General features: G+C 46.0%; 1 protein-coding gene across 1 annotated transcript; it reads left to right on the top strand.

The window, feature by feature from the left end:
* Window positions 1-58,360: 58,360 nt before the first annotated feature.
* espn (espin) lies at window positions 58,361-275,865 on the top strand. The gene is made up of 12 exons (XM_055659678.1): window positions 58,361-58,873; window positions 78,526-78,719; window positions 132,859-133,045; window positions 134,351-134,533; window positions 135,703-135,834; window positions 138,439-138,673; window positions 144,389-144,660; window positions 209,311-209,463; window positions 215,678-215,876; window positions 247,208-247,344; window positions 248,688-248,897; window positions 272,635-275,865. The coding sequence occupies exons 1-12, from the start codon at window positions 58,580-58,582 to the stop codon at window positions 274,453-274,455; spliced, it is 4,017 nt and encodes a 1,338-aa protein (XP_055515653.1). The 5' UTR covers window positions 58,361-58,579; the 3' UTR covers window positions 274,456-275,865.
* The last annotated feature ends 12,493 nt before the right edge of the window (window positions 275,866-288,358 follow it).

Here is a 288,358-nt window from a genome sequence, read left to right as displayed (position 1 = left end):
TTAACTCACTTGATTGGTGAGACACAAAATAATACCATTACGTCACAATTTACAGTTAAGGAGCTGGAAGCTGCAATCAGTAGACTTAAGGCTAGTAAATCACCAGGTAGCGATGGGTTTCCACCAGAATGGTACGCTCTTTAAGAAAGAGCTAACACCTCTGCTCCTGTCTTGCTTTAACTGGACCCTTAAAGAGGGCAGGGCTCCCCCATCATGGAAGGAAGCAATTATTACCATTTTACCCAAGGAATGCAAAGCCAAAGAGCAATGTAAACATATCAGGACAATCTCAATTTTAAATGTAGACTACAAACTATTTACCACAATCATTTTGAAAAGACTTTTGTACCAGATCTGATTAATGAAGACCAAACTTGATTTATTCGGTGGTGTCAATCATAGGATATAATTAAAAGAACCCTCCACATTGTAGATAATGCTCAAAAATAGGATACAAATATGGTCCTGGTCAGTTTAGATGCAGAAAAATCCTTTGTTAGTGTTAGTTGGGTATTTTTATATGAAGTACTAAGGAGATTTGGTTTCAATAAAGATGCAATTCGGTGTATTAAAACAATATATCAGGAGCCTACAGCTAGGATTAAGGTAAATAGAAACCTATCAAAAAGGATCCAGTTAGAGAGGGGCACAAGGCGAGGATGCTGTCTTTCTCCTACTATCTTCATTTTGTATATTGAACCCTTAGCACAAGCAATAAGGCAGAGAGAAGGCAGGGGGTCAAAATAGGGGGGATAGAACATATCATTGGTCTTTTCGCTGATTTCGCTTGAATTGATCATGGGGAACAAGGACATGGCAGACCAATTGAATAGCTACTTTGGTTCCGTCTTCACTAAGGAAGGCATAAATAATCTGCCGGAAATAACAGGGGACCGCGGGTTAAATGAGATGGAAGAACTGGGTGAAATCCAGTTTAGCCGGGAAGTGGTGTTAGGTAAATTGAATGGATTAAAGGCCGATAAATCCCCGGGGCCGGATAGGCTGCATCCCAGAGTACTTAAGGAAGTAGCCCCAGAAATAGTGGATGCATTAGTTATAATTTTTCAAAACTCTTTATGTTCTGGAGTAGTTCCTGAGGATTGGAGGTTAGCTAATGTAACCCCATTTTTAAAAAAGGGAGGGAGAGAGAAAACGGGGAATTACAGACCAGTTAGTCTAACATCGGTAGTGGGGAAACTGCTAGAGTCAGTTATTAAAGATGGGATAGCAGCACATTTGGAAAGTGGTGAAATCATTGGTCAAAGTCAGCATGGATTTATGAAAGGTAAATCATGTCTGACGAATCTTATAGAATTTTTCGAGGATGTAACTAGTAGAGTGGATAAGGGAGAACCAGTGGATGTGTTATATCTGGACTTCCAGGAGGCTTTCGACAAGGTCCCACATAAGAGATTAGTATACAAACTTAAAGCACACAGTATTGGGAGTTCAGTATTGATGTGGATAGAGAACTGGCTGGCAAACAGGAAGCAAAGAGTAGGAGTAAACGGGTCCTTTTCACAATGGCAGGCAGTGACTAGTGGGGTAACGCAAGGCTCAGTGCTGGGACCCCAGCTATTTACAATATATATTAATGATTTGTATGAGGGAATTGAATGCAACATCTCCAGGTTTGCAGATGCCACGAAGCTGGGGGGTAGTGTTAGCTATGAGGAGGATGCTAGGAGGCTGCAAGGTGACTTGGATAGGCTGGGTGAGTGGGCAAATGCATGGCAGATGCAGTATAATGTGGATAAATGTGAGGTTATCCACTTCTGTGGCAAAAACAGGAAAGGAGACTATTATCTAAATGGTGGCCGATTAGGAAAAGGGGAGATGCAACGAGACCTGGGTGTCATGGTACACCAGTCATTGAAAGTAGGCATGCAGGTGCAGCTGGCAGTGAAGAAAGCAAATAGTATGTTAGCATTCATAGCAAAAGGATTTTAGTAAAGGAGCAGGGAGGTTCTACTGCAGTTGTACAGGGTCTTGGTGAGACCACACCTGGAGTATTGCATACAGTTTTGGTCTCCAAACCGGAGGAAAGACATTCTTGCCATAGAGTGAGTACAGAGAAGGTTTACCAGACTGATTCCTGAGATGTCAGGACTTTCATATGAAGAAAGACTGGATAGACTCGGCTTGTACTCGCTAGAATTTAGGAGATTGAGGGGGGATCTTATAGAAACCTACAAAATTCTTAATGGGTTGGACAGGCTAGATGCAGGAAGATTGTTCCCGATGTTGGGGAAGTCCAGGACAAGGGGTCACAGTTTGAGGATACAGGGGAAATCCTTTAGGACTGAGATGAGAAAACATTTTTCACACAGAGAGTGATGAATTTCTGGAACTCTCTCCCACAGAGGGTAGTTAAGGCCAGTTCATTGGCTATATTTAAGAGGGTGTTAGATGTGGCCCTTGTGCCTGTATGGAGAGAAGGCAGGTACAGGATACTGAGTTGGATTATCAGCCATGATCATATTGAATGGCGGTGCAGGCTCGAAGGACCGAATGGCCTACTCCTGCACCTATTTTCTATGTTTCTATGATGATATATGCATTTCAATGCATTTCGTTGTCTCTGTACTGTACACTGACAATGACAATTAAAATTGAATCTGAATCTGATATCATTATTTTTCCTGAACAACCAGATATATGTCTCTCAAATCTAATGAACTTATTTGAAACATATGGATACTACCCAGGGTATAAACTGAATATAACAAAAACACAAATTATTTCATTCAATTATTCTCCATCCCAACAAATCAGAGATGCATATAATCTGAAATGGAATTCTAAAACGATGCAGTAACTATAACCAAAACACTTTCCAACTTGTTTGAAATTAATTATAACAAAATTGAAGAAAACATCAAAAAGGATGTTGAAAGGTGGTCGACCCTTCCTCTAGAGTTCAGTGCCAGAATACAAACGGTAAAAATGAATATCCTACCTAAACTACTATAGTTATTCCAATCTCTCCCAATTAATGTCCTCTGAGATAAATTCATAGCCTGGGATAAAATGATCTCTAGATTCATTTGGAATAGCAAAAAACCAAGAATAAAACTAACAACACTTCAACTGCCGAAAAGCAATTTGGCTTTACCAAATATGTGGAAATATTTTTATGCAGCTCAACTCAGACCTCTGGCTTGTTGGTGTAGACCTGATTATGAATCTCAATGGAAAGAAATGGAATGGGAGATAGAGGGTTACCAGACCCAGATTTTGGTGGGAGACAAATATCTGAGAGGGTCTTTGAGACATGCTATGGATCCAATAGTAGCATTTACGTTAGAAATATGGAATGTTAAAGTGGAAAAATACAAATTAAAAAGAGGGGATCACGCATTGAAGTGGTTTGCATATGACTCAAAGTTTAAGCCAGGGGTGTATGATTCAAAATTCAAAGAATGGGCACAAAAAGGCATAACGGCAATGCATACAGTTTCAGAAAATGACGAGTTTATGAGCTTCCAAGATTTAAAGTCAAAGTATAGTCTTGAAAACAAATATTTTTTTAGATACATGCAATTAAGAGAGTACTTTACAAAAGAGATAAGGCCAGAACTAGATGAAACTTCAAATAATGTGATCAAGGTGATTGTGGGTGCATACAAACAGAAGGGGTCTTTTGCTGGAAGAATCTATCTCGCTTTTTTATAACACCCAAAATAAAAAGCAGACAGCTTGCTGTCCAACAACACGGTTGGAGGCTGTGTGGGAGTACGGAGGCAGACCACTCGCATATTTTCTGGAACTGTGTAAAGATAAGGCCATACAGGGAAAATGTTAATGCTGCTGTAAAAAATATCTTGGGTTATATAATCCCAAATACCTATCATGTGATGTATCTGGGGCGTATTAAAGATATTGTAACAATAGAAGATATATATTTGATTAAAGTTTTGCTTGCAGCAAGTAAGAAGGCCATCACCTTAGCTTAATGAAAAAAGTCCAAAACAGGAACAGTGGTTAGAAATTATGCGAGACATTTTTAATATGGAGAAATTGACATATTCCTTGAGTCAAGGAGAATTCATTTGAGAAGATCTGGGAAAAATGGACCATTTATTTGAGCCATGATACCAATTAGATAAATGCCGAGCTAGATATGGGAAGATTGCATTATATAGAACTAGATGGTATGTTTGTATGAATATTGAATTATCTCCAGATAATTAATCAGTAATGTTTTTTCTTTTTTTAATTTGGTAAGTCTTGACAAGGTCTTATTCCAATTTTTTTTTTTTTTTTACTTCTTTTTTTTTCCCCCCTATCTACTTATTTTTTAATTTTGATTGCTGTCTTTCTTACTTTATTTTATTTATGGTGATGGTGTTGCACTGTTTGTATATATCTCTTGAAAATCAATAAAAATTTAAGTGAAAAAAAGGAATAGATCGGGTAGATGCACAGTCACTTGCCCAGAGTAGGGCAATCGAGGACAAGAGGACATGGCTTCAAGGTGAAGGGGAAAAGATTGAATAGGAATCTGAGGGATAAACTTTTCACACAAAGGGAGGTGGGTGTATGGAACAAGTTGCCAGAGGAGGTAGTTGAAGTTGGGACTATCCCATCGTTTGAGAGACAATTGGACAGGTACATGGATAGGACAGGAATAGGAGTAGAATCAGGCCATTTGGTCCATCAAGTCTACTCCGCCATTCATTGCCTGATCTATCTCTCCTTCCTCACCCCATTCTCTCGCATTCTCCCTGTAGCCTCTGACACCCGGGCGTACTAAGCGAGATGGGGCTCTTAAAGTTTGCGGAGACAGGGGATATGGGGAGAAGGCAGGAACGGGGTACTGATTGTGAATGATCAGCTGTGATCACATTGAATGGTGGTGCTGGCTCAAAGGGCCGAATAGCCTACTCCTGCACCTATTGTCTATTGTCTAATCAAGATAATAAGACACACGCGGTTGAGCGGCACAGTGGCGCAGCGGTAGTGTTGCCGCCTCCCAGCGCCAGAGACCCAGGTTCGATCCTGACGATGGGTTCAGTTCAGTTCAGTTTTGTTTATTGTCACATGTACCGAGGTACAGTGAAAAGCTTTTGTTGCGTGGTAATCAGTCAGCAGAAAGACAACACATGATTACAATCGAGACATTTACAGTGTGCAGATACATGATAAGGAAATAACGTTTAGTGCAAGGTAAAGCCAGCAAAGTCCGATCAAGGATAGTCCGAGGGTCACCAATGAGGTAGATAGTAGTTCAGAACTGATCTCCAATTCTGGTAGATGCCTTATAACATCTGGGAAGAAGCTAGTACATGTATATATAACACATAGAGTACCATACAGCGCGTCTTCCACAGAGCGCAGAAGATAATTGGGATATAGCTAGCAGCCTTGGAGGGCATCTACTATACACGGTGCCTCAGGAAGGCCGTCAGCATTCACAAAGACTCCTCACACCCTTGCAATAGTATGTTCGAACTTCTACCTTACGGCAGATGTTACAAGGCCTTCTATGCCCGCACCTCCAGACTTAGGAACAGCTGCTCTGAATCGGCCCTGCTGAGTGCACCCCCCCCCCCACTCCCCCCCCCCCCCCCCCCCCCCCCCCCCCCATGAACTGTCTCCCTTGGATGGTCACGTCGCACATCGACCCAGCAGAGACCTATTTGCATTTCATACTGTTTTACAGTTTTTTTAATAAATCATGTTTCTCTCGGTATCAACATTTGCAATTGGTTAAGTTATGACATCGGATGGAAGCTGCATACCAAATCTCGTTGCACCTCTGTGCAATGGTAATAAAATATATTATTATTATATTATTATGATACCATACCACGCCATTACTAAACAACAAAACTAAACTAAAATCACGTTCCTGTAACTCGGTATCATGGTAAATCATTATCACTGATGCTGGAGGCAGGAAACATGTTTCCTTCTTCAGTCTCGACCCGAAACGTCACCCATTCCCTCTCTCCAGACATGCTACCTGCCCCGATGAGTTACTCCAGCATTTAGTGTCCACCTTCGATTTAAACCAGCATCTGCAGTTCTTCCCTGCACTGCAATGCCCTCTACTGTTCTCAGCACATAATCAATAGCAGGCATTCCATCAAACGTTACTGCCAGAGTACTGTGAGCTGTTTTGGGCTCCATATCTGAGGAAGGATGTGCTGGCTCTGGGGAGGGTCCAGAGGAGGTTTACAAGAATGATCCCAGGAATGTGTGGGTTAACCTACGATGAGCGTTTGACGGCACTGGGCCTGTACTCGCTGGAGTTTAGAAAAATGAGGGGGGGTGGGGTGGGCTCATTGAAACTTACAGAATAGTGAAAGACCTAGATAGAGTAGATGTGGAGAGGATGTTTCCACTAGTGTGAGAGTCTCGGATCAGATGGCACAGCCTCAGAATTAAAGGACCTCCCTTTATAAAGGAGTTGAGAAGGAATTTCTTTAGTCAGAGGGTGGTGAATCTGTGGAATTCATGGCCAAGTCAGTGGATATTTTTAAGGTGGAGATTGATCACTTCTTGATTAGTACGGGTGTCATAAGGTTATGGGGAGAAAGCAGGAGAATTGGGTTGAGAGGGAAAGATAGATCAGCCATGATTGAATGGCAGACTAGACTTGATGGGCTGAATGTCCCAAGTCTGCTCTTATCACTTATGCACATATGAGAGACATAGCAATCATTTCACTTGGGCAGGTCCATGGTGAAAAGCCAGTGGGCACTTGTATCATGTTTTCAGACAGCACGGTGGTGCAGCGGTAGAGTTGCTGCCTCACAGCACCAGAGACACGGGTTCGATCCTGACTACGGGCGCTGTCTGTACAGAGTTTGTACGTTCCCTCTGCGTGGGTTTTCCCCGGGTGCTCCGGTTACCTCCCACAGTCCAAAAGACGCACAGGTTAGTAGGTTGAGTTGGCATTGGTCCAATAAAATAGTGAATTGTCCCTAGTGTATGTGTAGGATAGTGTCAGTGTGCGGGGATCGCTGGGTGGCGCACACTCGGTGGGCTGAAGGGCCCGTTTCCACGCTGTGTCTCTAACTAAAGGTTATGTGGCATAAAACACAGTACTGGAGGAACACTCAAGCAGGACAGGCAGCATCTGTGGAGGAAAGGAATGGGTACCTTTTCGGGTCGAGACCCTTCTTCAGACTGAGTGTAAGGGGAGAGGGAAATGAGAGAGATAGCATCACATTTGTATTTTGCAGTTCCTTGTGTCTAGAATTTATCGTGGAGCGACTTTGTTATCTCCACCACCAGCATGACAAGCAGAGCAAATGTCTAGTTTAGTTTGGAGTTACAGCGCGGAAACAGGCCCTTTGACCCACACAGTCCGCACCGACCTGTGATCACCACGTACACTAGCACTATCCTACACACACAAGGGACAATTTATAATCTTTACCAAAGCCAATTAACCTACAAACCTGCACGTCTTTGGAGCATAGGAGGAAACCCACGCAGGTCACGGGGAGAACGTACAAACGCCGTACAGACAGCACCCGTAGTCAGGATGGAACCCGGATCTCTGGCGCTGTGAGGCAGCAACTCTACCGCTGCGCCACTGTGTGACTCCACATTGGGAGAGAGGAGACACAGCCTCTACTGAGGCTGGAATCTGTAACAAGAACAAACGGCAGGAGGGACTCAGTGGGTCGGGCAGCATCTGTGGAGGCAGAGGGATGGACGACATTTCGGGCAGGGAGCCAGCATCAGGACTGAGGGTGGAGAGAGGTGACGCAGCACAGACCATCACACAAACCGACCTCCCTTCCATTGACTCCATCTACACCTCATGCTGCCTCGGCAAGGCCAGCAGCATCATCGAGGACTAGTCTCACCCCAGCCACTCCCTCTTCTCCCCTCTCCCATCAGGCAAGAGGTACAGAAGTTTGAAAATGCACACCTGTGATCAGGCAACTGAATCATCCCACCACAACTCGAGAGGGTGGTGAATCTGCGGAATGCTTTGCCACTGAAGACTGTGGAGGCCAAGTCAGTGGGTGTTTTTTAAGGCATAGATAGATTCTTGATTAGTAGGGCTTATGCGGAGAAGGCAGGAGAATGGGGTTAGGAAGGGGAGACAGATCAGCCATGGTTGAATGGCGGATAGACTTGATGGGCCGAATGGCCTAATTCTGCTCCTATCACTTATGAACTGATGAATATTGGACTTCTCTGTGAAGCACATTGTGTGAATTAGAGTGTGTATCTAATCCAGACCACACAGAGGTGGCAACTTGCCTTCTTCCCTTTGACATGTGCAAACCATTTAGATTGTGAATGACAATCTGCCAGCACTCAGGATCAATTTCTTGTCTCACTGGTGTTTAAATTCAAATTCACAAGTTACAGCGAGTAGTTTTTGAACTGGTGACCTCTGCATCCAAGTGGCCAAGCACGGCACGACTTGCACTGAAGAGCAGTTACGCGAGTAAAACAGTAGACACATGCAGAGTCACAGAGTGATACAGTGTGGAAGTAGGCCGTTCGGCCCAACTTGGCCACACCGGGCAACATGTCCCAGCTACACTAGTCCCACCTGCCTGTGTTTGGCCCATATCCTTTCAAACCTGTTCTATCCATGTACCTGTCAAACTGTTTCTTAAACGTTGGGATAGTCCCAACCTCAACTACTTCCTCCAGCAGCTCATTCCATACACCCACCACCCGTTGTGTGAAAAAGTTACCTCTTAGATTCAATAGACAATAGAAAATAGGGGCAGGAGTAGGCCATTCGCCCCTTCGAGCCAGCACCGCCATTCAATGTGATCATGGCTGATCATCCCCAATCAGTACCCCGTTCCTGCCTTCTCCCCATATTCCCTGACTCCACTATTTTTAAGAGCCCAATCTAGCTCTCTCTTGAAAACATCCAGAGAACCGACCTCCACCGCCCTCTGAGGCAGTGAATTCCACAGACTCACCACTCTCTGTGAGAAAAAGTGTTTCCTCGTATCCGTTCTAAATGTCTTACTCATTATTCTTAAACGGTGGCCCCTGATTCTAGACTCGCCCAACATCGGGAACATGTTTCCTGCCTCTAGCGTGTCCAAACCCTTAACAATCTTATATGTTTCAATGAGATACCCTCTCATCCTTCTAAACTCTAGAGTGTACAAGCCCAGCCGCTCCATTCTCTCAGCATATGACAGTCCTGCCATCTCGGGAATTAATATTGTAAATCTACGCTGCACTCCCTCAATAGCAAGAATGTCCTTCCTCAGATTAGGGGACCAAAGCTGCGCACAATACTCCAGGTGTGGTTTCACTAGGGCTCTGTACAACTACAGATTCCTATTAAATCTTTTCCCCTTCACCCTAATCCTATGTCCTCTGGTCCTCGATTCCCCTATTCTGGGCATTCACCTTATCTATTCCCCTCATGATATTATACATTTCTACACGATCAGACCTCATCCTCCTGCACTCCAAGGAGGGGGGTTAACTTGGAGGGTGCTTGTACAAGTGTCCTTGGAACCAGACCCCAACAGGATTTAGAAATAAGGAACTGCAGATGCTGGTTTACCAAGGAAAGTCACATAGTGCTGGAGTAACTCAGCGGGTCAGGCAACAACTAGAGACTCTTTGTAGCGTAGGAGGATGAGGGGTGATTTTATAGAGGTGTACAAAATCATGAGAGGAATAGATTGGGTAGACGCACAGAGTTTCTTGCCCAGTGTAGGGGAACCGAGGATCAGAGGACTTAGGTTTAAGGTGAGGGGGGAAAGATTTAATGTGAATCTGAGGGGTAAATTTCCACACAAAGGTTGGTGGGTGTATGGAACGAGCTGCCGGAGGAGGTAGTTGAGGCAGGGATATTGCACTGTTTAAGAAACAGTTAGACAGGTACATGGATAGGACAGGCTTAGAGGGATATGGGTCAAACGCAGGCAGGCTGGACTAGTGTAGATGGGGCATGTTGGTCCATGTGGGCAAGTTAGGCCGAAGGACCTGTTACGAATGAATGAATAGGTTTATTGGCCAAATATTCACATACAAGGAATTTGCCTTGGTGCTCCGCCCACAAGTGACAACATGACATATAGTGAAAGTTAGGAATGACACATAAAACATTAATAATAAAACAATATTGATTAAACATGTGAATTAAATAAAATACCAGAGCGAAAGGATGCCACAGATGTTTGGTTATTGAGTAGAGCTACTCATCGAAAAAAAGCTGTTTTTCATGTCTGGCTGTGGCAGCTTTGACAGTCCGGAGTCGCCTTCCAGAGGGAAGTGATTCATAGAGTTTGAATCCATGCTGTATTTGTGGCTCTGTGACTATAACTAAGCGGGCCAGGTAACATCTCTGGAGAACGTTTATAGGTGACGTTTTAGGTCGAGTCTGAAGAAGGGTCCCGACCCGAAACATCGCCTATCCATGTTCTCCAGGGATTGCTGCCTGAGCTACTCCAACACTTGGTGTCTTTCCCAACAGGATTTGACAGCTTACAAAGGGTTTGGGGGGGGGGGTTGAAAGAGAGGGATTGGCAGGAATATTAACAGGGAAAAAAAAGGCAACATTTAAAATGAGCGTATTTATATTTATAAATCCATAATTGCCCTGGCTTTGTGTCGTGCAGGCCTCACATCTAATCAACGACTATGAACGTTGGCACGGGAAAAGATCCAATCTCGGTAAACAGAAGTTTTTTTCAACATCAGACTTTTTGTTTCTCCGCTTTCTGTTGCGTCGCTGATAACAGCCACAGCAGTCATTTGACCCTCTTGATTTATTACACTGGGCACCGGCCTAAGCGAGGGCTGCAAGAAGTAAAATGGACTGCACTGTGTTTGAGAAAACATTGGCCGCAGGTGCCCAAGAACAATGTTCTCAATACAGCTCTCTCGTGCCAGCAGCATGTCGAGATATTTCAACTCTGTTATAGTCCAGCAAACGTACCCGTGCATAGACGAGGAAAAGCAGTGAGGAACAATATTAAGCATGAGCCTGACTTCAGAATTAAAGGAAGAGGTGGAGACAGTTGGCTGTGGGAGATCTGGGAAGGGGAGGAGAAAGCCAGGAGCAAAGATCTCCACTCTATGATCTTTGGCCAGGACCACCCCCACTCTTATCCTTGCCTCTCCTCTACTCCTCTCTCTTCCCCTCTCCAATCCACTTCTATCCTCTCCTGCGCTGTCCAATCCCCTTCACTCTCCCCTCTCCCCCCTCCCTCTCTTAATTCTGAGGGATTTAATAGGAATCTGAGGGGTAACTTTTTCACTCAAAGGTTGGCGGGTGTATGCAACAAGCTGACAGGTGAAATAGTTGAGGCAGGAATTATTGTGATGTCTAATAAACATTTAGGCAGCTACATGGATAGGACAGGTTTGGAGGGATATTGGCCAAACGCAGGCAGGCGGGACTAGTGAAGATGGGGCATGTTGGTTGGTGTGGGCAGGCTGGGCCGAAGGGCCTGTTTCCACACTGTATCACTCTATGACTAACTGAAAGAGTAGGCTTGGTCAAAGAGGGAGGCTTTATGTGCTGCCCTACAGCGCTTGCAGCGCCAGAGACCCGGGTTCAATTCCAACTACGGGTGCTGTCTGTACAGAGTTTGTACGTTCTCCTCGTGACCTGCATGAGTTTTCTCCGAGATCTTCGGAGAAAACTCATGAGATCACACTCCAAAGAAGTACAGGTTTATAGCTTAATTGGCTTGGTATAAATGTATGTGTTTGATACTGTTAATGTGCGGGTGATCGCTGCTCGGTCCGGACTCGGTGGGCCGAAGGGCCAGTTTCCGCGCTGTATCTCTGAACTTAACTAAACTAAAATCTCATAACTGTGTCCCATTGATTGAGACTCCCCTCACTGGAGTAAACATCTAAACAGCCACCCTTAAGATCCCAGATGTTTCAATAGAATGACCCTCTCATTCATCTAAACTGCAAAGATTATAGCACAGATGTAACTTCTTTAGCCGCCTGTGACCCTCTCATCCCAGACTCAGCCCGTTCGACTGCCTCCAAGGCCAGGATATCCTTATATGTTTAATCCTTCCTGAGGTGAGGTGATCAAAAACCCCAGGTGTGGCCTCACCAATCACATACAATTGTACCAACACGCTCCTATTTCCAAACTTCAGCTCCCTTGCAATAAAGACCAAGTGCGATTTACTCTGCCTGGTAACATTCTGTGACTCATGTACTAGAATAGCCAGAACTCACTGTGGAGTCATAGAGTCATAGAGTGGTACAGTGTGGAAACCGGCCCTTCAGCCCAACTTGCCCACACCGACCGACATGTCCCACCCGTACTATTCCCACCTGCCTGCGTTTGGCCATATCCTTGTAAACCTAACCTATCCATGTACCTGTCTAAATGTTTTGTAAACTTCCCAACCGGAAGAAATGCATCTCTTTTTTGTACAACTTGTTAGGGTCGGTTATACCTCAAACCTCATACCTCATTAAAAGCTGTATGGGAGGGCGAGCTGAATACGAAACTAACAGACCAGCAATGGGACTCTGCCTTGGATTTGATCCATTCTTCCTCCATATGTGCCCGTCATGGCCTAATCCAATGCAAAGTCCTTCACAAAGTCCACTATACAAACGCAAGATTATCTAGAATGTACCCCACTGTTAAAGACACCTGCAACAGATGCAATCAATCCCCTGCCAACCATTGTCATATGTTTTGGTGTTGCCCTAAGCTAGCAACCTTTTGGAGGAGTGCTTTCAACGTGCAAAGCAGAGCCTATGGCCAGACTATTCCTCCAAACCCACTGCCAGCTATTTTTGGTATTCCTCCCAACACCAACAACTCTGTTGCGTTGAAGCGGGTCCTGGCTTTTACAACCTTGTTAGCCCGGAGACTGATCTTGCTTAACTGGAGGCTTACCTATCCCCCGACACACGCCCGCTGGATCAAGGAGGTGCTCTACAACTTAAAGCTTGAAAAACTTAGGTTCTCTCTCAAAGGCTCTACCAAGACATTCCTAGATACATGGAACCCTTTCCTGGAACTTGTTAACTCTCTTAACTTGTTTCCGGACTCGGAGGAGGGCTGGGTGCCCTCTATCACTGCTCTGTTTTATTACAGCTGCTATCCCCTCAACCCCCCCCCTTTTTTTTTTTTTTTTCATTTTGTTTATCTTATCGTATTTGTGTGGATGTGTACGTATGTGAGTGTTGTTTGTCCCCGGGTGGCGAGGTTGGGTAAGGGTAAGGGTAGGGGTTTTGAGGGTCGTTTACATACTGTTGTACAATTATGTCCCGACTATCACTGTCTGTTATCATTGTATGTATGCAAATTGCTGTTAAATTCAAAATTCAAATAATAAATATTTTGTAAACTGCAATCGTCCCTGTACTTTACTCATTTGCAATTTCTCTCCATTTTAAATAATAATCTACCTATTACCTCCACTTAATGTAGGGCATGGTCTCACAGTTTACTGCGTTAAAATCCATGTTGCAAATGTACGCATTCACTGACTGTAAAAGGGGGGATAGAGAGAGGAAGTTGCAAATACAAGTAAGGGGTTAGATTTAAACACAAGGATGTGAATTCTATAAAGCTGCCAGAGCAATAGTTATTTCTGTCATTGACCAGGTGTGGATATTGCCCAGTGCCCAGTGCCCATCCCCAGTGCCCAGTGCCCATCCCCAGTGCCCATCCCCAGTGCCAGCATTTATTGTATGTCCTTAGTTGCCCTTAAAACGATGAGGTGCTAAACAGACAACCACAGCATTCGGGCTAGAATTACATATAGGTTCAACAAGGAACTGCAGATGCTCGTTTACAAAGCTAGACACAAAGTGCAGGATTAAATCAGCAGGTCAGGCAACATTTCTGGATAGGAGATGTTTCAGGAAGACGGGTCCTAAATTGAAACCGCCTATTCGTGTTCCATGATCCACATATGGGTGGACAGGTTTACATTCGCGAGCGAGATGGATCTTTACAGCAATCAGGTTGTGTTGTGTTTACCATTACCAACACAAGATTTAACTCCAGATTTAAGGGCGGCACAGTGGCACAGCAGCAGTGTTGCTGCCTTACAGCACCAGAGACCCAGGTTTGAACCTGACTACGGGTGCTGTCTGTACAAAGTGGGTTTTCTCCTGGTGCTCCGGTTTCCTCCCATACTCCAAAGATGTACAGGTTCGTAGGTTAATAGGCTTTGGTAAGTTGTAAAGTTGTCCTTAGAGTGTAGGATAGTGCTAATGTATGGTGGGGGGGGGGGGGGGGGGGGGGGGGGGGGGGGGGGGGGGGGGGGGGGGGGGGGTGGATCGTTGATCAACACGGACTCGGTGGGTCGAAGGTCCTGTTTCCACGATGTATCTCTCAAGTGTAAAGTCACTGATCAAGGTGGAATTCAGACCCATCATTGGTCCAGCCATTTTCACTCGACACCATCATCAGTCACAGTGAAACTCAAGCTTGTCAAACTGGAATGGGTGTAGAGAAGATTTACAAAGATGTTGCCAGGACTCGAGGGTCTGAGCTATAGGGAGAGGTTAACCAGGCTGGTTCTCTATTCCGAGGATTGCGGGAGGATGAGGAGTAATCTTATAGAGGTGTACAAAATATTGAGAGGAATAGATTGCGTAGACGCACAGTGTCTCTTGCCTGGAGTAAGGGAATCGAGGACCAGAGGACATAGGTGAGAGGTGGGGGGGGGGGAGATTTAATAGGAATCTGAGGGGTAGCTTTTTCACACGGAGGTTGGTGGGCGCATTGAACGAGCTGCCAGAGGAGGTAGTTGAGGCAGGTAGTTCGCAGTACGACTCTATAACTCTATGACACAGGAGTGAAGGGAGAAGGCACTTTGGTGAATGAGGGTACAATAGCAGAACTCTGAATGAGCTCTGATCTACCTCTGGGGTAGTGGACATACAGCTCAGGGTGGGGGTGTGTGGGGGGGGGGGGGGGCTGTTGACAGCAGCTGTGGCTGAGGGAGGTTTTGTAGGTGGATCTGTAAACATTTGGTCACAGCTGTGAAACTGCCGCGCTCAGCAGATTTGGAGCAGGTTGGCGAGTGAACGGAGGTGGCGATGTGGGAGAGGGGAGGATCTGGGGGGGGTGGGGCTGGGCTGTCGCTGGCTGCGGGAGGCATGGAGGCTTACTTGTCATCAGCTGCCTGCAGGCACGGCAGCTTGGCGTCTGCTCCCAGCCTGCATTCATGTAGTTTCATAACAGGCAGACTAGAAGCCTTGCTGTCTCAATGACTTCAATGCCAGCATCGTCTGGCTTTCACGATTCACGTCCATGGCAACACAGTCAAGCAGCATGGTGAACTGCCACCATACCACAGACACTGGGTCAAAATAGTGGCTGAAATGGTATTGTAGAGTCATCCAATGTGGAAACAGGCCACTTAGCCCACCCAGTCTATGCTCACTATCCTCCCACCATTCACACTAAGCTTACCCTAACCCATTATGTCCTCCTCATCTCCCTCTACCTGTCTTCGAGATTCCTCACTCCTGCTGTAATCAGTCTGCAGAAGGGTCCTGACCTGAAACGTCGCCTCTCCATGTTCTCCAGAGGTGTTGCCTGACCTGCTGAATTACTCCAACACTTTGTGTCTTGCTTTGTAAACCAGCACCTGCACTTCCTTGTGTCTACTCCTCCCATCAGCTTCAGATTCTAGCCCCCCCCCCCCTGCTCTCCACATCAGGGGAAATTTTCAGAGGCCAATTAATGGACCAACCGACAGGTGTGGGAGAAAACTGGAGCAACTGGGGGGAGGGGGGGCGGGGGGGGGAGGAATGCATGTGGTCACAGGGAGAACGTGCAAACTCCACACAGAAGGTCAGGATTGAACCCGATCGGGGCACTGGAGATGTGAAGCAGCAGCACTACTGTGCCATGGTGTAGTCTGTTGCCCAGTGAGATGGCCATCCAGCATCAGACGGTTGTGAGCTCAATCACTCCTTGCGCACAAGAAGCCAAACAAGGAGTTTTACATTCTCCCTGTGACCGTGTGGGTTTTATTCAGGTGCTCCGGTTTATTTCCACACTCCAAAGACGTACAGGTTTGTAGGTTAACTGGCTCCGGTGAAAATTGTACATTGTCCTTAGTGCTTCGGATAGTGCTAGTGTGCGGGGATCACCGGTCGGCTCGGACTGGGTGAGCCAAGGGTCCGTGCTGTATCTCTAAACTAAACTAGGCTTAAAGCACCTGAGCACCTGGCAAGATGCCAACAACAACATGGCAAGAGGCAGCAAGAAATTGTCAAGTTAGCTCCTGCCAATTGTCCAGTATTCTCTGGAGGAACAATGGCCCCGAGGCCATTATGGATGGGATCAGTTTCAGCTGTCATGCCTCCCAAAGTTACTTCCCCCCACCTTTGTTTAATGACTAATTTTCCAAAAGGAATGTCCATCAGATGAGGTAACCAAGAGCGACCTGTGCATGTGGAGGTTTGTCTTGGGTCAGGAGTGCAGTCAACGGAAAGGTGACTGGATAAGATCAAACATTGACATTGGAGACTGCAGGATGTGAGGTGAGTTAACTGGTGTATATTAAGCAAGCTCATGACAAGATGTCTCCTGTTTAAAGACCTGTTTTTCTGGTTTGTTGAGCAGAGTAGTGAACCCTATGAGTTTCTCCCCTCCTGGGCACCACTCCAGGTATCAGTGCAACAGGCTCAGTCACACCCCGCGGTCGTTCAGTTGCAGTGCTAAACCACATTGAAAATCTTTCCAGTTTGGTTCAGTGTTCCCCTCCTCCACTACTCTCTACCCTATGTTCCAGCACCTTTAATAAGCAATTAACTGGAGATAGAGTGATACATTTATCTTTGGCACAAAAAGGGATGCAAGTAGTAGTTTAGTTTAGTTTAGAGATACAGTGCGGAAATAGGCCCTTCGGCCCACCGAGTCTGCCCACCAGCGATCCCCGCATATCAACACTATCCTACACACTTGAAGGACAATTAGTGTCCAATTATCCTACAAACCTGTACGTCTTTGGAATGTGAGAGGAAACCGGAAATTCCCGGGAAAACCCATGTAGGTCATGGGGAGAACGTACAAACTTCGTACAGACAGCAATCTGTAGTCAGAATCGAACTCGGGTCTCTGGCGCTGTCAGGCAGCAACTCTACTGCTGTGCCATTGTGCTGCTAGATCAGACATGGGTAGATCAATCATAATTGAATGGAGCAACAGAGGAGGCTGGAGGGGATGAATAACCCATTGTTTGTCTTTCTCGCAAGCACATGGACACCCAGCTTTGGTATATTATTGTCACCTGTACTTGTACCAGACGGCAACAGCATGTGGCTCAAGACCCTGGAGGCCAGGCGCCCATCACCCCCAAATGGACATCAGCAGTAGCAACAACACTCCCCAATCCAACGGCCAAAGACAACTTCACCTGTGGGAGCTACGGGAGGATCTGCCTGTCAAGGCTAGGCCTAGTCAGCCACAGCAGGAGATGCAACCACAGATTCCCCTCTTCAAGCAGAACCATGTTAAAGCCGCACTGGCAGCATCTCTCACCGATGGGCGGATGCCAAAAACAACCGAGGTACAATGAAAAGTTTTGAATGTTGTCCAAATAGATCAGATATACCGCACATAGATACAAGCACGTCAAACAAGTGTTTGCTGTGGCCATGAAAGAACGGACACACATTCTTCTCCCCCTGGCAGAGGCATCTACAACCAGAAGGCTTAGGTAAGGAGGAAGAGGTTGAGGGAGGATATAAGGGAGATTGTTCACCCACCTAAAGTGGGTGAACAAGCTCTTGCATCAATTAACCTACAAACCAGCTTGTCTTTGGAGTGTGGGAGGAAACAGGAGCACACTGAGAAAACCCACTCGGTCACAGAAAGAATGTACAAACTCCGCACAGACAGCACCTGTAGTCAGGTTCAAACCTGGGTCTCTGCCGCTGTAAGGTAAGTTCAAGTTCAAGTTCAAGTTCAAGTTCAAGTGAAAGTTCAAGTGAGTCTATTGTCATGTGTCCCTGTATGGGACAATGAAATTCTTGTTTTGCTTCAGCACACAGGCATTTACTACAAAACAGATAAGTGTGTCCATATACCATGATATACAGTGGCTTGCAAAAGTTTTCATACCCCTTGAACTTTTCCACATTTTGTCACTTTACAATCACAAATGTAAATGTATTTTATTGGGATTTTATGTGATAGACCAACACAAAGTGGTGCATAATTGTGAAGTGGAAGGAAAATGATACATGGTTTTCAAATTTTTTTACAAATAAAAAACTGAAAAGTGTGGCGTGCAAAAGTATTCAGCCCCCCTTAGTCAATACTTTGTAGAACCACCTTTTGCTGCAATTACAGTTGCAAGTCTTTTGGGGTATGTCTCTACCAGCTTTGCACATCTAGAGACTGAAATCTTTGCCCATTCTTCTTTGCAAAATAACTCAAGCTCAGTCAGATTGGATGGAGAGTGTCTGTGAACAGCAATTTTCAAGTCTTGCCAGAGATTCTCGATTGGATTTAGGTCTGCACTTTGACTGGGCCATTCTAACATGAATATGATTTGATCTAAACCATTCCATTGTAGCTCTGGCTGTATGTTTAGGGTCGTTGTCCTGCTGGAAGGTGAACCAGTCTCAAGTCTTTTGCAGACTCTAACAGGTTTTCTTCCAAGATTGCCCTGTATTTGGCTCCATCCATCTTCCCATCAACTCTGAACAGCTTCCCTGTCCCTGCTGAAGAAACGCATCCCCACAGCATGATGCTGCCACCACCATGTTTCACAGTGGGGATGTTGTGTTCGGGGTGATGTGCAGTGTTAGTTTTCCGCCACACATAGCATTTTGCATTTAGGCCAAAAACTTCAATTTTGGTCTCATCTGACCAGAGCACCTTCCTCCACATGTTTGCTGTGTCCCCCACATGGCTTGTGGCAAACTGCAAACGGGACTTCTTATGGCTTTTTTTCAAAAATGGCTTTCTTCTTGCCACTCTTCCATAAAGGCCCGATTTGTGGAGTGCACAACTAATAGTTGTCCTGTGGACAGAATCTCCCACCTGAGCTGTGGATCTCTGCAGCTCCTCCAAAGTTACCATGGGCCTCGGCTGCTTCTCTGATCAATGCTCTCCTTGCCCGGCCTGTCAGTTTAGGTGGACGTCCATGTCTTGGTAGGTTTGCAGTTGTGCCATACTCCTTCCATTTTCGGATGATGGATTGAACAGTGCTCCGTGAGATGTTCAAAGCTTGGGATATGTTTTTATAACCTAACCCTGCTTTAAACTTCTCCACAACTTTATCCCTGACCTAAGGTACACAAAAATGCTGGAGAAACTCAGCGGGTGCAGCAGCATCTATGGAGCGAAGGAAATAGGCGACGTTTCGGGCCAAAACCCTTCTTCAGACTGATGGGGGGTGGTGGGGAGAAGGAAGGAAAAAGGGAGGAGGAGGAGCCCGAGGGCGGGGGATGGGAGGAGACAGCTCGAGGGTTAAGGAAGGGGAGGAGACAGCAAGTGCTAGCAAAATTGGGAGAATTCAACGTTCATGCCATCCGGACGCAAGCAACCCAGGCGGAATATGAGGTGCTGTTCCTCCAATTTCCGGTGTTGCTCACTCTGGCAATGGAGGAGACCCAGGACAGAGAGGTCGGATTGGGAATGGGAGGGGCAGTTGAAGTGCTGAGCTACCGGGAGTTCAGGTAGGTTATTGCGGACTGAGCGGAGGTGTTCGGCGAAACGATCGCCCAACCTCCGCTTAGTCTCCCCGATGTAAATCAGCTGACATCTAGAGCAGCGGATGCAGTAGATGAGGTTGGAGGAGATACAGGTGAACCTTTGTCGCACCTGGATCGACTGCTTGGGTCCTTGAATGGAGTCGAGGGGGGAGGTGAAGGGACAGGTGTTGCATTTCTTGCGGTTGCAACGGAAAGTGCCCGGGGAGGAGGTGGTACGGGAGAGAAGTGGAGGAATTGACAAGGGAGTTGCGGAGGGAGCGGTCTTTGCGGAAGGCAGACATAGGGGGAGATGGGAAGATGTGGCGAGTGGTGGGGTCACGTTGGATGTGGCGGAAATGGCGGAGGATTATGTGTTGTATTTGCCGGCTGGTGGGATGAAAGGTGAGGATTAGGGGGACCCTGCCCTTGTTGCGAGTGCGGGGATGGGGAGAGAGAGCAGTGTTGCGGGGTATGGATGAGACCGTGGTGCGAGCCTCATCTATGGTGGCGGAGGGAAATCCCCGTTCCCTGAAGAACGAGGACATTTTCGATGCCCTGGTGTGGAACGTCTCATCCTGGGAACAGATGCGGCGTAGACGGAGAAATTGGGAGTAGGGGATGGAGTCTTTACAGGGGGCAGGGTGGGAAGACGTGTAGTCCAGATAGCCATGTGAGTCAGTTGGTTTGTAGTGTATGTCGGTCAGAAGTCTGTCCCCTGCGATGGAGATGGTGAGGTCAAGGAATGGTAGGGAAGTGTCAGAAATGGTCCAGGTGTATTGGAGTGCCGGATGGAAGTAGGTGGTGAAGTGGATGAAGTCAGTCAGTTGTGTGTAACCTGTCTGGTGTGTTCCTTGGGCTTCATGATGCTGTTTGTTCATTAATGTTCTCTAACAAACCTCTGAGGCCTTCACAGAACAGTTGTATTTATACTGAGATTAGATTACACACGTGGACTATTTCCTAATTAGGTGACTTCTGAAGGCAATTGGTTGCACTTGATTTTATTTAGGGGTATCAGAGTAAAGGGGGCTGAATACTTTTGCACACCACACTATTCAGTTTTTTATTTGTAAAAAAATTTGAAAACCATGTACCATTTTCCTTCCACTTCACAATTATGCGCCACTTTGTGTTGGTCTATCACATAAAATCCTAATAAAATACATTTACGTTTGTGATTTTAACGTGACAAAATGTGGAAAAGTTCAAGGGGTATGAAAACTTTTGCAAGCCACTGTAAATATATACACACATGAATAAATAAACTCATAAAGTGCAAATAAGAGAAAATGGTTATTAATAATCAGAGTTTTGTCCGAGCCAGGTTTAATAGCCTGACGGCTGTGGGGAAGTAGCTATTCCTGAACCTGGTTGTTGCAGGCTTCAGGCTCCTGTACCTTCTCCCTGAAGGTAGCAGGGAGAAGAGTGTGTGGCCAGGATGGTATGGGTCTTTGATGAGACTGCCAGCCTTTTTGAGGCAGCGACTACGATAAATCCCCTCGATGGAAGGAAGGTCAGAGCCGATGATGGACTGGGCAGTGTTTACTACTTTTTGTAGTCTTTTCCTCTCCAGGGCGCTCAAATTGCCAAACCAAGCCACGATGCAACCGGTCAGCATGCGCTCTACTGTGCACCTGTAGAAGTTAGAGAGAGTCTTCCTTGACAAACCGACACTCTCCGTAATCTTCTCAGGAAGATTCTCAGGTGTCACAGCAGTAGCAACTCTACCGCTGTGACACCATGCCACCCCCAGTGCATCTGCAGATTTCAAGTGAATCATGCGTGTATTATGGTTGTATTACAGTATTATTTGGTAGAATCTCCACTGTACCAATTCCCCAAAGCCCTCACTTCCCTGAACTTTGAGAAATGATACAGCCTCCACAGCCCTCTGGGTCAGAGAGTCCAGAGGTCCACCACCAGTGCATGTGCGCGAGTGATGTCGGGAGGCCAGTGGAGGTGCCAGTGGAGGTGCCAGTGGAGGTGCTGGGAGAGTTCTCGTTCACCTGCCCTGGGGACAGGCTCCCCTCCAGCAGGGCCGGATTTACGTATAAGCTAGACAAGCTTAAGCTTAGGGCCTCGACATCTAGGGGGGCCTACTCACCTCGCTGCCTCACCGGACCCGTCAAACCTCGCCGCCCCACCGATCATCCACCAGCCAGGACCTCCTACTTTTTGCCCGCTGACCCTGGCCACGCCACCGCCCTCCAGCAGCCGTCGCCTTACCTGCAGCCTGGACTCAGCACCGGGCCTGAAGTCTCCACACTGCAGACTCCAACTCCCCCGGGTTTGACTGCGCTGGGTCCTAGTGCTAGGACCCCTAACCCTGGTAACCTCAGTGGCTGTTCCACTGTGTCTTCCCATTTCCCTCAAACCATGAGACCCCAGCTCTTCCCCACCCACACAACAGTCCTCATACCCCCCTACCCCCTGACCACCCACCACCCCTCCGCCAGTCATCGCCTTGGCCTCAGTCCACTCACCTGCCTTCCTCTGGCCCCAACACCCACCCCTGCCATGTGTTCACCATCCCCCTGACCTCCCCCTCTCAGATACCGAACCGCTCTATGATCTTTGATCAACAGAGGCCTCACCCAGGGCCAGCCTTAGGAGGTGCGGGGCCCAATTGGGAACAATCTTGGTCAACCAAGGTCTGTAGATTCATAGAAATATAATTAAAGTCTATTATAGACGTTATTTCTCTATGGTAGAAAGGAAAGTATTCAAAATATGTGCTTAACCAGTGAATGCGACTAAAAGTGTCACTGTCACTGTTGGGTAGTCATGGTCCTCTAGTCGTGGGGGTGGGGGATTGGGAGGGGGAGGCGTCACAAGTGAAATAGCTTGGGGCCTCTCTTCATCTAAATCCGGCCCTGCCCTCCAGAGAAAGGTCCATGTCCTGCAAAGCATCGAAGTTCCAGCAATGTCCAGTGAGTCTCACTGGCCGTCCTCAGGTCTATGTCCTGGCCCAACCATCTTCAGCTGCTTCAATAATGACCTCCCTTCCATCACAAGATCAACAGTGGGGATGTTGACCTCCATTACACATGTCAATTCCATTCACAATTCCTCGGTGAGTGAAGCAGTCCCTTCCTGCCCACAGCATGGAGAAGGCAAGGTCTAAAGACGGGTTTCCACCAGAAACATCACATATCTATTTTCTCCAGAGATGCTGCCTGACAGCTGAGCTACTCCAGCAATTTTTCATCCATCTTGCCTGCAGCAAGAGTTAGACAGTGTTCTGGCATCACCTGGTGACTGGCAAATAACACTCGCAACACATTCAAATGGCACCAATGGCCATCTCACGAGAGAGGTCCAAACACCTAACTTTCACGTTCATTGGCATGACCATCACCAGTCAGGCACCATCACCATCATGGTGACTCTGTAGATCTCATGGGACCATTCACCTTGTGGTGGCTGCAAGAGCAGGCTGGGAGGCTGGAGATAACGCATCAGGAGACTCACCAATAGACCCCCAGTGCCTTTCCACCATCTGTAGGGCACAGGTTTAGTTTATGTTATTTTAGAGAAACAGCATGGAAACAGGTCCTTCGGCCCACCAAGTCCACACAGCCCAGCATTCCCCCCATACATTGGAACTATCCTACAATTTACAATCTTTGCTAAACCCAATTAACCTACAAACGTACGTTTTTGGAGTGTGGGAGAAAACCAGAGCACCCAGGGAAAACCCACGAGGTCACAGAGAGAAAGTACAATCTCTGTACAGAACTTCCCCAAAACCTTCTCCTCCATCCAAAATCCTTCGAAATATTACCGCTGTGTTTACTTCTACTGACCTTTCAGATGTTGCCTTCCAAATTGGAGCACATTTTTTGGGAAGTACCTTAAATACAATATAATACAATACAATACAATACAATACAATACAATACAATACAATTTATTTGTTGTCATTTGAACCCAGAGGTTCAAATGAAATTTGGTTTCTGCAGTCATACAAACAACAAGAAGAACCAAGACACAACACAATTTACACAAACATCAATCACAGTGAATCTCCTCCTCACTGTGATGGAAGGAAAAGTCTTATCTCTCCCCTGCACTCCTCGTTCTCCTCCCGATGTCAGTGTCAAAGCCCGTCCTGCACATGGTTCTAGATTAATCCTCCCTCCTCCAGCAACACGTCACCATAATGAGGCAGTGACCACAGATGATCTAGACTTTCTCACGCAATCCGCTCCTTGGCCCACCGGTCAGCTGTGGTGTTTGGAGACACCAGGAACTGCAGATGCTGGATCACAAAAAAAGACACAATCTTGGTCTGAACAAAGTTCCCGTTCTGAAACCAGTCATCTGCCCAGGTTCTGCAGAGATGCTGCCTGTCCCGCCGAGTTACTCCAGCGCTCAGCATCTTTTTCACCTGTGTGTTGGGAGGTGGCCATGTGATGATGTTTGGGGGGCAGATGATGGACAGGACATTATGGTAGTCTGAAGAAACATTGTCTGTTCATTTCCCTCCACGGATGCTGCCTGACCCATTGAGTTCCTTCAGTAGTTTGTTTTTTAAACCAAGAGTAACCCAGTATACACCAGTAGCAGGACCTCAAACATATTTTGCTGGATGTAAAAGCATGACAATGGCCAATAGACAATAGGTGCAGGAGTAGCCAATTGGCCCTTCGAGGCAGCAACGCCATTCAATGTGATCATGGCTGATCATCCCCAAACAGTAGCCCGTTTCTGCCTTCTCCCATATCCATGACTCTGCTATTTTTAAGAGCCCTATCTAGCTCACTCTTGAAAGCATCCAGAGAAACTGCCTCCACCGCCCTCTGAGGCAGAAAATTCCACAGATTCACCGCTCTCTGTGAGAAAAAGTGTTTCCTCGTCTCCGTTCTAAATGGCTTACTCCTTATTCTTAAACTGTGGCCCCTGGTTCTGGACTCCCCCAATATCGGGACCATGTTTCCTGCCTCTAGTGTGTCCAAGCCCTTAACAATCTTATATATTTCATTGAGATCCCCCTCATCCTTCTAAACTCCAGAGTGTAGAAGCCCAGCTGCTCAATTCTCTCAGCACATGACAGTCCCCCCATCCCGGGAATTAACCTTGTAAACCTACGCTGCACTCTCTCAATAGCATATAACCATATAACCATATGCATTACAGCACGGAAACAGGCCATCTCGACCCTTCTAGTCCGTGCCAAACACGTGTTCTCCCCTAGTCCCATATACCTGCGCTCAGACCATAACCCTCCATTCCTTTCCCGTCCATATAACTATCCAATTTATTTTTAAATGATAAAAACGAACCTGCCTCCACCACCTTCACTGGAAGCTCATTCCACACAGCCACCACTCTCTGAGTAAAGATGTTCCCCCTCATGTTACCCCTAAACTTCAGTCCCTTAATTCTCAAGTCATGTCCCCTTGTTTGAATCTTCCCTACTCTCTGCGGGAAAAGCTTATCCACGTCAACTCTGTCTATCCCTCTTATCATTTAAAAGACCTCTATCAAGTCCCCCCTTAACCTTCTGCGTTCCAAAGAATAAAGCCCTAACTTGTTCAACCTTTCTCTGTAATTTAGTTGCTGAAACCCAGGCAACATTCTAGTAAATCTCCTCTGTACTCTCTCTATTTTGTTGACATCTTTCCTATAATTAGGCGACCAAAATTGTACACCATACTCCAGAATTGGCCTCACCAATGCCTTGTACAATTTTAACATTACATCCCAACTTCTATACTCAATGCTCTGATTTATAAAGACCAGCACAGCAAAAGCTTTCTTTACATGAGATTCCACTTTCAGGGAACTGTGCACAGTTATTTCCAGATCCTTCTGTTCACCTGCATTCTTCAATTCCCTACCATTTACCATGTACGTCATATTTTGATTTGTCCTGCCAAGATGTAGCACCTCACACTTATCAGCATTAAAATCAATCTGCCATCTTTGTACATTCCGCGAACTTTCGCCCCTCTCCTCGCCCGGCCCTCTTCAGCCCTTGTTCCCCAGAGAGTGCCTCCTGCAGCCAACATTGAGGGTGCGGAGGGGAAGACCCCTGGTAACTCTCTCCCCCCCCCCCCCCCCCCCCCCCCGGTTCTCCGCCAGCATCTCTGATTTCTTCCACCACCTCTCCGATTCCCGATCCACGGGCTGATCAGGGACCGGGCTCGGCGGCCTTCCCTCTCCGGGAGTGCCGGGCCTGCGTTGCAGAATGAGAGCGATGGGTTGGTTAACATTTCCCCTGAAGCACCCACTCTGTGTCATCTGTGTGCGGGCTGATGTTGGTTCAAAGCCCATGTCCCAGAGCTGCATGAGTGATGATGCAGACTTGCTGCACACGATGCATTGCGGAGGCAGATGAGTCGCTTCCATTCAGTGAGGTGATTACAGGAACATGAAGACAAACTCATTCACACCCTCTCTCTGGGGCTCGTGTACTCTGCCAAGTTGGAGACATTTCTGCTGACTGCTTCCCCCCCCCCCCCCCCCCCCCCCCTTCCCCTTGCTCACTCACTCAAACACATCAAGGCACATTCACAAATAAAAACAGTAAATGCTGGAGATTCTCAGCAGGTCGGACAGTATTTGCAGAGAGAGGGAATGTGTGAGAGAGTGAGAGGGGAAGTGAGAGGGTGAGAGAGAGAGAGAGAGAGTGAATGAGAGTGAGAAGGAGTGAGAGAGTGAGGGAGAGGAAGCGAATGAGTGAGATTGAGAAAGTGGGAGTGAGAGAGGGCGAGCGAGAGCGAAAGAAAGAAAATAAATGAATGATATTTTAGTATCATTTAGAAGAGAGAGAGAGAGAGAGAGAGAGAGAGAGAGAGAGAGAGAGAGAGAGAGAGAGAGAGAGAGAGAGAGAAGAGAGAGAGAGAGAGAAAGGCAGAATTAATAGTTTAGGTGACTTCACTTTCAGATTTTCACTGATCTTCTGATTCATTATCTCAGCAAGGGGTTTATGCAGAACACGTCAGTAGAAGGGGGTTGGTTGAGACGGTGGCGTCACTCAGAGTTCTGGAGGCCACACCAGCCAGGTGAGAATGTGGCTGCCTTTATCCGTGTAAAATCGTCAGTGGCGATCAGAAGGTGCTGGAGATGTCGCACAGCTCAGGAGAGATCTGTGGGAAGAAACTGCAGATGCTGGTTTACACGGATGATAGACAAAATGCTGGAGTAACTCAGTGGGACAGGCAGCATTTCTGGAGAGAAGAAATGGGCGAAGTTTCGGGTCGAGACACTTCTTGACACTCTTGACCTGTTGAGACTCTCTCTCTCTCTCATTCTCACTTTCTCAGAGAGTGGCGAATCTCTGGAATTCTCTGCCACAGAAGGTAGTTGAGGCCAGTTCATTAGCTATACATAAAAGGGAGTCAGATGTGGCCCTTGTGGCTAAAGGGATCAGGGGGTATGGAGAGAAGGCAGGTACAGGATACTGAGTTGGATGTTCAGCCATGATCATATTGAATGGCGGTGCAGGCTCGAAGGGCCGAATGGCCTACTCCTGCATCTAATTTCTATGTTTCTATGTTTCTCACTCACACTCTCTCACTCTTTCACTCTCACTCTCTCTCTCTGTCTCACTCTCTTCTTTCTCGTTTTCACTCTCTGTCTCTCTCTCTCTCACACACACTCTCACTCTCCAACTCTCTTTCTCTCGACCCGTCTCAAAGGGTTTCGACCCGAAACAACACCAAATCCTCTTCTCCAGACATGCTGCCTGAACCGCTGAGTTACTCCACCTGTTTGTGTATGTAGGAAGAGATTCAGATTCAATTTTAATTGTCATTGTCAGTGTACAGTACAGAGACAACGAAATGCATTAAGAGAAACAGCCAATGCTTCAGGTCAAGGATCAGATGATCCTTTCTCCCTCTGCAGACGGTGTCCATCTTCCGTGTGGAGATTACCTGGATTCTCCTTACACTCCACACTTCCAGCATCCCTCTGCAATCCAGTACCAACCTGTATTCAATAACAGGAAGTCTCATGGTCCCACCAGGGTCGCATTTCCGAGAACTGCTTGTGACCCAAACTTATCGGTCAGTCGGAAATGAACAGAACTGAGTTGAAGATAGACACTGGGATAAAGCTGGGACTCAGCGGGACAGGAGAGAAGGAATGCGTGACGTTCCGGGTCACAGAAACATAGAAAATAGGTGGAGCAGGAGGAGGCCATTCGGCCCTTTGAGCCAGCACCACCATTCATTGTGATCATGGCTGATCGTTCCCAATCAGTAACCCGTGCCTGCCTTCTCCCCATAACCCTTGATTCACTAGCCCTTACAGCTCTATCTAACTCTCTCTTAAATCCATCCAGTGACTTGGCCTCCACTGCCCTCTGTGGCAGGGAATTTCACAAATTCACAACTCTCTGGGTGAAATGTTTTTTTCTCACCTCAGTCTTAAATGGCCTCCCCTGTATTCTAAGACTGGCCCCTGGTTGTGGACTCGCCCAACATTGGGAACATTTTTCCTGCATCTAGCTTGTCCAGCCCTTTTATAATTTTATATGTTTCTATAAGATCCCCCTCATCCTTCTAAACTCCAGTGAAGACAAGCCTAGTCTATTCAATCTTTCCTCATATGACAGTCCCGCCATCCCAGGTATCAATCTCGTGAACCTATGCTGCATTGCCTCAATCACAAGGATGTCTTTCCTCAAATTAGGAGACCAAAAGTGTACACAATACTCCAGATGTGGTGTTACCAGAGCCCTATACAACTGCAGAAGAACCTCTTTACTCCTGCACTGAAATCCTCTTGTTATGATGGCCAACATTCAATTAGCTTTCTTCACTGCCTGCTGTACCTGCACACCAACTTTCAGTGACCGGTGTACAAGGACACCCAGGTCTCGCTGTACCTCCCCCTTACCTAACCTAATCCCATGGAGATAATAATCTGCCCCCTTGTTTTTGCCACCAAAGTGGATAACCTCAGATTTATCTATATTATACTGCATCTGCCACGCATCTGCCCACTCACTCAATCTGTTCAGGTCACCCTGCAACCTTCTAACATCCTCTTCACAATTCACACTGCCACCCAGCTTTGTGTCATCTGCAAACTTGCTAGTGTTGCTCCTAATTCCCTCTTCCAAATCATTAATATATGCAGCCCCAACACCGAGCCTTGCGGCACTTCACTCTCCACTGCCTGCCATTCTGAAAAAGACCAGTTCACTCCTACTCTTTGCTTCCTTTCTGCCAACCAATTTTCTATCCACGTCAACACCCAATCCCCAATACCATGTGGTCTAATTTTAGTCACCAGTCTCCCGTGCAGGACCCTATCAAAGGCTTTCGGAAAGTCTAGATACACTACATCCACTGGCACCCCTTCATCCATTTTACTTGTCACATCCTCAAAAAATTCCAGAAGATTAGTCAAGCATAAACCCTTTCATAAATCCATATTGACTTGGACTAATCCTTTTACTGCTATCCAAATGCCCCATTATTACCTCTTTAATAATTGACTCCAGCATCTTTCCCACCACCAAAGTCAGGCTAACTGGTCTGTAATTCTCTGTTTTCTCTCTCGCTCCTTTCTTGAAAAGTGGGATAACATTAGCTATCCTCCAATCCACAGGAGCTGATCCCCCTTCAGACTAAAAGACACGAGAAAGGGAAATGAGAGATATAGCTGATGATGTAGAGAGAAATAGAACAATGAAAGAAAGATATGCAAAAAGTAACAATGATAACGGAAACAGGTCATTGTTAACTGTTTGTTGGTTTAGAATGAGAAGCTGTTGCGACTTGGGTGGGGAGGAATAGCGAGAGGGATTGCCGGGGTTACTTGAAGTTAGACAAATCAATATTCATATCACTGGGCTGTAAGCTGCCCAGGCAAAATATGAGATGCTATTCTTCCAATTTAGTCTCACTCTGACAATGGAGGAGACCTAGAACAGAAAGGTCAGTGTGGGAATGGGAAGGAGAATTAAAGTGTTTTGCAACTGAGAGATCATGTAGGTCCAGGTGGACTGAGTGAAGGTGTTCAGCGAAATGATCGCCCAGTCTACGTTTGGTCACGCCAATGTATAAGAGTCCACATCTTGAACAACAGATACGGTAGATGAGGTTGGAGGAGGTGCAAGTGAACCTCTGCCTAACCTGAAAGGACTGTCAAAATACCTGGACGGAGTCACGGGAGGAGGTATAGGGACAGGTGTTGCATCTCCTACAGTTGCATGGGAAGGTTCCAGGGGAGAGGGTCGTTTGGGTGGGAAGGGACGAATTAACCAAGGAATTGCGGAGAGAACGGTCTCTGTGGAAGGCGGAAAGGGGTGGAGATGGGAAGATGTGACTAGTGGTGGGATCCCTTTGGAGATGGCAAAAATGTCAGAGGATTATGAGTTGTATGAGATGGCTGATGGGGTAGAAGGCAAAGACTAGGGGGACTCTGTCTCTGTTGTGATTGGGGGGATGGGGAGCAAGGGCGGAGCTGTGGGGTACCAATGAGACACGAGTGAGGGCCTCATGTATGATGGAGGAAGGGAACCCCCGTGCCCTAAAGAATGAGGACATCTCGGATGTCCTGGTATGGAATACCATAGACGGAGCAATTGGTAGTAGGGGATAGAGTCTTTGCAGGAAGCAGGGTGGGAGAACGTGTAGTCTGAGATCAAGAAAGGGGAGAGAGGTGTCAGAGATGGTCCAAGTGAATTTGTTTGCAGGATGAAAATTAGTGGTGATGTTAATGAAGTTGTGTGCGTGTGTGTGAATGCGGGTGTGCGTGTGGATGTATGTGCTGTCTGTGCCTTAACTCACCCAAACCTGGAGAACCGTTGCACATCAGCATCCTGGTCTACACTGATCTCCTACCAAGGCATCGGTTTAATGTTTAACTCTGAATGCAGCACTTCCATCAGTGCGGCACAACTGGTCAATGGGATGCATCGTGACCAAGATGGCAGGAATGCTCTTAAGTCCTCTCCTGCCTATGTGTCCTGCCTGCATCAAGATGCCAGGGGCTGGGTTAGACATTCTCATTATGTGACCAGGCCAGGAATGCTGACTGTGTTTGGTGCCTTCCTGAATACATGGCCATTCTTTCTTCACTGCTGAGGCTGTACTGAGCCACTGTATTGGGCTCTGAAGCCGAGGCCTCTGATCCTGTGCCATCCGTGCAACTACAGTTCCTCACCAGGCCATCAACACCCGACCAACGGACACATACCAGTACAAACTGGACGGTCTGCACCTGGGCTGGAATGGAACCGATGTCCTTGGGGGAGTGTTTGCTAGTGCTATCGGGGAGGATTTAAACTAATGTGACAGGGGGGTGGGTGCAAGAGCAGAGAGGCAGAGGGGTGTAAAATGAGGGTAGAAGCAATAGGTAGCAAGGTGAAAAATAAAAGTGGTAGACAGACAAATCCGGGGCAATAATCAAAAAGGGACACTTTTCAACATAAATGTACAAGGGGTAAGAGTGTTGTAAAAACAAGCCTGAAGGCTTTGTGTCTCAATGCAAGGAGCATTCATAATAAGGTGGATGAGTTGAATGTGCAGATAGTTATTAATGAATATGATATAGTTGGGATCACGGAGACATGGCTCCAGGGTGACCAAGGCTGGGAGCTGAACATCCAGGGATATTCAATATTCAGGAGGAATAGACAGAAAGGAAAAGGAGGCGGGGTAGCGTTGCTGGTTAGAGAGGAGATTAACACAATAGAAAGGAAGGACATTACCTTGGAGGATGTGGAATCGATATGGGTAGAGCTGCGAAACAATAAGGGGCAGAAAACGCTAGTGGGAGTTGTGTACAGGCCACCTAACAGTAGTAGTGGAGTTGGGGATGGCATCAAACAGGCAATTAGAAATGCGTGCAACAAAGGTAAAACAATTATAATGGGTGACTTCAATCTACATATAGATTGGGTGAATCAAATTGGCAGGGGTGCTGAGGAAGAGGATTTCTTGGAATGTATGTGGGATAGTTTTCTAAACCAACATGTTGAGGAACCAACGAGAGAGCAGGCCATTCTAGACTGGGTATTGTGTAATGAGGAAGGGTTAGTTAGCAGTCTTGTTGTGCGTGGCCCCTTGGGCAAGAGTGACCATAATATGGTTGCGTTCTTCATTAGGATGGAGAGTGACATTGTTAATTCAGAAACAAGGGTCCTGAACTTAAAAAAAGGTGACTTTGAGGGTATGAGACGTGAATTGGTCAAGATAGACTGGCAAATGATTCTTAAAGGGTTGACGGCGGATATGCAATGGAAGGCATTTAAAAACTGCATGGATGAACTACAACAATTGTTCATCCCAAAAGAATAAATCAGGGAAGGTAGATATCCATGGACAACAAGGGAAATCAGGGATAGTATCAAAACAATAGATGAAGCGTACAAATTAGCCAGAAAAAGCAGCCTCCCAGAGGACTGGGAGAAATTCACAGTCCAGCAGAGGAGGACAAAAGGCTTAATTAGGAAAGGAAAAATAGGTTATGAAAGAAAACTGGCAGGGAACATAAAAACTGACTGCAAATGCTTTTATAGATATGTGAAGAGAAAAAGATTAGTTAAAACAAATGCAGGTTTTCCTTGCAGTCAGAAACGGGTGAATTGATCATGGGGTACAAGGACATGGCAGACCAATTGAATAACTACTTTGGTTTCTGTCTTCCCCAAGGAAGACATAAATAATCTGTCGGAAATAGCAGGGGACCGGGGGTTAAATGAGATGGAGGAACTGAGTGAAATCCAGGTTAGCAGGGAAGTGGTGTTAGGTAAATTGAATGGATTCAAGGCCGATAAATCCCCAGGGCCAGATAGGCTGCATCCCAGAGTACTTAAGGAAGTAACTTCAGAAAAGTGGATGCATTAGTGATAATTTTTCAAAACTCTTTAGATTCTGGAGTAGTTCCTGAGGATTGGAGGGTAGCTAATGTAACCTCACTTTTTAAAAAGGGAGGGAGAGAGAAAACGGGGAATTACAGACCAGTTAGTCTATCGGTAGTGGGAAACTGCTAGAATCAGTTATTAAAGATGGGATAGCAGCATATTTGGAAAGTGGTGAAATCATTGGACAAAGTCAGCATGGATTTATGAAAGGTGTCTGACGAATCTTATAGAATTTTTCATGTCTGACGAATCTATATGAATTTTTCGAGGATGTAACTAGTAGAGTGGATAAGGGAGAACCAGTGGATGTGTTATATCTGGACTTTCAGAAGGCTTTCGACAAGGTCCCACATAAGAGATTAGTATACAAACTTAAAGCACACGGTATTGGGGGTTCAGTATTGATGTGGATAGAGAACTGGCTGGCAGGCAGGGAGCAAAGAGTAGGAGAAATTGGGTCCTTTTAACAATGGCAGGCAGTGACTAGTGGGGTACTGCAAGGCTCAGTGCTGGGAACCCAGCTATTTACAATATATATTAATGATCTGGATGAAGGAATTGAATGCAACATCTCCAAGTTTGTGGATGACACGAAGCTGGGGGGCAACGTTAGCTGTGAGGAGGATGCTAGGAAGCTGCAAGGTGACTTGGATAGGCTGGGTGAGTGGGAAAATGCATGGCAGATGCAGTATAATGTGAATACATGTGAGGTTATCCACTTCGATGGCAAAAACAGGAAAGTAGACTATTATCTAAATGGTGGCCGATTAGGAAAGGGAGTGATGCAACGAGACCTGGGTGTCATGGTACACCAGTCATTGAAAGTAGGCATGCAGGTGCAGCAGGCAGTGAAGAAAGCGAATGGTATGTTAGCATTCACAACAAAAGGATTTGAGTATAGGAGCAGGGAGGTTCTACTGCAGTTGTACAGGGTCTTGGTAAGACCACACCTGGAGTATTGCATACAGTTTTGGTCTCCTAATCTGAGGAAAGACATTCTTGCCATAGAGGGATTACAGAGAAAGTTCACCAGACTGATTCCTGGGATGTCAGGACTTTCATATGAAGAAAGACTGGATAGACTCAGCTTGTACTCGCTAGAATTTAGAAGATTGAGGGGGAATCTTATAGAAACTTACAAAATTCTTAAGAGGTTGGACAGGCTAGATGCAGGAAGATTGTTCCCGATGTTGGGGAAGTCCAGAACAAGGGTTCATAGTTTAAGGATAAGGGGGAAATCTTTTAGGATCGAGATGAGAAAAACATTTTTTTCGACACACAGAGAGTTGTGAATCTCTGGAATTCTCTGCCACAGAAGGTAGTTGAGGCCAGTTCATTGGCTATATTTAAGAGGGAGTCAGATGTGGCCCTTGTGGCTAAAGGGATCAGGGGTTATGTAGAGAAGGCAGGTACCGATACTGAGTTGGATGATCAGCCATGATCATATTGAATGGCGGTGCAGGCTCGAAGGGCCGAATGGCCTACTCCTGCACCTAAGTTCTATGTTTCTATGTTTCTATGTTGCTTCTGCTGGGTGGGTGGAGGCACTTCTATGGGCCTTCTCTACACTCACGGCCCTCGCCCACCGCACCACAACAATCAGCAGCTGGGTGGAGCGGTGCCGAGCAGAGAGCAGACTCACTCGTTCATTCACTCACTCACTCACTCACTCACTCACTCACTCACTCACTCACTCACTCACTCACTCACTCACTCACTCACTCACTCACTAACTCACTCATTGGCCCGTTCTCACTGTATCTGCTCGCTCTCTCCCATCACGACTTTCACTGTGATCTTCAACCACACTCATTGGAGACCCTCAAACTATATTTGATCTGCCTATCTTTGGACTGAAGAAGGGTCTCAACCCAAAACGTCACCCATACCTTCTCACCAGTGATGCTGCCTGTCCCGCTGAGTGACTCCAGCTTTTAGTGTTTTCTATCACACATACTCACACTCACGCATGCACGCACAAGCACGCACACACAAGTACACGCATTTGCATGCACATATTCACAAGCACACACACAAGTTTGCCAGGGTCCTTGTCACAATTTCTTCAGAACAGTTCCATCATAGAGGACTCTGTGATTTACAGACTGTTCCCAGGGATGCCTTCAGAGACGGACATCGTTGACATCAAGGTCATCAACTCGGTGAAAGACGTTCTTTGGCCCGAGCGTTGTTCACCACCCTGCAGAGCGAGTGTCCGTCAAGGAACGTTGCCGACTGGCCCGCTGCAGACTGCAGAAGTACGTGCTGAGGGACGCACTGAAGCTCGGTGCAGCCAACGCCAAGGCTCTGTGGGGGAGGACCACAGTCTAGGGACCTTCCGCTACTGAACATGGGGGGGGGGGGCAGGGTGTGGTGGAGACGCCCCTCAAAATAAGGGAAGGCATTCCATGCCAGTGGGCCACATGAGTGGCAAGGGTGTGGGGTAAAATTGTGTGATTTGTGTAAACACTGCGTAACGACTAATTGAATGTATGTACAGCCTCCAAAAATGTCGGAAGTATTTTCTGCACAGTTCCTGTATTGTATATATTTATTCACGTGAATAAAGTCTATTTTGATTTTGCAAAAAGTTGGGGCCTGGCTTTGCTGAGTGGAAGCAGGAGCCACAGCCCATGGTCAGGACTCACTCAGTCATGGCCTCACCTGCCGGATCCCAGCACAGGCTCGCCCTCAGTGGTGAAGCTTCAATCTATATCAGAAAGACGGATAAGCTGGCTACGGGACTGGCAAGAGCTTGCTATCAATGTTGGTTGTTCTTTTCTGCCATCTGGTCTGCTAACTTTTTCACACAGGTGGGTGTATGGAACGAGCTGCCAGAGGATGTAGTTGAGGCAGGTACTATGGCAACGTTTAAGAAACATTTAGACAGGTACATGGATAGGACGGGTTTAGAGGGGTATGGGCCAAGTGCAGGCAGGTGGGACTCGTGTAGATGGGACATGGCAGTGTGGGCAAGTTGGCCCTAAGGGCCTGTTTCCACGCTGTATCACTCTATGACCCTAGGTGGACTACAAATACAACACATCGGCAGTTGTAAACTGATAATAATAATAATAATAATAATAATGTATTTTATTGTCATTGCACGTCAGTGCAACGAGATTTAGTATGCAGCTCCAACGGATGAAAATGAAAAGTAAAATAAATAAATAAGCTGTGTGTCGTGACCATCTGAGGGAGACAGAGGGTGGGGGGCACTCAGCAGGGCCGGTTCAGATTGAGGGTATTCTGCCATTGTGAAAGGTTTTATATGCAGTGATCTTTCAGAGTAAGGAGGGCAGTCCGCTGGATGTCAGATAAAGCCAAAGTCATAATGGATGGGTGACTGATAATTACTAAAAAATAATACTCAGAGCAAGATATTACACATCGATACCTACAAGGAATTAGACTTCTCTGGAGGACAAGGATAGGTGACGTTTTTGGTTGGGACACTTGTTCAGAGTCTGAAGAAGGGTCCCGACCTGTAACATCACCTATCCTTGTCCTCCAGAGTTTCTGCCTGACCCACTGAGTTACTCCAGCACTTTGTGTTCCACTCAAGATTCCAGTATCTGCAGTTCCTTGTACCCTGCAATAAATCAAGTTTTCCTTACATCACAGTGAAAATGTGTTTAATACTCTGTTAGAGAAAGGACGGGTGAATAGGGAATTCTGTATCAAAATAAATGTATCCCCTCATCTGATTGCAGTGCCCACGTGTTACACATTTACAACTGTCCTTGGGAGTGGTTTCAGATTCCCAATTTTTTGGGATAAATGGCAAAGTCCTCCACTTCTGGAGAAACACCGCCACCCAGTGGTGAACATTAAAGAGTGCAAGACCCACGTCATTTATTATTTTAGTTTCTAAAGGGCCTGCCCACGAGCATGCAACCTGCATACGGTGAGCGCGACCAAACCGGAAGCAGGGGCCGCACAGCAGAGTGAGTGATGTGAAGTTCGAGCGAAGTACGGCGTCGAGACGCTGCGGGCCGGCAAGCCGTTGCCGCGCGGAATTTTTGAAGCCCCGCTCGATGTCGGGACCAGCTCCATACAGCTCCGGCGATCGATGTGGGACCGGCCCCGCGAGGCTGTACGGCTCAAGCGACCACGTTACGTCCCGCTTGCCGCATGGAGTCGCATGCTGGTGGGACAGGCCCTTTATTGTCACATGTACCGAGGTACAGTGAAAAGGTTTTGTTTGTGAGCTACCCAGTCAAAGAAAAAACTATGCATGGGCACAATCAAGCCGCCCACAGTGCACAGGTAAAGGTTAAAGGGTACAGCATATAGTGCATGATAATCCCGATAAAGTCAAATTAAAGATAGTTAGTTCAAAGGTCTCAAATGAGGTAGATGGGAGGTCAGGATCACACTCTAGCTAACGAGTCTTGTTCAGTTGCCTGATAACAGCTAGGAAGAAACTGTCCCTGAAACTGGAGGTGTTCATTTTCAAGCTTCTGTACCTCTTGCCTGATTGGAGAGGTGAGAGGAGGTAGTGACCGAGGTGATTCAGAATCAGAATCAGAATCACACTTTATACGCCAAGTATAACCATATAACCATATAACCATATAACCATATAACAATTACAGCACAGAAACAGGCCATCTCGGCCCTACAAGTCCGTGCCGAACACATTTTTTTTTCCCCCCTTAGTCCCACCTGCCTGCACTCATACCATAACCCTCCATTCCCTTCTCATCCATATGCCTATCCAATTTATTTTTAAATGATACCAATGAACCTGCCTCCACCACTTCCACTGGAAGCTCATTCCACACCGCTACCACTCTCTGAGTAAAGAAGTTCCCCCTCATATTACCCCTAAACTTCTGTCCCTTAATTCGGAAGTCATGTCCTCTTGTTTGAATCTTCCCTAATCTCAAAGGGAAAAGCTTGTCCACATCAACTCTGTCTATCCCTCTCATCATTTTAAAGACCTCTATCAGGTCCCCCCTTAACCTTCTGCGCTCCAGAGAATAAAGACCTAACTTATTCAACCTATCTCTGTAACTTAGTTGTTGAAACCCAGGCAACATTCTAGTAAATCTCCTCTGTACTCTCTCTGCAACATACAAGGAATTTCACTGGCCAGGTCAGTCATACAATTAAAAGTAACAGATCACTTCAAAAACACATTTTAACACGAACATCCACCACAGTGACTCCTACACATTCCTCACTGTGATGGAAGGCGAAGACGAAGGCGAAGGTGATGGATGGAATTCCTCACTGTGATGGAAGGCAAAATAAAGTTCAAGCCCTTAACTTAGTTCTTCCTCAGTCGTGGGCCTCGAGCCCCCGTTGACGGGATGATCTTGTCTCCCGTAGCTGGAGGCGTTCAGGCCCTCAGACTTCCTAAATATTCTGAGGAAGTAGAGGCATTGATGTGCTTTCTTGGCCATAGTGTTGATGTGACTGGTCCAGGACAAGTTGCTAGTGATATTTATTCCTAGGAACTTGAAGCTTCCGACCATCTCTACTTATGCATCATCAATGTAAACTGGAGTATGTGGACTGCTTCGCTTCCTGAAGTCAATCACAATCTCCTTTGTCTTGCTGACATTGAGGGAGACATTTTCTTGGCGCCAGGTTACAAGGTTCTCAATCTTTATCATAAATTCCTTCTAAGGTCTCTAGAGGCAGGCAGGCAGACCCACCTGTAGTACACACAGCCCTGAGACCCCACAGAACACCACGAGTAACTGCAACAAGAAACTACTGTAATTAACTTTAAAAATGACTGGAGTCCCTGCAGATCAGGCAGTATCTCCCGAGAACATGGATAGGTGATGTTTTGAGTTGAATGTTTTGAGACTTTCCAGAGATGCTGCCTGTCCAGCTGAGTTACTCCAGCATTTTGTGTCTATCTTCAAGTGATAGATGTACACTGGTGAGCGTTGGACAAAAGGTAGTGAGATGAGGAGATAAGAGAGAAGAGGCATGAAATGTGAAGTCAGATGAAGGAATATACTGTAGGTGGAAAGAGACAAGGGGGATGGTGGAAGGGAGAATGGGTGCACATCCATGTGGGGTACAGGGAACAGAGGGAGGAATGGGGGAGGGTGCTGCTTATAGGTTAGTTATGCAAAATTGGAAAATTCAATTCTAACCCTAACCCTAACCCTAACTCTAATCCTAATGTGCTGTCAACTGCCCAAGTGAAACATGAGCTGCTGTTCCTCCAGTTTGCATGTGGCTTCACTCTGGCACTGGAGAAGTCCCAGGACAGAAATGTCAATGTGGGAATAGGAAGGGGAGTTAAAATTAGTTAGCAATAGTTTTAATTTTGGAAAGGGGATTAGTTTAGTGTAGTTTAGAGATACAGCACACAAACAGACCCTTCAGCCCACCGAGTTTGTGCTGACACAGTGACCCCTGCACACTAACACTATCCCACACACACTAGGGCCAATTTTACAATTTTACTGAGCAAATTAGCCTACAAAGCTATACGTCAATTGGTCATTCATGAAAAACGATATGAAAAATAATCTGTTGTATCCCTTTGGAATCATCTGCCCCAGAGAGTGGGGGATGTTCATTGAATGAGAATGGTGAAGACTGCGAGTGATAGATTGTATAGGAATGAACCGCAGGTGCTGGTTGTAGATTAATGTGTTAGTACTTTATATATATATATATATGTTACCACACAGAATGTGCATGCTGCACATTCCTTATGTCACTCATACTGTTGATCCGCCCACAGGCTTGATAGTGAGTTCTCCCTCTCTCTCTCTCTTTCTAGTTAGACTAGCTGAATGCATGATGGAGCCGAAAGCACCTAGTGTTTCCTCCACATTTCAGCACTGGTTTAAACCAAAGGTCGGCATAAAAATCTGGAGTAGCTCAGGCAGCATCTCTGGAGAGAAGGAATGGTTGATGTTTCGGTTCGAGACCCCTTCCCCTGCCCTGCTGTGTTACTCCAGCTTTTTGTGTCTATCTTTGAGTGATAGATTGTTGTGGGAATCACCACCAGGGGGAGCAATGGATGAGTTGTATCAGCCTTTTTCCTCATTGAATGGAACCGTTTGATCAAACTGAGGACAAACCTCCTTGCCCGCTGTCCGCCCTGCCATCGTGCTTAGCGGCCTTTAACCAGCAAAGGAGTTACCTTGTGTTTAAGAAGGAACTGCAGATGCTGGTAAATCGAAGGTAGACAAAAGTGCTGGAGAAACTCAGTGGGTGCAGCAGCATCTATGGAGCGAAGGAACTATTTCCTTTGCTCCATAGATGCTGCTGCACCCGCTGAGTTTCTCCAGCACTTTTGTCTACCTAAGTAGTTACCTTATCATGAGGTCCTGGTGCTGTATTTCTTGGCTAATTCCTTTGTAACAAGTAACAGCAGATGCTGGTTTACAGAAAAAAAAGACACAAAGTGCTGGTGTAACGCAGCAGGTCAGGCAGCAACCCTGGACAACAAAGATGACGTTTCGGCTTGGCCGGGACCGAACATGGTTGTAGATCAAGGGAGCAGCAGCAATCACAGAGGGGCAGCAGTGAGAGAGGGTCTCACTGTTTCAAAGTCAGCACAACTTGAGGCGATTACACATTGATGCTGCAAAATATAGAAACAAGAACTCCAGATCCTGGCTTAGTGCGGCAAAATTCTAGAGTAACTCAGCAGGTCTGGCAGCATCTCTAGAGAACGCAGATAGGTGACGTGATGAGTCAGGACATTTAAACTTTAGACGAGAGATACAGCGTGCGAACAGGCCTTTCAGCCCATGGAGTCAGTGCCAACCAACGATCACTATACTCTCTCCTACACACACTAGAGCCAATTTACAATTTTATCAAAGCAAATTAACCTACAAACCTAAATGTCTTTGGAGTATGGGAAGAAACCAGAGCACCCAAGATTCAAGAGATTCAAGATTCCCAGATAGGACAATGAAATTCTTGCTTTGCTTCAGCACAACAGAATATAGAAGGCATAAATACAGAACAGATCAGTGTGTCCATATACAATTGTACAAATATATACGCACATCAATAAATAAAATAGATAAAGTGCAAATAAACAGATAATGGGCTATTAATGTTCAGAGTTTTGTTTGAGTTGAGTTCAATAGCCTGATGGCTGTGGGGAAGTAGCTGTTTCTGAACCTGAACATTGCCAAGATGGCGGCGCTGCCTTAGCAGCTGCGGCACGCCTGCAGTCCGTCTGTTTTTTTTCTTTTTTGTTGTTGTTCTTTTGTCCTGTTTTAGTTAATCTTTGGTTTATTAGATTGTGCATGTGTGTGGGTGGAGGGGAGAAACATGTTTTTGGTCTCTTCCTTTGGGGGGGATGCGACGTTTCTTGTTGTATCCCCCGCCTCCATCTCCGCCGAGGCGTAATAGCGGTGCTGGGGCAGCGTTCCAGCAGCAGCGGTCCGACTCCAGAGCTGCGGTGTTCCGACAGCAGCGGAGATCCGGCCTCTGAGCTGGGGCAGCGGCAGCGGCAGCGGCGACCTGGCTTTGGAGATGGGGCAGTGTTCCAGCGACAGCGGCCACCCAACCCGACCGCAAGCCCAGTGTCGGGAGCTCGCAGGTCATAGGTTGCGGACCTGTTCTCCAGAGCTCCCGCAACAACAGCTGCGTCCGCTGGACTGGAGGGCGGCAGCTTTAGCAGCTTCGACCACCCTGGGCCGCGGAGCTGAACCGGCCCGTTCGCGGAGCTCGGAATCAGCCAAGGGACTGACATTACTTACCATCACCCGGCGGGGTCACAATATCTGAAGCCTGCATCGCCTCGGCGCAGATGGAGAACAAGAAGGGATGAGACAAAGACTCAAGACTTTTGCCTTCCATCACAGTGAGGAGGTGCCTGGTGAGCTCACTGTGGTGGATGTTAATTTGTGTTGTGTGTTTTTGTCATTTTGGTACTATATGTAGGAATGCAAGGCAACAAAATTTCATTCAGACCGCAAGGTCTGAATGACAATAAAGGCTACTTTGACTTTGACTTTGACTTTGCAGTCTTCAGGAGAAAACATGGAGAACATGCAAATTCTGTACAGACATCACCAGTGGTCAGGACCAAACCTGGACCTCTGATGCTGTAAGGCAGCAACTCTACCGCTGTGACCTTCTTCACACTGATATTAGCTGGCAAACCTCCATGCAGTAAAAGGTTCTGTATATATAATTAAAACAGCAAATTAAGATAGCACAAAATAGAATTCTGGATTCACACCGACAAAGTTTTGAGTGTAAGTTTTGTAGATGTTAAAAAGGACAAAAGAAACAAACCGACTGGCTGGGATATGAGGTGGACAAAAATGCTGGAGAAACTCAGTGGGTGAGGCAGCATCTGTGGAGGGAAGAAATAGGTGAGGTTTCGGGTCGAGACCCTTCTTCGGACTGATCTTCAGGCTGGGATCTGCATCGCTGTGATACTTCGGATATGTAGGGGGTGGGATTCTGACCAAAATAGGCTGAATTTTATACTTTTGTTTGGTTTAGAGATACAGCATGGAGATACAGCATTAGAGATACAGCATGGAGATACAGCATGGAGATACAGCATAGAGATACAGCATGGAGATACAGCATGGAGATACAGCATTACAGATACAGCTTCCACCCACCAAGTCTACACCGACCATTTATCACCCATTTACACTAGTTCTACGTTATCCCACTTTCACATCCACTAACTACACACTGGAAGCAATTTACAGAGGGCCAATTAACTTACAAACCCTGAGGACATTGTGATGTGGGACAAAACCGGAGCTCCCGGGGGAAACTCATGCAGTCATAGGGAGAACATGCAAACTCCACACAGACACACCATCCAAGGTGTGTGGCACAGTGGTGCAGCAGTAGGGTTGCTGCCTTACAGTGCCAGAGACCAGTGCTGTCTGTACAGAGTTAGTACGTTCACCCTGTAACCACGTGGGTTTTCTCCGGATGCTCCGGTTTCCGCCCACACTCCAAAGACGTACAGGTTCGTAGGTTCATTGTCTTTGGTAAAATTGTGAACTGTCCCTAGTGTGCAGGATAGCGTTGGTCTGTGGGGAGATCACTAGTCAGCGCGGAATCTGGGCCGAAGGGCCTCTTTTCACGCCGTATCTCTACGAGTCTAAAAGTCTAAAAAAAGTAAGGATCAAATCCGTGTCTTTGGCGCTGTGAGGTAGCAGCTCCACCCGCTGCTCCACCAAGCCGCCTGTCCCAACACCTTCATAAAACCTTCCCAGAAATAAAACGTGATGTATCCAATGAAAAGCAATAAAAGAGCAGATGCTGGTATCTGAAATAGACACAGTTGGGAAAGACTCGAAGGTCAGGCAGCATCTGTGGAGCGGGAGTTGTTTCATCAGACTGGCTGCTGATGGAAAGTGTTAGGCTGTATTGATTTGTATTATCACTGTAGTGCATCGATACTCACAGACGTATTGTACTCTGTGTATCCATGAGTGGATCAGCTGTGATCCTATTAGACTGCAGTCCATGTTGCGTGCCTGCTTACTGGGACAGGAAGCCTGCAGCCTTTAAGACTTGACATGTATTTAGGTCAAGTGTTAGGCTTTGCAAATGAACCATCATCTGTTTATCCATGGTAGACACAAAATGCTGAAGTAACTCAGCGGGTGAGGCAGCATCTCTGGAGAGAAGGAATGGGCGACGTTTCGGGTCGAGGCCCTCTCTACTTCCTGTGAAGTGCTCTGGCGTCTGGTGTCAGCCATGCAAACACTGGGATGCTGAGATAAGGGAATGGGTCCATATTTTTCAGGGTGTTGACGTGAACCTTTATTGCAGGACAGTCTATGGCAGCCGAGGCAGGTGTGGTTTGCTGATAGTGAGTGCCAGGGCCATTCTCTCATATGCTTCAGTGAACAATCGGATGGCTTAGAGCTTGGTATCTGAGTGTACATAAAGCATCAATACAGCAGCTTGGAGACTGATGGACACAAGGAACTGCAGATGCTGGACCCTTGCATACAACATAGTGCTGGAGTAACTCAGTGAGACAGGCAGCATCTCCGGAGGACATGGATAGGTTCTTTAGACTGGTCGTTGTGGGGTGGGGTGGGAAGAGGGGGGAGGGCTTGCTGCTCTTCAATTCAATCAACCCTCGGAGAGGTGATGTTTCAGGTTGGGACCATTCTTCAGCCTGCTCCAGAGATATTGCCTGACCTGCTGAGTTACTCCAGATCTATGTGTTCTAAGCTTCAGTACTAATGCTGAGCTGACCTCAGGTCTGCAGTGTGGTCTCCGTAGGTTGAACATTTTCCTATTATTTCTGAAGACTAGCTCCGCATATGCAGGGTGTTTGTTGCAGACAAGGTGCGAAGATTTCAAAGCGTGGTGGCGCAGCGGTAGAGTTGCTGCCTTATAACACCAGAGACCCGTGTTCTATCCTGACTACGGGTGCTGTCTGTATGGAGTTTGTATGTTCTCCCTGTGACCGCGTGGGTTTTCTCCAGGTGCTCCGGTTTCCTTCCACACGCCAAAGACGCACAGGTTTGTAGCTTAATTGGCTTCTGTCAATTATCCCTAGTGTGTTGGATAGTTCTAGTGTACAGGGATCGCTGGTCAACGCAGACTCGGTGGGCCAAAACGCCTGTTTCCACACTGTATCTCTAACCTAAACTAAACCAAGCTAAACTAAATAAAACAATGTATAACCTTGTTGACTCAGGCCTTCACTGAGATTCGGTCTGTTGCAGTCCCATTGGTTTACATGGAAACATAGATACGTACATAGAAAATAGGTGCAGGAGTAGGCCTTTCGGCCCTTCGAGCCTGCACCACCATTCAATGTGATCATGGCTGATTATCCACACTCAGTACCCCATTCCTGCCTTCTCCCCATATCGCTTGATTCCACTCGCCTTAAGAGCTCCATCTAACTATTTTTTGAATACATCCAGTGAATCGGCCTCCACTATCTTCTCAGGCAGAGAATTCCACAAATTCACTACTCTCTGGGTGAAAATGTTTTTCCTCATCTCAGTTCTAAATGGCCTACCCCTTATTCATAAACTGTGGCCCCTGGTTCTGGACTCTCCCAACATCGGGTTTCCTGCATCTAGCGTGTCCAAGCCCTTAATGATTTTATATGTTTCTATAAAATCCCCTCACATCTTTCTAAATTCCAGTGAATACAAGCCCAGTCATTCCATTCTTTCAACATATGACAGTCCTGCCATCCCGGGAATTAACCTCGTGAACATATGCTGCACTCCCTCAATAGCAAAAATGTGCTTCCTCAAATTAGGGTACCAAATCTGCACACAATACTCCAGGTGTGGTCTCACCAGGGCCCTGTACAACTGCAGAAGGACCTCTTTGCTCCTCTACTCGAATCTTCTCATTATGAAGACCAACATGCCATTAGCTTTCTTCACTGCCTGCTTACTTTCAGGGACTGATGTACCAAGGACACCCAGGTCTTGTTGAACCTCCACTTTTCCTAATCTGACACCATTCAGATAATAATCTGCCTTCTTGTTTTGCCACCAAAGTGGAAAACCTCACATTTATCCACATTATACTGCATCTGCCATACATCTGCATCTGCCCACTCACCCAACCTATCCAAATCACCCTGCATCCTCATAGCATCCTCTTCACAGTTCACACTGCTACCCAGCTTTGTGTCATCCTTGGATCATGGTTTGCATTCCACATTGATCCAAATGTGAGGTGATGGTGAGTTTCTGTGGGCGACTATATTTGGGGAGAGCACTGCATAGTTCCTTCCTGTCGATGGATGTTAAATGCTTTAATGAGATCAAAAGGGGCCACACACATAGTGGTTGCTGCCCCAATTGAAGTTCTCAGACAGACAAAAGACGAAGGATGTTCTCAAAGTGCTCATGCAATTTTCCAGGTGTTGAAAGTGCAGTGAAGTTCAAGTGCACTGGGCCTTGCATGGGCAGGAACTACACTATGGTTTAAGGGGCAGCTTTCTGATCTCAGGGGGAGGGTAGTTCAAGGTGCCCCTGTGGCAGGCAGCAGGGAGACCTGTCCAGTTACAATCAGAGTTGTCTCCTTCCTAGATGATGGTCATGATCATACCATCTCTGACGTCCCCTGGTTCATCTTCTCCTTCCCAAATGTGGATGGTGAGATTGCGGAGTTGTGACTGAAGCTTTTCACCGGTGAGTTTTAGAACTGCAGTGCTGAAGCTATCTGCTCCTAAGGCCTTGTTGTGGTGCTTCTGCCAAATTGCAGAGTTGTGGACGCAGCCCAGACCATCGAACAAACCACCCTCTCTTCAATTGACTCCATCTACATGGCGCGTTGTTCGATCCTCACTTCGGGTGCTGTCTGTGTGGAGTTTGCATGTTCTCCCTATGACGGTGTGAGTTTCCGCCGGGTTTCCGCCCACATCCTAAAGATGTATGGGTTTGCCCCTAGTGTGTAAGGATTGGATGATAAAATGGGATAACATAGAACTAGTGTGAATGGGTGATCAATGGGCTGAAGGGCCTATTTCCATGTTGTATCCTATAATCAATCAGTCAATCAATCATTGGGATAACACAAAGGTAACATGACAGGGAAACTGTTCTGCATGTTATTTCTTCATAATTTACAAAGTATTCAGATTCAGATTCATATTTATTGTCTCATGCACCAATTAAGGTACAGTGATATTTGAGTTACCATGCAGCCATACAATTAAAAGAACACAAGACAATTGAGAAGAACGATAGAACTTCATATAAACATCCACATGGAAGGCAATAACGTTCAGTCAGTCTTCCTCCTTTAGTATTCATTGGTAAAATTAGTTTCATTTCTTCTTACAATTGAGGAACAAAACTCATTTTTGCATAACTAAAGCATTTAAAGGCGTTCAACAGTGACAGTTTAATAAAGGCACATAGAGTCAACACCATGGAAACAGGCCCTTCAGTCCACCTCGTCCATCCCGACCAACATGTCCCATCTCAAGTACCTCCTCTGTCTGTAAAACCCAAAGATCATAGATGAGACACAGGGAACAGCAGGTGATGGCTTATCAAGAAAAGACACTAAGTACTGGAGTAACTAGTGGGGTGCCGCAAGGTTTAATGCTGAGACTAGTGCCCAGGTATTTGCAATATATATTAACAATTTAGACAAGGGAATTAAATGTGACATCTCCAAATTTGCGGGGTGAGCTGCGAGAAGGATGCTATGAGGCCGCAGGGTGACTTGGTTAGGTTGGGTAATTGGGCAGAAGCATGGCAGATGCAGTATAATGTAGATACATGTGAGGTTATCCACTTTGGTGGCAAGAACGGGAAGGCAGATTATTCTCTGAAGGGTGTGTAGGAAAGAACCACAGATGCTGGTTTAAATCAAAGGTAGACACAAAATACTGGAGTAACTCGCGGGACAGGCAGCATCTCTGGAGATGCTGCCTGTCCCACTGAGTTACTGCAGCATTTTGTGTCCATAATCTGAATGGCGTCAGATTAAGAAAAGGAGAGGTGTGCTTGTACATCAGTCAATGATAGTAAGCATGCAGGTACAGCAGGAAGTGACGAAAGCTAATGGCATGTTGGCCTTCATTGCAAGAGGATTTGAGTTTAGGTCCTACTGCAGTTGCCACGGTGAGATGGCAGCTGGACTATCGGTTTCCTAATTTGAGGAAGCATATTCTTGCTATTGAGCGAGTGCAGCAAGGATAAATTCCCAGGATGGCGGGACTGTCATATGATGAAAGAATGGAACGACTGGGCTTGTATTCACTAGAATTTAGAAGGATGACAGGGCATCTTATAGAAACAAATAAAATCCTTAAAGGATTGGACAGGCTAGATGCAGGAAAAAATGTTCCCGATGTTGGGTGAGTCCAGAACCAGAGGTCACAATTTAAGAATAAGGCCATTTAGAACTGAGATGAGGAAAAACATTTTCAACCAGAGTGTTGTGATTCTGTGGAATTCTGTCACAGAAGACAGTGGAGACCAATTCACGGGATGTTTTCAAGAGAGATTTAGATTTAGCTCTTAGGGCTGACGGAAAAGGGATATGGGGAAAGAGCAGGAACGGGGTACTGATTTTATTTCGGAGTCACGTGAGTGATTCCGTGAAGAACCCGCTCAGCACGCATGCGCGGCATTACGTTTCAGCAGGCAATAGCGGCAGGCGGGAGTCAGGCACTTCCGCTACAAGCCTGAAAGAGGAAGCTTTAGGTAAGTACTTACCTTCAGTTTAACCAGCGACTCGCGTCTGTTTGTTGCTCCAGTTGGAGCAAAGCAGCAGACGCAAGCGGCCCCCGTTGGACTCCGGGCAAGGAGCGTTCCGTTCACGGAAGGAGGAGAGATGCCACCAGGACCGAACACGCTGCGGTCCACTGTCAGGGTGCTGTGCCGGTGCCAATCCAGATTCAAGCGGCCCCCCCCTTGGACTCCCAGGGAGTCAGGCGCTCCCGCTACGGAGTGAAAGAAACGGACCGTCAGGTAAGCTCTGTGGTCGGGTTTTTCTTTCACAGGAGGAGCCTTCCGCTTTCAGGCAGAGAAGAAAGGCTCCAGAACAAACCTGTTCCCCAAGCCACGGAAGAGTGGGGGGGGGGGGGGGGGGGGGGGGGGGGGGGGGGGGGGGGGGGGGGGGGGCAACAAGGCGGTAGGGGCACCGTTTTACCCGGCCTCCGCTATTCCCTGACACCGCGTCCGAGCCCAGCCTGCTAGCGCCTGAGCAGCGGGATGGAAGTAAAGCCACGGAAGAGGCGTCCGGCCGGTGGCTTCCGACTTGTCAGACGGGGACGTCTGTCCACCCGCCCGGGGGAGAGACAGCCGCCTGAGCCGCTGGAGCAGCTCCTGGAGCAGGAGCTCCAGCGAGACACGCTTCGTGAGGGGCGCTCTCGCAGGGGTGAGTTCAGGCACTCCCTCCACAGTGCCTTCTGCACTGTCCATTGCTTCCTCCTTACCCGAAGGTAGCTTTGGTGACCAGGACTGGGCTGGTCAAGAAGAGGGGACGATGGCTGAAGATCTCGGGAGTATGCAAGGGGTGCAGGAACAGGAAGAGCTGCTAGGTGTGGTGGACCGCTATGTGGCAACCCCACGTGCAGGAGGCCGTTCAAGGCCCTACAGGAGAGGTGGTCAATGAGGTATACAGCTCCAGAGAACTGTGAGTCCCTTAAAGTGCCGGCTGTAAACAGCCAAAAGTGGGGGCACGTTGGGGCAAACATTCGGAGCCAGGAGCTAAAACTGCAGCGGTCAGGCTCCTGACGTCTGCCATCACATCGTCTGCTCGTTCGTGGACCAATATGGAGATGACCACAACCTTCGTAAACAAATCATAAGACCTGCCATAAAATCCTAAATTTGCGGGGTTGTGCAAAACCCCAGCCACTGAGCCAGACCCACTGGATATGGAGAGGCCTTAACAAGCTTTCGATCTCATGAGGGCAGGCCCCGGGATGAGCAAAACCAAAAACAATAAGCAGCAGCACCCCATCGCGTCCATCAGTCGACGTCTACATATGGGACTGATAAAAGCTCGGGGTCCGCATTCTATCACCGAAAGTCTTCTTTAGACCAGGGCCCAGAGCGGACCCCATAGAAAATGTGGCACCCCGCAACGTCACCGCCACGTCAGACGACGTGCAACACTCGTTGGACCGGCAGGAAACAGAAGAATACCCATAACTATGGAGGTAGGTGGGTCTGGTTCCTACCAGTATATAGAGTAATACTAACACACGGAAATCTATCACGAGTGATCAGTATATACTCAATGGCATTAGTGGATACAAATACAATTCATACTAGAAAAATTGCCACCAGGTCAACATTCACCCCAGAGGGAATTTTCCCCTCTCCGTTAAAGAAACGTGAGGGACAAGCTGAACAGGTGAGACTAATTACAAAGGGCATCATGGGAAAACCTGAACCCTTGCAATATCTATCTATCTATCTATCTATCTATCTATCTATCTATCTATCTATCTATCTATCTATCTATCTATCTATCTATCTATCTATCGATCTATTATTAAAACTCTCGCCCCATCCGACCGCCTGCCGTACGGATCCCTTCCTGCCTTTCGATTCGTTCCCGCTGTGCGATGTCACAATGCCTGATGCTCGCGGACGTCCAATCGCGATGCCCGACGCTCGCAGACGTCCAATTGGAATGGATCCATTTGCATGTATGGCTTCCGGCCGCGTTTCTTCCTTTGATTCTCTGCAACTCCGAAACCGGACGCAGAATCGCCGACATCTTTGCCATTTCAGTAGAGATTTCGCTTTTCTTTCTAAGTATCCGCTCCTCATTACATTTCGTCGTGTTTAAGTACACTTTTTTAATCAAATCCTTCACCCCCCCCCCTACCACAATGTTTCAAAAATAAACAGGCTTCTCACCCATAGAAGCAGCCCCAGCCCCAGCCCCCTGGTGAATGTTCCATCGTGTGATGTCACAATGCTCAATGCTCACAGATGGCCAATCGGAATGGATTCATTTACATATGCCTTTGCAGGAGCCCAGCCCCTGGTGAACGTTCCATCGTGTGATGTCATAATGCCCAATGCTCAAATACATTGTTGCCATAGAGAACGCTCAGCGATTATTCAAATTCTTCACTAACTGTCATTCTGGTTTGCTTGTGAAGAGAAAAGTCCTGAATTGCATTTGTCTGATGCAGGAAGATTGTTCCCGATGTTGGGGAAGTCCAGGACAAGCGGGACACAGTTTAAGGATAAAGGGGAAATCCTTTAGTACTGAGATGAGGAAAACATTTTTCACACAGATAGTGGTGAGTCTCTGGAACTCTCTGCCACAGGAGGTAGTTGAGGCCAGTTCATTGGCTATATTTAAGAGGGAGTTAGATGTGGCCCTTGTGGCTAAAGGGATCAGGGGGTATGGAGAGAAGGCAGGTACAGGATATTGAGCTGGATGATCAGCCATGATCATATTGAATGGTGTTGCAGGCTAGAAGGGCCGAATGGCCTACTCCTGCTCTTAATTTCTATGTTTCTCTGTTTCCCTCTCCTCACCCCTCTCCCTCTCCCTCTCCCACCCATCCCTCTCTCCCCCACCCCCCTCCCTCTCTACCCCACCCCCCTTCCCTCTCTCCCCCTGCCCCCTTCCCCTACCACTCTGTCCCTCTTCCACCAGTCCCTCTCCCCCTCCCTCCCCACTCTCCCACTTCTCTCCCTTTACCCCACCCCTCTCCCTCCCTCACCCCTCTTTCTACCCCTCCCTGTCACACCCCTTCCCCTATCCCTCTGTCCCTCTTCCCCACTCCCCGTCCCCTCTTTCACCACTCCCGATACCCCCTCCCTCCCTCCCCGCTCTCTTCCACTTCTCTCCCCCTTCTTCCACTCCTCCCCCTCTCCTCACCCCTCTCCCATCCCTCTCCCCCCACCCCTTCCCTCTCTCTCCCACCCCCTTCCCTCTCCTCCCCCGCCCCCGCCTTCCCCTCTGTCCCTCTTCCACCACTCCCCCTACCCCTCCCTCTCCCACTTCTCTCCCCTTACCCTACTCTCTTCTCTCGACTCATGCACGCCCTCTCCCTCCTCCCCCCTGTCTCCCCCTCCCTTCCCCTCTCCCCCACCCTTCCCCCTACTCCTCTTCCACCACTCCCCCTTTCCCTCTTCCACCACTCCTCCTGCTACCCCTCTCCCTCCCCACTGTTCCACTTCTCCCCATCCCTCCCTCTTTCCCCTCTCTCTCCCCCCCACCCCTCTCCCCCACCCCATCCCACTCTCCCCCTCTCCTCCACACTCTTCCCCCTCTCCCTCCTCATTCCCTTACCGTGCACAGTCTCTGTCTTTAAGAAGGAACTACAGATGCTGGAAAATCGAAGGTAGACATAAAAAAAAAAGCTGGATAAACTCAGCGGGTGCGGCAGCATCTATGGAGCGAATTGAATGGTCAACGTTTTTGCCGAAAACCCGGAAGAAGGTTTTTCGGCCAAAAACGTTGCTCTTTTTTCTTCGGTCCATAGATGCCGCTGCACCCGCTGAGTTTATGCAGCTTTTTTGTTGTTGTACAAGCCTCTCTCTCTCTCTCTCTCTCTCTGCCCTTCTCTCTTCTCTCGACTCATGCACGCCCCAACTCCAACCCCTCCCCCCCCCCGCCTCTCTCTCCCATCCTCTCCTCCCCCTCTTCTCCCCCCCCCCCCCTCCACCCTCCTCCTCCCCTTCCTCACACAATATTTTTTGTGGGGGCGGGTCCACAGTGCGTGTGACTGTTTGTGGAGGCAGCCACGCGCTCTCCATTCAAGAAGACGCTCATCTGTTTGTGGAGGCGCGAGCTTAGTGTGTGACCAAAGATCTTATGGCGGAGCTCACCGCTACAAGATCTTTGTGCGTGACGACACACGCTCCCCCCCCCCCCCCCCCCTTGGTGCAGGAGGCGCGCGCAGCATCTGAACGTTCAGCGATTGTTCGAATTTTTCACTAACCGTCATTCTGACTTTGCTTGTGAAGAGAAAAGTCCTGAATTGCATTTGTCTGATGCCGGATGATTGTTCCCGATGTTGGGGAAGTCCAGGACAAGGGGTCACAGCTTAAGGATAAGGGGGAAATCCTTTAGTACCGAGATGAGAAGAACTTTTTTCACACAGATAGTGGTGAGTCTCTGGAACTCTCTGCCACAGAAGGTAGTTGAGGCCAGTTCATTGGCTATATTTAAGAGGGAGTTAGATGTGGCCCATGTGGCTAAAAGGATCAGGGGGTATGGAGAGAAGGCAGGTACAGGATACTGAGTTGGATGATCAGCCATGATCATATTGAATGGTGGTGCAGGTTCAAAGGTCCGAATGGTCTACTCCTGCACTTAATTTCTATGTTTCCCTCTCCCCACCCCTCTCCCTCTCCCACCCATCTCTCTCTCCCCCCACCCCCTTCCCTCTCTCTACCCGCCACCCCACCCCCTTCCCCCTACCCCTCTGTCCCTCTTTCACCACTCCCCCTACCCCCTCCCTCCCCACTCTTCCACTTCCATCCCCCTTACCCCACGCCTCTCCCACCCCACCCCCTCTCTCTCTCCCCTCCCTTCCCCTCTCTCCCCCACCCCATCCCCTACCCCTCTGTCCCTCTTCCACCACTCCCCCCCCCCCTCTTCTACCACTCCCCGCTACCCCTCTACCCCTCCCTCCCTCCCCACTCTTTCACTTCTCTCCCACTCTTTCACTTCTCTCCCCTCTCTCTCCCTCCCCTCTCCTCACCCCTCTCCCATCCCTCTCTCCCCCCCCCCCCCTACCCTGTCTACCCCACCCCCTTCCCCTCTCTCCCCCCACCCCCTTCCCCCTATCCCTCTGTCCCTTTTCCATCACTCCCGCTACCCCTCTCCACCTCCCTCCCCACTCTTCCACTTCTCTCCCCCTTCCCCTCCACTCTCCCTCCCGACTCTTTCCCCTCTTTCCCCCCCACACCTCTCCCCATCCCTCCCTCCTCCCCATCCCCCCCCCCCCCCCACATCTCTCTCCCCATCTCTCACCTCCTACCGCGCTCTCCTCTCCTCTCCCTCCCAAATCTATCCCGTTTCCTCCTCCTCCCTCCCTCTTCCTCTTCACACCTCACACCCCCCCCCCCCCCCCCCCCCCCCCCCCCCCCCGCAAACACTGTTGGGGAAACAGACCCAACGGGTCTGGACTTGGTCAAGTCTATTATATATTAAAACTGTGTGGCTGCCGCCTGCCGTCCGGAGTCCGGCTGCCTTTCTGCCTTTTGATTCGTTCTATCGTGTGATGTCACAATGCCCAATACACTCCTTCCTATCAGCTTCCAACACACTTCAAAACAAAGTTGCAAGACAGGAACACTCTGAACTTTTCACCTCAATGGGATATCACAGCAAGTGCTTCAACAGGAGGGGGAGGGCCAATTGATATTGCAATTGGAACTGCTGCAGCAGGCAGGGAGGTGCAATTGGAATTTTTTTCATTCCACTGCTGAGGGAGGCAGGGGAGTGCTGGAATCTTACATTTGGGAACGGGTTCAGTTCCGTTGGAGGAGACGGGTGCATGGAGGAATATTGGGTTGGGGGATCACACCATTGGGGGAGCAGACACAACGGGTCTGCACTTGGTCTAGTTATTATATAAAAGTCTGTGGCTGCCGCCTGCAGACCGTCCGTCCGGCTGCCGGCTGCCTTTCTGCCTTTTGATTTGTTTCCATCGGGTGATGTCACAATGCCCAATGCTCGCAGATGTCCAATCGGAATGGATCAATTTACATATGCCTTTGCAGGAGCCCCAGCCCCTGGTGAACGTTCCATCGTGTGATGTCACAATGCCCAATGCTCAAAGACATTGTTGCCATAGAGGGAGTACAGAGAAGGTTCACTAGACTGATTCCTGGGATGTCAGGACTTTCATATGAAGAAAGACTGGATAGACTCGGCTTGTACTCGCTAGATTTTAGAAGATTGAGGGGGTATCTTATAGAAACTTACAAAATTCTTAAGTGGTTGGACAGGCTAGATGCAGGAAGATTGTTCCAGATGTTGGGGAAGTCCAGAAAAAGGGGTCACAGTTTAAGGATAAGGAGTAAATATTTTATGACCGAGATGAGAAAAACATTTTTCACACAGAGAGTGGTGAATCTCTGGAATTCACTGGCACAGAAGGTAGTTGAGGACAGTTGATTGGCTATATTTAAGAGGGAGTTCGATGTGGCCCATGTGGCTAATGGGATCAGGAGGGTATGGAGTGAAGGCAGGTACAGGATACTGAGTTGGATGATCAGCCATGATCATATTGAATGGTGGTGCAGGCTCAAAGGGCCGAATGGCCTACTCCTGCAATTAATTTCTATGTTTCCCTCTCCTCATCCCTCTCCCACCCACCCATCCCTCTCTCCCCCACCCCCCTTCCCTCTCTACCACCACCCACTTCCCCCTACCCCTCTGTCCCTCTTCCACAACTCCCCCGTCCCTCTTCCACCACTCACGCTACCCCTCTACCCCTCCCTCCCTCTGCACTCTTCTCTCCCCCTTCTCTCCTCCCCCTCTCCCTCTCCTCCTCACTCCTCTCCCATCCCTCTCTCCCCCACCCCCCCTTCCCCTCTCTACCCCACCCCCTTCCCTCTCTCTCCCCGCCCCCTTCCCCCTATCCCTCTGTCCCTCTTCCATCACTCCCCCTACCCCTCTCCTCCTCCCTCCCCACACTTCCATCTCTCCCCTTCCCCCCCACTCTCCCTCCCCACTCTTTCCCCTCTCTCTCCCCAGCCCTCTCCCCGTCCCTCCCTCCTCCCCTACCTCCCCATCCTCCCCCTCTCCCACATCTCTCTCTCCCCATCCCCCCCTCTCACCCCCTTACCCCGCTCTCCTTTCCCTCCCAAATCTGTCCCGTTTCCGCCTCCTCCTCTCCCCTCTTATCATGCCCCCTCCCCCCACCTGTGTGTTTGGGGGGTGGTTAATGTGAGTTTGATGCCGCAGCCACCACAACCCCCCCTCCCCCGCAAACGCCGTTGGGGAAACAGACCCAACGGGTCTGCACTTGGTCTAGTATTCACTAAACCCAAACAAGATGGTGGATGTCGTATCATCATTGACTTAACTTCACTAAATATGTTTGTTAAGTATATACATTTCAAAATGGAAACAGTTGTTACTGCCAAACAACTACATTCCAAAGGATACTTCATGGCAAGCATTGATCTTAAAGATGTTTACTATTTAGTACCATTCACAAGGATCATCGCTGATACCTGAAATTTACCTGGATAGGGCAGATATAGCAGTTTAAAGCGATGTCTTAAATGGTAGGCAAGACCATGGAATTGACTATGTTAGCTGTGTCAGCAACAAAATAGTTATTCGAAACCCTGGGATTGTCTTACATTCAGATAAATCTAAGTTGAAGCCATCCACAATCATGGACTGCTTGGGCTTCACAATTAAATCAGTCTACATGACTGTAACATTGCCAAGAGCCAAAATAGTTGAATTGGCACAATCATGCAACAATTTAATGGTCAACAAACTACCAACTACTCAACAAGTAACAGAGTAATTCGAAAAATGGTAGCAGCATTTTCCGGCTACATAATTTGGGCCTTTGCACCAAAAACAACATACAGGTCATTGTGATCGTGTCATGAAGTTACCCACTGAAGCAATATCAGAACTACAGTGGTGGGCAAAAAACATAGTTTACAGCCCTATTGTCATCACTAACCCTATGTTAGTTATCCAAACAGATCCCAGTGCTCAAGGTTGGGGAGCAACTAACTCTATATCTAGCACAGGTAATAGATGGACTAACCCAGAGTCATCATTACCACTTACACTGGGCATTAATTATCTAGAGATGGGTGACTTTTATGATTTAAAGCATATCACAAATATGCATGTACGGTTACAAATAGATAAATACTACGGTGGTGGCCTGCATTAACCATATGGACGGCATAAAATCGGTATCATGCGACAAGTTGGTCAATACAATTTGGCAATGGTGTGTCGAAATACATATTTGGCTATCAGCAACTTACCTGCCAGGTAAGCAAAATTCAGGCCACGTAAATTTAATGACAACATCGAATGGATGTTAACCCCCCCCCAAAAATAAATAAATAAATAAATAAATAAATAAATGGATAAATAGATAAATAAATAAATAAATACATAAATGGAGATTCGCAAAAGTTATCAAGCAATATGGCACGCCAGATATCGATTTATTTACATCCAGGCTAAATCACCAGGTACCTATGTATGTCGCTTGGGAACCACACCTGAGGCAGCAGCGGTAGATGCGTTCGTGCTGGATTGGGGAAATTCTTCTTCTATGCATTTCCTCCCTTCTGCCTCATCAGTCAGGGACTACGCACAATACTTGCTTCAGGTATTTTGATAGTACCCGACTGGCCTACGCAGCCATGGTTCCCAATACTCCATGACATGGTTGTTGAAACTCCGATGGTATTCCCCAGTGACCCAGAGTTATTAACACCCAGTGTCGGGCACAAGCCACCCGTGCCATGAAAAAATCAAACTCCTGGGTTGCAGATTCTGCACAAACCACTTCTGGGACTGGGATTATCAGAACAAACTGTCGACACCATGTCAGCATCCCTCCGAACATCCACTAAAAAACAGCACTTCTCCAGCATCAAAAAATGGGAGAAGTACTGCTTGGATACAGGGACCACCTATTCAACCGCTACAGTTACCAACATACTGGAATTCCTGGCGAACCTTCATCATGATGAAGGACTCAGCTACAGAGCCATCAACACAGCTAGAAGTGCCCTGCCTGTCTATTTAAAACCAGCTCCAGGACAACAGGCCATGGGGTCCCACTCGCTGGTGGTCAAACTAATGAAGGGTATTTACAACTCTAACCCCCTAGACCCAAGGTACACCCATACATGGGATGTCAGTGTGGTCCTGACATACCTCAGGGGATGGCCACCAGCCAGATCACTCAACCTGGAACAATCTATGCTCAAAACACTCATGTTGATGGCACTTGTATCTGCACAGAGGGTCCAGTCACTACACCTATTGCGACTGGACACCATGCTCACAGCTCCAGACCAGATCTCTGTCGTTATCCAGGGAATGATCAAACAGAGCAGACGAGGAACATCTAATCCAGTTGTGGAATTCCGGGCTTACCCGCCAGTAACACGGTTATGTGCCATGACCCTACTATCCTACATAGACACAACCAAAATATTCGAGGGAGATGGAAAGCCTTGTGGGTCAGTCATAAAAAACCTTATGGTTGGGTGACGAGCCAAACCATTTTGAGATGGCTCAAGCAGGTGCTAAAAGCTGCTGGGATAAAAACTAACATGTACAAATTTCATTCCACCAGGGCAGCATCCACGTCGACGGCTAAAAGAATGGGCATGCCTATAGACCACATCCTGGCTACAGCAGGTGGGGGGCAAGACCGTTCAGAAAATTTTATAATAAGCCGTTGGCAAAACCTGTTTTAGTTGCAGGAAAGATTTTACAGACTGCAAATATTTAATTTAAGCCCAGGGGAACAATTTAATTTATTTGTTGTTATTGTTAAAAAATACCATTGTGTTTTTCTACAAACATATTCATTGGTTGATTACGATAACACATTTCCTCCCTCAAAGACTTTGGCAGTGATGTAGTAATAACTGTTACACGGTTTGAAATCACAGAGCTTTGAAATCTTCACGGAATCACTCACGTGACTCCGAAGTAAAATAGTAAGATTAAACGAGAACTTACCAGTTTGAAGTTTGATTTGTATTTTATGAGGAGTTACGATGAGGGATTACGTGCCCTCCGCTCCCACCCTCAATAATATGGGTCAAATTCCTAAACTGATGTCTCCTTGTTTTTACTATGTTTACTTCAATAACTGTGTCTATCTGTGATTCCACACTGCTACTTTGAAGTATTACACGCATGCGTGCTGAGCGGGTTCTTCACGTAATCCCTCATCGTAACTCCTCATAAAATACAGATCAAACTTCAAACTGATAAATTCTCGTTTAATCATCTATTTTAGATGATCAGCCGTGATCATTTTGAATGACGGCACTGGCTCAAAGGGCCGAATGGCCTACTCCCTCTCCTATTTTTCTATGTTTCTAACTCCCGCAAAGCGCTGGGGGGGGGGGGGGGGGGGGGGGGGGCGGCATCGAGTCAGTGTAACCGGGGTGGGGGTGGGGACCCAGGGGGGACAGGGACCTGGAGCAGCGGGACAGTGTAATGGGGGGCACGGGGCATTGAGAGGGGGTTAGAGGGGGAGAGGAACGGGACGGAATGCAATGGGTCATTGAGAGGGGAAGAGAGTGGAAGAGAGGGGCGAGACGGAGGGCAGGGGAGAGTAACTCCAGCACTTTGTGACAAGTATCAAGGAGTTGGCTAGAAGAGGAATTTCCACACTACTGTACTCTGCACCGCTCTGCTGGGTGAGAGTGGAGCGTGTTTATGGGGAGGAAGAGAGAGAGTTGAGGGAGGGAGGGAGTTGAGGGCGTGAGTGGTGAGAGGGAGCGTGTGTGTGGGAGGGAGAGAGTGGAGAGAGGGAGCGTGTTTCTGGGGAGGGTGTGAGCCAGTGCCGCTCGGGGACTGGTTGTAGTGCCGGCTGCCGCCTGTTGTTGTGCCGAAGTGGTGCCGCCTCTTTCATAGATTATTCAAATCCCCAGGAATTAAATATTCAGCATGGCACTAGCCCAGCGGGACTGTGGAGCGGGCAGGCGGCAGTGCAGGATGCATCAACTGGGGCTGATGGTTTAAACAGATCGCAGGAGGATGGTGGTGGAACCGGCGCTGGCGGCGGCCAAGAGCGGGGACTTGCCGGCGCTGCGGGCTCTGCACAGTCAGGGCCTGTTGCCCAGGGCGGGGGGCGACCACCTGGGGGCTACAGCGGTTCACCTGGCCGCCCGCTCCGGCCGCATCGACGCGCTCGCCTTCCTGGTAGACGAGGCGAAGCTGCCCGGGAACCAGCGCGCCAGGAACGGCGCCACACCGGCTCACGACGCGGCCGCCACCGGGAACTTGCCCTGTCTGCAGTGGCTGCTGGATGCGGGAAGCTGCAACACGCAGGTGGGCACCGGGCAGGGAGGCTGGGAAGGTCGGGACACCGGGAACAGTGGGAGAGAGGGGGACGGGACGAGGGGTAGGGGGATATGGGACAGTGAGACGGAGGTTATACCGGGCGCTGAGACGGCGGTGGAACAGGACGGGGACCGAAAATGTGACAATGGGTTCGGGGGGCAGTGGTGAGTGGGACGGGGACGGGGGTGTTGCTCAGTGGGACGGGAGAGGGTACAGGGGCTGAGGCACGAATGACCAAGGGCTGTGGGCAGCGGGAATGAAGGCAGTGACTGTGGATCAGGAGTCTGTGGATCAGTGAATTAGGACGAAGACAGAGCGAGTACAGCACATGATCTGGCCCTTCGGCCCACGCCGATAACCGCCGTGAGATTTCAATGACTCATCACACTCCCGGGTGAGAGTGGAATAGGCACACACACACTCTCTCGCTCTCTCTCTCTCTCGCACACACACCAAACACCTCGCTCACAAGGAGAGAACTCGCCCCCTGTGTCAGTAATGGGATCCATTGATAAAATAATCCCAGCTACTTCTTATGTTTCCCACTTATCTACTCGTGCTTATTATAGTGTCGACAGCAGTAAAAATATCCACTGGGCGAACACTGACTGTGACCGTTCACAGTAGAACCTTTAGACAGATGGAATTCAGTGTGAAGAAGGGTCTCAACCCGAAACGCCACCGATTCCTTCTCTCCAGAGATGCTGCCTGACCCGCTGTGTTACTCCAGCATTTTGTGTCTGTCTGCAAACTCTTTCAATGTGTTGTGCGCTCATTTTTACCGTGCTCTGAAATATTGTTTTCATTGTGCAACAGGTAGATTGAACCGAGTATGACAAAACTTGTGTGAACTTTAGAACTTTAGTGAATTAGTTATATTAAGTTATATTAAGATTTGGAGTCACTATTACATTTTCTTCCTCTGCCAAATTAATTTAAGTGGGAAAATATCCGTTTATAAAACAAACACATAACCTTTCTGACGAGTGCGACGGGCAGAGGATGTACCTGAAGCGCAGGCAAAACTAAGTTCTTGCTCCTCTGTGGGTCTAAACTCCTGGTATTTTCCATTGGTCTCTGGATTATTTTTCTTTGCATTCAAATGATTCTTATGCGCCCCCCCCCATTTATTTCCTCTTTACGAAGGGGCTGCATCTCTATTTGTAATTGTTCCCTCTGGCATGTATTAATGGTTCAATGGCATTATAATGTCACATGTACAACGAAGCCCCTTTTTTTTTGCATGCGCCAGTAAAAATTACCACAGTAAATAGTACCTTCCATCACAGTGAAGAATGCTGATTCCACGGCGGTGGATGTTTATGTTAAATTTATTGGTGGATAGATTTATTGTGTATTGTGTTCTTTTTTTACTTGTATGGTAAGTCAAATTGGTGATTTTGTTTCACTTGTGTCACTTAGTTTAGTTTAGAGATCCAGCATGGAATCAGGCCCTTCGGCCCACCAAGTTCACGCCAACCCCTGATTATCCATTAACGCTAGTTCCATGTTATCCGTCTTCCTCATCGACTACCTACACAAACTAGGGGGTAATTAACCTACAAACCCGCACGTCATGGGGATATGGGAGCACCTGGAGGAAACGCACGCGGTCACAGGGAGAACGTGCAAACTCCACACAGACATCAACCGAGGTCCGAATGAAACCAGGGTCTCTGGTGTGGAAGTCTACCAGCAGCGCCCTCATGCCATCCTTCATCTGTCAAGACACTAAATTCTACAATTCATTTCCGAACTTGATTTTAAGAACGGGGATCCTTATATAAAATAACTTTCTTTGCAGTCCCATGGACATGCCTCGATACTGCTCAATTCCAGGGGTGGAGCAGAAGGTGTCAGTTGGGTGGGTAGGTATGGAAGTGGTGGACTCCTTCTGCTATTTTGACTCTGATCCAGATCAAGGTACAAGTATCTCCTATAGGGGGGTTGCACGGAAGGTCACTGGGTCATAGGGCTCGACGCAAGGAGCCGCTAAATCCAACTGGAAGACATTCGTCACTTCCGGTATATGTTATTAATGCTAGAAACGCGTACTTTCCTACCTGTTAAAAACCGCCAAAATGTTGAATTTTTGCGCTGAAAAAAATTGTGGGAGTCGGGGTAAGTGTGAGAGACATGTACCCAACTTCAGAATTCCAAAAGTGAAGCGAAATGAAGGTATAGAGAAGCGAGAACTGAAGGGACTACAGCAGCTAAAGTGCTTGGTAAACATTGAAGATGTTGGGAATTATCACGTTTGCTCACTGCATTTCATCAAGTAAGGCATTATTTGAGTTATTTCTTGATTCCTTTGGTATCTAAAAATTCTCAGAAGTGATAAATCTGGCTGTAATTTTCTTCAGATGCGTTTTCATTTTGTATGTAAAAACGCACGAGAACCATGGGCGATTAAAAAAAAATAGCCAGATTTATCACTTCTGAAAATGTTTAGATGTCAAAGGAATCAAGAAAAAACACAAATAATGCCTTACTGTTGATGGAATGCAGTGAGCAAACGGCCAATGTTCGCCAAGCACTCTGGCTGTTGTTGTCCCTTCAGCTCTCGTTTCTATCTACCGTAATTTCTCCTCACTTTTGGAATTCTGAAGTAAGCTAAATGTCTCTCACCCTTATCCCGATTTCCATAATTATTTACAGCGCAAAAATTGACAATTTCAGCGGGTTTTAACGGGCCCGTTACTCTGGAAACAATGGTAAGTGCCTACCTGCAGTACATCTCGTGTAATCCATTTGGAGTAGCGTTGCAACAGTACGGGTCATGGGTCGTGACCCGACTGCCGTGAAACCTCCCTATACTCTCAGAACCTCTTTCCCAATTCCCAGTCATGGGACTGTTGTTCTTTTCCAATGAAGCTTTGAGAACAGCCTTGTATCATTCATCCATGCTTAGTTTAGTATAGAGATACAGCGTTGAATAGTGGTAATAAAAGGGCGGGGGTCGCCCTTCGCCCCACCCGGTCCGCGCCGACCAGCAATCCCCGCAAAACTCTACAGCTGCACAACCGTGACCGCCCTAAAATAGCATGGAACAACCAGGACTTTGTAGCACGGTGGCTCAGCGGTAGAGTTGCTGCCTTTACAGCGCCAGAGACCCGGGTACGATCGGAAGGAACTACAGATGCTGGTTTCTACTGAAGATCGCCACTGCATGCTGGAGCAACTCAGCAGGTCAGGCAGCATCTCAGGCAGCATCTCTGGAGAAAAGGACCAGGTGACGTTTCGGGTCGTAACTCTCCCCAGATAGAGATGGGATTTTGTTAGGAAACAAAAGCGTAGGTTTTCTCCGGTTTCTTCGATGTACAGGTTTGATGGCTTGGCTTGGCTTGGTGTAATTGTAAATTATCCCAGTGTGTAGGATAGTGTTTGTGTGCAGGAATCGCTGGTCGGTGCAGACCCGGTGGGCCGAAGGGCCTGTTTGTGCGCTATATCGGTATCGTTAAACTAAACAAGGTGACGTGGAACGCTGGTGGAATTTGGAGTTGTCACACAGATCTATCTGGATCTATAATTGAGCGCCTGGTTAGCCTGCTCCTGTTCCTATGTTACTGGAGAGCTTTACCTTGTATCAAATCTCACTGGAAGTGCCACCGGGTAAACAATCCATGTTCCTTGCACCAACATGACTTCAGATTATCAAGCATACAAAATGTAAGAAGGTCAGAAATAGATGCCAGAACAGATCTGTACAGGTGCTGGTACCAAGCGTTAGATCATTGCTGATCTTTTACTCCAATGCCACATTCCTGAACAAATTCCATATCCAATGTCTTCCTTAATGTCTCAAAAGTCCATAAACTGAAGTACTGTCCTATTCACCTCGACCCCATTATGGTCATTGGATTTTGTCTATGGAACTGACGGACTCCAATGCCAAGAACTATATTCTACTCTCTGTATCTTCCTCTGCTCTACCTATTGTACTTGACTTTGACTTGATTGTATTGATGTATAAAATTTTTGAGCTTTAGTTTTGACTTTAGTTTAGATTAGTTTAGAGATACAGCAAGGAAACAGGCCCCCAAGCCACACCGACCATTGATCACCCACACACTAGTTTCCATGTTATCCCACTTTTGCATCCGACACACTCGGGGCAATTTACAGAAGCCAATTAACCTACAAATCTGCATGTTTTTGTAGTGTGGGAGGAAACTGGATATCCCAGAGAAAACCCTTGCAAGTCACAGGGAAAATGTGCAAACTACGTATGGATAGCACCCGTAGTCTGGCTCGATCCCGGGTCTCTGATGCTGTGCGACAGCAACTCTACTGCTGCTCCACTGTGCTGCCATGCAAATATCATTGTTCAAGAAGATGCTGGAAAACCAAAGGTAGACAAAATGGCTGGAGAAACTCAGCGGGTGCGGCAGCATCTATGGAGCGAGGGAAATAGGCAATGTTTCGGGCCGAACGTCTGAAGAAGGGGTTTTCGGCCCGAAACGTTGCCTATTTCCTTTACTCCATAGATGCTGCCGCACCCGCTGAGTTTCTCCAGCAATTTTGTCTGCCATGCAAACATCATTGCTGTTTCCATCCTGTCAAGCTCCACATAAAAACAACATACTGGAGAATCTCTGTGGGCCAGGCAGCATCTGTAGAGGGAAATGGACAGACAATGTTTCGCCTTGGGACCCTTCGAGTCAAGAGTGTTTAATTGTCATATGTACTGCAATGGAACAATGAAATTCTTGTTTGCTGTAGCTTTAAAGCCCCATTAATGCAAAAACATGTAAATAAATGTCCAATGCTCAGTAATACAAATTAATAATCAGTAATACTAGATAACCAGACTGTAATAATGAAACACTGAAGTAGGCTGTGCAAGTAGAACAAATTCAATGGTAGATCATAGGTGCTGAGCCAGGGTTGTGGTGGCTTAAAGTAGTGTCCAATTTACCCGATGGGAAGAAACTGTCCTCCAACCTACAGAGGTTACTCAAAGTGGCCATAGATTGAGAAGATTTTGCAATAGAACAGTAAAATGGCAAGTGGTGGATACAGGTGAAGGGATAGTGAGGGGGTAGTGGAAAGATGGAGGTCGGGGGGGGGGGGGGGGGGGGGGGGGGGGGGGTGGGGGGGGGGGGGGGGGGGGGGGGGGGGGGGGACAGACCCAGACTCAGACGGGGGGGGGAGGGGGGGGGGGGGGCAGAGGGGTGGATGGAGGCTCGGGGAAGTATAGTGGGAAGATGATATCGGAAAGGGAGAGATTAGTTGGAGGGGGTTGAAAATCCAAAGGGGGTAAGGGCTGGAGTCAGATCCAGGCTCTGATATCAGAAAGAGGGGACGGTGGTGGAATTCTGCTGTTCATCAGTAAAGTGTGATTAGATCTTTATCATCCACCCCAGTTCTCATCTCGCTCATCAGCACCTCCAACAGGGCATCACTCCTTGAGTCTGCTGTACTCCACCTCAGGGTAGGACTTGAACTCACAACTCTGTGGTCCTGGGGTTATAGTTGTCAGTCGAGCCTCAGCTGATGTGACAGAAGCTGGTCGAGCACTGGTGATGGGGGGAGGGGTAGAGAACTTTGTTCTTTGTCCAACCATCTACCAATCAACCCTCCCCCGCCTCACCTATATCCACCTATCACTTGCCAGACGTTATCCCATCCCCACCTCTCTTCCAACTTTCTCCCCCCATCACAATTGGTCTGAAGAAGGGTCCTAATCTGCTGGAGAAACTTCACCTATTCTCCAGAGATGCTGCCTGGCCAGCTAAGTTCTTCCAGCACTTTGTGTCTATTTTTGTAAACCAGCATCTGCAGTTCCTTTTATCTCCGTGAGTTGGTGGCATGAACGTTTATCCCAAATTTATTCCTCACCTCGGTGATGCACAGGGGAAAGTGTTCTGTTCCTCAGCATTAGCTCTCTATGTTGGTTGAGCAGATGAAAGAGACAGAAATACAAATGGAATAGTGAATGGTCTGGATAGTGGATGTGGAGAGGATGTCTCCACTAGTGGGAGAGTCTAGAACTATAATGAAAGGATGTACTTTAAGAAAGGAAATGAGGAGGAATTTCTTTAGCCGGAGGTTGGTGAATCTGTGGAATTCATTGCCACAAATGGCTGTGGAGGCCAATTCAATGGATATTTTTAAGGTGGAGATTGAGGGGTTCTTGATTAGTACGGCTGTCAGGGGTAATGGGTAGAAGGCAGGAGAATGGGGTTGAGAGAGAAAGATAGACAGCCATGATTGAATGGTGGAGTAGACTTGATGGGCTGAAATGGCCTAATTCTGCTCCTATAACTTCTGAACTTCAGAAATGGCTCATTTAATAAAATGGCTGTGATTTCTTTTTAAGTCTCATTCTCTTTAAGTCTCTTAAGTCTCGTGATTTTTAAGTATAATTTTCTAGTCTGGGGTAGAAGTAAAATTGTTTTCATGGGGAATTAGATCCTTTTGATGTGTTTATAGTTTAATAAGTGATGCAGCAATATGAGGAGCAGATCAAGCTGATGAAAGCCCTGTTTACCTGCATCACCTCCTTGTGGTTTTCACAAGATATTTTGTTGGTCCACGTCCCATGGGGGTTCCTGAAAAAAGCAACACAAACGTATGAGAAAATCAGCCACTGTGTAACTCACAATCCTCAACCAGACAGTTGTGAATCTGTGGAATTCTCCGCCACAGAAAGCAGTGGAGGCCAATTCACTGGATGTTTTCAAGAGAGAGTTAGATAGCTCTTAGGGCTAACGGAATCAAGGTATATTGGGAGAAAGCAGGAAGGGGGTACAGATCAGCCATGATTATATTGAATGGCTCGAAGGGCCGAATAGCCTACTCCTGAACCTATTTTCTATGTTTCTAAAATCTGACTCCAAGCCGCGACAATGTATGTCGAAAATACGCAATAAAAATCCAGGGACACAGCACTGTCAGAAAGGAAGCAGAAACTACCTCCTCAGGCAGCTCGTTCCATTCACCCACCTGTGTGAAAATGTTACCCCTCAGATTCCTATTAAATATTTTCCCCTTCACCTTAAACCTATGTCCTCTGGTCCTCAAATCACCCACTGGACATGAAACTGTGCATCTACCCAATCTATTCCTCTCATGATTTTATACACCTCTGTATGATCACTCCTCATCCTCATGCGCTCCAAGGAATAGAGTCCCAGCCTACTAAACCTCAATAACTCAGACCCTCTAGTCCTGGCAACATCCTCGTAAATCTTCTCTGTACTCTTTCCAGCTTGATAACATCTTTCCTATTAACATGGTGCCCAGAACTGAACACAATACTTTAAATGTGGCATCACCAACATCTTAAACAACTGCAGCATGGGTTTCCAACTTCTCGATACTCAGAGGAAGGCCAATGTGCCAAAAGCCAAAGAACCATGCACTTGCACTCCTAGATCCTTCTGCTCTACAACACTCCCAAGAGCCCTACCATTCACTGTGTAGGTCCTGCACATGTTAGACTTCCCAAAATGCAACAATTCGCATTTTGCTGCATTAAATCCCAACAACCATTCCTCAGCCCACCTGGCCAATCGACTAAGGGGGTCGAGGAACTGAAATAAATTTTCATTAGGCGAGAAATAGTATTGGGCAGTCTAATGGGACTGAAGGATGATAAATCCCCGGGGACTGATGGACCGCATCCCAAGGTCCTCAGGGAGGTGGCTCTAGAAGTAGTGGACGCATTGGTGATCATTTTCCAATGTTCAATAGCTTCAGGGTCAATTCCTGGCGATGGGAGGATAGCTAATGTTATCCCACTTTTCAAGAACGGAGCGAGTGAGAAAACGGGGAATTACAGCTAGCCTGACTTTGGTGGTGGGAAAGATGCTGGAGTCAATTATTAAAGAGGTAATAATGGGACATTTGGATAGCAGTAAAAGGATTAGTCCAAGTCAGCATGGATTTATGAAAGGAAAATCATGCTTGACTAATCTTCTGGAATTTTCTGAGGATGTGACAAGTAAAATGGATAAAGGGGAGCCAGTGGATGTAGTGTATCTAGACTTTCAGAAAGCCTATGATAAGGTCCCGCATGGGAGACTAAAATTAGAGCACATGGTATTAGGGGTAGGGTGTTGACGTGGATAGAAAATTGGTTGGCAGACAGGAAGCAAAGAGTAGGAGTGAACGGGTCCTTTTCAGAATGGCAGGCAGTGGCGAGTGGAGTGCCGCATGGCTCGGTGTTGGGGCCGCAACTGTTTACCATATATATTAATGATTTGGAAGAGGGAATTAGGAGCAACACTAGCAGGTTAGCGGATGACACAAAGCTGGGTGGCAGTGTGAACTGTGAAGAGGATGTTAGGAGGTTGCAGAGTGACCTGGACAGGTTGAGTGAGTGGGCAGATGGAATGTTGGCCATCATAACAAGCTAATGGTATGTTGGCCATCATAACAAGAGGATTCAAGTATAGGAGTAGAGAGGTTCTTCTGCAGTTGTATAGGGCTCTGGTAAGACCACATCTGGAATATTGTGTACAGTTTTGGTCTCCTAGTTTGAGGAAGGACATCCTTGTGATTGAGGCAGTGCAGTGTAGGTTCACAAGATTGATTCCTGGGTTGGCGTGACTGTCATATGAGGAAAGATTGAAAAGACTAGGCTTGTATTCACTGGAGTTTAGAAGGGAGGATCTTATCTATATTACTAAAAGTCTGATCTTGACCGCTTTTGACTTGCTGTGCTGTGATTTCCGAGAGAACGCCGCCACTTACGGCCGTCATTTTTGGCCACCTCACTTGGAGTACCCCTCCGCCAGACTGGACCGGAAGATTTTTCCCATGAATGAAAAATCAGAGAGATATTAATGTTTTTTTTTAATTTCGCCATTTTCTCTGCTGCCCCCACTGGCGGCAGGGGGGAGGGACTATAAAACCCGGAAGTGTCGTGCCTCACTCAGTCTTTGCGAGATGGAGGAAGCGAGAGGGTCACGGCTCTCTGAGCTGCGAATAACACTGAATGCATGTCACGCCACAGTGAGTGCCCTTAATGTGGTTCTAAAATGCTCCGTGTCTGGTGAGTGTGTTTGTTGGACGTTAACGCACGTTTCTGCTTCAGCACCAGCAGCCTCTACAGGAGGCTTTAAACATTCATTTTACACACTGTATATTCAACACGTTCTGAGGTTACTTGGCATTTTAGTTGTGTGTGTCTGTGTGTGCGTGTCTGTGTGTGCATGTCTGTGTGTGCGCGTACGCGCGTCTGCGTCTGTGTCTGTGAATCCGTACCTTCAGCGCACAACACCCATATTAGCTCAACAGAAAGCCCCCCCCCCCCCTTGGAATTGGTGGAGGAGAGGTGGAATATTGCATTGGGTGACCATCCCTCCCGTGTGATGCTGGGACCCAATGGGTCCCACATAATCTAGTAGAAACAAAAATTATAAAAGGATTGGACAAGCTAGATGCAGGAAAAATGTTCCCAATGTTGGGCGAGTCCAGAACCAGGGGTCACAGTCTTAGAATAAAGGGGAAGCCATTTAAGACTGAGGTGAGAAAAAACATTTTCACCCAGAGAGTTGTGAATTTGTGGAATTCCCTGCCACAGAGGGCAGGGAGGCCAAATCACTGGATGGATTTAAGAGAAAGTCCTATTTTCTATGTTTCTCTAAAATCCTGATGTAATTTTCACAACCATCTACACTTTCTACAAAACCACTCACATTTGTAACATCGGCAAACATGCAAAAAAGTGCCTCGTGTTCGATCCTGACTACTGGTGCTGTTGTATGGTTGTGCGTTCTCCCCGTGAACTGCATGGGTTTTCTCCAGGTGCTCCGGTTTTCTCCCACACTCCAAAGACTTACAGGTTTGTAGGTTAATTTGGTAAAAATTGTAAATTGTCCCGAGTGTGTGTCGGGTAGTGTAAGTGTGAGGAGATTGCCAGACGGCGCGGGCTGAATGTGTCAAAGGGCCTGTTTCTACATTGTATCTCTAAACTGAACTAATCTAAACTAAACAATCTGTAATAGAACATCACTTTGTAAATCTTGACCATGGTATCAGAAAGATTATACTGCACTATTTACAATCTCCCAAAGGCATACACCCAATGAAGTAATTTGGTATTGTAGTGGCAATTGGAATTGGGGGTGGTGGGTGGGAGGAGGGCAGCTAATTTGTGCGAAACGATTCCTGCACACAGAATTGAGGCAGTAATCGGATAGTTGTTACTTCCAATGCTGGCTGAGGGACATTAGGCAGGACATTGGAGAGAATTATCCTGGTCATCGAGTCATAGTGACACAGCATGGAAACAGGCACTTCGGCCCAACTTGCCCACACCACCCAATATTTCCCATCTATACTAGTCCCACTTGCCTGTCTTTAGCCCACATCCCTCTAAACCTGCCCAATGAATGAATTATATTTTACTTTTTTTCACATGTGACAAGTCCTGGTGAGTTTCTTTGTTTTGTAGCTGATTGACTTAAAATCAGCTACAATTTTGTCCAGAAATCTCCTCCCTATCTTCTTTGATGCCAGACGACGAATTCCCAACTTCTCCATTTAATCTTTATCACGGACTGCCCTCTCTGTAAAGTAGAGAGAGGAAGGTTATTCCCATTGGGGAATGATTCAAGGACTGGGCAAAGAGATGTTTTAAAAACTGGACGTAGAAGGCTGTAAGGAAAACGTTTTCTTCTCACAGAGTGAGTCACTAATTTGGAAAGAAGGAACTGCAGACCCTGGTTTAAACCAAAGATAGAAACAAAATGCTGGATTAACTCAGCGGGACAGGCAGCATCTCTGGAGAGAAGGAATGGGTGACGTTTCGGGTCGAGACCCTTCTCCTTTGACCCGAAAAGTCGCCCATTCCTTCAATCCAGCATTTTGTGTCTCTGACCGATTTGGAATTCGCTGTCTATGGAGGTGTTAATCAGGATATTGAAAAGACACTTGGGAGAGATTAACTTTCTGGGCCGCAGGGAAGGAGCAGGGAGTGGGATCAACGGGGTTACTCTACTTGGAGTTTGCATATACGTGAGAGAATAAAAGTTGCCGTAATAATTCTACCTCCGACTATGCACCATTTCCTTGTTGATGTGGCAATGTGGGGATTGAACCCACCGGCCATGTTGAGACAATTCCACAGCTTCCAGTTTCTACGGTGCATCTTACAACATGGAACAGTACAGCACAAGAACAGGCCGTTTGGCCCACAATGTCTGTGTGATGATCCTGATGCCAAGTCCACCTCTCCTCTGTCTGCTCATAATCCGTCTATACAGAGTTTGAACGTTCTCTCTGAGACGGTCTGCATTTTCTCCAGGTGCTCCGGTTTGCTCCCACGTCCCATATATGTGCGCATTGGTAGGTTAATTGTCCTCCCTAAATTGCCCCGAGTGTGTAGAATCTGGCGGAGGAAATGGAGAATGCGAGGAGAATAAAAATGAGATTAATGTAGAATTAATATAATTGGGAGCTTGATGGTCGGCATGGACTCAATGGACCAAAGGGCCCGTTTTCATGCCGTAGGAGTCTATGACTCTCAAAATAAATAAATACATTTTATTTTTAACACAGCAAATCAACTTGCCTCTGAAGTTGAATTAAAGTTACCCGTTGAAGTCTTGCAAATTTGAGGTTGGTGAAATAAATAAGCAAATGATCATTGTTAACACATTGTAATCCTTCTGTAATAGTGAGCAGACCAAACTAAAACGTGCAGGAAGACTGTGACTCCATTGCTGGTCTGGGCAGCCGAGGACAGGTTTATGACTGCGCTGTATGTGTGTGTGAGTTTGAGAGAGAGAGAGAGCGACAGAGAGAGAGACACACACACACACACACACACACACACACACACACACACACACACACACACACACACACACACACACACACACACACACACACACACACACACACACACACACACACACACACACACACACAAACATGTTCGAATACCCTGTTTCAATTAATATCCAGCCAGGTACAAGAAGTAGGTCAGTTCTAAGATGCATCAGGATTGAGCTCATGAACATTTTCGGTAGAAAACATACTGTACTTGTGCAGATCTTTGAAACACATTCCAGCCAGATGGAAAGTTTGGGTGTATTTTAATGGGCCAATTAATATCATTTAACGACAGCCCTGATCAAACAGTTACATGACTGAAACAACTGTGACCTCTACATAAGAAGGGAATTCGTAACGCAGGCTTCCTGAAATCATCCCTAATGTGTTTAAGAAGGATGTGTGTTTTGAGAATATTGTAGCAGGGGAAGGATTGTGTTAATATTGTTTTAATTTCTAAAGTGCTTAATGGGAAAGAAAATTATATTTTTAAATATTTTGAATGCTATTTCCAGTCACTGCCCGTGTGAGTGAGTGAGGGACAAAACAGTACTGAGCTTGAAGGCTAATTTGCTTTGCATAATCCAACCATTAACCGATGTGCTGCCTTAGTGCCAGGTGTATTACGGTGGATTTGGAAGAGTATAAAGCAGATTACCTTCAAAATTGACTGTATCATCAGTACATTGCTAACACCTAAACGCACAGATACCTGGTAGGGTCATGGGCAATTTAAAAATGCAGCAGGTCTTTATAAAGCCCTCCGAGGGCCAGTCCAAGTATTTCTTTGTGTTAGGCACAAAAAGCTGGAGTAACTCAGTGGGACAGGCAGCATCTCTGGAGAGAAGGAATGGGTGACGTTTCAGGTTGAGACCTTTCTTCAGACTTTGTGTTTTTTGTGTTTGCAGGAGTGCCCAGTGCTGTGGGAACATTTTGATAGGGAGACAGGATGGCGGGGGGATACTCGGGCAGGTGCGGTTCTCACAGGTTTTGTCCATTCTCATTATGTGTCCTTATCTTCTCTGCACAGTGCAGTGACGTGGCTTTGTGTCAGCCGTGGATTCCTGTTGTTCTTGTGGCTTGGACCAAACGGCAGGGTCTGTGTTGGCAGCTGCAGGAGTTACTGAGAATGTAAAAGGCCATTTAACTGGCACACCAACACGTCTTAGGGATGTGGGAGGAACCCGGAGCACCCCGAGGAAAACCCACGCAGACCCAGGTAGAACGTACAAACCCCGCACCGGCAGCACCCGTGGTCAGGATCGAACACGGTCTCTGGGGCTGTGAGGTAGCATCTCTACCAGCTAAAGATGAGGCTGAAGAATTTTAAAATGTGTTCAGCCAGAGGTGGCTTATCTAGTTCAGACATCGCACATCCTGGGGCCAGTGACTTCCCTCTTTCCACTGAACCTTGCCACTATTTGCAAGCCACAAATCAGAAGTGTGACGGGATATACACCACTAGCCTGCAGCACACTCGTAAACCTCTACACTGTTGTGAATAAAGCAGCCTGCTTGACCAGTAACTCATCGTCCACCACCCCATGATCATATTGAATGGTGGTGCTGGCTCGAAGGGCCGAATGGCCTACTCCTGCACCTATTGTCCTGTTGTCTATTATCTACACAGTGCACTCACATCATTCACATAGACCACTGACCGCATCCCCCAAACAAGTAGCCACGGCTTTAGTTTAGTTTAGTTTATTGTCACGTGTACCGAGCTGCAGTGAACAGCTCTTGTTGCTGCTATCCAGTCTGAATAAAGACAATATATTCGAGTCACCCACAGTGTACAGATACAGGATAAAGGGAACAAAGTTTAGTGTGAGATAACATCCAATAAAGTTCAATTAAAGATAGTCCGATAGTCTCCAATGAGGTAGATGGTAGATCAGGACCACTCGCTAGTTGGTGATAGGATGGTTCAGTTGCCTGATAACAGCTAGGAAGAAACTGTCCCTGAATCTAGAGGTGTACGTTTTCACACTTCTGTACCTCTTGCCTGATTGGAGAGGGGAGAAGAGGAAGTGACCGGGGTGGGACTGGTCCTTGAATATGCTGCTGGCCTTGCCGAGGCAGCGTCATGTGTAGATGGAGTCAATGGGAGGGAAGTTGGTTTCCATGATGGTCTGCGCTGCGTCCACTCCCACCAAGGGAGTTATGCCCCTGTCCCACTTAGAAAACCTGAACGGAAACTTTGCGCCCCACCCAAGGTTTCCGTGCAGGTTCCCGGGGGTTTTTGTCAGTCTCACTACCTGCAGCCTCCGGCAACCACCTGCAACCTCTGGCAACCACCTGCAACCTCCGGCAACCACCTGCAAAGTCTCCAGAGGTTTCCGTTCAGGTTTCCTAAGTGGGACAGGGGTAACAACCACGATCTCCACGTTCCCCTCCAAGCCACATTCCATCCAGACTTGGAAATATATCCGCTTTCCTTCATCCTTGTTGGGTCAAGCGTGTTCCCTAACCCCACACCCCACAGCTTTGTGGGAGTACCTTCACCAGGTGGGCTACAACAGTTCAGGAAGAACATTCATCTTCTCTAATGTAGCCAGGGATTCACAACCAATGTTAGAACCTTGCCAGTAACTCTCAGATCCTGAAAAATGAACAAATAAAACAGTAGGCCACACAGTTTAAGAAGGAACTGCAGATGCTGGAAATTCGAAGGTAGACAAAAGTGCTGGAGAAACTCAGCGGGTGCAGCAGCATCTATGGAGCGAAGGAAATAGGCAGCATTTCGGGTCGAGGGTCTCGACCCGAAACATCACCTATTCCTTCGCTCCATAGATGGTGCCTCATCCGCTGAGTTTTTCCAGCATTTTGATCTACCTTGTAGGCAAAATGTGATATTTCACTGCGTTGATAGAGGGTTGGTGGTGAGGGCTTGGTAGCAGTAACCTGAATGACAAAATGTGGACGGTGTCTTTTGGTTCTTTAACAAAATGCTTTGCGATGTATCCATTTGGAAGAGGGGAGGCACTGTGAAATATTTTTTATGTCGTGGGGTGCAGTTACCTGCTAATGGGGCGCATGGTGCTGTGGGTGAGGGGGCCAACAATTATGCAGAATATATCATCTTTTTTCATGCCGGATAACACAAAATGCTGAAAAGCTCCTGTGATCAGGCAGTGTCTATGGAGGGAAGAACAGAAATATAATGTCAGGATGAGGGTGGCACAGCAACAGAGATACTGCCTCAGTGCCAGAGACCCCGTTCGATCCCGACTATGGGTGTTGTCTGTGTGGAGTTTGTGCGTTTTCCCTGTGACCATGTGTGTTTCCTCCAGGTGCTCTGGTTTAGGTTAGCTAGGTTTAGAGATACAGCGTGAAGACATGCCCTTCGGCCTACCGTTTCAATGCCGAATTTCGATCAGTTGTATACAAGTTTTATGCTATCCCATCACACACACCAGCGGCACTCAACTGAGGACAATTACCCTGCAAACCCGCACGTCTTTGGAATGTGGTAGGAAACTGGAGCACCCAAGGGAAACCCACACGGTCACAGGAAGAACGGACAAACTCTGCACAGACAGCACCCATAGTTAGGATCGAATCAGTGTCTCTGACATTGTGAGGCAGCAACTCTACTGCTGCACCATTGTGCGAAGATGTGCAGTTTGTAGGTTAATTGGCATCTGTAAGTTGCCCCTAGTGTGTAGGGAGTGGATGAGAAAGTAGGATAACATAGAACTAGTGTGAACAGGTGATCGATATTCAATGTGGACATGGTAGGCCAAAGGGCCTGTTTCCACGCTGTACCTTTAAACTTCACAAAGCTCGTGATGACTTCTCATCAGAGCCAGAAGAACTGACTTCCAATGCTGTCCGTGTTGAGTTGGCACGCTCCTGTTGTGACCACGTGGGTTTCCTCCGGGTGCTCAGCTTTCCAACCACATCCCTCGGGCTATGGGATTCTGGAAACACAGAAACATAGAAAATAGGTGCAGGAGTAGGCCATTCAGCCCTTCGAGCCATTCCATATGATCATGGCTGATCATCCTAAATCAGTACCTCCTTACTGCTTTCTCCCCATATCCCTTGATTCCGTTGGATTCTCTTGAACACATCCAGTGAACTGGCCTCCACTGCCTTCTGTGGCAGAGAATTCCACAGTTTCACAACTCTCTGGGTTTTTCCTCATCTCAGTGCTAAATGGTCTACCCCTTATTCTTAAAGTGTGACCCCTGGTTCTGGACTCCCCCAACATTGGGAACATTTTTCCTACATCTAGTCTGTCCAATCCCTTAAAAATTGTATGTATTTCTATAAGATACCCTCTCATCCTTCGAGGTTAATTGGCCTCTGTAAATTGCCCCATGTGTGTGGTACTGTAAATTGTCCCTTGGTTTGTGGGTGAGGGTGGGATCTGGGGGAGTCAATGGGAATGTGAAGAAACCAGGTTGCGGTGAAAATTAATGGATAAACAGATTTTCTCTGAGAGCTGACCTAGACTCAACGGGCTGAATGAAAAAAGTAATTTAAGTTGTAGGAAAATAAATAGTGGTTAGTGAGAAGAGAAGGGAAGGAGAGATGGAAAGATACACTTGGTGGAGATACACCAACTTGCGAGTAATACAAAGTAGGTAGAGAAGGCAAAGAGCAAAATAATGTAGACACAAGGAACTGCAGATGCTGGAATCATGAGCAAAGAACACAAAGCGCTGGAGTAACATAGAGGATCAGGCAGCAGCTCTGGAGAACATGGAAAAGTCTTGTTTCAGGTCGGGACCCTTCTTGAATGAATGAATGAATAAGTTTATTCACCAAGTATGTACACATACAAGGAATTTGCCTTGGTGCTCTGCTCGCCAGTAACAACACGACATACAGTAACAATTAAGAATGACACATAAAACATTAAATCATTAATAATAAAACATTACAGTTTAAACATGTGAATGAAATAAAATACCAGAGCAAAATGATGCTACAGACATTTGGTTATTGAGTGGAAAAAAAATGTTTTTTATCAGGTTGAATGTGGTAGGGAGGTGAAAGCTGAAAGGGGGGTGGGGTGGGGTGGGGGGAGCCAGGCAAGTGATAGGTGGATACAGGTGAAGGGGGGGGGGGGGGGGGGGGGCAGGGGGGTTAGTTTGATTGGCAGATAAGTGGTCAAGAACCAGAGATGAAAAGGAGGCAAAAGGCTGTGAGATAAGGGGAAGTGTGAATTGTGAGGCCGGGGGAAGGGATGTAGGTGGAAGGGGACAGGGAAAGTGGGGATAGTGGGAGAAATAGGTATGCATCCAGGTGGGGCACCGGGAGGAGAAATAAAGAGGGTGAGAAGGGCAGGGCAGAGCCAGGCATGGGGTGGGGTGGGGATTGGAGATTGGAAATTGGAGAATTCGATGTTCATACCATTAAGTTATAAGCTACCCAAGTGGAGTATGAGGTGCTGGTGTATGAGTATGAGGTTCTGTTCCTCTACTTTGTGGCAACGATAGACACAAAAAGCTGGAGTAACTCAGCGGGACAGGCAGCATCTCTGGAGGGAAGGAATGGGTGACATTTCGGGTTTGAAGAAGGGTCTTGACCTGAAACACCACCCATTCCTTCCCTCCAGAGATGCTGCCTGTCCTGCTGAGTTATTCCAGCTTTTTGTGTCTACCTGCAGTTCCTTCCTACACCTCCAGTTTGTGTGTTGACTCACTCTGGCAATGGAGGAGGCCCGGGACAAAAAGGTCAGTGTAGGGGTATTAAAATGATCATAACATAATAATGTTGCTGTTGAATCCAGCCAAATACCAAGTCAGAGGACAGAGCACCTTTTTAATAAAAATGAACTGCAGATGCTGGTTTATATTAAAGATGGAAACTAAATGCTGGAGTAACTCAGTGGCTCAGGCAGCATCTTTGAAGAACTTGGATAGGTGACGTTGCTGGTCAGGATTCTTCAGGCTGCTTCAGTCATACTTCTTCAGATTAAAGAAGGGTCCCGATCCATAATGCCACCTGTCCCGCTGAGTTACTCCAGTACTTTGTGTCTCTCTTTAATACTTTGCGCCTATCATTGCCGCGTTTGCATGGGGGTTCACTGGAACAATGTCGGTCCGCTGGAGGGAGGAGGGGAGGGGGCCGCCTCGTCCGTCTCTGCAGCTCTCTGACTCTCAAGTGCTTAATTGTGGCTTCTGGCGCTCGCACTGGCTGAACATACCACGAATGAGTCAACGGTACGGAAATGGTTTGGCACGGTGGCTCAGCGGTAGAGTTGTTGCCTTACAGCTTCAGAGACCTGAGTTCAATCCTGACTACGGGTGTTGTCTGTACAGATTTTGTACGTTCTCCCTGTGACTGTGTGGGCTCCAGTTTCCTCCCATGCTCCAAAGATGTGTGGTTTGGTTTCCATAAATTGTCTCTCGTGCGTAGGATAGAACAAGTGTACGGGGCGATCACCGGTTGGCACGGACTGGGTGGGCTGAAGGGCCTGTTTCCCATGCTGTATCTCTGAAATCTAAAGTCATAAGGTCATAAGTGATAGGAGCAGAATTAGGCCATTTGGCCCATCAAATCAACTCCGCCATGTAATCATGGCTGATATATCTCTCCCTCCTAACCCCATTCTCCTGCCTTCTGCCATAACCTCTAACACCCATACTAATCAAGAATCTATCTCTGCCTTAAAATATCCACTAATTTGGTCCACAGCCTTCTGTGGCAATGAATTTTATAGATTCACCAACCTCTGACTAAAGAAATTTCTGCTCGTCTCCTTCCGAAATGAACGTCCTTTAATTCTCAGGCTATGACCTCTAGTCCTAGACTCTCCCACTAGTGGAAGAGTCTCCACATCCACTCTATCCAGACCTTTCACTATTCTGTGCAGTGTACAGTGACGCTCGGAATGTTTACAAACATGCGAACCTGGTTGTGCAGGAAAGGTCATTCTGATTCATTCAGTCTATCCAACGTACTGACACCTTGTCCATCCACACAAATCCATGAGATCTGGAGAAGAAACACGTGCCAATCTGGAGGAAATATTCTGTGAAATTCGTTTTGGTTGCATAAAGATAATTGAAATTAATCCACAGCGACCTGAACAATTTAATGCTGCTGCTCTCTGTCCCAGACTGAAACGTCCAATTTTCCTTTATAAATACTCTACAAAAGAACGTTTACCTCAGGATCTGTCAAGTTATTCTTGAAGTTTAACCCTTACAGGGACCAGAGGGACTTGTTAGTTTTCATCTTGTACTTGCCTTCTACACATTAACAATTGTGGCCCTGGCTGCTTGCCGATGAAAACAATCAGTTATTGTAACAATTATCCTTCCTTCTCATCCTTCCTAAGTCTACGCACTGTGCCCTTTGAGTCCAGCATGGTAACCAAGGTTCTGCAGTCAATAGAATTTCCTTACACCCTTTCTGCTCCCTCAATATCGTCCACAAAGTACAGAAACAAGGAACTGCAGATGCTGGTTTACAGAAAAAGACACAGAGGACTAGAGAAGCTCAGCGGGTCAGCAAGCATCCTTGATCCACTGAGTTACCCCAGCTCTTTGTGTCACAAGTGTGGAGGCCAGAACATTTTCATTCAAGTACAGGAAGGAGCTGCAGATGCTGGTTTACACTGGGTACACAAAATGTTGAGGTAACTCATCGGGACAGGCAGCATCTCTGGAGTAAAGGAATAGGCGATGTTTCTGGTCGAGACTCAGGATCTGAAGAAGGGTCCCGACCCAAAACGTCACCAGTTCCTTTTCTCCAGAGATGCTGCCTGATCCACTGAGTTAATCCAGCATTTGGTGGATTTAAATTGAGGTGTTGAGTAACCATTTTGGAAAAAACTTTCAAAGAATGCAAGAATCTGCGAGACTGATTGATTTATTTCCCCCCAACTTCTGCAGGATAAAGACAGCTCTGGGGCCACAGTTCTGCACCTGTCGTCGTGGTTCGGACATCACGGTATCACAGAGTGGTTATTGGAAGGTGGGGGCAGTGACCCAGGAGCAGCAACGGACACTGGAGCCCTGCCCGTGCACTACGCCGCAGCCAAAGGTGACCTCCCAACGCTACGGCTGCTGCTTGGAAAATGTCCCAAGTAAGTCATGGAACAATAATTGCTCGCAGGTCACAAGGAACGGCAAATGTTGGTTTACAAAAAAGGACACAAAGTACTGGGTAACTCAGCAGGTCAGGCAGCATCTCTGGAGGACATGGATAGGTGATGAAATGGATACAAAGTGCTGGAGTAACTCAGTGGGTCAAGCAGTGTATCTGGAGAACATGGATGAGCGATGTTTCAGATCGGGACTCTTCTTCAGACCCATTGTAGGGGGGGGGGGGGTGGAGGGTGGGGGGGGGGGGTGGGGGGGGGGGTGGGGGTGGGGGGGGGGGGGGGGCTTGCTTCTCTGCTTCTCAAGTGAGTTAATCAGGCCAAGTATAACTGCAGATTGTGTTAGGATCCTTGCAAGATATAATTAATTCAAATCCCAGTTATCCTATTTAGGATGAAAAATCAAGGACTGAGAACCAGAACAGTAAAGATTGACTGATTCAGTTCAGTTGAGTTAAATGTCACGTGTACTGAGGTACAGTGAAATGCTTTTTGTTGCGTGCTAACCAGTCAGCAGAAAGACAATGCATGATTCCAATCAATCCATTTACAGTGTATAGATACACGATAAGGGAATAACGTTTAAACCAGCATCTGTAGTTCCTTCATACACTTATCGTACAAACCTGCACGTCTTTAGATTATGGGAGGAAACCGGAACATCCGGGGAAAACCCGTGTGGTCACGGAACAAACACCATACAGACAGCACCCGTAGTCAGGATTGAACCTGATTCTTTGGCGCTGTAAGGCAGTAACTTTACCACTGCACCACCGTTCTGCCGTCTGATCTCTGATGTCTCGTTGCCCCCTCCTCACATCCAACAGAGGAATTGGAGCTGTGCACTGCACTTCCCTTCATCTAGTATCTTCAACTTCTCTTTGTTGAACCATCTCATGGCAGAACCATCTCATACACATCATGAATATACCTTCCACACTGTTACTGTTATAATTCAGTTTGCTTCCCAACCAGTAATTGCCTCGGCTTTACTGCATATGTGAATGTGTTGTGCTCTCATTCTCATCCAAATCATTGATGTGGATGATTCATTTTTCGGATTTTATTTCAGATTTTGGGCATCTGCGGTTTTTGTTGTTGATTTTTGTCCTCAGCCACTTTGGGCAGGAGTCTTTATGGTCAACATTGCAGTGAGTGAGAAGGACAATAACACTGGTACCTGTGCAGAACTCTGCTATTTTATCACTGACGCTACCGATTTTCACCTTGCTCTCAAATTCACTTGGATCATGTCTGACACCTCTCACTCTTTTCTCAATCTCTCTGTCTTCATCTCAGTAGATAAATTATCCACTAACATCTACTGTAAGCTCACTGTCTCCAAGAACAACCCTGAATGTAACAATGCCATCCCTTTCTCCACAATCTCCATCTCTGCTGCTTCTGTGAACTGCACTTTGGACTTTTTCTTTGTGTAAACGGCACCAAAACATGTTGACTAGTGCATGGGTAAGCTATGCAAAAATAATTTCACTGTGCAGTGCTTATGTGACAATAAAGATCCATTGAACCATCTTGTCCCAAGATGATTCCATTCCAAGACATCTGAAATGTCGTCCTTTTCCAGGGCATGTGGCCTCCCTCCCTTCCACCATGGCCAATGGAGCCCTCTCTTGCATCTGCTCTGTTTCTCTGATTTCAATATTCTGCAGACAGGACAGATCAGTCTGTCCACAATGGCCATCCCAAACTCCCAGTTGCATGTCATTGTGATTGTCCCTCCCATTCCCACACCGACCTGCCCACACACAGCTCACTCTGCTGCTAGGGTGAGGTCCAATGCAAACTAGAGGAAGCAAACCTCATATTTTACCTGGGAAGTCTACAACCCAAATGGAAGAACATTGAATTTTTCAATTTTAGGTAACTGTCCTCTCCGATCTTCCTCCTCATCTCTCTCTTTCCTTCTGATCTTCTCTGGGTCCTCCCATTTTTTGATTCCTTCCCCATCCACCTGTATCACAAACATTTCAAACACAGTCTCCCCTCCCTCAACTGGACCTGGGTCTGTGTGCTGTTCACCTCTCCCCTGGTGGTTCCCATTATCACATTGCTCCCGACTCCAGCACTGGTAGCCATTGTGTTCCCATTGGTCACCTCTCACAGCATTTGTCTCCACCTCCACACTCCCTTCCCCCTTTTGGCTCATCTGCATCTGTGTTTTCTCTCCCTTCTGTCTGCCTCCATCCATCATCTAGCCGCCTTTGCCTCCCATTCTCCTTCCTGGTTCCATTTGTCCGCCCTCCTGCATCCTTCCTCTGCCCTCCAATCACCTCTCACTTCTCTCATCACTCCATCTCTCTCTCTCCAGCTCTCCACTCCAGCTATCCCACCCCCTCCTCCCCACTCCCCTTCTCCACTCTCTGTCTTGATGCAGGGTTTCGACCCAAAACGTCAACCCCTCCTTTCCCCCCCACAGATGCTGCTCGACCATCCGATTGATTCAGCAGATTGCAGTTCCAGATCCAGCATCTGCGGTCTCTCGTGTCTCCATAGATGTTGGATTGCTGTGACACAGGCACTAGTCCACTGTAGCACCCTGCTCTCTGAGGCACCAATCAACTGTAGCATGCTGCTATACAGCACCTCGAGCTGGGAATGACCCATACATTCCCATTCCCTGTTTTATGTCCATGAACCAATCCTAAATCCATGTCCGTGTACTACCCAAACCACACCCCTCACCCATGTGGTCTGATTTTACTTCGGAGTCACGTGAGTGACAACGTGAAGAACCCGTCCAGCACGCATTCGCGACATGAGCATTCACGCAGTGCAACAGCGACGAACGGGAGTACAGGCGCTCCCGCTAGAAGTTTAAAAAGACGAACCATCATGTCGTAAATTCCCAAACCTTGTTCTGTTTTGTGCACTCCAGAAAAATGAACAAGGCAAAATAGGGAAAGAAGGTCGCTCCCCGTTTGACTCCCAACAGAACAGGAGCATTCCACCAGTGGGGGGCGATTAGCGGCACCTGGACCGCACATGCTGCGGTCCACAATCACCGATTTCGAGCCGAGCCCAGTACCATTAGCACAGCCTGACCAACAGCAGCGGACTGGAGGCAAAGCAAAAAGGAAATCGGACTGGCCAATAATCTCCGATGACATCGGCGAGGAAGACTCGCCTTCCGAGAGCGGCAGTGGCAGCCGCCTGAGCCACATGGAAAGGCTCATGGAGCAAATGCTCCAGCGAAACTTGCTTCGGGAGCTGGGGTAGTCTCGCCAAGGGAGTACAGGTACTCCCGCACCAGTAATGCACTGGCCATCGCTTCTCCCTCAGCCGAGGGCAGTGTTGGCGACCAGGGCTGGGCTGGTCAGGAACAGGGGTCACTGGCCGAAGATGTCGGGAGTATGCACAAGGTACAGGATCAGGAAGAGCTGCTGGGTGTGTCCACACCACGAGCGGGGCGGCCATTGCAGCCAAAACTAGCGGCCAGCATTGATTACCTGTCCTTCAAGCCCCTACAAGAACAGGTAGTCAATGAGGCATTGGAAGTCTACTCGCCTCCAGAGAACTGCATTTCACTCAATGTACCCGCCGTCAACAGCCAAATCTGGGGGTATGTTGGGCAGGTAATCCGAACCCAGGAACTGAAATTGCAGCACATACTAAAGCTCCTGAAGTCAGCTATCACATCCTATGCTCATTCCGTGGATGGGGTGGACATGACCACCAATCAACAAGACACCCTGGCTCTGCTGTGTAATACTCCGTACAAGATCAATAACCTCTGCAAAGAGGCAAATAGACCTGTCCTCAACCCCAAATTTGCAGGACTGTGCAAAACACCAGCCTCAGAGCCACAGATCCTGCTATTTGGAAAGGACTTGTCCAAACAAGTCAAAGATCTAGAGGAAGAGTCAAAAGCATTCGGCCTCATGAGGGCAGGCCCCGGAACAAGCAGACCCACAAAACCCAGACGGCAGTACCTCACCGTGTCCACCAGTCGACGTCAACCTCATGGGACTGGTGAAAGCTCGGGGTCTGCATACCATCCCCGAAAGCCTTTTTTAGGCCAGGACCCAGAGCGGACCCCATGGAAAATGCACCACCCCCAACCAGCACCACTCCAACAGATGAAGAAACTGAAGAAAGGAACACACTCATAACTATGGAGGTAGATGGGTCTGGTTCCTACCAGCATATTAAAAAGTGGGGGAACTGTACTAACAGGGGGGAGATTACACCTGTTCATGGAAACATGGAGGACTATCACAAATGATAGTTATATACTTAACAGTATTCGTGGATATAAAATAGAATTTATTCAAGAAAAAATGCCACCAGTTCAGCATGCACCCAAAAGGGCCTTTACCCTCTCAGTTAAAGAAAAACTAGAGGGTCAAGCAGAACTGGTGAGGTTACTTACAAAGGGTATCATTGAGAAATATAAACATGAACCATTGGAATTTGTCTCGAATATATTTACCAAAAACAAAAAAGATGGTGGATGTCGCATCATCATTGACTTAACTACACTAAATACTTTTGTTAAGTGTATACATTTCAAAATGGAAACATTTGTAACTGCCAAACAACTGATTTCCAAAGGATACTTTATGGCAAGCATCGATTTAAAAGATGCCTACTATTCAGTACCCATTCAAAAGGATAATCGTAGATACCTGAAATTTACCTGGATTAGGCAACAATGGCAGTTTAAAGCGTTGCCTAATGGCTTAACATCAGCCCCAAGACTATTTACCAAGATATTAAAATCAGCCTTGGCAATATTAAGAAAACAAAAACATATTGTCATGGCATATATTGATGATATCTTAATAGTAGGCAAAAACCATGGAATTGGCTAAATTAGCTGTGTTGGCTACCAAACAATTGTTTGAAACCTTGGGATTTGTCTTGCATCCAGATAAATCTAAGTTGACACCATCCACAACTATGGACTTTCTGGGATTCACAATTAACTCAGTCCACATGTCTGTAACGTTGCCAAAAGATAAATCAGCAGAATTGGCACAAACCTGTAACAATTTAATGGTCAATGATCGACCAACCATTCGACAAGTGGCAAGAGTAATTGGCAAAATAGTAGCAGCATTTCCAGCTACACAATTTGGACCTTTGCACTATCAAAACTTACAAAGAGCAAAAGTGCAAGCGTTAAAATGACATGCAGGTCACTTTGACCGAACCATGAAATTACCCATTGAAGCTATATCAGAGTTACAATGGTGAATAGAGAACATTTGGCATAGTTCCAGTCCTATCATCATCAATAACCCAACTATACAAACAGATGCCAGTGCTCAAGGCTGGGGAGCAACTAATGCCATATCCAGCACAGGTGGTAGATGGACTAACCTAGAATCATCTTTACTACAGACACTGGGCATAAATTATTTGGAAATGTTGGATGCGTTTTATGGTTTAAAAGCATATTCTACAAATATGCACCACTTGCATGTTCGTTTACAGATTGATAATACCACGGTGGTGGCCTATATTAACCATATGGGCGGGATAAAATTGATATCATGTGACAATCTGGTCAACATAATCTGGCAATGGTGTGTCGATAGACATATTTGGCTATCAGCAACTTACCTACCAGGTAAGCTAAATACAGTGGCAGACACCAGGTCACGCAAGTTCAATGATAACACTGAATGGGTGTTAAATCCTAAAGTATTTGCTGAAATCACAAAGCAATATGGCACAAAAGATATCGATCTCTTTGCATCCCGACTAAATCACCAGGTACCAATGTATGTCGCTTGGGAACCAGATCCCGAGGCAGCAGCGATAGATGCATTCGCGCTGGACTAGGGGAACTATTTCTTCTATGCCTTTCCGCCTTCTGCCTCATCAGTCGGGTACTATGCAAAATACAGGTGGACTCTGCTTCAGGTATTTTGATAGTACCCGACTGGCCTACACAGCCATGGTTCCCAGTGGTCCTCGACATGGTAATTGAAACTCCAATGACCATTCCCAGTAGTCCAGACCTATTGACTCACCCGGTGTCAGGCATAAGTCATCCATGCCATGACAGAATTAACCTACTGGGTTGCAGATTCCGAAAAGACCACTGCTGGGCCTGGGATTATCTAACAGGACCATGAACACGACAGCGTCCCACCGTATGTCCACCAGGAAACAATATCTATCGAGCATAAGGAAGTGGGAAACGCACTGCTCGAAAATAGGGACAACATATTCATCAAAAACTGTAACTAATGCACTGGAGTTCCTGGCCGGCCTTCACCATAATGAAGGACTGAGCTACAGCGCCATCAATAGCGCCAGAAGTGCTCTGTCAGCCTATTTAAAACAGGCGCCAGGACAACAGGTCTCACCCACTGGTGATCAAACTAATGAGAGGGATATTCAATTCTAACCCCCCCCAAGACCTAGATACAACAAGATCTGGGATGTCAGTGTTGTCCGGACATACCTAAGGGGATGGCCACCAGCCAGATCTCTCACCCTGGAACAGCTAACCCTGAAAACGGTCATGCTGATGGCGCTAGTCTCAGCACAAAGGGTCCAGTCCCTCCACTTACTTCGACTGGACAACATGGTTATAACACCAGACCGTATCACATTCACTATTCAGGAGTTGGTAAAGCAGAGCAGGCCAGGAACTTCAGGCCTTGTTATGGATTTCCGGGCGTACCCACCTGACCCTCGGTTATGTGTCATGACTCATTTACTCATTTACATCAACTCAACAAGAGAATCCCGAGGGAGAGAAAAAACTCTATGGGTCAGCCACAAAAAACCTCATGGTCGGGTGTCGAGTCAAACCATCTCCAGATAGCTCAAGCAGGTACTGGGAGCTGCTGGAGTAGATACTGATGTTTATACATCTCACTCCAACAGGGCAGCATCCACATCGGCGGGTAAAAGGATGGACGTGCCATTGGACCACATCCTGGCTACAGCGGAGTGGTCCATGGAGAAAACATTCCAAACGTTCTACGATAAGCCATTAGCAGAACCTGTTTTATTTGCAGAAAGTGTTTTAGAATCTGCAAACATATAATTTAAGCCCGGGGGAGCATTATTTTCTTTTTGTTATTGTTAAATAAATACCAATATTGTTTTACAAACAGATTCATGGTTGATTACGATAACATACTTCCTCCCTCAAATTACTTCGGCAGCGAGTGAAGTATGAACTGTTACACGGTTTGAAATCACAAAGCTTTAAAATCTTCACGTAGTCACTAACGTGACTCCAAAGTAAAATAATAAGATTAAACGAGAACACCAGTTTGAAGTTTGATCTGTATTTTATGAGGAGTTACGATGAGGTATTACGTGCCCTCCGCTCCCACCCTCAATTATAGAGATCAACTGGTAACTTAGTTCTCCTTGTCTTTACTTTGTTTATTTCAATTATTGTGTTGTTTCTGTGATTCCACAACGCTGCTTTGAAGTATGTCGCGCGTGCGTGCTGGACGGGTTCTTCACATAATCCCTCATCGTAACTCCTCATAAAATTCAGATCAAACTTCAAACTGGTAAGTTCTCGTTTAATCTTACTATGTTGTTTCATCATCTTCATTGTCTCACTTAATTTAGTTTAGAGATACAGCATGCAAACAGACCCTTCAGCCCACCGAGTTCACCCTCACACTTTCTATGTCATCCCACTTTCTCATACACACGTTACACACCAGGGGCAATTTACAGAGACCAATTAACCTACAAACCCACATGTCTTTGGGACGTGGGAGGAAATCAGAGCACCTGAAGGAAACCCACGGTCACAGGGAGAACGCACAAACTCCACACAGACAGCATCCATAGTCAGGATCGAACCCAGGTCTCTGGCACTGTAAGGCAATAATTCTACAGCTGCACCACCATGCCACCCACAGACACCTTCCCACTCCCCTCTATCTGCTCGTTACAAACTAAAAAAAACTTCACAAATTTATCAAACATGAATTCCCTTTCATAAATCCACATTGACTCGACCCAATCCAATTGATAAAATCTACGTTCCCTGTTACCACTTCCATGTTTGTGTCTCTACCTCACTGTACTTGTGCGTACAGAAAGAAACTTGACAGATACAAGGAACTAGGATGGACGAGGAAGCCTGTGCGTGACTTTGTTTACCGTGGGGAGACTGGTGCCCAGACAACCACCGCATGGTCCTTGACAGATCTGGGTCAGGATCCAGTGGCATGGAGTCCAAGACAACCAGAGACCCTTTTCTGCTGCAGCCTTCATCCGCCTTCCCAGCCATTGTGACACTCCACTAAGGTCAGCCATCGTCCTCCGCCCGTTCCACCATTGACGTTTTGGTTGGATTGCTCTTTGTCAGGGACCTCCCTCTTGACCTTACTGCCATGGGTGGCCCTATCAGGAGCATAGCTCCAGACGGCATCGCTCTCAGGATCTCAGGACCACACAAACTTCTCCACCACGACAAGGTAACAATCCACGGAGAAGACAAGGAACTAAAGATGCTGAATTACAGTAAAATAAACCGCAAAGGCACCATGAGAAGAGTCCCGACACAAAACATCGCCGGTTAATAAACCTAACTTGACTAATGGTCACAGCAACTGTTCTGCTTTACCCCATTTCCTCTCTCTTTCTTTTCTGAAATAATGGGGTTAGATTTTTTATCTAGGTTTATGTTTACTGAGGTAGAGTGAAAAGCTTTGTTTTGATGCTATCCAAACAGATCAGATTTACCATTCATATATGCAATTATCTCAAACTCAAGTACAATAGGTGGAGCAAAGGGGAAGATACAGAGTGCAGAACATAGTTCTCAGCATTGTAGCGCATCAGTTCCAGAGACAATGTCCAATGTCCTCAATAAGGCAGAGGTGAATCAAACGGTACCTTAGCTTATGGAAGAACCATCCACAAGCTGATAAGAGGGAACTAAACTGTGCCTGGGTCTGGTGGTGCGTGCTTTCAAGCTTCTGTACCTTCTGCCAGACGGGAGCAGGGCGAAGACGGAATGGCCGGGGTGGGACGAGTCTTTGATTATAGACACAAAAAGCTGAAGTAACTCAGCGGACCAGGCAGCATCTTTGGAGAGAAGGAATGGGTGACGTTTTGGGTTAAGATCCTTCTTCACACTTCGATTATGTTGGCTGAGGCAGCATGCAGTGTGGATGGAGTCAATGGTGGGGAGTCTGGTCTGTGTGATGGACTGGGCAACATCTACTACACTCCAATTTGTGTGGGTGTTGCTCAGGACAATGACATTTTGGAAGAAGACTGTGGTATCCATTACCTCCATCTTTGATTATGTTGACTGATTTTCTGAGGCAGCATGAGGTGTAGATAGAGTCGCTGTGGGGTCTCCTTGAAAATATTGGGATATTGTCATCAGATCAGATCCAGGGTTTTATTCGCTTCAGCCTTCCAATCCCATTGTTTTCTAGAATTATTTTCTTACAATTAATGCTACTTTCTTCCAATCATGGAGATTAGGAACAGAGAATGTGAGGAACAGGGGCAGGCTGCTCAGCATTGCGGGTCAGCCCTGCTATTCATAACCATCTTGGCCTCTGCTGTTGTACCACATTCCCATTCTCACTGTTGATGCTGCTTCTGCCCAGAAATCTATCTCTTTCATAAATGTATTCAGCAACTTGGCCTCCACAGTCTTCTGTTGTAGAAAACTACACGAGGGTCACCATCCTCTCTCAACTCTGTCATAACCATCTTGGCCGAGATGGTTTGGAACTCTGTCCCAAATGTCTTATTCTGCATCTGAAACTGTGACTGCTCATACCACATTCACCCCGACATTCTCCGGGGCTTCTGTGAAGTGAGATACAAAATACAGAATATAGGAGTAAAGAGGTCCTTCTGCAGTTGTCCAGGGCCCTATTGAGACCACACCTGGAGTATTGTGTGCAATTTAGGTCCCCTAATTTGAGGAAGGACATTCTTGCTATTGAGGGAGTGCAACGTAGATTTGATTCCCCGGTTGGTGGGACAGTCATATGTTGAGAGAATGGAGCGGCTGGGCTTCTATTCTCTGGAATTTAGAAGGATGAGAGGAGATCTTATTTAAACATATAAGATTATTAAGGGGTTGGACACACTAGAGGCAGAAAACCTGGTCCTGATGTTGGGGGAGTCCTGAACCTGGGGCCACAGTTTAAGAATAAGGGGTAAGCCATTTAGAATGGAGATGAGGAAACATGTTTTCACACAGAGATTTGTGAGTCTGTGGAATTCTCTGCCTCAGAGGGCGGTGGAGGCCGGTTCTCTGGATACTTTCAAGAGAGAGCTAGATAGGGCTCTTAAAGATAGTGGAGTCAGGGTATATCGGGAGAAGGCAGGAACGGGGTACTGAATGGGAATGATCAGCCATGATCACAATTAATGGCGGTGCTGGCTCGAATGGCTGAATGGCCTACTCCTGCTCCTATTGTCTATTTCTCAGCCTTGTGTTTATTCCCAGACATAATTTCTCCTGTCTCACTTCGAGGAACATTTGTTAATCTTTCCCCATTGTCATATCTAGAATCTGTTATTGCGTTCCTCACTAGATTACTATCTTAGTTTAGTTTAGTTGAGAGACACTGCACGGAAACAGGCCCTTCAGCCCACCGAGTCTGCACCGATCAGCGGTCCCCGCACGTTAACAATATCCTGCGCACACTAGGGACAATTTACATTTACACCAAGCTAATGAACCTACGAAAATGTACGTCTTTGGAGTGTGGGAGGAAACAGAAGATCTCTGAAAAAACCCATGCGGTCACGAGAAAATGTACAAACTCCGTACAGACAGCACCCGTGGGCCGGATCGAACCCGGGTTTCTGGTGCTGCAAGCACTGTAAGGCACCACCTCTATGGCTGTGCCATCATATCACCCCTTGTTTTCTTTTTTCTCAATATTTAGCAGCATCTTTGTCCACTCTCACTGTATTCTGAGATTTACATCTTCCTCTGGTTTCTTGTCTTGTTTGCTAACATTGTGATCTTATCCTTAATCTAATATATTTTCAACTTCCTTGTTAACCATGTCTGAATCCTCTCACACACTCTGTGAATATGTTCTCCACTGGGTTAGTGAGTCTGCATGTGGAGGATTGTATTGAGTTTTGGTCACCCTCTTATAGGAAGGAGGTCATTAAGTTGGAAAGAGTGCAGAGAACATTTACAAGGATGTTGCCAGGACTCGAGGGACTGAGCTGTAGGGAAAGTTTGGACAGCCTCGTGCTTTACCTATTGGAGTGTAGATCTTACAGAATTGTATAATATCATGAGGGGAATAGATAGGGTGAATGAAAAGTCTTTTACCCAGGAGGGTAAAAGACTTCAACAGTCTTCAACAACCGGAGGACATAGGTTTGCGGTGAGAGAGGCGGTCACGGTGGCACAGTGGTAGAGTTGCTGCCTTACGGCGAATGCAGCGCCAGCGACCTGGGTTCGATCCCGACTACGGGTGCTATCTGTACAGAATTTGTACGTTCTCCCCGTGACCTGCATGTGTTTTCTCCGAGATATTCAGTTTCCACCCACACTCCAAAGGAGTACAGGTTTGTAGGTTAATTGGCATGAAAAATGTAAAAATTGTCCCTAGTGAGTGTAGGATGGTGTTAATGTGCGGGGATCACTGGTCGGCACGGACCCGGTGGGCCGAAGGGCCTGTTTCCTAACAAATGGCTGTATCTCTAAACTAAACTAAAGTGGGCTGAAAGATGGCAGATGGAGTTTAATGCTGATAAGTGTGAGGTGCTACATCTTGGCAGGACAAATCAAATAGGACGTACATGATAAATGGTAGGGAATTGAAGAATGCAGGTGAACAGAGGGATCTGGGAATAACTGTGCACAGTTCCCTGAAAGTGGAATCTCATGTAGATAGGGTGGTAAAGAAAGCTTTTGGTGTGCTGGCCTTTATAAATCAGAGCATTGAGTATAGAACTTGGGATGTAATGTTAAAATTGTACAAGGCATTGGTGAGGCCAATTCTGGAGTATGGTGTACAATTTTGGTCGCCTAATTATAGGAAGGATGTCAACAAAATAGAGAGAGTACAGAGGAGATTTACTAGAATGTTGCCTGGGTTTCAGCAACTAAGTTACAGAGAAAGGTTGAACAAGTTAGGGCTTTATTCTTTGGAGCGCAGAAGGTTAAGGGGGGACTTGATAGAGGTCTTTAAAATGATGAGAGGGATAGACAGAGTTGACGTGGATGAGCTTTTCTCACTGAGAGTAGGGAAGATTCAAACAAGGGGACATGACTTGAGAATTAAGGGACAGAAGTTTAGGGGTAACATGAGGGGGAACTTCTTTACTCAGAGAGTGGTAGCTGTGTGGAATGAGCTTCCAGTGAAGGTGGTGGAGGCAGGTTTGTTTTTTATCATTAAAAAAAAAATTGGATAGTTACATGGGCAGGAAAGGAATGGAGGGTTATGGTCTGAGCGCAGGTAGATGGGACAAGGGGAGGATACGTGTTCGGCACAATATAACCATATAACAATTACAGCACGGAAACAGGCCATCTCGACCCTTCTAGTCCGTGCCGAACACATAATCTCCCCTAGTCCCATATACCTGCGCTCAGACCATAACCCTCCATTCCCTTCCTATCCATATAACTATCCAATTTATTTTTAAATGATAAAAACGAACCTGCCTCCACCACCTTCACTGGAAGCTCATTCCACACAGCTACCATATGGAACAAGTTGGCAAGATTTAATAGGATGCTGAGGGGCAACTTTTCACTTGGAGGGTGGTAGGTATATGGAACAAGTTGGCAGAAGTAGTTGAGGCAGGTACTTAACAGCCTTTAATTGACACTTGGACAGGTTCATGGATAAGAAAGGTTCAGAGAGAAATGGGCCAAACGCAAGTAAGCGGGACTAGCTAAGATGGGGCATCTTGGTCGGAGTGGACAAGTTGGGTTGACGGGCCTGTTTCTGTGCTATATGAATCTATGACTATTGGTACTAGTTGCTAGTCCACATGTGTAGTAAAAAACTGCAGATGTTGGTTTAAATTGAAGGTAGACACAAAATGCTGGAGTAACTCAGCGGGACAGGGGCATCTCTGGAGAGAAGGAATGGGTGACGCTTCGGGGCGTGGCGGAAGAAGGGTCTCGACCCAAAATGTCACCCATTCTTTCTTTCCCGAGATGCTGCCTGTCCCACTGAGGTACTCCAGCATTTTGGGTCTACCTTGCTAATCCACATGTTGGTTAAAGTTCCCTGGGAAAATAAAAAATACAGCAAATGCCAAGAATCTAAATTGAAAATAGAAAATGCTGGAAACACATGTGGAAAGACTGTCTGAGATAATGTTTCACATCTGAGATCTTTCCTCATTTCCCATTTCTGCCAAAGGGTCTTCAACTTGAAACATTACCTCAGTTTCTCTCTCCATAGCCTGTCCTGCTAAGATTTCCAGCACCTCTTGTTTTTATGATTATCCCAGCTCCCAATGTTAAAGTGTTTCCCTTGTCACGTGTACCTTCTATTCCCTGCTTTATACAGTGTCCTACATCAACACTACGGTTTAGTGGTCTCGAAACAATTGTCACCAGTGTTTTCTGTCCTCTCCTGTTTCTTAGCTCCACTGAAACTAGTTCTATTTCTTTCTTTTCTGAGTTAAGATCATCTTTGTCTGCTGCTGATGTCCCATGCTGTATGCCCATGGATCGCCCTACTTATAAGGTCATAAGGTCATAAGTGATAGGAGGAGAATTAGGCCATTCATCCCATCTAGTCTACGCCATTCAATCATGGCTGATCTATCTCTCCCTCCTAACCCCATTCTCCTCCCCATAACCCCTGACACCCATACTAATCAAGAATCTATCTATCTCTGCCTTTAAAATATCCATTGATGGCCTCCACAGCCTTATGTGGCAAAGGATTCTACAGGTTCGCCGCCCTCTACCTAAAGAAATTCCTCCTCATCTCCTTTCTAAAGGAATGTCCTTTAATTCTGAGGCTATGGCTTCTACTCCTAGACTCTCCCACTCGCCTCCTTTTCCATTTCTCCCGTCTTTTCTCAACACCAAGAATCCCAGAATAATAACTCCAATCTTAGACAATTTGCACCATGTCCCACCAGTGGCTCAGACTGTATCCATTTATCTCTCTTTTTGCCTTTAATCCATCTATTACACTGAGCAAGAGGTGCGTTCAAGAGTTTTCCATTTTAGCTCACCACTATTCACCATGGAAACGCAAGAGACTATAGATGGTGGGATCTGGAGCCACAAACCTGATAGAAACCTACCGAATAGTGAAAGGCCCGGATAGAGTGGATGTGGAGAGGATGTTTCTCATGCCTCAGAATAAAAGGACGTACCTTTAGAAGGAAGATGAGGAGGAATTTCTTCTGTTAGTGGGTAGAATTATTATTCTTGGAATTCATTGCCACAGATAGCTGTGGAGGTCAAATCAATAGGTATTTTTAAGGCGGAGATTGACAGATTCTTGATTAGTACGGTGTCAAGGGTTATGGGGAGAAGACGGGAGAAAGGGGTTGAGGAAAATATAGATCAGCCATGGTTAAATGGCAGAGTAGACTTGATGGGCCGAATGGCCTAATTCTGCTCCTGGAACTTATGAGCTTTTTATAACAATCTACTGGAGGAAATCATCGAGTCTACCAGCATCTCGATGTAGGATTTTGACCTGAAACGTCAACAATTCCTCCTCCCCTCCGTTCCTCCTCTGGCACTATTTTCTTGCTCTGCTTTCATTGCGTGACTGCTTCTGACAGACTGTAATATTGCCCTGTCTGCTATCTTTCACTTTTATTTTCCTCCTTACGAACTCTCTCCACCCACCTTTCCCACTTTTTAGCCTAAAACTCTATCTAAAGCTCTTATTTTTAGATTCACGGGGATGCTCGTCACAGTCCCGTTCTAGTCAAGGCCATCCCACCAGTACAGCTACCACTTCCCTCATTCATTTGCCAGGCCAATATTTGGGCCACGTATTCAACTCTCCGATGCCTTCGACCCTATGCAGATTTCCTGTGGTTTGTTCAGTAACCCAGAGATGATCTATAATATGATTCTACTTTGCAGTGTAGTGTCTAACTGCCCATATTCCTTCAGCAGAATCTTCTTCCTAGACCTCTCCATGTTCCCCTGTGAACCATAACACGATCTTCTCAAAGTTCAACTCCACGCTGAGAGGATGTTCCTAATCCTGCCATTGGGCAGGCAACATAGTCTTTGTGTTTTTATTTGTGGGTTCAGAGAACTAAATCTCCCCGAACTATACTGTCCTTTATCACTGCTACATTATCTTTCCTTCGTCACCCTATGTACCATGATGCCATGATACCATGGTACACTGGCATCACTTTGTTCCTGTCTACAGAGGCTGCAGAAACCTTACTCCTGGTGTTCAGATACCAGAGCTGCTGTTTCTCCACTATCACCTGGATCCATGAACCTGCCTCACCTTTAGTAACACTGTGCTTAATCCATGTCTGTGATTACTTCTTGAGGCAAATGTCCATGCAACGTCCCCACTCCCTGATGAAGAACAGTATCTGGACCTCGCGTTGCAACTCAGCAGCTCTGACCCTAAGTTCCTTGACACCTTGTACAGATTTGGTTGCCATGAGTCCACATACTATAGCTGCAACAATTGGACTGTCTTAATTTCATTTATTTATTTCTTAAGTATTAGGGGCCTGTCCCATTGTACGAGGTAATTAAAAAAAAAAAATCAAACTCGTGGCAAGAACGTAGAATGTACGTAGCGGCTACGTTGGAGCTCGTGGATGTCTCGTAGCGGCTCGTAATGCAAACGGCAGGTACTCGGGAAATGCGTTAACTTGTGAAGTTTTTTCAGCACTGTGAAAAATGTCCGCGAGAGCCCCGAGTACCTACGAACGGCTATTACGTAATTCTCTGAGTTCAAATCAGGGGAAATCGGGAGAACTCTCATACAGTGGGACAGGCCCTTTAAAAATAAACAGTTTTCATTAGTTCAGTAAAGTCCACAGATATTGTACTCAGTCGGCATTGCATTGCTTTGTATTACTACGACCCACAGACTTTGTATGTGTGTGTAAGAGGTGGGGGATTATCGTGTGTGTGTGTGTCGGTGTCCATGTGTGTAAGAGGGACTGGATAACTGTGTGTGTGCATGTGTGTGCAAAAGAGACTGTGTGAAAATATATACATCTTCTAGATGCACTGGGATGCATCCTCAGTGATGTGGCCTGGGGTCATCTGGTGTTTTGGGTCTCACAATATCAGACACCCTCGCCCAGGCGACCCAGCCGGGGTTGATCAGGCCCTGACTTGCGTCCCAGCAGCAACCGCCCACGGATCAGCCATGTTGATTACTACGCTGCAGGGGATGGGAGATTCTAGTGCGTGGAGGGACTGGGCTCTGTGGGGTGAATCCTGGCTCGGCTCCTCCTGAGTCTCACCTGGTTCAAGGCCTGTGCGCTGCACCTCTTTCACCTTCTCCGAGCATTTCATTCTCACCCGATGGATAAGTGTGTGTGTGTGTGTGCGGAAGAGAGGGGGGGATTATATATTGTGTGCAAGTGTGTGCGAGAGAGGTTGGATTATTGTGTGTGTGTGTGTGTGTGTGCGCCCTTCAGCAGCATAGGGGCAGGTCGGCCACATAACCCCCTTGAACTGCTTTAATTGCTGACCTGATCTTTGCCCTCAGTAGGATTTCCGTGCCTGATCCCTACAACGCATGGTCTCCCCACCTCGGTGTCAAGAAAACTCAGTGACTCAGCAGGTAGTTCCGTCTTTAAATAAGGAAGAGGGGGAGGATTGTTTGTGTGGCCGTGTGCTCATGTGTCTGAGTGGGCGGGAAGGTGTTGTTCAGAGGAGGCATGCGTGAGTGACAGAGGATGCAGAGGAGAGTATTGGTGAAGTGTTTGTGTGGAAATGATCAGCTGGAAAATTCCAGCTGTCAACAAGCCTCTGGTTGCACTACGTGGCTGTGCTAATCATGAAAACAAAGTCATTCACTAACTCACAAGTGACATCAACCTGTTTTCTCTTTGCACCTCTATGCGGCTGATTACTGATAGGCTAGGCCTGAGGAATCCCCCAAGTATGGTAAACCTTGTACCATTCCCAGAAAAAATGTAATCTGATTTAAATGTCGATTATGCAGTAGATGGTGCTCATGCAGGTTGGCTCTGGCCCACTAATCTGCTCCTCTGGACCTTCTGCAACTGCAGATGCTGGTTTAAACTGAAGATAGACACAAAATGCTGGAGTAACACAGCGGGAGAGGCAGCATCTCTGGCGAGAAGAAAGAAACCTTCTGGACCATGTCCGATTTCCTTCTCCTTTTTTGATTAGTTTTTCCTGTGGAAAGGTCGTTCATAACTAGTGACACACAGAGGGAATGCTTCCTGTTTACTCTTCTTCTGACTGAATTCCTGACGGATTTTGATGAAGATTCTCCAGCTTCCTGGTTTGATTGTGGCAGAACCTCCAAAGGTTGCCCAAGGTTTCCACTGACATTACTGAGGTCAACATGGAGAATCCTTTCAGGCATTGACATTGAACGTGACTGTATCCTGCGAACAAATGCCTTCAGCTTCAAGCATCCTTCCTTGCAAAGCCCAACCATTTTGACGATTCCTCCTTTAGCCACTCCATTGACATCAGATGAAGAGAGAGAGCCCCAAATCACGGGATTCCTCCCTTCATCCATGGGTTTCTATTTGGGAATTGATTTAGAAAGAAAATTCTGAGGGAGAAAATTAGTCCAATTCCCAGTTAAGGAGTAAGCTTTATGGTGTACATGAGCATAAATGGCAAAAGGGCACAACAGTAGAGTTGCTGCCTTAGAGCGCCAGAGGCCCGGGTTCAATCCTGACCATGGGTGCTGGCTGTGTAGAGTTTGTACGTTCTCCCTGTGACATTTGTGGGTTTTCTGCGGGTGCTCCAGCTTTCTTGTACACTCTTAAGACAAACGGGTTTGTAGGTCAATTGGCAATGGTAAAATTGTAAATTGTCCCTAGTGTGTGCAGGATAGTGTTTTTTTTGTATCAAAAAATAATTTATTTAATTTCAACACGATACAAAAACCAAAAAAAACACAAAACCACAGTGACATACCGACCACCATGTACAAAATCATCAAACAACTATTTTACAAATATTCTAATAACTACTATACAACCCCGGTAAAGGGGAAGCATCTGGCTCAGGCAAAGCCCTCTTCCGCCTGGCACCGTGACTCACGGATGGCCAGCTTGGCGGTAGGATAGTGTTAGTGTGTGGGAATCGCTGGTCAGCGCTGACTCGGTGGGCAGAAGGGCCTGTTTCCATGCTGTATCTCTAAACTAAACCAAACTAAACTAAACAATTGCAACACAATGATAATACAGCACTGAGTGTACGGTTAAAATACGATCCCTTCCATGCTTAAGAGATTACCTCGTAATGTTGTGCGAGCAAGAACAAATGATTTCTCTGTTGTCTTATTAATCCTTTAACCAAGAATGCAAAAACAGATGATCTGCTAATAATTTCATTATTGTTTGGGAGAGCTTTTTGTGCACAAATCAGCTACTTGTTTGCTGCATTGCAAAACTCATTCGTTGGCTGATTCTTCACAACATCCTAACAAAGAAAATAGGTGCAGGAGGAGGCCATTCGGCCCTTTGAGGCAGCACCGCCATTCATTGTGATCATTGCTGATCATCCACAATAAGTTAAAGCCCTGTCCCACTATACGAGTTCATTCAAGAGCTCTCCCAAGTTTAAAAAAAAATCAAACTCGTGGTAAGCACGTAGAATGAACGTAGCGGGTACGTCGGAGCTTGGGACGTCTCTTAGCGGCTCATAACGCTAGCGGCAGGTACTCGGGAAATGCGGTAAGCTCTGGAAAACTAGTGAAGATTTTTCAACATGTTGAAAAATGTCCACGAGAGCCCCGAGTACTTAAGGGCGGCCATTACCGTAAATCTCTGCGTTCGAATCAGGGCAAACTCGGGAGAACTCTTGAATGAACTCATACAGTTGGACAGGGCTTTAACCCTTTCCTGCCCTTTCCCCGTATCCCTTGATTCCGCTAGCCCCGACCTATAACTAAAAGTCCTGTCCCACTGTACGCGTTCATTCAAGTGTTCTCCCGAGTTTGCCCTGATTTGAACTCAGAGATTTACGGTAATATCTGCTCGTAGGTACTCGGGGCTCTCGTGGACATTTTTCAACATGTTGAAAAATCTTCACGAATCTTCCCGAGCTTTTCTTGTTTCCCAAGTACCTGCTGTTAGCGTTACGAGCCGCTAAGAGACGTCCCTGAGCTCCGACGTACCCGCTATGTTCATTCTACGTGCTTACCACGAGTTTGATGTTTTTTTAAACTCGAGAGAGCTCTTGAATGAACTCATACAGTCGGATAGGGCTTTAACTCTCTTTTAAATTAATCCAGTGAATTCCACAAATTCACAACTCTCTGGGTGAAAAAGTTTCTCATCTCAGTTTTAAATGGCTTCCCTTCAATTCTTAGAATGTGGCTCCTGGTTCTGGACTCACCCAACATTGGGAACATTTTTCCTGCATCTAGCTTGTCCAGTCCTTTTATAATTTTTTATAATTCCATTAGATACCCTCTCATCCTTCTAAATTCCAGTAAACACACGCCCAATCTTTCCTCATATGACAGTCCCGCCATCCTGGGGATTAATCTTGTGAACCTACGCTGCACTTCCTCAATAGCAAGAATGTCCTTCCTCAAATTAGGAGACCAAAACTTCCCACAATATTCCAGATGTGGTCTCATTAGGGCCCTGGACAACTGCAGAAGGACCTTTTTACTCCTATACTCAAATCCTCTTGTTATGAAGGTCAACATGCCATTAGCTTTCTTCAATGCCTGTTGTATCTGCATGCTTACTTTCAGTGACTGGTGCACAAGGACACCCAGGTCTCGTTGCGCTTCCCTTTTTCCTAATCTGATAACATTGAGATAACAATCTGTCTCCTTGTGGATAACCTCACATTTATCTACATTATACTGTCCAAGTCACCCTGCAACTTCCTAGCATCCTTGTTGCAGTTCACATTGCCACCCAGCTTTGAGTGGCAAATCTGCAAATTTGCTCTTGTTACTTTTAATCTCTTCATCTAAATCAGGGGCCTCCAAAATTTTCAGCATGAAGGCCACGTTATATATTCGGCACATTTTTGCAGGCTGTACGCACACACTCACACACACTCACCCACACACACTCACACACACTCACACACATACACCCACACACACTCACACACACTCTCTCACACACACACACTCACACACAATCTCACACACTCTCTCACACACACACACACACACACACACACATACACCCACACACACTCACACACAATCTCACACACTCTCACACACGCACACACACACACTCACACACACCCCCACACACACCATGGCTGCCAACATTGGGTGAGAGTTGAGAGTGAGAAATTGCGAGGGAGCGTAGCGACGGGGGGGGGGGGGGGGGGGGGGGGGGCTCTTGAATGAACTCATACAGTGGGACAGACCACACAGAGCGCTCTGACGTGACGCAAAAGGGACAAACTGTGCAGGGACTGAAGGCAGTGTGAGAATTCTGTCATCAACATGAGAATTGCTGAAATGCGTGACTCGCACGTTCAAAGTGCGAGAGTTGGCAGCCCTGTCTAAGGCCAGGATGCGACAACAGACACACAGGGAGACACATACACAGGGGAACACACACACACACGTACGTACACACACACACACACACACACACACACAGAGAGGGACACAGACACACACACACACACACACACACACACACACACACAGGGAGACACAAACACACACACACACACACACACAGGGAGATACACACGGACACACACACACACAGGGACACACACACACACAGAGACACACATACACACATAGGGAGACACATACACACAGGGAGACGCATACAAGGAGACATACACAGGGAGGCACACATACACACACAAGGAGACACACACAGGGAGACAGACACACAAGCGCGCACACACACACACACACACACCTTTCCTTCCCCCTCCCTCCCTCCATCCTTCCCTTCCTCCCTCCTGCCCCCATTCCCCCTCTTTCTCCCCCTCCCACCCTCTTTGATCCTGCATCTTCTGGAATATGCCCAGAAATTCCTGCCATTGCTGTTCCACCGTGATTCCTGCTAGGATCCTTTTTTAGTTGACCTAGGCCAGCTCCTCTCTCATGTCTTCATAGTCCTCTTGTTCAACTGCAACACTGACAATTCTGATCTAACCTTCTGTTAGACAGTTCCAGTCCCGATCCTCCTGCAGCCATGTCTCATTAATCCCCACAATGTCATATCTACCAATCTCTAGCTGAGCCTCAAGCTCATCCACTTTACTTCTTATACTTCGCGCATTCATATATAATACTCCAAATCCATTACTCACCTCACCTTTCACATTGATTCCTATTTCACTTGGCCATACTCTCCGGTCCCTTTGTGAGCTTTCTGTCCCATTAATTCTTGTGTCTTTCTTATATTTTCCTATACTCTCTTGCCCTTTAACTCCATCCTTGTATTTCCAATTTGTCTCCTCCCCCAGCTCCTCAACCACACATACAGATCCCCTATCCTGAACCTGATCATGATCCTGTGGTTGTGGAAGGTCCTTCTTTCAATTCCTTCCTCCCAATTAGAGCCAAATGGTTGGATCTCATGCACAGCGATTGACTACCTCAGTTCTTGCATTGCTCAGTAATCCCAGTCATTGCAAAACAACAACTCCATGGTGTCATCACTCGGAATTTTTAAATGCAAGGATTTTGCAGTGTGTTTCTCAGGTTGCCCAGGGCCCACGGTCAAGTCATGCAACCCCTAACTTATTCCATCATCTTCAAATGCAAATAACTTGGTGTTGAGGCTTATTATTGCCATGTGTAATGAGGTACAGTGAAAAGCTTTGTTTTGCAGGCTGTCCAAACAGATCGAATATACCATGCATAAATGCAATCAAGGCAAGCCCAAATACAATGGGGAGATCAACGGGGAAGATACAGAGCGCACAATATAGTTCACAACATTGTAGCGCATCAGTTCCAGAGACAAAGTCCAATGTCCATAATGGGGTAAAGGTGAATTTTAAAGACCATTCAAAACCCTGACAACAGAGAAGATTCTGTTTCCGAGCCTGGAAGTGCGCGCTTTCAAGCTTCTGTATCTTCTGCCGGATGAGAGTGTGGAGAAGATGGAATGGGACAAGTCTTTGATTATGTCGGCTGCTTTTCCGAGGCAATGTGAAGAATAGATGGAGACAACAGTACAGTTGCCGCCTTACAGCACCAGGGACCCAGGTTCGATCCTAACTACGGATGCTGTCAGTACGGAGTTTGTACGGTCTCCCCGTGACCTGCGTGCGGTTTCTCTGAGATTTTTGGTTTCCTCCCACACTTCAAAGATGTACAGGTTTGCAGGTTAATTGGCTTAGTATAAATGTAAAACAATTGTCCCCAGTGTGTATAGGATAGTGTTAATGTGCGGGGATCGCTGGTGAGTGCGGACTCGGTGGGCCAAAGGACGCTGTATCTCTAAACTAAACTAAACTATGGTGGGAATTCTGGTCTGTGCGTTAAACAGAGTTACATCTACAATCCTCTTCAATTTCTTGTGGTCTTGAACAGAACTGTTCCCAAACCAAGCTGCAATGCAACCCGATAGCGTGCTCTCTACAGTGCATCTGTACAAGTTTGTAAGAGTCGTTGGAGACATGCTAAATTCCCCTGGCTTCCTCTGGAAGCAGAGGCGTTGGTGCCTTCTGCTGTCCGATCAATGTCTCCTGTTGTCCAGCCCACGACAGATTGGTGGTAATATTAACCAGTGCTCATAACTGATGTTGGAATGTGAAGTTCAGATACTGCAATCCATCGGGGAGGGAGAAAGCTCCGTGGCCCTATTACCTCAAGAAGCAATCACAGGTAATATTAATGCCAAGGAGCCTGAAGTTCTCAGGCATTTCTACTTTGGCACCAATGCTGCTTAGGGTTAGTATCAGGATGGAAAGAGTCAATGATGTTGTTACGATAGGAACAGAATGTCATTGTCAGAACTGTTTGGACATGAGGACTGCCACTGTTGCACACTGACAATCATTCTGCTTTCAGTAACTGGTGTTGTGGAGCGATAACAGAGCTCCCTTTGTTCATCCTTCATTTATGTAAATCACAATGTTTCTAAAGTGAAGAGACATTTTGAACATACGTGAGATCTAGCTTTCTCACCAAACTGGCATTGAATGTTAACGATTGAACAAGGATTATTTCATTTCAGTCTGTTGACATAATAATCAGTTTTAACTGTTTGATATAATGCAGCAGTTAAATCATTTTGTCAACTCTCATTTTCACCCTAGCTTGTTTAGTTTTAGTTTTAGGGATACAGCACGGAAACACCGAGTCCGCTATGAAACGGCGACCCCACGCACTGACACTATCCTACACACTAGGGACAATTTACAATCTTACCAAGCCAATTAACCTTTGGGGTATGTGAGGAAACAGGAGCTCCCGGAGAAAATTTACACGGGTCACGGGGAGAACGTACAAACTCCGTTCAGACAGCATCCGTTGTCAGGATCGAACCTGGGTCTCTGGCGCTGTAAGGCAGCGACTCTACCGCTGCACGACTGTGCCGCCATGAAGCTTGTACCTTCATATCAACATCAATTTGGTGTGTGGAGGCACAAGAGAGCAATATTGTGAGCATAAAAACCGCTGGCAGAACTCAACGGGGTGGGTGGTGGATAAAATTTATTTTTTGGGGAAATAAAACCGGCGGAGGGAGGTAGACTGACAACATTTCGGTTGGGACCCTTCAGATAGATCTTCTGATTCTTCAGTCTGAGGAAGCGTCCTGACCTGAAACGTCATATGTCCACAAATGTTGGCTGACCTGCTGAGTTCCTCCAGCTTTTTTTTGACTAGGACTTTAGGTGCCTCATGTATGTCGAAGTGGAAATGATCAAGAGCTTCATGTTCCTCGGTGCAAATATCACTAACAATGGACAAATTTGCCACATGCCCAATGTCCTTTACCAAATTCTATACGTGCACCATGCAAGGCAGTTCATCAGGAATCCATCATGTGTGTAGGAAGGAACTGCAGATGCTGGTTTACACTGAAGATAGACTCACAATGCTTGACTACCTCAGCAGGACAGGCAGCATCACTGAATAGAAGGAATGGGTTTTGAGTCGAGACCCTTCTTCAGGCTGAGATTCAGGGGAGAGGGAGACACAGAGCTATGGAAGGGTAAGGTGTGAAAACGATGGGTTAAAGGGGACGAAGATCAAGGAAAATGTAGAATAGGCCATAGCTTGGTATGTCCGATTTTCCGTCTAAGACTGCAAGAAACTGTAGAGTTGTGATTGCAGCCCAGTCCACCAGGCAAGCTAGCCTTCCTCCCCCTCCTCCCTTTCCCACCAACTTCATCTACACTTCACCGTGCCTTGGGAAAGCAGCCAATATTATCAATGACCACCCACAGCCTGGTCGTCTCCAGGGTAGATACAAACGTTTGAAAGCACGTGCCGCCAGATTCAAGAACAATGCCCAGAAGGTGAGATTCATTGCCGCAGACTGCTGTGGAGACCAAGACAATGGATATTTTTAAGGCGAAGATTGTGATGTACAGGTGTCAGGGGTTGTGGGGAGAATGCAGGAGAATGGGGTTGAGAGGGAAAGATAGATCAGCCATGATTGAATGGCGGAGTAGACTTGATGGGCCGAATGGCCTAATTCTGCTGCTATAACATATGAACTTATGAATGTCCTTCCCGCTGTTATCAGGTTCATGGCAAACCTCTCAAATACTAAAGATGTATTCCCAATCCTCCAAATTTTTATTAGTGCGGCCCTTGCACAAATTTTATCTAGACTTTCTCCGGGTTAGATTAAGATCAAGTAATCTTGCCATCGGGACTGGTGATTATTGCTTTTTATTTCAAGCTAATTGTTTCAGGGGATCTAGATATCACTGTCTGATCATATCAGGTCTGGTCACACGTATTAATAAATTGGAGTCACATATAAACCAGACAGGGGTGGCAGATTTTCTCACAGGAGGACATTCAAGAACCGTTTGGGGCTTTTACAAAAATCCGTTGAATTTTGTTTGCATGAATCTGAATCCTTTTGCTAAATTCCAGAATATTAACTGAATTAAAATTCCACAGATGCCACGGTGGGAGTTTGGCTCAACAGATTTTAAATGTGCCCATTCTGCCTTTGCCATATCTATTGAGTTACTCCGGAGGATACTGGGCGCAGCATTGACATAGAATGTGTTTCGGAATGTTGGTGAATCAAGAAACTTGCCACAACTTGACGGCAGCACAGTGGCACAGCGGTAGAGTTGCCGCCTTACAGCGGCAGAAATCCTGACTATGGGTGCTGTCTGCACGGAGTGTGTATGTTCTTTCCATGACCGTGTGTGTTTTCTCCAGATGCTCCGGTTTTCTCCCACACTCCAAAGATTTGTTGGGTAATTGGCTATGGTAAAAAAAATTGTAAAATTGGCCCTAGTGTGTAGGATAGTGCTCGTGTATAGGGTGTTGCTGGTGGGCGTGGTCAGTGGGCTGGAGGGTCTGTTTCCGCGCTGTAGCTCTAAAGTCTAACATAAAGTCTAAACTTCTACCAGTTCTATCACCAGATTGATGTGGAAGTGTGGCTTGATGCCTCCATTTCCAAACAGGTTTCCAATTATTATGTTGACACCAGGAAGGGTCCCGATCTGAACTGTAACCTATCCATGTCCTTCTGAGATGCTGCCTGATTGAATGAGTTAAGGGCCTGTCCCACCAAATGTGGTGGCTTGAGGCGTACGGCCTCGCGGGGCCGGTCCCACGTCCAACCGCAGAGCCATCTGTGGTTGTGCGGGGCTGGTCCCGACATCATACTCACCAATCAGCTGGGCAGGAGGCGGGCCGACTGAATTTGGACGTCGCACGGTGTCAGGCGGTTACGTCATCACGCAACGGCACGCCGAGCGGTGACGTCATCGCGCAACGCCACTCGCTAGGCGTATGCTGTCAAGACGCTGCGTACGGTGTCAAGACGCTGCGTACAGCCTCAGTTTTTCGGAGCCCCACGTGATGTCGGGACCAGCCACTCACAACTCCATACGGCTCCGGCGATCGAAGTGGGGCCGGCCCTGCAAGGCCGTACGGCTCAAGCGACCACGTTAGGTCATGCTCGCCGCATGCAGTCGCATGCTGGTGGGACAGGCCCTTTACTCCAGCGTTTTGTGTATATGCTGCCTGAGCTGTGGTTTCTCCAGCACCTTGCATTCTTTCCAGGTAGTAAAGCACGTTTCCAATATTTTTCCCGGTAAATACAGGGCTGACGAGGGAGCTGCCCTTAGTCACTACTTGGCCTTTAATCAGGTGGAGAGAAAGAGACTGATTCTCACAGGCAAAGGAGAGGTTGGTTGTTGTGGACTGTGCAGTTCATGTACTGATGTCTGCACCTATGACCAGCTCATGGAGTGAATATTGTGAAGTGCTATGAGGAACCAAAATCCATTTTTTCAAACTGTTCAAGTTATCTCTGGCAGTTACTGCCTTTCACCAAATCTCAAATTTAACCAATTCACCAATTATTTAAAAAATGGAAGATAGACTAAAGGCCCTGTCCCACTTTCCTGAAACGTTGCCTATTTCCTTCGCTCCATAGATGCTGCTGCACCCGCTGATTTTCTCCTGCATTTTTGTCTACCTTCACTGACTCACTGTAGCTTTATGCTTGGTTTGGGATCCCAGTGATCTTAGTAATAAAATTGAATCCTCTCTATTGGATTACAGTAGACAGCATCTGTCACTTTAAGATGTTCATAACCCTTTGGCAGGCTTTCTGAGATTGCATTGCAGAAACATAGAAAATAGGTGCAGGAGTAGGCCATTCAGCCCTTCGAGCCAGCTCGATATTGATTCAATATGATCATGGCTGATCATCCAAAATCAGTACCCCGTTCCTGCTTTCTCCCCATGATCCCCTGATTCCGTCCTGATTATCGTTTTTAAATCTCTCCAGGTTTATATTTATTATTGTCACGTGTACTGAGATAAGCTGAGACAGTTTTGCATACGATCCAATCTGGGCAGATTTAATGATTCAATTATACTTTGTCACATGTACCTCGAACAATGAAATGGTTTGTCTTGCAGACAACCCGGTAAAATCATGCAGCAGACCTTACCTCGGCAGTACACAATTGTCGCCACATCTCTGGTGCAGACAGAGTTTCAAAAGTTCGCCCAATAGTCCTATCTACTACCTGCCGCAGCACCAAGCAGCAGCGGCTCCACGCTGGGACCCCCCCTTTATTCACGGTGATCTTCCCCACCCCCCAGGTCCCTCCATTGTTCTCAGTGGATAATATTGTACATGAACACAATCTAGTCAAACTCAAGTAAGTACAATAGCTGGAACAAAGGGGAAGATACAGAGTGCAGAATATAGTTCTCAGCATTGTAGTGCATCAGTTCCATAGACTAAGTCCAATGTCCACAATGGGGTAGAGGTGAATTGCACTGCAGGCAGGTTTATGGGGGGGCCATTCAGAAGCCTGATAACAGAGGGGGAGAAGCTGTTCCAGAGTCTGGCGGGGCGCACTTTCAAGTTTCTGCATCTTCTACCGGACGGGAGCAGGGAGAAGAAGGAATGGCCAGGGTGGGACAAGTCTTTGATCACCTCAGCTCCCTACTATACTCCTTATGACACCAGTGTAGTGTGCCGGATATCGAATAATGACGAGACAGGTAGAGAGAGGAGATTGAGAACCTTGTAACTTGTGTCCAAGACAACAACCTCACCCTCAGGAAGAAAAGCAATACACACATCCTAATCGACATGAGATTCATAGAGATGGTCTATGAAATTTCTACTTCAAGTTTCTAGAAATAAATATCACCAGTAATTTTTCTTGGTCCAGCCATGTCAAAGCTATGGCCTAAACAGCCATACTTCCTCAGAAGGCTTCAGGAGTTTGGCACGTCTCCAACAACCCTCACCAACATCTACACATACGCCATAGAAAGGGTCTTATCACAGCACGGTTTGGGAACAGCTCCATTCAAGACTACAAAAAATTGCAGCACAATGTGGACACAAACCGGTCTCCCTTCCATCTATTCCATCTACACCACGCTATGCGAGCAAGGCCGCCAGCATAATCAAGCACCTGTCTCACCCCGATCACTCCCTCTTCTACCGTCTCCCATTGGGCAAGAGGTACAGAAGTGTGAAAGCGTACACCTCCAGAATCAGGAACAGTTTCTTCCCAGCTGTCACAGGCAACTGAATGACCATCACATCAGCTAGTTTGTGGCCCTGGCCACCCACCTACATTATTGGAGACTTTTGAACTTTCTTTAATCCAATGTCAATGTTATATCTTTGCACTAAATGTTATACCCTTTATCATGTATCTGTGCACTGTGGGTGGCTTGATTTAGTCTTTTTATTGACTGGATAGCATGCAAACAGAAGGTTTTAGTTGTATCTCGCAACATGTGACGATGATAAATGAAACTAAATCCACAACTCTGCAATTCCCTTGTCGTCTTGGGTAGAGCTGTTTGCAAACCAAGCTGGTGATGTATTCCAACAGTATGCCTTCTATGGTGCATCTGTAGAAGTTTGTAAGAGTTTTTGGAGACATGCCGAATTTCCTCAGTTACCTCAGGACATTTATGATGTATTGCAAGGATCTGGGTGGTGCCTGGGAGATCATGATAGAGCAGAGGGGGAGATACAGAGTAGAGAATATAGTTCTCAGCATTGTAGCGCACCAGTTCCAGAGACAAAGTCCAATGTCTGCAATGGGGTAGAGGTGAATCAGACAGTCCCTTAGTTAATGGAAGAACCATTCAGAAGTGTAATGACAGAGGGGAAGGGCCTGTACCTGAGTCTGGTGGTGTGCGCTTTCAAACCTCTGTATTTTCTGCTCGATGTGAGCAGGGAGAAAACTTGGGTAGGACACGTTTTAGATTATGTTGGCTGCTATTCCGTGGCAGTGTGCAGTGTAGATGGAGTCAATGGACTGTGTTGTGTAGGTGTCGAATAGGTGATGTTTCGGGTCGAGAACCTTCTTCAAACTAATGTGGGGATGGGGGAGCGGGAAGAAGAAAAGAAGATGTGGAGACAGTGGGCTGTGGGAGAGCTGGGAGGGGGAGGGGAAAGAGGGAGAAAGCAGGGACAACCTGAAATTGGAGATCAATGTTCATACCACTGGGGTGTAAACTACCCAAACGAAATATGAGGTGCTGCTCCTCCAATTTACGGTGGGACTCACTCTGGCCATGGAGGAGGCCCAGGACAGTAAGATCGGATTCAGGAGGGGGCGTTGAAGTGCTGAGATCAGATTGGTTATTGCGAACTGAGCGGAGGTGTTGGGCCTACACTTGGTCTCACCGATGTAGAGCAGCCGACACCTAGAGCAGCGGATGCAATAGTTGACGTTGGAGGAGGTGCAGGTGAACCTCTGCCACACCTGGAAAGACTGGTTAGGTCCGTGGATTGTGTCAAGGGAGGACGTAAAGCGACAAGTGTCGCATTTCCTGCGGTTGCAAGGGAAAGTACCAGGGGAAGGGGTGGTTTGGGTGGGAAGGGACGAATGGACCAGGGAGTTACTCACCTTGTCCTCACCTTCCACCCTACAGCTGTCACATACAACAGATAATCCTCCGACATTTTCACCACCTTCAACTGAATCCCACCACTGGCCACATCTTCTCATCTTCTCTCCTTTTGGCTTTCCACAGAGACCACTCCCCCCATAACTCCCTGGTCCATTCGTCCTTTCCCACCCAAACCACCCCCTCCCCTGGTACTTTCCCTTGCAAAGCCCACGCAGTCACAGGGAGAACAGCCAAACTCCGTTAAGACAGGGTCAAACCCGGGTCCCTAGTGCAGTAAGGCAGCAACTCTACCACTGCACCAACGTGCCAGTGTTGCCATGCCTCTTGAGCTAATCACAAAGTCCTGGAGGAACTCAATGGGTCAGGCAACATCAGCAGAGTAAATGGACAGACAACCTTTTGGGTCGGGATCTTCCTTCAGTCCAAAACGGTGTCTGTCTATCATCCTCCACAGACACTGCCTGACTAGCTGAGTTCCTCCAGCACTTAGCTCAAAGTTCCAACATCTGCTGTCCCTTGTGTCTCCATATCGCTTGGCCTTTTGATTGGATGGCTTCAGAGAATCAGTTGCATGAAACAATTAAATATCCTTCAAAATATGTTTACATTCTCAGTGCATCTTAAAGCATTTTCTGACGAATGAGGTCATACCCAAATGCAGCACCTGTTAAAATGGGAAATGCAGCACATAATAATCACACGTTCCTGAACACAACACCACCAGTATTAGGTCAAGTCCTTTTGGACCTCTGACGAGCAAAAAGAATGAAAATCACGGCATCAGCACCACCTGTTAAGGCTGAGAACGAATCTCCAGCAAGGTCATACGTTTTTAGCCTTCAAAGCAGAATCAAACTGTTTAGTTTTATTAGTGTTTTAGTTTTAGAGATACAGCATGGAAAAAGTCCTTTCAGCCCACCGAGTCCATGCCAATGGTTAATACCAATACACTAGTTCTATCCTGCACACTAGGGCCAATTTACAGAAGTAATTTAACCTACAAACCTGCACGTTTCTGAAATGCGGGAGGAAACCGGAGCACCCTGAGAAAATCGACATGGTCACAGGGAGAATGTACAAACTTCGTACAGACAGCGACAGAATAGAGTAGACACAAGGAACTGCACATGCTGGTGCATAAAAAAAAGACAAAGTGCTGAAGTAACAATAAAGATACAAAGTACTGGAGTAACTTTGTGGGTCAAGCAGCATCTCTGGAGAATATAGAGGATGTGGAGTGAAGCCACATGCAAACTGGGGGAACAGCACCTCATCTTCCACTTGAACCCAATTATATCAACATTAAATTATCTAATTTTAAGTAACCAAACCCCCCACTCCCCTCCCCTCTTTCCCCCTCTCTCTCCTGTGACCCACCTGGACTCACACCTTCTTCTCCCCATCCACCAACATTCCTACCTCTAGCTTCACAATTTGCAACCCTTCAATTGCTTTGTCTCACACCTTTTGACCTATGGGCTTTGTCCACCATCGGGCAACATCTGTGGTTGGGACCCTTACTGAAACATCACCTATCCATGTCTTCCAGAGATGCTGTCTGACCCACTGAGTTGCTCCAGCACTTTGTGGCAAAATAAAGTGCATATGTGCGAAAGGCCCACGAGGCGAGATTGATAACCCAATGCTTTTCAACCCATTTGTGAACAAAGCATTGAGCTGAGGGCTAGGACATTATTCCTTGTAGAGCAGGATGCTGAGGGTGATCTGACAGAGGTGTATAAGGCGATGAGAGGAGTAGATAGGGTAAATACACAGTTTTTTACCCAAAATAGGGGAACCAGAGGACATGTTCAAGATGAGGGGGGAGAGATTAAATAGGAATCTGAGGGGCAATGTTTTTACAGGGTCGTCGGTATATGGAACAAACTGCCAGAGGAGGTAGACAAAATGCTGGAGAAACTCAGCGGGTGCAGCAGCATCTATGGAGCGAAGGAAATAGGCAACGTTTCGGGCCAGAGGAGGTAGTTGAGGCTGGTACTATCACATTGTTTAAGAAACATGTGGACATGTGCATGGATAGGATAGGTTTGGAGGGATATAGGCCATATGCAGGCAGGTGGGACTAGTGAAGATGGGGCATGTTGGTCAGAGTGGGGAAGTTGGGCCAAAGAGCCTGTCTCCACACTGTATGACTTTATAACTCTATCAACCATTTGCAGTTGATGTAATAAGGTTTGAGATTGTTTTCAATTCACTGCTGGGTGAAGCTTGTTTAGGTTTGATGCCCCTCCCCCCCCCCCCCCACAACCCATAAAGAATTCAGATTAATTATTCAAAGTTCAGTTATTTCTGCTCCTCCGAGCAGCTGTGGGAACTGGGGCAGCTTCAGTTACCAGTCCAGAAACACGAGCGGGGCACCTTTCTCTCTGCCTTGTGTTTACCAAAAGTTGTGCAAACAAGTGTGTGATCACATTAATTCACTCGGCACCATTCAAGCCCATGTGGCAAACATGTTGGGGGTTAATTAAAACATGTCAACTTGCCCGAGATGCGTTTGGAGATCATTTTCCGCACATCACAGGCAAAACTTATTTATTAAACGGGCCCAGACGTTGAATGCACTGAGGTGGTGATGCACTGAGTATTGTGCATTCGAGTTTGGGCGATTAAGATGGCTGAACCCAGTTTTTAATCTCTGTAAGACAGCAGGTTGTGTGTCACTGATGTTGACTCTTTAACAATTCATTAGCCTCGCTGCACGTTTGAAACCCTTGATTAAACATTTTTAAAATGGAGGATTGTTTACTGATCTGGTTGTGGTAAAGACCCCCACACCACACCACACCACAACCCAACCGCCTCCACCCCCCCCCCCCCCCTCCACCCTCATCCATGGCAACTTTCAAACTGACCCTCACTGCCTTACCTCATCTGGTGACTTCTGAACGTCTCCGTGTTGACTCAAACTGCTCTCCGTCACCCCGACGTAGAACACTACAATACAGGAACAGGCCCTCCGGCCCATTATGCCTGTGCCAAACACAATGCCAAGCCCAGCTCTTATCTGCCTGCAAGTGATCCATATCCCTCCATTCCCTGCATATCTGTGTGCCAATCCAAAATCTTAAATGCCAGTATTGTATCGACCTTCATCATCACCTCTGGCAGTGCGTTCCAGACACTTACCACCCTGTGTTTAAAAACTTCACCTACATGTTTTTTTTAAACGTTACTCTTCTCACCTTAAAGCTATGTTTTCTAGTGTTTGATATTTCCATCTGGGAAAAACAGTTCTGACTGCCTACTCTATCAGTGTCTCATAATTTTACATACATCTATCAGGTTTCCCTGTAACCTCCTGCATTCCAAAGAAAGCAATCCAAGTCTGTCCAGCCTCTCCCTATAGCAAACACATCTTAATCCAGGCATCCTTCTGATAAGCTTCCTCTGCCCCGAACCAAAGCTCCTCATCCTTCCTGTAATTGGAGCGAATAGAACTGTACGCAATACTCCAAATGTGGCCGAACCAATTTTTATAGCTGCATCATTTAAAGTCGACATCAAACAAACGGGGAAAATGGGAAGTTAGAGCATACTTGTTTCAAAAGAAATGTAGAAACAAGGAACTGCAGATGCTGGTTTACTAAAGAAGATACAAAGTGCTGGAGTAACTCAGTGGGTCAGACAGCAGCCCTGGAGATCATGGATAGGTGGCATTTTTGGTCGGGACCCTTCTTCAGACGGCAAAAATAACAGGGGACTAAAATAATGGCCACAAGTTCATAGTTCGGAGCATATTTGGAGGTTGTAATATTTAACAGCTGATGGTTGGAGAGAACAAATTGCTCCTGAACCTGGATGTTACAGTACGATAGCAGAAGTGAAATGAGAGTGTGGCCAGGGTGGTGTGGGTCTCTGATGATGCTGGCTGCTTTTATGAGGCAGTGACTCCTGATCCCTACACTGGTGGGGAGGTTAGTGCCAGTAATGGACTCAGCAGCGTTCACTACCTTTTGCAATGTTCTTTGTTCCTGGTCATTTGAGTTGCTGAACCAGGCCGTGATGCAACCAGTAAACATGCTCTCTACCGTACACACACAGAAGTTCAAAAGAGTATTTTTTGACATCTCCTCAATCTTCTCAGGAAGCAGAGGCATTAGTGGGCTTTCTTTATGATTGCATCAATGTCCTGGATCCAGAAAAGATCCTGGGATGTCAGGAGTCTTATAGAAGGACTGGATAGACTTGGTTTATACTCTCTAGAATTTAGGAGATTGAGAGGGGATCTTATAGAAACTTACAAAATTCTTAAGTGGTTGGACAGGCTAGATTCAGGAAGATTGTTCCCGATGTTGGGGAAGTCCAGGACAAGGGGTCACAGCTTAAGTATAAAGGGGAAATCCTTTAAAACCAAGATGAGAGTGGTGAAAAACTTTTTTTCACACAGAGAGTGGTGAATCTCTGGAACTCTCTGCCACAGAGGGTAGTTGAGGCCAGTTCATTGGCTATATTTAAGAGGGAGTTAGATGTGGCCCTTGTGGCTAAAGGGATCAGAGGGTATGGAGAGAAGGCAGGTACGGGATACTGAGTTGGATGATCAGCCATGATCATATTGAATGGCGGTGCAGGCTCAAAGGGCCGAATAGCCTACTCCTGCACCTAATTTCCATGTTTCTATGTTTCTATCTTCAGACATATGCGTGCCCAGGAATTTCAAGTTTTTGACTCTCTCCGCCGCCTTCCCATTGATATAGATAGGTTTTTGATTCTCATCCTTCCCCTTCCAAAAGCACAATAAGTTAATTGGTCTTACTGATATTGAGAGCTAGGTTGTTGTGCTGGCACCATTTGGTCAGTTTATTGATCTCCCTTCTATTCTCTGACATCACCATGTGTAACTCATCCAACAAAGGTGGTGTTGTCGGCAAAGATGAAGATGGAGTTCACACTGTGTCCGGGCTACACGGTCGTGAGTATAGAGCAGCGGGGTGAGAATACAGCCTTGAGGTGCTACTGTGCTACATGGTTATTGAGGAGCAAGTGTTGCTGCCAATTTGTGCAGACTGTGGATGAGGAAGTCGAGGATCCAGTTGCAGAGAGATGCGCAGAGACCCAGTAGAAATGCTACACTTGTCGCTTTACTTCCCCCTTCGACTCCATTCAAGGACCCAACCAGGTGCAACAGAGGTTCAACTGCACATCCTCCAACCTCATTTATTGCACCCGCTGCTCTAGATGTCAGCTGATCTATATCGGTGAGACCAAGCGTAGGCTTGGCGATCGTTTTGCCGAACGCCTCCGCTTGGTCCGCAATAACCTACCTGATCACCTGGTGGCTCGGCACTTCAACTCCCCTTCCCATTCCGAATCCGACGTTTCTGTCCTGGGCCTCCTCCATGGCCAAAGTTAGGACCACCAGAAATTGGAGGAGCAGCACTTCATATTTTGCTTGGGCAGTTTGCACCCTAGCGGCATGAACGTTGACCTCCAATTTCCGGTAGCCCTTATTGTCTCCTCCCCTTCTCAGCTCTCCCTCAGCCCTATGGCTCCTCCTCTTCCTTTCTTATTCCCGGCCCCCCACACTACATCAGTCTGAAGAAGGGTTTCGGCTGGAATTGTTGCCTATTTCCTTCGCTCCACAGATGCTGCCGCACCCGCTAAGTTTCTCCAGCACTTTTGTCTACCCCAGTTCTGTAAGCTTGGTAACCAGCTTGGAGGGGATGATGGTATTGACAACAGCCTGACCTTTGTGTTTTGTTTTGTCCAAGTGGTCCAGTGCAAAGTGGCGAGCTAGTGAGATCGCACCCTCCGCTGACCTGTTGTGGTGGTAGGCAAACTGTAGGCAAACCTTCAGGTTCGTGTTGACGTATGCGCTGATATGTGCCATAACCATCCTCTCAAAGCACTTCATCATCACAGATGTTAATGCCACCAATCGATAGTCCTTGAAGCACGTCACCTTACTCTTCTTTGGCACTCTTAAAACAGGTGGGAACCTCAGACCTCAGTAATGAGAGTTTGAAGATGTCTGCAAAACTCCAGCCAGTTGGTCTGCACAGGTTTTGAGAACACAACCGGATATACCGTCAGGTCCAGACATTTTCCGAGGGTTCATACCCTTGAAGGATCTTCTGACGTCGGCCTCTGTAACTGTGACTGTAATACCATCAGGGCATATGGCGGCTCAGGAAGACACATCAGTGTTCTTCCTATCAAAGCCTGCTTAGAACGCATTGAGCTCGTCAGGGAGTGATGCTTCGCTGTCACTTGAGCTGCCCCCTGATTTTTCCTTATTGGAAGTGATGGCATTCAAGCCCTGCCACAGTTGCCGAACATCCGCCTCATCATACATAAGTGAACTTCTTGTATAACTCTGCATCGCCGGACTTGAATGCCCAGGATCTGGTCCTCAGAAGAGTGTAGACCTCCTGCTTCATCCAAGGCTTCTGGTTGGGGAACACTTGGATGGTTTTCATGGGAACACACTTCTCCACACATTTCCATACGAAGTCTGTAACAACTCTGGCGTATTCATTCAGGTTCACTGCCCAGTCTACCGACTCCAAGCAGTCCCAGAGTCGTGCCTCTGTCTCCCCTGACCAGCTCTGTGCAGTCCTCTCTTCCGTCACCACCACATTCCTGACTATTGGCAAATGACTTAATTTAAAAAATGTATGAATCATTGCCTTGAATACACCAATCGAGGATGTAGCTATAGTTTGGGAGAATTACAAACCATTATAACTCCCTGAAACCTTTGATCCATATATGCCTCATATGGCTGACAAAATATCTACAGAATGTGACCTCCATCTTGCATAACCTCTTTGTAGACATTAAACAGCCTGGTGTATCACGTTGTGAAGGAGAGATTAGAAGTCCTTCAGTCAGTCACAGTCAGTATTTCTCCCTCCACTAACCAGCAAAACTGAGCAAACAACATTTCTATCACCCTTGTCTATGTGGGACCTTGCAATCTGGATCAGCAAAATGCAAATGCTGGAAGAACTCAGCGGGCCAGGCAGCATCCATGCAGGGAATGGATTGGTGATGCTTTGGGTTGGAACCCTTCTTCGGACTGATTGTAGCACGGGAGAGAAAGCTGGAGGAGAGGCGGGGCAGCACAAACCCTGGCAAGGGAAAGGTTGATACAAATGAGAGGGGTTTGATGGACAGATGGGTAGAGTAAGTAACAAAGAATGGATGAAATTAGGGGAATAAAAGGGGAATTAAGCAATTGGGGATTGGAGATAGAGTCGTCTAGTCATACAGGCTCTAGGAAACAGGCCCATTGGACCAACTTGCCCACACCAACCAACATGCCCCATCTACACTTGTCCCACCTGCCTGCCTTTGGCCCATATCCCTTTAAACCTGTCCTATCCATGTACCTGTCTAATTGCTTCTTAAACTTTGTGGTTACACACTTCACACATGGTATGGTACAGCAGTTGCACCGTAGCGGACAGGAAGGCACTACAACGGGTGGTGAAAACCGCGCAGTACATCATCGGTGCCCCGCTCCCTGCCATGGATGCCCTCCACCAAAAACGGTGTCTGAGACGGGCCGGGAAGATCATTAAAGACCCCTCACACCCCAACCATGGACTGTTTGCCCTCCTCCCATCAGGGAGGCGGTACAGGAGCCTCAGGTCTCGTACCAGTAGGATGAGGAACAGCTTCTACAATAATACCATCACATTGCTGAACTCGGAGTCCCGCCGATAGACTTCTCCAGTCTCTCCGTCCACATTGTTTGATTATTCTGTATTTTTATTTCTATATTGCACTATACAGGTGCACAACCTTTTATCCGACAGCCTTGGGACCAGACACTTTTCGTAATTTGGAATTTGTCGGTCTTCGGAATGGAAATTTTTTAGCGTAGATTTTAATGGCTGGCTCAGTGGTAGAGTGCCCGGCTCATATCCGCAAGGTCGCGAGTTTGCGCCTTGATCCCGGAAGTTCCTCGGTCGCGAGTATGAGTCTTCAGTGTAGTTTTTTTCTTGCAGAATAAATGTCTGTATGAAATGCAGTGTGTTGAATGAATTCCTGAATTTGTAAATGTGACCGCAGCATTGAATCACCTCCCACACTCATGTCACCCTAGCGGGGCTACATGCCCTTAGGCGGCCTAAGGCGACATTTTCACACTCTTATATCCGTGTGCAGCAGAGGCGACGTGCGTTTGGCGCCAAACGTGAGCTTTGGTGTGCAGACGACATCCTGGAAAAAATGTCTGGTTTCTTCCAGGTAGGCGATATACCCTCCCGCGCAATATACCCTCCACTTCTCTTTTATGAAGGTGATTTAGTTTCCCTTTCTTCCAAGACCGACCCGAGGTTCCGCTGTCACCTCTGCAGGCCACCCTCGGTGAACGCTCACTCAACTTTGTCTTGGGATTCCTACTCTCCCACGCAATGTACCCTCACCTCTTTTATGAATGGGGATTTAGTTCCCCTTTCGTCGAGGACCGACCGGAGGTTCCGCTGTCACCTCTGCGGGCCGCCCTCGGTGAACGTCCTGTCTCCCTGTCCCTGGGATAGCAGGGGGCGATCAAACAGCACAATACCCCCCTCCCCCTCCCCCCCACCGCCAACCCAACTCCAGAGGAATCCGCTCCCCGATGGGCCGCTACGGCGACAAGTGGCAGTTCGCCCACAGCCCGAGAACAAGACGCACCTTGCGCACCAGCAGCAGCTGCCCCTCTGGAGTTGGAGCGGGGCTGGACTGGAGTTGCTGATCTGGGATCTCCGTGCTTGCAGTGGGCCTGGGGGTCGGTGTCCCGATGAGGGGGCACAGCTCGGGCTGTGGGCGAACTGCCACTTGTCGCCGTAGCGGCCCATCGGGGAGCGGCTTCTGGTGGTCCCGATGTCTCCCGCTAGTTTGCAGTTTTCCTCTGGAGTTGGAACGGGGCTGGGCTGCTGCTGGCTGTGGGTCTCTGGGATCTCCGTGCTTGCAGTGGGCCTGGGGGTCGGTGTCCCGTTGGTCCTGACGTCTCCGGTGACTGGCATTGCCGACGTGAAGACAGTACATAGCCCCCGCGCCGGTGCAATGGGCGGGGAGCTGGAGAGGGGAGGGAAGGGGTCACACACATGGCCGGGAAGCAGAGGGGTGTAGGTGGGGTGAAACTGAAGGGAGCGACAATCTACTGCTGCCTGCCCGCTGAGTTAAAACGTTCCCACGCAAGACTCACGATACACTGTGTATCGTGAGTCTACCGTGGGAACCTTTTAACTCAGAGGGCAGACAGCAGCATATTGTCAATTATTAACCCTCCCGCGCAATATACCCTCACCTTCTCTTTTATGAATGGGGATTTAGTTCCCCTTTCTTCGAGGACCGACCGGAGGTTCCGCTGTCACCTCTGCGGTCCGCCCTCCGTGAACGTTTTCAAGGACCTTTTTTCAAGGACTGAAAAAATGTCGCTATTCGGAGGTTTTCGTTATTTGGATCTTCGGATAAAAGGTTGTGCACCTGTACTACGGACTGACGCTAAACTGCATTTCGTTGTACCCATACTTGTATTTGTGCAATGACATTAAAGTTGAATTGAATTGAAGTGATGGTCCCCCTCTCAACCACCTCCTCTGGCAGCTCGTTCCATGGACCCATCAGTTAGACTTCAATGCAAAGCCGAGTTTCTGATCATGTGTGAAAAAGTTACCCCTCATGTTCCTATTAAATATTTCCCCCCTCACCTGAAACGTATGTCCTCTGGTTCTCGATTCCCCTACTCTGGGCAAGAGACTGTGAATCTTCCTGATCTATTCATCTCATGATTTTATACAATTCCATAAGATCACCCCTCATGCTCATGTGCTTCAAGGAATAAAGTGCTAGCCTGTTCAACCTCTCCCTGCAGCTCAGACTCCCTAGTTCTGGCAACATCCTCGTAAATCTCCGCACCATTCCCAGCTTGACAACATCTTTCCTGTAACATGGCGCCTAAAAGCGAACACAATACTCTAAATGTGGCCTCACCAACACTTTTTGACCACCCTGTCTACCTGCGACTCCACCTTCAAGGACCGTGCACCTGCACTCTAGGATCCCTCTGCTCTACGACACTACCCAGACCCCTACCATTCACTGTGTAGGTCCTGCCCATGTTAGTGCTCCCAAAATGTAACACCTCACATTTCTTTGTATTAAATTCCATCAGCCATTCCTCAGCCCAGCTGGCCAACCGATCAGGATCCTTGATAACCATCTTGACTATCCACAATACCACACACTTCATTTTCATCAACAAACTTGCTAATCTTGCCAGGTATGTTCTCATCCAAGTCATTGATATAGATGACAAACAGCAATGAAACCAGCACCGAACCCTGAGGCACCCCACTAGTCACAGGCCTCCAGTCTGAAAAGCAACCTTCCACCATCACCTTCTGTTTCTTTCCATGAAGCCAATTTTCTATCCATTCAGGTATCCCTCCTTGGATCCCATGGGATCTCACCTTCCAGCTCAGCCTACCATGCAGAGCCTTGCTGAGTGCCTTGTTGAAGTCCATATATACAAAGTCTACAGATTTGCCTTCATCAACCTTTTTGGTCACCATAAAAAAGCTCAAATCAGATTAGCGAGACACAATCTCCCATGTACAAAACCCTATTGACTATCCCTAATCAACCCTTGTCCAACTAAATGCATGTATATCCTGTCCCTCAGAATACTCTCCAGTACCTTTCTGACCACAGACGTTAAGCAGAAGTCAGAGATGAGTGTATGAAGGAGGGGAAAGGAGTAAGGTGACTGGGGCGGGATAGAGTGATCTGGGTGCGTACTCAGGTGGCAGAGGGCACAGGGAACACAGAGGGTATAGAGGGGTTATTATTGATAATTGGAGAATTGAATGTTCATGCCGTGGGGTTCTGATATCCCCATGTTTGTGGACATTACAGTGACAGCATTTCAGGCCATAATTAATCGGGTGTCTTGCCAACGTGATAGGGCCTGTATCAGTGCAACATTCTCCCTGAACATTCATCAAGGGTCACATGAAAATCCCTGCGTGGCAGGTGCTAATGCAGCTTATGAACGTTTCTCCATTCAACAAGTCGACCACTCTGCTCACATTAATAACAGTTAAATTGACTGTGTTATCAGAAATTGTAAAATGAATCAATCAGCTTTGTGGAGGAATATAAAACGGCCAGGACTGTTACAACCGCAAACTGAAAGCAGTGGAGGAAACAATATTATCACTGTTCTGCAGTAGCTGTTTAATTCAGCAAGTGTTATAAATGCTGTCACAGAGCCATAGGGTTTTAGCGCACTGTAACAAGCCCTCAATGTCACGTGTACCAATGTACAGTGAAAAGCTTTGTTTTGCATGCTATCCAGTCGGATCAGATAATACCAAACCTAAACACAATTAGGTCAAATAATAGGTAGAGCAAAGTTGAAGATACAGAGTGCAGAATATAGTTCTCAGCATGGAAACACATCAGTACCATAGACAAAGTCCAATGTCCACATTGGGGTGGAGGTGAATTGGACAGTATCCTGGCTTATGGAAGGACAGTTCAGAAGCCTGATAACAGAGGGGAAGAAGCTGTTTCTGAGTTTGGTGGTGCAGGCTTTCAAGCTTCTGTACCTTATTCAGAATATTCAGAATATTATAGCACAACCTCTACGGTCTACGGCCAATTGGCTAAAGGAAGAGTTTTGGAATGATCTGTCATAGTGTTACATCCAATTCTCATTATGGAAAGATGAACGAACAATCAAATCGTCTTGCAAAAAAGGCCGGACAAATGGTGGAGAGAAAAAGTGTGGAGGAATTAAATAGGTGGCTAATCTATTCAAAAGTGAGAGGACTTTTGATTGAATCGATCTTGACAAACGGTTTCCAAAGGCAGGTTTTGGTGACCAAAATGAGGAAAGTAGACAAACAGTGGAAATAGGCTGTTCCTGGTGCCTGAGAGGAAAATTAGAGCAGATCCAGCAATAATTTTCAGGAGTGCTTGAAATAAATCAAATAATGTTGGGGATATGTGGGAAAAGAGTGGAAGAAAGAAAATTCACACAACCTGCACCAGCTAAACTTATTGAAGGGCTTCGTCCTGCATTGCATTAAGCCCCTGTCCCACTTACGTGTCCTTGGCATGCTAATTACGCGACCTCGTGGTCGCATTGAGGCGCGAAGGTCCCGCGTAGGTCCCGTGCGATTTCATGCATTTGCACAGCCGTCTAGAGCGCGTGATGTCATTTGAAGATGGATACAAAGCTGGAGTCATTTAGCGGGACCGGCAGTATCTCTGGAGAGAAGGAATGGGTGATGTTTCGTGTCGAGATTCTTCTTCAGTCTGAAAGAAGGGTCTTGACACGAAACATCACCCATTGCTTCTCTCCAGAGATGCTGCCGGTCCTGCTGAGTTACTCCTGCATTTTGTGTCTATCTTCAATTTTCTTGGCCCCACTCTGGGAGTAGAAGTAGGGGTGGATCCGCAATGGCCGTGTGCCCCAGGCCGAGTTCGGCGATCGTTTGCCTGTATCTGCTGCTGTTGGAGGTGAGACGTTGCGTCGCGCCAGTGTCTTGGGCCTGTCCCACTTTGGCTGTCTGTTACGCGACAGGCCGTTGGTGCGCGAAGATTTCATTCGCTACAAAAATTTCGGAGTCCCATGCGATGTCGCGCACAACTATGTACCCCTCCGCGCTTCTTGAGGGACCAGCCCTGCACGGCCACACAATGCCCGTGCGTCACAACGCGATGACGAGGTTGCGTAATTTGTATGCCAAGGACATGTAAGTGGGACAGGCCCTTTACTCTCTGTCTCTGTGGTAAGGGATTGACGACAAGATTCAGTGTTCAAGTATGGAAGATGCAGCATTGCTGCGTTGTGTGAACGAGAGCATTGTGGATGAAGGAAGTCAGTCATAGCGTCATACAGCATGGAAACAGGCACTTCGGCACAACCTGCCCATGCCAAAAATAACATGCCCCATCCACACTAGTTCCACGTGCCTGAGTTTGGCCCATATCCCTCTAAACCTGCCAAATCCAGGTATCCATGTACCTGCCTAATGCTTCTTAAATGTCGTGATAGGCCCTTTGTGTAAAAAAGTTACCCCTCAGATTCCTGTTACATCTTTCCCCCCTCAAATCTATGTCCTCTGGTTCCTGCTTCTCACACTCTGGGCAAGAGACTCTACGTGTTTACCCGTTTTATTCTTCTCATGATTTTGTACACTTCAGTCCCAAGTTTTCTCAGAAGCAAAAGTTGCCAATGTGAACAATACTGAAAATAAATGACACAAACATCCTGTGCTCAGTCGGCATTGTGCAGCCTCCGATTGATCAGGTGAATGTTTTGGAGGGGGTGACCTCAGAGTCAGGTTGGCTCAGGGATTGTGTCTCCTGGTCCCTCCAGGAACGCCCAGTCTGCCACTGATTATTGAGTACATGGTGGTTGTCAGTGGTACTGTTGCCTGCTCCAGCATCATTGCCTACACAGGTTCTCAGTATCTTCGCCAACAATCAATTCTGGTGATCCACGGCAGTTCTGCTGTTACTCCAAGCCCGCTGGTCCACCATGTTCATGTTCTGGTCCCTGGTGTTGAGTCCAGTCTTCCACTGGCAGTGCAGCTCTGGACACCTCGGCAAACTGAAGGGCAGCACAGTCGGCAGAAGCATGTCAGCTGGAGCGACCAGGGGGTGCTGGCAGTGTCACCTCTGCCCAGCTCACTGGCTGAGTCATAGAGTCATACAGTGTGGGAACAGATCTTTCGGCCCAACTTGCCTATAACGACCAACATACCCCATCTACACTGGTCCCACCTGCCTATGTTTGGCCCATATCCCTCTAAACCTGTCCTATCCATGTACTTGTATAAGTGGTTATTGAATGTTGCGATAGTACCTGCCTCAACTACTCATCTGGCAGCTTGTTCCAGACACCCACCTTAAATGTGTAAAAAGGTTACCCCTCAGGTTCCCATTAAATCTTTCCAACACCCCCCCCCCCCCCCACCTTAAGTCCATGTCCTCTGGTTCTTGTTTCCCCTACTCTGGGCTAAAGACTGTGCCTGATCTAATCCTTTCATGATTATATATACTCCACAGATATTCACAGTCATCCAGCGCCTGACAAGAAAATAAAAACTATGTGTCTTTAGACATCTCCAAGGAGGATTAAACTAGTCACTGAATATGTTTTTAATTACTCAAGTTGTCAGATTCTCATGGATTCACACGTGCTGACGCCGGTGATGTCCGCAGGTACGGGCATACCCCACTGCAGAGTTGATGGTGGTAGGGGACAGCTTCCACGCTAAAAACAGAGGGCTGCACAGGGTAGAGTTGTTGTCTTGCAGTTGCGCCAGAGACCCGGGTTTGATCCTGACTATGGCTGCTGCCTACACAGAGTTTGTACTTTCTCTCCGTGACCGCGGTGCTCCGGTTTCCTCCCTCCAGGTTTGTAGGTTAAATGGCTTCGGTAAAATAATCTAATTGTCCCCAGTGTGTAGGATTGTGCTAGTGTACGGGTGTGATCGATGGTCGGCACAAACTCGTTGGACCGAAGGGCCTGTTTCCATGCGTTATCTCTAAACTAAACTAAACTACTCAACTAAAACATCTAGGGTATTCATCGATAACATCAATGGGAAATACTTGTACAGAACGTAAACACTGATCCTGATTCAGCATTGATACCAATTGACTGTTCATTGGTGTTCACAAATTCATGTGATTATTGAATCCTGTTATTGATTGATTGATTAATATGTTTTCCAACAGACTCATTGATTTATCTTTGGTCTCGCGACTGATTGATCATTCCTATCTTTGCTGATTGTTTAACATTAACGATTGATAGTAAGATTAAACGAGTACTTACCAGTACGAAGTTTGATCTGTATTTTATGAGGAGTTACGATGAGGGATTACGTGAAGAACCCACCCAGTGCGCAGGCGCGGCATATTTCCAAGCAGCGGTGTGGAATCACAGGTAGACACAATATTTGAAGTAAAGATAGTAAAGATTAAAGAGTAATACCTGGCCTACTTTGTTTAACTAGACCCGGCATGACAAATGTGATGCAGTCTGGGGTAGTTACCATGTTGTCCAGTCGTAGTTTGTGTAATGACTGGACCCTTTGTGCAGAAACGAGCGCCATAAGCATGAGTGTCTTAAGAGTAGATTGCTCTAGACTGAGGGATCCCGCCGGTGGCCATCCTCTGAGGTGTGATAACACGACACTAATATCCCATACATGGGTATATCTGGGTGTAGGGGGTTTGTTGTTGTAAATCCCCTTGAGGAGCTTTATCACTAGCGGGTGGGACCCTATGCTATGGTGTCCTGTTGGTCTGAGGTAAGCAGACAGGGCACTTCGTGCTGCATTCACGGCACTGTAGCTCATCTTCTGGTCATGGTGTAAGTGGGCCAGGAACTCCAACACGTCGGTGATTGAGGCTGTCTCATACGACGTCCCTGCGTCCAAGCAGTATTGCTCCCATTTCTTGACGTATGTCAGGTACTGCTTCTTTGTTGAGTCCCGCAGGGCTGCCGACATGGTGGCGATTGTTCGTTCTGATAGCCCCAGTCCCTGGTAAGGCCTGGTTAGAACCTACAAACCAGGAGTTTTAAATTTTGATGGCATGGATGACTCATGCCGGATACTGGGTGAGTCAGCAGTTGTGGGTCGCTATGAAAGACCATCATGGCTCGACCACCATGTCGTGAAAGACTGGGAACCATGGTTGGGTAGGCCAGTCGGGACCAAAATTCCAGAAGCAGAGTCTGTCTGAATTTTCCGGAGTACCCGACTGATGAGGCAGAAGGGAGGGAAAGCATAGAAGAAGAAATTTCCCCAATCCAGCGTGAAGGCATCTACCGCTGCTGCCTCTGGGTCTGGTTCCCAAGCCACATACATGGGTAACTGGTGATTCAATCTAGACGCAAACAAATCTATATCTGGCGTTCCATATTGCTTGATAATTTTCGCAAAAATTTTTGGATCTAACATCCATTCGATGTTATCATTGAATTTTCGTGACCTGGTGTCTGCCACTGTGTTTAGCTTACCTGGTAGATAGGCAGCTGATAACCAAATATGTCTCTTGACACACCATAGCCAGATTGCATTAGCCAATTTGTCGCATGATAATGATTTTATGCCACCCATGTGTTTGATGTATGCCACCACCGTTGTATTGTCGATCTGTAACCTAACATGCACGTGCTGCATCTTAGATGCATATGCTTTTAGCCCATAATAGGCGGCCAGCATTTCCAAATAGTTTATGCCTAGTGAGTGTAGTAGCGATGACTCTGAATTAGTCCATCTGCCACCTGTGCTGGATATAGAGTTAGTAGCTCCCCAGCCTAAAGCACTGGCATCCGTTCTGATGACTAAGTTAGGATTAGTGATGACAATGGGACTGTAACTGTGCCAAACATTTTCTGACCACCACTGTAGTTCTGATATAGCTTCAGTGGGTAAATACATTGTTCGGTCATAATGCCCCCTACTTTGATGTAGTGCATGTGCCCTTGCTCTTTGCAGATTTTGATAATGCAAGGGTCCAAATTGTGTAGCTGGAAATGCTGCTACAATACTTCCAATTACTCTGGCAACATGCCGGATCCTTGGTTGTTTGTTAACCATTAAATTGTTGCATGCTTGTGCTAATGCAACCTTTTTATCCCTTGGCAGAGTAACAGTCATGTGGATTGAATCAATAGTGAAGCCTAGATAGTCCATGTTAGTTGACGGCTTCAATTTTGATTTATCTGGGTGTAGAACAAATCCCAACATTTCAAGGAGCTGTTTAGTAGCTAAAACTGCTGCCACAGCTAATTCCTTGGTTCTTCCCAATATGAGAATATCGTCCAGATAAGCCATGACTAGATATTTTTGTTCTCTTAGTATTTTCATGGCTACTTTAAGGATTTTGGTAAATAATCTGGGAGCTGACGTTAGGCCATTGGGCAATGCTCTATACTGCCATAGTTGCCCCATCCAGATAGATTTTAGGTATCTAAAATGATCCTTATGAATGGGTACTAAATAGTAAGCATCTTTGATATCTATGCTTGCCATGAAGTATCCCTTTGAGATCAGTTGTCTAGCAGTGGCAAATGTCTCCATTTTGAAATGTAGATACTCAACAGATTTATTTAGTGATGTTAGATCAATGATGATGCGACATCCACCATCTTTTTTGGTTTTGGTAAATATGTTTGATACAAATTCCAATGGCTCATGTCTGGTCCTTTCAATGACTCCTTTTGACATGAGCCTTTCTAGTTCAGCCTGTCCTTCCCGCTTCTCTTTTTCAGTGGGAAGGAATACCCTTAGGGGTATATGCTGAACCGGCGGTATTATGCCTGTTTTAAATTCAATTTTGTATCCACTAATACTGTTGAGTATGTATTTATTGTTAGTGATAGTACACCAAACGTTTTTGAACAAGCGTAATCGCCCTCCTGTTAATAGAGCACCCTTGTTCAGCGTATGTTGACAGGAACCAGACCCACCTACCTCCAAGTTCATTTTTGGGAGCATCTTCGTTTGTAGGTTTGGGTCAATGGTGTTGTTGATGGTACTGTCACAGGGCGGCGCATCTTCCCACGGCTCCGCTCTGGGCCCCTCTCTAAAAAAGAGCTGTGGGGGTAATGAGGAGCGGTCGCCAGGCTTTCACCAGTCCGGTATCTGCTGGTGGATGCCGAGGGGTGCTGCCAACTGGGTGTCTTCGCCCTGCTCAGCGCTGGGCCTGCCCTCATGAGGCCCACAGGTTTGGCTGCCTCTTCGAGTTCCTTTAGCCTTTTCCCAAGGTCAGCCCCAAACAGCAGTGCCTCTTTCTCTGGCGCAGGGACTCTACATAGCCCCGCATATTTGGGGTTGAGGGCAGGCCTGATGTTTTCCCACCTCAGATTGTTCATTTCAAAGTGGGTATTGCACATGAGTGCGAGTACGTCCTGTTGAGGGGTGGTGAGGTCGGTATTCTCAGCAGACCGAGCAAAGGCGGTGATGGCCGCTGTATGGAGCTTCAAGATGCGCTGCATCTTTAGTTCTTGGCTACGGATGTGTTGTCCTAGCTGGCTCCAAATTTGGCCATTAACTGTCTTGACCCGCAGCGCCTCACAGTTTTCCGGTGCTGTGTAGGTCTCGAGTGCCTCTTGGAGCACCTTCTCCTGGAGGGCTTTGTTCGAGAGCCGGTTGATACTTGCTGCCATTCTTGGGTCCAGCATTCTCCCAGCCCTCGGGGGTGCCGCATATCGGTCAACTACACCCAGCAGCTCTTCATGCTCCTGCTCCCCTGGCATACTTGCGCAGTCGTCCGCCTGCCCATGAGATAAGCCAGCCCAGCCCTGGCCTCCCTTGCTAACCTCAAACAAGGAGGGAGCAGAGGGGTGTGGTGACAATTTTGAGGAGGCCTCAGCCCGTCCTCCGTAGTGATGCTTTTCTTGCATCTCCTGCTCGAGCATCTGCTCGAGGAGCTGCCTCATACAGCTCAAGCGGCTGTCTCTCCGTTTTGCAGGTGGAGACTCTTCCCGTTCCTCCGACGAGTCGGAGACCACCGGCCGATCCGTTTTGCGGGTGGATTTCCTCCCTGTGCACGGTGTAGAAGTCGGCGGCACAGGGAGCGGCTCGGGGTCGGGTGTATGGGAGCGTTCAAACAGCTCTCCCGCCGCCAGTGGCTGCCGCCCGGATATCGAACCCTCCTCGGGGGGAGTTAGGCAGGCAGTCCTTTTCGCTAGTCGCTTACGTGTTGCCATGTTAGCGACTGCTTTCTCCATAATACAAAAAACTCACTTACCTGAGGTCTCGTTTTATCCTGCAGCTGGAGAGCCTGACTCCAGCTGCCGCTGCTGTTGCGCTGCTGGCGTAATGCCGCGCCTGCGCACTGGGTGGGTTCTTCACGTAGTCACTCACGTGACTCCGAAGTAAAATTCACTATCCAGTGTTGGTAGCAAATTAATTCATCGATTAATATTTTATTAATTGAAATCACCAATTAATTGGTCATTCTATTATTATTAATATTGACAATTATTGGCAATCATTTTAGATTAATTATTGATTCAATTATTACTAACTGACCATTCTGTTCCCGGCTGATTAAACATTAGAGTTGGGGAAATGAGAACCAGAGGACATGGATTTAATGGGAACCTAAGGGGTAACCTTTTTACAATTGGTGATTGATTAACTGATTAATATTTTCCTCACATATCTGTGCTATTATTGTTGACATTTCAGTGTTTTTATTGAGAGGAATAGATCAGATAGATTCACAGAGTCTTTTGCCCAGAGTAGGGGAATCCAGAACCAAAGATATAGGTTTAAGGTGAGGGGGGAAAGATTTAACAGGAACCTGAGAGGTAACTTTTTTACACAAAGGGTGCTGAGTGTATGGATCAAACTGCCGGAGAAACATTTAAGAAACATTTAGACATGGCTGGGACAGGTTTAGAGGGATATGGGCCAAATGCAGTCAGGTAGGATTAGTGTAGATGGGGCACGTTGGTCAACGTGGGCAAGTTGGGCTGAAGGGTCTGTTTCCACGCAGTATGAAGTATATGATTGATTGATAAATGACAATGCTGCTTCAATAGACCGTCAAACCATTTAATGTCATTATTAATTGATTGATTATTTATTGCAGTTTATGATTGATTAATTGTCTTTTCATTGCCGATGTATTGCTCATTCTGTGAATTACCATTGTGCAACTTATTGATGAGTGACTACCGATTCAGACATAATTCAGTTAATTGATTGATTTCCATGTTGTTAGTGTTTACCAGTCAATGCTGCTTCTGATTGTAATTCATATTACTGAGTGAATTACAGTATTGCCGGTGTCCTTTAACTGCTGATGAGCTTCTTCTTCATTTCGTGACCATCTTGTTACAAATGTTCACCTCGCTGTTATCGTCCGTCCCGAAAAGGACGCAAGCTTCAGCGACAATGAGTGGAAGCCATCACTTGTCGCAATAGATGATGGTGGTAGCAGAATTAGCTCAGGATACTTCCAGTTTCCAGCCCTGCGATTGTCTACTTAATGCTCTTATGGATTAAATACTTAAATCGCTAGGGTGAAGGCGACTTTCTGTAGTTGAGAGAAGAGGAACAGGGTTATCTAGATCAGGGGTTCCCAACCTTTTTCGTCTCGTTTACCCCTGGCAATTTTAATAGCACATAACAATGTTATTTCACTTATTTATGAACAAGTAATGATGAACAGATACCGGTAAACCAGAACCAAACACAGTCAGTCAATGAAAAAAAAAATGTATAAATCCAGAATCAACAAATTTCCCCCCTGGGTCGGCAAAATGTACCCACTAGGGGATAAATTTACCCCAGGTTGGGAACCCTTGATCTAGATAGAAACAAGGAACTGCAGATGCTGGTTCACAAAAGGGCAACACAAAGTGCAGGAGTGACTTAGTGGGTCAGGCGGCATCTTAGTCTCCCTTTCTGTCTCTTCCCAACCAGAAACATCATCTATCCATGTTCTCCAGAGATGTTGCTTGACCCGCTGAGTTACTGCAGCACTTTGTTTCATTTTAAGTTATTAAGGATGAAGAGTGTTAGCCAGCACTGGAGCAATGGTTATGTCGGAGCAACCCCAAAGAATGTGGGAAAGCTTTAGAATGGATGCATGTACAAAGAGTGGTGAATAAAATTTGTGAACTGCAATCACAAGTTGGCACATTGTAGTCCAGTTTTAGTGGAAATAATTGAAATGTGGCTCAAAAAATGATTAGACAAAGAATCCATCCTGAAAACAAGGCATTCAGTAAAGATAGGGATACATGTGGAGAAGATCGGGTGGCAGCACTGTCTAAGTATTTTGTATGAAGGAACTGCAAAACCTGGTTTACAATGATGCATAAAGTGGATATTACGGAGGCGTCCAGAATGGATTGGGTTTTTGATCATTTTATACCTTTATTGATTGTGCTTTTATTGTTGAATTGAACATCTATTTTCCCTCCCTAACAAGTCTGAAGAAGGGTCTCGACCCGAAACGCCACCCATTCCTTCTCTCCGGCGACGCTACCTGTCCCGTTGAGTTACTCCAGCTTTTTGTGTCTATCTTCGGTTTAAACCAGCATCTGCCGACCATTCCCACACATCTAATTTTGAGTGTATTGATTGACCGGTGCCAGTTTGATTGATTGAACGTCTTGTTTCCGATTATTTAATTGACCCAATGATGCCTTTTAAACATTCAGAGATACCCTTATTCCATTCACTGCTGTCCTATGCGGGCAAACCAAGACTCTTGCTGTTGCTCGAGAGTTCTTGTTATAGGAAGATGATTTTGCCGAGTCAGGCACACAGGGAAGGGTTTTGAGTGCTCTGCTCCATTCTGCAAGCTGAGATCTCTTCTTTGCTGCCGTAATGAATTAAGCCAGTGTAAGGGTCAGTGCTCCAGCACAATAAGACCCAGTCTCAGGACAGGGCTGATTTCCGTTACTGCCTTGAATTATTAATCCATCTGTGCTCATTGTCAGCAGACATGATAACTAATGCTCTTCCTGCTGCAAGATTCTGCTGTTTGTTTATTTTTGAATGGCGGGTTGTCATTTGACTGAAACGGTGAATTGTGGTACCAAGAGATCCTTCAGACATGCACACTGTTGATAGATCGTTTCTTTCTATCTGGCATTAACCAGCATCTGCAGTTCCTTTCCAGACCCATCTTTTTTCTCCAGAGATGCTCCCTGAGTTACACCAGCACTTTGCGTCTATCTGCGGTATCAACCAGCATCTGCAGTTCCTTTCCAAACAAACACATAGTTAGGTCAGGATGTGATTATAAACCCTCCAAAAAGCTTATAGCTCCCCACACACTCGGCATTTAAAGGACAAAAGATTGTGGTTCCACACATGCCCTTTGAAGCATTTTGTTATGTGTTCTTTGTGCAAGCTTCCTGCCATCTTCAACCACAGAAGTTGGAATGCTATTGCCCCCCCCCCCCAACCTGGGCAGTAACCTGGCAGAGTAAATCACCCTGTGCTTTTGACTCTTCTCCATTCCAGTTTTGTCTTGTTTTGTTTTGTGATACAGCATGCAAACAGACCCCTCGTCCCACCGAGTCCACACATCACAACCATCGATTACCTGTTCACTCTGTTTCTATGTTATCCCACTTTCTCATCCACTCCCTACATGCCCGTGGCAGTTTTACAGAGGCCACACATCTTACAACACTGCATGTCTTTGGGATGTGAGAGGAAACCGGGTGGACCCCGAGGAAAACCAACTTGGTCAAGCGGAGAACATGCAAACTCCACACAGACAGCACCCAAGATCGGGATCGAACCCGGGTCTCCGGAACCATAAGGCAGCAGCTCTGGCTGCCATGCCACTTCACTTCATGCAAAGAGGGTGAATCTCCATCCGAGGACCAGATCCAACCTCTGTGAGCATCCCCAGCAGGTCTATCAGAGGGCAGCTAGAAATGCAGAGCAGGTTCGTCTTGTACGTCGTGTGAAGGGTTTGCAGAATATCCACACCTGGTGTCCTCCTGCACTCCCGAGCCTCGCAGTTGCAGGGTTTTACTGCACCTCTCTCCGCAGCTGCCGCTCTTTACACTGTCCCTTGGAATGACTCCAAAACACAACCTGTGATGCTGTGGATGTGTAACTTCAGGATAAGTGAACATAGAAAACAGGACATTTTACCTACTGACTTCTTGTCTCAACTTCCAACTGGGAGCATGCATTCAGTCGGAACTCCAAACTAAATAGTCTTACCCTCACAAAGCAGTGGGTGGCCTTCAGGGAAATGAATGGTGTCTCATGCATGGTGTCTCGTGCATGGGGTCTCATGCTTGGGAAAGGGTGCGGATTCACACCTCCAAGTATTGTCTTTGCTTCTCTATCTGCTGCCTCTGTGGGGAAGCAGAAGCTCATTCCGACTAAAGGGAGAGTTTGGGACGTACCTGGACTCCAGCTGAGAATTAGTTTCAGCGACTAAGAAGATTATAGTTGGTCGGCGCTGAGCGCTTGCTTGGTGCTGAATCATTTGGAACCGATCAGATTGGATATATGTGCTGTAAACATCGCTGCAAGGTTGTTTTCTGGGAAACATACCTTATTTCAAGTGGAAGATAGACATAAAATGCTGGAATAATTCAGCGGGACAGGCAGCATCTCTGGAGAGAAGGAAAGGTGACTTTTTGGGTCGAGACCCTTCTTCACTCTGTTTACCTTCGATTTAAACCAACACACCTTATTCCAAGTTCATAGCTCATTAACACACTGGGATAGTTCACTAACTCACACTGCCCCAATTTGATAAAGATATTTAATTAGATAGAAAATTGGCTTCATGGAAGGAAACTGAGGGTGATGGTGGAAGATAGACACAAAATGCTGGAGTAACTCAGCGGGACCGGCAGCATCTCTGGAGAGAAGGAATGGATGATGTTTTGGGTTGAGGCCCTTCTTCAGACGGTGGAAGGTTGCTTTTCAGACTGGAGGCCCGTGACTAGCGATGTGTCTCAGGGTTCAGTACTGGGCCCATTGCTGATTATGGTTTATATCAACGGCTTGACTGAGAATGTAGAAGGCATGGTTATGAAGTTTGCCGCTGGTGCTAAAGTGGGTGATATTGCAGATAGGGAAGTTTTTTGTTACTGTAGTATCTTGAACAGTTGGGCAGGTGAGATGACAAATAGTGAATGGAATTTAATGCAGGTAAGTATGTGGCGCTGCATTTTGGAAAGTCCAAACAGGACAGAACCTTCACAATGAACGGCCTGGCCTTTGGGAGTGTTGTAGAGCATAGGAATCTAGGTGTGGAGGTACATGGTTTCCTGAAAGTGGCGTCACAATTGATGAGGGCAGTAAAAATGGCATTTGGTACTTTGTCCTTCATCAGTCAGGGTATTGAGTTTTAAAAGTTTGGGTGTTATGTTACAGTTATACAAGACATCGGTGAGAAAGCATAAGGTATTCACTTTTAGTCACCCTGCAATAGGAAAGATGTTGGTATACTGGAAATGCTGCAGAGAAGATTTACGGGGATGTTGCTGGGTCTTGAGGGCCTGAGCTAAACAGAGTGGTTGGGCAGGCTTGGACTTTCTTGCTTGGGGCACAGTAGACTGTGGTGTGATCTTATCGAGGTGTATGAGACCATGAGGAGAATAGATAGGGTGAATGCTTAGAGTCTTTTACCAGGAGTAGGGGAATCAAGAACCAGTGGTCACAGGTTTAAGTGGGAGGAGAAAGATTGAATAGAAACATGAGGGGCAACATTTATTTACATCAAGGGTTGTAGGTAAATGGAACAACCTGCCATGGGAGGTAGTTGAGGCAGGTACGATAAAAACATTAAGAAGACATTTAGAAGTCCGAACGTACGTGGATAGGAAAGGTTTAGAGGGATATGGACCAAACGCAGGCAGGTGGGACTAATGTTGGCATCATGGTCGGTATGGACAAGTTGGGCCGAATGGCCTGTTTTGTGCTGTATGACTCTGTGACCATCAATTGCACAAAGTTTACAAATAATACTTGTTTTTCTCCTTTCAGTGTTGTAAATACACAAATGAAAAACGGTGCCACTGCCCTGTATTTGGCCAGCCAGGAGGGCCACCTGGAGGTGGTGCAGTACCTGGTGAAGGAGTGTGGAGCGGATCCGCACGTACGAGCCCACGATGGGATGACGGCGCTCCACTCAGCAGCCCAGATGGGTCACAACACGGTCATCGTCTGGCTGGTAGGTAGTTCTCCTGAAACCCATGCCTGCGCTGGGCACCACTGCTTTGGTGACCCAATGGTTTACTTTGCTATTCTAATGTATAGGTTTACTTTGTTGAATTTAGTTTAGTTCAGGGCTATGGCAGGCGTGGACTCATCGGGCTGAAGGGTCTTTGGACTTTAGACTTTAGACATACAGCGAGTTTTGAGAAACAGCACGGAATAGGCCCTTTGGCCCATCGAGTCCACACCAACCAGCGATCCCCGCACATTAACACTAACCTACACACACACGGGACAATTTTACATTTACACCAAGCCAATTAACCTTCAACCTGTACGTCTTTGGAACAATGGAGGAAATCAGGAAGATCTCGGAGAAAACCCATGCAGGTCATGGGGAGAACATACAAACTCCACACAGACAGCACCCGTGGTCGCGATTGAACCAGGGTTTCTGGAGCTGTAAGCGTTGTAAAGCAGCAACTTTACCGCTGCGCCACTGTGCTAAATAGTCTTGTTTACTTTGGTAATGCAACGTATCGATTTACTTTGCTAATCCATCGTATAGATTTACTTTGGTAATCCAACATATAGATTTATTTTGATATTCCAATGTATACTCCAACAATATGATATTCTAGTGGCGCAGCTGGTAGTGGTGTTTCCACACAGGGCCAGAGACCCAGGTTTGATCCTGACCTCGGATGCTGTCTGGCACATTCTCTGTGTGACTGCATAGGTTTCCTCCAAGTGCTCCAGTTAGTCCCACATCCCGAAGATGTGTGGTTTTGCAAGTTAATTGGCCCTCTGTAAATTGCCCCTAGTGTGTAGGGAGTGGACGAGAAAGTGGGATAGCATGGAACTAGCGTGAACGGGTAAGCTATGGCCGGCGTGGACTCGGCGGGCTGAAGGGTCTTTGGACTTTAGACTTGAGACATTCAGCGAGGAAACTGGCCAACGAGTCCAGCGATCCCCATACACTAACACACCAGGGCCAATTAACATTTTTTAAATCAAAGCCAATTAACCTACAAACCTGTACATCTTTGAAGTGTGAAAGGAAATCGGCGCATCCGGTGAAAACCCACACGGTCACAGGGAGAACGTAAAAACTGCGTACAGACAGCACCCGTAGTCAGGATTGAACCCGGGTTTCTGTTGCTGTCAGGAAGTAACTCTATCGCTGCGCCACCGTGCCGACCCATGGCATTTTTTTCCACGCTGTATCTTCTAAAAAAAAATCAGCCAATTTTGACCTGCTATTGTCTAACTGATTTCCTTTGTTTACGCACTAACATTTCCTTTCCATTTCTCCGTGCAGGTGAGTTTTACAGACATCAGCCTGTTGGACAGGGATGGTGAAGGGGCCACAGCAATGCACTTTGCTGCCAGTAAAGGACATGCCAAAGTTCTCAGCTGGCTACTGTTACACGGAGATGAAATTGCCACAGACAACTGGGGTGGTTCTCCACTACACGACGCTGCGGAGAATGGAGAACTAGAGGCAAGTCTCACAGCACTGGGCGCAGCGGCATTGTAAATCACAGAGGTTAAACAGAGAGCTGGTGAAAGGAGACACACATCAACTACCTCAGGTTCATAGAACGGTAGAGCACAGCAACAGGCCCTTCAACCCACAATGTCTGTGCTGAACATGATGCCAAATTAAACTAATCTCTCATTCATTACGAGACGAAATCACTGGAGTAACTAAGCGGGTCAGGCAGCATATCTAGAGGACATAGATTGGTGACAATTCGGATCAAGACCAGAATGTTTTGTAACCCGAACATCACCTATCCATGCTCTTTCCAGATGCTACTGACCTACTGAGTTACGCCAGCAGGTGTCACTGTTGTAACTGAACAGATTGAAGTCAAATATTCTCCTTAATGGAGTAACATTGATATTTTGATTATGTTATGACCTGTGTATCTCTGCCAGGTGAAGTTTAGTATTGTGAGCTGGAAATATATACATTACAAAATCAGACGCGGAAATGACCTCAAAATCAATAGGCACAAATTGCTGGAGTAACCCAGAGGGTGAACTGCAGTGGATCATGGCTGCTTGGCAGGCTGGAGTTAATGTGTACCATATTGATTCCAATGATTCCAACCATTACTCTACCAGCAGTGTGGAGCATTACTGAAGTAAAAACCGTCATGGAGTCATGCAAAATGGAAACAGGCCCTTTGGCCCATCTAGTCCATGCTGACCAAGATGCCTCAACTACAATTGTCCCATTTACCTGCGTTCAGCCCATATCCCTCTCTCACAGAGAGTGGTGAGTCTGTGGAATTCTCTGCCTCAGAGGGCAGTGGAGGCAGGTTCTCTGGATGCTTTTAAGAGAGAGCTAGATAGGGCTCTTAAAAATAGCGGAGTCAGGGGATATGGGGAGAAGGCAGGAATGCGGTACTGATTAGGGATGATCAGCCATGATCACATTCAATGGCTGGCTCGAAGGGCCAAATGGCCCACTCCTGCACCTATTGTCTATTGTCTATTGTCTATAAACCTTTCCTATCCATCCATGTGTTAAACATGGACCAGATCTTCAGGTTACCCATAAGGTGGATCTCACCCAGCTTTCACCTGCAGCTACAGTCAGCACATTGTTCCGTTTTGTTTCACGTGCGTGTCAAATGCTTATGACTTCTCTTGTTGATGCAGTGTTGCCAGATCCTGGTGGTCAATGGTGTTGATTTGGCTATTTGCGATAAGGACGGCTACACAGCAGCCGACCTGGCCGACTACAACGGACACAACCAATGCGCCAAGTACCTGAAGACAGTCGAGAACATGGTAAGAGAAACTGAGAGAGAAACGTTAATGAATGAAGGCATTTCTGTCATTAATGCCACAAGTGGGTTTTTAGTATTTTTTAGTTTAGAGATATAGCACAGAAACAGGCCCTTCGGCCCACCGAGTCCACACCGACCAGCGATCCCCACACATTAACACTATTCTACGCACACTAGAGACAATTTACATCTATACCAAGCCAATTAACCAACAAACCTGTACAACTTTGGAGTATGGGAAACCGAAGATCTCGGAGAGAACCCACATAGGTCACAGGGAGAACGTACAAACTCTGTACAGGCAGCACCCATAGTCAGGATGGAACCCACTCTACCACTACACCACACCCTGCTGCATCATGGGTTCATCCAGCGGGGAGGATGGTTGTTCCTTTTTTCTTTTCTTTTAGTAGGATATGTCTTGTTTTGGGTAAATTCACACAGACGGTGACTTTCTGATGTAAGTTCATTAATTGATAATAATAATAATAAATTTTATTTTTGGGCGTCTTTCAAAGTCTCAAGGACACCTTACAGAAATTAACAGAAGAGAAAAAACATATAGTCGGAGTAAAATAAATAATAAGGACATCACCAATACACAAATTAAAGACAGAAATCGCTCCAAAGACAAAAAATCAAAAAACACAATGTGAAGAGAGAGCAGCGGCAGCTAAAGCACGCCAGCATCCACTCTCCCTTCCGACAGACTAACATATTAACTTACACACAAAAGAAAAAACATCCACCCACAGTGGTTACCACTGTGGGGGAAGGCACAATGTCCAGTCCCCCTCCCCAGTTCACCCAAAGTCAGGCCTATTGAGGCCACCGCTATTGCCTCAACGGAGGCCCGATGTTCCTGGCCGTTCTGGCCAGGTGGTGTTGCCCCGGCGTCGGGAGAGTCCTCTCAGCGGCTGGGCCACCTGGAACGGCCGCTTCCTAGCTGGGGACTGCGGCTTCCGAAGCCGACAAGGCCACGCCGGGTTGGAGCTCCCAGGCTCCCGATGTTAGAGTCAGCGCCGCCCGCTCCGCTCCGCAGACCCGCAACCCGGTCACAGCTCACCGGAGCTCCAGCGCGTCGATCCAGCGTGGCGACCCAGGCAAGGCATCGCCCGCTCCGCTCCGCGATAGCGCTCCAGCGCTGTGTCACCACCAAAGCCGAGGTGCTGGGCGGTCCCCGCCGGGAAACGGCGCTCCACGCCCGCTGGTAGGCCACGAGGATGGGTCGACGGGGCAGCCCAGAGAAAAAGCTGCCTCACCGACCAGGTAGGGACCTAGAAGTATAATTACCCCCTACCCCCCACATTAAAAAGTCAATTTCTCCAACAGACGAAGCACAGGACTTACTAAAAACTTCAAACAAAATGAATTAAACGGATGGCTGCTGGGTAGCAGCCGTTCCCCAAAATGGCTCCTCCTACCTCTGAATTAGAGGAACATAATTATGCCATTCAGCCCATCAAGACTACTCCGCCATTCAATCATAGCTGATCTATCTTTCCATCTTAAACCCCATTCTCCTGCCTTCTCCCCATAACCCCTGACATCCGTACTCATCAAGAATCTGTCAATCTCCACCTTAAAAACATCCATTTGTGACTTGACCTCCACAGCCCACTGAGACAATGAATTCCACAGATTCACCACTCTCTGACTAAATAAATTCCTCCTCATCTCCTTTCTGAAGGTATGCCCTTTTATTTTGAGATTATGCCCTTTTGGTCCGAGACTTTCCCACGAGTGAAAACATCCTCTTCACATCCACACTATCCAGGCCTTTCACTATTCGTTAAGTTTCAATGAGGTCCCCTGTGTCGTCTACCTGAAGTGTGATACTCAGAATTATACGTTATCTTCCAGTTGTGGCTCAACCATTAACAATAGATTATCTTTGTTTTTCCACATTAGGCCTCCATGTTTTAGCAGAAATTAATTATTTAGGTCTCATACTGTACTGCCAAAGATTTGTAATTTGCACACTAGAAGTTATTCTAATGCTTAGTCCCCATGATATTTTATTGGCTTTTCACATTGCAACAATTCAGTAACTCACACTGGGTCAGTTCACTAACACACACTGCAACAATTCAGTAACTTACGCTGGGTCAGTTCACTAATATACATTAGGCCAGTTCACTAACACACACTAGGCCAGTTCACTAACACACACTAGGCTGGTGCTAATCCTATTCTTCTCCATCACCCCATATTCCATGCATTATATGTCACTTTCAGACTGTGGTTAATTTACTGTGGCTAATTAACGTGCAAACTCCACGCAGACAGCATCCCGAGGTCAGGATTGAACCCTGGTCCATGGAGCTGTGAGGCAGCGTCTCTACCAGCCGCTCTATGGCACTCTTGTGCTGGGGGCGTGTGGCGGTCTGCTCCCCGGGCCAGGGTCTGGGGTCCGATGGGGGCAGGTTTGATGGGGTCTGTGACCAGCTACACTTGGAAGATGTGGGAACATTGATGATGAAGCATGTAGCATTGATTCGTGCCGAGGGAAGAGCGTGCGGTTGGGAACGGACATGACAAACGCGGACCTTTAAGCTCGGGGTACGCGAGAGCTGTGTTAACGCCACCCTCTGTCCTCTTTCAGAGTGTGGAGCACCGGGTGCTATCCCGAGACCCTTCCACTGACCTGGAGCACAAGCTGCTGGATTCAGGAGTGTCATCGCCCAAAGCTACCCTCTCTTCCCAGCAACAAACCCCCAACACCGAGATGGGCTCGCCCTCCAGCACCCTCTCCAACTACGACTCCTACCACTCCAGTCAGTCCAGCACGAGGGAGATGACAAGCGGCCCCCCGGCTCAGGGGCAGAACCTGGGACAAGGTGGTGCTCAGCAAAGTGTGGCGGGGGCCTGAGCTCCAGGGAGAGATCACACGGGCCATGACTCATCCCTTGGAGCACAGAGGGCGGTGTGGTCTTATAGAGGTGTACAAAACCATGAGAAATAGGTTGTGTCATTTAATTTACAGATACACCACAGAAACAGGTCCTGCAGCCCACCGAGTTCTCCCCGATTAACGCTACCCATACACCAGCATTATTCTCCACACCAGGATACAAAAGTGAGTGGTTTTTCAGATAGTGAAGATGGTTGTGAACGATTGCAGCAGGATTTGGATCGATTGGCCAGGTGGGCAGAGGAACGGTTGATGGAATTTAATACAGAGAAATGTGAGGTGTTGCATTTTGGGACGTCGAACATGGGCAGGACCTACACAGTAAATGGTAGGCCTCTGGGTAGTGTTGTAGAGCAGAGGGATCTAGGAGTACAGGTGCATGGTTCCTTGAAGGTCGAGTCGCAGGTAGATAAGGTGGTCAAAAAGGCTTTTGGCACTTTGGCCATCATCAGTCAGAGTATTGAGTATAGAAGTTGGGAGTTCATGTTGCAGTTGTATACGACGTTGGTGAGACCGCATTTAGAATATTGTGTTCAGTTCTGAGCACCATGCTATAGGAAAGATATTGTCAAGCTTGAAAGGGTTCAGATAAGATTTACGAGGATGTTGTCAGGACTAGGGGGTATGAGCTATAGGGAGAGGTTGTGTTAGCTGGGTATCCATTCCATGGAACGCAGGAGGGTGAGGGGGGATCTTACAGAGGTGTACAAAATCATGAGAGGAATAGATCGGGTAGATGCACAGAGTCTCTTGCCCACAGTTGGGGAATTGAGGACCAGAGTTCAAGGTGAAGGGGAAAAGATTTAATAGGAATCCGAGGGGTAACTTTTTCACACAAAGGGTGTATGGAACAAGCTGCCAGAAGAAGTAGTTGAGGCTGGGACTATCCCATCGTTTAAGAAACAGTTACTCAGCCTTGTTTTTCATGCTGTACACAAATACAATCCGTTCAAACTCAAGTACAATAGGTAGAGCAAAGGGGAAGATACAGAGTGCAGAATGTAGTTCTCAACATTGTAATGAATCAGTTCCAGAGACTAAGTTCAATGTCCTCAATGGGGCAGAGGTGAATCAGACAGTAGCCTAGTTTATGGAAGCAATGCCATACAACTCTGCCTCTACCCCTTTTTCTTATCATCCTAACAGGCTCTTTAGCTACATGGGAGGAAGAAAAAGTGGTCTTGAGTATCTCAAACAGAGAGTAACAATGGGGAAACTGCTTCACAAAGGAGCAGGTACTGATGGTGCTGGCTTAATACTGAGATACAGTGAAAGTTTTGTGCTGCATGCTATCCAGGTAGATCACAGCATACACGAGTGCAGTCATACCCATGCACAAGTACGACAGAGTAAAAGAGAAAATAAACAGTACTGAATACAGTGTTACAACTGCAGAGAAAGTGCAGATATTGGTGTAAGGACTAGAGTTGACTTGGGAAAACTTACTGCTTTGTGCTGTTGTGATTCAGTGTGAAAACAGACCCATCAAGTCCACACCAACCACCGATCACTCATTCACACCAGTTCCATGTTGTTCTACCTATGCATTCACTCCCTCCACATTAGGGGCAATTTACAGGCCAATTAACCTATATGTTCTTGAGATGTGGGAGGAAACGGATCACCTGGAGGAAACCCACGTGGTCACAGGGGAATGTGCAAACTCCATATACTGGCAGCACCCGAGGTTAGGATCGAACCCAGGACTCTGGCGCCATGAGGCAGCAGCCCCACCAGCTGTGCCACTGTGCCGCCACTATACTGAGGTACAAGAAAAGAAACACTATTAAAGTAATTGAAACATTGCCCTGCAGTGCCAACGACTATAAAGATAATGTCAGTTTAATGTTCCCACCATAGTTAGTGACTATATGTTAGTGAGTTAGAGAGTTAGTGACTCAAACTCAAGTACAATAGGTGGAGCAAAGGGGAAGATACAGAGTGCAGAATACACTCTCGTTCTCAGCATTGTAGCGCATCAGTTCCAGAGACAAAGTCCAATGTCCATAAGTGGCTAGAGGTGAATCCGACAGAGCCCGAGCTTATGGAAGGCCTGTTCAGAAGCCTGATGACAGAGGGGGAGAATTTGTATCAGTCCGGCTTTGCTCCCGTTGCTTCAGGTGGTAAGGCTGAACAAACACACTGCAAATTCCCACTCACTTTTCCATAGAGGGGAGAGGGGCAATGGCTCGTTCCAGTAGCCCCACTAGATGGATCTTGGGGCTTGACGTTCATTCAGACTTGCCATCCATCTCTCCTCTGGATGAAGACCTTCACATCCAACACCTGGGTTGTGGTCCATTACTGGAGGACATTGGTTTACCATGAGAGGGAAATGGTTTAAGGGGATCTGAGGGGTATATTTTTCAAAGAGCAGTTGGGGGTATCTCGAATTATCTGGCAGGGGGATAGTAGAGGAAGGAACTAACAGCATTTGAGGGGCCACAATCCACAAACCTGACTGTCCCGGAAGACCCATTGTCTCTGCCTGTTCGTGCCCCACCGAACCTATTTCCAAATACCTTGCCTCCATCCTATTCCCCTTGGTTAAATCCCTCCCTACCTATGTTCAAGACACCTCAGACACTCTCCGTCGTCTCCGCGCATTCCATTCTCTAGGCCCTCACCCCCTCATCTTCACCATGGACGTCCAGTCACTCTACACCTCCATCCCCCACCAGGATGGTCTCAAAGCCCTCCGGTTCTTCCTCGACCAGAGAAGCAACCTATACCCAGCCACTGATACTCTCCTACGCCTAGCGGAGCTGGTCCTTAACCTCAATAACTTCACGTTCGACTCCTCCCATTTCCTCCAAATACAAGGCGTAGCTATGGGCACACGCATGGGCCCCAGCTATGCCTGCCTATTTGTCGGTTACGTCGAGCAATCCTTGTTCAATACATACCAGGGCCCCATCCCCGACCTCTACCACCGCTACATCGACGACTGCTTTGGTGCCACCTCCTGCACCCGCACACAACTGACTGACTTCATCCACTTCACCACTAACTTCCATCCGGCACTCAGATACACCTGGACCATTTCCGACACTTCCCTACCATTCCTTGACCTCACTATCTCCATTGCAGGTGATAGACTTCTGACGACATCCACTATAAACCCACTGACTCCCATGGCTATCTGGACTAAACTTCTTCCCACCCTGCTTCCTGTAAGGACTCCATCCCCTACTCCCAATTCCTCCGTCTACGCCGCTTCTGCTCCACGGATGAGGCGTTCCACACCAGGGCATCTGAAATGTCCTCATTATTCAGGGAACGGGGGTTCCCCTCCTCCACCATAGATGAGGCTCGCACCAGGGTCTCTTCCATACCCCGCAACACTGCTCTCTCTCCCCATCCCCCCACTCGCAACAAGGGAAGTGTCCCCCTAGTCCTCACCTTTCACCCCACCAGCCGTCACATACAAAAAGTAATCCTCCGTCAGTTTCGCCACCTCCAACGTGACCCCACCACTCGCCACATCTTCCCATCTCCCCCCATATCTGCCTTCCGCAAAGACCGCTCCCTCCATAACTCCCTTGTCAATTCTTCCCTTCCCTCTCGTACCACCCCCTCACCGGGCACTTTCCCTTGCAACCGCAAGAAATGCAACACTTGTCCCTTTACTTCCCCCCTCGACTCCGTTCAAGGACCCAAGCAGTCGTTCCAGGTGCGACATAGGTTTACCTGCATCTCCTCTAACCTCATCTATTGCATCCGCTGCTCTAGATGTCAGCAGATCTATATCGGTGAGACCAAGCGGAGGTTGGGCGATCGTTTCTCCGAACACCTCCGCTCGGTCCGCAATAACCAAGCTGACCTCCCGGTGGCACAGCACTTCAACTCCCCCTCTCACTCCGTCTCCGACCTCTCTGTCCTGGGTCTGCTTCATGGCCACAGCAAGCAGCACCGGAAATTGGAGGAACAGCACCTCATATTCCGCTTGGGGAGTCTGCATCCTGGGGGCATGAACATCGAATTCTCCCAATTTTGTTAGTCCTTGCTATCTCCTCCCCTTCCTCAGTCCCCCTGCTGTCTCCTCCCGTCCTCCAGCCTTCAGGCTCCTCCTTTTTCCTTTCTTGTCCCCGACCCCCCCCCCCCCCCCCCCCCCCCCCAATCAGTCTGAAGAAGGGTTTTGGCCCAAAATGTTGCCTATTTCCTTCGCCATAGATGCTGCTGCACCCGCTGAGTTTCTCCAGTTTTTTTGTGTACCTTCGATTTTCCAGTATCTGCAGTTCCTCCTTAAGCATTTAAGGGGCATTTGGACAGGTACTTGAATGAGCAGGGTATAGTGGGATGTGGAATTAATGCAGGCAAATGGTTTAGATTTATTAATGTCACATGTACCAAGGTACAGTGAAAAGCATTATTTTGCATCTATCTGAACAGATCAGATATACCACACATAAATAAACTCGTCAAACTCAAGTACAATAGAAGTAGCAATGGGGAAGATACAGAGTGCAAAATATAGTTCTCAGCATTGTAGGGCACCAGTTCCATTGACAAAGTCCAATGACCTCAATGGGGTAGAGGTAAATCAGACAGTACTCTAGCTTATGGGAAGACTTTTCGGAAGCCTGACAGTACGCTGCCAGGGGTTATGGGGAGAAGGCAGGAGAATGGGATTAGGAAGGAGACGATTGGAATGCCGGTGTAGGCTTGATGGGCCAATTCTACTCTGATAACTCATGAACAGAGGTGAAGAAGCTGTTCCTGAATCTGGTGGTGCACGCTCCCAAGCTTCTGTACCTTCAGCCGGATCAGAGCAGGGAGAAGAAGGAATGATGGGGGTGGGACAAGCCTTTGTTTAAGTAGGGATCGTATGGATAGGTATGATGGTTGGCATAGACAGGGTGGGCATGTTTCTTTGCTGTACAACTCTAATGTGTCGTCACGTTTCTGGCACCTCCAAGTTTACAAAGGCTCACCGAACGTTCCTATCCACTGCCTGCGCCCCCCCTCCCCCCCCCCCCCCCCCCCCCCATTGTTGCCACCCCCCTCCCCCCTCCCACCCATCGGGCTGCTCGCGATGGTCCCCTCTCCTTAGTTGCTCGCGGGTCCCTCCTCGGGCTGCATGGCATGGCAAAAGCAAAAAGCAGCAGATGCTAAAAATCTGAGATGGAACAGAACAGAGCAGAAACACTCAGCAGGCCAATTAGCAACTGGAGAGAGAAAGTGTAGACAAAAATGCACAAGAAACTCAGCAGGTTTCTCCAGAAGGGATAGGTGATATTTCGGGTCGAGACCCCTCTTCAGAAGGGTCTCGACTCGAAACGTAACCCATTCCTTCGCTCCATAGATGCTGCCTTTCCCACTGAGTTTCTCCAGCATTTTCGTCTACCTATTTTTCCAGTATCTGCAGTTCTTTCTTAAACATCCAAAGAGAGAGAGAGTAAGTTAACGTTTCATGTGGAAAACGTTGGTTCTGTTTCTCTCTCCACAGAGTGGTGCACGGCCTGCTGAGTGTTGCTGCCATTTTTCTACTTCTATCATTTGGTATTTGACAGGAGAGATTAAGACACTGATCGGATGGTCATTTCACATCTGATTCCCGGTGAAACCAGTGCTTTGCAGCCTAGCTTTTCCTGAGTGCCCATGTTTGTCTCGGATTCTGATTGAACCTCCTTGTTCTCAGGGCCGTCGGCCATCACGGACATGGACACGTACATGGACATGTTGAACCCAGAGGTGAGGCCTCGGGCAAGCCAGGTGCCCGGAGACAAGGTTCATCCACCAGCACCTACCTTCTCGGCGCCGATACCACCAGCGACCTCCCAGCCTCCACCACCTCCTCCTCCCTGCTACCCGGCACCCAGTCCCCCAGCGGCAGCACCCTCCGCAGATGTCTACGCGAACACGAGGAGCAACCTGCGGTCCATCAGCATCGAGACACCAAGGCAACCTGAGGTGAGAGCTGAGTCAACATGGCAACCAGGCATCAAAGCATCGCATGGTGGCTACTCACAAGATGTTGGTGAAACCACACTTGGTGCAGGCTCTGGTCTCCTTGCTGTAAGGTGGAGGCGATTCAGCTAGAGTGGGAGCAGAAACCAGTCACAAGGACAGGAGGATGTGAGCTGTAAGGTGAGGGTGGAGAGACTGGGGTTGTTTCCCCTGGAGTGAAGGAAGCTGAGGGCTGATTTTTAATACCGTGAGAGAAACGATAAGGTGGATGGTCACCGCCTTTTTCCCAGGGCAATGGAGTCTTAAGCCCCTGTCCCACTTAGGAAACCTGAACGGTAATCTCTGGAGACTTTGCGCCCCACCCAAGGCTTCTGTGCGGTTCCCGGAGGTTGCAGGTGGTTGCCGGAGGTTGCAGGTAGTGGAAGCAGGTAGGGAGACTGACAAAAACCTCTGGGAACCGCACGGAAACCTTGGGTGGGGCGCAAAGTCTCCAGAGGTTTCCGTTCAGGTTTCCTAAGTGGGACAGGGGCTTAAAGCTGGAGGGCGTACGTTTAAGGTGAGGGGAGAGATGTAAAGGGGCACGTTTTACATACAGAGGGTGGTGGGTAAATGCCAGAGGAAGTGGCTGAGACAGGTACAATAACATTTAAAAGATACTTGGACAGGTACATGGACAGAAAATGTTTAGAGGGGCACTTGCCAAATGCAGGCAAAGGGGACTAGGTCTGAGTGGCACCTGGGTCAGTATGTGCCAGTTGGGCCGAACGGCCTGTTTCCACACTATGATTCTTTCATTATCCTAAGTTGTGACCAATGGAAGAAGAAGAAGCTGGAAGTCATAAGACACAGCTAGCGGAGAGAGGACATACGTGTTATCAGGTGAAATACCAAGTACGTTTGACTTTCAAATTACCACAGCCTACTTTAACACATTTGTTTTGATAATTCACAGCAACCACAACATGTATTGCTATTCCTATTACTTTAAATCAAGTCCTTAATCAGGCACTTCACTGATTTGGAGTGGATGAGTCTGTACATTGCAGGTGTATATTGAGAAAGTCACTCATCAGATGACTTAAGATAACATTGTGTTTAGTGGAGGTTTGGCCCTCGTCTACAGGTCCACCACTGACTTCCTTGCACTCTTAGTTCCAGAGCCTTGCCGTGTTATCCATTTTGCCGGACCAGCAGAGGTCACAGCCTCGGGAGGGCCGCGATTCCAGAGCACAGTCAGCATTGGATATGGGTTATGGACATGGATCTGCCGGGTATGCCCGGGCCGGAGTTCCGGGCAAATTAAACGCGCTGATCGGCCGCAGACATCCCAATGAGGTTGAGATCGGCCATTTTAGGGGGGCTTCATGTGCGCTCGTAATTTTGTCTGGAGTAAAGGAGGTGCCTGAAGATCGGTGGTGGACCTGCAAGTGGTTCCCCGACAGAGGACATACTTATCGCAGTGTGTTCCACAGTGTGTACTCGCTGGTACTTGCTGAGTCCTGTTGGTCCACATTCAACCATGACACTAAATTAGACAATAGACAAGAGATAATAGGTGCAGTAGTAGGCCATTCGGCCTTTCAAGTCAGCACCGCATTCAATTTGATCATAGCTGATCATCCCCAATCAGCACCCCGTTCCTGCCTCCTCCCCATATATCCTGATTCCACTACCTTTAAGAGCCCTATCTAGCTCTCTCTTTAAAGTATCCAGTGAACCGGCTTCCACCGCCCTCTGAGGCAGTGAATTCCACACACTCACAACTCTCTGTTTCCTCATCTCTGTTCTAAATGGCTTACCTCTTATTCTTAAACTGTGGCCCCTGGTTCTGGACTCCCCCAACATCAGGAACATGTTTCCTGCCTCTAGTATGTCCAAACCCGTAATAATCTTATATGTTGAAATAAGATGCCCTCTCATCCTTCTAAATTCCAGAGTATGCAAGCCCAGCCGCTCCATTCTCTCAGCATATGACAGTCCCGCCATCCCGGGAATTAACCTTGTAAACCTACGCTGCACTTCCTCAATAGCAAGAATGTCTTTCCTCAAATTAGGGGACCAATACTCCAGGTGTAGTCTCACTAGGGCCCTGTACAACTGCAGAAGGACCTCTTTGCTCCTATACTCAATTCCTCTTGGTATGAAGGCCAACATGCCATTCGTTTTCTTTACTGTACCTGCATGCTTACTTTCATTCACTGATGAACAAGGACCCCTAGATCCCGTTGTACTTCCCCTTTTACCTTGACACCTTTTAGAGAATAATCTGCCTTCCTGTTTTTGCTACTAAAGTGGATAACCTCACATTTATCCACATTAAACTGCATCTGCCATGCATCTGCCCACTCACCCAACCTGTCCAAGTCACCCTGCATTCTCATAGCATCCTCTTCACAGTTCACACTGCCACCCAGCTTTGCGTCATCTGCAAATTTGCTAATGTTACTTTGAATCCCATCATCTAAATCATTGATGTATATTGTAAATAGCTGCGGTCCCAGCACCAAGCCTTGCGGTACCCTACTAATCGCTGCCTGCCATTTTGAAAGGGACCCGTTAACCTCTACTCTTTGTTTCTTGTCTGCCAACCAATTTTCTATCCATGTCAGGATTCTACCCCCAATACCATGTGCCTTAATTTTGACCACTAATCTCCTAGGTGGGACCTTATCAAATGCTTTCTGAAAGTCCAGATGCACTTCATCCACTGGCCCTCCCTTATCCATTTTCCTCGTTACATCCACAAAAAAATTCCAGAAGATTAGACAAGCATGATTTGTAAGATAGACAGAATGTGCGGGTTATCACAGGTCAGCGCGGACTCGGTGGGCCGAAGGTCCAGTGTCGGCGCTGAGTCTCTAAACTAAACACTAAAGAGCATGGGGCGGTGTATGACAGCAGTGGGTGCGTCTCAGGGTCAGGGTGGGTGTAGTCTGGGCATTCGGGGGGTAAAGGAGTAAAGAGAGGGCAGGGGCCGGTGGGGCCGATGGGGCCGGGCGTTTGCTTGTGGGCCGAGAGAGGAAGCAGAAGCCGTCAGTCAGCTGGAAGGAGGATTAACCCTGACCATGTCTGTGAGCTGCACACGCCTGGCTGGAGAGGGAGGCTCAGCTCACGACTGGGTGCAGTACATCTGGGCAAGATCCTCCTCACCGCAGAGGCACTGCCCCGGTGGATCTAACATGATGCAGTGTGTGGGGCAGATACAGCCGAGAGAGATGGGGGGGGGGGGGGGGGGGGGGGGTGGGGGGGGGGGGAGAGGGAGAGGGGAGGGAGGGAGGGAGAGAGAGAGAGGGAGAGAGAGAGAGCGAGGGAGAGAGAGAGAGAGGAGAGAGAGAGAGCGATGGAGGGAGAGAGACGGAGAGAGAGATGGAGAGAGAGAGGCAGAGATAGAGGGAGAGGGACAGAGAGAGAGAGAGAGTGAGGGTGAGAAAGGGGGGGGGTGAGGAAGAGGGATGGGGTAGAGGGGAGAGTGAGACAGTAGGAGAGAGGGAAGGTGGAGGGAGAGCGGGGGTTAGGGTAGAGGGAGAGAGGAGAGAGAGAGGTAGATAGAGAGAGGTAGATAGAGAGAGAGAGAGGGAGTTGGGAGAGGGTGGAGACAGTGAGAGGGAGGGGGAGAGAGAGTGTGTCTCTATAGAGGGAAAGAGAGAGAGAGAGTGAGAGAGGGGAGAATTGGGGGGCAGAGGGAGATGGACGGAGAGTGGGGGGATAGAGGGAGAGAGAGAAACAGAGACAGAGAGAGAGGGCAAACCTGTGACGTGGTTATTGGCTGGTTGTGAGCATGTCGCTGAGCTGCAGGTCTGGGTGCTGGTTCGGGTGGGGAGGAGGGTGGGAGGCTATTTGAACAAATTGACATGAGTTGCAGCAATGGGAATGGTGCAGACCATTGAATATCCTCACACTGACCAAGATGGTGACTGCGTTATCGAAACTGCCATCAGCTCAAAACCTCCGTCTGTGCAATTATTGCCTCGAACAATATAACAGGGGAACAGGCCCTTCGGCCCACCATGTCTGTATGGTCCACCAGGCCAATCTAAACTAATGCCATTATACCCCAAATGCATGGTTTAACCAATGCTTCCAGACATTGAAAAAGGAGGGGCTGTATATTTATGCAGGGGGCTCTTCAGAGTATGTGAGAGGCATAGATAGATAGGGCAAACAGTCAGAACCTTTTTCCCCAAGGTGGAAAATATCAAATACTAGAGGACGTAGTTTTAAAGTGATTAAGAAGGAACTGCATGCAGATACTGGAAAATCGAAGGTAGACAAAAGTGCTGGAGTAACTCAGTGGGTGCAGCAGCATCTAAGGAGCGAAGGAATCCCGGAGGAGGCGCTGTCCTGAACGGCTGCCTGTCCTGCAGTTGTCCGTTTTTTTCCCTTCTTTTTTATTATTTTTAGTACGTTGAGTGTGCAGTCAGGGGGCCAAATTTTTTTATGTGTGGAGGGTGGAGGGGGGGAAGGGGGAAACTGTTTTTCAAGTCCCTACCTGGTCGGAGGGGTTGCCTTCCTCCGAGCAGCGTCTTCGACCTGTCCTTGCGGCCTACCAGCGGGTCCTGGAGCGACGTTTCCCTGAGGGGACCTGGCCAGAACATCGGCTTTGGCGGCGGCGCAGAACATCGGCTTTGGCGGCGGCGCAGCGCTGGAGCGCTGTCGTGGAGCGGGCAATGCCTTTCCTGGGTCGCCGCGCTGGAACTCCAGTATGCTGGGACCGCCGATAAGAACATTGTGGAGCGGCCAGCTGCGACGCTGCACTTTACATCCCGGAGCCTGGGATCTCTCGTCGAGATCGCCAGTGTGTGGAGCTCCGTCCGGCGCGGTCTGTTGGCTTGGAAGCCGCGGTCTCCGGTGGGAAGGCGGCCATTCCTGGCACCCCAAGCCGCTGGGGGTTCTCCCGACGCCGGAGCACCATCACCCGGCGAGAACATCGGGCGCCGTGGCGGCGACTGTGGAGGCCTCAATAGGCCCGACTTTGGGTGGACAAGAGGATGGGGACTGGACTTTGTGCCTTCCCCCACAGTGGGAACCACTGTGGGGGGATGTTTCGGTGTTGAATTTCTTCTTGAATGCTATGTTGTATTTTTATTAGTGTGCTGCAAGGACATCTGAATTTCCCCTGAATAAGGGGATTAATAAAGTCTAATCTAATCTAATCTAATCTAATCGAAATAGGCAACGTTTCTTCCCGATGCTGCTGCACCCGCTGAGTTTCTCCAGCACTTTTGTCTACCTTTAGTTTTAAAGTGAGTTTGGGCAAAGTTTAAAGGAGGTGTAGCATGTTTTTTACACATAGAGGTGGGTGCGTGAAGCGTGCAGCCAGGGGTTGTGGTGGAGGCAGATACGGTAGTGGAGTATTGGACAGGCACATGGATGTGGAGGGGTATGGATTATGTACAGTATTCTGAGGTGGATGATCAGCCATGATCATATTGAATGGCGGTGCAGGCTCGAAGGGCCTAATGGCCTACTCCTGCGCCTATTTTCTATGTTTCTATGTGCAGGCAGATGAGATTTGGTCTTGTTCGGCATCATGTTTGGCACAGGGCATCATGTGGGCATATTCCTGATTGATGAAGTAATTGAGACTTTATTGCCGTGCGAACTTGGTACAGTGAATAATAATAATAATAATAATAATAATAATAATAATAATATATTTTATTGTCATTGCACATATGTGCAACGAGATTTGGTATGCAGCTCCCATCCGATGTCATAACATAAATAACTAATAAAATTTAGATTTAGATACTCCGAGAACATGGTTTGTAAAAAGAACATTAAAACAGTAAAACAGTTAAAACAGTTCAAACAGACTAAAGTGCAGATGTGCCTGTGCGACGTGACCATCTGAGGGAGACAGTCCATGGGGGTGTGGGGGGGGGGGGGGGGGGGGGGGGGGGGGGGGGGGGGGGGGGGGGGGGGGGGGGGGGGGGGGGGGCTCAGCAGGGCCGGTTCAGAGCCGCTATAGCTCTGGGAATGCAGCTGTTCCTGAGTCTGGAGGTTCGGGCTTAGAAGGCCTTGTAACGTCTGTCGGAAGGAAGTAGTTCGAACAGTCCGTTACAAGGGTGTGAAGAGTCTTTATGGATGCTGACGGCCTTCCTGAGGCACCTTGTGTGGTAGATGCCCTCCAACGCAGGTAGCGGTGTCAGAATAATCTTCTGCGCTCTGTGGACGATGCGCTGAAGAGCTCTCCTCTCCGCCTCCGTGCAGCTGAGATACCGCACAGAGACGGCCATACATTAGTATGCTCTCTGTCGTACAGCTGTTGGGGCAGACCAGTCTTATTGCATCCAACCAACAAGTATGCAAAGAGTCACCACGTATAGAGCGGCAACACATTGACAAAGGTATTCAACATCGTTCCCATGGTCATTCTTCCTTCAGTTCCTTTCCCTGCTGGGTCCCTCCTTGTTCTCAGCGGGCGGCAAGTCCTTGACCGACCGACCGACCGACCAACCGCTGGGATACATGGACATGGACTGTTGCATGTTCTCTGCTCTGTAGCTGTGGTTAGAGATGACAATACTGGGCAAGATGTTCATGAGATCGTAGCTGGAGCACGTCTTGATTAATTGCAGGCTTTGCTCAGTTGAGCTGGGCAAAGCTGGAGCATGGAGGACAATGCAAGCTGTCATTACATCAGCAGAGGCCATTTGGTACCGGAACCAGAATCTGACAGCAGAGCAGAAAGTCATTCGTCCCGTTCTGCCTATCCTAGCCTGCTGAAAGAAAGAGTTGATTGTTTTATTGTCATATGTCCCAGATAGAACAATTAAATTCTTACTTGCTGCAGCACAACAGAATATTTAAACATAGTACACTGTAAACAATATAATAAAGGAGAGAAAGAAAGAAAGCTCGGTGTGTGTAGATATATACATACTCACAAATACACAAATATATCAGCATCGTTGTCCAATTCCAGTGTTCTTTCCCACGGCTCTGGCAATATGTTTTCCATTGTAAGTACACACGCAATGAAAGCTACACCTAAAGCACCCTCTCAGGCAGTAGGTGATAACGCAAGGTCAGATACGAGGTATATTTGGATCAATGTTATTTTAATGCTGGTGTCAATAGGCTTATTTTAAATCCTTTCCAACAGTGGGTAAAGTAACAACAGTGCATTAAAGGTTTAGTGCTGTGTGTGTACTGCAATCTCCATTGTGCTGGTGATTTTCTCCTCGCAAACTCTTGCAGTGATTCCCCCATGACATTCTGTGCCTTGCATAAACACACGACAAACTCAACCTGTTTGGTAGCGTGTGCGGACGGGGCATCAAAGGACGAGAAGCCGAAGCAAATAAGTCGAAGCCATAATACCGAACGTAAACGAGGACAAACAGGCAAAGAATCGAATGGACACGACGCCGAAAAGCCAAATAACGGTAACGACATCTCCGGGGACGGGATTTGTCCGAGACTTTGTCAGCGATTGGTCCAGACCCCCGCATCCATCCCATCACTGGCCGGGGGAGATGGGAGGGTGGGGGTGATATTTAATTTTCCTTCGCTGCCAAAGATCATAGAGCAGATTATTTTTGTAAGTGTTGATATACAACACTTGGGTGCTTGGGGTTCAGAGGCTCTCTCTCCTCTCTCTCTTCTCTCTCTCCCCCCGCCTCTCGCTCTCTCTCTCTCTCTCTATCTCTCTCTATCTCTCTCTCTCTCTCTCTCTCTCGCTCTTCTCTCTCTCTCTCTCTCTCTCTCTCCTCTCTCTCCCTCCTCTCTCTCCCTCCTCTCTCTCTCTTCTCTCTCTCTCTCTCTCTTTCTCTCACACACTCTTTCTCTCGCTCTCTCTCTCTCTCTATCTCCCCCCTCTCTCTCTCCTCTTTCTCTCGCTCTCTCTCCATCTTTCTCTCCCTCTAACTCCCTGCCTCTCCCCCCTTTCTCTTTCTCTCACCCAGTTTTTTTCTCGCACCGTTTCTCTGCCTTCCCTCTGGCTCTCTCTCCCAGTATCTCTCTCTCTGTCTCTCTCTCTCCCTCTCCCTCTCCCCCCTATCGTTCTCACTCTCTCCCCAGTCACTCTCTCCCCACTCCCGCTTGTTCTCTCTCCCTCCCTCTCTTCTCCCCCCTTTCCTCTCTCTCTCTCTCTCTTCCTCCCCTCTCTCCCCCTCTCTCCATCTCTCCCTCCCTCCCCTTTCATCTCTCTCTCTTCTATCTACCTATCTATCTCTTGATCGATCGATCGATCACTCTCTCTCTCTTGACTCGGCATTTGGCATTTCACAAAGACAACTGCATCTGCAGTTCCTTCCTATTGAAGAAGAACCCTGGCCCAAAACAACTCCTAACCCATTCCCTCCAAATTTGCCGCCTAGCCTGCTGAGTTCCTCTGAAATTGACGATAGACTCAAAAAGCTGGAGTAACTCAGCTGGACAGGTAGCGACTGTGGAGAGAAGGAATGGGTGATGTTTCGCGTAGAGACCCTTCTTCAGACAATCACAGGTATTCTCACCGACAAGAGTCTGAAGAAGGGTCTCGACCCGAAACGTCACCCATTCCTTCTCCCCAGAGTCGCTACCCGTCCCGCTGAGTTACTCCAGCATTTTGTGCATATTCACATGTACTCTTTGTATCTCTGTGGTATACAGCCCCCGTGGAGGCGTTGTATGAAATTATGTAACTAGTTTGGACTGATGGTGGGATGGGAGAGGTGAAGTGTCTGCTGTCCATATGCTTCTGCGAGAGCAGTCGATTTACATAATTCAAAATCCCACCCTCTCCCCCGGCCAGTGATGTGATGGATGCGGGGGTCTGGACCAATCACTGACAAGGTCTCAGACAAATCCCGTCCCCGGAGACGTGGTGTCCGTTGTTTGCCTGTTTGTCGCCGTTTCGATATAGTGGATGACTTTAGACTTCAGCGATATGGTGCGGAAACAGGCCCTTCGGCCCACCGAGTGCACTGACCAGCCATCTCTGTACAGTAGCACTATCCTATGCACTTGGGACAATTTACAATTTCCTCCAAAGCCAATTAACCTACATACTGCACGTATTTGGAGTGCAGGAGGAAACCAGAGATCCCAGCGAAAACCACGTGGTCACAGGGAGAATGTAAAAACTCCGTACAGACAGCACTTGTAGTCAGGATCGAACCTTGGTCTCTGATGCTGTAATGCAGCAAATCTATCACCGCACCACTGCATTTTAATAATGGTAATAAGATCGTCCAGGTGGGCCGAATGGCCTGTTTCTGTGCTATACACTCTGTGTAATTGAACCAATTTATACATTGAACTCTTTGCGATTTTTTTTTCCCTGTTCCACTAATTTGGCAACCTCCGACCATTATTTTATCTGCAAAGTATGGAACTTACATTTGGACAGATATATGGACAGGAGAGGTTTAGAGGGATATGGGTCAAATGTGGGCAAATAGGACTAGCTAAGATGTGGCATCTTGGTCGGCATGGACGAGTTGGGCCGAAGGGCCTGTCTGCGTTATGTGTGGCTCTATGACTCTACACATGAGGCTTGCAGCACCACCCAATATTTTCCCATTCCTTTTATTTGTGACTGCAAGTGAGCCAGGCGATTTGGTGAGTGGCTTTGGGAAGGTGAACAGGCCACAGGAGATACAGTTTAGTGCTCCTGTGACTGGTTCAATCCTGACTTCCGGTACTGTCTGGGTGGATTTATATGATCACTCCATAATTGCAAGGGTTCCTCTAAGATGTGTCACTCTCTCTTCCACGTCCATTGTTAGGTTAGTTACCCCACGACCGCTGACTGATGGGAGGACCAGGGTTGTGTTAAAAGACACTCAGTTACAGGGAAATAAAAGTGGCACGGTGGCGCAGCAGTGGAGTTGCTACCTTACAGCACCAGGGACCCAGCTACGATCCTGACTACGGGGCTGTCTGTACGGACCTTGCACGTTCTCCCCGTGACCTGCGCGGGTTTTCTCCCGGTGCTCCGGTTTCCTCCCACACTGCAAAGACGTACAACTTTGTAGGTTCATTGGCTTGGTTCAATTGTAAATTGTCAGTAGTGCGTGTAGGATAGTGTTAGTGTGCGGGGACCGCTAGTCGGCCGAAGGGCCTGTTTCCACACTGTATCTCTAAACTAAAACTAAACGCGTAACGGGATTGGGATTGTTTCTTTCAGATTGAAATAGAGGAATAATAATAATAATAATAAATTTTATTTATGGGCGCCTTTCAAGGACACCTTACAAAAATTTAGCAAGTAGAGGAAAAACATGTAAGCAGAATGAAATAAATAGTAGAGACATGACTAGTACACAAATTAAAGACAGAATTCAATTCAAAACACAATATGAGGCAATTCAAGCACAGATGAAAAGGGAGGGGGACGTGGGGCTAAGGATAGGCAGAGGTGAAGAGATGGGTCTTGAGGCGGGACTGGAAGATGGTGAGGGACACGGAATTGCGGATCAGTTGGGGGAGGGAGTTCCAGAGCCTGGGAGCTGCCCTGGAGAAGGCTCTGTCCCCAAAACTGCGGAAGTTGGATTTGTGGATGGAGAGGAGACCGGCTGATGTGGATCTGAGGGACCGTGAGGAATATGCATCATGTACAGGCAGATAAGATCAGTTTAACGGCATCGTGTTCGGCACATACATTGTGGGCCAAACGGCCAGTTCCTGTCCTTCTCTCCACAGATGGTGTCGCTGAGTTACTCAAGCTTTTTATGTCTATCTTCAGTTTAAACCAGCACCTGCAGTTCCTTCCTACACATCCTGTCCTGCCCTGTTCAATGTTCGATGCTTTGTGAGCCAGCATGAACACAGCAGGCAGAATGGGACCCTTCTCTGTCTGAAGGAGCAGATTCAGAGAGCTGTGCTGTCTCCCCGACTCCAGTTTCTTCGTCCCGTTGTGAGCAGACTTAACCAGATATGCTGTTATGTTGCAATTAAACTAATTATAAAAGCAGCGATCACAGATGCATTTTGCAGTTGAATGCTTGTGTCAAACCCTTCAGCCTTGATTAAACTCATTAGGTGTTGAAGGAAGCATGGTGGCCTGTTGTGTGAGATCACAATTACCCCGCTCTCTGATTGCTGCTATTTACCTCACCGGGAGCCCTGAAGAACCTGTCCAATTAGGCAACATTTACACTTTAATGAGCTTCAAACTGGTGCTGAAGACCCTGCTAAAGTAACAAAATAATTAATTTCCCTTTAATAACCAACCTGGGAACGTGGCTGTTTGTTGCATTTATGGCGGTGGGAAGGATTTTTTGAGCTTGTTTTTGGTTTGCATGTTGTCCCTGTGACCTTGTGGGTTTCCACCGAATGCTCCGGTTTCCTCCCACATCCCAAAGATGTGCGGGTTTGTGGGTTAATTGGCCCTCTGTAAATTGCCCCCCTATTGTGCAGCGAGTGAATGAGAAAGTGGGATAACATAGAACGAGTGTGAACGGGTGATTGAGAGTCGGTGTGGACACGATGGCTTGAAAGGTCTGTTTCCATGCTGTGTGTGAACTAAAACTAAACATAGAAACATAGAAAATAGGTGCAGGAGTAGGCCATTCAGCCCTTCAAGCCAGCACCGCCATTCGATTTGATCATGGCTGATCAAATTGAAAATGCTGGAAATACTCAGCAGGTCAGGCAGCATCTGTGGAACAAGGCTCAGAGTAAAGGGCCTGTCCCACTTCCACAACCTTTTTTACTCGTGGACATTTTTCATCATGTTAGAAAACCCCCCGACCTACTTGATGCCAATAGTACCTACGACTAGCATCACGGCCTGCTACGACCTACCTACGACCTCCTGCGACCTCGTGACGACCATGCTGCAAGTATGAGTCAAGAGCAAACTCGGCAGAGGTCGTGAATTAGGTTGTGAAAGTGCGACAGGTCCTTTAAGGTTTCAGGTCAAAAACATTTTGTGAAGTACAGTAGTAACATGTCAGAAAGGTCCCTGAGCAATATTCCAAGGAAAAGCAGGACCCTACTGAGCATCCTGGCCAACAGGGCTGGTGGCACAGCGGTAGAGTTGCTGCCTTACAGCGCCAGAGACCCGGGTTGGATCCTAACTACATGTGCTTGCCTGTATGGAGTTTGTACGTTCTCCCCGTGACCTGTGTGGGTTTTCTCTAAGATTTTCGGTTTCCTCCCACACTCCAAAAGAGTACAAGTTTGTAGCTTAAACGGCTTGGTATAAAAATGTGAAAATTGTCCCAAGTGTGTGTAGGGTAGTGTTAATGTGCAAGGATCGCTGGTCAATGCCGACTTAGTGGGCTGAAGGGACTTTCCACACTGTATCTCTAAACCAAACTAATTTTTTTTTAACCCTCAACAATGACCGATTCCAATCTATGCAGTTAGACACAAAGTGCTGGAATAACTCAGTGAGTCAGACAGCATCTCTGGAGAAAATGAATAGGTGACGTTTTGGGTCAGGCTGAACCCTTCTTTAGACTGAAAGTAGAGATGGGGGTGGGGGGGGGGGAATAATTAAACCCCTTTCCTCCCACCTCTACTTTCATCTGAAGAAGGCTTTGACCCCAAACGTCACCTATTCGATTTTTCCTGAGATGCTGCCTGGCCCGCTGAGTTACTCCAGCATTTTGTGGCTATCTTTGGTTGAAATTGGCATCTCCAGTTCCGTCCTACACATCCGGTCTACGCAGAGTTTGGTTGCTACATTTTCTCAGTTACAATAGTGATTGCAGATAAAGAAAGTGTGTGGCTTTCAAGTGGCGTCTAATTGCATGTTCTTTTAAAAACTGAGACTGAAGTAAATCTGGTTAGTGAGTTCTGATCCAATCCTTTTCTTCACAAACACTCTACTTGATTAGAAATCCACTTGGAAACAATGTTTGGTCAGATTAGCCTTCGCTTAATTATCTGTGTTTTGTGTGGCTTTGCGTTTCCCTTGTGCTTTTGATCGTGGCTCCAGTGTGTTGGCAGGCAACACATTAAAAATTGAAGCTCCCCTCTGCAAGTATTTGGTGACAATTCATTATTTGGGAGAAAAAGATACTTTTAAATTGGGTCATTAGAGAAGAAAGCTGTGCAGAGTTGGAGGCAAAACAAAGTCGGAGAGCAGGAGTGATTATTGAGGGGAAATAAAAAAGGAAAAACAATTGCATGTTGCTTTTTAAAATGGTATTAAACCTGTAAAGCGCCCTGCATTCCATGTTACTTAAACGTCAAAGCAGACATGGGTAGGTGGGGGGGTTGTGGTACAAGGGAGGGGAGGTAGCATAGTTTAGAATATGGAACATGAAACAGTGCAGCAATAGAATGTCTGTGCCGAACATGATGCCAGGACCAACACCTATCTACCTGCACATGATCCATATACCGCCATTCCCTGCATACCCATGTCTTCTTCTTGCGTATGGCATGCACAGCCTAAAGTTGTGAGACAACTTGTTCTGTTTGATCTTCTGTTTGTGCACGGCAGGTTGATTGCATTCATCGAAACAGGGTGGACCACGTGAAGGTTGCAATCTCCCACCCCGCATATCCATGTGCCTATCCAAAAGTGTCTAAAATGCCACGTTCGTGTGTAAAAGGGGACAAGGACAGTGGGCAGAGTCCCCACACTTACACCTGATAAGGTTGTGGGTACAATACCCCTGAGACAGCTGCAGGAAGACTGAGGAAGATGCATATTTAAGTGGCCCACTGTCCTGTAGTTCTGTGCTATCTCTGATGAGATGTTCGACCAAATGCCCCATCCCTTGCTTTCCCCTATATCTCCATCCATCCCCCACCCTAGTTCTCCTACTAATTACACCGTCCTCCTGATTAATTTTACTGTTTGTATGCCTCGTTGTCAACTTCCCCTCATCCAGTAATGAACCATTGTACATTTCATTGATCATCGTCTGCATTGATCTGTCCTTTTCACACCTTACATGTTCTTTCTACCTCTCCATATCTTCTTCTTCTTGCGTGTGGCGTGCACAGATTAAAGTTGTAGGACAACTTGTTCTATTTGATCTTACATGATTGTGCACACCAGGTTGATTGCATTCGTCGAAACAGGGCGGACCACGTGAAGGTTGCAATCTCCCACCCCCTCTTCATTCTGAAGACGGGTCTCGACCCGAAACGCCACCCATTCCAACTCTCCAGAGATACTGCCTGACCTGCTGAGTTACTCCAGCATTTTGTATCTTTGGTGTAAACCAGCATCTGCAGTTCTCTCCTGCAGGTCCCATCCATTCTGTCAGGTCGATGTAAACAATGCTTGTGACATTGTTTCATAGTGAAGTGGCATCATCTCTATTTTCCCAGCCAACATCTTTATAACAATGACATTGTTATTTAGTGGGGGATAGCAGTGCACAAGTTGACTGGCGTATTTCCTACATTATGACTGTTGCCAGCACTTCCAGGTATTTAAAAAAAGTAAATGTATTTCATCAGCTAAGGCCAACTTTGAAAGGGATTTGAGAAATGCAGTATGCAAATCCAATGCTTCTTGTTCTTCTCCCTGGATTTGTCATGGTCATCGATCAAAAATGCTAAAGATTTATTTATTTAAGAAGGAACTGCAGATGCTAGAAAATCGAAGATAGACAAAAATGCTGGAGAAACTCAGCGGGTGAGGCAGCATCTATGCAGCAAAGGAAACAGGCGACGTTTCGGGTCGAGACACTTCTTCAGACATGCTAACATCAAAAATGGTAACTGTTTCTCTCTCCACAGATGCATCCCGACCTGCTGAGTATCTCTAGTGTATTCTGTTTGTATTTCAGAACTCCACCATCTACAGTTGATCAAAGTTAACCTGATGCATGTGCCAATATATCACCAATACCAATTGATTCTGCACATTGTATCTTCCCCTTTGCTCAATCTATTGTACTTGAGTTTGCCGATTGTATTTTTGATTTGTATTATCTGATCTGCTTGGACAGCATGCAAAACAAAGCTTTTCCCTGTACCTCGATACACGTGACAATAACAAATCTAGACCTAGACCAACAGAGACAATGTAGACACAAGGAACTGCAGATTTCCAAAAATAAAGACACATAGTACGGGAGTAACTCAGCTGGTCAGACAGCATCTCTATTGAACATGGATAGGCGACGTTTCAGCTCGGTTTCTGAAGAAAGGTCCTAATCTAAAATGCTCTCAATCCATATTCTCCGGCGTTGTTGCCTGACCTGCTGAGTTACTCCAGCACTTTGTGACTTTTTATTTCCCCAATAGAAACAATGTTTGGCAGCAGTCACAAAGCAGCATGGGATGAGAATTAGTTGCCCAGTAGATTTATAGGTGTGAGTGGACATATAAATTGGGGGTGTCAGTGTGACCCTGTCCACTAATGGGCTGAATCACAGCTGATGTTCACCTGCCCGTGCAGTCACCATGGGGCTGCACCAACCTCTCGCAGCCTCTGCCATCTACTTGGGCCGGAAGCCATTATCGTGGCCCAGTCACCACTGGCAACCACGCCCAGAAATCCTCTGTCCCCCAAATCTGTCCCCACAAATCCTGTTCCTCCAAATCCCTTTATTCCCTCAAAACCCACTGGCCCCCTACATCTTGTCCCCCAAAATCCCTCTCTGCCTACCTGACCCCTCAAATCATCTCTAAATCGCTCTGTTCCCTCAAATCCATCTTAAATCCCTGTTCCCCCATATTGCGCTGATAGTTTTTGAAAATTCCTCTGATAATGAGGTTCATGTGATAGTGTTGAAATAGTTTGACTCATTTTTAAATGATAACAAATTAAAATTAGTGATGTTATTAAAAAGCATTAATTATTTAAAAACTGATATAATTTCAGTAAAACATTAATATTAATACAATAAAGAAACACGCCATACAACTTTAATCACCCACCTCCTCCATGCAGTGACCTCGCTCGACAGAATGGGGCTGGATTATGGGTGGTTTGGCATGGAGGGGGCGAAGCCGAGATGTTCCTGGTCCCACAGCTGAGCTCCCCCGGCTGACAGGCACGGTAGTCCAGACATGCCGACAGGGGCCGGTCATTCTCTCTGGATTTGCCGGATGAGGAAACCACAGTCTGATCCCAACCACGATCAAATATCATCATTGGGCATATTCCATGATCTACTCAATACTCTTCACTAAACTAAGGTACAGGTTGCCTTGTTCGTTATTAGAATCACAAATTCATAAGCACGGAAACAGGCCCTTCAGCCCATCTTGCCCTTGCTGACCAACATGCCCCATCTACACTAGATGTACCTGTTTAAATGTCTTTTAAATCGTGTTACAGTACCTGTCTTGACTACCTCTTCTGGCAGCTCATTCCATATATCCATCATCCTCTCTATGTAAAAGTTGTCCCCTCAGGTACCAATTAAATCTTTCCCCTCTCATCTTAAACCTACTCTGGGTAAAATACTGTGCTATTTCCATCATGATTGTACACACCTCTATAAGGTCACCCCCTCATCGTACTGCGCTTCAAGCTATAATGTCCTAGTCCGCCCGACCTCTCTTTGTAGCTCAGGCCGTCAAGTCCAGGCAAGTCCTCGGGTTCTTCATTCCCCTACTCTGGGTAAAAGACTCCGCCCTATATATTCCATCTATCCTATCTGTTGACTCTTCATACGTGCCTCATCACAGCCATATTGGACCAATCTCTAGATCTCCATGTGTATCTCTCTGTATTGGTACTGTTTTTTTTTCTATTGTGGCATGTACCGAGATACAGTGAAAAGCTTTAGTTGTGTGCTATCCAGTCAAGTCAAATCATGACTGATCATGATTACAATCAGGCCGTACACAAGTATCACAAGGACTGCAAAGAAAAAAATACCAGAGTGCAGAATATATTGTTACAGCATTATAGTGTAACAGTTACAGGGAAAAAGTGCAAGGTCTGCAATGAGGTGGGTTGGAAGATCGGGACTACACGTTAGCTTATGGGAGGACCGTTCAGTAGTCTGATAACAGCAGGGAAGAAGCTGTTCCTGAGCCTGTGGTGCCAACTGTGACTAGGCAAATCACACACTTGCCCTTGAATTGGAGTGTTTTAGCCAAGCTGCGAAGGGCAGGTGGGACAATAAACAGGAAGAAGGGTCTCGACCCGAAACGTCACCCATTCTTTCTCTCCAGAGATGCTGCCTATCCCGCTGAGTTACTCCCATCAAGAAGACCTGGTTGTCTGAGATAATAGTTATTCCTTGCTCAATACCATTCAGATTATTTGGACATTGTCATGGCTGTTTGTGGGGTTATGGGGGCTGTAGTAGAATGATAGGAGACATTGAGACTATCTCTACTCGTTGTTTTGGGGATCTACTGCTATATTAGATGAGGAAAAATGTTTTTTTTTGTGTCAATCGATTGCTTTAATAAGGGGAAATAATTTGCTTATACCGTAGAAAGACAAAAGACACTTGCTGAGTTACTACAAAGTGCTGGAGTAACTCAGCGGGCCAGGTACATCTCCGGAGGAAAAAGATGGGTGACGTTTTGATTCGGTACCTTTCTTCAGACTGAAATATCTTTGCTTAGAATGTCTCAAAGCAACTTTTCTGCAATGTACAAAAGGACACAACTTTCTGGAGTAACACAGTAGGTCAGGCAGCATCCCTTGAGAACAAGGATAGGTGACATTTCAGTTCGAGAACTGAGTTGGATCGGAGTCTAAAGAAGGGTCTTGACCCAAACGTCACCTATTCATGTACTTCAAATGTATAATCGTGGATCGAGTCTGGGTGGTCCCCATCGCCATCACCATCTACTTATGTATAGATAGAAAAAGGCGCTCTGCAAAGGTGGGCCAGATTTAGACTTTTGACTTTAGAGATGGTGCAGCCCACCGGGTCCACACTGACCAGTGATCCCCGTACACTAGCACAATCCAACACACTCAGGAAAATTTACAATGTTACAAAACCCAATTAACCTACAAACCTGTATGTCTTTGGAGTGTGGGAGGAAACCGGAGCAAACCTACGGGATTACTGGGAGAACGTACAAACCCCTTACAGACATCACCAGTAGTCAGGATCAAACCCGGGTCTCTGGCGCCGTGAGGCAGCAACTCTACCGCTGCATCAGTAGATACTTACCAAGAGCTGGAGATGGTACTGAAGATATAACGATGCAAGTAATTGTGAGCGACAAAGAGGGGCCTGAGGCGTTGAGACCCTGGGAGATGAAAGCTCAGTTATGGAATGGCGAAGAAGGGACATCAGAGCTTGGAGGAGTGAGATCCACGTGAGAGACGTCGAATGGGAAAAGTTGCAAAGTCGGGTTGGACTCTAGTGATATCTAGATTTTGGAAATTCAACACACCAGGGAGCAGGGCCGGCCCTAGGCCGATCGGATCGAATTTTCCAAATTGGGCCCCACGCCTGATGGGGGGCACCGCGTTAATTTTCCGTATTTCATATGGAAATACAAATTTGCTATGTTAAATAAAGATTTTTTTTTTTTAATCGGCATACGGATTTTTTTACACAATTAATATGGATAACAAATGATGTGTTAACTGCTGCTGTAACACTTGTAAACAGGCAGTAGTTAGCAAAGATCCTATAGGATCTTTGGTAGTTAGCAAGTAGTTAAACAATGCATTCCTCAGTAAGTGCGTTATATTGTGTCACTGGCTGCCGCCGGAGCAGACCCGGTGGGGGGGGGAGTTTACAGGGCCCGAGCACCGCAGCGAACTCAGCCGTGAGTTTTGAACGCTAAACGCCGGGAGCGGGCAGGCGGGCCGTGTGTGAGTGGGGGGTGGGTACACAAAAAGCTGGAGAAACTCAGTGGATGCAGAGCTGGAGAATTAGAATTAGATTTAGATTCCTTTATTGTCATTCAGACCTTTCGGTCTGAACGAAATTATGTTGCCTGCAGTCATATACAGAACCAATAAAATTAAACATACAATAAACACAAATTAAACATCCACCACAGTGAGTTCACCAAGCACATCCTCACTGTGATGGAGGCAAAGTCTTAGTCTCCGTCTCTTCCCTCCTTGTTCTCCCTCTGCGCTGAGGCGATTGATCCAGGCCGGAGATGCTGCCCTCCAGTCCAGATGTCGCCGCCGCAGAAAGTCGGAACGCTGTCTCTGCTCCGAGACGGCCCACCACAGCATCAGCTCCGGGCAGCCGCCCCAGCTCCAGGCCGCCGCCCCAGCTCCAGGTCCCGCAGTCTCCACTCCACGCCGCCGCCCCAGCTCCGGGTCCCGCAATCTCCGCTCCAAGCCCCGCTGCATCAGCTCCAGGCCTCCGCCGAAAGCCAGAACGGCGCACCAGCAAGTCGGGCCACCGCTGCATCCGCCCCGAATACGGCCAGCCTCTCGTTGGTGAGTCCTGGCTGGCTCCGCCATTAGGCCTCAGCGCAGACCGGGGCAGAGAAGGGGGATACGACGCGAAAAAGTCGCACTCCCCCGAAGGAAGAGACAGAGAACACGTTTCAACCCCCCCCCCCCCCTAACACAACCCAACAAACTCAAACTTAATCAAAACAAGACAAAAAAAAAAAACAGAAAAAAAATAAAGACAGACGGACTGCAGGCGAGCCGCAGCTGTTAACAGCGCCGCCACTGTTTTTCAGCGGGTGTAGTTGGGGGGGGGGGGGGGGGGGGGGGGGGGGTTGTGTGTTAAACTCATTGGAGGTTTGAGTCTGTGTTAACATTGGTGTCCGTGTGTCTGTCTGTGTATGTGTGTGACTGTGTCTGTGTATGTCTCAGTGTTTCTGTGTGTGTGTGTGGCTGTGTTTCTACGTCTCTGTGGCTGTGTTTGTGTGTGGGTGTGTCTCTTTATCTGCGTGTGTGTCTGCGTGTGTTTCTCTGTCTGTGTGTGTTGGGGGGTTGTTGTGAGATAAATGAAACTTTCACTACTCGTAATTAACTTATTTAAGCAACTTATTTCTGCAATACACAAACTCAGAAACGTCTGGCAAACATGGCTGATTCTGCAGGCTTTTCTCGCCCGAAATACTTTGCACATGCGCACACTCCAGAAATGTCCTGCGCATGCGCACACTCTAGAAATGTCCTGCGCATGCGCACACTCTAGAAGAGCTCCGCACATGCGCCCACTTCATTCTCCCCTCCTATTTATAAGTTGAGACGGTCAAGAGGTTTAATACGTCTTGATGACCGTCGCAGCACTGCAGCTTCAGGAGATACTGGTGTTTCAATAGCTGGGGGTAGATATATTGCTTGGTCATCAACTTCACTCATATTGTTATTTAGATTTTCAATTTTAGAATTTCTTGTAGAAGTTTCCATAGAGGATGCTGGAAGTGTTGGAGGAAGTTCCCGATTAGTGTTATCAAGAAGTGACGGAGCTGACGGAGGAAGTTCTCGATTAGTGTTATCAGGAAGTGACGGAGCTGATGGAGAAGATGGACATGGTGCAAGGTCATGAAGTGAGACAGTTGACGGACGTCCATCCCGATACTTGATAGTTGCATAAGAAGGGTTGACATCAGTCAGTTCAACTTCATCAACAAAAGGTTCATTCTTATTTAATCGGACATAACGACGAAGCAACACAGGCCCAGGGCTCGTCAACCATGATGGCAGAGAAGTACCACTAGAAGAACGCCGTTTGAAGTTAAAGAACCGCTCGTGTGGAGTAGTATTGGTAGCAGTTGACAGTAGAGATCTGATGGAGTGTAATGCATCTGGTAGAACACATTCCCACTGCTGATCTGGTATATCATTTGACTTTAAAGCCAGTTTCACTGCTTTCCAAATGATTCCGTTATACCTCTCAACCTGACCATTTCCAATAGGATGATATGGTGTTGTTTTACTTGTTGCAATTCCTCTCTTAGAAAGGTAGTCCTTTAAATCTTTTGACATGAATGAGGTGCCCCTATCAGAATGTATGTAACTTGGAAATCCACAGAATGAAAACAGTTGATCTAAACATTTGATAACCGTAGCAGCTGAAATATTTGGACAAGGAAAGGCAAATGGAAACCTTGAATATTCGTCAACTAAGGTAAGTATATAAAAATTTCGAGAGGAGGATGGTAAAGGCCCTTTGAAGTCAATACTCAAACGTTCCATAGGTTGAGTAGCTTTGATCAATCTTCCTTCTTCAGGACGGAAGAACCTTGGTTTTAATTCAGCACAGATTCTATATGAAGCACATGTCATCTTCACATCTTCTGTGGAGAAAGGTAAGTTTTTGGAACGAACATAGTGTAACAAACGAGTGACTCCAGGATGACACAGCCCATTGTGAAGATCAGTGAGTGCAGAAGAATGAACAGAGACACAAAATGCTCGAGTTAATGTGTCCGGAGCAACATTATCCTTACCAGGGCGGTACTAAATTGAATAACTATATGCGGATAATTCAATCCTCCATTCATGAATTTTACTATTTTTAATCTTCGTTCATTTCCGATTATCCAGCATAAAAGCTACTGAACGCTGATCTGTTATAAAAGTGAAGTGCTGGTGAGCAAGGAAATTATTCCATTTCCTCACTGCTTCAATAATTGCTGTAGCTTCCTTTTCGACGGATGGGTAGTGCAATTCACTACCTTGGAGAGTACGAGACATGAAAGCAACTGGTCATCCTCCTTGATTTAATGTTGCTGATACTGCTAAATCAGAGGCATCACATTCAACAACAAAGGGGAGATCCTCATCGATGGCGTGTAATGTCGCAGATTCCAATTGTTTCTTTAAAGAAGTAAAGGCACCAATTGCTGTAGAGTCAAGGGGGAAAGATTTTGCTCAAGTCAAAGGTTGAATGTTGTCAGAAAAATTTGGTATCCATTTGGCATAATATGCAAACATCCCAAGAACCCTTCGTAGAGAGTTTAATGTTGCTGGAACAGGTATCTCTTGGAGTGGGCGGAGTCTTTCTGGATCAGGCTTGATTATATCATTTCCAACCCAATAACCAAGAATATTAATCGATGATACTGTTGTTATTGACTTAGCCTCTTTTAATGTTAGATTTTTAGAATGTACAACATCTAAACACCATTGTACATTTTCATCATGTTCAGTTTGGTCTTTTCCTGCAATAGTTATATTATCAAGATAAGGGAAAGTATCTTTAAGGTTTTCCTGTTCAACGAGTTTGTCCATCTCTCTCTGAAAAACACCCCAAAAGGAACTCTGCAGTAGTGATATAATTTCCCATTTGCTTCAAACACAGTGTATTTCTGATTCCTTCAGAGGAATTTGATAGTAAGCACTTTTTAAGTCAAAAGTAGAGAATATCTTATACTTAGCTAATGTATTGATAATCTCTTCTATTCGAGGTAATGGATATGCATCAAGCTCCGTGAACTGGTTTATAGTTTGAGAGTAATCAATGCAGAGTCTCTTTCTATGTCTCTCCAAGGGGTCCTTAACCACAACAACTTGTGCCCTCCAAGGGGAAGAACTGGGTTCTATGATACCTTCTTGTTAAAGATTAGTTACTTCTGTGTGGATAAAGTTTCTGTCATCTTTACTAAAATGTCTTGATTTTGTAGCAATTGGCTTGCACTTGGAGGATAAATTAGTGAATAATGAAGGACATTCAACAGATGCAGCAGAAAGACCACACAATACTGGTGGCTTTGACAATACAAGATCAGGCATAGTTCCTTCATACATTTGAAGTGATCTGTGCAGTTTCTGGAAATCCTGACCTAGAATTATATCGCTACACAAATTTTTCAAAATACCAAGACATACAGATTTATAGCTAGTTTTGTTCAGAAAATAAAGTCTACAATACAAGAGCCTATAATTTGAGTATTGAGAGTTGTCAGAGCCATCGAAATTTCTCTATTTGAAGGAATAGATTTAGTTAGATTTAGTCGGGACACAACTTGTTCACTTATAAAACTTTCTGAACTGCCAGAATCAAGTAGTACATTAAGTGTATGGCCATTAATGGATACCGTTGTAGCTGCATGAGACAAGCTCTGAGGAAATGCAGCTGTAATTGCACATAAAGAAGGCGTGTATATGGCAGCAGTCACACTTTTAGTACGCATTCCACTCTCTAGGCCCTCACCCCCTCATCTTCACCATGGATGTCCAGTCACTCTACACCTCCATCCCTCACCAGGATGGCCTCAAAGCCCTCCGGTTCTTCTTCGACCAGAGGAGCAACCTATACCCAGCCACTGACACTCTCCTCCGCCTAGCGGAGTTGGTCCTCACCCTCAACAACTTTATGTTTGACTCCTCCCATTTCCTCCTAACACAAGGCGTAGGTATGAGCACACGCATGTGCCCCAGCTACGCCTGCCTCTTTGTCGGGTACGTTGAACAATCCTTGTTCAGTACGTACCAGGGCCCCATCCCCGACCTCTACCTCCGTTACATTGACGACTGCTTTGGAGCCACCTCCTGCACCTACACACAACTGATTGACTTCATCCACTTCATCCACAAGTTGCCTCTCGAGCAGGACATGTCTCTCTCTTATCCCCACAAAAGTAACCTCCACAAAAATTACCCCCACAAAAGCAACAGTTCCTTTTTGAATAATTATATGCTGTGGCAAGGGCACCTTTATCAGTAGAAATTGTTTCCTTTTGCTCCATATTAGTACGTGGGTGAAATTCTTTTGTAGTAGTTGCAGCAGAATACACATTAGATGAGCCATAAGCATCTGATTTTTTCTGAGCCAAGTCTAAAGAGTAAGCTTGATTGTAAGCTGACTATAAATCCAAGGTTTTGTGTTCTAATAGTCTCTGTCGTATTAAAGGCGATGCAAAACCATTGATAAAAGAGTCTCGAATAACTTCCTGTCGATATTGATCAGCTTTGAAGGCACAGTCTTTACTAAGTCTTTGAAGTTCTTGTAAAAATTCATCAAGTGACTTACCATGTTTCCGAGTAGCAAGGAGGTGTCGAGCGAATATCACGCTGGGTGTCTTAACGAAGAGTTTGCTTAGTACATTTAATAGCAGAATCATAAGTTGTACATTCCTCTATGTAATCATATACATCAGAAGAGACAAAGCTTATTAATGTCTTGAGTCTGTCTGGTGTATCATTGCCACACTCATCAAAGAAGTTATTTAGTATACGAATCTATGGAAAATTTATGCTTAAATTGTTGTGAGATAAATGAAACTTTCACGACTCGTAATTAACTTAACTTTATTTAAGCTTTAAGCAACTTATTTCTGCAATACACAAACTCAGAAACGCCTGGCAAACATGGCTGATTCCGCAGGCTTTCCCGCCCAAAATACTTCGCACATGCACACACTCCGGAAATGTCCTGCGCATGCGCCCACTCTAGAAATGTCCTGCGCATGCGCACAGAAGAGCTCCGCACATGCGCCCACTTCAGGGGGGGGGGGGGGGGGGGGGGGGGCGTGGAGAGACAGAGGGGGGGGGGGGGTTCACTTTGCAAACCACTCGTTTTCAGTTAAGAGGTGGAAACGATTACTGTCAATACGAGCTGCTCATGGAGCAGAGTCAGAATGAGAAACACTGCTCGGCTCACACACACACACTCGTGGAGTGAACTGTCGATATAAACATGGCTGGGGGAGGGGAGTGGGGAGGGGGAGAGGGAGAGAGAGAATTTGAGAGAGAAGAGAGAGGAAGGGGGAGAGAGAGAGATAGATAGGGGGGAAAGAGGGGGATATTGGAGAGAAGAGAGAGAGAGAGAGAAGGAGAGTTGGAGAGAGAGAGGAGGGAGAGAGAGGGGGGAAGGAGGAGAGGGGGGGGGGGGAGCAGGGAGAGCGGGGAGAGAGCTTCCTTCTGCTTCACCACCACTGTTGGCTGCCCTTTGTGAGGTGATTGGAGACCAAAACCAGTTACCTTTTAGATCTCCCTCTCCCTACCTCTCACTACCTTCCTCCCCCTCCCTCCTTCTTTAGAGAGTGGGGAGGATGAGGGAAGGAAGGGGGAAGAGGGCGGAGGGGAGAGAGGATTGTGCCTTGCTTGGTGGAGAAGAGGGATGTGGGAACGCTGTACGCAGGTGGTGACTCACTCTCACACTGGGATCCCCCCCTGCCATTGCGCAGTCTACCTGACTCCCTGCACCCTCCCCCCCCCCCCCCCCCCCCTCTATGGAGCGAAGGAAATATGCAACGTTTCGGGTCGAAACCCTTCTTCAGACCTGGCCCAAAACGTTGGCTATTTCCTTCGCTCCATAGACGCTGCCTCACACCCGCTGAGTTCCTCCAGCAATTTTGTCTACCTTCGATTTTCCAGCATCTACAGTTAATTCTTAGACGTTTTGCAGTGATGGCTGCATCTGCGGTTCCTTTCTGTTGTGGGGGGGGGGGGGGGGGGGGGTGGAGGCGAGGTGTCTCCTGATAAGTGATGTTCCCTCCGCGGGTGCTGCCTTGCCCGCTGAGTTCCTCCAGCACTCTGTGTTTTTTGTTTGGCTCTGAAGTTGAAGGCGAATCCCCCTGCGTCTACCTTCAACTTCCTGTCTGTGGCTCAGCGGGACGGGCAGGGGCTCTGGGGAGAGGGTTGCAGTTCTGGTCGAGACCCTTCTTCAGACAATCACAAATACTCTCACCAACGAGAGTTCAGTTCAGTCTAAAAAAGGGTCTTTTCTCCAGAGTTGCTGCCAGATGTGAGCGGGCCGGCAGAAGGCGCTGAGATGGCAGTCGGTTCCGCTGTCCGGTGATGGAGGCCGCTCATAGCCACTCGAGCTGCTGCTTCTCTCCCCGGCCACAATGCGGTGGCTCCGCGCCTGGAGCGCCGCGGCAGCGGTGAGTGAGTGTTACTGGCATAAACCCCGACCCTCTCCTTTTCAACGCTCCTTCCCTCCTCACAACTTTACCCCTGGCTAGACTCCCCACACGCTGTGAAAGGAACTCTCCCCCGAATTGTCATGTTACTTACGACACGCGACTCAATCATAATTATTTATTTATATATTTCTACAATTAGTCTGTGGAAGGGCCCTGACCTGAAACATCACCTATCGATGTTCAGAGCTGCTGCCTGACCTGCTGAATTACTCCAGCACTTTCTATCCTTTTGTTTGTTAACCAGCATCTGCAGTTCCTTGTTTCTATGTATGGGTGTGTGTGTGTGTGTATATATATATAACACACACACACACACACACACACACACACACACACACACACACACACACACACACACACACACACACACACACACACACACACACACACACACACACACACACACACACACACACACACACACACACACACACACACACACACACACACACACACACACACACACACATATCCCTAACCAGTCTGAAGAAAGGCCTTGGCCTGAAACGTCACCCATTCCTTCTCTCCAGAGATGCTGCCTGTCCTGCTGAGTTACTCCAGCTTTTTGTGTCCATCCGGGTTAAATCAGCATCTGCAGTTCCTTCTTACACAGGGTATAAGGGAATAGATGGCTGGGGAGGAGTTGAAGTCCCAGTGGGTGGCGAGTGAAAGTTAATGTGCACAGCTGCTTTAATTAACTGCTCAGAGTCACAAAAGCAAACGACTGGGATCCCTACTCAACTTTTGTCTTTATTGTTTGCTGAAATAACTCATCCACCCCACCCCCTCTCCTAAATCGCTCCTGCCCTCCTCCTTCCATAGGCAACACCCTCCATCTCAATACCTCATTCAAGCCACAGCAGTTTAGGTTGAGAGTGTAAGTTTAATATTGTCACCTGTATCGAGAAACAGCCAAAAGCGTTGCATTGCAATCTATCCAAACGGATTAGATATACCAGACACAGATACATTCAGTAGAACTTCAAGTACAATAGGTAGAGCAAAGGTGAAGATACAGAGCGTAGAATATAGTTCTCAGCATTGTAGCACATCAACTCCTCAGACAAATTTGAATGTCCACAATGGGGTGAAGGTGAATCGGACAGTACCCTAGCTTATGGAAGGACCGTTCAGAAGCCTGATAACAGAGGGGAAGAAGCCGCTCCTGAGTCTGGTGGTGCGTTTTTCAAACACTCCTGGCCGGACAGGAACAGGGACATGAAGGAATGAGCAGAGTGGGAAAAGTCTGAGGATAACCACGTGGGTATGATCTGTGGAGCCTGACTATTCCTTACCCAGCATCCAGATGAAAGAAAGACATGCGTTTTGTAGCACCTTTCCCAGGGCCAGGATTTGTAAAATATTGATCTACACCAACTGATACAACGTTCAGAATCACTGTTGCAAATTTGGAAACCCACCAGGCAATGTGGGCACAGCAAGATCCCCCAGACCTGCAGGATAGAAGTCTAGTCACCAGCTTGAGACCAGGGAAACATCCCTATCTAACAAGAGGATTCCAGTATAGGAGTAGAGAGGTTCTTCTGCAGTTGTATAGGGCTCTGGTAAGACCACATCTGGAGAACTGCGTACAGTTTTAGGTCAACTAATTTGAGGAAGGACATCCTTGTCATTGAGGCAGTGTAACGTAGGTTCACGAGATTGATCCCTGGGATGACGGGACTGTCATATGAGGAAAGATTGAAATGACTAAGCTTGGATTCACTGGAGTTTAGAAGGATGAGGGGGTTCTTACATAAACATATAAAAGTATAAAAGGACTGGACAAGCTAGATGCAGGAAAAATGTTCCCAATGTTGGGCGAGTCCAGAACCAGGGGCCAGAGACTTAGAATAAAGGGGATGCCATTTAAGACTGAGGTGAGAAAAAACATTTTCACCCAGAGAGTTGTGAATTTGTGGAATTCCCTGCCACAGAGGGCAGTGGAGGCCAAATCACTGGATGGATTTAAGAGAGAGTTAGGTAGAGCTCTAGGAGCTAGTGGAATCAAGGGATATGGGGAGAAGGCAGGCACGGGTTATTGATTGGGGACGATGAGCCATGATCACAATGAATGGCGGCGCTGGCTCGAAGGGGCGAATGGTCTCCTCCTGCACCTATTTTCTATGTTTCCTTCTCTGAATAGTCCAATGGAATGTTTTACATCCCCCGTGGTGGTGGCCTGTGAACTTTAATCTGGCACCCTTACAAAATAGCAATCCTCCAAAGAGTCAGCCTGCATAGCTCACATTCATAAAATCATGAAAGGATTAGATCGGGTAGAGGCACAGAGTCTCTTGCCCAGAGTAGGTGAATCGAGGACCAGAGGACATAGGTTTAAGGTGAAGGGGAAACGAGGAATCTCAGGGATAACAGGCGAATGGGACGCGCTGCCAGAAGAGGTAGTTGCAGTAGGGACTAACCCAATGTTTCAGAAACAGTTAGACAGGTACACGGATAGGACGGGTTTGGAGGAATATGGACCAAACGTGGGCAGGTGGGACTAGTGTAGCTGGAGCATGTTGGCTGATGTGGGCAAGTTGGGCCGATTTATTAGGCCCAACTTTAGGCCATACAGCCTTTCAAGTTTATTCCGACATGCAATCATTGCTGATCTATCTTTCCCTCTCAACCCCATTCTCCCCATAACCCCTGACACCCGTACTAATCAAGAATCTGTCAATCTCCACTTTAAAAATACCCAATGACTTGGCCTCCACAGCTGTCTGTGGCAATGAATTCCACAGATTCACCACACTCTGACTAAATAAGTTCCTCCTTGTCTCCTTTTTAAAGGTACATCCTATTATTTTGAGCCTCTGGTCCTTGACTCTCCCACAAGTGGAAACAACCTCTCCACATCCACACCATGTCTTTCACTATTTGTGATGCATAATGTGCTTGAGTCCCACAGCGGGGCACAACTCACAGCCTTCTGTACATGAGATAATCAGGAGGCAATGCAGTCGAATTACTGTTAAAACACCAAGTCGTTGTGCTATAGCACCAGGATAAGTGCTCAACCGAGAACACCAAGCCCAACGCCAAAGTAGTGTCTTAACTACCTAAACACACATTTGGTATAGGACAGTAACTAACTTCATATTCAGTAATAAGCCATCTACATGTTAACAAACCCACAAGCTAAATGTTTAACTGATTTGTCTTTTCTGGTCATCGATTTAGAATATCGTCTGCATCTTTCATACCCCTGACTTGTCACCAGCACAGCTTGGGCTGGGATCAAATAGGGAGGCCTCCTGACTGCAATGATCCGGTGACTTCTCAACTAGTGTCAGAGGTTATTGGGGAGAAGGCAGGAGAATGGGGTTAGGGGGGGAGAGATAGATCAGCCATGATTGAATGACTTGATGGGCTGAATGGCCTAATTCTGCTCCTACCTCTTATGAACTTATGAACTAAGGGACCTAACGGGAGATTGATTGATTGATTTTCCTCGCGATCTTTTGAGGAAAGATTTTGTTCAGGCAATTAACAAATATTCAAGTTTGAAAAGGCACCCGTTTACTTTGTAAACATCCATATTAATTTGTTGTTAACTGGGCCTCTGCGCCCTGCACTCTGATCCCGGTTTTTACATGTTTAGGCATCAATGACATTCTGCAAGTTCACAGACAATAATCTAACCATTACTTATTGTTCAGAATGTAAAAATATAAAACCCACACACAGAAACAGAGGGACTCGATTGGGCAGTGACAATGAATGATGTCATTTTCATTTCACCTGATAGGTTTATATAATTTATTAAAGGTCAGGGTAACAGTAGAAGGCAGGCAGAGTGTAGGTGGTGTGTCAGGTATCAACTCTGGGCTACAGAGCAATCCCTGTACTTGGAGTTGCATCAGTAGCTTCCCGACTGTGCACATGCAACCTCAGGTAAGAACATTTCACCTTTTAAGCCTGTTCCGTGTTTTAACATGGTTGTTGCTTAATATTTGATATGGAGACCTCAGTCTCAGTTCTTTAACATGAAAAGTCTTTTGAGAGAAGCTTTCAAATCGAAACATCTTGATTTGGAATCAGAAAGTGTTATGGGTAGGAAGGGACTGCGGATACTGATTTGCACCGAAGATAGATAGACACAAAATGCTGGAGTAACTCAGCGGGCCAGGCAGCATCTCTGGATGGGAGGAATGAGTCTTCAGACTCAAAATGTTATCCCATCAAACTGAAATCTTTCTCCTTTTCTTGAATGTAGTTTGCTCCCAATTTTATCCTCCTCATTCAAAGACCAAGCTGGTTACAGAAGGTCTCTGAGGAAGTTTAGTTTAACGTCTAATGGACTTAGTTTAGCCAACAGCACGATGCAGTTCAGGTGACCGCAAAGAGTGAAGTCAATGAGAAGCCTAACTTTTCATTATTTCACATAGTGCCCATGTTTATCTAAAGTTTCTAATTGTCGTGTTGTTGTTAGTCAGAATTTTATTCGTTGCACTTGCAGTGCCCGATTATTTTATCAAAGTTGTGGAATTTAATTGAACAAGTCTCTCCACTTAACGGAGTGCACATTAGTGTGAAAATAGGGAGTGTGTGTGCTTCTGCACGCGGGTTACTGTGTCTGATCTGCAGTTTAGTGAAGGATTCTATCTCGCATTTAAGGGGGGAATATGAATGGAAAGATACGGAGCGATGGTTGTCCAGGTGGCATTCTGAGGGAGTGCAGTCACAGCTGAGGAGGTGAAGCTAAACCAGTTAACCCTTCAGCATAGAGCCCATGAGAATCAGGCATCTACAGACACCCTCTGTTTGAAGAAGGGCCTCGACCCAAAACGTCACCCATTCCTTCTCTCCAGATATGCTGCCTGTCCCGCTGAGTTACTCTAGCATTTTATATCTAACTTCGATTTAAACCAGCATCTGCAGTTCCTTCCTACACCTATGCTTCCCAGTCACACCTAGGTAATTCAATGATATGTGTAAAAAGGAACTGTCAGTTCGGCTGTATGCAGTGGTGAAAATAGATTACATTTCCTACTGGTACATTTGTATCAGCTATTTCCTCATTAGTATACTGTATACTTTTATCTGAAGAAGGTTCCTGGCCCGAAACGTCGCCTATCGATGTTGCCTGACCCGCTGATTTACTCCAGCACTTGGTGTCTTTTTTATGTAAACCAGCATCTGCAGTTCCTTGCGTCTACTTTTACTTCTGCAAATCATCCAGCAAATCATCCAGCCCTGCATCAGCTGATGAGTTCCAGAAAAATGATCCCGCACAAAGATTATGCTTTTTAGTTATTTGTTTCAAACTTAGTCGATGGTGTTAACAGAGTACACGTTACAAGTTGGCACGCACTGCTCCCACAGCACGCAATATCTGGTTACATTTTGTAGAATTATGTAGTGTGTCGTGTGAACAGCCTGGTCCTATTGAGCATAACTGCAATGTGTAGGTGATCATGGAACTACAATTAATTTACAGCCATATTGAGCTTGAGTATGTAACTGACACCAGATGGGAAAGATGCACCTACAGGTGTATGCAAATTGTCCTTCAAAATCAGATTCCCTTCTGTACAGATGGACACAAAGTGCTGGCGTAACTCAGTGGGTCAGGCAGCACCTCTAGAGAATAAGGATGGGTGATGTTTCAGGTTGGGACCCTTCTCCAGAGATGCTGCCTGACCCACTGAGTTACACCAGCACTTTGTGTCTACCTTTGGTATAAAACAACATCTGCAGTTCTGTTTCTGCCTTTTTTTGCTTTAGAGATACAGCACGGAAACAGGCCCTTCGTCCCACCGAGCCCGCGCAGACCAGTGATCATCCCGTACACTAGAACTATCCTACACACTAGGGCCAATTTACAATTTTACCTAAGCCATTTAAGCTGCAAGCCTGCACGCCCTTGGAGTATGGGAGGAAACCGGAGCACCTGGAGAACGTTCTTGCGGTCACAGGGAGAACGTACAAAGTCTGTCCAGACAGCTCCCGTAGTCAGGATCGAACCCGGGTCTCTGGCGATGTAAGGCAGCAACTCTACCGTTGCGCCACCGTGCCACTTTTTTGTAAAGGTTGCATGTGTAATGGCCCTGAGCACTGACTATAGAATAAAATGCGTTGGGCAGGTGACAGGTAGTCACTCCCTCAGCTGATAACTCTGGCTTATTGGAATGATTTTAACATCCAGTCTATTTACTTTTCCTTATCTGAATTTGCTGTAAAGTTGAGTCCATGCATTCTAATTATAACCTTGCCACAGAGGAAGGTGAAAATGAGAGTTTTTTGCCAACAATAGACTGCCTGAGAGAAGGGGGGGGATAAACTTAAGAGTGGCTCTCAAAAGGGAATTGGATTGGTGTTGGAAGCTGATGGCGGGGGTACTTGGAAAATTATTGAGTGGGAGAACTAAAGGGCCTGTCCCACTTTCCCGAGTTATTCACAAACTCTCCCGAGTTTTCCCATTGATTCAAATCACGGAATGTTTGTAACGAGTCCATAGGAGGCCGTAGGAGTCCGTGGATATATTGTAGCGGCTCGTTATGCCAGCCGTAGGTACTCGGGGCTATTTTTTTACTCGTGGACATTTTTGATCAGGCTGGAAAAAACTTCCCGACTTACAGGACTCCTACGGCTTCCTACGGACTCATTACAAACATTCTACGAGTTTGAATCAAGGGGAAAACTCGGGAGAATTTGTGAATAACTCGGGAAAGTGGGACAGGCCTTCAACTTCAAAGTACCGGCAGAATAAGATGGGATGAATGAGCAGCTTAGTGGATAGCTCAATGAAAACAACACAAGCTGGTGGAGAGACAAGGTACCCGATCACAGAAAATAGTGACTAAAACAACTTGTGGGTCAGCACCATGACGCAGTGGTAGAGTTGCTGCCTTAAAACATCAAAGACCCGGGTTAAATTTTAATTACAGAGATTTGCATTCTATCTGTACGGAGATCGTACTTTTCTCTGTGACGTGTGGGTTTTCTCCAGGTGCTCAGTTTTCCTCCCACATTCCAAAGACATGTCGGTTTGTTGATTAATTGGCTTCAGGAAGAATTGTAATTTGTTCGTAGTGATTAGGATCATGCTAGTGTACGGCCCTTCGGCCCACCGAGTCCATACCGACCACCAATCACCCATTTACACTAGTTCTACATTATCCCACTGTTTCATTCACTCCCTGCACACTCGGAGCAATTTACAGAGGACAGTTTACCTACAAACACGAACGTCTTATGGAGTGTGGGAGGAAACCGGAATGCCCGGAGGAAATCCATGTGGTCACAGGGATAACATGCAAACTCCACACAAACAGCCCCCGAATTCAGGATAAAACCTGGGTCTCTGGTGCTGTGAGGCAGCTATAACACGCTTTCGACATCATGAGATCATGAAAGGTGCTGTCCAAATCCAAGCCTCTTTTAGAACCTGCATTTGCTTTTCCATTTACTGCGTTGCCTGGGCCGTCGGGGTATAGTGGAGAGGACAGGTGTATTTGCTTTTGCACACAAAGACATGCTTGATGGCTTAACCCTTTGAATGTTGCTTATGCTGAGCAGACCACGCCATAAAGCATTTCATCAGCCGTGACCGTTAGAAAAGCATTCGCTTTGAATAAACAATAGAATGCATTCTGTCGGCTTGCATCACAGCTTAGTTTGGGAACAGCTCTGCCCAAGACCACAAGAAATTGCAGAGAGTTGTAGATGTGGCCCACTCCATCACACAGACTCTATCTATATTTCATGCTTCCTTATGAAAGCAGCCAACATCCAAGTCATTTCATCTTGTCCCTGCTCCCGTCCGGCAGAAGTTACAGAAGCTTGAAAGTGCGCACCACCAGATTCAGGAACAGCTTCTTCCCCTCTGTTATCAGGCTTCTTCTGAAAGGTAATTTCATGAGCTAGGGTACTGTCCAAATCACCTCTACCACGTAGTGGACTTTGGACTTTGCGCTTCAACACTGAGAACTATATTTTGCACTCCGTATCTTCCCCTTTGCTGCACATATTGTACTTGACTTTGGCCATTTGATCCACCGAGTCCACACCAACCAGCCAGATCTGTACACTAGCATTATCCTGCACACCAGGGAAAATGTACAATTGTTACCAAAGCCAATTAACCTACAAACCTGTACGTCTTTGGAGTGTGGGAGGAAACCGGAACACCCGGAGAAAACCCACACATTCACGTGGAGAATGTACCAACTCTGTACAGACAGCAACGATTGTCGGGATCGAAACCGGGTCTATTGCGCTGTAAGGCAGCAACTCTACCGCTGCGCCACCGTGCCGCTTGATTCTATGTATAGTTTTCTCGAATCAGAGTGGACAACGTGCAAAGCAACGTTTTTCACTGTACCTGTACGTGGCAATAATTAATCTAAACGCAAAGGGAACGCTACGAGTAGGTTAGCTGCTGCTTCTCCTGAAAAGATGGAACAACTCTCACGGCTTCCTTGCTCCCTAGAATAGTCCTGATGGGTCGCACATCATCAGGGAGAGCATCAGACCCAGATCCCTATCCAATGCTCACACACTTGCTCTTTCTATGGATCTCCGCACAAGGCGATCCACAGCCAGCATGTCGGGATGACTAAAAAACAAGTAAGCTACGACTAATTTAGCAGAGGCGCCAGCTTTGTGCTGTCACTTGTAAAATAGAGATATTTTGCACCCATTTCACATCAGAAATATATCCAACCCACTCTTACTGGGAGACTAATTTCTTGGAACAGAACAGCCCACCTTGGAAGGGCGGCATTGTGGCACAGCGGTGGAGTTACTGCCTTATAACGCCAGTGACCCGTGTTCGATCCTGACTACAGGTGCTTGTTTGTAAGGAATATGAACGTTCTCCCCGTGACCTGCGTGGGTTATCCCCAGGAGCTCTGGTCTCCTCCCACACTCCAAAGACATACAGGTTTGTAGGTTAATTGGTTTGGTAAAATTGTAAATTGGCCCTAATGTGTGTAGGGTAGTGTTAATGTGCGGGGATCGCTGGTTTGCCCGGACTCGTTGGGTCGAAGGGCCTGTTCCTCTAAACTAAACTAAGATGTAGAATGTAGATGATGGTGTTCAAAAAAATACACAAAGTGCTGCAGTACCTGAGCAGGTCAGGCAGCAACTCTGGAGAACATGGATAGGTGACGTTACAGGTCAGGACCCTTCTTCAGACTGATTGTACCCTCCCCTGTATCCACCTATCGCTTGCTTAGCCTTGTCCTGCCCCATCTCTCTTCCAGCTTTCTCAAGCTAGAAAGTGTCTAATGTGAAGCAGTCCAGTTTATATCAACTAATCCTTAGTGAAAAAAATCATGTCAACATCATGTTTCTGTTTGTGGGATCTGAATGTCAAATTTGGCTTCCAAGGCTCCCAATGTTGTTCAGGATGTTTAAAGTTGCAAGGTTTGGGCACGAGGGCTGATGTAATTAATTTTTAATTATTATGGGCAGCACATTGGGTGCAGCGGTAGAGTTACTGCCTTAGAGCGCCAGACACCCGAGTTCGATTCTGACTGTACAGAGTTTGTACAGTTTTCCAGGTGCTCCGGTTTCCTCCCACACTTCAAAGATGTAAAGGTTTGTAGGTTAATTGGCTTTGGTAAAAATTGTAAATTGTCCCAAGCGTGTAGGATAGTGTTAGTGTACGGGGTGATTGCAGTTCAACACGGACTCAGTGGGCCAAAGGGCCCGTTTATGTGCAAGTATATTTTTTTAAAGTACTTTAGTTTAGAGATACAGAGTTGAAACTGGGCCTTTGACCACAGAGTACACGCCGACCAGCGATCACCCGCTCACACTAGTTCTATGTCATCCTACATTCTCATCCACTCCCCACACACTTGGGGCGATTTACAGAGACCAATTAACCTACAAACCTGCAAGTCTTTTAGATGCGGGAGGAAACCGGAGTCACCAGAGGAAACTCACGCAGTCACAGGGGAAACATGCAAATTCCACACAGACAATACCCTGTGCGGTCAGGATCGAATCCGGGTCCCTGGCACTGTGAGGCATCAGATATACATGCTGTGGCACTACAGTCTAATGCAGGCTAGGATTCCTGATGCTCAGTGACACTAAGAGGAACTACCGATCACAAGCGTAGTTTCTCCATGACCTCGTGGTCATCTTCCAATAGTGAAAGGAATGCATTTGAGAGATAGTTTAGAATTTCACCACAAATGTTAATAGTATCAATAATTACAACAAAAATCACAATCTTTATTTGTCAAGAGTTTGATCGAATTCAAAACCATAGGTAGCATCAGCTTAGGAAGCAGCTTCAGTAGTTCCTTGATATTTCCCAAGCAATGGTTCCATTTTATTGGCCTTTGAAGCAGGTAGAGCTGCTGCTTCACAGCGACAGATACCACAGTTCGATCCAGACCTCGGGTGTTGTGCGCGTGGAGTTTGCACTTTCACACTGTGACCACGTGGGTTTCCACCGGGTGCTCCGGTTTACCCCAATATCCCAAAGATGGGTGGGTTTGTTGGGTAATGGCTTCTGTAAAATTGCCCCTAGTGTGTTGGGAGTGGATGAGACAGTGGGATAACATAGAACTTGTGTGAATGCTTGGTGTGATCGGTGGGCCAAAGGCACTGTTTCCAAGCTGTATGTTGCAATCAATCAATCCTTCATATGTTTGAAGAATCTGTCTCAGTCTCGAAAGCCCCACAGATGTAACATACCAAAGCTCTCTCAGCCTTTGTGAAAGACTGTGTGTTGATTTTCCTCTAAAAGGCAAATCGTTGGCACAGTGCAGCGGAAAGTGCTGCTGCCTTTTGACCCTGGTGACCCAGGCTCCTCTGTCATCTTCCTGATGGCAGGGGTGAAATGAGAGTGTGGCCAGGGTGCTGTGGGTCTCTGATGATGATGGCTGTCGTTTTGAGGCAGCGACTCCTGTAACAATCTTCCAACCCAATTTGCCAATTTTCTTAGGTAGACAAAAATGCTGGAAAAACTCAGCGGGTGAGGCAGCATCTATGGAGCGAAGGAAATAGGCAACTTTTTGGGCTGAAACCATTCTTCTTTCCCATATAACTACCGTGGTCTGCGAGTGACCCTCAGTGACCTTGCACTGGTTCGTCATTCCCCTTTCCAACCTAAACCATTCACACTCCATGCAGAAATATAATTAAAAATGATTTTTTAATTAACTCACCTGTAGTGGTAATTGTCACAAGAGCCATCTCTAGCATCTTCACCTCTTTGGAGTTGTTTCCATTTGCATTTGATTCTGAGCTGCCAGAAGTGGTGGTGGAGAAAGTTACCATTGTGGCATTTCAAAGACTTTTGATATAAGTTTAGGTTTGCTAATGCCATGTGTACTGAGGTATAAGTAAAAATTATAATTTAAAAATTTTGTTTTGCATACTATCCAATCGGACCAGATAATACCATATATAAATACAATCAAGTCAAACTCATGTACATAGGAAGAGCAAAGGGGAACAGTACTCAAACAGGAGTACTTATTGTCAAGGTGTACAGCCACCGGGGTACTCTCTCGTCCCTGCCTCTGCCCCTTGCCCCTCCTAACCGTTACCCACTTGCCTGCCTCCTGTGGTCTTGGAGTGACCACCTCTCTGTAACTCCTCTCTATGACTTCTTCGCTCTACCTGACCAGACGAAGGTCATCGAGCTGCTGCTCCAGGTTCCTAATATGGTCCCTTAGGAGCCCCATCTCGACGCACCTGGCTCAGATGTGGACGTCTGGAAGGTTATCAGATTCCTTGACCTCCCACATCTGACATCCAGAACATTAAATTGCCCTGGCCGTCATTCTCTCCTCTTACCTAGGATACAATACAAAGTACAATACAATACAATAAAGTACAATACAATGCAATACAAATTGCTACAATACAATCAGCAGAGAAGTGACTCCCAATCAGCTGCTCCCTCTTGTCTGCTTCCACCAATCAGCAGCTTCCTCAAGCCCACTTGTTTTGAAATGCGAATTGAACGTTGGAACGTTGCAGATTTCGGTACTCCTCCCTCTGCGACCGCTCCAACGGCTCTCGGGCCTCTGTAAGAAACAAGCCCCGTGCTCGGGTTTTAAGCCTACTGCTCGGGTGTAGCTCCTCCCTCTGTGACCGCTCTTGCAGTCAGAAACAGGTGAATTGATCATGGGGAACAAGGACATGGCGGACCAATTGAATAACTACATTGATTCCATCTTCAATAAGGAAGACATAAATAATCTGCCGGAAATAGCAGGGGACCGGGGGTCAAATGAGATGGAGGAACTGAGTGAAATCCAGGTTAGCCGGGAAGTGGTGTTAGGTAAATTGAATGGATTAAAGGCCGATAAATCCCCAGGGCCAGATAGGCTGCATCCCAGAGTACTTAAGGAAGTAGCTCCAGAAATAGCGGATGCATTAGTGATAATTTTTCAAAACTCTTTAAATTCTGGAGTAGTTCCTGAGGATTGGAGGGTAGCTAAAGTAACCCCACTTTTTAAAAAGGGAGGGAGAGAGAAAACGGGGTATTATAGACCAGTTAGTCTAGCATCAGTAGTGGGAAAACTGCTAGAGTCAGTTGTTAAAGATGGGATAGCAGCACATTTGGAAAGTGGTGAAATCATTGGACAAAGTCAGCATGGATTTACGAAAGGTAAATCATGTCTGACGAATCTTATAGAATTTTTCGAGGATGTAACTAGATAACTAGGTAGAGTAGATAAGGGAGAACCATTGGATGAGTTATATCTGGACTTTCAGAAGGCTTTCGACAAGGTCCCACATAAGAGATTAGTATACAAACTTAAAGCACACGGTATTGGGGGTTCAGTATTGATGTGGATAGAGAACTGGCTGGCAAACAAGAAGCAAAGAGTAGGAGTAAACTGGTCCTTTTCAGAATGGCAGGCAGTGACTAGTGGGGTACCGCAAGGCTCAGTGCTGGGAGCCCAGCTATTTACAATATATATTAATGATTTGGACGAGGGAATTGAATGCAACATCTCCAAGTTTGCGGATGGCACGAAGCTGGGGGGCAGTGTTAACTGTGAGGAGGATGCTAGGAGGCTGCAAGGTGACTTGGATAGGCTGGGTGAGTGGGCTAATGCATGGCAGATGCAGTATAATGTGGATAAATGTGAGGTTATCCACTTTGGTGGCAAAAACAGGAAAGTAGACTATTATCTAAATGGTGTCCGATTAGGAAAGGGGGAGATGCAACGAGACCTGGGTGTCATGGTACACCAGTCATTGAAAGTAGGCATGCAGGTGCAGCAGGCAGTGAAGAAAGCGAATGGTATGTTAGCATTCATAGCAAAAGGATTTCAGTATAGGAGTAGGGAGGTTCTACTGCAGTTGTACAGGGTCTTGGTGAGACCACACCTGGAATATTGCGTACAGTTTTGGTTTCCAAATCTGAGGAAGGACATTGTTGCCAAAGGGGGAGTGCAGAGAAGGTTCACCAGACTGATTCCTGGGATGTCAGGACTTTCATATGAGGAAAGACTGGATAGACTTGGCTTATACTCTCTAGAATTTAGGAGATTGAGGGGATCTTATAGAAACTTACATAATTCTTAAGGGGTTGGACAGGCTGGATGCAGGAAGATTGTTCCCAATGTTGGGGAAGGCCAGGACAAGGGGTCACAGCTTAAGGATAGAGGGGAAATCCTTTAGGACCGAGATGAGAAAAACATTTTTCACAGAGAGTGGTGAATCTCTGGAACTCTCTGCCACAGAAGGTAGTTGAGGCCAGTTCATTGGCTATATTTAAGAGGGAGTTAGATGTGGCCCTTGTGGCTAAAGGGATCAGGGGGTATGGAGAGAAGGCAGGTACGGGATACGATGATCAGCCATGATCATATTGAATGGTGGCGCAGGTATGAAGGGCCGAATGGCCTATTCCTGCACCTATGTTCTGTGATTCTAAGATACAGAGTGAAGAATTGTATCTCTCAGCATTGTAGCACATCAGTTCCAGAGATAATGACCAATGTCCTCAATGGGGTAGAGGTGAACCAAATCAGATATACCATACATAAATACACTCGTCATGCACAATTTCAATAGATAGAGTAAAGGGGAAGATACAGACTGAGAGGCGCATGGATATGCTGGGAACAGATTGATATGGATTATGTGTAGACAGAGAAGAGTTGGTTTTGGCATCGTGTTCAGCACAGACATTGTGGGCCGAATGGCCTGTCCTTGTGCTGCGCTGTTCTATGATCTAGCATGCACCATGAATGGTGTGCGTTGCAGCCATTGGTGTTATACACTACCTGGTCTTTGTTGTTCATTTCCCTCTGCCTGCATAGGGGAATATGGTGCATCGTATAGAGGCCAGATCTGGAACAACCAGCAGCACAGAAGTGTGAAAACCCACACCTCCAGATTCAGGAACAGCTTTTTCCCAGCTGTTATCAGGCAACTGAACCATCCTACCACAAATTAGAGGGCAGCCCTGAGCTGCTACCTACCACATTGGAGACCCTTGGGTTATATGTGATTGGACTTTACTGGACTTTATCTTGCACTAAACATTATTCATTTTATTTCCTATATCAGGTATCTGTACACAGTGGATGGCTCGATTGTAATCATGTTTTGTCTTTCTGCTGACTGGTTAGCAATCAACAAAAGCTTTTCACTGTTCCTCAGTACACGTGACAATAAACTAAACTCAACCAAACTCACTGGCTGGTGGGGAGGGTGTGTGAAAGTGAACGGTGAGTTAGAGAGGGTGGTGGGGAAAGAGGCCTGATGTTTTGACTGTTCAATCGGAGCCCAGTTTGTTGGTTTGGACTCGGAGAGTCCACCGGAGACCAGGGGGATATTGAGCAGGAGAGGTACTATTCAGACACCAAGATTCTTACAGTCTAGAGAATGACCTCTAATGCCAACTGTATCTATTTGATGACCTGACTCTGAGAGTTGAGTCAAGAGCGTTTAATGGTCATATTATTGACAATGGAACAGGGTGGGAGTTTGCAACCTTCACGTGGTCCGCCCTGTTTCAACCAATGCAATCAACCTTGCGTGCACAATCAAATAAGATCAAATAGAACAAGTTGTCGTACAACTGTAGGCTGTGCACGCCATACGCAAAAAAAAGAAGACAATGGAACAATGAAATTCTTAGGTAGACACAAAATGCTGAAATAACTCAGCAGGTGAGGCAGCATCTATGGAGAGAAAGAATGGGTGACGTTTCAGGTCGAGACCCTTCTACTACAGCATTTTGTGTCTACCTTCGATTTTATCCAGCATCTACTGTTCTTTCTCACACAATGAAATAGTAAGATTAAACGAGAACTTACCAGTTCGAAGTTTGATCTGTATTTTATGAGGAGTTACGATGAGGGATTACGTGAAGAACCTGTCCAGCAAGCATGCACGACATACTTCAAAGCAGCGTTGTGGAATCACAGAAGACACAATAATTGAAATAAACATAGTAAAGAAAAGGAGAACTTAAATACCAGTTTGATCTCTATAATTGAGGGTGGGAGCGGAGGGCACGTAATCCCTCATCGTAACTCCTCATAAAATACAGATCAAACTTCGAACTGGTATGTTCTCGTTTAATCTTACTATTTTACTTCGGAGTCACGTGAGTGACTATGTGAAGATTTTAAAGCACTGTGATTTCAAACCTTGTAACAGTTCATACTTCAGTCGCAGCCGAAGTAATTCGAGGGAGGAAGTATGTTATCGTAATCAACCATTAATCTGTTTGTAAAACAATAATAGTGTTATTAACAATAACAAGACCAAAATGCTCCCCCGGGCTTAAATTATATATTTGCAGATTCTAATACTTTTTCTGCAAACGATACAGGTTCTGCCAGCGGCTTGTTATAAAAAGTTTGGAATGTATACTCCCTAGACCACCCCGCTGTAGCCAGGATGTGGTCCATAGGCACGTCCATCCTCTTAGCCACCGATGTGGATGCTGCCCTGGTGGAGTAAGATTTATACACGTTAGTATTTACTCTAGCAACTCCCAGTACCTGCTTGAGCCACTTGAGATAGTTTGGCTCGTCACCCGACCATGAGGTTTCTTGTGGCTGACCCATAAGGCTTTTTCTCCCCCTCGGGGATTTCTTATTGTGTCGATGTAATTCAATAAGTGGGTAATGACACATAACCGTGGTTCAGGTGGGTATGCCCGGAATTCCATGACTGGACCTGATGTTCCTGGTCTGCTCTGTTTGACCAGCCCCTGAATGGTAAATGTGACACGGACTGGTGTTATAACCATATTGTCCAATCGTAGTAGATGGAGGAACTGGAGTCTTTGTGCTGAGACAAGTGCCATCAGCATGACCGTCTTCAGGGTAGGCTGTTCCAGGGTGAGGGACCTGGCTGGTGACCATCCCTTAAGGTACGTCAGGACCACACTGACATCCCAGATTTGGGTGTACCTAGGTCTGGGGGATTAGAGTTGAATATGCCTCTCCTGAGTTTGATCACCAGCGGGTGGTACCCTATGGCCTGTTGTCCTGGTGCCTGAGTCTGACAGAGTAGGCTGGTAGGCTGACAGAGCACTTCTGGCTGTATTAATGGCACTGTAGCTGAGTCCTTCATTGTGGTGAAGACCTGCCAGGAACTCCAGTACAGGTTTTGTTGTAGTTGGATATGTAGTTCCAGTATTTGAACAGTATCTTCACACTTCTTGATGTTCGCCAAGTATAGTTCCCTTGTGGATATGCGATGGGATGCTGTCATCATGTCGATAGTGCTGTCTGACAAATCCAGGCCCAGCAGTGGTCTTTCCAATTCTGCAACCCAGGCCCAGCAGTGGTCCTTTCAAATCTGCAACCCAGTAGTTTAATTTATCGTGGCATGGGTGGCTTATGCCTGATACTGGGTGTGTTAATAAGTCTGGGCTACTGGGCAAAGTCATTGGGGTTTTATTGACCATGTCGAGGACCACTGGGAACCATGGCTGTGTAGGTTAGTCGGATGCTATCAAAATACCTGAAGCAAAGTCCATCTGTATTTTGCGTAGTACCCGACTGATGAGGCTGTAGTACCTGACTGATGAGGTAGAAAAAGGGGAGAGCATAGAGATTAGATCCCCCCCCCCCCCAGTTCAGCGGGAATGTATCCATTGCCGCTGCCTCAAGGTCTGGTTTCGTGCGACATCCATCGGAACGTGGTGATTCAATTGGAATACAAGGATATCGATATCTGGTGTTCCATATTGCTTTGTAATTTCAGCAAATACTTTGGTTTAATAAGTACACAAAAATACTGGAGAAACTCAGTGGGTGCAGCAGCATCTATGGAGCGAAGGAAATAGGCGACGTTTCGGACTGAAATACTTTGGTTTAATATGTCTGTTTACAGTATTTAGCTCACCTGGTAGGTAAGTTGCTGATGGTCAAATATGTTTGACGACATACCATTACCAATTGTTAAATAAATTATCGATTTTATTCCACCCATGTGGTTTGGTATGTGCCACCACTGTGATGCTGTCAATTTATAAACGAACATGCAAAATGGTGCACTATTGAACAATATGCTTTTACCCATAGAACACACTCAATATTTCCAACTAGGTTTTATGCCCAGTGCCTGTAGTGATGACGACTCCAGATTAGTCCATTTACCACCTGTTCTGGGTATGGGTTATTTTGTTTAAACACTAGCACCTTAGCTCTAATGGAAAGGTTCAAGTTAAGTAGCTGGTAATGCTGCTACTAATTCCCAATTACTCTTGCCACTTTGTTGAATGGTTGGTTGATTGTTACCATTAATTTGTTACAGGTTGTGCCAGTACGCTGACTCTCCTTTGCAAATGTTATAGTCAAGTGGATAGAGTTAATTGAATACAAGATAGTTCATAGTTGTGGGTGGTGTCAACGTAGATTTATCTGGATTGTATGACAGAGCCCAGGCTAAATAGGTTTTAGTAGCTAATGCTGCTGATTTAGCTATTTCCATGGTTTTGTCTGTCGTTAATATCATTGAGACATGCCATGACGATATGTTCCTTAATAGTGTCAGGGCTAGTTTGAATATCTTGGAAAACAGTTTTGGCTCATATTTAGCCATTGTCAATAATTTATACTGCCATAGTTACCCCATCCAGGTAAATTGTGGTATCTCCGAAGATCTTTTATATCTTTGAATGGGTACTGAATAGTATGCATCTTTTAAGTCGATGTCTACCATAAAGTATCCTAAGAAATCCACGGTTAGCAGTTACAAGTTTTCCATTAAAGTGTGTATACCTGGTGAAAATATTCAAGTGGTTAAGTCAATGATGGTGCGACATTCACCATCTTTGGGTTTTTTGGGACCAAAGGTTCATATTAGACTTCTTTATGACCCCTTTGTATATCTTCTCCAGTTAGCTAGTCCCTCATATTATTTTTTTAATGGGAGGGTAAACCCCTTTGGGGTGCATGCTGAACTGGTGGCAAGTTTCTTAATTCAATTTTTATCCTTGAATACTTTTGGTATATAACTACCAAGTGTGATAGTTCTTCATGCTTCCAAACCCAGGTGTAATTCCCCCCCTGTTAGTACAAACCCTTCACCTTTTATGTGATGGTAGGAACCATACTCATCTGCCTTCACTGTTGTTTAGTGGTGTGTTCATTTCTTCAGTTTCTGGTTCCTTGTCTGTCGGGATGGTGTTGTTGGCGCATTTTCCATGGGGCCCGCTCTGGGCCCTGGCCTGAAAAGGCTTATGGGGACTGGCATGCGGGCCCCGAGCTTTCACCAGTACCATTAAGTAGACGCCTACTGGTGGATGCGTGGAGATACTGCTGTCTGGTTTTGTGTGGTTTGCTCATTCCAGGCCCTGCCCTCATGATGCCGAATATCTTGGATACTTCGACCAATTTTTAGATTTGATTTGGTAAATTTACCAGATAGCAGGATCTGTGGTTGTGAGGTCGGCATTCTCACAGTCCTGTGATTTTTTTAGGTTGAGGGCAGGTTTTATGACTTCCTTCCAGAGGTTGCGGTCGCATACTGTGTTGAACAGTAGGGTCAGGTGTTTTGCCATACCACCCTGCCCCTCTGGAATGAGCATGCGAAAATGATAGCCGACGTCAGGGGTATCAAATGCAATTTAAGATATTTGGGTTTTTAAATGCCCTGCTCAATGTACCCCCAATAATGGTAGGCACTTTGAGTAAATGCAATTTTGGGGAAGCGTGATAAAATCCAATGCCTCATGACTACCTGTCTTGGAGATGTTTTTTGGAAAGACAGGTAGTAAGCTGGCCGTCAGTTTAGACTGAAACGACCATCTCGCTCGTGGTGTAGCCACGTAGCGGTATCTCACACCCAGCAGCTCTTCCTGATCCTGTACCTCAAGCATACTCCCGATGTTGTTCAGCCAGAGACCCCTCTTCTTGACCAGCCCAGCCCTGGTCGCCATCAATCTCCTCTGATGAGGGAGATGGCCAGTGCTGTTAGTGCACTGGAGCGGGAGTGTTATGCTCCCTTGGCGAGCTTGCCCCAGCTCCCGAGGCAATTCTCGCTGGAGTTTTTACTCCATGACCTTTCTCTAGGCTTGGAAAACAGACACTTACTCACTCTCGGGCAGTAATTTGAAGTGCCAGTTCCATTTTCCATGTCTGTCCCCAGCCCGAGGTTTGGTTGCCGCCTTTGCTCTAGAGGCTGCCTGCCGTTCTCGGGCAGCGTTTCTGCCGTTCTCGGGTGGCGAGTCTCCTTGTCGGAGTATGCAGGGATTACCGGCTGGTTTTTAAATTTCCCTCCAGTCCGCTGCTGTTGATCAGAAAGCTCTTAGTGGACTGGGCATCGGCTCAGTACCCCGACTGTGGACCGCAGCGTGTGCGGTCCAGGTGCCGCCTCTCGCCCCCTCCACTGACGGAACGCTCCTTCCCTGGAGTCGAACGGGGGCGGTTTCCCTCTGTGCTGCTTTGCTCCAGTTTCCCCTGGTGGATAAAGAGGAGCAAAGTTGTGAGTTTGAACCTGTGGGTAAGTACTTACCTAACGGTACATACCATCAAGCTTGTAGCGGGAGCGCCTGTAGTCCCATTCGTCGCTGTTGCACTGCGTGAACGCTCATGTCGCGCATGCGTGCTAGATGGGTTCTTTACGTAGTCACTCACGTGACTCCGAAGTAAAATTCTTAGTTGCTGCAGCTTATCAGGCCCATAAATGCACACAGATAAATCTAATAATATACTTTTTTTTACATGATAAATAGTGTCAAAAACTGAAGTCCGTAGTGCGACCAAAACATAGTCTTTAGAAGTTCAGAACTGCTGAGGTTATTGTGTAGTGTTCAAGAGCCTGATGTTTGCTGGATAGAAGTTCTTCTTGAACCTGATGGTCAAGTTTTCACACTCCTCTACGCTCTTGCTAATGGAAGGAGTGAGATGATGTCGTGGCCAGGGTGATATGAGTCATGGATGATATTGGCTGTCTTTTTGAAGCTTTGCCTCTCATAGATCCTTTCAATGGTGGGGAGGTCAGTACCTGTGACGGACTGGGCTGTGTCTACCACTCTCCGTAACCTCTGTCGCTCTGTGGCGTTCGTTCATGATGCAACCAGTCAGTGTGGTCTCTACTGTAGAATTTGGATAAAGTATTCATCGACAGTGCCCTTTCTCACAACATAAAGGGCTATTCAGCCCATTGAATATTTCTCTACACACACATAAAAGGCCCATTCAGCCCATTCATTGTCCTATCAGAGACACATGACAATAAACTCTCTTGATTCTGGGTCCCAGAATTATGCCGTTAATCCTATTCTCGCACTTATTTCCTTGCAACCTGTTCTCTCCTATATAGAGTCATCGAGACATACAGCACAGAACCAGGCACTTCGGCCCAATTTGGTCATGCCGACCAACATGCCCCATCGACATTCGTCCCACCTGCCTGCATTTGGCCCATGAGCCTCTAATAACCATATAACTATATAACCATATAACAATTACAGCACGGAAACAGGCCATCTCGGCCCTACAAGTCCGTGCCGAACAATTTTTTTTCCCCTTAGTCCCACCTGCCTGCACTCATTCCATAACCCTCCATTCCCTTCTCATCCATATGCCTATCCAATTTATTTTTAAATGATACCAATGAACCTGCCTCCACCACTTCCACTGGAAGCTCATTCCACACCGCTACCACTCTCTGAGTAAAGAAGTTCCCCCTCATATTACCCCTAAACTTCTGTCCCTTAATTCTGAAGTCATGTCCTCTTGTTTGAATCTTCCCTATTCTCAAAGGGAAAAGCTTGTCCACATCAACTATGTCTATCACTCTCATCATTTTAAAGACCTCTATCAAGTCCCCCCTTAACCTTCTGCGCTCCAGAGAATAAAGACCTAACTTATTCAACCTATCTCTGTAACTTAGTTGATGAAACCCAGGCAACATTCTAGTAAATCTCCTCTGTACTCTCTCTATTTTGTTGACATCCTTCCTATAATTGGGCGACCAAAATTGTACACCGTACTCCAGATTTGGTCTCACCAATGCCTTGTACAATTTTAACATTACATCCCAGCTTCTATACTCAATGCTCTGATTTATAAAGGCTAGCATACCAAAAGCTTTCTTTACCACCCTATCTATATGAGATTCCACCTTCAAGGAACTATGCACGGTTATACCCAGATCCCTCTGTTCAACTGTATTCTTCAATTCCCTACCATTTACCATGTACGTCCTATTTTGATTTGTCCTGCCAAGGTGTAGCACCTCACATTTATCAGCATTAAACTCCATCTGCCATCTTTCAGCCCATTTTTCCAAATGGCCTAAATCACTCTGTAGTCTTTGGAAATCCTCTTCATTATCCACAACACCCCCTATCTTGGTATCATCTGCATACTTACTAATCCAATTTACCACACCTTTATCCAGATCATTGATGTACATGACAAACAACAAAGGACCCAACACTGATCCCTGAGGCACCCCACTAGTCACCTGCCTCCAACCCGATAAACAGCCATCCACCATTACCCTCTGGCTTCTCCCATTCAGCCACTGTTGAATCCATCTTGCTATTCCTGCATTTATACCCAACAATTGAACCTTCTTAACCAAACTTCCATGAGGAACCTTGTCAAAGGCCTTACTAAAGTCATTCAAAGGCCTTACTAAAGTCCATAAAAGCCTCTAAAGCCTCTAAGCCTATCCAAGTACCTTCTGAATGTTTTTTAAAACGTGTACCTATCCAAGTGTTTTTAAATGCTGTTACAGTACCTGCATCCTCTGTTAGCTTGTTCCACATACCCACTTGAGTGAAAAGGTCATCCCTTTGTTTCCTATCAGATCTTGCTCCTCTGGTTTTTGATTCCCCCACCCTCACAAAAGACTGTGCTCTCACCCTATTGATTCCCTTCATGATTCCATACACCTCTATCAATTCACCCCTCAGCCTCCTGCACTCCAAGGAATAAAGTCGTAGCCTGTCTAAGCTTTCCCTACAGCTCACATCCTTTAGTCCTGGCAACATCCTCATGAATCTTCTCTGCACTAATTCCAATTTAATAACATCCTTATTAAGTTCTTATTAACTTTATCCTTATTAACTTATGGCAATAAAAGGGTCTTTTTCTGGTTGACTGCCAGTGATTAGTGGAGTTCCGCAGGGGTCGGTGCTGGGGCCAATATTCCACATTGTATATTAATGATTTAGATGAAGGGATTGAAGGCTTTGTGGCCAAGTTGGCAGACGATACGAATATAGGTGTAGGGGCAGGCAGTGTAGAGAGCGGGCAGAGAAGTGGCAGATGGAATGTAGTGTCGCAAAGTGTGGAGTTATGCATTTGGCAGTAGGAATAAAGGCTTAGACTATTTTCTAAATGGGGAGAGAATCCAGAAATCGGAGGTGCAAAGGGACTTGGGAGTGCTGGTGCAGGATTCCCAAAAGGTTAATTTGCAAGTTGAATTGGTAGTAAAAGCCCTGTCCCACTGTATGAGTTCATTCCTATTTACATTTACTAGAATTTAGAACATTTACTAGAATGTTGCCTGGGTTTCAGCAACTAAGTTACAGAGAAAGGTTGAACAAGTTAGGGCTTTATTCTTTGGAGCACAGAGAGTTAAGGGGGGACTTGATAGATGTTTTTAAAATGATGAGAGGGATAGACAGAGTTGACTTGGAAAAGCTTTTCCCACTGAGAGTTGGGAAGATTCAAACAAGGGGACATGACATGAGAATTAAGGGACTGAAGTTTAGGGGTAACATGAGGGGGAACTTCTTTACTCAGAGAGTGGTAGCTGTGTGGAATGAGCTTCCAGTGGAAGTGGTGGAGGCAGGTTCGTTTTTATCATTTAAAAATAAATTGGATAGTTATATGGATGGGAAGGGAATGGAGGGTTATGGTCTGAGCGCAGGTATATGGGACTAGGGGAGATTATGTGTTCGGCACGGACTAGAAGGGTCGAGATGGCCTGTTTCCGTGCTGTAATTGTTATATGTTTATATGGTTATATGGTTATTCCAAGAGCTCTCCCGAGTTTACAAAAAATCAAACTCGTGGTAAACACGGAGAATGAATGTAGCGGGTACGTCAGAGCTCGGGGACGTCTCTTAGCGGCTCATAACGCTAACGGCAGGTACTCGGGAAGTCTCGCTAACGGCAGGTAAGCATGGGAAGACTCGTGAAGATTTTTGAACATGTTGAAAAATGCTCATGAGAGCCCCAAATATCGACGAGTGGCAATTTCCGTAAATCTCCGAGTTCAAATTAGGGCAAACGCGGGAGAACTCTTGGAATGAACTCGCACCATGGGACAGGGCTTTAAGGAAGGCAAATGCAAAGCTAGCATTTATTTCAAGAGGGCTAGAATGCTAAAATAGGAATGTAACGCTGAGGCTCTAGAAGGCACTGGTCAGGCCGCACTTGGAATATTGTGAGCACCATATCTGAGGAAGAATGTGCTGGCACTGGAGAGTGTCCAGAGGAGGTTTACAAGAATAATCTGAGGAATTAGTAGGTTTACCTATGATGAACATTTGAAGACACTGGGTCTGGTGTCGCTGGAGTTTAGAAGGATGAGCAGGGACTTCATTGAAACTTATCGAATAGAGAAAGGTTTGGATAGAGTGGATGTTGAGAGGATATTTCCACAAGTGGGAGAGCCTGGGACTAGTGGTCACAGCCTCAGAATTAAAGGACGTTCCTTTAAGGAGATGAGGAGGAGACTGTGAAGGCCAAATCAATGGATATTTTTAAGGCAGAGATAGATAGATTCTTGATTAGTACAGGTGTCAGGGGTTATGGGGAGGAGGTAAGAGAATGGAGTTAGAAGGGATTGTCAAGATTGAACGGCGGAGTCGACTTGATGGGCTGAATGGCCTAATCCTGCTAATATCTCATATGACCTTATGATCCCTGTAGTAGGGTGACTAAAACTGAACTCCAAACACCTTAACAATGTCTTATACAGCTGTAACATAACCTAGCAATTTATACACTGAATACCCTGATCAACAAAGGTCAATGTGCCAAAAGCCATATTTATCATCCTATCTATCTGTGATGCCACTTTCACAGAACTGTGTACCTGCACTCGTAGATGCTCCTGCTCGACAGCTCCAGGCCCTTGCCATTTTCCTGGTTTGACATCCCAAAATACACCTTGCATCTATCTGCATTAAATGCCATTAACCATCCCTCAGCCTACTTGCCCAGGTGATCAAGATCCTGTTTACCTTCATGGTATTATACATCTCAATAAGTTCATCCTTCAGCCTCCTACTTTAGTGTAATCATCAAACTTACTAATCATGCTTTCTACATTCTCAACAAAATCACTGATATAAACCGCAAACAGCAATGGGCCGAGTGCCAATCCCTGAGGCCCACCACTAGTCACAGGCCTCCAGTCCGAAAAACAACCTTCCACAAGCACCCTCTGCTTCCTTCCATGAAGCCAATTCTGCATATTGTTGGCGTACTCCCCCTGGATCCCATGGGATCTAACCTTTCAGAGCAGCCTCGCATATCAATGCCCTTGCTGGTCTACATGGACAAAGTGTACGGCCTTGCCCTTGTCAACGTAATTGGTCACTTCTTCAAAAAAATCAATCAAAGCACAATCTCATACCAACTGAAGGTAGACACAAAATGCTGGAGTAACTCAGCGGGTGAGGCAGCATCTATGGAGGGAATTAATTGGCAATGTTTCGGGTCGAGACTCTTCTTCAGATGCTGACGATCCCTAATCAGCCCCTGTCTATCCAAATGCATCTCTATCTCTAGGCTATTTGACCCCTCATAATCCTCACCAGTAACTTGCCTACCACAGATGTTAGGCTCACTAGTCTACAGTTCCCAGGCCTGTCCTTGCAGCCCTTCATTTGCACAACATTTGCCCAACGCCAGGCATAGGTACTGACCAACTTGCCCATGCTGACTAAAATGCCCCAATTAAACTAGCTCCACCTGCTCGCATTTGGCCTATATCCCTGTAAACCATTGCTATCCATGTACCTGTCCAGATGTGAGCTTTCTTGGGCTGACATCTTCTGTGTGATATGCTTTATACTTTATTGCCTCATCTGCTTTATACATTAAGAGAGGGGAAAACTGATCATGCTGTTGGTTCTAGCCCCAGCTACCTCTTTTACCCCCCACATGGTTTGTGAATCAAGAAGGGTAACTGACTGGAATGATACTGCGGGCTACACTCCCGTATTTCACAATGACGGGAACCAGGCGCCCAGTGGAAAAGATTCAAGGGTGAGCTTCGCGTCACAGTGAAGAAATGCCAGATTCCTGGGAATCTCCTGGGAATCTCTGGCCCACGACTGCTCAGAGAGTGGAAGGAGCATCGGAGATATCACCAAAACTGTTTGACCACCTGTTTTTGGAGTCTATTACTGTGGACAATTGGTCACCATATCTTCTCTGTAACACCAGCAATTACACTACACATCTACTTCATTGGCTGCAATTTGTTTTTGAGGTGACTGATAGGCGCTACAGAGAGGCTAGTCCATTCTCCCCTCAGGCACCACAACCTTCAAGGATCAAGAGCTCCCCGGTAGAACCATCCCAACCCGAACCAGCATACTGCCTTGGACAATGGGAGAATCCTGACTTCATGCACTGGGAGCACACGGAGGCTACGTGGAGGCGGTGGGAGGAGTGAACCATCTCACAAATGGCCCGGTCAGGCACCTCCTGCCCCATCCATGGACGAGTCTGGCCTTCAAACACTGGCATTGCCCGCTGCCATGGAATTCAGAAAAGCAGATTGGAAGCAGGTCATTCTCAATCCTGCTTGTGACAGGCCACGTGCACACTGCAGCTCTTCTGCCACTTCATCATTATTAGGCTGGAACTTGGTTCAGCAGCAATGCAGGAGCTACAGCATTACGATGCACCTAAACCTAAGGCGTATCTCAATGCTGCAACTCATATTGCATCCACTCCCTACACACGCTGTGTGTCTAACCTATCTAATCCCCTCGTGGTCCTATACACCTCTGTATGATACATGCCTGAATGCTGTCTAAGTCCTGTTGCTTGCTGTCATAGCCCCGTTCACTGCCTGAGTGATGTCAATAGAACTGAACGTTGTATAAGAATTAGCAACTGCTCCCACTCTAACTTGACATAGAACCTAGAACAGTACAGCGCAAGAACAGGTCTTTCGGCCCACAATGTCCAATACAAACACGATGTCAAGACCATCACTTGCATGATGCCAAGACCGGCAGACACGCACCACATTGTGAGTAAAAAACCTGGCCCTCACATCCCCTTTAAGCATTGTCCCTCTCAATTTAAAGTGATGCCCTCCAGTATTTGATATTTCCATCCAGGGAAAAAGATTCTGACTGTCTACCGTCTATTGGATGATAAGAGAGAGTCATTTGTGGCATTGTGCCCGCTGAATATTGTTTGGGCTTTGGAAACACGGGTCTGAGAAACATCAGCGGTGGGATCCTGGGCAAGGATGATCAACAATCAGAACCATCTTTTTTGTGTGAGGTTTATCCAGGCATTGAGTGTGATCGAGTCAGAGAGTGACACAGTGTGGAAACAGGCCCTTCGGCCTAACTTGCCCACACGGGCCAACATGTCCCAGCTACACAAAGTGTAGTTTGAAATTGGAAGAGCAAATATGTAAGGAGATTGCAGATATTAGTAGTAAGCACAAGGTAGTGATTGTGGGAGATTTCAATTTTCCACACATAGACTGGGAAACACATTCTGTAAATGGGCTGGATGGTTTGGAGTTTGTAAAATGTGTGCAGGATCGTTTTTTGCAGCAATACATAGAGGTACCTACTAGAGATGGGGCAGTGCTGGACCTCCTGTTAGGAAATGAGACAGGTCAGGTGACGGAGGTATGCGTTGGGGAACACTTCGGGTCCAGTGATCACAATACCATTAGTTTCAATATTATTATGGAGAGGGTCAGAACTGGACCTAGGGTTGAGATTTTTGATTGGAGAAAGGCTAACTTTGATGAGATGCGAAAGGATTTAAAAGGAGTGAATTGGGACATTTTGTTTTATGGGAAGGATGTAGAAGAGAAATGGACATTTAAAGGAGAAATTTTAAGAGCACACAATCATTATGTCCCTGTTCGGTTGAAAGGAAATAGTAAAAATTGAAAAGAGCCATGGTTTTCAAGGGAAATTGGACACGGTTCGGAAAAAGAGAGAGATCTACAATCATTATAGGCAGCATGGAGTAAATGAGGTGCTTGAGGAGTATAAAGAATGTAAAAAGAATCTTAAGAAATAAATTAGAAAAGCTAAAAGATGATATGAGGTTGCTTTGGCAAGTAAGGTGAAAGTAAATCCAAAGGGTTTCTACAGCTATATTAATAGCAAAAGGATAATGAGGGATAAAATTGGTCCATTAGAGAGACAGTGTGGACAGCTATCTGCAGAGCCAAAAGAGATGGGGGAGATATTGTACAATTTATTTTCTTCGGTATTCACCAAGGAGAGGATATTGAATTATGTCAGGTAAGGGAAACAAGTAGAGTAGCTATGGAAACTATGAGATTCAAAGAAAAAGAAGTACTGACACTTTTGAAAAATATAAAAGTGGATAAGTTTCCAGGTCCTGACAGGATATTCCTTCGGACATTGAGGGAAGTTAGTGTAGAAATAGCAGGGGCTATGACAGAAATATTTTAAATGTCATTAGAAACAGCATGTTGTTCCATTGTTTAAAAAGTGTTCTAAGAGTAAACCTAGCAATTATAGACCTGTTAGTTTGACTTCAGTGGTGGGCAAATTAATGGAAAGGATACTTAGAGATAATATATATATAAGCATCTGGATAAACAGGGTCTGATTAGGAACATGGATTTGTGCCTGGAAGGTCATGTTTGACATCTTCTTGAATTTTTTTGAAGAGGTTACTAGGGAAATTGATGAGGGTAAAACAGTGGATGTTGTCTATATGGACTTTAGTAAGGCCTTTGACAAGGTTCCTCATGGAATGATGGTTAAGAAGGTTCAATTGTTGGGTATTAATGGTGGAGTAGCAAGATGGATTCAACAGTGGCTGAATGGGAGATGCCAGAGAGTAATGGTGAATGGCTGTTTGTCAGGTTGGAGGCCGGTGACTAGTGGGGTGCCTCAGGGATCTGTGTTGGGTCCACTGTTGTTTTTCATGTACATCAATGATCTGGATGATGGTGTAGTAAGTTGATTAGTAAGTATGCAAATGATACTAAGATAGGTGGTGTTGTGGATAATGAAGTAGATTTCCAAAGTCTACAGAGAGATGTAAGCCATTTGGAAGAATGGGCTGAAAGATGGCAAATGGAATTTAGTGCTGATAAGTGTGAGGTGCTACATCTTGGCAGGACAAATCAAAATAGGACATACATGGTCAATGGTAGCGAATTGAGGAATGCAGTTGAACAGAGGGATCTAGGAATAACTGTGCATAGTTCCCTGAAGGTGGAATCTCATGTAGATAGGGTGGTAAAGAAAGCTTTTCGTGTGCTGGCCTTTATAAATCAGAGCATTGAGTATAGAAGTTGGCATGTAATGTTAAAATGTACAAGGCATTGGTGAGGCCAATTCTGGAGTATGGTGTACAATTTTGGTCGCCCAATTATAGGAAGGATGTCAACAAAATACAGAGAGTACCGAGGAGATTTACTAGAATGTTGCCTGGGTTTCAGCAACTAAGTTACCGAGAAAGGTTGAATAAGTTAGGTCTTTATTCTTTGGAGCGCAGAAGGTTAAGGGGGGACTTGATAGAGGTCTTTAAAATGATGAGAGGATTAGACAGAGTTGACGTGGATAAGCTTTTCCCTTTGAGAGTAGGGAAGATTCAAACAAGAGGACATGACTTCAGAATTATCGGGCCAGAAGTTTAGGGGTAACATGAGGGGGAACTTCTTTACTCAGAGAGTGGTAGCTGTGTGGAATGAGCTTCCAGTGGAAGTGGTGGAGGCAGGTTCGATTTTATCATTTTAAAATAAATTGGGTAGTTATATGGATGGGAATGGAATGGAGGGTTATGGTCTGAGTGCAAGTAGATGGGACTAGGGGAAAATAAGTGTTCGGCATGGACTTGTAGGGCCGAGATGGCCTGTTTCAGTGCTGTAATTGTTATATGGTTATACACTAGTCCCACCTGCCCGCGTTTGGCCCATATCCCTCCAAACCTGTCCTATCCATGTATTGGTTTAACTGTTTCTTACATGTTGGGATAGTCCCTGCCTGAGATAGTATTTTCCTCTTGATGCCACATTCTAACGAACGCTGCATTAATGTCAAAGGCAGTCACTGTCCCCTCACTTCAGGAATATACCTCTTTGCTCCAAGTTACGGCTGTAATCGTGCATCACTGCTCTGGAGATATGCATTCCACCAAAAGCAGCTACAAATTTAGAATATAAGTAAATAGGAGCAGGAGAAGGCCGCTTGGCCCCTCAAGCCAGCTCCAATATGATCGTGCCTGATCTGCCCAGGCCATATCTCCCCTTCTGTGCCAGTTCCCCATAGCCCTCAATATTCTTATCTACTTCCTCATTAAATACTTTTATTTATCTGGCCTTCACAACTCTATCAGGTGAAGCATTCTGGTATTAAGAATTTTAACTGTATTGAAAGTTACAGCATGGAAACAAGCCCTTCGGCCCTCCAAGTGCAGGCTTGACCATCGATCACCCATTTACGCTAGTTCTGTATCTCACTTTCTCATCCACTCCCTACACACAGGGGCCAATTTACAGAGGCCAAGTAAGCTACTAATCCACACATCCTGGGACAAGGGAGGAAACCTGAATAAAACCGGCAGTCACAGGGAGAACATGCAAACCCCACACAGACAGCACCCGAGGCCAGGATTAAACCCGGGTCCCTAGAGTTGTGACACAGCGGCTCTACCCGCTGCGCCACCGTTCCATTCTACACTGTGTGCTGTCAAACACTGTGTTCTTGGACCAAGGCCGTGCTGAGGTCGGCAGCCAGGTAGTGCTGGTGAAACGTTAACTGGCCATCAGTGAGCTGGCTGTGGAGAGAGGTGCCACTTGATAGCCTTGTCGATGACCTCACTTGCTTGATGACTGAGAGTAGATGGAATGGGAGGTAATTAACCTGATTAGATTTGAACTGCCCTTTGTCAACAGGATATATAGCTGGGCAATTCTCCACATTATCAGTGGATGCCAGTGCTGTAACTGTAGTGCAACAGCTCATCCCAGATGCACTGATTCAGGAGCACTGCTCTTCAGTTTCTGCCCCTTTAAGGGGCTGTCCCACTTGGGCGTTATTTGCGCGTCACGCAGATGGCACGCAAAGATTTTGTACATCCCAAAATCCTGGGGTGCCGTGCGTGACTGCGCATCACTGCCTACGTCACCACGCACCATGCGTGCATCACGCGGCGTAAATTATGTTGCGTAAGTTATGCGCAAATGGCGCCCATGTGGGACAGGCCCTTTAACTGTTGCTGTGTCCAGTTATCCCAGATATCACAGATATCACGTGAAATGAAGCAAGTCAGCTGAAGACTGATGAGGCTGCCTGGATGAAGCTGGAATGTTTCATCTAGGCTGCTCTTCCGGCTGTACATGGTCCCAAATGTTTCACCCTAGTCTTCAGTCACAGCTCCAAGCACAATTTAAATTCTTGCTCAAATATTCCTGTCACCTGCACACTCCATAGAGGCCATTCTATATCTGTGTATGAAACATGTTGTTGTTTGTTTATAGCCTGTGAGCATGTGGTAATTCGCTTAACTTAGTTTTGATATACATCGTGAAAGCTGGCCATTTGGCTCTCCTTGCAATTGCTGCAAGCGATGCCAGTGGATGTGATGATCATGGGTGCAGGTCATCACTGAACCACAAGCCATGCAAGAAACGCTCGCCACTCAGCAGTGTGGGCAGCCGGGTGCTTGACCAAAGATAGACACAGAGTGCTGGAGTAACTCAACGGCTCAGGTCACATATTAAAGATTTAGACGAGGGAATTAAATTTAACATAATCTAATGATTTAGGTGAGGGAATTAAATGTAACATCTCCAAGTTTGCGGATGACACAAAGCTGGGAGGCATTGTGAGCTACGAGGACGGTACTATGAGGCTGCTGGGTGAATTGGATAGGTTAGGTGAGTGGGCAGATGCGGTATAATGTTGATAAATGTGAGGTTATCTACTTTGGTGGCAAGAACATTATCTGAATGGGGTCAGATTAGGAAAAGGGGAGGATCAACAAGTCCTGGGTGTGTGTGCTTGTACATCAGTCACTGAAAGTAAGCAAGCAGGTACAGCAGGCAGTGGGAAAGCCAAAGTTGGCCTTCATTGTGAGAGGATTTGAGTTTAGGAGCCAAGAGGTCCTACTGCAGTTGTACAGGGCCCTGGAGTATTGGCCCTGGAGTATTGTGTGCAGTTTTGGTCTCCTAATTTGAGGAAGGACATTATTGCTATTGAGTGAGTGCAGCATAGATTCACCAGGTTCATTCCCGGGATGGCAGGACTGACATATGATGAAAGAATGTAATGACTGGGCTTGTATTCCCTGGAATTTAGGAGGATGAGAGGGTATCTAATAGAAACATATACAATTCTTAAGGGATTGGACAGGCTAGATGCAGGAAAAATGTTCCCGATGTTGGGGGAGTCCAGAACCAGGTGTCACAGTTTAAGAACAAGGGGTCCGCCATTTAGGACTGAGGTGAGAAAAAACATTTTCACCCAGAGAGTTGTAAATCTGTGGAATTCTCTGCCACAGGAGGCAGTGGAGGCTAATTCACTGGATGTTTTCAAGAGAGAATTAGATTTAGCTCTAAGGGCTAATCAAGGGATATGGGGAAAAAGCAGGAACGGGGTACTGATTTTAGATGATCGCCATGATCATATAGAATGGGGGTGCTGGCTCAAAGGGCCGAATGGCCTACTCTGCACCTATTTTTCTATGCACCTATTTTTCTATGTTTAGTATGTTCTGCTATGTTTCTATCTCTGGAGATAAAGGATTGGGAATGTTTTGGGCTATAACATAACTCTATGTGCCAGCTGCACTAGTCTCACCCACCCACACCCACATTTGGCCCATACCCCTCCAAACCTGTCCTATCCATGTACTTGTCTAACTTTTCTAAAGCATTGAGATAGTTCCTGCTGTAACTACCTCCTCTGGCAGCTCGTTCCATACACCCAGTACCATTTGTGTGAAAAAGTTACCCCTCAGATTCCTACTAAATCTTTCCCCCTCACCTTAAACCTATGCCCTCTGGTTCTTGATTCCCCTCCTCTGAGCAAGAGTATTTATCCATGAAGAAATTTTCATGGCTGTTTCTCCAGTTTCATGCTGGGTTCCTGTCGTAATTAGTGGCTTAGTTCCTGGTATCATCAAAGGCCTCTGGTCTTCTGGTCCTCATTTCACCTACTCTGGGCAAGAGACTGCGCATCTACCCAATCTATTCTTTTCACAGTCTGGAGTTTAGAATAATGAGAGGAGATGTCATTGAAAATGCAAAATTCCTACACTGCTTGACAGGGTAGATATAGGAACGACAATTCTCCTGACTGGAGATGTCTAGCTCAAGATAAGGCTCAGTCTGCAGAAGGATGCTAACCGAAACATCACCCATGCATGTTCTCCAGCGATGCCTCCTGACCCACTGAGTTACTTCACCGTTGTATCTTTTTTTTATCAGCAGTTCTTGGTTTCTACTCCCAGAATAACATGTTAGCCATTTGAGTCAACACATGAAAGATGGCCATGGAATATATTCAAAAGATAGATAGATTTTTGGATTTTAACTATTGGGTTAGGGATATGGGATTGATGCCAGAAACTGATGCTGAAGTAAATGATTCCATTGAATGGTGGGCCAAGCAGGAAAGCCCAAGTTGTCCCTTTCAAGTCCAAAATTCCAATTGTGTAGGAAGGAAATGCAGATGTTTCTACTCATGGGAGACTCCAGGACTAGAGGTCATAGCCTCAGAATTAAAGGACGTTCCTTTAAGAAGGAGATGAGAAGGAGGAATTTATTTAGCCAGAGGGTGATGAATCTGTGGAATTCTTTGCCGCCGAATGCTGTGGAGGCCAAGTCAATGGATATTTTTACGGCAGAGATAGATAAATTCTTGATTAGTACGAGTGTCAGGGGTTATGTGGAGAAGGCAGGAGAATGGGGTTAGGAGGGAGAGATAGATCAACCATTATTGAATGGCAGATTGGACTTGATGGGCTAAATGGCTATCACATGACCTTGTGACACAAAATGGTAGAGTAACTCAGCGGGTCAGGCAGCATCTCTGGAGAAAAGGAATAGGTGACGTTTCAGGTGGAGGCCCTTCATCAATTTGATGTTCTGATTTGTTCATTGGATGGACAATTCCAGCCTTGGGGAGGCGACACTAAATGAGCTTAAAGCTTAATGTTTGCAAAGCTGCAACACTGCTTTAATGCAGGTTCATATCATGTATTTATTTGTCAAGGTAGCCTTTCTCTTGGGGTTTTCACTTGCCACCAATTTCCAGGCTTTGCCACTGTGGGGCCACAGGGGAATGTTGTTTTTTTTCCACTGAGTGGCAAATGTTCGGAACTAACCTACCCACATTTCCCTCTGACTTTGCAGTGTTTTTCCGACAGTTAATCGCAAATTATATTTAGTTTTTTGCTTTGGTTTTGTAAACTGTAGCCTTGGACAAGGTAGGCCAATTCTGCTTCTCTAGGATGTGACTTCAGCATGCTCCCATTCTTGTGTCCATGATACATGCTGGTCACCTGTGAGGCTTCTTGTCCACAGAATGACTTAAAAAAATTACTCCCAGGTGATCTTTGATGGCCAAGCATTCTGCACTGGATGGCATGGTGGCGTAGCGGTAGAGTTGCTGCCTTACAACACCAGGGACCTGGGTTCAATCCTGACCATGGATACTGTCTGTCGGAGTTTGTACGGACTCCCTGTGACTTCGTGGATTTTCTCAGGGTGCTAAGGTTTCCTCCCACATCCCAAAGATGTACAGGTTTGTAGGTTGTGTAGGAAGGAACTGCAGATGAACATTTAAACCAAAGCTAGACACAAAAAGCTGGAGTAACTCAGCGGGTCATGCAGCATCTCCAGAGAAAAGGAATATTCCTTCTCTCCAGAGATTCTGTTTGACCGCTGAGTTACTCCAGCTTTTTGTGTCTATCTTAGGTTTGTAGATTAATTGGCTTCTGTAAATTGTCCCAAATGTGCAGGATAGTCATAGACAATAGACAATAGGTGCAGGAGTAGGCCATTCGGCTCTTCGAGCCAGCACCACCATTCATGTGATCATGGCTGATCGTGCTGGAGTACGGGGCAATCGCTGGTCAGCCCGCACTCGTTGAGCCGGAGACTAAGTCTACTGCCTAACAAAACCGAAGGTAAATGCAGTCTATCTTTTAGTCGAGATAAAATACCCTAAAAAAAGACACAAAGTGCCAGAGTAACTCAGCAGGTCAGTCAGCATCTCTGGAGGACATGGATCGGTGTGACATTTCGGGTCGGGACCCTTCTTCAGACTTCAGATTTTAGTGGGGGAAGAAAGCTGGAAGAGAGGTGAGGGCCAGACAAAGCCTGGCAAGTGATAGGTGGATACAGGCGTGGAAGAGTTTTGATTTGCGGATGGTTGTACCCTACTGATGTACAGTTCTTGTCCATTGTTCTTCTCCATGAGAGGGCTTGGGGCGGAACGAGTGAGTGAGGCGAAGAGGAACAAAAAGCAGTGAACTTATATTAAACCCATTAAATCTTGTTTAACTGTCCCAAAATGATCGTGTGTATTCTCGCTTGTGAATGGGATGGAGAGGTAATGGAGGATTCACAACACAGGCAGCAGCTGAAGACGGAACCAAAACCTATCCCTGGAAAAGTGAGGCAGCAACCCCAATGTCAGCTGCATTAAAGAGCCATGGGAAGGCTAGTAATGGGAAGATAGACACAAGATGCTGGAGTAACTCAGCAGGTCGGATAGCATCTCTGGAGAAAAGGAATAGGGGTCAAAACCCTTCTTCAGACATACTCAGACTGAGGTCAATCCACTGATTCTCAGCTTGAAGAAGGGTCTCGATCCATAACTTCACCCATTCCTTCTCTCCAGAGATGCTGCCTGACCCACTGAGTTACTCCAGCACTTTGATATCTTCGGTGTAAACCAGCACCTGCAGTTTATCCCTAACAAGATAATGAGAAGGCACTGGTTTCTCCTCACACACAGAGCCTAATTATTAAATTACAACAAGATTTGGTGAAGATTCTAGCAACTTGTTTTCAACTTCAGATCCCAGATACAGTTTCTCCATTCTCAATGATGGCATATTATTCCTAGTTGTATGTGCATTGGATTATGATTTTGCTCAATTCTTAATCTTTGCCTTGTTATTATTTATCAAAGTTTGTACATTTGGTTACATCTAGAATTGAGGAAATGGTTATTAGTTGTTTCCTTCCACAAATGACTTTGGGTTGAATGAACTAAGGTACAATTTAACCAACACATAGTTCCTCCTGAAGACCCACGGTGCTGGAGTAGCTCAGTGGATCAGGAGGCATCCATGAAGAACATAGAAAGGTCCCCTATCCATGTTCTCCAGAGATACTGCCTGACGCGCTCAGCTACTCCAACACTTTGTGTCTTCTTTCTAAACCAGCATCTGCACTTCCTTGGTTCTATGAGGTTCCTCCTGAGGTTTTAGACTGTACAATTCACATCTCCTGACCATATTTTAAAAGTAGCTTGCATAAAGGGAATGAAACAATGGATTCGAAGTTGGTTGGCTTGTTGGTTACATCCACATATATAAATAGCTTGGTTTGGTTTGGAAATACAGCACGGAAACAGGCACTTCGGTCCACCAAGTCCATGCTGACCATCAACGACCTGATTACATCAGTTCGCTGTTATCTCAGTTTTGCATCCACTCCCTACACACTAGAAGCAGTTTTCAGAAACCAATTCACCTAAAGATTTGCACATCTTTGGGATGTGGGAGGAAACTGGAGCACTTGGACGAAACCCACGCGGTCACAGGGAGAATGTGCAAACTCCACACAGACAGCAGCCGAGGTCAGGATCGAACCCGAGTCTCTAAACGCTGTGTGGTAGCAGCTCTACCAGCTGCTCCTGTATCCTGCCCCTTGCTCATCATAACTCCATCTCACTGTGCCTCAAGAATATTTAAATTACTTCAACCCCACAAATGGTTTAGCATCTGGTACTTTTTGATGGAACTGCCTCATTTCTCACAATCAGCTTATAGTGAATACTTACCAGGCTGTACCAATGCAAAGATCTCAACTACGTTAACTACATTCAGTGAGATCTGTCCTGCATCGGCCCATTGATGGCAAGTCTCTGCATGGTCTAATCATCTAACTCTGCAAAAAATACTGGTCTCTCACAAAACTCTTGCCATTACCCATTCATATGGCTACATTTTTTATTTGTTTGTTAATTCCTACTGTGTCCTCTGAGATGGGATGCTAACTAGTCTGCTGGCACTGGATTTAGTGGGCCTAAAAAACAGTTACAGTCATGGAGAGATACTCCACAGAAACAGGTCATTCAGCCCACATGATCGCACCAGCCAAATTTACTGGAGAATATTCTGAGAGTATTTTGAGTGATTTGCCCAGTCCCTTGCCCAGATTTGGGGAATTGAGAACCAGAGAACCATAGGGTTAAGGTGAGGGGGGAAAGATTTAATAGGAACTTTAAGGGTAACTTTTTCACACAAGGGGTGGTGAGTGTATGGAACGAGCAGCCAGAAGAGGTAGTTGAGGCAGGTACTATCACAACGTTCAAGAAACATTTAGTCGGGTACATGGATAGAGGGATGTGAGTCAAACGTAGGCAGTTGGGACTAGAGTGTAGATGGTATATGTTGGTCGGTGTGGGCAAGTTGGGCCGAAGGGCCTGTTCCCATGCTCTATGACTCTATAACCATCAACCATCCATTCACATTAATTGTATAATAACCCCATTTTCTATTCTCCCTACATTCTCATTATCATTGACTCTCTTAAATTCTTCCACTCATCTGTACACAAAGATCAAATTACAGTGGGCAATTCACCTACCAACCACATGTCTTTAGGATGTGGGAGGAACCCAGAGCACCCGGAGGAAACCGAGTTTGCAAGGCAAACATGCAGTCTCTGCACAGACAGCACCCGAGGTCAGGATTGAACCTGGGTCTCTAGTACTATAGGTAGCGGCTCTACCACCTGTGCCACAGCACCACCCACGTCCCTGAAGAGATACCAGAAGAGGTTGAAGGGATTCAGAAGCTTTCTCCAGAAGTGGGGATCAAGTCACGTTGAGTTTATTCTCATATGTACAAGTGCGATCTACAATGACAAGCTTTGTTTTCAATGCTATCCAAATAGATCAGATAATACTGTACATCAATACAATCAAGTCAAATTCAAGTACAATAGGTAGAGCAAAGGGGAAGATACAGAGCGCAGAATATAGTTCCCAGCATTGTGGTGCACCAGTTCCTTAGAGAAAGTCCAATGTTGGCAATGGGGTGGAGGTGAATCAGACAGTGCCCTGGCTTATGGAAGGAATGTTCAGAAGCCTGATATCAGTGGGGAAGAAGCTGTTCCTGAGTACGGTGGTGCGCGCTTTCATGTTTCTGTGTCTTGTGCCTGACGGGGGTGGGGAGAAGTAGGAATGCCCATTCAAGTGGGACAAGTCTTTGATTACGTTGGCTGCTTTTCCGAAGCAGAATGGATTATATATGGAGTCAATGGTGGGGAGTCGGGTCTTTGTGGTGGACTGGGCTATAAACAAAACTCTCTGCAGTTTCTTGTAGTCTTGGGCAGAGCTGGTCCCAAACCAAGTCGCGATGCCACCCAACTGTGTACTTCCTATGGTGCATATTTAGAAGCTATTAAAAGTAATTGGAGAAATGTCAGTCTCAGTCTCTGGGGAAGTAGATGTGTTGGTGTGCCTTGTTGGCTGCTGCTTCAGTGTGGTTGGTCCACAACAGTTTGTTGGTAATATTAACGCCAGGAACTTGAAGCTGTCGACCATCCATTTCAGGTGTTAGGTTGAGAAGTCTCCATGGTCTTGAATCTATGGGATCTTCAGGGAAGGGAACCTGATTATGACCCCAGTCCCACAATGGGATAATTCAGGTGGTCCTCGGAGTTGTCAGTTTCTTCAAAGCAGCCTCCCATCTCCAGAAGTTATAAGACAATCAATGGAGCATGACCTACTAGCCTGACCATGCCTCATTGCAGACATCTCCTCTGGTGATGATAATGAGGGAGTCATCATCTTCCATTTGCAATGTTACTGTGTACTGTGTGAGCTGTTGGCTTCTAAAATGGACCATGTTATTGATAAATATGAAAATGTACAGTATCTTACACAACAAATCCAAATGACACATTTTTTAATATACACAGATTATAGTCATTTTTTTTGTGGACATTTAAATGCCATTTGGACAGATACATGGATAGGAATGGTTTAGGGGGATATAGGCCAAACACAGGCAGGTGGGTTTAATGTAGAATGGGCATCTTGGTCGGCATGTGCAAGTTGGGTTGAAGGGTCTGTTTCGATGCTGTATGACTCCATGACCAGTAATTGATTCTGCTCTCATTCCTTGCCTCTGTCCTCTTTGCCTCAAAATGCAGTTGAACCCCAATGAAATAAATCCAGACAGATTGAGGAGGGTGGAATCAAACCGAAAGTCAAGAGGTTTCAACAAGGAACCAAGCACGGCCGATTATTACAAGTCCCTCGGAAACAGCACAGAAGAAAGCAGTCAGATGGCACCCAATGACGAGGTGAGTTTGTCCATCGTTGTAATGTCTCTCCGGATCTTTTACGTTACTGCCGACTCAGGCAATCGACTGGAACTCTCAACTGAACAATATTGTTTACAGCTCTTTAGAAGGCACAGTGGCGCAGGAGTAGAGTTGCTGCCTTGCAGCGTCAGAGACCCGGGTTCGATCCTGACTAAGAGTGCTGTCTGTGCGGAGTTTGTATTTTGTCGCTGTGGCCGCATGGGTTTTCTCCAGGTGCTCCGGTACCCTCCCACACTCCTAAGATGTACAGGTTTGTAGGTTAATTGGCTTCAGTTAAATTGTCCCTAATGCGTAGGATAGTGTTAGTGTGCAGGGTTTACTGGTCGGCACGGACTCGGTGGGCAGTAGGGCTGGCTTCAGCATTGCATCTCTAAAGCAAAGTAAAGTAATATTGTCTTGGTCCAACAATGCAGCAAAGCAAACCAGTTCTTAGTGACCAAAATATTTCACATATCAGGTATATGCCCAAACCAAACATATATCTGAAGTAAAACAGTTAATACTGGAATTACTTAGCAGGTCAGGTAGTATCTGCGGAAAGAGAAACAGACGAGTTTCTCCCCAGTCACTCCGTCTTCTCCCCTCTCCCATCAGACAAGATGTACAGAAGTGTGAAAATGCACACCTCCAGATTCAGGGACAGTTTCTTCCCAGCTGTTATCAGGCAACTGAACCATCCTATCAACAACTATAGAGTGGTCCTGAGCTACAATCTACCTATTGGAGACTCTCGGACTATCTTTAATCAGACTTTACTGGGCTTCATCTTGCATTAAACATTATTTCCTTATCATGTATCTTTACAGTGTGAATGGCTCGATTGTAATCATGTGTAGTCATTCCACTGACTGGATAGCACGCAACAAAAAGCTTTTCAACGTGCCTCAGTACACATGACAATAAACTAAACTAAACTAAACTAATGCCTTCTCCGGAACAAATTATTTAAGGAACTTGTCCTGACATTGTTAGCACTTCTCCAGACTTCCTGAAATTTGTTGTGGAGCAAGGTTCTCCAGGATGTCAAATTGAGGATGAACCCCATTCTTTTGCTCAATTTAAAGGAAGCAGCTTAATTTATGGCCTTTATGGTGAAGGTTCAAAATATATTCAACAACTGTGGTACCTGTGCAATACCTCTAGTCAATGTCATAATAGGTTTCCATCAAAGCCTTGGCCTCATTTTTGCAGGCAGTGCCTCTTCCGATAATAGACCCGGAGGTATCACTAACTTTTCCACAAGGAATTACATTACCTTATTGTCACCAATGTTTAAAACTTTCAAGGCAAAATCAATAAATTGTTTGGCAGCTTTGGCCATCTGTGTTCAGAGTTACAGGCTGCTGCAGGTGCAGTTCCATGCACATTCACCATCTTTTTAAGTTATTTGAGGCCAGTAAATTTAGCAAGTTGAATGAATGATGTAATGGCAAATTTCTGACTCTTCCAGTGTCCAACTTTCCGTTTCCATTACTGGAAGTAGGTAAGTAGGAGTGATCTTACGCAGACCAAATAGAACTGATTTTCCAGTCATTATTTCCAGTTTAATTGGTTCTTTATTAATAATAATAAATAATAATACACTTTATTACGGTCTCGAGGTCCAGACAAGGGGCAACATTATATTAAAATGCATTACATCTTAAAAAAATATCATAAAGTACATATAAAATCTTAGTATATCACATAAAAACATCATAAATTATATTTAAAAAAACACAATACATGAGTTAAAAATCCAGTAAAAGAATGATCAATGTCCTACAATGAGGCAACGATACCAGTGTCTCCACAGCTGGGATTCGTAGCGTGTAGTGCTAACCCTTATGTTTGACAAGGCCACAATGATCTTGGCTCACCTCAAAGCCTGCCTCCCCCCCACACTGGACCCCCATCAGTTTGCCTACCGGACCAACAGGTCTACAGAGGACGCCATATCGGCGGCCCTACACTCTGCCCTGACCCACCTGGACTACAACAACTCCTACATCAGGCTGCTGTTCATTGACTTCAGCTCTGCCTTTAACACCGTCATCCCCGCCAGCTTGATCACCAAACTCAGTGGACTTGGCATCTCCACCTCCCTCTGCAACTGGACACTGGACTTCCTCACTAACAGACCACAGTCTGTTAGGGTCAATAACCTCACCTCCTCCACTATAACACTGAACACCGGAGTGCCACAGGGCTGTGTGCTCAGCCCTCTCCTCTACTCCCTCTTCACCCACGACTGCATCCCAAAGTACAGATCCAACGTCATTATTAAGTTTGCTGACGATACCACGGTAGTAGGACTGATCAGCGACAACGATGAGTCAGCCTACAGGGAGGAGATCCAGCACCTGACAGCCTGGTGTGCCAACAATAACCTCGTCCTCAACTCCAAAAAGACGAAGGAGATTATTGTTGACTTCAGGCAGACCAGAGGAGGCAGTCATACCCCCATCCATATAAACGGGACTGAGGTGGAGCGCGTCTCCAGCTATAAATTCCTCGGAGTACATATCTCGGAGGATTTGTCCTGGTCCCTCAACACCTCCAAGCTGATCAAAAAGGCACAGCAGCGCCTTTACTTCCTGAGGAGGCTCAAGAAAGCCCACCTGTCCCCCCGGATCCTGACCAACTTTTACCGCTGTACCATAGAGAGTATCCTGACCACCTGCTTCACGGTATGGTACAGCAGCTGCACTGCTGCGGACAGGAAGGCACTACAACGGGTGGTGAAACCACGCAGCACATCATCGGTGCCCCGCTCCCTGCCATGGATGCCCTCCACCGAAAACGGTGTCTGAGACGGGCTGGGAAGATCATCAAAGACCCCTCACACCCCAACCATGGACTGTTTGCCCTCCTCCCATCAGGGAGGCAGTACAGGAGCCTCAGGTCACGTACTAGTAGGATGAGGAACAGCTTCTACAACAACACAATCACATTGCTGAACTCGGAGTCCCGCCGATAGATTTCTCTGGTCCCTCCGTCCCCATTGTTTAATTATTCTGTATTTCTTGATTATTCTGTATCTTCTCACTTTCTATTTTTTTTGTTTTCTTTATGTACAACTACTACGGACTGACGCAAAACTGCATTTCGTTGTACTCATACTTGTATTTGTGCGATGACATTAAAGTTGAATTGAATTGAATTGAATTGAATTGAATAATCACATTTTTAGAGTCATTTATCCTGCAAATGAATTTACACGTGATTTCTTAGGATCACAAACATATTACTGGCACTACACCATCTAGGTTTCCTTAGCTGTGTTCTCATGGCATCATTATATGCTACCATTAGTCTCTGCAAACTTGTCTTTCCATAGTTCGACCACAGGTGCGCAGTGCAGAGTGGTGTGCAGTATGCTCTAAATAGTGCATATTGAAGTAGTTGTACAAACAAAGAGATGAACGTACCAGGTTTTCCTTATTCTGCATACAAATTGTCGCTAGCTGTTCTCCCTGGTTTGATGAGAACTGTATGTTCTCCCTCCCTGTGTCTGGTCTGCCACTCCCTGTCCACTATGCTCATATGTATACGCCCCTCTGTGTATCTAATGACCGCCTCCAAGTGTCCAAAATAATACTGCAAGATACATCTAGACAAAATAATATAACATGCCAACAATACCTAGCCCAAAGATAAATGGCTCCTACAAAGATACTTTAATGCCACATGTACCTATGTACGGTGAAATCATACAGCAGACCTCACCTAGGCAGCACACAAGTATCGCCACATGTCTGGCACCAACATAGTTACAAAAGCACCGAACAGTCCTATCCATGCCAGCCACTGCACTTGGCAGCAAACTCCCCCCACAACCCCACCCACTCCCCCTAACCGGTCCTCCTTCCATCTCGGCGGCCCCCTTCACTCCGTTTGTTCTTGTCGCACCACCCCCCCGCCGCCGGGTCCACCCGTCATTAAGTCAGCTTTTAAAAATGTTACCAATCTCCAGCAAAAAACTGCACCTAATGGGTTCCACAATGCGACCGCCATTCAAGTGCGGTGTTAAACCAACAGCCTGACTGCATCAAGAGGGTTTAGAAAGGCCCAACTCAACTGAGAGTTCTGCAGTTCTGCCGTAAGTTCCAAACCCAAATCCGCTGACTGGTTAGCGCGCAACAAAAAGCTTTTCACTGTTCTCGGTAAATGTGACACTACACGAAACTAAACTGAAAGAGATTATCTGAGCGGTCACCCCATTGCCATCTTGAGCCCTGAAGCTAATTTGATTAATGGCTTGCATCCCCTGTAAAATAATGCAATAGTTGCAATGGCTAACAACGTGAGAGTGGGGATAGACACAAAATGCTCAGCGGGACAGGCAGCATCTCTGGTGAAAAAGAAAAGGTGATGTTTTGGGTCGAGATCCTTCTTCAGATCCTTGTTGCGGTAGTGGGAAACTAGACTATGAGGCGGTTTCCGCCATAGATGCTGCCTGACCCGCTAAGTTACTCCAGCATTTACTGTTTATTTCCAGAGTAAACCAGCATCTGCAGTTCACTTCCTGCACAACATGCCAGTGGAACTGTAGTCACACACAGGCACACACTGTAACAATGGCTGGTCTCTTTCTGGGTAATTTGGTTTTGTACAACAATCTGACAACTACAGTCATTCTCACCAGTACCTGATGCTGTGAATGGGACTGACTATAGATTTTAGACTTCAGAGATACAGCATGGAAACAGGCCCTTCGGCCCATCGAGTCTTCGTCGACCAGCGATTACCCCATACAGTAGCACTATCCTACACACTAGGAATGATTTACTATTTCACTGAAGCCAATTAACCTACAAACTTGTACATCTTTGGAGTGTGGGAGGAAACCGGAGCACCCGGAGGAAACCCAGGCGGTCGCTGGGAGAACATATTAACTCTGGACAGACACGTCTGTAGTCAGGATAAACTCGGCCTTCCTCTGACACTGTACGGCAGCAACCCTGGAAAGGGTTACGGATGGGACAGAATCTGAATTGCCAAAATAAAATACTCTTTTCTATCACTTTGGAATAATCCAAGACAGTAAACTTTGCAGGAACACTGAATTCAAACACTGAATTCCATAACTTAGCATAATCCGAGGAGTACAGGAGTAGAGGGATCGAGGACTGTAGGTACCTACTTCCCCGGAAGTGAACACAAGTCAAAGGTAGACAGGGTGGTAAATAAGGCTTTTGATACTTTGGCCTTCATCAGTCAGGGCACTGAGTAGAGAAAGTGTTTAAGAAGGAACTGCAGATGCTGGAAAATCGAAGGTACACAAAAAGGCTGGAGAAACTCAATGGGTGCAGCAGCATCTATGGAGCGAAAGAAATAGGCAACGTTTCGGGCCAAAACCCTTCTTCAGACTGATGGGGGGTGGGGGGGGCGGGGAGAAGAGCTGAGTAGAGAAGTTGAGAGTAGACACAAACTCAGCGGCTGAGGCAGCATCTCTGGAGAGAAGGAATGGGCGATGTTTCGGGTCGAGACCCTTCTTCAGACTGATGTCGGGGAGGGGGCAGGACAAAGATAGAATGTAGGTGGAGACAGCAAAACTAGTGGGAGAATTGGGAAGGGGAAGGGGATGGAGAGGGAAAGCAAGGGCTATCTGAAGTTAGAGAAGTCAATGTTAGAGAAGTTGAGACATCTGTTCCTGTTGTACAAGATGTTAGTGTGGCCGCATTTAGAATATTGTCTTCAGCTTTGGTCATCTTGCTAAAGGAAGGATGGCGTTAAGCTGGAAAGAGTGCAGGGAAGATTTACGAGGATGTTGCTCGGACTCAAAGGCCTGAGCTACAGGGTAGACTAGGACTTCATTCCTTGGAGCACAGGAGGCTAAGGGACAATTTTATAAAAGTATTTAAAATCATTGGGGGAAATGATAGGGTGAATACACATGGACCCACAGGAATAACTTTTTCATGGAGGGATATATGGAATAAGCTGCCAGAGGACGTAGTTGAGGAATGTACTATCATAATGTTTAAGAGACATTTGGACAAGTACATGGATTGGATGGATTTCGACGGATACGGGCCAAATCCGGGCAAATGGGGTTATGGAATGAGGAATGAGCATAGAGAGAACATTTTGGACAGCATGTATGAGTTGGGCTGAAGGGCCTCTTTCCATGCTGTTTCCGTATGATCCAATGACTCTCGGACCCCATATTCGGTGTTTTTGATCACAGTTCACTCATTATTTTCCCCAGGGCTCTCTTGTACCAGAGACGGGACTGAGAAATGGAAGCATTCCTGAAAACCAACCCATCAGTGAGATACCTGCTCCCCCACCCCCTCCGCCACTCCCAGAAACTGTGTCAAACCCTCTCCCTCCACCACCACCTCCGTTGCCAACAGAGAATGCAGTGTCCAGCAGCAACCAGCGAAGACCTTCTTCATCTTCAGGGAGTGAGTATTTGCTCATGACGCAGTCCAATTGGACAGATTTTGTGAAAGAAATGGCTGAGGAATGAAGAATTCCTCATTATGTAATTGCTTGACAGGCAAGGTGTGAAGAGGATGAGCACAGGTGTCACAGTGGTGCAGCGGGTAGAGCTGCTGTCCCACGACATCAGAGACCTGAGTTTGATCCGGACCTTGCGTGGAGTTTGCACATTCGCCGAGTGATGGGATGGGTTTCCTTTGGGTGCTCCAGTTTCCTCCCACGTCCCAAAGATGTGTGGGGTTGAAGGTTAATTGGCTTCTGCAAATTGCCACTAGTGTATAGAGAATGAATGTAAAAGTGGCATAACACAGAACTAGTACAAACAGGTGATCGATGGATGACATGGTCTCGGTGGGCTGAAGGGTTACTTTCAATGCTGTATCGCCAAGCTAAACACATTCCCTGTGCTTGGAGTCAGGGGATGTAGGCGAGGTATTAGATGAGTACTTTGGATCTGTATTCACCAAGGAGAAGGACATGGAAAACAGTGCGATCAGTGAGGATACACATATGCAAGGACAGCTTGAGATTAAGAATGGTAGACAAAAGTGCTGGAGAAACTCAGTGGGTGCAGCAGCATCTATGGAGCAAAGGAAATAGGCAACGTTTCAGCCGAAACCCTTCTATTGGGGCTCTTCAAGAGCATTAAGGCGGATACATCCCTAGGCCCTGATGGGATCTACCCCAGGTTATTGAGAGTCCAGAGAGGAGATCGCAGGGGCCTTGATGAAGATCTTTACATCTTCTGTAGCCACTGGAGAGGTCCCGGAGGACTGGAGAGTAGCTCATGTTCTTCCTTTATTTTCGAAAGGAAGCTGAGAGAATCCAGGAAATTTGGAGTCTCAGAGTTATTGGAGAGGGTTCTTTGGGATAGGATTTTCTCTCATTTGGAAGAGAATGGGTTAACTTGGGACAGTCAACATGACTTTGCACATGGCAGGTCGTGTCTTACTAACTTGATTGGGATTTTTGGGGGGGGTGGCAAAGGTGATCGATGAGGGCAGGGTGGTGGATGCTGTAGATGTGAATTTTAATAAGGCATTTGATAAAGTTCCCCATGGTAGGCTGATCTAGAAGATCATGGCATTAACAGTGACTTGGTCGTGTAAATTCATTGTTGCCTTATTGAGAGTGTTGTGATGCAAAAACGATATTCAGGTCTGTGACCAGTGGAATTCCACAGGGATTCCTGCTGTTTACGATATGTATAAATGACCCGGGCGTAAATGTAGATGGGTTGGTGAGAAAGTTTGCAAATGACACAAAGATTGCTGGAATTGTGGAATGTGAGGATGAATGTCAAAATATACAGCAGGATCTAGATCAGAAATGGGTGGAGAAGTGGCAGATGGAGTTTAATCCAAGCAAGTGTGAGCTATTGCACTTTTGGAAGTAAATATAATGCGAAAATATACAGTTAATGGTAAGACCCTTAAGAGCATTCAGTACCGAAGAATCTTGGGGTCGAAGTCCATACCTCCATGAGAGCAACAACACACATAGAGAGAGTGGTAAACAGGAATAAGGTATATTAGCCTTCAATCATCCAAGCAATTAAACAGAGACTGGCTTAATAAAACCAGCATAACCATAATTCCGGATTTGTTATTTCTGAAGTAATCATGCTCAATAAGTTTCATTGTTTTGCTACAATGATGAAACATCACAAAGCAGGAAAAAAATGTTTCCTTAAAGAAAGATATTTTCCAAGAACATTTTGGAGGAAGATACTTACTAGGTAGCATATTATCTTGAGTGTTTCTGAAACAAGCTGAATTTCTGCTCAATGTTGACTGCAGGCCCTTGGTCAACGCATTGCCATTGAATTCCAAGGAGTTGGAGATGTACAAGGATGTTGCCAGGACTTCAGGGCCTGAGCAATAGGGAGAGGTTGGGCTTTATTCCTTGGAGCGCAGGAGTATGAGGGGTGATCTTGTAGAGGTGTATAAAATCATGAGGAGAATAGATCAGGTGAACGCACAGAGTATTTTACGCAGAGTAGGGGGATCAAGAACCAGAGGACATAGGTTTAAGGTGAGGGGGGAAAGATTTGATAGGAACCTGAGGGGCAACCTTTTCACACATGTGGGTGTATGGCTGCCAGAGGAGGTAGTTGGGGCGGGGACTATGACAACATTTAAAAGATGATTGGACAGGTACATGGATAGGAAAGGTTTAGAGGGATATCACCAAATGCGGGCAATTGGGACTAGTGTAGATGGGGCATCTTGGGTGGGCGTGGGCAAATTGGACCTAAGGGCCTGTTTCCGTGCTGTTTGACTCTGACTCTAAATTGTTGACTTTGTTATTGATGCCAATCTCCCAATAAATGAATAAATAAATCAACAATCATATCGGATGCTCACATTTTAGAGAAATGGTGTTGAAATGTCCTGTTTCGGATTTGGGTTTCCGATGGCTCCAATGAGTTAGCCCTGTCCCACTGTATGAGTTCATTCAAAGAGCTCTCCCGGGTTTGCCCTGATTCGAGCTCGGCGATTTAAGGTAATGGCCGCTCGCAGATACTTGGGGCTCTCGTGGACATTTTTCAATGTTGAAAAATCTTCATGAGTCTTCCTGAGCTTACCTGCCATTAGCGAGTCTTCCTGAGTACCTGCCGTTAGCGTTACGAGCCGCTAAGAGACGTCCCCGAGCTCCGACGTACCCGCTACGTTCATTCTATGTGCTTACCACGAGTTTGATTTTTTTTAACTCAGGAGAGCTCTTGAATGAACTCGTACAGTGGGACAGGGCTTTTAATATTAAACCAAACACAACCTTCTTGTTGCAGGTTGCTCATTTCACGAATGTGATTACAGTGATAACAAACAAAGGCAGGTATCAAGACATTGGATTATATCGTGCTGCATTTGTAAGCACTGGGCAGTTGACAGTAGTTTTTCCCAGAGGAGAATGTTACAGGGGGACCTGGTTCACGTAGCCTGAGTCTGTTTGCTGGGCACGCTCCCATATCTGATCTGACCCACTGTCATCTGGGGCTCCCCACAAGCCAATGACCCTCACCCAACCCACAATGCTGCAGATTCCGCATCCCATTCCCATCCCATTCGCATCCACAACAAATGCGGGAGTTTAGACTTTAGAGATACAGCGCTTATACAAACAGGCCCTTCAGCCCACCGAGTCCACGCCAACCAGAGATCACCCCACACACTCGCACTATCCTACACACCAGGGACAATTTGCATTCTACAGAAGCCAATAACCCTGCACGTGTGGGAAGAGACTGGAACACCTGGAAAAAACCAACACGGTCACAGGGAGAGCGTACAAATTTTGTGGAGACAGCACCCGTAGTCAGGATCAAACCCGGGTCTCTGGCCCTGTAAGGCAACAGCTCTACAGCTGTGCCACTGTGCCACCCTGAGTTTTCACGCTAATCTACCGGTCTCCCGTTGCCTATCACTTCCACCGCAATCTTTAGCCAGGCTGGTTTTCCCACGTACACAATGCCAAGATATCCTGTCCTTCCATTTCCACCCTCAGTGACACACAATCACAGCACTGTGGTAGGGGGGCAGAGCTGGTGGAGCCTTTCATCTCCAAAGACCCAGGTTCAGTTCCGACCAGCGCAAATGGGATTCTTCTATGTACCCTCATTCCCCCTGACATCCTGACATCCTGACATTTGTAAGGGATTTAGCTGCTGTAAGTTGCCGCTGCAGTGTCAGTCAGCTGTGGAATCCCGGATGGTGGGTTACGGATGGAAATCCAGGGGATGGGAACACAGAAGAAATAAAGTTGGATAGGGTAGGATTAATATAAAATGGATGCTTGATGTTGGCATGGACTCGGTGAGCCAAGGGCCTGTTTCCGTGCTGTACCTCTCAGTGATGCCTCTAACGCACAGGCCCAAACTGTGCCTAAGGTAGAGAAGACTCAGAGCCAGGCCTGAGGAATGGACAAACAGGGGAAGATTGGTGGTACACAAAAATGCTGGAGAAACTCAGCGGGTGCAGCAGCATCTATGGAGCGAAGGAAATAGGTGACGGGGAAATAGGGGCAGATTGGTGGTCGCAAGGGACATCACACCGTGTATCATGATACACGGCTTCATAGAATGTAGAACAGTACAGCACAAGAACAGGCCCTTTGGCCCACAATGTCTGCGTTGAACATGATGCCAAGATCATTGCTTATCTACCTGTGTATAATCCATGTCCCTCCATTCCATGCATGTCCAATTGCCTATCCAAAGTCTCGAGTACAGAGAAAGTTCACCAGACTGATTCCTGGGATGTCAGGACTTTCATATGAAGAAAGACTGGATAGACTCGGCTTGTACTCGCTAGAATTTAGAAGATTGAGGGGGGATCTTATAGAAACTTACAAAATTCTTAAGGGATTAGACAGGCTAGATGCAGGAAGATTGTTCCCAATGGTGGCGAAGTCCAGAACAAGGGGTCAGAGTTTAAGGATAAGGGGGAAATCTTTTAGGACTGAGATGAGAAAAACGTTTTTCACACAGAGAGTGATGAATCTGTGGAATTTTACTTCGGAGTCACGTGAGTGACTACGTGAAGAACCCGCCAGGATGCATGAGTGCCATATCGCTACACGTATTGCGAAATGACAGGCGGGTGGAAAGACGTTCCCCCCAGCGGCAAGTTTAAAAGCCGAGACCGACAGGTAAGCGAGTTACTCTGCGGTCGTTGTTATTTCCCGTACTGTTTGACAGGTGGGAAAACGATGGATAAAACCAAAAAGTCAACTAGAGCTGCGACAAAGCTGGCTGGGGAGGACCGCGGAATTGCGGGCAGCCAGCAGCGGCTGATGGCACTAGAATCACCAGTAGTGGGATCAGCTGTGCCCGACTTTGCCCCCGCGCCGGCCAGAACAACACTGCGGCCGGGCGGGAAGGCAAAACAGAAAACTAACATAGCCGTTGACTCTGATGCGTCCGACTTTGAGGAGATGCCTCGAGCGGCCAGCAACCGTGAGCGCTGGAGCCAAATGGAGCGGCTTATGGAGCAGATGCTCCAACGTGACAGACTCCGGGAGATGGAGTCTAGTCATCATGGGTTATACAAAACACCCACAACAGCACCATACGTAGGGCTGCACAGTGCATCTCCCTCGTCAGGGGTCAATTCTGGGCTGACCCTGAAGAGGGGTTTGCTGAACAAACAACAAGTGTGCAGGGGCTGCAGGAAGGAGAAAACCTACTGGACATGGTGTCCAAATACATACAGCCAGATCAGACTGGAAAACATCTAGAACAAAAACTAGCATCCAGCATTGATTTCCTATCATTAAAGCAACTACAGGAACAGGCTGTGATGGACACCACTGCCAAATATTTGGCACCAGGAGTTAGAAGCCTGGATGTAAAACTCCAGAAATTTTTGAAACCAGCGCTAGTGTTTCTTCGGAAACAAAAACATATGGTCATGGCCTACCTGGATGATATATTAATTGTGGGCAAAACTTTGGAATTAGTTAAACTAGCTGTATCAGCCACCAAACAATTGTTCGAGAAACTGGGGTTTATCATCCATCCAGTTAAAACTAAACTAACGCCTTCCACCAAAATGGATTATTTGGGGTTCACAATTGACTCAGTTCACATGTCAGTGACTTTACCAAAGGACAAGTCTTAACTGAGGCTTGCAACAACCTCGTTGACATCAGTGAACCATCTATTAGATTGGTAGCAAGGATAATTGGCAAAATAGTGGCTGCTTTTCCAGCCACACAATTTGGACCTTTGTATTACCAAAATTTACAAAGGGCAAAAATACAAGCACTCAAAATTAATGCTGGTCATTTCGACAGACCAATGAAGCTACCAATCAAAGCAATTATGGAATTAAAATGGTGGAGAGATAACATTTGGCATTGTTCCAGCCCTATCATTGTAAGCAACCCCTCAGTGGTACTACAAACTGATGCCAGTGCGCTTGGTTGGGGTGCTACCAACTCCACCTCTAGCTGTGGAGGTAGATGGAATGCACAGGAGGCATCATTACTTCAGACACTTGGCATAAACAACCTGGAAATGTTGGGTGCGTTCTATGGCTTAAAATCATACTGTTCTGGAATGCATCACCAGCATGTTAGACTACAGATTGACAATACCACCGTGGTAGCATATATTAACCATATGGGTGGAATTAAATCAACATCATGTGACAATCTGGCTAATACAATTTGGCAATGGTGTATTCAGAAAAATATTTGGATATCAGCTATTACCTACCAGGTAACCTCAATTCAGTGGCAGACACCAGGTCACGCAAATTCAATGAAAACATTGAATGGATGTTGGATCAAAAAGTATTTGCTGATATTGTAGCATGGTACGGAACACCAGATATCGATTTATTTGCATCTAGACTCAATCACCAGTTACCAAACTATGTTTCTTGGGAACCAGACCCTGGGGCATCAGCGATAGATGCCTTTTCGCTGCATTGGGGGAAATTGTTTTTCTATGCATTCCCTCCTTTCTGCCTCATCAGTCGGGTATTACGCAAAATACAACAAGACTCGGCGTTTGGTATTTTGGTAGTGCCCGATTGGCCTACTCAACCATGGTTCCCTGTGATACTCGACATGGTCTTAGAACCATGTATCACCGTCCTGAAACAACCAGATTTGTTGGTTCATCCCGTAACGGGGGATAGCCATCCATGTCATAATATGACAAACTTATTAATTTGTAGAGTCTAAAGAAACCTCTACTGGAACTGGGACTGACGGACCGCACATTGAACATTATCTCAGCGGCCCACAGGCAGTCCACCAAAAAACAATATCTGGTATACATCAGGAAATGGGAGATATATTGTTTCAAAAACAACATCACTTACAGATGAAGATAACGTCTGTTCTGGAATTCCTGGCAGGCCTCCATTATAGTGCCATTAACTGCGCCAGAAGTGCCCTTTCAGCATATCTGTGGCGAGGATCAGAGCGTCATTCTGTTGGGACTCACCCCCTGGTAACCAAACTTATGAGGGGAATTTTTAATATCAATCCCCCAAGAACCAGGTACTCTCATATATGGGATGTGAGTATTGTCCTAACGTTGCTAAGGAATTGGTCTCCAGCAACAGCTCTGTCCCTGCAAAAACTGACGTATAAAACAGTAATGCTGATGGCTTTGGTCTCAGCACAAAGGGTACAGTCTTTACATAAGTTAAGGCTGGACAATATGACTTCTTCAACAAGAAATATAATTTTTCATATTCACGAATTAGTCAAACAGAACAGACCGGGATCATCAGGCCTCAAAATAGAATTTAGGGCTTACCCTATAGATGATCTTCTCTGTATAATAAGACATTTATTGTTATACAATGAGAACACCAAAAATATCAGAGGCAATGAGATGGCACTACTAATCAGCCACAAACAACCCCACAAAAAGGAGTCGGTTCAAACTATTACCAGATGGCTGAAACAGGTTTTAACAACAGCTGGGGTGGATACTAACATATTCAAATCTCATTCCACCAGGGCTGCAGCTACATCGGCAGCTATGGAATTGAATGTACCGATGGACGAAATCCTGGAGACAGCAGGATGGTCTAGGGAAAAAACGTTCCAACAATTCTACTATAAACCAGTGGTTAAACCTGGAACTTTTGCTGAAACGATTTTAAGTTCTGTATTATGTTTTCACCCCATGAAATAGGGGCTATAACTTGTTGTTAATAAATTTATCATGGGTTTTCAATGTCGGATTCATGTTTAAATATGTTAACACAATTCCTCCCTTAGTCAATTAAGGCAGATGTGATGCATGGACTCGTTTCCACAGCATGAAATCACAGAGCTTTGAAATCTTCACGTAGTCACTCACGTGACTCCAAAGTAAAATAGTAAGATTAAACGAGAACTTACCAGTTCGAAGTTTGATCGTCATTTTATGAGGAGTAACGTTGAGGGATTACGTGCCCTCCGCTCCCACCCTTGATCATAAATTTAAACTGGTATCCTCTTCTCTAATCTTACTATGTTCAGTCATTACTGTTATCTGTGATTTCACACCGCTGCTTTGAAGAATGACACGCATGCGTCCTGTCGGGTTCTTCACGTAATCCCTCAACGTTACTCATATAAAATGACGATCAAACTTCGAACTGGTAAGTTCTCGTTTAATCTTACTATTCTCTGCCACAGAAGGTAGTTGAGGTCAGTTCATTGGCTATATTTAAGAGGGAGTTAGATGTGGCCCTTGTGGCTAAAGGGATCAGGGGGGTATGGAGAGAAGGCAGGTACAGGATACTGAGTTGGATGATCAGCCATGATCATATTGAATGGCGGTGCAGGTTCGAAGGGCCGAATGGCCTACTCCTGCACCTATTTTCTATGTTTCTATGTTTCTATTCCCTTAACATCAATTTTACTATTGTAATCTAATCCCATAACATCAATTCTACTATTGTATCTGACTCAATCACCACCCCTGGCAACAGGTCCCTGGCACTCACCATCCTCTGTATAAATAACTTGCTCCACTATCATATCGGCCTCAGCCACCACCATCGGCAGCACGTTCCAGGCAGGTTTGAGGGTGGAAACAGAAAGACAGGATATCTGTTAAACTTTTCCCCCGTCGCCTTCATCAGGACTGAAGTTTTCTGATGGAGCACCAACAACACACATTGCCCTTTGCACCTCACCGCCGACAGTAGAGGGTGGACAACAACTTCCAGGCAATTGGGCAATTACACATAAAGCATGAGGTAATTGTGGGCAATGGCGTGCTGTTGTCAAGTGGGATGGGGGTGGGGCCCATATCTTAATCCCATTTTACAGTCAATGCTCACTGCTAAAAGTGCCGTAGGTAATTCCTCTGACAAGTAGTCCTAAAATGACTGCATATGTCCGATGGGAGACAGCGTTGGTAAGAATAGGGTATGATGAAACATTCAGAAGTGTTATGTATTGCCTGGAACAATAACAACACGGGAGCACGTCATTAAACAGTGATTTACTGACTATCTTCGAACTTGGTACATCACTCAAACTTACATAAACTGGCTTCAGCCTTTTAAACAGTGTTGTTGCCTATTTCCTTCGCTCCATAGATGCTGCCTCACCCGCTGAGTTTCTCCAGCACTTGTCTACCTTCAAGTCCTACACTAGTTCCATGTAACCGTTCCTTGATCAGACGGTGTTCCCAATCAGAGTGGTGGGTGGCGCAGCGGTAGAGTTGCTGCCTTCCAGCGCTTGCAGTGTCCGGTGACCCGGGTTCAATCCCAACTACGGGTGCTGTCTGTACAGAGTTTGTACGTTCACCCCGTGACCGCGTGGGTTTTCTCAGAGATCTTTGGTTTCCTCCCACACTCCAAAGACGTACAGGTTTGTAGGTTAATTGGCTTTGGTAAAATTGTAAAATTGTCACCAGTATGTAGGAATTGTTAGTCCGGGGGCTTTGACTTTGATTTTGACTTCGGGAGAGGAATGGAGAGCAGGGAAAAGACAAGACTTTGCCTTCCATCACAGTGAGGAGGAGATTCACTGTGATGGATGTTTGTGTAAATTGTGTTGGTGTGTGTCTTGGTTCTTTTCTTGTATGACTGCAGAAACCAAATTTTGTTTGAACTTCATGTGAGGTTCAAATGACAAATAAACGGTATTGTATTGTATTGTATTATTGTAGTGTAGGGGGATCACTGGTCGGCATGGACTCAGCGGGCTGAAGGGCCTGTTTCCGTGCTGTATCTCTAAGCTAAGTTAAACTCAACCAGCATATTTTTCTCCCTGTCCAGCTTCATTCTGCACCAGAGAAATTCATCCATTTTCCCTGATACATGTAAACTCAGCAGTCACACATCAGTCTAGGTTTAGTTTAAGGAGGCTGAATTATGATCTTATAGAGGCGTATGCAATCATGAGGGGAATAGATGAGGGTAGATGCAGAAAGTCTTTTACCCAGAGTAGGGGAATCAAGAACCAGGATACATAGGTTTAAGGTGAGAGGGGAAGGATTTTATAGGAACTTGAGGGGCAACTGTTTCACATAGAGTGGTGAGTATATGGAACAAGCTGCCAGAGGAGGTGCTTGAGGCAGGTACTATAACAGCATTTAAAAGACAGGTACATGGATAGGAAAGGTTCAAATGGATTTGGGTCAAATGGGACGAGGTTAGATGGAGTTGGTCTGCATGAAAGAGTTGGGCTGAAGGGCAAATTTGAGACGTGTCGAGAGGAATCGCACCACCGCGAGCCCAGAGGGACCGAGAGGAAGGTGGATGAGTGAGAGCAATGTGGGCCCCGGTGGGGGGGGGGGGGGGGGCTGAGGCTGAGAACAATGGAGGACCTGGTGGAGAGCTGCCAATAAACGAAGAGGGGCCCGATGTTGGGTGGAGCGCTGAGAACGAGGGGTGAACTGCCCAGGGAGGCAGTGTGTGTGGGGGGACGGGAGGGAGGGGAGTGGTTGCTGCCAGTTGTGGCGGCAGGCAGTAGATCGCACTGTTCAGTACTTTTGTAATGTGGTGACACTTGTGTATTGTCTGGGTTATACGCAAAGCAAAAGCATTTTACATTCTCCAGGTAACCCAGGTACAATAACCCAGGTGACAATAAAGTATCATTTACTCATTGTTCATTGAAAACACAAAGCCGCACAGTACCTCTTCCAAAACGGAGCAGAGGGTAGGCCAGATGGTTTGAAGTACTGGCCATTCACTGAGTCATCTTTTTCCATTTTTGAGTTCACCAGGCAGGTGTGAAGATCAGTGGTGAATCACTCAGTATTATTCTTGTTTTCTACAGTGCTTTGTTTTGAGTAAACTGTGTTGATGTTAAAATACAGGCAGAACCTGTCACACCTGGAAGTTGTGTGTGAGTCATTTATATTTTGAACCACCCCTGCCGTAGTTTTGGGGGAAGTTTCATTTTACACACACACACACAATGATACATGATCGGCAGGGTATTTCCATGCTTCAAGCATAATCACAATATTGTATTGATTTACAAATGAAAATTAGTCAACCTTGTTCTTCAAATGTCACATTTCTTTAAATTGCGAGTGGAGATGGCGTTGATCGAACTTTACTGGCTTTACCTTGCACTAAATGTTATTTCCTTATCATGTATCTGTACACTGTGGATGGCTCGATTATAATCATGTAAGGTCATAAGGTCATGTGATATGAGCAGAATTAGGCCATTCGGCCCATCAGGTTTGCTCCTCCATTCAATCATGGCTGATCTATCTCTCCTTCCCAACTCTATTCTTCTGCCTTCTCCCCATAAACTCTGACACCCACACTAATCAAGAATCTATCTATCTCAGCCTTAAAAATATCCATTGACTTGACCTCCGCAGCCGTCTGTGGCAATGAATTCCACAGATTCACCACCCTATGACTAAAGAAATTCCTCCCCATCTCCTTTCTAAAGGAACATTCTTTAATTCTGAATCTATGACCTCTAGTCCTGGAGTCTCCCACTGCCTTGTCTTTCCAGTGACACACCATAAAGGCTTCTTACTGTACCTCAGTACACATGAGAATAAATCAAACTGAACTGATAAACAAAACTGAACTGAAGAACAATGGAATGTAACAGCCATAATAAATGCATGAATTAAGCATAGAATTAATTTCTAGAATGGACAAGCCAGGAACCTCTGCACAGTTTGCTTTCGCTCCTGCGCTCACTTCTCTCAATACTGAAAGAAGATTGCAAAGGAAGTACAAAACATCAAAATAAAATATTCTGAGGCTAAGGCCTCTGGTCCTAGACTCTCCCACTAGTGGAAACATCCTCTCCACATCCACTCTATCCAGGCCTTTCACTATTTGGTAAGTTTCAATGAAGAACCCCCTCATCCTTCTAAACTCCAGCGAGTACAGGCCCAGTGCCGTCAAACGCTCATCATATGTTAAGAAAATAATTCCTGGGATCATTCATAAACCTCCTCTGGACCCTCTCTAATGCATTCTGCGACAGATGCAAAGCATGTGGATATTTATGTATGAAGGAACTGCAGATGCTGGTTTAAACCGAAGATTGCCACAAAATGCTGGAGTAACTCAATGGACCAGGCAGCATCAATAGAGAGAAAGAATGGATTATGTTTTGGGTCGAGACCTTTCTTCAAACTGATGTTGGGAGAGGGACATACATAGATAAGGAAGGGTAAGGTGTGAAAATAAGATAAAGGGAATGGAGATCAATGAAAATGTAGAATAGATCATTGTTAGCTGGGAGTTAACTGCATTTTAAAATCTCTGTTCAAAGCAAACAGAGATAAAATGTAGTCAAAGCCAGTAAGACTGGTTGGAGAACTGGGAAGGGGCAGGGATGGAGAGAGACGGAAAAGGCTACTTAAAGTTAGAGAAGTCAATGTTCATACCACTGGGGTGTAAGCTGCACAAGCAAAATATCAGGTGCCCTTCCTCCAATTTGTGTTGGGCCTCACTCTGACAATGGAGGAGGCCCAGTACAGCAAGATCAGGGTGGGAATAGGATGGGGGAGTTAAGGTGTTTAGCCGAGCCTGCGCCTGGTCTTCCTGATATATCTCATCCACACCTGGAACAGTGGGTACAGTAGATGAGGTTGGCGAGGTGCAAGTGAACCTCTGCCTTACCAGAAAAGACCATCGGGGTCCTTGGACGGAGTCAAGGGGGGAGGTATAGGGACAGATGTTGCATCTCCTGTGGTTTCAGGGGAAAGTACCTGGGGAGAGGGTGGTTAGGGTGAGAAGGGACCAGTTGACCAGGGAGTTACCGAGGGAACAGTCTTCGCAGAAAGCGGAAAGTGGTGGAGATGGGGAGATGTGGCTAGAAGTGGGATCCCGTTGGAGGACGAGGGGGATTCTGTCCCTGTTATGATTGGGGGGGAGGGAGAGCAAGAGCAGAGCTGCGGGATATTGAGGAGACCCTAGTGAGGGCCTCATCTATGATGGAAGAGAGGAACATCTCATCTTAGGCACAGATCCGATGAAGACGGAGGAATTGGGAGGTGGGGATAGAGTCTTTACAGGAAGCAGGGTGGGAAGCAGTGTGGTCTAGATAGCTATGGGAGTCTGTGGGTTTATAATAGTGTGGATATTTATGATGTGTTATGGGTTCCAATGCCATGGCATGATTAGATATCATATGCCACCTCCTCAGAAAGACCGATATACAAACTTAGGAAAGATACAGCTACGACTTGTAGGCTTGTTATCTCACAGAGCACAGACCCAGGTTCAATCCTGACCTCAAGTGCTCTCTGTGTGGAGTTTGCACATTCTTCCTGTGACAGCGTGGGTTTTCTCCGGGTGCGCCGGTTTCCTCGCACAAGCCAAAGACGGGCGGGTTTTGTAGGCTAATTGGCTTCTGTAAATTGTCCCTAAAGTGTAGGATAGTGCTAGTGTACGGGATGATCGTTGGCCGGCGCAAACTCGGTGGGCTGAACGGCCCGTTTCCGTACTGTATCTCTAAAAAATTCAAAGGCTAAAGCTAAACCAGACTACTTCTCCCCCTGTCAGCCTCCTTCTGCGCCTGGAGTAACTAATCCAGTTTCGCTGATGGAAGTTAGCAGAGCAGCTATTGAGGGGGGAGCTCAGCATGGAAACAGGCCCTTTGGCCCAAACTGCCCACACCGGCCAACATGTCCCATCTACACTAGTCCCACCTGTCTGCATTTGGCCCATATCCCTCTAAACCTGTCCTATACATGTACCTAAGATAGACACAAATGTCTGGAGTAACTCGGCAGGACAGGTAGCATCTCTGGAGAGAAGGATTGGGTGACGTTTCGGGTCGAGACCCTTCTGAAGAAACATCACACATTCCTTCTCTCCAGAGATGCTGCCTGTCCCACTGAGTGACTCCAGCTTATTGTGTCTATCTTCAGTTTAAACCAGCATCTACAGTTCCTTCCTACACTATCCATGTACCCGTCTAACTGTTTTTTAAAGGTTCTTCCCTCAACTACCTCCTCCGGCAGCTCATTCCATACACCCACCACCCTTTGTGTGAAAAAGTTACCCCTTGGGTTCCTATTAAATCTTTCCCCCCACACCTTAAACCTATGCACTTTGGTTCTGGATTCCCCTACTCTGGGCAAGAGTATTTATCCATGAAGACAATTACATGGCTGTTTCTCCTGTTTTATGCTGGGTTCCTGTCCTGATTAATGGCTCAGATCTTGGTATCATCAGAGACCTGTGGTCGAGACCTGTGGCCGAGTTGAAAGATTGAGGCGGACCTTGTGGCTTCTGTGTCCTATGTTCCAGCATAACGTTATCCATCCCTGGTCACCTCCGCCTCTGCGATAGGAATGAGCATAAAGTATAAAGCGGGCAAGTGCAGGACTGGCAAGCCATGAGATGGATCTAGAGAGGTCCCAACACCCCACCACTGAATCCCCCTCAGAAAACCCATTGACAACGTTAGCTGAAATGTCAAAAAAAGGTTAAAATCATCGGATAGGAAAGCTTTAGACAGAGATATGCCAAATACGGGCAGATGTGGTCGTAATGTTGGTCGGCATGGGCAAGTTGGGCCGAAAGACTTGTTTCTTTGCTGTGTGTCTCTATGTCTCTATGACTCTAAAATGGAAGGACAAAGATAGACACAAATGCTGGACTTAACTCAGCGGGACAGGCAGCTTCTCTTGATAGAAGGACATATGGTTTAAATAAAATCTGCCAATCCATTTTCTCCAAAAATGTATACTTATGCAGCTTATACTGTTGTGTTTCTGTGCAATTGCTCTCTGTCTAACTGTTTTTTTCCTTCCTTCTTCCTCTTTCTTTTGTCTCTCTGCCTCTCTCGCTCTCTGCTGTTGTGTACTTGTATCCATTCCTGCTGCCTGCTCTCTCCACACTCCACACTGACAAACAATGCTCCCTGGTGTCATCATTTGCTCTGGATCACGGCATCTCTTGCCTCCTGCCATGTGATTTCCTCTTGTGTAACATTTCTCTCAATGATCGGTGTGCATGGGACCGGCAAATCCCTTGGTGTGGCTGCCTCCACTCTCATAGATGTTTCTCACCATTCAGAAGGCAAAGGAGCAAAGCTAATGAAGAGTAAGTAATTTGATCATCGACGTACCTCGTGTTAGTTAGTCCTCAGTAAGGGAGGAAAACCAGATGAGTACACGTCACCAGAACCAAAGGAAACTCTGAGCTAACGCACTCTTTCCTGCTCTCCGCTGGTACCAAAGGTGTGTGAAAATCAAATGAGATCTTCTACTGTTTTTGTTTAGTTTGGTTTAAATAATTTGGAATATTGACCAATGTTATTCTTATCAAGTTTTTGACTGTATTGTTTTACCAAGTTGTTGCTGTGTAAGGCTTATGCAAAAGTTTGTAGCTAATTGAAAATTATGCTGCACCAAAGTATGTCCTCTGTTGCAAGTTGCGATACATTGATTTGAAATGAAGTATAATTGAATGTTTGTAAAAAAAATCACGCCTGTGCAAGGATACTGTTTGCTTTGTAAATGCTTTTTAGATTAAAAGACTTATCATGGGGTAGGGTACAGCATTAGCGGACATGTATGTTTTCAGGGAGGAATGATTACAAATCTATCACAAAGACTCTATTGAGTCTGAAAGGGTAAATGTCATTTTGATTTTTGGTGAAGTGTAATTGTCTAAGGCAGCCCTTAGGATTTCATTCGAGTTTTGGAAGCAGGTTATGAAAGATCACCAAGTGTAGTGTGTGGTGGGAGATTAGAAGTGTTTAAGAAGGAACTGCAGATGCTGGAAAATCGAAGGTGGACAAAAATGCTGGAGAAACTCAGCAGGTGAGGCAGCATCTATGGAGCGAAGGAAATAGGCAACATTTCGGGTCGAGACCCGAAACGTTGCCTATTTCCTTCGCTCCATAGATGCTGCCTCACCTGCTGAGTTTCTCCAGCATTTTTGTCTACCTGGGAGATTAGAAGTCTCTTTATGCAGAATGCAGTTGGAACTCAGAATACATGAGAATACTTGATTGTGGGGCTAACCATAACATCACCGACAGGAAATGTTTAGAAAGCTCTAAGCCAAGGAAGGAGCGGAGGACAAGAGGTTTTGGAGGGGTCTGGCAGAGGGCTACCTCAGAAAGCTCCTTCTATATATTTCTGTGATTTATATTGCTAACTACCAAATAACAGAATTTTCATAAGTGTATTTGCAATGTCAATCCCTTCAATCACCTAAAGTACTTTTGTCCCATTACTGGACATCTTTACAGATAAAATGTGATCTATACCATTAGTCTGGTGTAAACTGGCCAACATAAACATGAGAAGGAACCATACCAATAACATGGGGTGATGTATTTCCCAGGAGATTTATTTTGATGCAATGATGCTGTTTGAAAGAGAGGTTGTTTGTTTGAAGTGAAAATGTTTTCCGTGCAACATATGTTTGCTGAAGTTCTATTCAGCTGTTTGATCTCCTTCCCCTGATGTGCAATGTAAAGGGCCTGTCCCATTTAGGCGTCATTTGCGCGTCATGCAGATAGTGCGCAAAGATTTTGTACATCCCAAAATCCTGGGGCGCCGCATGCGACCGCGCGTCACTGCCTACGTCACCATGCACCATGCACGCGTAATGCGCATCACGCGCGCGTCGTGACGTATAAATGATGTCGCGTAAATGACGCGCAAACGACGCCCAAGTGGGTCAGGCCCTTTACTTCCAAAGTGTTCGCTGCCAGATTTGATGTTGGTTTAGCTTTGCTTGAGGGTAAACGTAGGCGAGTAGCTCAATATCCGAAGTGCATTCTTTGGACCACGTATTTATTTCAGATAAGTTCATGTTCATAAATTCTAGGCACAGAATTAGGCCATTTGACCCATTAAGTCTACTCCGTCATTCAATCATGGCTCATCTATTTTTCCCTCTCAACCCCATCCTCCTGCCTTCTCCCCATAACGTCTGTCACCCAAACTAATCAAGAATCTGTCAAACACCGCCTTAAAAATTTCCGTTGCCGACCTCCACAGCCGTCTGTGGCAATGAATTCCACAAATTTACCACCCTCTGATTAAAGGTACGTCCTTTCATTCTGAGGCTGTGTCCTCTGGTCCTAGACTCTCCCACCAGTGGAAATCTCCCCTCCATGATCATAGTGCCAATATTTGAAGCTGAACACACGCTGAGAGGAACACAATTGCGCGAGTGCCAAATTTCTTCAAAACTGTAGGCAAGGAATAAAGGAAATCTGTGGAAAGGCTGGCTTTTTGTTTACTCCTAAATTGCATAAAGTGAGGGAACATAATTCATGCATCTGATACACAAGTTATTGCTATCAATCCCCCTGGTCCTTGGCCATTCACTGGTGTTCCCTATAAATACCTCACCCGCTACCTGTCCTCTTTAGGACTTCTTCAAATCTACCTCTTTAATCACATTTTTTGGTAACCTGTCCTAATAATTTTTTTAAGTTGCCATCTGTCACATTTTATTTATTAACTATGTATAATGTGTTTTGGGGCATTTTACTCCATCAATGATATTACATTAGCGGTATGATGTTGTTGCCATTGTCCTTGCTGTCTCTACCTCTTGGGTTTGAATAGAAATCATAACAAGAGAAAAGCCGTTTTCATTTGCAAACAAACCACCCAGTTGTCCATAAAAAACTCACCACATTTGCTTTTATACACATTTAATTGCCTCCATGACAAACATTCGCTTTCTGATCTCTTGGTGGCCACTCTTCATCTTTCTATCAGTTGTGCAGTAAATAATGAATACATTCATTGACGTCATCCTAACTTTGGCAGCTCTAATATCTGATGTATATATAGGTGCCACAGCGTCACACAACGTGGAAACTGGCTCTTCCGCCCAACTTGCCCACACCACCCATGTTGATCCTACATCCTATATCTGAAGCAGAGGCAGTACCTTGGACAAGATTATTTCATACATATCTTTCCATTGCTTAACTTGGTGGCCATTTACATGATGTGGGTAGATTGATTCATCAGGAGAGTTATCAGAGCCGAGCCTAGACTTGAGGCACGCTCACATGTACTCACCTGTGCACACACACGTGTACATGCGTGCACATAGACATACAAATATATTCATGCATATGCGCACACACATATGCACGCACATATACACACACATACACTCGCTCAGGCATTCACGCACGCACATATACACACGCACTCAGTTGTACATGCATGCACATAGATATACAAATATACTCATGCACATGCGCACACACATACGCACGCACACATTCACATGCGCTGGCGTACGCGCACACACACACGCATGAACACACGCCTACAAGCATGCACACATACACACGCGCACACACACACATACCCACACATACATACCCACACACACATACACAAACACACACGTATATACACACACACATATACACACACACACATATACACACACACACATATACACACACTCACTCATATACACACACTCACATATACACACTCACATATACACGTTTACGCACACACATATACACACACAATCTCTGTAGAATTTGCACCTATCTCACCATCTTGTAAACAGATCCAAAGCTGCTTTACAATTTCACTCAACAGATGTGTAGGGTTGTTAACATGTAGGATCCTCTGGTTATTTTTCTAATAGAAATCCTGCCGATTTAAATGGTAGGTTAATTGATGGTAGTAAATTGCCCCTGCAGTGTAGGTGAGTGGGTAAATCTGAGTGGAGATGATGGGAATGTAGAAAATAATATATTGGGATCAGCGAAGGATTGGTGCCTGATGGTTAGCATGGGCACAGTGGGCCGAAGGGCCTGTTTCTGTGTTGTGTGGCTCGACGACTAAAAAATTCTGAAGTAAATAAGCAAATAAACTGCAGGTGTTGGAAATCTGAAATAAAAGCAGAAAAACGCTGGAAATATTCAGTAGGTCGGGCAGCATCTGTGGAAAGAGGAACAGGGTAAGCATTTCAGGGTGAAGACCTTTAATCCTGAATGAAAGTTCGAGAGCCACAGTGGCACAACTGTAGAGCTGCAGCCTTACAGTGTCAGAGTTCGATTCTGACTACGGGTGCTGTCTGTGCAGAGTTTGTACGCTCTCACTGTGACTGCGTGGGTTTTCTCCGGGTGCTCCGGTTTCCTCCCACATGCCAAAGATGTACAGGTTCGTAGGTTAATTGGCACACACATATGTCCAGCTAGTTTATGGGGATTGCTGGTTGGTGCAGACTCACTGGGCCGAAGGGCCTGTTTCCGTGCTGTATCTCTAAAGTCCAAAGTTCTTCAACCTGAAACATTACCTTTCATCCTCTCTGCAGATGCTGCCGGGCCCGTTAAACATTTCCACCACTTTCTGCATTAACGTTAGAAATAATGGCTGAATGGAGGCTGTTGCTTGCAGTCATTAGGCCATTGAATGATGCATGAGGTCTATTCTGTACAGCTAAAGCAACTTCTTGTCAAATTAAGGCAGGTACCAGGTTGCTTTGAATATCCCATTTGAAAGTGGTTAAGAAATGAATTATTTAGTTGTGTACTGACAGCAGCTTTATAGAAGTGTGGGGGTTGAAACTGCTGTCAAATAGACTGATGACATTTTAGTGCGCAGATCAGCTTAATATATTGCCAGTATCTATTTGGCCCGGGTTAAGGACTAAGTTTGTAATGTGTCTTTCATAATTTCAGGCCATCTGAAGCTTTTTGCAAATGTAGTCTCGGTTGTAGAATTTAGAATGTAGAGATACAGTTCGGAACCTGGCCCTTCGGCCCACCGAGTCCGTACCAACCAGTGATCATCTTGTACACTAACACTACCTTACACACAGGGGACAATTTACAATTTTACCGAAACTTATTAACCTACAAACCTTTACATCTTTGGAGTGTGGGAGGCAACCAGAGTACCCGGAGAAAACCCACGCATTCACAGGGAGAACGTACAAATTCTGTATAGACAGTACAGATAGTGCTCTGGCACTGTATGGCAGCAACTCTACCACTCCCGTGCTGCCCTCTATTCTATAGGCTATGGCCTCCATCTTACACACAGTCGCAATGCTTCAAGCTGCCCCCATTTAGATCAACTACTTGCAAAAGTCTACATGATGATCCACAAAGGGCTTTTGCTCATATCTCACCTTCCAAGGTATACGAGTGCCAGCATAGATCAACTCACCCCACCACGTGAGTTACACACCCATTAGAGCCCTTCCCTTCAGTCGGAAACATTGTTTTTCTCAGTCAAGGGTGCTGCCGGGATAGTTAACAACAATTCAGCACCCCTGATTTCCCTTCAATGAAAGAGTTGTTGCTGCAGGAGATGGTTTGCAGTAAACCACATTGGTGGATTTGGAATAACATATAGACCAGAACAAGTAAGGATGCCAGACTTCCTTTGATATTTCCACATTCCCTCGGAACGTAGTTGGATCCCATCAAGTCTCTGCGGCTCATATTCCCTGTAGTCTACTCCCCACCCTCACTCCCCCTCCCCCCATTCCCATCAACTGACCCAGATTATACCACCAGTCACCCCACACACAAGTATCGATGAACCGACCATGCTGCATGTCATTGGAATGTGGGAGGAGCCCCTTAGGGTAACACGGAGATAGCCACGCGGCTACAGTGCCGCCATTTTACTGAAGAAACATCACCATCCATGTTCTCCAGAGATGCTGAGTTACTCCAGCACTCTGTCTCTATATTAGTAAAGCAGTTGAGTGTTTTCAATTATATGATCATGTCTTTTATCCCACATTCATTAAATCAACTGAATTTAAGTTGTTAAAATGGGATCAAGTCAAGAATCGAGTGTTTTATTATCATTTGGCCTGAATGGAACAATGAATTTCTTACTTACAGTAGCACAACGTGTAGAGAGGAACTGTAGAAGCTGGTTTAAACCAAAGATGGATATAAAAAGCTGTAGGCACTCTGTGGGTCAGGCAGCATCTCTGGAGAAAAGGAATAGGCGATGTTTTGAGTCGAGACCCTTCTTCAGACTGTGTCAGGGGAAAGGGAAACGAGAGATATAGACAGTGATATAGAGATATAGAACAAGTGAATTAAAGATATGTAATCATCGTTACTTTTTTGCATATCTTTTGTTTAAATACCCAAAACGTATATAAACAAATATGTAAAAATCAACCAACCAGTAATAGAGCAAAGACTAAAATAATACCCACGTCTTTGTAGTTCAAAGTTTATTTGGAGGTTGAAGCGTTTGATAGCATGATGGGATAAGAAACTTGTTTCTGTGAGTCATTGGTCCAAAGATGAGAATTGACAAGGTAGCACAACCTCTAAAAGGCTGAACCCTCGTGCCCATTGAATTGTGGAGCAGAGTGTTTAATTTCAAATGTTGCTCGCTGGCTGGAGTGCGGGAAACTGGCGAGATGCCTCAATGCCTCGGCCAAGTGGGAAGCCATCTCGGTAGAAACTTGGCCCTGAGCTCAAGTGTCCCGGCCAAAGCAGCTCCAGCCCTGCACATCCACTTGGACACTGGTCTTAAAGTACAATAGGTGGAGCAAAGGGGAAGTACAGAGTGCAGAATATAGTTCTCAGCATAGGGTGGCATGTTGGCACAGCGGTAGAGTTGCTGCCTGTACGGAGTTTGTACATTCTCCCTGTGACCTGCGGGGGTTTCCTCCGAGAACCGGTTTCCTCCCTCACTCCAAAGGTGTGTAGGTTTGTAGGTTTATTGGCTTGATGTAAAATATAAAAAATATCCCTAGTGTAGGATCATGTTAATGTGCAGAGATCGCAAGTCAGTGCAGACTCTGTGCCCTGAAAGGCCTGCTTTTGTGCTGTATCTCCAAACTAAACTAAAAAAAAACAATGTAGTGCACCAGTTCCATAGACAAAGTCCAATGTCCACAATGGGGTAGAGGTGAATCGGACAACTTATGGAAGGGCCGTTCAGATACCTGATAACAGAAGGGAAGAAGCTGTTACTGAGCCTGGTGGTGCATGGTTTTAAGCTTCTGTACCTTCTGCCTGATGGCAGCAGAAGGAAGAAAGAATGAGCGGGTTGTGACAGTCTTTGATTATGTCGGCTTCTTTGCTGAGGCAGCATGAAGTGTAGATGGAGTCAATAGTGGGGAGTCTGGTCTGTGTGATGGACTGGGCTACATTTACAACTCTATGCAATTGCTTGTGACCTTGGACAGAACGGTTCCCAAACCAAGCTGTGATGCAACATGACAGTATGCTTTCTCTGGTGCATCTGTAGAACTTTGTACATGTCACTGGAGACAGGCCAAGTTTTCTCATCTCCTGAGGAAGTAGAGGCGATGGATGGTGTGACTTCTTGGCTGATAATATTAACGCTAAGGAGCTTGAAGCTCTCAACCATTTCAACTTCCGCACCATTGATGCTGATTGGGGCATGTAATCCACCGCACTTCCTGAAGTCAATAACTAACTTGTTCTTATTGCTGACATTGAGGGAGAGGTTGGTGTCCTGAGGCTGTGATCCATGTTACTAAGTTTTCTATCTCCCTCCCGATAACAACTGCTGGATGTAAAAGCCTCCAAATCCTATCTTGCTACCAACAAAAGACAAATTCTGGAGAAACTCATTGGGTCAGGCAGCATCAATGAAGGGAATGGACTCATTGTTTCTAGTTGAGACTCTTCATCTGGACTGAAAGTGGGGAGAGAACAGCTTGAGTGCCTTCTTTGGTCTTTCCATCTCTCACCTCCCAACTCTGTCGCTATCTCAACCCTTCCTTTCACCAGTTGACCATCCGGCAACCATTTTCTTCTCACCTGGATCATATAACCATATAACCATATAACAATTACAGCACGGAAACAGGCCATCTCGGCCCTACAAGTCCGTGCCGAACAATTTTTTTTTCCCCTTAGTCCCACCTGCCTGCACTCATACCATAACCCTCCATTCCCTTCTCATCCATATGCCTATCCAATTTATTTTTAAATGATACCAATGAACCTGCCTCCACCACTTCCACTGGAAGCTCATTCCACACCGCTACCACTCTCGGAGTAAAGAAGTTCCCCCTCATATTACCCCTAAACTTCTGTCCCTTAATTCTGAAGTCATGTCCTCTTGTTTGAATCTTCCCTATTCTCAAAGGGAAAAGCTTGTCCACATCAACTCTGTCTATCCCTCTCATCATTTTAAAGACCTCTATCAGGTCCCCCCTTAACCTTCTGCGCTCCAGAGAATAAAGACATAACTTATTCAACCTATCTCTGTCACTTAGTTGTTGAAACCCAGGCAACATTCTAGTAAATCTCCTCTGTACTCTCTCTATTTTGTTGACATCCTTCCTATAATTGGGCGACCAAAATTGTACACCATACTCCAGACTTGGTCTCACCAATGCCTTGTACAATTTTAACATTACATCCCAGCTTCTATACTCAATGCTGATTTATAAAGGCTAGCATACCAAAAGCTTTCTTTACCACCCTATCTATATGAGATTCCACCTTCAAGGAACTATGCACGGTTATACCCAGACCCCTCTGTTCAACTGTATTCAATTCCCTACCATTTACCATGTACGTCCTATTTTGATTTGTCCTGCTAAGGTGTAGCACCTCACATTTATCAGCATTAAACTCCATCTGCCATCTTTCAGCCCATTTTTCCAAATGGCCTAAATCACTCTGTAGACTTTGGAAATGCTCTTCATTATCCACAACACCCCCTATCTTGGTATCATCTGCATACTTACTAATCCAATTTACCACACCTTCATCCAGATCATTGATCCACCTGTTGCTTGCCAGCCTATGCTTCAACCGCCCTCTTCACCCTCTTACTGGCCATCACCCCTCAACTCTTTTAGTCCAGATGAAGGTTCACAATCCGAAATATCGACTGTCCATTTCCATCCACAGATGCTGCCTAAACCGCTGAGTTCCCCCAACTTGTTGTTCTTTCTGCTCCAGATTCTTGCATCTTCAGTCTCTTGTGTCTCTGTCCATCGACCACCCTGGAAGTTGAACAATACAATACAGTGCCCTCTCCCTTGGATGCCACTCTCAGCTCTATTACTGACCAGGAGAGGTCAACCCTCAGCATCACTGCTAACAATTAGGTCCAATTAGCTGATATTGGTTGGCCATTTGAACCTTGTTAGCTTATTTGAACCTATCGAACCCAGGCATTCTAGCCCAGTGGTTCTTAACCTTTTTGGCACCAGTACGCGCATAAGTGAACAAAATACTGTATGTGGTATGTACCTTTGTCAGGTTCCTAAACATGGGCTCAACAAATTGATATGTTATTTGTGTCCCCTTCATGACCCCCAGCTAAGCCCAAAATCACCCCCATACCCCAGGCTAAGAACCACTGTTCTAGGAGGAAGAAGTGAGAGGACGAGAGTAGAAGAAATAGGAATGAAGAAAGAAGGGAGAAGGGAGAAGGAGACAAAGTGGGGCACATCCCTGCTGGCTATGTTGCCCTGTCACTGGTTTGAGTAAGACTGGGATAGAACTGAGACCACCAGCACCACCGTGTGATCAAGACTAGACTACCGGGAAAGAAGCCCTTGACAGCCAGCGCCTGAACCGGAGGCCAAGTCTGAGTAGCCAGGACATGCCGGAGATGCCCAAACCTCTTCCTGTCCGAGACAACGATGGACTGTGCCCACACACACCCGCAGAGGCAAAGACTGGCTGCTATAATATTCCACAGATGGCCAGTGTCACCTCTCCAAGGCCAAAGCTGAGCTGCCAGAAAGAAACCTGTACATCAGCCACTCCTCTCGAGGGAGGGGCGCCTGGAATTGCTGTGTCACCTCCTTTGAAGACCAGGACTAAGCATGTGGTTCTGGACTTTCTTAACACTATAAATAGTATAAGCCATGTGAGTTCACCATACTGCAAGTGTCGGTGTAGTCACTGACGAACCCGGCGTCATCTCTGATGCCACGGATCATAGAGTTGATAGAGACCAGGTGATCATTTCACTGAAAACCTTCGCTCAGTCCGCCTGGACCTACCTGATCTCCCGGTTGCCAAACACTTTAACTCCCCCTCCCATTCCCACACAGACCTTGCTGTCCTGGGCTTCCTCCATTGTCAGAGTGAGGCTAAACGTAACTTGGAGGAACAGCATCTCATATTTAGCTTACAATAAAGTGGTATAAGTTTTGATTTCACTAACTTCAAGTAACCCTGGCATCTCTTCTTTCTCCGTCCCTCCCCCACCCAATTCTTGTACTGTGTTCAAAGCTGTCTTGTTGAGTCTCATTGGCTGTAACTCATTTTCACCTAGCAAACATCGTTAATTTTTTGCATATCTTTCATTCATTTGTTCTACATTTCTCTATATCTCTCGTTTCCCTTTCCCCTGACTCTTAGTCATAAAACAGGTTGAGATTCTCCCATTCCAGGAGGCACCTGGTCAGGAGGGTCTCGACCTGAAACGTCACCTATTCCTTTTCTCCAGAGATGCTGCCTGACCCACTGACTTACTCCAGCATTTTGTGTCTATCTTCGATGGAGTGCCACTGTACTCTGTTTCATCACAATTTGTTTAGAAAAGATCTAGGAATGAAATCAAAGGAAAACTCAGGGCTGGAGAAGGTTGGGAATTATCGGGTCCAAATTTGCTTTTTTCCTCCCAGGCACATTCCCCTCACCACAAGTCCAGGGTCACTGGGCCAGCTACAATGCCGATAAAGTTACTCAGTATAGTATCTTCAAGGTTTGCACAGATCAGGAATTTAACCAAAGAAACACTGACAGAATGGAATCTAGGATGGCACCTTCATGGGCTGATTAGATGGCGTGTCGGCAGGAAACTTGGGAAGGAGGGGACGTTTAAATCCTGGATTGTTTACGACAGTGCACCCCTGAGAATTACAGGAGCCTTGGTTCACATTTCCAAAGCCATGGAAAGAAGGAGTTAAGTGATAATTTTCCATAGAACCATAGGCGTTGGAGCAGATCTGACACTGAGGCAGTGCACACTCCAATTATCCAGCAGATCCACAGCACTGTAAGCTGACAGCCATTCAATGTCTCTTCCAATTGCTGACGGTGGTAAATAGATTGGGTTGTAATGACTACACATGACTTCTCTGGATCCCCCAGGAGTTGCACATGTCTTTGTGCTAGAAGCAAAATTCTGTTCACATCAACTGTATAAGCCGACATATTTAGGAATTAACCTGCCCAGAAACTGCTTCAACTCAGAGTTGACAAAGTCCGTCTGAAGGCAAGGTGATTGAGCGTGAGTATAGATGGGTGTTCTTGTACCATAAAGGCAAGTTGCATTATGCTAGTTACAATCTAGAAACAAGAATCTGCAGATGCTGGTTCATGCCAGTGAAGTGTGATCATCTATGACCTGCCAGGCTTTGTCCTGCCTCTCCACTCTTCCAGCTTTCTTCCCCCACTACCCCCTGTAATTAGTCTGAAGGGGGGGGGGGGGTGCATGTAGCCTTCACTGTCTGCTCCCCTTCCCAACTCTCTCCCAGCCCTCTGGCTCCTCCACTTCCTTTCCCACCCCACATCAGCCTGAAGAAGGGTTTCGGCCAGAAAAGTTGCCTATTTCCTTCGCTCCATAGATGCTGCTGTACCCGCTGTATTTCTCCAGCACTTTTGTCCACCTTGAGAGAATTATGTTCAGTTTTGTCACCATGTTTAAGGAAATATGTTGTCAAGCTGGAAAGGTTGCAGAGAAGATTTATGGAGATGTTGCCAAGTGGGCCTGAGCTTTAGGGAGAGCTGGAGCAGGCTGGGGCTCTTTTCCTTGGAGCACAGGAAGATGAGGGGTACAAATATGTATGGAGGCGTACAAATTACGAGAGGTATTGATTGGGTAAACACACAGAGTTTCTTGAGAATGTCATTAAGTTTCGTGCAGAAAGGATTCACAAGGATGTTACTGGGTCTGGAGGTATTTGTGTTATAAGGGGGAGCTGGGTATGTGAGGCTTTTTTCCCTGGAGGATTAAGGAGATAGTAAGAGGAGTAAGGAGTAAGAGGAGCAGCATGAAGAGCAGCAGGTATGTGGACTGAGTTTCCATAGGAAGTGGTATGGGAGGGTGCAAGTACAGTTTAGAAAACAGGTACATGGTTAGGAAAGATTCAGAGAGTTTTGGTTCAACACAGGCAAATGGGACTGTTGGATGGACATCTTGGTGGGATGGATGATGGGCTTAAGGGTCTCTTTACATGCTATATTGTGGAAGCTGCAATATGACAAAGGTTAGGATAGCTGTACAGCACAATGACCTTTAAGCATTCATTGACATCGCCCAATGTTTTGGGATGGTTGTTCCTTGATACACACTACAAGGTTCTTGATATTGACAATTAAATAAAGGATTAAATAGCATGTAGGTTTACTTGTATTAGTCTTTTCCATTTGTATATTAATTTTTTGAGAGTGTATTGTTATTGATGATAAAAAATTCAGGTCAGGCCGGGGAGGGTGGGGAGGTGGGTGGGAGTTCCCCCCCGTCACGTGTACCATGTAATCCCGTGCTACCTGCTCCATGGTCGGATAGTCAGCAACTAAACCGTCTCCCCCATCTGCTGAGGAGGGGGCTGTGGACCCCCAGCAGGACCATAAACAAGACCTGTCAAAGGGTGGCCGAGCTTCTAGCAAGCTAAGGGCCATCCGGACTTCAGTAGAAGTTGTGATCACTGCATACATAGGCATGTTGATAAAGCACTCACACCAAAATCCTGTACTTCCAGCGGCTGAAGTCCGCAGGAACTGGAGGACAGAGATGTGTGGTGCGTCCATCACCGTTCCCGTTGGAAACCAGCACCACTGCATCGCTAATGTTTTCAAAGATGATGAATGAATAAGTAATTAGAAAGTGCGCATAATTTCAAGGGTCAAAATCTGTCTAAAAAGTTGACCGTTCTGATTGGAATTTCAGAGTAGTTCACTAACTGGGATTGTGCTGCTCTCATTGTGCATGAGTAAATAAAGTGTGTCTGGAACATGAATGCAAGTTGTCAGAGTACAGTTGATCGGCGACAACAATATCGCTATATGACTCTGTGACTCCAAACCTAGTGAGAGAGCCATGGCTTCTCATCGGTGAACTGCCAGGACAGATATCTTCTGTGCCAAGGAACCCTGGAAACGCACTTGGGTAGTGGAGGTAGATGCTGGCAGGAGATGGCGCTGACCTTGTCCTTCCATTGTGTAAGAATCCCCACTCATACCGTCATTAGAAATGTCAAGATGAGAATGGGCCATTGGGAACAATTGTACCAAGCTATGCCAGAAGGTGGATCAAGGACTGGTCCATTGAAACATGTGCAAAAGAGGTTTGAGAGAATATGTCCACCATGTACTTTCATGGGTTGAGCGTCAACATGTGGAATGTGACCATCACTGGATTGGGCTCCTTGATCTGTTCGAGTTTTGTTTATTGTCACGTGTACTGAGGTACAGTGAAAAACGTTTGTTGTGTGCTAGCCAGTCAGCGGAAAGCCAATACACTCGGGCCATTTACAGTGTACAGATACATGATCAAGGGGTTAATGTGAATAATGTTTAATGCAAGATAAAGCCTGTAAGGTCTGGAAGCATCTGTGGAAACTGGTGAAGAACGGAACAGGATTACTTAGGGGAGTCCCTGGGTGGTCAGTTGCTGCCTGCTGCTCACTCCTGCATTCAGGAGGTCTGCCAGACACTGCACTTGTGCAGAGGTGAGTTTGATTTCAATGAGGACAACCCTGGCACTGGGATTTCTCTGGTACTTGCTTCTGTCGTCGTGGAATCAAACTAATTTCTGTGCAAGTAAATTCTGTGTGTCCTCTTCGACACAGCAGTGAGATGTATCCATTATGGGTGACCTTGAGGAGCTCTCCTGGGGAAAGATGCTAGGAATACTGTTGAGAGTCAAAGGGATCTTGATCTGGATTGTGAGGGGAGTCTAGGCAAGAGAACCTCACTGAGGACCTCTCACCACATCTCAGTGCAGACCTGTGGTTGCGAAGACATTGGTCATCAGACAGGTCCAGGTAGGGCATGATGTCTCTGGGAGGTAACTTTTCACAGGATCGGCGTAGGCATGAAGGGCACAGCGGTAGAGTTGCTGCCTCACATCGTCAGAGACCGAGGTTCGATCCTGACCATTGTAGATTAATTGGCTTGGTAGAAATGTAAATGTGTGTGTAGTATTAATGTGTGGGGATCGCTGGTCGGTGTGGACCCAGTGGGCCGAAGGGCCTGTTCCACGCTGTATCTCTAAACTAAACTAGACGGAGCTTTTATTGTCGCATGTGCAACATGCAAACGCATTATGAGATTTTTTTCTCACTAACAGCCCAGTAGAGAATAGCCATACCTAAGCACATCCCTGATTAGCAAATTGCACGGAAATAGACTGCTGAGCCTGTGTGCAAGAGGTAACATGTTTTGGTGTCATTTTCAAATTCCAGTTCACATCCCAGGTATTATGAGTGGTGTCCATTGCAGGCAAACCCCAGCCTCCAGCCGTCGCCTTCCCTTCGCTTCCCTTCACGTGCGGGTTGACCTGTGAACCGACGCCTCTCTCCTCGCCCGTCCTCCTTTGTGCCCCGGGGGCAGCTCCTGCAGCCGACCTCAAGTGCACGATAGGCCAGACCCCAGTTCCCCCACCTCTCCTACCGGTCTTGATCCTGGCCTGTCGTGGTCTGTGGTCATCGCCCCGGCTACATCTCGAGATATTGGCACAAGTTGTCTTACCAGCCATGGCTGCCGCTGCCTAGACCTTTGCAACTCCCACCCACAATCTCTCCAACTTTCTCTCCTCCAAACCATGTCTTCAGATTGTCGATCCTAAACATCCCAACAACAGTAGGGTTGAGAGGTCATAACACACGCCAGCCCAGTGCCCTGTGCCCAGTGGTGGCAGGTCCCTAAACCATGGTCTTTCTCGGCAGAGATGACTGCATGTGTGGGAAAGAGCTACAGATTCTGGTTTACACCAAAGATAGACACAAGATGCTGGAGTAACTCAATGAGACAGTAAGCATCTCTGGAGAGAAGGAATATTCTTGATTACAAATTACAAATTCTTGATTAGAACGGGTGTTAAAGTTTATGGGAAAAAGGCAGGAAAATGGGATTAAGAGGCAGAGATCAGCCATGATTGAATGGCGGAGTAGACTTGATGGGCCGAATGGCCTAATTCTACTCCTATAACTTGTGAACGTGAATGGGTGACGTTTTGGGTCGAAACCCTTCTTCAGACTCTTCTTCTTCTGAAGAAAGGTCTCAACGCGAAACGTCACCAATTCTTTCTATCCAGAGGTGACTGCACTCAGCTTCAGTGAGTCCCACAGTGTGTAGTCCTGACCCTAGGAGCATGCAACACCTAGTGTTCTTCCTCACAACACCCACGTCCCAGGAGTAAATTGGAGGTGCGCACAGTGAGGTGCTCAGCTGTTCTATTATTGCAGTTTAGTGATTTGCATTCCCTCAGGCGAACCGTGGTTTGTTTAAAACCTCACTGTTTGCATTCCTGACAATTCAATATGAAATCTCACCATTTTATGAAAATGTATGAGTCGGTCTACCTTTCGCACAAAAAAATAGTCTGTTGCCCGTCCACAGTTGGGACTGAGGAGGCAGTGGGTCAAAAACCACTGAACAAAGGGACCTTTGCAGTGATGTTCTCACTCGCCAATGTGAGCTGGAGACATCACATGATTTTATGAATTTAAACGTTAAACTTTAGAGATACAACACCAAAAAGGCCCTTCGGCCCATCGAGTCCATGCCAACCAGAGATCACCCCATATAGAGGCATTATCCTACTCACACTAGGGACAATTTACAATTTTACCAAAGGCAATTATCCTTCTAACATGTATGTCTTTGGCGTGTGGGAGGAAACCAAAACTCCCTGGTGAAATCTCACGCAGTCGTAGAACGTACAAACACCGTACAGACAGCACGCACAATCAGGGGCAATATACAGAGACCAATTAACCCACAAACCCGCACATCTTTGAGATGTAGGAGGAAACCGGAGCACCCGGAGGAAACCCACGTGGTCACAGGGAGAACCTGCAAACTCCACACAGACAGCACACGTGGTTGAATTTGAACCCCAGCCTCTGGCACTTTGAGGCAGCAGCTCTACTATCAGCACCATTGTCCCCTCGCTTAACGTAATGTAAATTCTGGGGAGAAGGCAGACAAGGGTTATTGATTGGGGCCGATCAGCCATGATCACAATGAATGGTGGTGCTGGCTCGAAGGGCCGAATGGCCTCCTCCTGCACCTATTTTCTATGTTTCTAAATGGATTGGCTAGGTTTAAAATGTAAATAGATGAAGGTTCTGTGTATGTACATGTCTATTAAATAAGGTAATATTTTGAAATACGACCAGCTCACAAGATCTCTCCTGTTCATCCAACACTTCTTATCTGACCCCCACAGGTGCAAAGTCCTTCAATATGATGTCCCCGACTGGAGATAATTCTGACTTAATGGCTGAACTCAAAGCTGGAAAGAATCTGAAGCCGACTGCTCAGAACAAGGGGACGACCACGGTCTTTACAAACTCCGGCAATGCTGTGAGTATCCCTCAGTCATAAAATGGCCGTCGCTGACCTGATATCTAATGAAAGGTCAACACCCAGGACCGCTAGAAATTGCAGAGGTAGACACACGAAGCTGGAGTAACTCAGTGGGTCAGACAACATCTCTGGAGAAAAGGAATGGGTGACGTTTCAGGTCGAAACCCGACTTCCGACTGAAGAAGGGTCTCGACCCGAAACGTCTCCTATTCCTTTTCTCCAGAGATGTTGTCTCACCCACTGAGTTACAACAGCATCTGCAGTTCCTTCCTATAGAAAATGCAGAGTATTGTAGATTTGGCCCAGTCCATCACACAATACATCCCATCATCTACACTTCACACTGCCTTGGCAAAACAGGCAACATAATCAAACACTTGTGCCACCCCGGTCATTCCTTCTTCTCCCTGCTCCCGTCAGGCAGAAGATACAGGAACTTAAAAGCACGCACCACCAGACTCAGGAACAGCTTCTTCCCCTCTGTAATCAGGCTTCTTCCATAAGCTAGGGTACTATCTCATTTACCTGCACCCCATTGTGAACATTGGACTTTGTCTCTTGGAACTGGTGCGCCACAATGTTGAGAACTTAGAATAAAGGGGAGGTCATTTAAGACTGAGGTGAGAAAAAACTTTTTCACCCAGAGAGTTGTGAATTTATGGAATTCCCTGCCACAGAGGGCCGTGGAGGCCAAATCACTGGATGGATTTAAGAGAGAGTTAGATAGAGCTCTAGGGGCTAGAGGAGTCAAGGGATATGGGGAGAAGGCAGGCACGGGTTATTGATAGGGGATGATCAGCCATGATCACAGTGAATGGCGGTGCTGGCTCCTGCACCTATTTTCTATGTTTCTATGTTTCTAACTATATTCTGCAGTCTATCTTCCCCTTATAACCATATAACAATTACAGCACGGAAACAGGCCATCTCGGCCCTACAATTCCGTGCCGAACAAATTTGTTTCCCCTTAGTCCACCTGCCTGCACTCATACCATAACCCTCCATTCCCTTCTCATCCATATGCCTATCCAATTTATTTTTAAATGATACCAATGAACCTGCCTCCACCACTTCCACTGGAAGCTCATTCCACACCGCTACCACTCTCTGAGTAAAGAAGTTCCCCCTCATATTACCCCTAAACTTCTGTCCCTTAATTCTGAAGTCATGTCCCCTTTGCTGCATTGTATCTATTATTCTTGAGTTTCACTTGACTGTATTTATGTATGGTATTATCTGACCCTATAGCATGTAAAACAAAGCTTTTCACTGTACCTCGGTACACGACAATGTTAAACCCCAACCTAAACAAATTCACTGTTCTGTTTCCCACACGGCAGACTGATGGCTCGAACAGTAAGCAGAAGGGAGGCAGCCCGACTGACGACTGTGTAAATGGGAATGGATCAGCGCAGGCGACTGTGAACGATGCCGAAGCCCTGGTACCGACTCATGATGAGCAGGGGGCTCCCATACCCGAGTGGAAGAGGCAGGTGATGGTCAGGAAACTCCAGCTGAAGATCCAGGAGGAGGAAGAACTGAAACAAAAAGTGAGTTTTAAACAATAACGCCCCCTTTACTGTAAATATCTGCCCTGCCTGCTGTGCTTCTGATCAGCTTCCAAGATCTGAAGAAGCCAAGTTGCATTAAACTGTTGGCACCAAAATATACTGTATAAGAAACTGGAGGCTGCAGAATGCACAGCGAAGGAGGCAGGCCTGTCTGCAGTGGAGTGTTGTCACCATTATGCCAAGTAAACTCACACAAATAGCAAATGTTTCCCTTGTCAGTGTTGCAGAATTGTATTCGTATTTCCTTGCAACATGAACAGGAAGCCATTTGGCCTGTCAAGTCTATGCTAGCTTTCAGAGCAAATCCCATCAATTCCAGGTAAATGTGGAGACTATACACATGTGGAGCAGTTGGGAATGGAAATAGACCCATCCTGGTTGTGTCAGCCTTTCCTGTTCACTGGGTTGTGAAGACTTGTTCCCTTTTCACTACAACTACTCCAAACTAACGAGGAATAGTGACGCTGCTTCAGAACACAAACTCTGGAATTAATCTGTGAACGCTCTGAGGATAGGTTCGTCCTAACCCGGATGCCCATAAAAGGCAGGGAAAGCAGATTGAAAGGTGATCCATGGAAAAAAGCTGTATGCATATGAAAATGACAAACAGCACTAAGCGACTAATTAGATCAGCACTTTCACAGGTCCAGCATAGTGGTGACTGTCTGTTTGTGATCTAGCATAGACTGAGCATGGGCAATTGCCTCTCTGCTGGACATTAACTTCTCCAAGTCACCACTACAGACTCTGCTTGTCATACAAGCCCACAACCTGGTGCAAAAGGCTTGAAGGGCCAAATGCCTTCAGTCTCACCCTGTTCTTTTCTCAGTGTCCCTGCTTAGTTTCTGTTGAAACCAGTTAGGGCAATGAATAAACATTTCAAATTATTTGCAATCGATCATCCAGACTCACCATAAATGGATGGACCAGAGGGTTCTCAATAGAGAACTGATTTGTTGAAGCTTGCTTGGCATAGCTGGTTGTGAGTCCAAATTGGGTTGCTGTGTGGTACGTAATATTTCAGAGATGAGATGGCTGAAACATTCAACTTTTCATGAGAAGAGAGAAGCAGGAGAGGGGCAATGAGACCCCAGACCTGCTCCACCACTCAGTGAGCTTACGATGGATTCAATCTTAGCCTCAACTTCACAGTCTTGTTCCTTAAACTTTACTTTATACTTTATAGATATAGCGCAGAAACAGGTCCTCCAGCCGACCAGCGATCACTGCCATACACTAGCACTATCCTACACACTAGGGAGTTTACAATTTTAGTGAAGCCAATTAACCTACAAACCTGCACGTCTTTGGAGTGTGGGAGAAAATCAAAGCACCTGGTGAAAAACAACGTGGTTGCAGGGAGAACCATATAACCATATAACCATATAACAATTACAGCACGGAAACAGGCCATCTCGGCCCTACAAGTTCATGCCGAACAAATTTTTTTTTTCCCCTTAGTCCCACCTGCCTGCACTCATACCATAACCCTCCATTCCCTTCTCATCCATATAGTAACATAGAAACATAGAAATTAGGTGCAGGAGTAGGCCATTCGGCCCTTCGAGCCTGCACCGCCATTCAATATGATCATGGCTGATCATCCAACTCAGTATCCCGTACCTGCCTTCTCTCCATACCCCCTGATCCCCTTAGCCACAAGGGCCACATCTAACTCCCTCTTAAATATAGCCAATGAACTAGCCTCAACTACCCTCTGTGGCAGAGAGTTCCAGAGATTCACCACTCTCTGTGTGAAAAAAGTTCTTCTCATCTCGGTTTTAAAGGATTTCCCCTTTATCCTTAAGCTGTGACCCCTTGTCCTGGACTTCCCTAACATCGGGAACAATCTTCCTGCATCTAGCCTGTCCAACCCCTTAAGAATTTTGTAAGTTTCTATAAGATCCCCTCTCAATCTTCTAAATTCTAGAGAGTATAAACCAAGTCTATCCAGTCTTTCTTCATAAGACAGTCCTGACATCCCAGGAATCAGTCTGGTGAACCGTCTCTGCACTCCCTCTATGGCAATAATGTCCTTCCTCAGATTTGGAGACCAAAACTGTACGCAATACTCCAGGAGTGGTCTCACCAAGACCCTGTACAACTGCAGTAGAACCTCTCTGCTCCTATACTCAAATCCTTTTGCAATGAAAGCTAACATACCATTCGCTTTCTTTACTGCTTGCTGCACCTGCATGCCTACCTTCAATGACTGGTGTACCATGACACCCAGGTCTCGCTGCATCTCCCCCTTTCCCAATCGGCCACCATTTAGATAATATGCCTATCCAATTTATTTTTAAATTATACCAATGAACCTGCCTCCACCACTTCCACTGGGAGCTCATTCCACACCGCCACCACTCTCTGCGTAAAGAAGTTCCCCCCCATATTACCCCTAAACTTCTGTCCCTTAATTCTGAAGTCATGTCCTCTTGTTTGAATCTTCCCTATTCTCAAAGGGAAAAGCTTGTCCACATCAACTCTGTCTATCCCTCTCATCATTTTAAAGACCTCTATCAGGTCCCCCCTTAACCTTCTGCGCTCCAGAGAATAAAGACCTAACTTATTCAACCTATCTCTGTAACTTAGTTGTTGAAACCCAGGCAACATTCTAGTAAATCTCCTCTGTACTCTCTCTATTTTGTTGACATCCTTCCTATAATTGGGCGACCAAAATTGTACACCATACTCCAGATTTGGTCTCACCAATGCCTTGTACAATTTTAACATTACATCCCAGCTTCTATACTCAATGCTCTGATTTATAAAGGCTAGCATACCAAAAGCTTTCTTTACCACCCTATCTATATGAGATTCCAACTTCAAGGAACTATGCACGGTTATACCCAGATCCCTCTGTTCAACTGTATTCTTCAATTCCCTACCATTTACCATGTACGTCCTATTTTGATTTGTCCTGCCAAGGTGTAGCACCTCACATTTATCAGCATTAAACTCCATCTGCCATCTTTCAGCCCATTTTTCCAAATGGCCTAAATCACTCTGTAGACTTTGGAAATCCTCTTCATTATCCACAACACCCCCTATCTTGGTATCATCTGCATACTTACTAATCCAATTTACCACACCTTCATCCAGATCATTGATGTACATGACAAACAACAAAGGACCCAACACAGATCCCTGAGGCACCCAACTAGTCACCTGCCTCCAACCCGATAAACAGCCATCCACCATTACCCTCTGGCTTCTCCCATTCAGCCACTGTTGAATCCATCTTGCTATTCCTGCATTTATACCCAACAGTTGAACCTTCTTAACCAACCTTCCATGAGGAACCTTGTCAAAGGCCTTACTAAAGTCCATATAGACAACATCCACTGCTTTACCCTCGTCAATTTCCCTAGTAACCTCTTCAAAAAATTCAAGAAGATTAGTCAAACATGACCTTCCAGGCACAAATCCATGTTGACTGTTCCTAATCAGACCCTGTTTATCTAGATGCTTATATATATTATCTCTAAGTATCTTTTCCATTAATTTGCCCACCACTGAAGTCAAACTAACAGGTCTATAATTGCTAGGTTTACTCTTAGAACACTTTTTAAACAATGGAACAACATGCGCAGTACGCCAATCCCCGGGGACTATTCCCGTTTCTAATGACATTTGAAATATTTCTGTCATAGCCCCGGCTATTTCTACACTAACTTCCCTCAATGTCCTAGGGAATATCCTGTCAGGACCTGGAGACTTATCCACTTTTATATTTTTCAAAAGTGTCAGTACTTCTTTTACTTTGAACCTCATAGTATCCATAGCTACTCTACTAGTTTCCCTTACCTCACATAATTCAATATCCTTCTCCTTGGTGAATACCGAAGAAAAAAAATTGTTCAATATCTCCCCCATCTCTTTTGGCTCTGCAGATAGCTGTCCACTCTGTCTCTCCAATGGACCAATTTTATCCCTCCTTATCCTTTTGCTATTAATATAGCTGTAGAAACCCTTTGGATTGACTTTCACCTTACTTGCCAAAGCAACCTCATATATTCTTTTAGCTTTTCTAATTTCTTTCTTAAGATTCTTTTCACATTCCTTATACTCCTCAAGCACCACATTTACTTCATGCTGCCTATAATTATTGTAGATCTCCCTCTTTTTCCGAACAAGATGTCCAATTTCCCTTGAAAACCAGGGCTCTTTCCAATTTTTACTGTTTCCTTTCAACCGAACAGGAACATAAAGATTCTGTACTCTTAAAATTTCCCCTTTAAATGTCCTCCATTTCTCTTCTACATCTTTCCCATAAAACAAAATGTCCCAGTTCACTCCCTTTTAAATCATCTCGCAGCGCATCAATGTTAGCCTTTCTCCAATCAAAAATCTCAACCCTAGGTCCAGTTCTGACCCTCTCCATAATTATATTGAAACTAATGGTATTGTGATCACTGGACCCGAAGTGCTCCCCAACGCATACCTCCGCCACCTGTCCCGTCTCATTTCCTAACTGGAAGTCCAGCACTGCCCCATCTCTAGTAGGTACCTCTATGTATTGCTGCAAAAAACTATCCTGCACACATTTTACAAACTCCAACCCATCCAGCCCATTTACAGAATGTGTTTCCCAGTCTATGTGTGGAAAGTTGAAATCTCCCACAATGACTACCTTGTGCTTACTACTAATCTCTGCTATCTCCTTACATATTTGCTCTTCCAATTCTCGTTCCCCGTTTGGCGGTCTATAATACACCCCTATAAGTGTTGCTACACCTTTCCCACTTCTCAATTCCACCCAAATAGCCTCCCTAGATGAGCCCTCCAATCTATCCTGCCAAAGCACTGCTGTAATATCTTCCCTGACTAGCAATGCAACACCTCCACCTCTTGCCCCTCCAATTCTATCACACCAGAAGCAACGAAATCCTGGAATATTTAGTTTCCAATCACAGCCCTCCTGCAACCACGTTTCACTGATCGCCACAACATCATACTTCCAGGTGTCTATCCAGACTCTAAGCTCATCCACCTTTCTTACAATGCTCCTAGCATTAAAATATGCACATTTAAGAAAACCCCCGTCTCTTATTCTCTGTTTATTTCCTTTTTTTTCTTTCTCCTCTTGTGTCCGAGTGCCTCCCATTTCTGCTTCCTGCCTCCCATTCTGTCTACTACCTTTCGCTATTTGAGTTCCTCGCCCCAACCATTCTAGTTTAAAGTCTCCCCAGCTGCCTTTGCAAATTTCCCCGCTAGGATATTGGTCCCCCTCGGGTTCAAGTGCAACCCATCCTTTCTGTACAGGTCCCACCTTCCCCAAAAGAAAACCCAATGATCCAGGAACTTGAATCCCTGCCCTCTGCACCAGTCTTTCAGCCACGCATGTATCGTCCACCTCGCTCCATTCCTACTCTCACTGTCGCGTGGCACAGGCAGTAATCCTGAGATTGTTACCTTTTTGGTCCTTTTTCTTAACTCTCCTCCCAACTCCCTAAATCCTCCCTTCAGGACCTCTTCCCTTTTTTTTCCTATGTCATTGGTAGCTATATGTACCACGACCTCAGGCTCCTCTCCCTCTGATTTAAGGATATCTTGGATGCGTTGAGACACGTCCGAGACCTTGGCACCAGGGAGGCAGACCACCATCCTGGTCTCCCGACTGCGTCCACAGAATCGCCTATCCGACCCCCTAACCATAGAGTCCCCAATTACTATTGCCCTCTTTTTTTCCCTACCTTTTGGAGCAACAGGGCCGGTCTCTGTGCTGGAGGCCCGTCCGCTGTCACTACTCCCGGGTAGGCTGTCACCCCCATCCGTACTCAAACAGGAGTACTTATTTGCGAGGTGTACCGACATTGGAGTACTCACTCGTTCCTGCCTCTGCCCCTTGCCCTTCCTTAACGTGACCCACATGTCTCTCTCCCGTGGTTTTGGAGTGACCACCTCTCTATAACTCCCCTCTATGACCTCCTCACTCTCCCTGATCAAAGCGAGGTCATCGAGCTGCTGCTCCAGGATCCTAATACGGTCCCTTAGGAGCCCCATCTCGCTGCACCTGGTGCAGATGTGGATGTCTGGAGGGCCATCCGACACCATGACCTTCCACATCTGACATCCAGAACAGTACACTGCGCTGGCTGTCATTCTCCCGCCTTACCCTGGATCTGATACCAGTATAATACAATAGAAACTGTTGGGAGAAATCAGCAGGTATCTGACACATAACAGCTGCTCCCTCGTGACCTTTAAACTGCGCCTTTATTACATAAACAAAAAGCACTGTACCTTTAGCCCACTGTACCCTTGGCTCACTGTACCTTTACTAAAGCACTGCACCTTTAACCCACTGTACCTTTACTAAAGCACTGTACCTTTAACCAGAAAGCACAAATGCTAACCTGAGGTTGCACCCAATCAGCTGCTTCCTCTAGTCTGCTTCCACCAATCAGCGGCTTTCACCAGAACCCTCCCAATGGAGTGTGGAACGTTACGGATTTCGGTAAGCCCTGACCCTCCTCCACTGTCTCCAACGGTCCTGGGCCTCTGTGAAAACAAGCCCCGCGCCCGATTTATATAGTCACCGCCCTGACCCTCCTCCACTGTCTCCAACGGTCCTGGGCCTCTGTGAAAACAAGCCCCGCGCCCGATTTATATACTCACCGCCCTGACCCTCCTCCACTGTCTCCAACGGTCCTGGGCCTCTGTCCGTGCAGACAGCACTTGTAGCCAAGATTGAACCCGGATCTCTGGGGCTGTAAGAGAGCAACTCTACTGCTGCGCCCTTGTGCCGCTCCTTGTGTTCTCTCTCCATAGTCCATGAAACTTTGTAGTTCAAATACCTGCCAGTCACCATCTTGTATATTCAATGGCTGCACCTCCGTCCCAATTCTGGGGAATTTCAACGCCTCAGGAGAGAGAAATTCTCCCTCATCTTTACCTTAAACTGTCAACTTCTTACCTGATCCTATGCTCCCAATACCAAATATCCCCGCTGGGAGAAACATCTTCTCAGCTTCTCTCCTTCAGTCCGCCTTTCAATCCTGAGGACGTAAGAAAATGCAAACGCTGGAATCTTGAGCCACGAATAAAGTGCAGGAAGAGCGCAGCAGGTCAGGCAGCATCTGTAGAGGGATATACTTCACTCACATCATCTCTCGTTCTTCCAGAGATTATAGGCCCACCCTGCCCACACTCTCCTTGTACAAGCCCATCACTGATTTTCCGAAAACTGGTGATAACCCCCCCCCCCCCCCCCCCCCCCCCCCCACTGGAATCTGGACAAAATCTCCCCTTTCTGGAACCACCTTGGTCGGTTGATCAGACAGGTCCGTTCCCATAGCTGACTGCCGCAGTTTGCAGTCTGGTATCTTGCTCCCCCCCCCCCCCCCCCCCCCCCCACAAGGCTCTGTGTGTGTTGGTCTGGCAAAAAGGATAATCCAGAAAGGCTTTGGGACGGAGGGTGCCGGAAAATCGGTGGTGGACCTGTTCCTTCATTCCAGGGTAGTGTTTCTCTGCACTGCCTCTAATGCAAGTATATCCTGATTTAAATGTAGAGACCTAAACGATTCGCAGTACTCCAAATGTGGTCTCATCCATACCCTGTATATTTGCATCTGAATTTCCCTACTTTTACACCTCTCGGTCCTAAAGCCAACATTCCATTAGCCTCCCTCGTTACAATGTGCACCCGCACGCCAACCCTTTGTATTAATTGAATTAGATCCCATTACCCCTTAATATTCTAACATTTTATAACCTCACCCTGTTTAAATAATAATTCCCATTCTTATAATTTCCCTGCAAAGTGAATAAGCTCACATTTTGCAGCATTATACTATCATCTGCCGACCTCTTGACAACTTACATAATCCATCTGTCACCATTTCTGGGCTCTTTGTATCCATCTTATGATATCCAGACTGATCTGACTTTGTTCCATCAGCTACTTGCAAGTCATTATACTTTAGACTTTACTTTAGAATTACAGCACGGAAACAGGCCCTTCGGCCCACCGCACCGATCAGCGATCCCCGCAAACATACACTATCCTACACACACTAGGGGCAATTTCTATTGTTACCAAGCCAATTAGACTACAAACCTGCACGTCTTTGGAATGTGAGAGGAAACCAGGGATCCCGGAGAAAACCCACGCAGGTCATGGGGAGAATGTGCAAACTCCGTACAGACGGCACCCGTAGTCAGGATTGAACCCTGGGCTCTGTCACTGTAAGGCAGCCACTCTATCGCAGCGCCACCGTGCCTTCCCTAATTAATGTAGATTGTAAATATTTGTGACTGTTCCTAGCCCACTAGTTATTGATTACCAATCTAACAATGATAATTTCACTAGACTGACTGTTGATTAGCCGTTTTCCTATCCACGTCAATTATATACCCACAACCCTATGCGCTCTTATCTTATAAAGTCACCTTATATGTAGCACCTTTCCAATGCCTCACAGAAATCCAAATACACCTTATCAGCTAATTCCCCTTCATTCATAAAACAAACAGCTGGAGGAACTTAGCGGGCCAGGTAGCATCTATGATGGAAATGCACAGAAGACGTTTTAGGTCGGGACCAGTCTTCAAACTGCAGATGCTGCCTGACACGCTGAGTTCATCCAGTTTTTTTTGCTCAAGATTCCAGCATCTGCAGTCTATTGGGTCTGTATCTCCCCTTTACTCAACCTGTTGAATTGTCAAGGCACTCCAGCAAATGCATCCAACGTGATTTCCCTTTAATTTTGACTCTACTTGACTATCGAATGATGTTCTTAACATCCAACAATTATTTCCTTAATACAAGATGCCTGCATTTTCCAAAGGATGGATTTAAGCCAACTACTTTATATTTTTCTCTTTCCTGTCTCGCTCAGTTCTTCAACAGTGACATTGCAATGTCAATTTTCCAATCCTATTGTAACTCTTGAAAGGAATTGTGGCAGATTACAGTTAATGTATCCAATGGGCCTGCAACTACTTATAACCATAACCATATAACATATAACCATATAACAATTACAGCACGGAAACAAGCCATCTCGACCCTTCTAGTCCGTGCCGAACAACGTATTCTCCCCTAGTGCCATAAACCTGCGCTCAGACCATAACCCTCCATTCCTTTCCCGTCCATATAACTATCCAATTTATTTTTAAATGATAAAAACGAACCTGCCTCCACCACCTTCACTGGAAGCTCATTCCACACAGCCACCACTCTCTGAGTAAAGACGTTCCCCCTCATGTTACCCCTAAACTTCTGTCCCTTAATTCTCAAGTCATGTCCCCTTGTTTGAATCTTCCCTACTCTCAGTGGTAAAAGCTTATCCACGTCATCTCTGTCTATCTCTCTCATCATTCTAAAGACCTCTATCAAGTTCCCCCTTAATCTTCTGCGCTCCAAAGAATAAAGCCCTAACTTGTTCAACCTTTCTCTGTAACTTAGTTGCTGAAACCCAGGCAACATTCTAGTAAATCTCCTCTGTACTCTCTCTGTTTTGTTGACATCCTTCCTATAATTAGGTGACCAAAATTGTACACCATCCTCCAGAATTGGCCTCACCAATACCTTGTACAATTTTAACATTACATCCCAACTTCTATACTCAATGCTCTGATTTATAAAGGCAAGCACACCAAAAGCTTTCTTTACCACCCTATCTACATGAGATTCCACTTTCAGGGAACTGTGCACAGTTATTCCCAGATCCCTCTGTTCACCTGCATTCTTCAATTCCCTACCATTTACCATGTACGTCCTATTTTGATTTGTCCTGCCAAGATGTAGCACCTCACACTTACCAGCATTAAACTCCATCTGCCATCTTTCAGTCCACTCTTCCAACTGGCATAAATCTCTCTTTAGACTTTGAAAATCTACTTCATTATCGACAACCACTCCTATCTTAGTATCATCTGCATACTTACTAATCCAATTTACCACACCATCATCCAGATCATTGATGTACATGACAAACAACACTTGCGTTAAGACACGAGCATGTTGGTCATCAGGTCCAGGGGACATGTTGGCTTCAGCCCCGTTAGGTCGACTAGGTTGCTCCATTGATTGTCCCCTTAATTATCTACCATTATTGGAATAATTTTTGTATCTTCTACTCTGACCGCTAATCCAAAACAACCACTTAGAATCTCCGCTATTTCTCTAGTTTCCATTATTACTTTCCAAGTCTCATCTTCTAAAGGTCCAAGCTATTTTTTACTTTTTATTTATCTGTGGAATCAATCAATGTCCATTTTAAATTAGTTGCCAGTTGTTCTTCACACTCTTTTGTCCTCTTTATAAATATACATGGATGATAGCGTTTAAACCTATGCCGCTGTACATACATCTTCCAATCCTCTGCACTTTTCAACATTGCATGTCTTTTATTTCCATCATTATGTCTTTTACTAAACGAACCTCATAAATGTTCCGATGCGTTTACTTTCGATCCGCAACGATTATGAGTTTTTGGCGTTTGACTGTCTCAGGAGAGCTGTTACTCTGTTACATGGAAATGTACCTGGCCGTAGATTTTTCCTTGTAAAAGGATCACTTAAGAAACTTACCTGGAATCAGTCAAACAGCATGAGCTCCTCAGGATGTGATATAACTATTGTGTTGATCACAATGAAGAACATTTGGGCATGAGAAATGTAAGGCAACATTTGATGTGTATATAGTCGATACAAGGGTGCCTGCTTTTGTGATTTGCAATGTGAGAAATTGTGGAAAAAGATTTCACCTGCTTCCACTGCATTCCTTGGCACATTTACCAAGTCCTGTTATCTTGGCACAACTCAGGAATTAACAAAGTAGTGAGTTTATTCCAGTAATCAGGCTGATTAAAAGCAATTAAAGGGTTAGCCTAAGGAACAGTCATGTTGTTTAATCTAACGAACTGGGGCAGCAAACACATCGTCATTTAAAGGGTAGCGTTTTACAAATTAAATGGAATTACTTGCGATTAGTAATTGTGACTTCTGCTGTGAAACTGGTGATAACAAACCTACTTCAATATTGACTACATGGTACGATACCAGCCACAGAAACGCACAAAAGAACACAGACCCGTACAGCACAATTGGCTCTTCAACCTACAATGTCTACGGAACATGATGCCAAATTGAACTAATTCTTTCTGTCTTTACCTTATCCCTCCATTCCCTGCATATCCATGCACCTATCTAATGTCATGTCGGGTCAGGGGGAGATCCCCCACCATGGGTACCATGTAATCCCGTGCTACCTGCGCCATGGTCGGATTGTCGGCGACTAAACCATCTCCCCCACCTGGTTTGCCAGGTGTGGAGGGGGCTGTGAACCCCCAGCAGGACCAAAGATAAGACCTGTCAGAGGGCGGATGAGCTCCTAGAGAGCCAACAGTCATCCACACTTCAGTAGAAGTTGCGATCACTGCGATACATAGCACTCTGCGGCATCATGCCCGTTGATGTTTTCAATGATGATGATGATATCTAAGAGCCACTCAAATCCCACTGTGTTATTTCCAGCACGTTCCAGGCACCCAACTCGCTCTGTGTAAAATAAACCTGCTCCTTATTTATGCTTTAAATTGTCCCCACCTGGCCATAAAGCTATGGCCTCTAGTATTTGACCATTCCATCTGGGGGGAACGATTCTCACTATCTACTCTATCTATGCCACTCATAATTTGATACATTTCTCTCAGGACAATCCAAGTTTGTCTAGTTTTCCTTGTAATTAAAGGGCCTGTCCCACTTGGGCATTATTTGCGCGTCATTTGTGCGACATCATTTACGCGCCACGCGTGATGTGCACGTGATGCGCGCATGGCGTACATTATACGCGCATGGCACGTGGTGAGACGTGGTGGCGTTGGCAGTGACACACGGTTGCATGCGGCGCCCCAGGATTTTGGGATTCACAAATCTTCGCGTGCCACCTGCGTGACGCGCAAATGGCGCCCAAGTGGGACAGGCCCTGAACACCCTCTAAACCTTTTACAAAGCCTCCACATTCTTCCTGCAATGAGGTGACCAGAACTGCGTACTCTACTTCAAATGCAGCCTAATCAAAGTTACTAGCAGGCTGTTTGCCTTCATTACCACTCTATCCACTTTTGGTGCTACCTTCAGGGAGCTTTGGACTTGGACCCCAAGTCCTCTGTACATCAGTGCAATTAAAGGGCCCTACAATTAACAGTATACTTTCCACTTACATTTGACCTCCCAAAGTTCAACACACTTGCCCACATTGAGGAACAAAGGAGGACCCGGGGTGGGGTACTAAGTAACTTTATGTGGTGACTATTGGATACCATGGACATGCAAGCAAAGAATTTCACTGTGACTGGTCACACGTGACAAAGTATTCTTTCATTCATTCATGAACCTGTTCAGTGCCACCCCCGAGTCTACACGGGTCATGTGCAAAAGTGAAAAAAAAAAATTGGCAATGAACCGGTTAAAATATAACATAGAAAATGCGAAAGAATTTGACAAATCAAGCAGCATCTCTTGAACAAGATGTTAATGTTTCATGATAAAACCTTCATTTCACCGACCTGAAACATTAACATCAGCTCTCTTTCTCTCTCCCCATTTTCTGTTTTTATTACAGTATCTACAGGCTTTTCACTTTCAGCCGATGAGTTAAACTTGGCTGGTGAAAATCCCTGCTGACGTCAATCTAAAGCTCTGTGTGGAGGTTGGAATGCAACAAACAAAGGTTGAATAGCCAAGATCTGCAAGAGATAAATATTGTAGTGGTTTGTTTGAGTACCTTTAGAAGGCATTAATGTGGAAATTCCTGTCAGTGAGAATAAATGTACATCTTTAGGTTCCTTTGTGTTGCTGCCTGCACAAGCAAATTCATGGATAGGCCTGTCAACATCTTATATTGAAGGCAGCAACTCCCAACTAAATGGTGGTATCACATTCAGCCTCAACTACCTCCTCTGGCAGCTTGTTCCATACACCCACCATCCTTTGTGTGAAAAAGTTTAACCCCTCAGACTCCAGATCTTTTCCCCTTCACCTTGAACTCATGTCCTCTGGTCCTCGATTCACCGACTCTGGGCAAAAGGCTCTGTGCATCTACCTGATTTAGTCCTCTCGTGATTTGGTACACCTCTATAAGATCACCCCTCATCCTCCTGGATCACCCCACGTCATCCCATAATATATCTACAAGATACATACATTCAAGGAGTGGAGTGTAGAGGAATGGCTGTCTTTTGGGAAGTTATTGAGAAAATCATAGCGATACAACATGGAAACAGGCCCTTCAGCCCATCGAGCCACCACTGATTATTAACCACTATTCTTGTTCATCCTACTTTAATTCATTTATTTTTTTCTGTGCAAAATAAATTGTTTGCAAATTTTTCAATGCTTTCCCCATAGTTGCAGCAAAAGAATCACAGGAAGTCAGGAAAGATACCAAATGTATGACAGACAAGCTGGAAACCAAGCAGAAATGTAATTCTCAAAGTGATTTGTTGGCATTCACTTGTTCTGAAAGATTGGGTTCAGAGTAAAGGATATTCCGAAGATAGGCACAAAATGCAAGAGTATCTCTGTAGGTCGGGCAGCGTCTATGAAGAAAAAGGATGGGTGACGTTTTGGGTCGTGACCCTTCATCAGACTGAAAGTAGAGAGGAGGAAACTGGAGGTAAGAAAAGGCCAGAACAAAGTAGGGCTGGCAATAGATGACCAGGTGGAGCCCACAATGAGCCGTTGTTGGCTGAGGAAGAGGTGATACCAAAGGGATACAAGGATGCGAACAGTGGAACTAGTAGGATGACTAATGTGGGGGAGGGAATGCATGAGTTACTTGAAATTAGAGAAATCAACATTATACCGCTGGGTTGTAAACTGTCTTTTCTTACTTCCAGTTCCCTCCTGTCTACTTTCACTCTGAAGAAGGGTCCCAATCTGAAACATCACCCATCCCTTTCCTCCAGAAATGCCGTCTGACCCGTTGAGTTACTCCAGGACATTGTGTCTATCTTTGTCCAACTATTGTCAACTTCTCAACTTTGCAATATCAGACTAGTTCTGTTCGATGTGCACTCATACAAAATATTTTATGCAATAGATTCATAGCTAAAATTATTTCAGACACAAGGAACTGCAGATGCTGAAATCTTGAACAAACAAACACAAAGTGCTGGAGTAACTCAGAGGGTCAGGCAGAACATGGATAGGTGACGTTTCGGGTCTGGACCCTTCTTCTAATGTTGTTGTAGGTGGAAGAATGTCGGAAGAGAGGTGGGGCCGGACAAAGCCTGGCAAGTGATAGGTGGATACAGGTGATGGGGAAGTTGATTGGCAGATGGGTGGACAAAGGCTGGAGGTGAAAAGGAGACAAAAAGATAGGGGAGGAGAAAAAAAGTTGTGAGCAGGTTGGTGTTGTCGGTTAGTTACCTAAAAGTGGAGAATTCAATGTTGATACTCTTGGATTGTAAGCTACCAATAAATTAATGTTCATGTCATAGAAGCAGAATTAGGCTGTGGCCCGTCGAGTCCACTCCACCATTCAATCATGGCTGATCTATCTTTCCCTCTCAACCAGTTTCCCCTGCCTTCTACCCATAACCTTTGACGCCATATTAATCCAGAATCTGCAATCCTCCTTGAACTTGGTCTCCACAGCCGTCTGTGGCAATGAATTCTACCCGCTCTGACTAAAGAGATACCCCCTTATCTTCTTTCTAAAGGTACATCCTTTTATTCTGAGGCTATGCCCTCTGATCCTAAACCCTCCCAGTAGTGGAGAGTCTAGGATCCTCTCCACCTGCAGTCTATCCAGTCCTTTCACAATTCACGTTTCAATGAGTTTACTCCTCATCCTTCTAAACTCCAGCAAGTACAGGCCCAGTGCTGTCAAACACTTCTCGTACCTTAACCCAATCAACTCCAGGATCATTTTGTTGTGTTTGCCAGCAGCAGTATGCAGGGTGGGCGAGAGGCAGACACACACTGTGGTAGTAGTGGATCGGATTTCCTCTGTGCAATGGATGCAGCATAGTTGTCGACTAGAATCCAGTTTATGGTTTCACTTTGCTGAGTGCTGTCTGGAAACCATCCTTCCAGCTTCACTGCAATATTCATTGGAGAATAAGCTTCCAAGACACTTTAAAGACCTGGCATCAATAAATCCCCCATTCATCATGGAAGCTAGATGTTCCTTCAGGGGTGAAGGCGTCTGGTCCGAATCTTCCACAGTGGCACAGCAGGCAACTCAGACAGTAGATCACCCGAAACGTGTGATCCATGTATCCATGTTCTCCGAGATGCTGCATGACCTGCTGAGTTACTCCTGCACTTTGTACCTTTTTTTTTGTAAACCAGCATCTGCAGTTCCTTGTTTCTCCTGCCTCACAGTGCCATCGACACGGTTCAATCCTCACAATTCAAAACTTATCTCTTGCAGATCTTTGCTATTCAATCTTTGTTTGTTGCGCTATCTGTGTGGAGTTTGCACGTTCTCCCTGCGACCAAATGAATGACCTTCAGGTGCTCTGGTTTCCTCCCACATCCCACATCTTGCAGGTTAATTGTCCCTCTGTATGTTGCCCCTAGTGTGTAAGCAGTGGATGGGACAGTGGGATAACATAGAACTAGTGTGAACGGGTGATCGATGGTCGGCGTGGACTCGGTTGGACAAAGGGCCGGTTTCCATGCTGAATCTGTAAACTAAACTAAACTGAACATGAGCGATAAAATGGTGTAGATGGAAACAGAGTTACCCATGTTATAAACATCAGCCTTGGTGGTGGTTTGTGGGCTGCCAGTGCCGGTAAACACTGGTGCTGCCTCGGTGACTGGCACTGGTCCTGCCTGATGTGTTTGCTCCGTTTAATTAATAGTAACACCTGAGGTATGTTTTTGTGGAAAAATCCGCTGGCAGCAGAAGTGAAAACAATGTGCTCAGTACAATAACAACTTGCATTTATCTGGCACCTTCAGTCCAATGAAATGCCCAGAGGTGTTCAATGCCTTTTTATCTGTTTTTGACCTCTCAGACACCAGTGTTGAAAAACACAGTGCTTGCTACTGGGTGATGTGAACTGCGACTGATGTTTAGTTTACTTTAGTTTAGTTTAAGTTAGTTTAGAAATACTGCGCGGAAACAGGTCCTTCGGCCCACCGCGTTGCCTATTCTTTCGCTCCATAGATGCTGCCTCACCATCTGAGTTTCTCCAGCACTTTTGTCTACCTTTGATTTTTCCAGCATCTGCAGTTCTTTCTTAACCGCACACTAACACCATTCGATAAACACTAGGGACAATTTACAATCATACCAAGCCAATTAACCTACAAACCTGTACGTCTTTGGAGTTTGAGAGGAAACTGGAGCACCCAGAGAAAATCCACGTGGTCATGGAGAGAACGAACAAACTCCGTACAGACAGCACCTGTGGTCAGGATCAAACCCGGGTCTCTGGCGCTGTACGACAGCAACTCTTCCGTTTAGTTTAGTGATACAGACTGGAAACAGGTTCTTCAGCCCACCGAGTCTGGCCTAAATGTGGAGGGTCCCTGGCCAACTATAATGATTATACCTATGAAAGTCACAAATTATCCTGCTGATTAAACTAATTATTGAATGTAAACAATTCCATTTGATTCTCCATGCAATTCATTTCTTGAAATTAAAAAAAGCTGGAAAGCTGAAGCATGAACAGAAATCCAATAACATTGTGTGCAGTCTGGTCACCCCGTTACATGAAGGATGCACAGGCTTTGGAGAGGGTGCAGAGGAGGTTTACCAGGACAATGCCTGGATTAAAGGATATTATCTACTGGCAGAGGTTGGACAGAGTGTTTAAGAAGGAACTGCAGATGCTGGAAAATCGAAGGTCGACAAAAGCTGGAGAAACTCAGCGGGTGCAGCAGCATCTATGGAGCGAAGGAAATAGGCAACATTTCGGGCCAAAACCCTTCTTCAGACTCATGTAGGGTGGGGTGGGTAGAAGAAAGGAGAAAGGAAGAGGATGAGCCAGAGGGCTGAGTGAGAGCTGAGAAGGGGAGGAGAAGAGGAGAAGAGCAAGGGCTACCGGAATGTTTATGCCGCAAGGGTGCAAACTGCCCAAGCAGAATATGAGGTGCTGATCCTCTAATTTCCGGTGGTGCTCACTCTGGCAATGGAGAAGGCCCAGGATAGAGGTTGGATTCAGAATGGAAGGGGGAGTTGAAGTGCTGAGCCACCAGGAGGTCAGGTTGGTTAATGCGGACCGAGCGGAGGTGTTCGGCGAAACGATCGCCAAGCCTACGTTTGGTCTCACCAATGTTCATCAGCTGACATCTAGAGCAGATGAGGTTGGAGAAGGTGAACTTCTGTCACATCTGGAACGACTGCTTGGACAGTGAGAATGTATTTTCCAGGATGTAGATATAAAATACTAGGCATAGCTTTAAGGTGAGAGGAGCAAATCTTAAAGAGATGTGTGCGGCAAGTTTTTCAAAGGGTGGTGAGTGCCTTGGAAACGCTGCTGGGGTGGTGGTGGAGGCAGATACGGTAGTGGCATTTTAGGAAACTTTTGGATTTGCATGGAATGGAGGGATATGGATTGAGTGCCAGTAGGTACGAGTCATTCTTGGCACCATGTTTTGGCATTGGCATTGTGGGCTGATGGGCTGTTCCTCGCTTATCTATCTATCTATAACCATATAACCATATAACCATATAACAATTACAGCACGGAAACAGGCCATCTCGACCCTTCTAGTCCGTGCCGAACACGTATTCTCCCCTAGTCCCATTTCCCTGCGCTCAGACAATAACCCTCCATTCCTTTCCCATCCATATAACTATCCAATTTATTTTTAAATGATAAAAACAAACCTGCCTCCACCACCTTCACTGGAAGCTCATTCCACACAGCCACCACTCTCTGAGTAAAGAAGTTCCCCCTCATGTTACCCCTAAACTTCTGTCCCTTAATTCTCAAGTCATGTCCCCTTGTTTGAACCTTCCGTACTCTCATTGGGAAAAGCTTATCCTCGTCAACTCGGTTTATCCCTCTCATCATTTTAAAGACCTCTATCAAGTCCCCCCTTAACCTTCTGCGCTCCAAAGAATAAAGCCCTAACTTGTTCAATCTTTCTCTGTAGCTTAGTTGCTGAAACCCAGACAACATTCTAGTAAATCTCCTCTGTACTCTCTCTGTTTTGTTGACATCCTTCCTATAATTAGGCGACCAAAATTATTCACCATACTCCAGAATTGGCCTCACCAATGTCTTGTACAATTTTAACATTACATCCCAACTTCTATACTCAATGCTCTGATTTATAAAGGCCAGCACACCAAAAGCTTTCTTTACCACACTATCTACATGAGATTCCACTTTCAGGGAACTGTGCACAGTTATTCCCAGACCCCTCTGTTCACCTGCATTCTTCAATCCCCTACCATTTACCATGTACGTCGTATTTTGATTTGTTCTGCCAAGATGTAGCATCTCAAGATGTAGATAGATCTATCTATCTATCTATCTATCTATCTATCTATCTATCTATCTATCTATCTATCTATCTATCTATCTATCTATCTATCTATCTATCTATCTATCTATCTAGCCGTCTCCGACTCCGTCTCTATCCCCGTCTCCATCCCCGTCCCCGTGTCCGTCTCCGTCTCTGTGTCTCTATCTCTCTCTCTCTGTCTCTGTCTCTCTTTGTCTCTTTCTCTCTCTCTGTTTCTCTGTCGCTCTGTCTCTGTCTCTCTGTCTCTGTCTCTCTCTCTGTCTTTGATATTAGTTATCGAGTAGAGTGCTGGAGTAACCCTCGAGGCTGAAGAATAACAGCATAAAGGGGAGGCATAGCATGAGACACAACAGGCTTGAGATCTTCTTTGTGATCTGTGAAGGTGCACTTGCTTATCTTTCTATGTACCTAACATGCAACCCCCTCCACCCTTCTACCCTTTGACACCCCTCTCCCTTCACTGAACCCCTCTTGACATGCACCAATGTCTCCCCTCCCTCCCCTTTCACCTATATTCCATTCTCTGGCTTCACAGTATGCATTTTTTCCATGCATATCTCACATCTTTAGTCTTTTTCTTCTCTAGCGTTTGTCCAACCATCCGTCTATCGAAAATCCTCCTCACACATATCCAACTGTCACTCATGGACACAAAATGCTGGTGTAACTCAGCGGGTCGGGCAGCATCACTGGAGAAAAAGAATAGGTGACGTTTCGGGTCGGAAACCCTTCTTCATACTGAAAGTAGGGGTGAGGGGTGTGGGAGGGTAAACTGGGGTGAGAATGGCTGCATTTAATGGAAGTGGAATAAGGCCAGGAGAGAGCAATGAGGAATACATTGGCAATTGTGTTAGTGGATGTAGAGGCCAGGATCAGATCTGCTCTGACCATCTTGAATTGGCCTGATGGCCTGTTAATGCTCCTTGTGTCCTTGAAAGACATGGGCAGGGGGGGTGGTACATGTGACAATTGTAGGAAGATGGGGTAAGTGGAGCAGGAGGATATTCAGATTGCATGAACATGTTGGAATAGTTCACCTGTCTCTGTGTGCTATCATTCTATGTCCAGCAGATTAGCCTCACAAACACCACAACATTCTGTCTTTCATCTGCTGCTTTTACAGTAATCAAATAAATGGATAAAATCTCTGATTACATTATGTAGTTTTTTATTCGTGGTCCTTTAAGTAAACAATGTTATGTTTTTTTAATAATTCATAAGCTAGGGTCTGATTCACCTCTACCCCATTCCGCACATTGGACTTTGTCTCTGGGATGGTTGCGATACAAAGCTGAGAACTATATTCTGCACTCTGTATCTTCGGCTTTGCTCTACCTACTATATTTGAGTTTGACGACTGTATTTATGGATAGTTATATCTGATCTGATTTGACAGCATGTAAAACAAAACCATTCACTGTACATGTGACAACAATAAACCTAAACCAAGGGCGTCTAAAGTTACTGTGAGCGGGCAGGAGAATGGGGTTGAGAGGGAAAAATAGATCAGCCATGATTGAATTGCCTAGCAGCATCAATGGGCCGAATGGCTTAATTCTGCTTCTATTTCTTGTGGTCTTATGGTCTAACTCTAAACCTAGTTTGGAATAATTAAATTTGAATGTTTTCATGACTTTAGACCGGTGAAGATGGTAAATTTCTATGTTATATAAAAGATGCCATAATTAAAATCTCCTTAATAATCTTATTTGTTTCATCATTTTGGGTGGCATGGTGGCGCAGCGGTAGAGTTGCTGCCTTACATCGCCAGAGACCCGGTTTTGAACCTGACTACGGGTGCTGTCTGTACGGACTTTGTACGTTCTCCCCGTGACCTGCATGGGTTTTCTCCAGGATCTCTGGTTTCCTCCCACACTCCAAAGATGTACAGGTTTGTCGGTTAATTGGCTTGGTATAATTGTAAATTGTCCCTAGTGGGTGTAGGATAGTGTTAATGTGTGGGGATCGCTGGTGGGCCGAAGGGCCTGTTTCCTCTGTACCTCTAAACTAAATGAAACTAAACTGAACTGAGATTTAATAGTGGATTTCCCAACATGGTATCTTATCAAAAGTGCTGGAGAAACTCAGCGGGTGCAGCAGCATCTATGGAGCGAAGGAAATAGGCAACGTTTCGGGCCGGGCCTGAAGAAGGGTTTCGGCCCAAAACGTTGCCTATTTCCTTCGCTCCATTGATGCTGCTGCACCCGCTGAGTTTCTCCAGCACTTTTGTCTACCTTCGATTATCCAGCATCTGCAGTTCCTTCTTAAACGCATTGTATCTTGTCAGTTACACCTGGTCTCATAACATAGAAACATAGAAAATAGGTGCAGGAGTAGGCCATTCAGCCCTTCGAGCCTGCACCGCCATTCAATATGATCATGGCTGATCATCCAACTCAATATCCTGTACCTGCTTTCTCTCCATACCCCTTGATCCCTTTAGCCACAAGGGCCACATATAACTCCCTCTCAAATATAGCCAATGAACTGGCCTCAACTACATTCTGTGGCAGAGAATTCCAGAGATTCACCACTCTCTGTGTAAAAAAAGATTTTTTCCATCTTAGTCCTAAAACATTTCCCCTGTATCCTTAAACTGTGACCCCTTGTTCTGGACTTCCCCAACATCGGGAACAATCTTCCTGCATAACCTAGCCATACGAGTTCCCCCCGACCCTTCCAGCAGATAAGGCCTGGCTTTGCAAGTCTTTCTCCTTAAACTTAACTCTCAGTGAAAGCTGCAGAAATTCTATTGAATTCTCCATATCTGCTGCGGAGAGGGGCCGGAGAAATAAAAGGAGCTAGGCTGCCAATTGCGATTGCATAAGAAATTGCCGCACAGATTATTCTCTCACCTCTTCAGATATTTTAATACCAACCAAAACAATCAGGTGCAAAGAAAACGAGATAAGAATCTGATGATATTTAAGATTAAGCTTTGGTTTCTCGGGGACTCCTTGGTCAACCCTGGCATTTGTAAAACGCAGGGATTGCTTTTGGCAGGGATTTAGAGACATCAGAAGTGACTCTGGGAAAGTACAGATCAAGTTGCATTCCACTGCTGCCCATTGTCTACTTCACATTCTTGCTCCAGGTGCAGGGGCACAACACTGAAGCTATTGTTTTATTGATCTGTTTTTTCTCAATACCTAGTGTGTGTGTGTACATGTTTGCATTGCATGAGTTTTATGGTTTGGGGTGTCCTTTGGAGTGACGTTGAACTGAAGCTGCAGTATCCATTTTATATCGTGGTACACACGACTTTCCGACCTGTGCTTTTTATTATGTGTTCCCATTGTTAAACGCTGGCACTAGTGGAATCAGATAATGCACTGAAAAATGTTGTAAACCAAAATGGTGACTAAACTGGCGTTTTAAAACATACTACAAAACGTCCAGACGGAAGATTCACAGACTACACAGATTCACATGCAATGGAGAAGGGGGAAGCATGAAGTTACAGTGCAGTGAGTAGACACTAAGTGCTGGAGTAACTCAGTGGGTCAGTCAGCATCTCTGGAGACCATGGGTAGGTGATCATTCGTCAGACTGATTATAGAGGGTGAGGGGAAAAAAGCTGGAAGAGAGGAGGAGCAGGTAAAAGTCTGTCAGGCAATATTGTTTCTACAATATAGTGGGGTTTACTTTGAAAATCTCACGAGGCCGTAATAGTTGTTGGTTGTAAATACCCACACTATATTTTAATATACTTTTATGATTTAACCGGGTGGCACAGTCGCGCAGCGGTAGAGTTGCTGCCTTATAACGCCAGTGACCCAGGTTCGATCCTCAATAGGGGTGCTGTCTGTACAGAGCTTGTATGTTCTCCCTGTGACCACGTGGGTTTTCTCCAGGCGCTCCGGTTTCCTCCCACATTCCAAAGACGTGCAGGTTTGTAGATTAATTGGCTTCGGTAAATTGTCCTTAGTGTGTCAGATAGAAATAGTGTATAGGGTGATCACTGGTCAGCATGGACTCAGTGGGTGAAGGGCCTGTGTCCACATTGTATCTCAAAAACAAACTAAACTAAACTTGCCATTAGTTTAACATTGATATCAATGCTATTGATATCCTGATCTTACTCCATTGGAAACATCAATTTTCTAGAGCATTTCAGGACTTTGTCTGTGCTACTAACTTATGCACCCTGGTTGTTGATGGGCATGAGTTAGTTTTACACCTAATGTAGCCTTGAGCCAGTGGCAGATTCTCTATATTGTCCAGTCTGCTTCTCTCAGGCCAATGTGAATTGTCACAGGTGAACCTGCAGTGGGAGTGTGGGCTTCCCAGTGTGCACGAGACCTTCACACATTGTACAGTACTGCAACTGCAACCCTTTATTGGGCATGCAGTTCAGAACACTCTGGTTAGGAGCTCTATTAAGTGAATAGACTGGGTGAAGGAACCGTTGATTGAGAGGTTTAGTGACTGTCCCGAATTAGATTTACCACCTACTTTAATTCAGCCTCTGAACCTCCTCACACTGATACCTGTACACTCCATACCAACAGTGTGCCAACTGTGTTCCATCATTGTATATCTTTCCACCAGTTGTAGAAGGCCATCGTTTTCTGAAAGGAAGTTCTCAGGGCTATTGTGATGGAGAGTACCAATGATTTTCTTTGGAATGACAACCGTAGAATTTACCAATTTGTTGCTACCTGGTAGCACAATGAGAGCCTTAAAATGCCATTGACCAATCTGCATTGTGTTAAAAAGACAAGTATGTTAGAATTCACCTCCTAGAATGGGGCTATCTTACACATTACATCATTTGAATGCATTTCATTCAGCTATTGGCGTTCCATGAACTAATTTGCTAAATTTGGAACACAACACCAATTTTTAATTCAATTAAAACATTTTGTTTGTGCATCAGTGTAGGAATACTGAATGGGCACTGCAACTTTCAATGGTTTTATATATGGTGAGTGGTGCAAAGAACCCTTTTAACGGCAACATTTATCATCAATTGAGCATCATTGTTTGTGCTGATGGAATATTAACTCAAAGGGAATTAAAATAAATCTAATTACAGTCCATTAGAAACAATTCGCTCGGTACAAAGATTAATAAGTTGACTTACAAATAATGTTGAAAAAGTTGTATTTAATTTAATTATCTTGCATTAGACCACGCATCGCTAAGATCAGATGCATGTAATATAATCCTATTGCACCACTAACCCTGTGAAGAATTATCAGTGAATATTAGGTCTCCCATTTGCTCAGGAGATGTTTTTGCCCTGTGTTTTCTCCTGAGGCAGTTTTACGACAGTAGCTATTACCAGCCTGAGGGGTGGAGGTACTCACAGGTTCACAATGTTATATTGGGACCGTTTGGAGAGCTGATGACCGAGGCCGATATCATCCGTATAGAAAAGCAAATTGAAAACCTCCAAGTGATGCACAAGGTGCAGAAAGTGGAGACGGAACTGGAGCAACTGGAGCTAGAGCTTCAACAGCTGCTGCCCGTGTCCGCGGCCTTAGCCCACGAGCATTTCACCGTCAACCCCAAGCAGGTCCACGGCCAGGCGGAAGACCTGCCCGCCTGGTGCAACAAGATCTCCATCCTGCTCAAAAGCATGGCCATCCTTCTGGCCACTCTCGGAGGGAAGGAGATGGACATCTTTGACCTGATGCCTCTGCATGACCAACACAAGGGAGCGGCGGCTGAGCCAGCGAAGGTTTCTCCAGGCAAAGAGACAAATGTCAACGTAGGAAGATCGCAGTCGTTCAGCTCAACCAGGGAGGAGGTTCAGAAAGAAATTCTGCAATGTGGCGTGTCGGTCAAAAACATCAAGGCAAACTACGAGCTACAACTACAATCAAAAATGTCCGACGATACACAACACAAGGTTTACAAAAGAAAGAGGTCTTTGCCGGTTGGACCTCAAGGTGTAGAAACCGTCCGGGAAGAATCCCTTAATGTTAGTACCAATGCAGCTAAAAGCAGTGAGTCAGATCTCAGAGTGCAACAACGATATCAAGGCAAGCATGGGTCAGAGATGGTGGTCGAACCACTAATTGTCCCAACGCATATGCCATTACTGTACTCAAGTGATATCTGCAGGAATGATGTAGACCAGTGTTTAACTGTGAATGATGAGGCGTTCTTTAGTCCCGACCTCCTGACCAGAAGTCTTCCAGTCCAGACAGACCTCAGTTACGTGCAACAGTACATAGACATGAGGAAGGAACGCATCGTCTTCCTCTTCCTCGAGCACTGGAAGAAGTGGACATTCGTGGAATCTTTCAGGCAAAACCAAACAAGGGCAAATATTGCAGATGGTCTAATGGAGGATTTTGAAGACATTCATCACCATGGTGGGCTTCTGTTTAACACTTCAGAGTTACAGTCTGAAATAATGAGAGGCAGGAGTGATGACAGTCGGCTTCTCTATTTCATGAAACAGAGACAAGTGGTCGGCAAACTTATTGGCCACTGGAGGACAATAATCTCCCAGGTTCCAACTCGACAAATCAGGCGGTTGAGCCGACATCATATCATGTATTGGCCTGAGCATTTTCTCCCTCATGTTAATGGCGCTCCAGTTGACTATGACAGTTTGAGCCTCGATCTTTTCATGCTTGGCTACTTCCAGTTGCTGGAAATGAACATGACCCGGGCTGAGCGGAAGTTTCGGCACATCCTTTGCTATGAGATGTTTGACCGTCTGGGAAGCCACCGATGGGACCTGATTCGAAAGTTTCACAGAGTCGTCATGGAAGAGATCGAGTCTGGAAAACGAGATTGGAGTGATGGATTTGAAGATATTAAGCAGCAGTTTTTTGGAGATCGAGTTGCCATGGATAGTCGACACGAGCACAGTGCGACATCCCAGAACATGCAAATCGTGGCGAAGACGACAGAAGTATCACGACAGGAGTCGCTTATGAGTAACTCAAACAGTTTCCCAGTCAGTGACAATACTGGAGATGAACAGCCGGAAAGAGGCAAAACTAGGAAAGATTCAATTCAGCTCATCTCTGAACTTGGAGAATTCTTCAACCAAGAGATATGTCGATACATTGATCGAAGCTTTTCATTCTGGAAGGAGAAGGAAGCAGAGTTGTTTGATATTTAAATGATGAATTTGTGCTCTTGGTTTGAATCTAGCAGCTCACTTGGGAACGTAAGGGATAACTAATTTTCAAGAAAGGGAGATTAGAAACTGTGGCAGAAGTGCTAGGGGAAGGTTTATAGATGAGCTAAAACCAGTTTGAACATAGGTAGAATCTTACAGCAGAGAAACAGGCTCTTTGGCCCAACTTGCCCTTGCTGACCAAGATGCATAGAGTCAACAGAAGCAGGCTACGTCCATTCAGCTCCTCATGCCAGCTGCACCATTTAACCATTCACCCCGGTCACCCCCTCTGCTCCCCTCTTCCATCAGGCAATAGGTACAGAAGTGTGAAAACGCACGCCTCCAGATTCTTCCCAGCTGTAATTGAGTATAGAAGTTGGGATGTAATTGAGTATAGAAGTTGGGATGTAATGTTAAAATTGTACAAGGCATTGGTGAGGCCAATTCTGGAGTATGGTGTACAATTTTGGTCACCTAATTATAGGAAGGATGTCAACAAAATAGAGAGAGTACAGAGGAGATTTACTAGAATGTTGCTTGGGTTTCAGCAACTAAGTTACAGAGAAAGGTTGAACAAGTTAGGGCTTTATTCTTTGGAGCGCAGAAGGTTAAGGGGGGACTTGATAGAGGTTTTTAAAATGATGAGAGGGATAGACAGAGTTGACGTGGATAATCTTTTCCCACTGAGAATAGGGAAGATTCAAACAAGGGGACATGACTTGAGAATTAAGGGACAGAAGTTTAGGGGTAATATGAGGGGGAACATCTTTACTCAGAGAGTGGTGGCTGTGTGGAATGAACTTCCAGTGAAGGTGGTGGAGGCAAGTTCGTTTTTATCATTTAAAAATAAATTGGATAGTTATATGGACGGGAAAGGAATGGAGGGTTATGGTCTGAGTGCAGGTATATGGGACTAGGGGAGAATACGTGTTCGGCACGGACTAGAAAGGTCGAGATGGCCTGTTTCCGTGCTGTAATTGTTATATGGTTATATGGTTAGCGGACAACTGAACCATTCTACCAATAACTAGAGAGCAGTCCTATGCTACTATCTACATCATTGAAGACCCTTGGACTATCTTTAATCAGACTTTGCTGGACGTTATCATGCACTAAACTTATTCCCTTTATCATGTATCTGTACTCTGTGGATGGCTTGTATAGTCTTTCTGCTGACACGTTAGCACACAACAAAAAGCTCCACTTTATTTCAGTACACATGACAAAAATCAAACTAATCACATCATAGCTGATCTTTCCCATCAGTGCCACCATTCTGTCATCACCCGTCAACTCTTACTGTCCAAATATCTACCAAATGCTTTCTTGAACTTACTCAGCTGCAACTCAAATACCCTCTGCTATCTAGCTCAGAAGATGGCTTCTCTTGCTCCTGAATGGCCAACCTCATTATAAGACTATTCCCCCCCCCCCCCCCCCCCCCCCCCCCCCCCCCCCCCCACCCCCGGGTAAAAACATCACACACTGATTTTTATCTCCATTCTCAAACACTAATTGAAATGTATATATTTAGATTGTCATAGTGTGGATAAACAATCAGTGTACAATACACAGGTTTATATTCACTAAAGTTGTATGAAGCTCCTGTCACTGTGAGAGGTTTTAACATGCTAAAGCTCATCACCAAAACTTGATTTGGTGAGAATTTCTTGGGAAACTAGTTTTGCAGGTCATCTTATCCAACATTATTCCAGCTAATTCCTTGGTTTATCTCAATAATTTGCTCAGTGAGCTGCCCACAGTGAACCATCAAACTGTTTCCTGGCCCGTCTTCCTCTCTTTGGAGTGTTTTGTGTGCGAACACGTAACTAGATGTTGCTCTGTTGTTTATTGTTACTTCAAGAAATAGTTGAAAAGCGCATTATTGTGTTACATTTTACTATCTGGTCAATTAGGGAGCTCTGTTCGAGACAGTGTTAATGCGCAGAGACCAGACTTGTGTCCTTTGGATGTTGGGTTAGCATCCAATGAGATGGCCCATCGATGAGAGTGGAGAGTTGATTCCATGCACTTTCCCATTGAATCCATGCAGATTGTGTCAGGTCACCCATGTGTAGAAAGAAACCACAACATGTTGTTGTTCCTGAGAGGCAGCAGTAGAAGAAATGAAATAAAAAACAGAAAATGCTGAAAACATTCAGAGGGTCAGGCAGCATCTATGGAGAGAGAAACAGAGACAATGTCTCTTTGAAATTAGTGGGAGGAGGATCAGAATTGACAGAACCAGTTTATTGTTTCTCCTCATACTAGGACATAGGTTTAAGGTGAGTGGGAAATATTTTTTTTTCACTTAAATTTTTATTGATTTTTAAGAGATATATACAAAACAGTGCAACACCATCACCATAAATAAAAGAAAAGTAAGAAAAACAGCAATCAAAATAAAAAAATAAGTAGATAGGGGAAAAAAAAAGAAGTAAATTTAAAAAAATGTAGAATAAGACCGTGTGGTTCACTTACCAAATTAAAAAAAGAAAAAACATTTACATTGATTAGTTATCTGGAGATAATTCAATATTCAAACAAACATACCATCTAGTTCTATATAACGCAATCTTCCCATATCTAGCTCGGCATTTATCAAATTGGTGTCATGGCTCAAATAAACGGTCCATTTTTCGCAGATCTTCTCAAATGAATTCTCCTTGACTCTCAAGGAATATGTCAATTTCTCCATATTAAAGATGTCTCGCACAATTTCTAACCACTGTTCCTGTTTTGGACTTTTTTCATTTAGCCACTGCTTGATAATGGCCTTCTTACTTGCTGCAAGCAAAACTTTATTCAAATATGTATCTTCTATTTTTACAATATCTTTAATATGCCCCAGGTACATCACAGGGCAGGTATTTGGAATTTTATAACCCAAGATATTTTTTACAGCTGCATTAACATTTTCCCAGTATGGCCTTATCTTTACACAGTTCCAGAAAATATGCGAGTGGTCTGCCTCCGTACTCCCACACAGCCTCCAACAGTGTTGTTGGGCAACAAGTTGTCTGCTTTTTATTTTGGGTGTTATAAAAAAGCGAGATAGATTCTTCCAGCAAAATTCTCTCCATACTAGTGAGCTTGTGGATGAACATTTTGTGGGGGGAAAGATTTAATAGGAATCTAAAGCGTAGGTATTTTACACAAAGGGTGGTGGGTGTATAGAACCAGTTGCCGGAGGAGGTAGTTGAGGCAGGTACTGTAGTAATGTTAAAGAAACAAGTAGACAGGTACATAGATAGGACGTTCTACGCTATATGACTCAATGCCTTCACAACCTTTCCAAATCCTACAAATATTTACCTCACTACACTTTTCCATGCTGTGCTCTGTATCAGCTCTTGCAGTGGGTTCTGCTACAGAACCTTAAGGAACTCCACTATTTATCTAAAAATAACAAACCCATAACTCCCTGTATTCTATTCCTTGGCCATTTCTGCCTCTATGTTGTTGCAGTCTCTGGGGTTAGCTCAAAAAGCTTCAAAGCTGAGGTGGAACACCATTCTGCTTTGATCTCTGATATTAAAGGCTGTTGCGTGACTGTTGTCACACTTGACCTGTCGCACATGTTACGTGAGATTGAGGACTCTTTCACTCACCATCCAAAGACCTCTCTGTGCAGGCTTGGGCTTGAATCACTCACTGTCCTGTCCTTCTGTGTAGCATTCTTAAAGCCTGATAGTGAGGAAATAGTTATCAGACTTCCCTCTTTCATTCCAGATTTGAGAAATGCCAAGCTAATGTTTATTGCATGTTTGACTGCTTTTCCAGTATTCAAACATCTTGGCTTGGTTTCCTTCCATTATGGTTGATGGATTTGATACTTCAAGTAAAGTTCATAACATTAAGGCTGTGGCCACATTGTGAATAGATGTATCACCACCTGATATGTCAAAGCATCTGACTTTGCAGAATCCCCTTTCTGGTGAAAGTACATGTCTTATTGCTTAGATGGTCTGATGGTATAACTGTATTGTACACCCAGTGCAAATTTAATGTTACTTTTTTTTAAATACAAGAATATCTAACTTCTTTTAAAAGAAAACTACTGTTCTAATTAAGTATTTATTGAAATTTGATATGAATGTTTTATGTAGTCTCTTGACATTCTAATGAACCCACAAATGGGGCAGGTCGTGTGATCTAGCTGCAGGACAGGTGGGATCCCTTCTATGCAACCCATGCAATGGCAGTGGTGGTTTGGTGGTGTAGGTCATCAAGCAGTGGATGCTGAAAGGAATATCAAAATTGCATTGATATAAAATAATCTATTTGTTTCAAAAATAATGTATCTGTAAATTCCATGCACTTTCATGCAGTAAAGGCCCACTACTTTAGTTCATTAGTTCTAGGAGCAGAATTAGGCCATTCAGCCCATCAAGTCTACTCCACTATTCAATCATGGCTGATCTATCTTTCCCTCTCAATCCCATTCTCCTGCCTTCTTCCCATAACCCCTGACATCCTTACTAATCAAGAATTAGAAACGTAATGCTTCAATATAGATTTATTAAATGAAATTCAGTTCATGATATTCTGGGTGCTTTTTTTTGATATATTCAAGGTTTCAGCCCTTTGATGTAAAATGAGAGGAGGGCTTCAAAATGTGGCTTTACCCTAATTGAGAGTTTGTAGGTGCTCCTCTTGGCATCTGGCAATGGATTTTGCAAAAGCTGAATCTCAGTAGAAACCTTCACAACCCTTCCTGGACTTCTTCATGAAAACACCTTCTTGAGTGTGATGACTAATAGGATAAACAAGCTCCTCCAGACAGTCATTCAGTTCTGAAGCCCATATGAGAGCAAGGTTACTGATCATTTCCCAATGCAAGTTACAGTCAACCAGCCTGACAATTCTCATAAAGGCAAAAGCAAGTGAATTGATTCCTGCTCCCTAGCCTAAGAAGCAGTGAAGCAGTAAAAAAAAAATGTTGAGGCAAAGGAAACTCATAAAGTGCAAAAAGAGCATTAATGTAATTATAGCAACATAAATTAGACCAGTGTGCAGATCCTCAGAGTTCCTATAGTGTGCACAATCAGTGTGCCTGTCTCTGCATTTCACTCCTCATTTCCTCCCTGCCTTCATTCAGTCCTTTGACACATTGCTGAAGATTTGTATTGAGTTCAATGAGAAACCTATGTTAATGTAGTGGTGAAATAATACCTTCTGTGTTTGCATTGAGCGCCTTCCTTGTTTTGTACCTTTTTACATGCTTGTGATTCTGTCTGATTTAATTTAAGGCACAGTTGTAGAGAGAGTAATATCTTTGGTTGTTAACACCAAATATTGGCCTCTGTGTGATTGCTTCATTCCATTGCGATGGAGCAGAATGTGTAAGGTGGCATAGACCAGTGTCCAATGTTCTCACAAATGTGCAGCACTAACAGCCAAAGATAAAATCCTGCTCCTGGAGGTTTGCTTTCAAATCATTATTTGATTGCAGATTTATTCTGATTTGATTTGCTTAGAAGTTTGCTTTATCTTCATCTCTGTATTTTCAATGTTGAACTTTGATTAATATTTTTTTCATATTTATTATGTTTTGTCTTTTTGTCGTTAAATAGATAATTTTGGAATATAAAGTTGGGGATTGTTTAAAGTGTATCAAGCATAAATTAACCGTATGCAAGTTACATAACTTTGCTCCACATTAAGGTATTTCTCCTCATTCAATCTGAATTTACAAAGTTTCTCATTGGCCAAACACAAACACCTGCAACTGAGTAATAACAATATTTTGATGTCAGCACAATTTAGATTTTGATTTGTATGCTGCAAATGAAGAAAAAACATTACATATCTTTGAAATCTTTTCCGTTCCTACCCAAACTGTATGAGGCTTGAAGGCGTTCAGCTGCTACAGATTGGACAGGGCATTGGTTGGTTTGCACCTGTTCACCCACAATGCCCACACATACACACATGCATTCTTTCCTACATGTTAGTAGTTTGAAGTAAAAAAAACAATTTTACTCATTACGGATTTCAGATGCTGGTTTACAAAAAATTCCAGCATCTGCAGTTCCTTGTGTCTACTGAGACTGGTTGGATTTGCACTCAGCAGGCAAGTGGAGATTATTCCATTACACTTGCAGCTCATTGAAAGTCAGATGAGAAAGGGCTGCCCCCCAATAAGATACACAGCCTCTGACCTGCTCTTAGTTGCCACAATGTGGCTAGTGTATGCCACAATGTTGACCCCCAAAAGTTACTGGGGATGGTGATGGCAAAGCTTTGATCTTTGAAGTTAACGTTGGACAATCTAGCTGAAGATGGTCTTTGTCTAACACTTGTAAATGTTACTGATGGTAAATATATATTTTATTAAAAGATACCAGTAACCTGCCAAGGATATGGTGCAGTGTTAAACTGATCGGACCTGATGCCTCCATATTTGATTCTTGGTCTGTGCTGAGCTTAATGATCTACCCTGGATCAATTAATGAACCATAGCATCCCAAGAACTGGGAGAAAGGGTGACCGGGCAAAATTTTCATGTGAGATGGATATTCGAAAACATTGCTGGAAAAAATGGACGTGAGGTAAGGATAAAAGATGATGTAACAGTTAGGGAGGGTAACTGTGTATCACCGCCCATGTTTGAAGATTATTCTAGGAACAGTGAATACTGTCAGGGAAGGAGCAATTTAAAAAAAATGATTTTATTCAGATCAACAATGAATGTTGTTCATGATTCAATGATTCATGAAGAACTTTTTGCAATGGAACAGTCACAGGTATGTTGTTTGGCTTCAATGGAATGATTTATTTTCCCCATAAAATATACTTTATGCATAATAAATACATATCCATAATTTCCTCCTTAAAATTTCCATCAGGGCCCAGACTCCCAGTGTCCAGAATGTCCAGCCAGTGTCACTATACTTCAGTTTGCTGATATTAGTGATAGAGGTTACCACATTACCGGTAATATCCAAGTAATTCATACTTGGGTGCATCAAATGCCCAACCAATATTGCAGTCCATGTGTTGTAGGCCATGTGTTTGCATGAATGTCTGGAAAGAGATGAAGTGGTCTTTGTTAATCTTGGTGGCAGATCCTGAACTGTGGTTGTTCCATTCTAAGCCTTTGCGGTAGTTGCAATGAGTTTCAGTACATCCCTCTGCACGTGCTGACACACCTTGGACTGTGCCAGGAGACAGCATTCCCTTGAGGAGATCATCTAACACTGGAAGACCAGCGTCTAAAGTGTGCCTTTCACCAAGTCGGTGTTCTTCAAGCAGCAAGCATTGTGTCTGTGTGTCCCTGGGAACAATGGTAGAACACAAAGTTCTGTGTTGCACTGTGCTTCGGGATGCAACTAGACAATGACCACTTCATCTCTTGCCCGCCGTTCTTGCCAACACATGGCCGACAACACATTGACTACAATATTGGTTGGGCATTTGATGAATTACTTGTATAATACCTGGCACATTAAGGTAATGCAATAGCTATACCACTACAAACACCAATCTAAAGTATAGCGCGATTTGCTGACCCACTATTTGTCCCACTAATTCTATCAGTATTAAATCCTTCTATCTAAGATACAGACAGAAAATGCTGTAAGTATTCTTGTCTTGGCAGCCTCTGCGGGGGGAGTAAGATAGTTTTGGGTCACTGATCTTTCATCAAAATGCTATTGTCTGTTGGTTTACCCTGTCTGTCAGCGAGGTTATCTGAAGTCAGCACCACAGGGACTAATCAGTAATTCAACAACTGTAGCATCTGACCTGGAATTAAAGGACATCTTATACTGTGCAGTTTTGCAGTGACTTGCAAAACCATGTTCAACCTGTTTAACTATCAGTGGATTAGTGGACATTAGACCTCACTTAAGAACCAAGTCAGTTCCTTTCTAGAGGCCTCATTGTCGTTTCACATTTTGCATTGAAAATTTTGTTCCAGGTATGTACTGTTCTTGCAGTTAAAATGTGCACTTCCCATGTGGTTTAGTTATTCATGTCGTTATGACCTCTCGATCTTAAACCATACGCTGGGCTGGACAACTCGATCAAATCCAGTTTGTCCATTTCAGGAGCTTCTATTTCATTCCATCGCAGCCTTTACTTTTCAAGAGGGGAAAGGCAGAAGACAGAAGATTTTTTTTCTTTTGCTTCATTTTGTCAAGTTCCTAGATATAAAAGAAGGGCCAACTCCATCAAAAGGTCGTGGCAGGAGCAGAGAAAGGAAAGGGCCTTGTCATCAGGCCATTCCATGAAGAGATCGCTGAAAAGATGGAACGTCCTGAACCATAGAAGGGAAGAGGATCTCAAGGATTTCTGTCTTTCCAGAAGAACTGTGGTGAAATAGTAGAGAACTAGAAGCAGAACAACCAACCTAAAAGAATATGGAAGGGAGTGGATATCTTTTATAGAGAACTTTCTCAGCTAAATACATCAGCGACGGACAATCTGCTCCGATTTCGACCAATTCCTACCAATTATTTCCATTTAATTGGATCTGCTGGAGATGTTAATCATATAGAGAATCGGTACCACACTTCAATCTATTTGGAGAAACAATTTGGTTTTCCTTAGTAATCCCCAACAATTTCTTTTTCTCAATAGGTCAGCTGGCAGATATCTACAAGGACCAATCGTATCGTCTTTAAAACGTGAGCTGGTGCACACCATTGGCTTGACAGGAACTCTTGATGCTGTTCTCTGGAGCTTCTTGTAGGAATCTCTGGGACATCTGTGAATGATTACATTTCTCTAAGAATTATGCATGGACTTCTCTTTCCTTGCCAAGGTTTAACTGCCAGGACCTAGAATCATAACCTCATTCTTCTCATTATCAGAACAAAGATACAGATAGGATAACAGATTAATCTTTTTAATGTGACTTTTCCTTCTCATTATGAGATTCTTAATACCTGTACTAGCATATGTTATATAATAAGACAAAAATATACATCACCTTAGCTAAATGTGATTTATAAACTGGTTTATAAATATTTTCAAAGTTGCGACTGCATTCTTCAAAATGTTCAAACTCCGTCGACTAAAAGATGAGGAGGTACTGCAGCAGCAAGTTTTCTGTTTGGCTTTTATGGAGACTAAGCTATAAGCATTTGGTTGAGATCAGACACTGGACAATGCACTTAATAGGCATAACAGCTTTAGTGTCGACATGAGAGGTCAGGCAGGACCTTGTTAAGGATCACATCTGAACAAGGTCAGATGCACCCTCAGCACGGCAGTGGAGTTCTAAATGTTATCCTCCAGCCTCTGGAGTAGGGGGTGAAAGACAAGAGCAAAAGTCAACATCTGAGTAACATCTGATGCAGCATTGTTACTCAAAGCAGCCTTCTGCAGAGTATCAATTTTCTGCAGGAGAACATGAGGTTTGGGATGTCCATCAGCAACTTTTTAGAAGCTTGCAAATATCTTTTTTATTTAGATTCACTGTAAATGAGAGAAATGTAATGTGGGCTCAATCTCTCTTGGTCTAGGGTTTGTGTAAGCCTCTGAGATCTGGCTTTCTTCCAGTTTAGAATCCTTGAAAAATCAGTATACACTGTTCCTTGTATCTCCAAATATATTTGCTGCATCAATGGTGGATATGCCTTAAAGTTAAACTCTGCCCTTCTAATACCTCTCCATCCTTCCTTCCTCCCTTAAGACACTTGTTAAGGCCCATCACCAAACTAATGTCCCTTTGAAACTCCGTTATTTGTTGTGTTTGACAACTGTCTTGTGAGGAACCGAGGATGTTCTTCCTATATATATATGTGTGATTTTATGCACTTTAACAAAAATATATATTTCCAGAGAGCGAAGAGCCTCCGGCTAATTGATAATTATGATCCTATGAAGTAGATGTCTTACTGAAGTTGTAGAAAGGAGGTATTGTTTTCATGATAACTTGTAGCACACTGACTGTCACTACACTTGACATAAACGTGGTCTGTAACTTTCATTTCGAAATAAAGCTAGCCTATCTGGTGGCCTTCACCCAGCCACTCATGGCAGTCACTTGAGTCTTTTTTTTACATTACTGTAATTCCCAGGGGAATAATCAATTATTGAAAGCCCAGTTTATTTTACTGTCAATTAATCTATCAAAATGCGTTGAGGGCTGTCCAAGGCTGGCTACTGTAGTGTGGGGTTGAGACAGGCAGTCATCACACGTTAATGACTTATCAACCAGGTCTCATCTTTCACAATAATCTCATTAGTTAAAGTGCTCCTATTAATTAGGTAGTTGAAAACATGAGTTTAGCCTTCGTATAAACATGAATTTGGTTCAATTGTATTAGGCATTTTTGATCTAGTTACTGATTACAGTAAATTAAGTTTCGAAACATTCCTTTATGTACAAGCCTTTACACAGTCTCCAGTGGCCACCACACTGTTTATTAAATCATTGAAAGAACAAAACTTCTACCAGGGCAGCACAGGGGCAGAGCTGCTACCTCAGAGACCCAGGTTCGATCCTGACCTCGGACGCTGTCTGTGTGGAGTTTACGTGCTCTTCCTGTGAGCATTTGGGTTTTCTCCGGGTGCTCTTTTCCTCCCATATCTCAACAGTGACCTGCAGGTTTGTAGATTAATTGGCCCTCTGTAAATTGCCCTTAATGTGTAAGGAGTGGATGTAAAAGTGGTATAACGAGGAACCAGTGTGAACGGGTGATTCGATAGTCGGCATAGACTCAGTGAGACATGGGCCTGATTCCATGCTGTACCCTTCAATTCATCAATGCGTTCAGGACAGAGAGACTGGATGGGTAGTGGAGTAGGAAAAACAGTGGTAGAAGTTGTTTTTGAGAACTACTGGAATTTTGCTGTGGGAAACGGGTCTGTAATTTCATGTTAATATTAATTTTAAGAGTTGTTGATATTTTTGATATGCAGGTGTGTTCTACTCTAGTTATATTTGTAACCCCGTGTTACCGATTAATCAAAATAATTACTTGTGTGCAGTTCCAGCAACCAACTTTCAAAGGTAGTTCTAACGTTGGAGAGTTTTGACTGTGGTTCTGAGAGTGTTTTAGAGTAACACCCTTATTCCTGACAATCGAACCCCAAATTAGCCCCATTGAGGAATATCAAAAGTGCCAAGAATAACCAAGAGTTATTCCCACTTATTTAAAAGGGCTTTGAAAATTCACTTGAATATTTTCCTTCGGCCATCTGGAAATTTCTGCCTATGATAGAGCTTTGAATATGTGTCTGTTTTGTAGATTTGCCTAGTGAATCCTATTGAATACAATTAGGGCTCCTTGTCATAGGAAAGGATGCTGACACAGGATCCCTCATTCTTCCAGTGACTGTGGAGGAATTTTACCAAAGGTGTTCATCCATTTCCTTGAGGTGCCTGCTGTGGGTAGTCCAGATCTCAGAAGCATGGCAGAGAGTAGGGATTATTTGCTGCACATTAGACATGAGTTTTGCACCAGGAACAAGACTCAAAAACAAACAGCATTGCATCATTGAAATGAAAACTGCAGAACAGATAACACAAGTGCTCTGTTAAATATAAGAGGTTTCAATGTAAATAGAAGACCTTCACATTCCCTACATCATGGCAGTGATGGCACCTCAGGAGCCATCCAAAGAGTTTTGGGAGCACTTTCCTGTCATTAAAGAAGCTAAGCAAATGCAACTTTCTCACAATCATCTCACAGCTACTAAAGTTTATTTACAATCTGGAAGTTGGTCGGTTGGGATGCTGCGAGTCGGCTGCCCTGCCAGCAGCGTGTTCGTTATTTTGACTTTTTTTGTTTTTTTGGTGTGTCTAAATGTTAGTTTAGGTGTCTCTTGGTGTGTCTTGTGTGGACGATGGTGGCGAGGGAAAAGGTGCTTTTGGTCGCCTCCTCGATGGAGAGGCGACTTTTTCATGTCGCCTCCCTCGCGATCTAACAGCATGGATTGGAGCGGCCTTTCCCAGAGTTGGGCCCAGAGCTTCAGCTGCGGGCGCTGTGTGGACTTTTCCTTCGCGGAGCAGGCAAACCCTTGCTGGGGGTCGCCAGAGAGGAGTGGCCTGATGACTTTGGCATCATGGGGCTGTGGTTTGTAGAGCTTCTAGCCGTGGGATCCTTTGCCGGGATCGCCGGAGAAGAGCTCCGACCACCGGCCTGCGGCCTATACCATCCTGAAGCCGCGGTCTCCGATAGGAAAGTGTCGATTCGGGAGTGTGTTAGACTGGCCCGAGATCAGAGGTTTGATCATCCCGACGAGAGGGCCTGCACATCGGGCCATCCGTAGCGGCGACTAAGGAGAGTTCATGGCCCCGACCACAGATTAACAAAGGAGGAGGACTGACTGAACTTTGTTGCCTTCCACCACAGTGAAGAATGCTGTGGTGAATGTTTGCGCTAAATTCTATTGTGTATTGTGTGTCCTTTTTAACTGTATCGCTGCTGGCAAATTCATTTCACTGCACCTTCGGGTGCATGTGATGAATAAACTTGACTTTGACTTTGTAGCAAGAGGCACAGAAGGTAAACAGAGCAAAGCAGATAGCAATGGTATCAATGTAAAATATAAAGATGACTACCAAGAATATAAGGTCGGCAGTTGATCAGGAGGGTGAGGGGGTGGTTGCTATTGCAGATGCTGGATTACAAAGACACAGTGCTGGAGTAACTCAGTGGGACAGGAAACATTTTGTGGCTAGGTGATGCTTCAGGTAGGGACCCTTCTTCAGGCTGACTGTAGGTCGGGGGAGAAAGCTGGAAGAGAGGTGGGGGTGGGACAAAGCATGGCAAGTGATAGTTGGATTCAGGTGAGGTGGTTTTGATCGGCAGATAACTGGACAAAGGCCAAAAAGATAAAGACAAAGGAAAGGATAAAATGTGGGAGATAAGGATAGAAGATGTATAAAATAAGATGCCAGAGGAAGTAATATAGGTGGAAAGGGAAGCAGGAACAGTGTTGGGCAAGAAGTTGTGATCCAGACTTAAGATGCGTTTGGAAGAGCTGGGATTGGAACAGGAAGCTTGGAGATGGAGCTGGGAATGTCTGAGAGTCTGGGAATCTGGGGTTGGAAGGAACTCCATCTGATTTTCCAAGAGCATCACTTACTTCAGGCAGATGGCAACTTGCAGCCATAGTTTTACTACCGATCTCTGAAATCTCTTGTTGAATAATTTGATTCCAGGTTGACTTTCTAATTGCAACATAGAGTGAAATGTAATACACACTACGAACCAGCCCCTTTGCCACAATGAGACACTGGAGTGACCAAGTATCTGTCAAAGCTTGCTGATGATTTGGGATTCTCAAATTTTGCACCTATGCTTAGAGTGCAAGTGGCGACGATTTAAAATGGGGACCTTCTTTCAAATTTCAAAAATAAATATTATTCACAAATTCATAAGTCATAGGAGTAGAATTACACTGTTTGGATGTCAGAAAGATGCAAAAGCAGCAGGGCTGTTACGGTGGGCGACTTTACCTTCCTCAATATTGACCGAGACTTAGTCCAAATGTTTATACCACATAGGAGCAGAATTAGGCCAGTCAGCCCATCTGGTCTACAACACCATTCAATCTTGTCTGATCTATCTTTCCCTCCCACCCTTACTAATGCTCCTGTCCCACTTAGGAAACCTGAACGGAAACCTCTGGAGACTTTGCGCCCCACCCAAGGTTTCCGTGTGGTTCCCGGAGGTTTTTGTCAGTCTCCCTAATGGTCGAAAGTGGTTTCCACTTCTTCTATGTACCGGCGATTATTTCAAAAAATTCAAAACCGGCTGCGACTAAAAAAAGGTTGCCGTTTTAAAATTTGGTAATTTTTTAGTTGAAGCCAGTTGCGATGCTAGTTGAAGGTGGTTGCTGGAGGTTGCAGGTGGTTGCCGGAGGTTACAGGTAGTGGAAGGTAAGGTCAATACAATATAAAATATTTACAAAACACGAAATGTGCAAAATTCTTAATACA

This window comes from Leucoraja erinacea, chromosome 30 (genome assembly GCF_028641065.1).
Source record: "Leucoraja erinacea ecotype New England chromosome 30, Leri_hhj_1, whole genome shotgun sequence".
Lineage (NCBI taxonomy): Eukaryota > Metazoa > Chordata > Chondrichthyes > Rajiformes > Rajidae > Leucoraja > Leucoraja erinaceus.
The sequence above is the reverse complement of the archived record's forward strand: the minus strand, read 5'-3'. Positions and strand labels throughout refer to the sequence as shown.

What these genes read in the sequence shown, in the direction of transcription:
- espn (XM_055659678.1), top strand. Translation starts at nt 58,580, where the DNA reads ATGGTGGTGGAACCGGCGCTGGCGGCGGCCAAGAGCGGGGACTTGCCG. An exon ending in ACACGGTCATCGTCTGGCTG is followed by an intron (nt 133,046 to 134,350) that starts GTAGGTAGTTCT and finishes TTCTCCGTGCAG; the next exon opens with GTGAGTTTTACAGACATCAG. An exon ending in TGAAGACAGTCGAGAACATG is followed by an intron (nt 135,835 to 138,438) that starts GTAAGAGAAACT and finishes GTCCTCTTTCAG; the next exon opens with AGTGTGGAGCACCGGGTGCT.